General features: G+C 37.1%; 2 protein-coding genes, 1 long non-coding RNA gene, 1 other non-coding gene and 1 pseudogene across 11 annotated transcripts; 3 read left to right on the forward strand and 2 right to left on the reverse strand.

Annotated features, from left to right (window-relative positions):
* Positions 1 to 85,143: 85,143 nt before the first annotated feature.
* Positions 85,144 to 85,755, forward strand: LOC103010652 (ubiquitin-conjugating enzyme E2 R2-like; annotated as a pseudogene).
* A 10,138-nt stretch (positions 85,756 to 95,893) lies between these two features.
* FGF20 (fibroblast growth factor 20) lies at positions 95,894 to 104,347 on the reverse strand. Its single transcript, XM_007174030.2, has 3 exons — positions 104,062 to 104,347; positions 98,547 to 98,650; positions 95,894 to 96,456 (listed from the first exon to the last, which is right to left on the reverse strand). Exons 1-3 carry the CDS (start codon positions 104,345 to 104,347, stop codon positions 96,211 to 96,213), a joined length of 636 nt encoding a protein of 211 aa, XP_007174092.1. The 3' UTR covers positions 95,894 to 96,210.
* A 17,602-nt stretch (positions 104,348 to 121,949) lies between these two features.
* On the forward strand, positions 121,950 to 222,952 carry MICU3 (mitochondrial calcium uptake family member 3). Of its 6 annotated transcripts, XR_009006523.1 has the most exons (16): positions 121,950 to 122,531; positions 163,558 to 163,711; positions 169,803 to 169,834; positions 175,104 to 175,182; positions 179,039 to 179,086; positions 182,287 to 182,369; positions 185,331 to 185,402; positions 188,575 to 188,613; positions 198,497 to 198,592; positions 204,617 to 204,717; positions 205,218 to 205,389; positions 215,404 to 215,512; positions 217,522 to 217,679; positions 218,051 to 218,117; positions 218,831 to 218,899; positions 220,646 to 220,662. XR_009006523.1 is itself a non-coding variant. In XM_007174029.3 (15 exons), the coding sequence occupies exons 1-14, from the start codon at positions 122,142 to 122,144 to the stop codon at positions 218,897 to 218,899; spliced, it is 1,602 nt and encodes a 533-aa protein (XP_007174091.1). In that variant the 5' UTR covers positions 121,952 to 122,141; the 3' UTR covers positions 220,646 to 222,952. The 6 variants fall into 6 exon arrangements, 5 of the variants coding, with proteins under 5 accessions (XP_057393296.1, XP_057393297.1, XP_007174091.1 ...); XM_007174029.3 differs by lacking the exon at positions 218,051 to 218,117 and having other exon boundaries at positions 121,952 to 122,531; positions 220,646 to 222,952; XM_057537315.1 differs by lacking the exon at positions 218,051 to 218,117 and having other exon boundaries at positions 122,524 to 122,572; positions 220,646 to 222,952.
* Positions 141,189 to 141,295, forward strand: LOC114236716 (U6 spliceosomal RNA). Its single transcript, XR_003622587.1, has one exon. It is a non-coding gene; the product is annotated as a U6 spliceosomal RNA (small nuclear RNA).
* Positions 200,163 to 238,035, reverse strand: LOC103012857 (uncharacterized). 3 transcript variants are annotated; one of them, XR_450317.2, is made up of 5 exons: positions 237,921 to 238,035; positions 236,579 to 236,662; positions 235,793 to 235,919; positions 231,279 to 231,391; positions 200,163 to 200,238 (listed from the first exon to the last, which is right to left on the reverse strand). It is a non-coding gene; the product is annotated as an uncharacterized LOC103012857 (long non-coding RNA). The 3 variants fall into 3 exon arrangements; XR_003622584.2 differs by lacking the exon at positions 200,163 to 200,238 and adding an exon at positions 229,371 to 229,480; XR_003622585.2 differs by lacking the exons at positions 200,163 to 200,238; positions 231,279 to 231,391 and adding an exon at positions 235,092 to 235,481 and having other exon boundaries at positions 237,921 to 238,033.
* Positions 238,036 to 246,293: the final 8,258 nt, after the last annotated feature.

Genomic DNA, 246,293 nt, shown 5'->3' on the forward strand with positions numbered 1-246,293 from the left:
CGGGCCTCTCACCATCGCGGCCTCTCTTGTTGCGGAGCACAGGCTCCAGACGCGCAGGCTCAGTAGTTGTGGCTCACGGGCCCAGTTGCTCCGTGGCATGTGGGATCTTCCCAGACCAGGGCTCGAACCCGTGTCCCCTGCATTGGCAGGCAGACTCTCAACCACTGCGCCACCAGGGAAGCCCGAGATCCTCTTCTTTTGACCTTTGCCAAGAGCTTGTGATTTTTCCTATTTCCACTCAATTTCAAACTGTTAAAAACTCTCAGAATAGCACAACATTTCATATTTTAAATTTGTGAACCATCTGTATCTACTGACCTTTAAAATAATCCAGTATAAATCTCAGTTGAATTATTTGAAGAATTTTTAAGTTGCAGCATTTGCTTATTATAAGTACTTATGATCACCTAACCTGGGGGCTAGGGGGAGGGAAGGAAGAACATATCCAGTATCCCTAGAGACTAGATACATTTGCAACATTTGGCATAATATGTCCTCTCTTTTTATAATGTATCACAATGATGAATGATTTTGTAAATGATGACAGCAGGATGAATTTCAAAATGTTCTTCTAACCCCCTATACATTGGTACTCAAAACAGGTTGGTAGAAAAATCATTCCCACAGAAGTGACATTCTCCCCATGGTGAAATTATATACAACACTACCATCCTGGCTGCTTTCAGTCTTTTATTTCCAAGATTTTGTTCACCTTTGAGTTCGTTTGTTCCTCTTTTCCCCAGTCCAGAGGTTATTTAGTCCACCTTTGTGGCCTCTGTTGGATGTGCTCTTCACCTGAGTGGGTCTGTTTACACAGGTAGGTGCCTGTACAGCACCGGGAAGGGTCTCCTTTTTTGAACTCTGCTATCAAAGTCAATAGGCCCCTGAGTTTACTCTGTATAGTTTACCATCTACATTGTTAGAAAACTTCCATGTAGAACTAAGCCCATTATCATATCACTTATGTGAGGAAGTTAGAAAGGTACAGAGAGTATTGAGGATCCAGATAAGAGGGGAAAAGTTTTCCACATAAGGAAGGAATGACCTGTTTAATGAATACTGTGTGCTAAACTTCCTTCCTCCAGATTGTCTGAAACTAGAAGCCAACAGTCAGCACTATGCTACCACTGTTTCCTCATCCTAGAGAAATCACACTGAGTAGGCACTGAAATAAATTAAGGATTAGTTCCAATTTGAGGGGGTTTTCTAATTATTCTAAACTTTAGGTGTTTGTTGGACCAGAGGTCAGGGAGAAAGGCATGCCAGATGTCAGATTTTTTCTATTTTTGTCTGCTTGGAGCCCCAAAGGGAGAACAGGAAATAAGACCAGTCCCCTTCATGATTTTTATTTATTGAAAAGTAAAGATTATACTTTTGTGGTCTGCTGCCACACACATTGCCTCCTATCACTCCTAATCACCTAAAATCAAAGAAACATCATGGAGCAACTCCTTTAATCTTACAGGTGAGGAAACAGGAACTTCCCTACAGTTATACGGTACTGGTGAAGCTAGGTCTAGTACCTGAATCCTGAACCTAAAGTTGACCCCAAGCCCCTTTAATTTCCTTCCACCTCCAGCCAGGATTTCTTTCTGTTCCATCATAACCATGTCACGTGCCACCTATGCTCCACCACCAATAGCAGAAAGGCTGGAATTCAACAGAAACCCCTTCTGCCCTTTCAAGATCTAATGGACCACTCAAGTACTCTACGAATTTTTAGGTTTTCAAAATAAAGATATCTTTTGATCTTCTGAATAAGTGTGTTTTTCACAAATCAAACCCTAACTGTGGATCGACTGAGTTCAATGCACATTATGCTTCTGGGCCTGTTCCCAAAGGTAAGTTATTTTTATGTTGCTCTTCACCGGTTTCTTATAATATATATTGTATTCACATTTGTAAAGTCACATTCATTTTTACAAAGGTAATGTTTTTTTTCAGTCTCACAACTTGACTTTCACGTGCTCATTTTTCTATGTGGTAGAAAACAGACTTAGCCAGTTCTGGCTAAATTCAGTCATCTCTTGTTAAACAGAGTTAGTTCTGAAATTTTCCTGCCCAGTCTTTCTCCCTGACATAGTATATATTTTTATGATCACTACTTAGGGGCTTGACCCCAAACGGGAGGAGATATTTGGCCATCAAGCAGCTGGGATCACCCTAACAGTTTTCACTCTTCTATCCTGGTCTCCACTGAGATGCCATCATACCTCTGTGGTATCAGTCACTCAGCCCATTCACTGCTGGCTGTCATCTTCTGTTACCACCATTTTACATAATAAGCCCCTTTCAACTCCACAACTCTCTCTCCACCATCTAACGTCCACGCCTTTTGCAAAAGTATGGGGAAAAGCTCCATGCCACTCTGGGACCACAGGAAACTTGCTGCCTATTCAGCCTCACTCTACCTAGACAAGCCTGTCTGTCATTTCTCCTCTACTGTCACTGTACCTCAACAGGGTAGGAAATAACTCTGGGACCTTATCACTTTCATGGTTTCTGCCTGGGAAACAAGACCTAGGTCTCCTCTACCCTAGAATCCCCATGTCCAGCTGGGTTCTATCACTTTCCCCACCAAGGTTTCAGCCCTTCAAAAACAGAGCACAGGGCCTCAATTCAGAGACAACAACCTTGTCCCTCTCTGAGTTTTCTCTGGTTTGCCTTCATCCTGCTCTGCCCAGAGTTTTACCTCCAGGCTATTATAATACTCTTTTAGTCTTATGGCTGTTGCAAGGACCTTGCCCTTGGAAGCTCAAATCTTGTTCCTCTCTATATTTCTTCTGTGGTTTCCCTTCCCTGTAGTAGGTATAATAGAAGAAAAAGTCTAAGAAGTAAACAAAAAAAAAACAACAGAGTAAACGAAGGTATTTCTGTGGCAAAGCAACAAATTGGCTATTTCTTTTCAACCTCATCCCAACTCATGATAAACCAAAAGGAGTTGAGAAGGATTTTATCAGATCATTTTCCTATTATTTCAAGTTTTAACTATGTCCCAAATTCTTAAGTTATTTTTCCAGATAAGGAGATCCATAACTTGGTCTGGATAATGTAAACCAATTATGATTGTTATGATTGTCAATATGTAAAAGTGTGGTGCGCGTGTGTGTACGTGTGTGTGTGTGTGTGTGTGTCTGTATCTTATTGCTAATCCAAGTTAGTCATGACAATTTAATCAGTGGAAAATGGCTGTTACAAAGTAGAAAAAATAAAATCTCAGTAGAAGGATAGCAATAGAAATAAAAGTCAAAAAAAAAAAAAGAAGCAAAGGTGAATTCATCATAAGTTTTAAACTTTGGGATTTCATTAAGAAAAGAATTATATAGATGTAAAGAATTTTTTACACATTAGACTCTTTAATAAATAGAGACTAAAATAAGTAGACCAATTGTTCAAAGTGATCTATCTTTCCTCTCTGTTACTGAAAAAATAAAATAACAATAATAAGTTGTTATTATATACTATGATAAAGAATAATAAGTACAATAGATAAGCAATAAGGATATATTGTACAGCACAGGGAAATACAGCCATTATTTTGTAATAATTTGAAATCAAGTATAATCTATAAAAATATTGAATCACTATGCTGTACACCTGAAACTAATATAATATTGTAAATCAACTATACTTCAATAAAAAGTAAATAATTTTTAAAAAGAATAATAAGTTCAAATGATGTTACCAACAGTGAAACAAAGTTTAAGAGCTTGAATTTTTTAAATCTAATTTTAAAATTAAAAGCAAGGTATTTTTTGCCTTTGATAAAGGTCTTAGATTTCTTTGATATCTGCATGTTCAAGATAGTGTCTAGGACTTCAAGTCCATTAGTAATAAGTCACTGGTGAGCAGTTTGGACACTGACAGTGTTGACAGAAATGAAACCTGTAATCTTTCCTTCTGTATAAGTTGTCCGATTAGTAGTGAACGCACCTTTCACTGTGATTTTGATATTTTTATCTCATAGGCAGTTGTTAGCCATTGCTCAAAATGAGTCAGTTCATTTCTGATTGTCAGACAACTGAAAATTATCCAGTGAGTATCCACCCTACAGATACTTTTCTGACCAATGTAAAAATATATCAAATAAAAGATGTAGTCTCCGGTTTTAGGTGCCTACAATTTAAATTGGGAAACACGACTTACACAAAGAAAATAATTAACAAAAGACACTGAGTATCCTAGATTTATTTTTTAGAATACACTAAATTTAATTTTAATCAATTCCTGAGATGATACTGTAAGTGGTTCCTACACTCCTATTGCTGCTGTCCTAATTGAGCATTCACTTGTTTCAACCTAAGTGACTCCAATTGGCTTCTATCCCATCACCCTAACTCCAGTTTTCCACTGTGCCCTAAATATTTTTCATGATTATTTTGTTTGTTATTTTGTTGCTTTGTTGGTTTATATTTCAAAATCACAAGTAATATTACTTCCTTACCATGAAAAAAATTAATAACAGCTTTACTAACTTTTACACTTTTTAAAATAGCTTTTATAACTTTTGTTACTATTTGAAATGTTCTTTTCATTCTCATTCACTTGGAAATTCTACTCATCCATCCATAACCAGCTAAAATATCACCGCTTGCAAAAAGCCTTCTATGTTTTAACTGGACAGACTCATACATCCGATTTTGTATATTCCTACACACTTGGGCAATACTGCTAATATATCACTTCTTACCTTTTCTTAAGATAGCCCTTATCCACCCATCTACCTTCCCTGAATCTAAAGTGTCTGTTGTACTGTATTCCCTGCTTCTACTCCATATTGGTGTTCACTAATGTTTAGAAAACACACATGAAGGCTGAAAATACAGTAGGTGTAGAGAAAGTGTGAAATCATTGAGGAAATATTGAGAAAGAGACAAAAGAAGATTTATGGCCGAGGAAAGACATAGTGAGAGTACTGAGGGCAAGATTTAGAAAAAATAAGGGAGAGGGAGGTTCACGTTGGAGTCCAGTGTTGTCGTGAGGGTACCAGGGAATGAAAGTCATTGCCCATATGACCCGCATCAGAAAACCAGAGCCAGCTGAGGAAGACACATTTCAACAAATTCTGTCATGCTACGAATTTTCACAACTAAGCCCACACTGTTTTCCCCTAATATCTCAATGAAATTGAGGCTTCTGGTTGAAACTGGAATGCATTTCAAACTCACAACAGCCTACAAAACTGATGTGTATCAAAATGCAAATTTTTCCAATTATATTGTGACTGAAAATTAGCCTTGTCCTAACTTCCCACTAGGAAAGTCAGAAACTACATCTGACTAATTTCAAGTAAACTCAGCCCAGATTCGGGATTACTTCTGCTGGTTAAGGATTATAATTGTTGGCTTCAAAAATATAAGTGGTTCTCTCCTTACCCTCTCTTTGCTAGTGTTCATTTTAATCTCCCAGGGATTTGTACAGCTGCTGTAGGGCTGTGGAGGGACTCTTGTTCTTCTCATGGTTGCTTAGTACCAATCTCATGCTGACATCCCACCCCAGATACCATTTGCCTTGATGTGTGTCACCAGGGTTACCAACCTCTGTCATCTCCATCCCCATCACTGACACACCTCCGCAGAGGTGTCTGCATTTCTGCCACAGTGTCTGGTCACCAGATACAAACAGATCAATCTACAGTCTTTTCTCCCTGAATTCTGTGCCCCCTTGGGGTTCACCAGGCTCCCATCAGCCCTTCCATGTCTTTTTTGAGGCAACACGTAAGTTCTACGATTCTGCCACACCTTTCTGGTGTCCTTGGGAGAGCTGGGGTTATATGGGGACACTCACTCTGCTAGTAACACCTCTCCCCATCATTTCTGTAATGCTGCTAATGGCAGAACAGGAACAGGATCTGCAAACTGAAATTTCATCATGTTACTCCTTACAAAGAATCCTCCTAGGAAAGTAGGATAAAGGGTACTGAGCCTCCATGTTCATTTCTAACCCTTCTTGTTTCTTCAGCAGCACTTCTGCACTTTAGCTTGAAAGTTGCTTTTTTCTTTGTCTGTGGGTGGGAATGAAGGGATGGGAGATAGGGCAAGGAGGTGAGGATGTACTAGCAGTTCACTTTCAAACTTGTCTCTATAACTGAGAAATGGACCATAGCATTTTCAGTTTAGGGGTTGAGAATATGGTGTCTCCTCCCTCCAGCCTGACTTGAGAACAGCCTGACTTGAGAATTGCCCCCTCCCCCAGCCCAAAGGGAAGGATCACAGAGGAAAATACATGACGATTAACAACTTGAATTATTTTTGTGCCCAATCTTGATGACCTCCTTGGAATTCAGCTCTGGAAACTCCTTCTTAGCATACCCACCTTCTCTCCTTTACCTGATCCACACTCTTCTCCCCAGATTTCGTATCTAAGGTCAGGGTCTGATTCTGCCTCATGACTGTGGGTTAGCTGGTTCTGAATGGGAAAATTCGCTTTCTACCTACCAGTTTGTCATTGCTCAGTGCCCAAGTCAAACTGGCTGGCATAGATTCACAAACAAAGACATGGGGAGAGAGAAGTAGGAGACAGGAAATGGACTGGATCAGAAGGATTCAAAATAAGGCTACATATGGTAATATATAATGTTGAATACACCGAGTGAGATCAAATTATGGATGGCTTTGAAAACCATGTTTTGTTGTTTTGAGACATGATAGAGCAGGCAATGGGACCCATGGTAGGTTTATAGAAGAGAAGTGAAATGATCAAAATGATGTTTTAGGATAATCTGTTGAAAGATGAAGTGGAAAGAAAATTGTCTGGAGCCCAAGACTTAACTTTCCAGCTGAGTTTACCTGCTGGTGCTATTTCCCATTTGTCAAAATACTGCTTTGTGACTTGAAGCCGTGCTGCAGCAAATTTTTTTTGCTAGAAACTTGAAGAAAAATTTCTCAATTCACCCATTATGGAGAACAATTTATAACAGAAAGATAGAAAATAATGTTAACAATCCTTCTTCACAGGAAAGACTAATCTGACATAAAAATAATCCATTTTTTGCCTAATGTTTATCCCTTATACATGGGATGGATATCCTCCTAGAAAAATAAGAAATCGTTTTTATTTCATCTTCACTCTGTCAATTTACAAACACACTTATAGCTTCACCCATCCTAGCACTATGCTTCCTGTTATAACAAGGAAGCTGTTTCTTCTTCTACTTAAGACCAATCCCTCCACCAGTGTCCTGGGAGAGCCTGTTGACCTGGGAAATACGGCCTGCAATGTTGAGAGTCCATTTGAAGTCATTGTCAAAAATAGATTGGGGAACCAACAAGCCTGTTGTATGACATTCTCCCAGAGAGCTGTACTGTTCAGATATAGGTGCAGAAAACATGGGTACAAGGTTCATCTTTGGTTGGGTTTTGCCAGATAGTTGAAACAAAAATGTTAGATGAAGAGGGGAATTTAATGTATGGAATGTGGCAGAGAGAAAAAAGACAAGGGCTTATGGATTAAAGAGGAAATGCAAAGACTGATGGATTGGAAAAAAATAGACAATCCATGGACTGAAGATGCAGATGAGGTCGAAGAGTGACCAGAGGTAGCGGATAACTTCACTAGGGAGAGAAGAGATTGTGAGACAGAGTAGCATATTTACATTAATGAGCCTATAGGTCAAGTTCTTTATTCTCCTATTCATGGGAGCCAGTGGCTCAGGTACAAAGGAAGACATGGTGACTGGAGATGAAGAGGGCCCTAAACCGAGAAGCCACACTCTTAGCTGTTCCTTCCATGTGTCTACTAAAGCCAGGCAGGTTGACGGCAAAGACTGAGATGGAAAGAAAGCCTGTGATACAGGTGCCAAAGTTTTAAATGAAGAAGGGAAAGAGAACTAGAAGCACTATTTAAATATCCCAAAGCCTGCCTTTGGACCTGCTCACATCCAAGCAATAAATTAAACTAGGAGACTATTTTAATCTTTAATAAATGCCAAGTCTTCACACTTCCATAAGCTCTATACTATTTAGTCTAGGTATTTCCACACTCCAAAAAAAAACACAAAAAAACAAAAAAACTACCAAGGTGGAAATACAGAAACTTCTGTTTTTAAGAAGAGCTGGATCTACTAAATGGCTCACACTCTAAATAAGACTGTCCTTTTATAATTCCTCTAGAACAATCATTCTGTATTAATGTCAGTCACTTTAATGCCCTCACATCCAAAAGTGCTAGATATATTGTTTTCCTTAGAAGGGACTTTCTGCCTAAAAACCTAACTATTGAAGAGGAAAAAAACTCAAGGAATATCCAAAAATCCTTAGTAAAACAGTACTGATATAGGCCAGGGATGGAATTACTGCAAACCTTGACTTAGTATCAATACTAATCATTGAGTAGGAGATGAGGAAAGAGAGGAAAACCAAAGTTTCATCACATACGAATGGGTTTTGTGATTAATTAAATGAAACGATGCTGATCTTACTGTCAAGAATATTGGGTATGTCCTCTTTAAATCCAATTCTAATCCAATACGTTCTCCCCAATATATTTAAGGTTATCATGGAGCCTGTAGGACTCATGTATCTTATGGCTGAACTAGAGAAAGACAGTATTTTTAATTTGGGATAACTTACACGGTCAGAAGCAGAGGAGAGGAGAGATTCCTTTGAAAATAGCCATTCCTAAATATTATTACCTGACCAAACAAAACCTGATAAATTTAGACCAAATAACACAAAATATAAATGAACAGAAGGACGACAATCCTGGTCCCTAAATAGCATGACTCTTGGCTTTTGCCATAACTGATAAAATGTATGGTCCAAACCTAAACAGTATCATGTTGCCTATTCATCAGATATTGACAAGTATTCCCTGGTCTTTCTTTAAACAAAGGTTCCTTAATATTTTCTAAGTGTATAATTTACTTTCTGAAATTGTAATGGCCTTCTAGCTTGGTATAAATTTTTTCAGGCTTCCCGAATTATAGAGTCTTGAGAAAATGAGCAATAGTTATTTGCACAAACCTGACTGAATATTGCAAAATGGTTTCAGGCTTTGCTGGACCAAAAGTTCCTAGAATTACTATGGCTTGAAATAGGAGATCAAAATATCAAAGCAAATGAAAGACTTCCAGTACACTGCTGTTGAGAACATAAATGACTGACCAGTTTGCAAAACTGTTGAAAGTTTCTTTAAAAAGAAATCTCTCATGTGGTCCAGGCATTTTATTCCTAAATATTTACCCAAGAGAAATAAAAACATATATTCATACAAAAACTTCTACATAAATGTTCATAGAAGTTCCATTTGCAATAGCCAAAACTACAAACAATCCAAATGTCCATCAACAGGTAAATAGATAAAAAAATTATGATATATATCCTTACAATGGAATACTACTTAGCCATAAAAAGGAATGAGCTATTGAAACACTCTACCACATGGATATCTCTCAAAATAATAAAGCTGAGTGAAAGAAGTCAGATTTAAAAAGAGCACATAGGGGCTTCCCTGGTGGCGCAGTGGTTGAGAATCTGCCTGCTAATGCAGGGGACACGGGTTCGAGCCCTGGTCTGGGAAGATCCCACATGCCACGGAGCAGCTGGGCCCGTGAGCCACAATTGCTGAGCCTGCGCGTCTGGAGCCTGTGCCCCGCAACGGGAGGGGCCGCGATGGAGAGAGGCCCGCGCACTGCGATGAAGAGCGGTCCCCACACCGCAATGAAGAGTGGTCCCCGCTTGCCGCAACTGGAGAAAGCCCTCGCACGAACCGAAGACCCAACACAGCAAAAATAAATAAATAAATAAAGGATAGTCTTCTAATTTAAAAAAAAAAAAAAAAAAAAAAAAGTCCGTAAAAAGAGCACATATTGTTTGTTTCTGTCTATAAATGTCTAGGAAAGGCAAACTAATGTAGGGGCATAAAAGAGAAGGAAAAGAGTGAGAGGGAGGGATTACCAAGGGGTCAAGGAAACTGTTGCCAGTGATGGATATGTTCATTAACTTGAATGTGAGTGAGGATTGTATGGGCATTTTTATATCAAACATGTCACATTATACACTTTAAATATATGTGCTTTTATATGTCAATTATACTTCACTAAAGTTGTTTAAAAATAGAGATTTTGCAAAAAGTAGGCATACTATTAAAAATATTGCTACTTCTTATTAAAAGAAGAGGGTTTTATTAGTGTAAAGAAGGTAATAAAAATAACACTTGTATCCTAGAAACTTCATTTGGCTACTAAGCCCCAGAGATCTATTTTCTGTACAATGACTTAAGCATGCATTAATTATACTGGGAGAAAAATTTTACTTTACATCCTAACACTTCTCAATATTAATGGTTTAAATAACCAAAGGTGTCAGTAATTAAGAGACTTGATTTCAAGGTGTTTCTTTTTATCTAACATTCATTTTAAATAATTTGAGATAATGTAAAAAGTGTTAAATTAGAAAGAATTAAAAATTGGATTTACACTACTGAAACCAAAAAGGATCATGTGGGGCTCCTGGGCATGGAAGCCTTTCAAACAATTGCTAATCAGGGAAGGGAGGGGACACAGAGTCAAGGGAGGAGCAGCCAAGAAACAATAGTGCAGCCTTGGGGCAGGGTCCTGGTTCTGCCTCAAGGGATACACATAACAATATCTTTGAGCTCTTTACAGAACTAAAATCCCCAACAAGTGGAAGATGTTAGCATTCTTCATTCTGGAGAAGACCACCTGAGGCCAGATTAAAGGAGCTAGAGAAGCTCATCAAGAGACTACCTGAGACCAGATTAAAGGAGTACAAGCCCTGCACACACCCTAATCCTTATCAGCAACCTTGCCCTTGAACCATTGCTATAAAACTCAACACCAAATCCTCCCAGGTTGGGACACACAGCTTTGAGGGGTATGAGCCTGCTGTGTCCCCCTTTGCCTGGCAAAGCAATAAAGCTCTTCTTTTCTACTTCACCCAAAATTCTGTCTGCGAGATTCGATTCAGCACCAGGGTACAGAGGCCAAGCTTTCGGCATCACTATTAAGCTAAATATACCAAATTTGAACTGAACCTCCTCTAACCTTTTTTTTTTTTTCCTCTAACCTTATTAATCCATCTTTTCACATCATCCCATCACCACCTAAACATTCTCTCCCATCCTTCTGCCCCTGCCTGTTTCATACCCTTTTCATTTCTGTTCTTTCACCCAGCCTCCTTCATTTTCCTCTATATTGTTCCTTCTTTTTTCATTTCTCTTTGTCTCTTTATATTTTAAACATTGTCGATCCCTTCATGTATTCCTTCTACTGAAAAAAAAAATTAAATTCAATGTGAAGGTTCTTTTTCTTTCAGAAAGAGAAATATTAAAGGTTTCATTCACTTTTCAAACTAAAAAAGAGCACACAACTCTAAACCCAGCAACCATAAAATATATATTTCAACAGGGATAGAAGAAAAAAGAAACAGACAGACCAAAAGGCCTATAAGAGGAGAAATTTTTAAGAAAAGAAGGTGGAAAGGAAGGCAGGAAGAAGGAAGGAAGGCAAGGAAGAGACCATCGAGAAAAGTCGGTGGGTTTAGTTATCAATATCAGAGATTCAGCTTGCAGTTCATCTGTGACACTTTATGAATTAATTTCCCTCTCCGATTTAGAACATCCCTTTTTAATGGTTGTGACAAGGTCCTCTAGAAGTTACTAGGTTGCCCTACCTTTGTTCTTTGAAAGATAATAGTCATCTCATTTCACAGCATGTCAAAGCAAGGCTGGTATCAGTGTCGATTTATTCTCCTGAGTCATTTTTGCAATTATCCAGATTGTGCTTTTTTTGCTGTTTTGCTTGTTATCGAAGGGAGGGGTATTTATTTCATCCCAGTGTATGTATTTTTAAAAGCCTTTACTCACACACAAAATCTTTTCAAATATTTTCTCAGGTCCTTTCTCTGTCTCTTCTCCTTCTGCGACCCCTATAATGAGAATGTTGGTGCGTGTAATGTTGCCCCAGAGGTCTCTTAGGCTGTCTTCATTTCTTTTCATTCTTTTTTCTTTATTTTGTTCCATGGCAGTGAATTCCACCATTCTGTCTTCCAGGTCACTTATCCGTTCTTCTGCCTCAGTTATTCCACTATTGATTCCTTCTAGTGTATTTTTCATCTCAGTTATTGCATTGTTCATCTCTGTTTGTTTGTTCTTTAATTTTTCTAGGTCTTTGTTAAACATTTCTTGCATCTTCTCGATCTTTGCCTCCATTCTTTTTCCAAGGTCCTGGATCATCTTCACTATCATTATTCTGAATTCTTTTTCTGGAAGGTTACCTATCTCCACTTCATTTAGTTATTTTTCTGGGGTTTTATCTTGTTCCTTCATCTGGTACAAAGTCCTCTGCCTTTTCATTTTGTCTGTCTTTCTGTGAATGTGGTTTTCCTTCCACAGGCTGCAGAACTGTAGTTCTTCTTGCTTCTGCTGTCTGCCTTCACAAACTCAACATTTCCCGCCTCTAAGAACAGAAGCCAGGAAAGAGCTTAACTTTAAAGACTCTCTTGCCATCTTCTGCCTGAAATGATCTGCATTTTCTCATCTTCAGCACTTGTTTTCAGGGAGGCACTTCCTCTGTGCATCTAGGCCACAGGGTCCCATCCCCCTCTCTTTTATTGTTCACTAGGTCACCTCCCCTGACAGTGGCAGGTTATCTCTCCTAAAAGCCTCATCACTTCATTTGTTTTTTATATTAACCAAAATCCCCTTATCTGCTTTTTAATTCTTTGTTTGTTGAAACTCCCATAATTTCCTTTGGACAGGGTGAGGACTAAGAGGATCTAGGTTTGCTCAAAGAGCTGGCTTACTTGTTCTTACAAATCTGTATAACTAAGAGCATGTGGTTAAAACAGAAGGCATTTGTGTCCTCTCCTTCTATCACGTAAAGAGCACAGCTATGTCATTTTGTCCTCATCATCTGTCAAAAACTACAACAGTGCTTATGAATTTCACTTCCATAACTGCTGACAGATGTTATGGGAATTGATGGACATAAAAGAGTAACTCCTTAAAGGGAAACACTGTATGGTAAGTCCCCTACACATGAACCTTCAAGGTGCAAACTTTCAAAGACACGAATGTGCCCAGAGAAAGGACAAAGAGAGACAAGAGGAAGAAGTAAGTGAAGAACCGAAGAGATTCATGATGCAGGAAATGACAAAGGGATTTTCTTTATTTGAGGAGGTGCTGTTAGTTTTTGAGGCACAGGACCTGAACGTATAACAGTACACAAAGGTTGCAGCAGCCATTCAGAATGCAATCCAGTGCTACCGTGTCATCTGTGATGAGAAGAAAAGAGCTACTAACCAGACATCACTGGATCGTTCTTTCAAGAGGGTAGAAAGAATTGAATCCAGCAAGGAACCAGAACCTGTGCCATCAATATCAGGCATGAGTGAAATTGCAGCTTGTCCTCCGTCTCCTATTGCTGACGATCCTTCAGCTCTACCATCTCCCACCTCCTCTCCCTCCTCCAGTCAGTGACTCTTCTTGCCTGTTCACTCAGTGCCAGCCCCTCTATGCCAGCTGTTGTACTGTACTACTGTACTTTTCAAGGTACTGTACTGTAAGATTAAAAATGTTTTATTTTTTGTGTTTGTTTTTAATGTATTATTTGTGTGAATAGTATTATAAACCTATTACAGTACAGTACTATTTAGTCGATTATGTTAGCTGGGTACCTGGGCTAACTTTGTTGGATTTATGAACAAATTGGACTTACTAACACACTCTCAGAATGGAACTCATTTGTATGTAGGGGACTTACTGTAATATATTTATTAATGTATATATATTACATATAAGGGTATGTGTAATATATGTATTGTATATGCATATATCCCTTTTTTTTTAATTTGAGAACTTATTGCTCTTAAACTCAAAACTATGAAGTACCCACTTATGTATATGGGTAGAAATCACCAATTCTTATAAAAATGTGCAGTCTAGTTAAAAGTTGTTTTTTTTTAATTTGTTTATTTATTTATTTATTTTTGTCTGCGTTGGGTCTTCATTGCTGTGTGTGGGCTTTCTCTGGTTGCAGTGAGGGGGGGGCTACTCTTCATTGCAGTGTGCGGGTGTCTCTTTGAGGTGGCTTCTCTTTGTTGTGGAGCATGGGCTCTAGGCACGTGGGCTTCAGTAGTTGTGGCTCGCGGGCTCTAGAGCGCAGGCTCAGTAGATGTGGCACATGGGCTTAGTTGCTCCATGGCATGTGGGATCATCCTGGACCAGGGTGTGAACCTGTGTCCCCTGCATTGGCAATCGGATTCTTAACCATTGTGCCACCAGGGAAGTCCCTAGTTAAAAGTATTTTTATATGGATAAGGAACATGACTATAGAGCAGAAAGTAAACACTGTATTACCAGATTGTTTCCAGGTTCTGGCCAAAATCACCCCCTGAGGCCTCTGCATTTAATGAGGTCCCCTATATTCTCCTAGTTAAAGAGATCATGTAGTTTATCACTCAGAGTGGTACATAATTGAGAAAGGGGCACTTTGGTAATGACTTCAGGGAAATAAGTATCAACTGGGACAGTCCTGGGCAAACCAACCTATGGCTGCTGTTATGGGCTGAATTATGTCCTGCACCCACCCACCCACCCCCACCCCCACCCCCAAATTCATGTGTTAAAGTTCTAACACAGTATCTCAGAACATGACCTTATTTGAAGATATGGTCTTCACAGAGGCAGTCAAGTTAAAATGAGGTCATTAGGGTGGGCCCTAATCCAATATGACTGGTGTCCTTATAAAAGGGCAAATTTGGAAACAGACACACATACAGGGAGAGCACCATGTAAACATGAAGAGAGCCATTGATAAGACAAGGAGGAAGAACTAGAACAGTCTCTTCCTTACAGCCCTCAGAAGGCTGCCAACACCTTGATTTTGGACTTCTAGCCTCCAGAACTGTGAGACAATAAATTTATGTTGTTTGAACCACCTAGTTTGTGGTACTTTCTTACAGCAGTCCTAGCAAACTAATACAGTCATTCTACTAGTAAATCTCTTTCTGGTGTTGTTAGTTCCATATGGATTTTGATTACTTGCAACCAAAAGACCTTTGACTTCAAGGCTTCAGGAAATCAATGTGAACAAGGAAAAGAGACATTGTCTAAACCACTTAGGATAGCAAATTCAAGACAGCAGGAGTGCATGAGAGCTCACCAAGGAAGAGTGTGATGTTTCAACTCTATTCTTTCTTAAGAATCTGTTCAGGGTGGAGAGAGTCTTAGCAGCAGCAAGAATGCCCTCAGGTTCCTTAAAAAACTACAAATAGAACTACCATACGACCCAGCAATCCCACTACTGGGCATATACCCTGAGAAAACCATAGGTCAAAAAGAGTCATGTACCAAAATGTTCATTGCAGCTCTATTTACAATAGCCAGGACATGGAAGCAACCTAAATGTCCATCGACAGATGAATGGATAAAGAAGATGTGGCACATATATACAATGGAATATTACTCAGCCATAAAAAGAAATGAAATGGAGGTATTTGTAATGAGGTGGATGGAGTTAGAGTCTGTCATACAGAGTGAAGTAAGTCAGAAAGAGAAAAACAAATACAGTATGCTAACACATATATACGGAATCTAAGGAAAAAAAAAAAAAGGCCATGAAGAACCTAGTGGCAAGACGGGAATAAAGACACAGACCTACTAGAGAATGGACTTGAGGATATGGGGAGGGGGTGGGGTGAGATGTGACAGGGTAAGAGAGTGTCATGGACATATATACACTACCAAATGTAAAATAGATAGCTAGTGGGAAGCAGCCACATAGCACAGGGAGATCAGCTCGGTGCTTTGTGACCACCTAGAGGGGTGGGATGGGGAGGGTGGGAGGGAAGGAGATGCAAGAGGGAAGAGAAATGGGAACATATTGTATATGTATAACTGATTCACTTTGTTATAAAGCAGAAGCTAACACACCATTGTAAGGCAATTATACTTCAATAAAGATGTTTAAAAAAAAAAAAAAAAGAATGCCCTCAGCGTCTGAGATCATGATTGTGGGAGACTATTATTCAGCATGTAGTTATTCCATTATTTCCCCCACTCATGGGACTTGCTTAACCTCAGGGTGGATCAAAAGAACTTCTCACTCTTTCACTTTGGCCTTAGGTGTATGGCTTGCTTTGGCTACTGGGATCTTAGCAGAAGTGATGAAAAATGAGGTTAGAAATGTATAAGAGCCACTGAACTCACCCTCTTGCACCTCAGCCATCACACAAGATGAGCTTCCCTTGTGTGGTTCCTATTCAGCCTGGACCATAGTATTATTACACCTGAAGTAGACCTGAGCCCTATGGACAGACACCAAGGTCAACTGGACCCACAGCTTGCAGCAGAGCCAGCCAAGCCCAATCTAAATCAGCCAATCTGCAACCAACCCACATATGAGGAAGTAATAGTAAATAATTGTTGTCATAAGCCACCAAGTTTTGGGAGATTTTGTTGCACAGCATTGTTGTGGCAATTGCTAAATAATATACAGGACTTCACTTTATTGCAGATACTATTAATTGTGCTATGTGGTAACTAGTGTGCTGATCTTGGTGCAGATATCATGGGAGACTATATTCCTACCTTCAAGGAGATTCTAGTTTGGAAGAGAAGATAAAAGCACATTTTAAAATTGGCAAATAATGCAAAATAGTATTCATCTAAGTGCCAAGTAATTCAGCATTAAAGGCTGTAAAGAGCATTAACAGCAACACAAAGATCTTGGTCCCAACTGGGCCACGGATTACATAATCCATGCTCGCCTATGACAAATAACCAAGGGAATAAAATAGTAACAATAACACAAATGTCATACAGCGTAAATGAATAACTCCTTATTTCTCATGATCCTATCCTATTATTCATTCATAATTTTTAAATTACTGTGCATTTTGACTTTTCTCTCTATCTAGCCTCATGCAGTTTTCTAAACTTAGTAGGTAAAACATTTTTGTAACTCTACCAAGAAAAAAAGTTTCTTTTTTTAGACTTGACCTGATGTTGGATCTTCAAAGAGGGCACATGTGTAGCACTTGCAAAGCACACTTGCAAAACACACTCTGCAGGGAAAGGGATGTAGGTAAATGTCTATAAACACATCTCTGTGCTCTTCTTTAAAATTATACTTGTAAAAGTTATTACACAGGAAATCCCACGGATGACTAATATTTAAATTCAATAAATATCCCACACACCATGGGAATCCCAAAAGCAACAACAGAGGAAAACAGCCAATTGACCTTTTCCACACTTCTGAGAAAGGGAACCAAAGACACTCATTAATCATTACCCACTGAACAGTGATGAATGATTATTTGTCTTTTTTGCTTAACCTAATGAGAAAACAAGAACTACTATTAATTTCCTTTTTGTGTATAATGCCACAAATCGTAGATTTGGCAAGAATGGGGGTGGGGAGATGCCCTGTTGATTTACTGCATCACCATGATCAAAAACAGCTAAAATATTAGGTCTGAATAATTAATATGGATTTCTCCATAGGTTACTTACTCCTTTGGTTACATATCTTCATTTTGCTGTATTTTTTTTTTAATTAATTAATTTATTTATTTATTTTATTTATGGCTGTGTTGGGTCTTCGCTTCTGCGCGAGGGCCCTCTCCAGTTGCGGCAAGTGGGGGCCACTCCTCACCGCGGTGCGCAGGCCCCTCACCGTCGCGGCCTCTCCTGTTGTGGAGCACAGGCTCCAAACGCGCAGGCTCAGCAATTGTGGCTCACGGGCCCAGCTGCTCCGCGGCACGTGGGATCCTCCCAGACCAGGGCTCGAACCCGTGTCCCCTGCATCAGCAGGCAGACTCTCAACCACTGCGCCACCAGGGAAGCCCCATTTTGCTGTATTTTTGATAAGGAAATAATTAAGTAGTATAATTATTATCATTCCTTTAGTTCTAAGGATATGAGGAGGAGCAGATCATAGGGGAGACAGAATAAGAAACTAGGAATGGAAATTTTGAAAAATATGCAGACTTTAGAAGTCTGGACAGGGATGTATTTGAGAAACCAGATAGATATCTATAAACCAATAGACCCCAGGTACCAGAAACAGTCTACACAGTAGATCAGAAATCACATTTGAAATCAGATACCACACTGAGATGTTAGCAATGAAAGTAAAAACCACTTAAATCAGCGCCTCTCAAACTTGAATGTGCATACATATTGCCTGAGAATCTTATTAAAATGCAGATTCTGATTCAATAGTCCTGGAGTGGGATCTGAAATTCTGCATTTCTCACAAGTTTCCAGGTAATGCCAATGCTGTTAGTTCACATTCCACACTTTGAGGATCAGGAATTTAGTCTACCCAGAAATGGGGATATCAGAACATTAGGAAGTCAGTCCAGAGCGTGTGAGATAAAAACTCCAGTCACAGTAAGCTAATGATGCCTTAGGCCTCAGCCAGGATGTTTTGTATCCCTGCTTCTTGCCAACACAGCAATCAATCCCAGGGCACAGAGGGCCCAAGGTCCATAGATGGAAGTAGGTGATCCAGGGGAAGTAAGTAAAACAGATTTTAGAGGTAAACACAAGGGTAAGTGCCAATATTATCCAATACAAATGTGAAATCGAACAATTGTACATCAACACCCACATTCTGATTTTAATGGGGCCCCAGAAATTCAGTGTATTTTTGATATATGTAGTAGAAAAAGTTCTGGGTGAGTTTCACTGACTTATTTAACTCAGAATAATTGTCAGAGTTTTAATTCTGATCTAACATTCATCAACTTTGTAACACAAATCAAGTTCACTCGGTCTCAGATTCCTCACCTACAGAACGGGGGATAATAAGAATACTGACCTCACAGAAGTATTGTGATGACCAAATGAAAACACGTAAAGGTCTTAGAAGAGTGCCTGGCACAGAGGAAACAAGAAATGTGTGCTATTAAAGCAAGACCTTGCCATGGTATTTCTCCAACCTCCTCTCTAGGAATGCAGGGTTACAGAGCTTTAGGGCTGAGGTGATGACTCTAAGCCAGGTAAGAACTTACCAGAAATTTCTGACCTGGCCCCAGCCTGGCTCTTTACACCCATGGACACAGGGATATAATATCAAAGCCTCAGTGTACTTGGCACTTTCTTTTTATATCTAAAGGCTATTTGGGGGGGGGGGGAATATCTTATTCCTGCTTTCCCATCATTCTCTTTTCACCATTTCCAATCTCAATTACTTCTTTTTTCCTCTCCATTATTAATATATTTGCTGTAACCTTCTAGATGTTAGTGCCCTGTATTTGGAAAGATATGAGTTAAGATCGTTGACTATTTTATGAAAATATAATTTAAGGAGAAAACTTTAGGGATATGCATTCCGGTACAAATAATTTTTAGATTCCTCCTACCATCCCTTCATTTAGCCAATTATGCGTCCAATCTAAATTTTAACGATTCTTCACATATAATTTTTCTTGAATCTGCCTCTTTCTTTTTTGGGTGCCACCTTCCTTCTGTACTCTATGGCTCTCATGTCATAACTTGTAGATAAATACAGTTATAGTCTCTCATCTCTAATCACAACCCTATTTCAGGCTCTCAGTGGCCCATTGTTTTATCCACCTTCCTAAAATACTACTTTGTGTGAAATTTCTACTCTCCTTGAGAATCTTTTCTTCCACATCAAGCCTAGACTCTTTTGCCCATCATAACCTAACCTGTCTATTTGACCTATCTGTATCTTACCCATCTTTCAAAGAAATAAATTGCGCATCACCCCATTCACCTACCACGCTGTCCTTAGTTGTCATTATCCTGTGCTTTGTTTGCCATCTTTTCCATTTGACTCTAATGACCACAAAGCATTCCCAAAGATATGCATGAAGTGAATTCCATGAATTTGACTGGCAGTTGACTGGGGCACACACATTAAGAAAAGAAAAACAGAAAGGACCCAAAAATACATTTACCCTTGTCTTTTCCTCAAAATTATGATCTCAGCTGAAGATTTACACAAAAGTGACATATACCAAAGTGTGTCATAGTTTAGAACAAAGTCTCATATTGGAAATGAATCCTGTGACTGACATACTATCCATTGTTTGACCACAGGTCAACATATCTGAGCTGAACATGATCCTGACACCCTGCCTGAGATCCCATTACCAGGCTACACATGGGTACATAAAGCTGTCGGACTGTTATTTTAAAAGACGGGCAAGGAAGAACATGATGATAGGGGTCAACTGCTGCTAGGAATATAGCTTTATGGCATGATAGAGCTGTTTAATGGTCCATTGATTGTTCTTCAAGACACCTGAGGTGTTTAAAGCTTTAGCCACCCAGGGTGTATAAAAGACCAGTAGTCAAACTAGATAGCTTTAAGTACCTTCTTTCAAAGTCCTTTTTCAAATATCAAAACTGTATTTAATAATTATATTTTTAAAGTTCAGGTACAAAGAAAAATGATACAGATGGAAAAGGAATAGCAAAAATACTTCTCCACTCATCACTCGTATTAATAAAGAAACATTATATACAATTTATATTCTTCTACTCTTTTGAAATTAGTGGCATTGTTTCTAACATTTTCCTTCTACTGAATTGCCATGATTAGGAAATATGAGGCTATTTGAAAAGAAGTCTCTCCCACTATTACTTTTTAAAAAATTAATAACCAAAACTTACTCCTCAGAAGAGATGGATGGATGGATGGATGGATGGATGGATGGATAGATAGATAGATAGATAGATAGATAAATAGATAGATCTTAACAAGTTAGCATTATTCATCTGCGACACTAAACACTCAAGTGGAACTGACACCATGGCTCTCTCTCACTAACAAAGGCACTGTGATACATGCTGTTAGGGTCTATGCTTGTGTCTTCAATATAAGTCCCAATTTAAATAGAAAAGAAGGGATGAATAAAAGGAAGAAGGCCAATGGCAAGAAGGAACAAAGGGAGAGAAAATAACATTTATTGATTACTCCTATGCATCAGGCACAATGTGCTGCATGACTTTTCACATTACTTGACAATCTATTTCCAACTCAAGCTTAAAGGAGAGCATATGAATAACTCACAAATTTTAATTCCTATTTGGAACATTCATGTTTCAAATTCAGCCTGATTTGGTCAATGTATTACTTTATTCTCCATTAGCATTCTACCGCATTTATGACAGATTAATCCACACTTGTTTTTAAACCAATGTGATAAGCATTTTACGGAACTTTTCTGCTCATGCACACTTTTTTTTTTCATGCCAACTTCTTATGTCTACTCCTCATAGGTAATACTTACAGATTATTTTTGACACCTATATAATATTAAATAAAAAGTAATTTAGAGAGTTTTCCTATTATAAAATCATAGATAATAAATGCTTCTAGTTTAAAACATAACTATATCAGCCTGTGATATAGCCTTTCCTTACTTCTTAATAAAGTACCTCTGAAGAAACAGAATAAACAAAACTTCAGAACAATACTGAAAACAAGAAATGAAAGTCAAGGCATTACCAAAACTTAGAAGATTTACACTAACTTCAGACTGATGAAACTGGACCAAAATTTCGAACACTGGCTCTGCACATTATACCATGAGAAAGAGTGAAATCTATTAACTGGAAAAGAGCCAACCATCTCCCACCACAACTACTTACGCTGCAGATCAAAAAATACCAGGTCTTTATATCAACTAGGGAGCTGGGCAGTGGGGCACAGCGAGGGTCGGGGTGGGGTGGCACCCTGCATCCTCACAGGAATAGATCCACAGTTAAATTTCCAGGTGAAGGAACCATCAGGGAGAGGCCTGGTCACAGCACATACTTACAGGAGTAGGTTTTCATATACAATGTTGAGGGTGTCAGAAAGAGAAGATTCCTTCTCAGTTCAACAAAATTGAACAAAATAAAAACGTGCTAACACTGGGTATTGGGCTGGTAACAATTCATGGGAAAGTATCACAGAGCTGTAGGTCTGAGGAGGTTGTTTAGTAACATCCTTGCGAATAACGAGATACAGGGAAATTCACTCACTCTATCTTTTGGCAAAAACTTAAAAATAAATTGATGAAGAAACATCAACATTGGACCTATGGGGAGAAATAGTCCCACAGGTAAGGAATAGTATAGTACATAGCGAAGACAATCCAATAAAACCAAACCAAAAAAAAAAAAAAAAACAGAAAACTTTGGTTTTCCTTGGTAGGTTTTTAAAAAACATAATTTTTATGACGGTGAATAAGAAAGCAATAGGAGAACTCCTGAGCATATATTCGGACAAAACTATAATTCAAAAAGATACATGCACCCCTATGTTCATAGCAGCACTATTCATAATAGCCAAGACATGGAAGCAACATAAATGCCCATCAACAAATAAATGGATAAAGAAGATGTGGTACATATATACAATAGAATACTACTCAGCCATAAAAAGAATGAAATAATGCCATTTGCAGCAACATGGATGCAACTAGAGATTATCATACTAAATGAAGTAAGTCAAAAAGAGAAAGACAAATACCATACGATATTACTTATAGTTGAATCTAAAATATGACACAAATGAACTTCTCTACAAAGCAGAAACAGACCCACAGACATAGAGAACAGACTTATGGTTGCCAAGAGAGGTGGTGGGGGAAGAATTGGGAGTTTGGGATTAGCAGATGCAAACTATTTTTATATATAGAATGGATAAACAACAAAGTCCTACTGTATAGCACAGGAAACTATATTCAATATCCTGTGATAAACCATAATGGAAAAGAATATGAAAAAGAGTGTATGTCTATGCATAACTGAATCACTTTGTTGTACAGCAGAAATTAAGACAACACTGTAAATCAACTTCATTCAATACTTCATTAAAATAAATGTGTTTTTAAAAAGAAAGCAACAGGAGAGGACAAATGAGATGAAAATAAATGATGATGAAATTTTAAAAGACAAAGGCGAAATAACGGAGGATTTTTAGAAAGTGAAAAACACAGCAGCAGAATTAAAATGTACAGAGGAGGTAGTGACGGACACAACTTGTTGACATGAAAAACCAAACCTATGGAGGATAAGACAATCTTGAGGAAACTCTCTTAGAATGCAGAAAAAAGTAAGAAACTGAAAATAATGAGAAAATTGGTAAGAGATGTGAAGAAAAAAGACTGGCGATCCAACCTAAAATAAGACATCATATAATTTTCGAAATGTGTTCTTTGACATCTAATCTCTGCTCTTCTTTAGAATTACCTTACATACACCTTTTTAATGTCTCCACACTTATTCTCACAAGCATTTGTCCGAGACTCTTCTGCTGATTGATGAACAGTTAACAGTTCAGATGCACCAGTAAGATGTAAGAACGCATGTGGAGAAACCAGACAAATGGGAGGGAAACAATAATCAGACTCACAACTGAGGAAGTTTTTCCTGCTTAAAAACCAAGAACACTAGTGTTTCCAGTTAGTGAAGGTTTACTGCCTTTAAGAAATGTAACCTACATGTAGGTATATCCCAGCAAAATACTTGAATTATAAGAATAAAATTAAAGCTCCACAAGTATTCAGCCATATATTAAAAAAAAAAAAATCAGGACAGTCACAAATTTCTATTCTGCTACCCTAAATATCTGAAAACGATGGAAAAATGTCTACAGTCACTTCAGGAGAAAAAGATTGTTATCTAAGAATTTTATAAATTTAAAAAATTACAACAGCATTAAAATGTAAAATAGGGGGGCTTCCCTGGTGGCGCAGTGGTTGAGAATCTGCCTGCTAATGCAGGGGACACGGGTTCGAGCCCTGGTCTGGGAAGATCCCACATGCCACGGAGCAGCTGGGCCCGTGAGCCACAATTGCTGAGCCTGCGCGTCTGGAGCCTGTGCCCCGCAGCGGGAGGGGCCGCGATAGAGAAAGGCCCGCGCACCGCGATGAAGAGCGGTCCTCGCACCGCGATGAAGAGTGGCCCCCGCTTGCCGCAACTGGAGAAAGCCCTCGCACGAACCGAAGACCCAACACAGCCAAAAATAAATAAATAAATAAATAAATAAATAAATAAATAAATAAATAAATAAATAAAAGAAAATCCTTTCAAAAAAAAAAATTAAAAAAAAAAAATGTAAAATAGGGAAAAACCTGACAAAAGATGCACAAGACCTATATATTGAGTATTATAAAACATTTCTGAGACATGAGACATGTTTTTACAGTAAATAAATGGAGAAGTATACTATATTCATGGTCAAAAGACTCAATGTTGTTAAGATGTCAATTCTCCTTGAACTGAATTCAAGATTCAACATAATCCCAATAAAATCCCAGCAGGATTTTTTGGTAAAAATTATGAAACCTATTCTACCATTCCTATGGAAATGCATAGGACCTATTATAGCCAAAAAAAAAAAAAAAAAAAAACTTTCAAAAAGAAGAACAAAATTAGAGTCCTAACACTACCTGACCCCAAGCATTATTATTAAGCTATAACAATCAAGAGGGTGTGGTATTAGCATAAAGATAGACAAATAGATCAATGGAACAGAAAAGAAAGTCCAGATAGACCCACACATATATGGACAACTAATTTTCAACAAAGTTGCAAATACAAATTAGTGGGAAAAGAATAGTCTTTATAATAAATAATGTTGAAATGATTGCATAGCCATATAAAAAATGAATTTATAGAAAAACCAGCTCAAAATGGTTTATAGACCTAAATGTAAAGCCTGAAACTATAAAACTTTTCAAAGAAAACATAGAAAATCTTTGTGACCCTGGTTAGGTAAAGGTTTCTTAACTGAATCAATTAAAAATATTATAAATTGAGCTTCATCAATTAAAAGCCTTTGCTTTTCAAAAGACACTGTTAAGAAATGAAAACACAACCACACTGAAAGAAAATATTTTCAAGTCATATATCTGATAAGGGACTTGTATCCAAAATACCAAAACAACCCTAAAAACTCAATAATAAGAAAATAAACAGTACAATTTTTAAAAGGGCAAAAGTTTTGGGAGCTTCCCTGGTGGCGCAGTGGTAAAGAATCAGCTTGCCAATGCAGGGGACATGGGTTTGAACCTTGGTCAGGGAAGATCCCACATGCCATGGAGCAACTAAGCCCATGCGCCACAACTACTGAGTCTGCTCGCCACAACAAATGAAGCCTGCGTGCCTAGAGCCCGTGCTCCGCAACAAGAGAAGCCACCGCAAAGAGAAGTCCACGCACCACAACAAAGAGAAGCCCCCGCTCGCTGCAACTTGAGAAAGCCCGCGTGCAGCAGCGAACACCCAACGCAGCCAAAATAAATTAATTAATTTATTTTTTTTTAAAAAAAGGGAAAAGTTTTGAACAGATATTTCATCTGTTCAACTGATAGGAAATTAATTTAAATATTTTCAACATCATTATCATTAGGGAAATGCAAATTAAGCTACAAGGAGATACCACTACACACCTAATAAAATGGCTAAAATTTAAAAGACTGAGCATACTAAGTATAGACAAGGATGTAGAACAACCAGAACTCCCACATCCCGCTGGTAGTAATATAAAATGACATAGAACTTTGAACAACTGGCTGGATCATATGAAGGTAAACTTACACTTACTGTGTGATCCAGTTATTCCACTTTAGGAATTTACCCATGGGAAATAAAACTTAAGTCTATACAAAGACTTGTACAGGAGTATTCATAATAGTTTTATTTGTAATAGCCAAATCCTGGAAACAACCCAAATGTCCATCAACGAATGAATAAACAAAGTGTGGTATATCTGACAATGGAATAGTACTTACTAATAGAAGGGAATAAACAATCAATACACAATACAACACGGATGAATATCAAAAGAATGATGCTAAATGAAAGAAGCCAGACAAAAATGTGTAAATACCGTATGATTCTATTTATTCAAAATTCTAGAAAATGCAAACTAATCTATGTGACAGAAGCAGAATTGTGGTTTCCTGGAGACAAAGGTGGGATGGGGGATGAGGCAAAAAGGACAGATTACAAAGGGCCATGAAGAAACTTTTGGTTGTGATGGATATGTTCATTATCTTGATTGTGGTGATGCTTTCACAGGCATATACATATGTCAAGATTTATCAAAATGTACTCTTTAAATATTTGCAGTTTATTTTGTTAAATGATATCTCACTAAAGCTGTTGTTTTAACTCTTTAATCAAATAGTATTTATTAAAAAGATAATTCTATATATTTAATAATATCTATATCACTATTACATCGCATAGTAAATAGAAATATAAGTAATTCACATAAGTGGCTTTAATTAATTTTATTCATACATAGTTCATATAAAATCTAAAACTTTTCCTTTCAGTTTACTAGTTCTCCAGCAACTTGCATTTAATATCCACCAATGGCTATAGGTTTTCATATATTAGCATTTATCCATCCTCACTACTACCATTATCATCAATAACTCAAGCACATATACACATTATCACTCACTTACATTGAATCCTAGGACTTCATCAAGAGTTAGGATTCTTTATTACAAACACTGTCCCTAACACCTTGTACTGGATGTTGGACACACAATCTAAACCGTAGGGGAATCTCAAGCTTATGTCATTCATTCCTTAAGGAGGAGTGCTGGCTGGATCATGTCTAAGAAGACACTGGCTTTGGTTCTGGAAGTGGATCTTTATGTGTTAAAAAGAAAGAGCTTTTGTCTCCTTATTAAATGGTACCTTTGTGTCTTGCTCTCCTTGAGTTTAATTTTCATTTTTGGAGCACTTGTCTTTTATATATCCGGTGTATTATGATGGGCTTTGAGTGGGATGTTTACAAAGTAGGAACCAGAAAAAGAATCAAGGGAAAGAAGAAATTGTCCTGAATAAGTTAAGCTTTTCTTGTTTGGGGAAAATTTGCCAAAGCTGTTTTTTTAAAAAAACAAGAAAACTGAAAAAGGGTCCCAGATAGATTCCCTAATCAGAGGTCCCCTAGTCTGTGAGCTGGCTCAAGCTAAGATTATACCCATGGAACTGAGATGGAAATTGTGGCAAGTCATTGAAGACTTTATCCAGGGGTCACCTAGGCAACCCTGAAGTGGCTACCCTCATGGGGCTAAACTGGCTAAAATAAAACTTTTCTATAACCAGTGCTAAAATGAGAATGCATATGAGTAATGACTTGGCCCAATTTAAACATATTCCAAAGGTTGGTACAACAGAAAAAGAAATTGATTGGGAGCCTGGTGACCTGCTTAGGGTTTCTAGAAATGTTTCTGCAATTAGCTAACTGTGACCTGGGGCATATCCCTTAATGTCTTGGGATATTAATTTCTTCATAAATTTAAGATGTTGGACTCACTTTATAGAATCACTTCCAGAGCTATAATTCAAGATCCATTCCTATATACTTTCTTTTCTGTCATTCTGTTTTTCTATAACATATGAAAATACATGTGTCTAAAATTAAGGGAAATATAGGACATAAAGAGAAAGAATATGATGGTATTTATATATGAGAGCCAGCTATTCAATGATCAAGTATTGATTAAGCACTTATAGTGACTTATATATTGTGTTTGTATATATTGTGTTTATAGAATAAGTAGAGTGCTAATAATTGGTCAACATGTTTTTTTTTTATTTACAGGCTCAAAGGTGAAATGAAAGGCATTTCCATTGATACCAGTTTTTATAATGTAAAACTTTTCAAAACATGAAATTTTAAATTATTATCATTCCAATCCATTCATAATCATAACATATTTCTAAACGCCTTGAGGAATCCAGAGCCCTGCCCTCTAAGAGTTTGCCTTCTAAAGAAAAAACAAGTACTTAATATCATCTACTCTGTTTGGGTCATACATGGTCATTGAACTGAGAAGAAAAACCCCTAAATATTTGTGGTTAAAGTTCCTGCCAAGATGTAGCTTTTCTAAGGAGGCCCCCAACCACAAACTTACAGTTAAGGATTAACCTCTACAGTCTAATAATAATAATGCGAAGTGTCCCTTCAAGTGGTAAAGATTAGTACTCCAGACAAGAGATTACAGTTGAATTTAAAGCTCAAAAAAAAAAAAAAGGACTAAAATCTAAGATTAAGGGAGAATTCTCTTTGAGTTTTAATGACTGGGCAGAGGTTCAGAATTGGAGCTCTCTTAAAGAGGCACTATTTCTTTTTGAAGTGAACATGCAGCAACATCTCTTAGTGAGCAGACCTTTTACTGGGTTAGGATTATTCTCTTGCCATAGGTATACATTGAAGAATAGAAAAGTGTATTACTTTAGTAAAAAGGAAAATTTCCAAGGGTTAATAAACATTATATAAAAATTATAACATTAAATAATATTATTCTAAAGGGTTTAATCTTTTCAGAAAGAATAGAAAAACATACACACAGTATATTTTTCAAACATCATTTTTTCACCTAGAGATCTGTATCCAAATTCACTTTATCCAAGCAAATCTATTTATTTCATTCCTATTTTGGGGGGATATTTGATCATTTATTCATTCAGTAAATATTTAATGGATTACTTCTATGTGGCAGACAGCATAATGATTGTTGTTGATAGAGGAAAAGGGAAGATACTGGTATGCAAAGACACGTTCCTGGTTGTAGAGGATTTCATACACCACTGTGGAGGACAGATAACTAGAGTAGGAAAGATCCTCTCATTGTTCCAGACAGTTGCAGAGAAGGCTTTACAGAGAGGTATGGTTTGACCTGAGCCTTGACGAAAGGATTACCAGGAATTAGTATAGGCAACAGGGGAAAGAGGATTCCAAGCAAAGACATCAGCGTGTGCAAAAGCTCAGACAGTGGCATATCCATGGTACTTTCTGAGATAGGAGAGTTTTATGGTATGGTTTCAGCATTTTGAAAGTTGGCACAGGAAGGTGGAAATATAACCATAAAGTTATATATCTATATAGTTATATGGAGATATATACCATAAAGTTAGATGGGGGGGGCAGACCTTAAAGGGCATTGAACACAGTTTAAGAAGTTTAGATGTGTACTTATTGGCAAAGAGAGAATATTTGCAAAAGACATCTGATAAGGAACTGTTATCTAAAATATATGAAGAATTTTTTAAATGCAATGATTAGAAAAAACTTTTAAAAACCACCTGACTAAAAAATGGGCAAAAGACTGTAACAGACACCTCACCAAAGAAGATATATGGATGTCAAGAAAACATGTGAAAATATGTTTAACAATATATATCATTAGGAAAAATTGAAATTAAGACAATAATGAGGGCTTCCCTGGTGGCGCAGTGGTTAAGAATCCACCTGCCAATGCAGGGGACACGGGTTTGAGCCCTGGTCCGGGAAGATCCCACATGCCACGGAGCAACTAAGCACGTGTGCCACAACTACTGAGTCTGCGTGCTGCAACTACTGAAGCCCGTGCACCAAGAGCCTGTGCTCCGCAACAAGAGAAGCCATCGCAGTGAGAAGCCTGTGCACCTCAACGAAGAGCAGCCCCTGCTCAACGCAACTAGAGAAAGCCTGCGCGCAGCAACGAAGACCCAATACAGCCAAAAATAAATAAATAAAATTTATAAAAAAAAAAAAAAAAAAAAAAAAAAAAAAGAAAAGACAATAATGAGATACTACTACATAACTATTAGAATGACCAAAATCCAGAAAACTGACAACATCAAATGCTGACAAGAACGTGGAGCAACAGGAACTCTCATTCATTGCTGGTGGGAATGCAAAATGGTACAACCACTTTGGAAAACAGTTTTGTGATTTCTTACAAAACTAAACATACTCTTACTATATGATCCAACAGTCACGCTCCTTAGGATTTACCAAAAGTAACTGAAGACATATGTCCACACAAAAACCTGCACACCAATATTCATAACAGCTTTATTCGTAATAGCCAAAATTTGGAAGCAATCAAGATGTCCTTCAGTAGGAGAAAGGAAACTGTGGTCCATCCAGACCGTGGGATATTATTCAGCACTAAAAAGAAATAAGCTATCAAGCCATGAACGGATATGGAGGAAACTTAAATGCATATCACTAAGAGAAAGAAATAGTCTGAAAAGGCTACAGACTGTATGATTCCAACTACCTGACATTCTGGAAAAGGCAAAACTATGGAGAGAGTAAAAAAGATCAGTGGTGCCAGGGTTGGAGAAAAAAGGGATGAATGAGTGAGACACAGAGGATTTTTAAGGCAGTGAAACTACTCTGCATAGTATAGTGGTGGATACATGTCATTATACATTTTTCCAAACCCACAGAATGTACACCACCAAAGGTGAACCCTAACATAAACTATGGACTTTAGGTGATAACAATATGTCAACAAAGGTTCATCAATTGTAACAAATATAACACTCTGACGGGTGATGTTGATAGTGGGAGAGGCCATGCCTGGGAAAATGGGCAGGAGGTTATGTGGGAAATTTCTGTGCCTTGTGCTCAACTTTGCTGTGAACTTAAAACTGCTCTAAAAAGTAAAGTCAATTAAAAATTATTTTTAAAACCCTCCAATTGCTTTCCATTGCCACTATAAAAAAATTTAAACTTTTTACCACCAAAAACCTCACTAAATGTCCATCCCTGTGTGCGTAACAGCTTTGATTCTATTAATAAAAATTAAACTACTTTCATAAAGTACCTTTCTAAACATGTATGAACACATCCAATAATTATGATTATCATCAATTGATGTTCACAGGTGAGGAAATAGAGGCAGAGGTTATGTAATATAAACCCTCAGGCAGCCCAATGGCAATGTTCAACTATTGCACCATTATACAACATTTCCAACCTGAAGGATTAGGTTTGACTTAATCAAATATGACCTTCCAATATATCATTTTTGTTTAGTACATGATAGAGATATTTAATATTTAAATGTGGTAGAAAGAATTAAAAGAACTAGAAAATAATTTTAATTAAATTGCGCTAAATTCAGCAGAAGCTGAAAAAAAAAAATCAGCACCCTTAACAACATCATTGATGTTAAGTGAAATTTGCTACTTATGGAAAGTGTAAGTCAACTGAGTATCAATTTAATTGGGAAGAGTCAGAAGACTGTGATGTAGTTACTGATGGTGACGGTTCACTTGTAGGCCAGCCTCCCAGGAAAGGAACTGACCTGATGCAAGGCCCCAGGAAAACCAATTTAGTCCAGTGCTTGAGGCAAGGTAGGGGGTGTACACTGCTTGGCTATTTGCTCTTGTGTCATGGCAGTTTCCATGACAAATCATGACTCAGACAAGGGTACCATGTAGCTAGTAACAGCCACATAAAATGAAAAGATTATGCTAATAGTTTCTAAAATGATTCAATAGTTTCAATAAATTGGATTCAAATGATTCGGAAATTACTGGAATGTTTTGATGAGTTGCACCTCAACTTACATCACTTGGCAAGTAGTGTTATATTTTAATTATTTAGAGTAAATAGTAATGCATTTTAAAGTTTTGATCTATATATTAATTTATATCATCATACTAACTGTTAAATATATTGAATGTCACTCCTAGATCTAACCACAAAAATAAAATATACATGAAATAAAGTAAAATCAAGAACTCAAAAAGTTACACTTGACCTCCATTTTTTCTAGTTGCCATTTAGGAAACAAAAATAATCAACAAAATTAACCAAATACTTAAGGTATCAATATAATCCACTTAATACTTTTCCCCATGAAAGTTACCCATTAGGTGATAGGATGCAATAAACAAATTTTTAATAGGAGATATAGTACCATATGTAAGGCCAAGTACATATATTCTAGAAACCCAAGAAGGATCCAAAATTAAAATTTATTAGCATATAGAACCTTTGGAAGTTGTACATGCCTATAAGTAAATGAATTACAGTATATAACAAAATTTTCTTGAATATTAAAATGTATACTGTGTATATATTAAGCAAAGATTAACTGTTAAAGTTCACGAAGAGGTCAGCGAAATGTTCCTCTTTACTCTTTTATTTTCAATCTAAGTATTGGTTTATTTAAACCAAACTCTTTAATCCACATTAAACCATTGGGCTTATTAACAAATGACAGTATATTTGAATTGTATTAGTATGTTTAGATTTCATACAGCTTTCATGTCTTAATAGGAATTCATATTTTAAAACTATCATTTTCAAAGGAGACAGCAAATAGAATGCAATTTGTGAATTTGTTGATTAATTGTAGGAGACTGTCTTCAAAAGTATGCTAGCCATGGCTAGAAATCTCCTGGCAATTGGCCGCAATACAATTTGAACGATTGGTTAGTTATTTTCCACAGCTCTCTGCTACTATTACTACTACTACTACTACACACACACACAAACACACACACACAAAGTTAACAAAGTAAAGAAGTTCTTCCTGGATCCTCTCAGAAAAGGATCCTCTTGTCTTAATGGATTGAGGCTAAGATTAGATGACTCTAAAAGATCCCTTCAGCCAGGTGCTGAGTCTTTCAGAGACTAATAAACCTCAAGGCAGTAGAAAATTCAAGAAGATAGAGTATAATTAATGAACAATATATCATTTGGTTATTGCTTTTTAATTGTGTTATATTCTATTTGTAAAACTATTCAACACTGTTATAATTGATAGATTTATGTAAGAAAATGTTTTTGTTTATGTGTGCATTTTCTATGAAACTTTTTTAGTCCCTGAGAATCCTAAAGAATTATAATTTTAAAAACGGACATTTATTGCATTTATAGATCAATGGTACAGAATAGAATGCCCAGAGATAAACTCATGCACATATGGTCACCTAATTTACGACAAAGGAGGCAAGAACATATAATGGAGAAAAGACAGCCTCTTCAATAAGTGGTGCTGGGAAACCTAGACAGCTACATGTAAAAGAATGAAATTAGAACACTCCCTAACACCATACACAAAAATAAACTCCAAATGGATTAAAGACCTAGATGTAAGACCAGACACTATAAAACTCTTAGAGGAAAACATAGGAAGAACACTCTTTGACATAAACCACAGCAAGATCTTTTTGGACCCACCTCCTAGAGTAATGGAAATAAAAACAAAAATAAACAAATGGGACTTAATTAAACTTAAAAGCTTTTGCACAGCAAAGGAGACCATAAACAAGACAAAAAGACAACCCTCAGAATGGGAGAAAATATTTGCAAATGAAACAACAAAGGATTAATCTCTAAAACATACAAACAGCTCATGGAGCTCAATATCAAAAAACAAACAATCCAATTAAAAAATGGTCGGAAGACCTAAATAGACATTTCACTAAGGAAGATGTACAGATGGCAAAGAGGCACATGAAAAGATGCTCAACATCACTAATCATTAGAGAAATGCAAATCAAAACTACAACGAGGTATCACCTCACACGGTCAGAATGGCCATTATCAAAAAATCTAAAAACAATAAATTCCGGGAAGGGTGTGGTGAAAAGGGAACCCTCCTGCACTCTTGGTGGGAATGTACATTGATATAACCACTATGGAAAACACTGTGGAGGTTCCTTAAAAAACTAAAATTAGAACTACCATATGACCCAGCAATCCCACTACTGGGCATACACCCTGAGAAAACCATAATTCAGAAAGAGATATGTACCACAATGTTCACTGCAGCACTATTTACAATAGCCAGGACGTGGAACCAACCTAAACGTCCATCGACAGATGAATGGATAAAGAAGATGTGGCTCGTATATACAGTGGAATATTACTCAGCCATAAAAAGAAATGAAATTGAGTTATTTGTAGTAAGGTGGATGGACCTAGAGTCTGTCATACTGAGTGAAGTAAGTCAGAAAGAGAAAAACAAATATCGTCTATTAACGCATATATATGGAATCCAGAAAAAAAAAAGTGGTACTGATGAACCTAGTGGCAGGGCAGGAATAAAGAGGTAGACATAGAGAATGGACTTGAGGACATGGGGTGGGAGGGGGAAGCTGGGGCAAAGTGAGAGTAGCATCGACATATATACACTACCGAATGTAAAGTAGTTAGCTGGTGGGAAGCAGTAGCATAGCACAGGGAGATCAGCTTAGTGCTTTGCGATGACCTAGAGGGGTAGGATAGGGAGGAGGGGAGGGAGGCTCAAGAGGGAGGGGATATGGGGACATATGTATGCATATGGCTGATCCACTTTGTTGTGCAACAGAAACTAACACAGTATTGTGAAGCAATTATACTCCGGTAAAGATTAAAAAAAAAAAAAAGGAAACCATTAAATCTTTAAGGATAAGAAAAAAAAAAAAAACACTTTCTAAGCACTGGGTCATAAGCTTTACATGCATTATTTCACTTAATGTGCACATCTTTATTTGGTAGATACTATTATCATGTTCATTTTACTGATTGTTAATCTAGGGTTTAAGGAGGTTAGGTGAATTGGGAAAGATAACCCAGAGAGTTTGTTGAAGAGTTGGGGGTTTTAAGGTTAAACTGTTTGACAATAAAGCTTTTATTCTGAACTATGCAATGTTACCTCTAAACCATGAATTTAAAGTGCTTCAAGGTATATAAAAAATTTCACAGATTATTTTCATTTAATCCTCACAATCACTTCTCAGAGAGATGTGCACATTTTACGTAGTATAGAGCCTAGACTCAAACCCAAGCCTACAGCTGCCTAATTTGATTTGGCCTAATTTAAAAGAGATAACCTGTCAAGTCTAAACATCGTTTCTTTAACTAATAGTTAAAATCACTTACATTTCTAAAAAACAGCCATGGAGGAAAGAGGGTTACCTCAGTAGTATGGAATACATACTCGGGTCTATCTAAAATATGAAAATATTTTTCTTAATTTTCTAAGTATTTTTCTTAATTTAGCCTACCCATCTTCTTACTCTCAAGTATTCTAGAGGTAAAATGGGGGGAAACATTTTTTTTTTCTATTTAGCTAATAAAAATCATTACTCAGTAGTGATAATCATTTTTAAGGTAGAAGGTTTTTTTTTATAGAAAACTCAATGATGGGAAAAGTAAAAGTAAGAAAAGTACAGCAAGTTTTCAAGCTTTCCTTTTCACTAGAATTTTAAATATTCTTAGAAGATCATTTATTGTCAGATTTTACTTGCTGTTTTCTAAATTTTTAACAGAAAGGAGATGATAGTATTGAGGATGGTCCATTAGCTCACTTCATGAGTCTAATTGCTGAAATCATCTTTTCAAAGCCATTTGGGATGATTTTCCCAAGCACTCAGCACTTCCCTAAGGTTTGCTCTGTTGAGACCAATGGCGATGATTTAATTCATCAGCAGAATCTTACTACCTATTAAGTATGCCAAGGCAACATTTATCTTCTGGGTATTCCTGTTACACTGACATTTAAAAATCAAAGACCTTTTTCTTTCACTTTATCATATATTTAATGGATTTTTCTTCAGAGTAAAGTTTCTTCAGATGCATATTTAACTTGCATAATGTGCTTGGCAAAAAAAAAATAATGATAAAGATGCAATTTAAAAATTTTATATACTATAAAATTGTACTTTACATAATCTACATTATATTTTAATGTGCACATGATTCTGGTAGAAGCTGTTTACATACAACCAGATATGCTGTGCTTTGTGGAGGACGTAAGGAGTTTTCAAGCATAATTTTGACTCCATTTGACTTTTGTGTGTTCCGACTCGGGAAATCAGCCCCAGTAACATGTGGCACCACTGCATTCAAAACGGAAACAAGCAAATTGTATTCACCATTTTCTTATTAAGAAGATCAAAAGCCAGTTTTAAAACATCAATATTTATTATGAAAAGCCTAGGTTTCTCCATAAATATTCAAATGATTTGCGAGTATATGCCCAATTTTTACTGGCCACTAGGTTAATTTAGTATGGAAGAATCCAATGTCATGTACCCACACAATTACATGCAGTTGTTACTCTCAATTCAGAAACTTCTCAATTCTGAAGAGCTGACTATGCCTTCCTCCTTCATTCTCCAAATTTTTTGTCCCTAGAACGTGACTGAAGTGACTGAGAGTGTTTAACATCTTTGACCTTTAAGGAAATCCTAAAAGCATCCCACGCCCTCCTGAACATCACATGGCACTGAAATAAGGTGGGACACCTCGCATCTAGAGCACATCTGATTTCCAGCCTGCCAGCCTCTTCCTCTTAAGCTTTAACAGTCTCAGAAATTGCAAAGAAAACAATATAAAAGCACCTCATAGATTAACAGACCATTACTAGTCCTCGACACTTCAGGAGATGAAACCTCCTTGATCCCAGACTATAAAAACGCCTTCTGAAAAGCTATCGAGCTCCTCTTTGATTCTTGGCCCAAGTCTTAATTTTCTCACAGTGCTGAAGCTCTGTATTTCATTAGAGATATCATCTTAAATCCCTGTGTGCCCCTACTTGTTTTAACGGGGTTTCTCTTCTACAGATTCATCTGTGTCTATTTTAAAGGTGAACTAATAAATATCAAGATATACTTTTAAAACCTATTGATAATAAAGACTGGGTTGGGTTTTTTTCTTTGTTTTTTAGATAAAGCCCAATGGTTCTGAGCCTGAATTTTTCTCATTCCAATCTGATATAATCACTTCATATTGAGTCCTCAGGTTAAAGACACATCTATTAGCGTTAGGCCCAGGCTTTGCCCCACAGCCATCTAAGATATTCTTGCACTTTATGTCTCAACTAAATTTATAGAATCTCAAGAGGTGACCATCAAAAGTCACAAGAATCTTTTCACTCCATTCAACATAAATAATATCATCAACAGAATTGGAGTCTGTTGTTTGCCTATAAAGGCAAAATATGAAAACCTGAATCTTAGTACAAGCCCAGCTCTTAGTGTGCCAAATGTTATTTATTCTGTATTCAAGCTGCTTTTTTTGTAAATGCTTTTCAATCTGACAAAAAAAAAAAAAAAAAGAAAACAAAACAAACAAAAAATGGCTTTCTTCCTAGGAATCATCTCATCTACAGTTTGATCCACAAAAACATAGCCTACAGATTCACTGGTTCATTTTTAGTTGTTTAAAACGCTAATAGCTCCATTCTTTTTCCTGATAACATAAACAACACGTGCTTATTGAAAAAAAAAATATTCACCATAAAAAAAGAAAATGTCAACCAAAATATTTTTTCTACAGTAATTTTTTTAGTTAATTAAATTATTTAGTCAAAACTGAAATTATTTGCCATGGCATTCATCACAATGGAGAAATGAGTAGCCAGTAAATTTCCTATCTTTCTGGAATTTACAATGCAAAGTTATGCCCATGCCATAACGTCAGCCACTTGTCACTGAGTAATCCATTAAAAAATCAATCTAATTGTCCTAAAATTATATTAGCATTATTTATGTTCTTAAGCTAATTAGATAAGAGTGAAATTATTATTAAATTATTAAATTATTATTTAGCAACAATAATAAATAATAATTTCAATAGAATCATCTGTCATAAGTATATAAAGAAATCAAAATATAGAGTAGTTATTAAATGCTTAATACTATTAATAAGTCACAAGTCCTGGGAGAAAGGGCAGGAGCATAAGTTGGGGCATAACTAAGGCGAAGACAACTCTTCTGACTTATATTTAACTAACAAGGAATTTAAATGTTGCCTATTAAAAATTATTAACTAAACCTGGGGCCTTAGCTTTATAAAAAGAAGGTAACGTTATTCTAATTACTCTTATTCTAAATTAAATAATTGTGTTACGTGGGTTCAGTTGAGATAAATGTGTATAAAGGCATTTAATCACACTCCCATTGGACCTAAATGAACATTGACTTCCACAAACCTACCAAATCTTTTCTTTATCTGAAGATTAAAATACTATTTTGCAGGGGTAGGTTAGTGGAAGGTGAGCATAAAACTAATTCAGATGAATCCCCCAAATTAGTCTTCCTGAAAAGCAGTGCCATAAAAATGGGGGGCGGGTACATGGATGGATAGAATTTGATCACAGCTTGAGAATCACTGGTGATACATGACCTCAGGAAAGTCAGAGGCTTGGTTTTCTAACCAAACAGAATAAGGATAACGACCTATTGTGTGAGAATATTGAACATTTAGTGAGAAAATACATGGACAGAGTACCTGGAACATTCCAGATTCTCAGCAATATTTTTGTTTACTTCCATTTCTAGAAAATAGGAACAACACCCTCCCATATAAAATGAAAATAATCCAACGACTCCCATCACTAAAGGCTTTTATTAAGCATCTGTAAGAAAGTGTTACATAATGTGTAAAGCATAGTAAAGCAGAATCGTCTGTGCCTTAGGAACTCTATAATCCAAGGTTGGCAAAGCAGATCAACTTTAAAGAACATGGATACAATGTGGATGTCCATTCTACAGGAGTTTTATGTGCTGTCCCAAAAAATAGTATCCTGGCCTTAAATAGTGAGAACTTGCTTGGTCAATCACTCCCCCTTTGCTCAATAAACATGCTAGAGAAACAGATTCATTAAAAGTTAGATTAAGTGCTTATTTTAGATTATTAATTTTAAAATGATAATTGCTGAAATTAGTAGATAATTGTGAAAGACACAACCTACTCTGAAGGGTTGTTTTTATATAAATGTATATATGTGTGTGTATATGTATAAATATATGCAGATTTATAAAGGTAAGTATACATATACACATATGTACTTATTTATATTCCTGAAATTTTTGCAAAATATTTTGTGTGGCTTACAGAAATACGTATTATATACTGGAGAATAATAAAATAGATAACTATAATCAGAGAGAGAAGCTCTACAGATAAAAAAGACCAAGAGAAATATTAAGCAAAGAAAGGCAGGCCTTAAGGTCCTTAAAGTCAGTTCCTAAATGTCAATTGCTAGTTTGGCCCTGACTTCCCTGGTGGCCAGCACACTGAAGAAACACAGTCAGACTCAGAATCCAAACTGATCATAAGACTGGATATCCTGGTGTCATCAGAGAAGCAACACTTTTCCTTACATCGAGATCCAGTGGAATTTTCTCTTCTGAGGATTCTCACAGTTGGGATAGTAAAGGATAAAGTGGACAGTATCTACAACAGCAACCCTCAGTAAATAAACCAGATAATTTTTTTAAGAAACTGTATTCTGAGAATACTGCAATACAAGTCTAGTGAACTAAACTGAAATTTACTTTGTACAAAATCCTCCGGAAAGAACGTTACTGGACAAATCATAAAATTAAGGTGCAGGAAAGGACAAGTGCTCCTATGTCTCATTTTTTTCATTTACAAAATGAGGGGGGACTTCCCTGGCGGTCCAGTGGTTAAGACTCTGCCTTCCAATGCAGGGGGCATGGGTTTGATCCCTGGTTGGGGAACTAAGGGGTTGGGGAACTAAGGGATTGGGGAACTAAGATCCCACATGCTGTGGGCTGCGGCCAAAAATTTAAAAATAAATAAAATAAGGAAAGTGGACTAAATTGTTTCTAAAATTTTTGACCCAGCAAAGCTTCAAAATAGCTAACCTGGATGCTTGCACACTAATATTTCTATTAAAAGAAGAATGGCAAAAATGTCACTAATAATGCTGAGAAGTGGAAACATTTGGAGAGGAGGGAAATATTACATTTTGGGTTGATGGGAAATCTATTTCTCTGGGTGAACTATGTGAAGAGAAAAACAGGGCCAGTTGCCATAAACTGGAGGCCTGTGGACCTTGAGCTTTAATTCATTCTAGCAAGTATCATGTGTTAAAAAAATTTTTTTAATTCATTGCCAATCTTTGAAAATTGGAAGTTTTCATATAAAAATGCAAATTTCTGGCTTCTCCTATAATAGTCAGAAATATGCTTACATGGAAACAGTCAGCTAACGCTGCATGTTCAAGGTCAGACACTCTGTAGTGTGACAAAGTCCCACACTCAGAACTTGCTATTGTGAAACTGTGTCCATTGCCATTTATCATGCATCGTGCTTGTGCTATCTTTCCCACGTTACAGATTTAGAAGAACAAAACATATGTTATCTCATACCTAAACCTCCTTTTCAAATGTGGAAAGGTGACTGTTGGATGAAAACATTATCAAGAAAAATTAGAGAGACTTGATTTCTTGGTAGAAGTAAAGAAGATGCCTACATATTTAAACATGCTCAGTTAATATGATCTGGAAATAGGGAGATGTTAGTCAACAGCTACAAACTTCCAGATATAGGATGAATGAGTTCTGGGGACCTAATGTACAGAATGGTGATTATAATTCAGTTAATAATACTGAATTATATACTTGAAGGTTGCTAAGAGAGTAGATCTTATTTGTTCTCACCACAAAAAAAGAAATGGTAATTAAGTGATGTGATGGAGGTGTTAGCTAATGTTATGGTAGTAATCATTTTGCAATATAGAAGGGCATCAAATCAACACATTGTACACCTTAAACTCCACAATGTTATATGTCAATTATATCTTAAATATGCTGAAAAAAAATAAATTGCTGAGGATGGAAGAGGAATCGGAGATTAAAAAGACAAGCGCTATAGCAATTAATCACAATGTTTTAAATTTAATTGGATCTTAAGTCCAATAAAGAAATTATAAATATAAAAATACATAATCTGGTACATCTAGCTTACTCTTTAACAGTGGTTACATAGTATCTGAAGGGATTTCTGTTTTATATATAACCTTATACAATAACTTATTATAACTGTATAATAACTTAAGATAAAACAGTATACTTTGGGTTAAAATGTTGCCTTTACTTCAAGTATCCTAGAGCAACTGAGACTAGAACAAATAATGATCTTTCCAGAAGGAATACTGAAGAACAGTCTAAGAGAGAAAAAGAAATTATCTCAAAAACTCAAAATTCAACTAACTTCCAAAAACTTAAGAGCACATAATTTTAAGGTTTACCTGCATGTGAAAAACTATAATTTATTTCTAATCACATAAAATATTACACATTCAAGTGGAGCAACATGCATACATGCTTATAAACACTCACACATTAGGCTTAATTTAGCAATTACAGTGATAGAATTCACTAGAGGCTTAGCACTGTATTATTTTATTGATATACTTAAATTCATTAATATGAGTTTGCATATGACCTCTATAATAAAGACTAAGGGGCTTCCCTGGTGGCGCAGTGGTTGAGAATCTGCCTGCCAATGCAGGGGACAAGGGTTCGAGCCCTGGTCTGGGAAGATCCCACATGCCGCGGAGCAACTGGGCCCGTGAGCCACAACTACTGAGCCTGCGCGTCTGGAGCCTGTGCTCCACAACAAGAGAGGCCGCAATAGTGAGAGGCCCGTGCACCGCGATGAAGAGTGGCCCCTACTCGCCGCAACTAGAGAAAGCCCTCGCACAGAAACGAAGACCAAACACAGCCATAAAAATAAATAAATTAAAAAAAAAAAAAGACTAAAACCTGGCTAAATAACTATAATAAGCTGGATCCACAAAAGGCAATTTTTAGGATGAGAAAGAAATGCTTACAGGGTGACCTGGACTTAGAAGTCAAACTTCTTGATGAATCTTGACTGAATTACTGTTTTTGTAATATTTATGTTAATCCATTGGTCTAGTATAATAGAGTTGATAACCATACTGTAGAGGATACAAAAACAACATGGAAAATCTTTCGGGGTATAAAGTAAGTTCCAAATTACATGTGTTAATTCATTTGAGCTCCTCAGTACACCTGTGAATTAGGTTTGTTTTCTCTGTGTTCTTCTGATACACTAAAAAGGCAGGGTAAAAATACTTAGAAGAACGGTGAAAACAAAACAACCACAAAATTCACAAGAAAGTTCAACACACAGTAACATTTCCACAGAGAGAATAAAGGACAACAGTTTCTCATGCAACCAAATTCTGACCAAATTTGTTCACATAGTTCTCACAAAAGCCAACTGACTCCAGAGCAAGGGCTGTGCTCAGGTGGCCTAGGTACCTTCCTGCCTCTTTTGTTTTTCCAATATTATCTTTTTTTAGTAGTGAGACTCAAGATACAGTAAAACTTCAGTAACTACACTAGAATTCTTCATTAACTGCTCTTTTCTTTTTCGTACAATTTTGGGAGACAGTGGAAAATCACAAGGAAAAGAATTTCATATTAGATTTAATTAAACAAGCGCACACAACTTTTACAATATATCCTGGGCACAGTATAAGTTTAACCTCAAATCCTGTGGATTCTTTACATTCAAATTTGTTCAGTAAAAACTGATCTACAGAGTAAGGCTAGCATGCAATATATCCTAGCTCCTAGAATTGGAGAGGCATAAGTTCAAAACCTGGCTCTTCTGTATGCTTGTTAAATTTTTATGCTTCACTGTATTCATCTGTGTAAAATGGGAATCATAATAACAGTATCTAGTCCACAGGGGTGTGACAAATAAATGAGATGATTCATGTCAAGCACACAGGAAACGTGCTTATGTAATATCTATTCAGTTTTCCTATTTAAACTCTCTTAAAGCAAGTGTGTGTGAGTGTGTTAGAAATTTTTTGGTAGTACAGTAAACCCAAGGAAGATTTTGTTAATGAATGTACTGTAACCTAAAAATGTAATTAATTCTAACATCATATTATGCAATTCTTTCTTCATATATACATGTGTATATATATATATATATATATATTTTTTTTTTTTTTTTTTTTTTTTTACTGAAGCAAGGGCTGGAAAAAAGAAGCTATTTGGGAATCAGCTGGGGGTGGGTTTGAACTTCAGCTGTCACTTATTAGCTGGGTGACTGCAAGTTACTTAAACTTTTCCTAGTCTCAGTTTTCTCACACTTTGAATAATACTTGGTATAAAAGATTAAAGAGGCTACTTGACATAAAGTAGGCCCAAAATAAATAGTAGCTCTTATCATCATGAGAATGTATGTGGTTATTCAATCTTTGCACGAAAATTTTTATTAGAATATTCAATATTTAATTTGTAGCATAAGCAAGTCTTAACATTAAAAACATGTAAAGGCTATTTTAAAATTCTTTAATAAAATGGCTTCACCTTCCTACCAATTTCTGTGACTTAAAAGATAATAATTAATTGGAGAGACAAATGCTTTTTAGTTTATCAAATTATTGACACTTCTTGAGCCACGTAGCCTCTTCTCTTGGGTGATAAAGACAAAAATGTTAAATAATATTTTTAAAAGGGAACACACGATACTAAGATATTTAGGAAAATCAGTGTTGTCACATGTTGATACTATGCAGCCCTGGCAACCTTTCTGATACTTTTCCATGTGATGCAAATGTAAGAAGTATTTTTCCATTTGAGTCATGCTCAGATGTGAAGGGAATTCAAAGCACGACAGATGTACTTTTCCACCTGGATTGCAGAATGACAATAACATATTTGGGTATAAAGAACATAAAAATCATTACTATATTGTTTTGGCAATTTCAGAAAGAACCAATAAGCCTGCACTGAACTTTAGCAATGATAGATTTTTAAAATCAACAGCTGGTTACCATTATCGGAATGAATCATGAAGTAGAAGTGACAGCTGAATTGGAGCCGGGGCAACCAAGAGATATCAGAGATAATTTCTGTGTTTTAAAGGGAGATTTTCTTCAGTGCCTCTGACCTGGTGCTACATACGTCTTAATTTAAGTCGACAGATAGTGTGATAGAAAACAAAGTACAATTGTCATTTAAACCTAAAGGATCCAAATAAATAGAAGTAGCTTAAAGGTGGGGTATCTTCCAATGAGGGCAAAACATTCACTTTGCCCAAGAACTCTCAGTTAAACGCTAGAAATATCTAGCGCTCTACTTAGAACCATTTAATGTTTATTTTTTTTAATAAGGAATAAACTGTATCTGTTTTTATGGTCAAGTTAAAACAAGACTCCTACCTGAAGGCTTGACAGGTAAAGCCACTCCAATCTTTGCAGCTTTAAAACCAGTAAAAAAAAAAAAAAAAAATCTGTTTTATGCTTCTCAGACAACAAAGTTATGGGAGGTTTTTTTCCTTTCAGATTTAGTGTAAATGTCCCACCTGACACACACAAAAGCCCGACTATCAAACAGAATGATGATGGTGAGGTTCAACACCTGCACTTTCAGAGCCGCCAACAAAGGAAGACAGAGACTTCTCCTACTTCCACACCTGCCGGGGGGGGGGGGGGGGGGGGGGGGTGGATGCCTTTAACCTCTGCTGCCCTTGATGGGTCCCCGCAAGACAGAAGCGGTAAAGCACCGTCTTCAAAGGGTGATGCTCAGGAAAGCGGGCAAACAAAAGTGCTCTGTATGACAAGGTTTGATGCTTAATTAATTATAGAATACATCTGGCAACATGCTTGGAAGGAAACTATAATAATAGAAAAAAATATTCATAGTTGCTCTTAACAGAAATGGGGGAGCGGGGGTAGCAGATTTCTAAAAACACCAAAAGAAAATAAATTATTATTTAAAGCAAAGTAAACTTATGACATTGCCTAGTATGTATGGTAGCCAATTTTTATTACTAGAAAATGTATCAAGTCTAAATATAGCATATATGAATTTCTGAAAAAAATTTTTTGAAAGACAACATTATCTCACAAATACTAGACATGTAATTTGTAGACTTTAAACATTTGCAAGCTTAATCGAATTAGTGCCATACATAGTCATGTTATTTTTAAAATAGTAAACATTTGTTTTCATCTCCTTTTTTGAAACCTTAGGTTGATAAATAGATGAGTCACTAAGAAATGAACAAATAAAGCATCTGTTTGGGAAAATGTTTAATTAAACCAACGGCTTATTTTAAAGTAATAGAAAAATAAGAATTTTTTAAATTGTGAAACTTGGAAAGTTTATAGAAAATCCAAAAGATTTCATTTTGCAGCACCACTTAAAATAGCAGTATATGTGAAAGATAGTAAAGTATTGGAATGTTGTATATGTTAAAGTAATTGGGACGTAATTACATTTAAAAATATTTTCAAACACTGGATTAAATGCCTATTTCATCAAATAGCAAGATGTCTCTTAATCATCTTAATTTATAAAATAATTATTTTAAATTACTATATATATTGTTTTTACAAAATAAGATTTTTGATGAGCTTTAATCGTTAATGGTTTGGATGTACAGAAATCATGTCTTTTCACAGATTAAAAAAATAGGGATACTCGAGCGCACCACCCTCATTTGTAACACTGCAGTTTGTTTCAGGCTTGAGGGGGGAAACTCAGAGGTTGTGTATATTTCCAATGTTAAATGTGGGCAGGAGCAGAATCCCTTTGGAGTTTCTGAAAGATGAAAGAACAAACAACTTTCATGCCCTTTTCTCTTCAGAGGTTCGACAGACTTGTGAAGCTGCCACGTAGCCAAATACCAAGCTCCAGAATTCTTCCCAAAATTTATGAGTGGGTAATTTCTTTATTCAAATAGAGTGATTTAGCCATTTGTGTGATATCACCATTCAAGACAGCAAGTTCACATACCAGACCACAGTATCATTAGAAGAACCCATATTTCAGTGGCCATCCTTCTAACCCATGCTTGAACTTTGGCAGTAGTTAAAATTCAAATTGGACTGTCCACTACCTATAAATGAAGCTAAAAAGTGCTGACCGTGTGAGGATAAGGTTGGAGCAAGCTAATAGGTTTTAGTGTCTGAAACTTTTGATAATCTGGCTTTAAGTGTCATGGGTCTTTCAAGGTGGATTCCATCTGTCCTATAAAGTTATGTATTGAAACATAATGCATTCCTTTGATCTCCTTTGTAAGAACCCTATGAAGTCAACAAAATGCCCCCATTGACTCAACAGCCAGATCCCCAACCTGTTGACATGAAAGATTTTAACACTTGTAAGTGTTAGTAAACAGTAACTAAGCTCTGTGTTGAAAGCTTCTCAGTAAAAAGATTCAGCGATGGGCTGAATCTTGCCACAGGTACAGGCTGTCCTGCTGATATTTCGTACGAGAATAAAACAAAAGAGCACAGCTCAAGCCAGGATTAGGCCTGCTAGTGTCCATTTACATAAATTTCCAAAGTTATTCCCTAATAAAGCGTTTATCTTGAAGAGCATAATATACTTTATTTCCAAATCACTTATGTTAGTGGGCAAAAATTTTCCTACAACATAGATGCATACCATGGAAAAGAGCACAAATAAGATATATATGTGTGTGTGTAAGATTTATTTATTTGTATGTATGTATTTTTGTTTGTTTACAATGCTCTGTATTTGTGTGTATATGTATATTGTATACTCAACACAGGTGCATAAATGCAAGAGTGTGCTGTGAAAATCACGTTGACTTTCGCAGTCAGAAGGATCCAAGTCCAAATATTGGCTATTACTGTTGAGTGACCTGGAGCATTTTTCTTACCTTTAAAAATGAAAAAGCACTAATACCTACTTTGCTGATTTGGGGATTGAGATCAACTATATTAAGCACTTGATCAATTGTAGCAAACAGCAAATACTGTTTCTCTTTTCCTTCCGCATGTCGCCGTCATGCCCAGACTTTGGTCCAAGTTTTTAATCCAATTTTAGAATTTAATTAGTCTGCTTTTTCAGCATTAACATATGTCCTCAAGTTCTTGAGTCACTGAACACAGGCTCAGGAGGCTCTTTTTGAACAGTAAGGAAATGCGTTCTGTCTGAAGTCTGCAATTCCCTGTTGACGTATCTCCTAACAAGGCAAAATCTTGTCCATCCTTCAACAGCCAGGTCAGGTGTCACCTCCTCTGTGAAGACTTCTACAATTCTGCTGGGCAACAATAATTAATTGTTCTTTTCTCCATTCTCCCAAATCTTGTCTCATTCTATTATTAGAGTACTTATTAAATTGCATTATAATTAGTTCTTGTCCTGTCCACATCCTCTTAGAGAAATTGAGTTCCACGAGGTCAGGATCTGTGTCTTAGTCTTCCTGATGCCCCAGCATGGAGCACAGAGCCTGGCAGACAGCAAACACGTGACAGAAAGGGAGAAAGAAACAGGAAAGGAAACCAGAAGGAATATTTGCCTGCTTTCCTTACATCGTGTCTTTGATCACATACTCAGCAATGAGTAAGGTTTAAAAATAAACAATGGCCATTAACTGGAAGAACCAAACAGTTCTAAGTCCTTCCTAATCTTGAGAATATTATTCTATATTATTTCAGTATCTCACAATTTAACGGCCTCAAAGATCTGCTCATTTTCTAACATCATCTAGCCGAGCGTATGACAGATGGCTCTGAGATCCACACTGTATTTTTGTGTGTGAACCAACTAATGTGCTACCTAGTGGCACATGCATACACATATTAGCAATGCTAGATGCTTCAAGCTTGCAAACAGAGCCCCAACTGAGGAAATGTATGTGCCGTGTGAATTTATATAAACACAAAAGTCTTTTATTCAATTCAAAATTAGTATTCATGTATAACTGCCCACTTATAGATTAATTCCCTTTTCCCATTTAGCCAGTCTTATTCAGTTTCCCTTTTGGGTATAACTTTTCCCTAGGTGTTTCCCTTTACATGTACACATGTGCGTGCACACACACACACACACAGACACACGTGCACCTCCGCACTGGAGTTTAAAAGCCAGAAAGGGGAAGGTACTATGCCACCCTGCCATTGTCATTGGCTTCCCTGTTCCTCTCTGAGGACATACACGCAGATGCACACAAACAGCGACAGACACACACACATACACACACACGCGCACACACCTATGCACATACACATGCCCGAGTGCCGCTTCCTCTCCACCATCTTCCACAGTGACTGCCACCAAAGTGATCTGTCTCAAGCTCAAATGTGATCGTTGCCCTTCCACACCAAAAACTCTACCTCACCAATGATAAATCTAAATATACACCAGTCATAACCAAACTACCTTCCACTCACCCATTATGCCATGCTCACTTCACAAATATTGTTTCCACATTCCAAAATGCCATTATCATGCTTCTCCTATTTAAAAAATATTTTCTTTCCTCTTGATTTCAGGTCAATTGTCAACCTGTCTGAAAAACTTTCCCTGACAACCCTTTCTACCCTTGCCCACTGAGAGGTTGGGTGCCCATCCACTCTGCCCCCAGGACACTCTGGAGACATATACACCACGCCTCATAATACTGTACTATAATTTTTTACATATATATTTGCCTCACAAGGTTGTATGATACTTGAGAATAGGAACTGACTCCTGTTCATCGATTGTATACTCAGCACTTAAAACACTGAATGTGCTTAGTTCTTTTATGAATGAGTAGATTACTATATAGATATTGTCCATAAAGAATTCATAATAACTTCATATGAACATACATGAAATTACAAAGTTTAAATAAAACAGTAGACGATATAATTGAAAACTTGAGGATCAGGACCGAGAAGATGAGCAGATTAGAGTGGAGTTAATCACATAGAAAAGGATGCTTGAAATCATGTCAGGTTATTTCCTTAAGTAAGATCAAGTTGAGTTGGAACCTTTATATATCCCCCTTATTAATGAAGAATTCCTTGAAACTATTAGATAAAACAAGAGCAGCCACAGGCACACTTTCAATGGGATGCATTTTTATCATCAGAGCAATAGTCAAATTTCATAGCTCCAGGGCAGTAAGGCAGCGGAAGAAGCACAGGCATAGAAGACAAATAATTGTCCCCAGTGGCTGTGGTCTCTGGGTGGCTGCTGGCAGTGTTGGAAAAGGACAGCCTCCTCTGACCCTCCAGAAACCCTGGAGCAGCTTTCAAAGCAGTGGGTGTCCTGTGATGCACAGGAACAAAGGTTGGCACATAAACCATTCATCCCCTAGTTCTGTCTAAGACATTTTCTAAATCTGGATCCATGCCATGAAGCTATTTCATTCAGCCCCAGAATTATAAGATTAAAGAATTCACTAGATTGTTATTTTGTCACAAGTCCAATATAGCAGAGGTTTGTTATTTTTGCCTCCCCAGAAACTGATCGGCTAGACTAGAAAGGAAGCAAGGCCTTGGTTCTCTCTATGGAAAGAGAAGGGAAGACAGATGGTCCAGGTAGCCAAGGCATGAGCAAGGGACATGACCCCGGTTGACTGGTTATTCCTCAGACTTTGCATCTTAGAGAGTGATTTTAAAAATGGAAAAACAAAGTTAGTCATTGTTCACAACATGGTAATTTCAGCAATGCACTAACAGTATTGCTAGCTGAAGTATCCAAAGTGGATTATCCTCATGGCAATGGGAGTCTAGATTGTTCATTCTATCTATTCTTTTTTCATGAGTTTCCTAAGACCTCATGTTTCTTAACTGTAAATTTTTACTGAGTGTCAAGGTCTGTAGAATAGCCATTATCTCTAGCTGTCTTCCATTCCTGCTAAAGAAACCTCAAATCTCTGCGTCCTTGGTCATGGAAAGGTATGTGGCACACAAAGGAAGAACCTGAACACCATCTAGTCCAACCCCCTCAGCTTTCATAAGAAGGAAGTAAAGCCCGTGGAAGCTCAGTTACTTGTTGTCGGTCATTATATCCATTAAATAGCATAGATGGAACTTTAGTCTTCACCTCCTGGCCAGTTCAGAACCTTGCGAGTTCTGCTGGTGGTGACCAGATTAGCGATATTCTTATGGGAAGGATTCTCTCTATTGTTCTAAATTGTTATAAGAAAAGAAGCATCCCATTAGTTCACTTCAAATGTGTTCAAGCCCTTATTACTTCACATCTGTATTATCTTCTGACATGGGTGTATAGACTGAGAGAGATCAGATTTGAACCCAAGCTGTGTTCATCACTAGAATTCAGACATGGCTAGTTACATGAAAACATCATCTGGCACAGATATACATATACACTGTCAATTTCACTCATCCAACAATTATTTACTGAATACCTACTATGTGCCAGGTGCTGTGATAGGCAATGAAGATGCAATGATGAGCAAAAGAGACCTTGTTCCAGCCCTGTGGCGCTTACAGTCTAGTGGAGGAGACAAACACACACGCAAATAATCACATGCAAAAAATCCAAACTATGCTAAATGCTGTGAAAGAAATGCACAGAGTTGGGGATTAGGTTTAGGAAGGAAGTTACATTTTAAGTCAAGCACTAAAGGGAAACAGACATTTTTCTACAAGACTTGCGCACTTATAGAACTGTACTAAGGAGGAGGTCTTTTATTTGGCATAAAGTGTTCCCTACCCCTTGGTTACTGGCCAATGCCATTAGTCTACATTGTGAATATGCACTGCATAAAGCTAGCTCTAGTTATTGGTGACCAATTACATACAGCTCTACTTCCTTGCTAAACATATGGGTTATTCATTCACTTTAGACTTTCCCTCTGACATCTAGCCTTTTAAATCACATTCCATAGATGAGGATTAAACCAACCCTGAGGTCCACAAGGATGAGCAAATTCTTCACTGTCGCAGCTTTTCCTCTTTCATGCTCTGTTTGAGAAATGGTTCACATACTCAACCCTCTTTACTTATTTGTTGAAATGAGAGAAAGGTCCAGTGATCTTTCTGCCTAGTCCTTGCTTTCTAGTTTCTGGCAGGAGCTTTCACTCACTCATACCCTTGACCAGAGATGGTTCTCACTATCTGGAAGGTTAAACACTGAACAAATGAACAATCTGGGGAGAAATGAACAGAAGGGTTGAACAGGGAAGGGATACTTGACAACCTCTAGCACTGGCTTCTACTTGTTTAGAGCTATCTTATGCTTTAAAACTATGCTGGTGATGAAACATAAACGGAAAATAGACTGTGAATTTCACATAATTTGAAGAAAAAGCAGAAGTTTCTAAAAGCAAAAGTTCATGAAAGATAATAATCATTTATAACTTATCAGTTTCCACTTTGCCTTGCACATTAATTACATTAAGGAAACAATTTAGTACATGACTCATACTTTTCCAACCATAAAAAGCAACCTGTGAGCTTCCAAAAAGCTACCAGTAGATTGTTATTGCTTCTGAGAAGAGAAAATTTAAGTGGTCTGGAATTTTTTTATATAAAATGGTTTAAATAAATTAGTACTTCATTTAAAATACAAAGTCAGGATTAACAATAGTATGAGACTCAATTTCTACAAGCATAGTCAAGACTTCTGAATTATTTTCAGCAATATTCCTCCTACTCATATGATACTGCAAGTTATTATAATTCTCAAGTTCAAACTCCAGGCATGAGACAGGAGAAGAGTGATAGAGTGTGAGAATAGAATCGAGCTTCGAGCATTTAAGTAAACAAAATGAATTCTAGAGGAAGAAGGAACACAAGAGCACAAATTTAGCCTCATGGTTCTGTAGCTGAAATAGTGATACAGAGACTCCCTAAGGGTTTGTCACACTATGAAAGTTAACCAATCAAAATCTCAAAATATTTGGAATCATATACAGATTTTTTCTTAGTAAATTCATTTGTAGATACTTGATAAAAAATATTTGGAAGAGAATGGATTTATTGAAATTCATTTAAGGACTCATTCTAGTATAAGTTTTGCATAGAATTTTAGCCAGGATGTCAATTTTCTACTTTGTATCTGATGCCATTCAAACTGTCAAGCACTTGAGGTTAGAGATATTTCTGTTAAATTAATTTTTAAGAATAAACAAGCCAAGAGACTGCATTAACATTGCAGATTATCATAATAAAAAATAATAACATGGCCTTGTGATCTATAAAATAAAGGTGACTTTTTAAGACCTCGAGTCTTAAAAAGGGGAAAATTCAAGATGTATGTTTCATACATACACAGTTCAAGTAAAAAAAAGTAAAAAATAAAAATAAAAAACTAAATAGAAGAAACTCTTAGCAATCATAAAGAACAAGGTAGAAAGACATACAGATGGCTAACAGGCGTATGAAAAGATGCTCAACATCACTAATTGTTAGAGAAATGCAAATCAAAGCAACAGTGACATATCACCTCACATTTGTCAGAATGGCTATCATTTAAAGTCTACAAATAACAAGTGCTGGAGAGGATGTGGAGAAAAGGGAACCCTTCGTAGTTTGTAGGAATGTAAATTGTTGCAGCCGCTATGGAAAACAGTGTGGAGTTTCCTCAAAAAGCTAAAAATAGAACTGCCATATGATCCAGCAATCCCACTCTTGGGTATATATCTGGAAAAAACGAAAACACTAATTTGAAAAGATTCACGCATCCCAAAGTTCATAGCAGCACTATTTACAATAGCCAAGACATGGAAGCAACCTAAATGTCCATCAACAGAGGACTGGATTAAGAAGCTGTGGTACATAGATACGATGGGATATTACTCATTCATAAAAAAGAATGAAGTACTGCCACGTGCAGCAATGTGGATGAATATCATGCCTAGTGAAGTAAGTCAGGCAGAGAAAGACAAATACTGTATTATATCACTTATATGTGGAATCTAAAAAATAATACAAACAAATGTATGCACAAAACAGAAACAGAGTCACAGATATAGAAAACAACCTGTGGTTACCAAAGGTGAAAGGGAAGGGAGGAGGGACAAATTAGGGGTATGGGATTAACAGATAGAAACTACTGTGTATAAAATAGATGAGCAACAAGGATATGCTGTATAGCACAGGGAATTATAGCCATTACTTTGTAATAACCTATAATGGAGTATAATCTGCAAAACTACTGAATCACTGTGCTGTACACCTGAAACTAACATAATATTATAAATCAACTATACTTCAAAAGTAAATATTGACCAAAAAAGAACAGGGTAGAGAAACAACTTCCTGGGAGAGGAAAAATATATGAGATGAAGGCAGACTGTGGATTAGATTGCCAATATAGTGTGGATAATTTTCTAGTCCTTGGGAAACATATACACAGCATGCATAAAATGATAGACATTGGAGCCACTGCAATAAATTTTATATGATATTTTAAGTTGTGAGCGGTCTTCATTTAGTTCTCTCAGAATGTTGCTCTATAACCAATCAAGATCATCAGATAGGCTTCTGTGCCTCAGTATTTCCCTTTGTCACAAGGTCCTTAAAGCTGAACCATGTCTATAGTCCTGTGAGATATTTCCTGCAAAGTTGGCTTCTGAATCAAATCCATTGTGGTCCACTACCTCTAAAATTCCAGCCCTAGTAAGCTGTTTTTGAGTCCCAGGCATAGAGAAAAAGATGCAGTCCTTCTCTTCCACTTTCCTAAGTCTCTTGCAAATTTTCCCTTTGGGCTCCATTTTATGGTAAAGAAATCCCCCATGTTCCAGGTCAGTACAAGGTCAAACCAGAGGTTTATTTTGTAAATAAAAGTGTGACCCATAAAATTGTTTCATTTTCCAGTGCAAATGTTATCTGAAGTAAAGATAATACATTTGTAATTGATATAATCTTTTACTCTGCATCAGCTTTGTACATCGGGCACTTTCAGACTTCAAGAGAGCTGCTTGCATGCTTCTACTTGCATGCATACAAGGATACGGATCAAAATCTACTAGTTAATATTCTCCTTAAGTCTTTGCAACTCTAGGAAGGTAAGGGGGCGTTCCTGAAGAAAAAGGCACTGCAACAGCAGAATAAAAGGAAATTTATGTAATTTATATTTACCTCATTAGATGGCAGCACAACACCCCAAACCAAAGTCTAGTATTTTGGCGAGGAGTAGGATATCTCTTAGAAGTTGTAGAAGGGAATTAAATGTGCTGAAAATAAGTATTTACATGAACTTTCTCTAGCATATCTTGAATGCATCCATCTAAAGTCAAATATAATTTTTGAAAACAGACTAAACACATACAAAATTACACTCATATTTGTTCATTCAAAAAAAAATATATTGAGCACCAACTAAATGACAGGAACTGGTCTAGATACTTCAGTTACACATGTGAACAAAACAAACATCTGTGTCTGCCTGGAGCTTACATCCCAAAGGAGAAAGGGAGATATTTAATGGAAATGATAAGTTAGTAAGTTATCTAGTGTGTTAAAAAATAACGAATGAGGGGCTTCCCTGGTGGCGCAGTGGTTGAGAATCTGCCTGCTAATGCAGGGGACACGGGTTCGAGCCCTGGTCTGGGAAGATCCCACATGCCACGGAGCAGCTGGGCCCGTGAGCCACAATTGCTGAGCCTGCGCGTCTGGAGCCTGTGCCCCGCAACGGGAGGGGCCGCGATGGAGAAAGGCCCGCGCACCGCGATGAAGAGCGGTCCCCGCACCGCGATGAAGAGTGGCCCCCGCTTGCCGCAACTGGAGAAAGCCCTCGCACGAACCGAAGACCCAATACAGACAAAAATAAATAAATTAATTAATAAAAAAAAAAAAAATAACGAATGCCTATACAAAAAATAATGTAGAGTAGGGTAAGGAGGGAATCCATAGCGTTGGGGTAGCAGAAGAGAACGTAATGTTAAATAGGGAGTTCAGGGTAGGTCTCCTTGAGAAAATAACATTCAGGAAAGACTAGGGGGAGGGGAGGGAATTTGTCATGCTGACAATTGGAAGAAGACGGTTCCAAGCAGAGGAAATAGCTGACACAAAGGGCTAGGATGTTGCTGAAACAGAGCAAAAATGAGTAGATGAGTAAGAAATTAAATCGAAGAAGTGAACATGTAGAGAGAGGGAGCAGATAACACAGGGCCTGTAAAAACCTTGGCTTTTACTGAGTAAAATGGGGACGAGTTGCAAGGTTTTGAACAGAGAAGTGACCCAACCCGAATTAGAAATTCAAAGCATTGGTCTGGCTGCTGGATTGAGAATCCAGCAGCCAGGAGATGGGGGCAAGGGTAAAAGCAGGAAGACCAGTTAGGAGGCTACTGCATTGTCCATGTGAAGATGACTGTAGCTCAGACCAGGACTATAGCAGTGGAGGAGGGGAGAAGCGGTCAGACTCTAGGTGTAGTTTGAATATAGACCCAACAGGATTCTGGAAGACTGGCTAGAAGATGTGAGAAAATAAGGGGAGTCAAAAATGAATCCAAGGTTTTTAACCTCAGCAGCTGGAAGGAAGGAGTTGCCATTAAATGAGATGACAAAGGCTGTGGGTAAAATACATTTTGGAAGAAAAAAATCGTTCCGAACACGTTGAGTTTAATATTAGACATCAAAAAGGAATGTCAATACAGCATTTGGATATATTACTAGTCCGGAGTTCAGCAGAATATCTGAATTGGAGATATATAATTGGGAGTCACCAGCGCATACATGAGTTTTAAAGCCATAACACTGGCTGACATCACCAAGGGTAGAAAGAGCATAGAGAAAGAAAGAGAATCAAGGTCTGAGCACTGGCATACACTAAAATTAGACAGGGAGGAGCTGCAAGCAAAGGAGGCCGAGGAGGAAGGAGAAGTAACACGGGACGAAACCCATGGTACCTGGATGTCAATGCAAGAAAGAAAATGTGCTGCTAAGTGGTGGGAGAAGTGGGATCAAAAGGAACTTTGTCGTTTTGGTTTTTAAGATGAGGAAATCACAGCATACTCGTGTGCCAGCTGGAATGATCCAGTCAAGAGAAAAAATGATGAGGCAGGAGAAAGAGTGGAAAATTGCTGGAGCAATGTCCTTGAGCAAAAGAGAGGAAATGGTATCCAGTGCAGGAGTCAAGGGATGGGTCTCAGACAGTAATGTGAAAAGTTCAAAGGGCAGGAAAGCAAACTACCTGGGTGAGGGTGCTAATAGGTGAAGAAGGTTTCTAAGAGAGAGCTTGGGAGTAAACATGCTAGGAAAGTATAGTGTGATTGCCTGGCATTAGGAGACCACTGTTAGAAGCACTTACATGCTTCTAACAGTGAGACTGTCACGTGAATGGATGAAGAAGATGTGGTACATATATAAAATGGAATACTACTCAGCCATAAAAAAGAAGGAAATTTTGCCACTTGCAACAACAAGGATGGACCTGGAGGGTATTATGCTTAGTGAAATGTCAGACAGAGATAAATACTAAACGTTATCACTTATATGTGGAATCCAAAAAATAAAACAAATGAATGAATAGAACAAAACAGAAACAGACTCATAGATACAGAGGACAAACTAGTGGTTACCGGTGTGGAGAGGTAAGGGGGAAGGGCAAGCCAGGGGTAGGAAATAAAGAGGTACAAACTACTATGTATGAAATAAATAAGCTGCAAGGATATATTGTACAGCACAGGGAATATAGCCAGTATTTTATGATAACTGTAAATGGAGTATAATCTATAAAAATATTGAGTCACTATGTTGTACACCTGAAACTAATATAATATTGTAAATCAACTATACTTCAATTTTAAAAAATAAAATAAATAAAATGAAAGACAGAGTGATCATGTGTCTTCCTCTAGCTTCATTCAGCTTCTCAGGTGTAGGTGGAGAGTAGGCAGAGTTGGATTTAACCGAGATTGTGATTTTGGCAAGTAAGTACAAGATCTACAAAGACAGAGGGAGGCAAGGAAATCATCATGATCATTGACCATGAAACTTAAGTCCAGTAGAAAGAGGAGTGAGGACATAAGGAATGTGAGGGATATTAAAAGGATGGTAAGATGAATGGATTTGAGGTACCAGTGGGGTTGAAAGACCACTGGGGACAGGATACAGGACTGGAGAGATAGGGAATTGTGCTCACCACGTGGGATGCATGGAATTAAGATTATAGAGAAATCACAGCTATCAAGACAGGTTGCTGAGGGAATGAGTGACTGAGGCAGGGTTTGATAATCCTATGTCAACAAATCAGCATCATCTGGATGATGCCATAATTACACCTGTTCTTAGAAATGTCAATCTAGAAATGATCTGGAAAATAAATGGAGATTGAAGATAGGAAGACCAGTGAATTGTTACATGTAAGAGGTGGAAGGTCCTGTAATGGGACAAAAGCCAACAGTGACCTTGAGGGAAAACATCCATAGCCATGACTATTAGGATACACTAATGTTTACAGTCAGGCAAAGCTTTCATGACAGTTAAGTACCTTGATACTGTATGGAAAGAGTCCTTATGTTGAAAGAGGAAATATTGAAGAAGCAATTTGCTACATTTGTACCCTTTATCATTAGCAATCATTTTAAATAGCAGCCTCATAGATAAATGATATTATAATGTTTGCAAACTTATATAACGATAAATGTGGCATCTCCTATAGACCAAAAGTGTCTTCCTACTAATCAAAGGCCTACTTGATTTTTTAATAAAATTTTCCCTCCTTGAGTTATATCTAAACCATGTTTAGGCCTGTTATTTTACGTGTATCTTCACTGGTGATCCATAGCCTTTCTGTTGAAACAGACCTAAAAAGGAGAATTTTTGTTCCTTTATTCCTATTTTTCTTATATAAAATTAGTCCCTTTTTAGAGATCTCAGAGGTTTTTACTTAAGTATTTCCGCTGGTTAATAGCACGAGGTCATTAATATTCAGTGCATCATTTCTTAGGATTGATATATTTTAAAACTTCAAAAGTTTACTTTTTTGAAAGTAAATAATCCCAAGGATGTGAATTATTTGTTAAACAGTTTTCAGCCATATTTTAGTATAAGATGGATCGTGCTGTGAATTACTTGGAACACACACGAGAATGAGAACTTGCCTTTGATGGGAATGAAGCTGTTTGTACCCAGCTGATTCCTCCCCTCACCAACTTCATGTTTCTTCCAGGGAGTGAACCACTATTTTCAATTGCATTGCTGCAACAAGAGACGTTAAGTATCCTATTAACGCTGAAGGATGGCTGGCTGAATATTTCAGTTACTTATGTGTTACTTGGTAATTTTAGGTTGCCCCACAGGATCTGGTATCCCAAAGAAGACTTGGATTTCCATGACCCTTTGGGTCTACGACAGGCTGAGTCTCTGAATTTATGACTTTGTAGGGTTAGAACAATAGCAGTTCTTTAGAAGGTTAACACATCTCTCTTTTATTACCTTCCCCTGCCCTAGTTTCAATTTCTCATCTTTCAGTTTTGTTTTCTCTGTGTGCTCTCTCAGCCTCCCTGCAAGAAGTTACTCTGTGAGAAGTGCATGTTTGAACACAATGAAGGTGGTCTACCCAAAAGTTGTTAGTGTGACTTAGAGCTCTGTTAGAATGTTGTGATGGAAGACGCTAGTCAATACTCTTCTGTGCTTCAATGGTTTCCTAATTGACCAGGCAATAATTCAACCTGTAATCACCCGATTTCATCGCTACTCAAAAACATTCCTTGAAAGCAGTGCTCAGGTGAATTTCTTTTTCCAGTGGGTATCTTAAATAGCAAAACAGCTTGTGGGGTCTGGCACTACGCACATAAAACGTTCTTGTTTTGAGTTTCAAGGTTTCTCAAGATGAATTCCTTTGTTTCCTGAGTTTTTGATTAAAAGTATATGAAGAAGTTGGAATCTTATGTATAAAATGACTCTTCAAAAACTTTTGTCATATGAAGAACAATGAAATTTTTATGTCAGCCCACATTAATTTTAGATTCAAGAAGCAGAATGTATGAAGAATATGACTGATGTGTTTTGAGAATGGACTAGCATATTTTAGTGGTAATATCAATTTAGATATATGTCTAAAAATACAACTAAACATCTGCTGTCTATCAGCTCTTCGAAGATTCATTTTATTGCAGAAGCTTTGAAATTTTCTTTACTTTTGTTATTTAACATTTAAGCAATTATAATAATCCTATTCCTTAAGGGAAATATGGAAAACAGAGTAAAACAAAATGAAGGATAAGAGGATAATATTGTTGTTTAGTTCTAACTAATCAGTGCTGTTCATTTGGAAGTAGAGTAGTATTCTTGGCTAAAATTTAGTAGCTTTTAATAAGGAAGAAGAGGAGAAAAAATATTAATAGACAACTTAGAGTCTTTCACAGTAGACAAAGAAGTAAAAAGACAATCATAATTCAGTATAATGACAATTAAAATAATTGCAATCACTATATTAAAGGTTTACCATGTACCAGACTCTGGGCTAGATAATTTACAGACATGAGATCATTTAATCCTCAAAACAATGCATGAGATGATGTACTATTTTCCAAGGGCCTCCATAACAAAGTACCCCAAACTAGGTGGCTTAGAACAACAGAAGCTAATTTTCTTACAGATCTGAAGGCTAGAAGTCCAAACACAAGGTGTCAGCAGGGCCCAACTCCCTCTGAAACCTGTAAGGGATTGTCCTTCCTTGCCTCTTCCAAGTCTCTGCTGGTGACCATCAATCCTTGGCATTCCTTCAATTCCTCACCAAAGAATATAAAGATGGCAGATAAACATATGAAAAGATGCTCCACATCATATGTCATTAGGGAATTGCAAATGAAAACAATGAGATACCACTACACACCTATTAGAATGGCCAAAACCCAGAACACTGACAACACTCAACACTGGTGAGTACGCGGAGCAACGGGAACTCTCACTCACTGCTGGTGGGAATGCAGAGTGGCACAGCCACTGTGGAAGACAGCACGCTGGCTTCTTACAAAAGTCAACATACTCTGATCATATGATCCCACGATTGTGCTTATTGGTATTTTCCCAAAGGAGATGAACACTTAAATTCACAGAAAAACCTGAAATGATTATTTATAGCAGCTTTATTCATAATTACAAAAACTTGAAACAACTAAGATGTCCTTCAGTAGGTGAATGGATAAATAGACTGATACATTCAGACAATGGACTATTATTCAGCACTAAAAAGAAATGAAAAGACATGGTGGAAACTTAAATGCATATCACTAAGTAAAAGAAGGCAATCTGAAAAGGCTATGTACTGTATGATTTCAACTGTATGACATCCTGGAAAAGGAAAACTATGAAGACAGTGATTTCCAGAAAGTAAGGAGAAACAGATCACAGAGGATTTTTTTAGGACAGTTAAACTATTTTGGCTGATAGTACAATGTACAATGGTGGATACATGTCACTGTACATTTGTCAGAATCCATAGAATGCACAACACCAAGAGTAGACCCTGATGTGAACTACAGACTTTGGGTGCTAACAATGTTCTGTGCGGGTTCATCAACCATAACAAATGTACCGCTGTGGTGCAGGATGTCAATAGCAGGGGAGGGTGTTCATATGTGGGGATGAGACTATACGGGAAATCTGTGTGTCTTCTGCTCAATTGTGCTGTGAACCTAAGACTGCTCTTTAAAAACTTAAGTTTATTAAATAAAAAAGAAGATGAGTGACTTGCCTGGTGGTGCAGTGGTTAAGAATCCACCTGCCAACGCAGGGGACATGGGTTTGATCCCTGATCTGGGAAGATCCCACATGCCACAGAGCAACCAAGCCCGTGCGCCACAACTACTGAAGCCCACACACCCTAGGGCCCACGTGCCACAACTACTGAGCCCTTGTGCTGCAACTACTGAAGCCCGCATGCCTAGAGCCCGTGCTTCACAACGAAGAGTAGCCCCTGCTGGCCGCAACTAGAGAAAGCCTGTGCGCAGCAATGAAAATCATGGATAATTGTTAACAGCAATTGTATAGCTCCTCCCAGTACATAAAATACATGTACATGACTTATTTAACTTAATCTTCACAATAAATGAACCAAGCACATTTATTCCCATTTGAACAAACTAAAGCATGGAATAGAATTTTTTAATTGAGAAAATTTATCACTACTCTTGGAAATGAATATTGTCAGTACCAAGACTGAAATTATTATTTGCAGATTTGTAGGGGTATATGGATTTGAGCATCATTAATTCTAGACTTTTTACTATTTAAGAGGTCATTATAATTAATCCTTATTTTAGAGATAATTCTAAAGCATAAATCTCAAACATCTAAAAAGCGATAGATAGCACCTGTTCAAAACAAGACAACAAGCCCCAAATGGAATCACTTATGCTAAACCTCATGACACCAAACTGAGACTTACTACTTAATTTAATTACAGTTTCAGCTCTCCCAGAAATGGAATCTTAAACCAGTCACTCAGGAGTTCATATGCACATGAGGTAAAGGCTATTGCTAATGGAAATCTTGGAAGCCAAAGCCATAGAACTGGTGGGCACCGATCGAGCACTTAAAAGCTGTTAGAGCTCTTGCCACCTAACTCTAAGACTCCTATGTTAGCATAAGTTGGTCATGGAACAGGTTAGACTGACACTAGATCACCATCAACCTCAAGAAAATTTCCATGCAATGAGGTACACTGTAAAACACTACACAATCTCCAACACAACAGCACACCTCTCTTAGGTATTAATGTGGCTCTGAGAGACCCAAGGCTTAGCTAAAGAAATGGGATTCTTAAGGTCCAAAGACTTGAGTGCATCACCTTCCAGCATACCTGCTTACTTTATGTCTAATAACTGTGGTCCTGGAAGCTACAGATATCTACAAAAATGCCAAAATCTTGCTAAGACAACCTAGAATTACGACGACCGTTTTATAGGGAATTTCCAAATAGACAAGATGTGCACTTAAGAAGTGCACATAAAAGGGAGGGTTTGGGTTTCCCTGGTGGTGCAGTGATTAAGAATCTGCCTGCCAGGGGCTTCCCTGGTGGCGCAGTGGTTGAGAATCTGCCTGCTAATGCAGGGGACACGGGTTCGAGGCCTGGTCTGGGAAGATCCCACATGCTGCAGAGCAACTAGGCCCGTGAGCCACAACTACTGAGCCTGCGCGTCTGGAGCCTGTGCTCTGCAACAAGAGAGGCCGCGAAGCCTCTCTTAGTGAAGAGGCCCGCGCACCGCGATGAAGAGTGGCCCCCGCTCGCCGCAACTACAGAAAGCCCTCGCACAGAAACGAAGACCCAACACAGCCAAAAATAAAAAATATAAAAGAATAAATAAATAAATAAAAGATTACTAAAAAAAAAAAAAAAAAGAATCTGCCTGCCAATGCAGCGGACATGGGTTCGAGCCCTGGTCCGGGAAGATCCCACATGCCCTGGAGCAACTAAGCCCGTGCGCCACAACTACTGAGCCTGCGCTCTAGAGCCCGTGAGCCACAGCGACTGAAGCCCACGCGCCTAGAGCCCGTGCTCCGCAACGAGAAGCCACCGCAACGAGAGGCCCATGCACTGCAACGAAGAGTAGCTCCCGATCCCCGCAACTAGAGAAAAACCCACGCACAGCAACGAAGACCCAACACAGCCAAAAATAAATAAAATAAAATAAATAAATTTATTAAAAATAAATAAATAAATGTATTTTTAAAAAGGGGGGGGGGGTTCCCAAATCAAACAGACAGAATGGGATACCTGCTCCATGTGGTGTGCAGAAGCTTCCAGCAGGCTTCAAGATTCCAAAACAGCATCATTGGAAGATTCATGGCAAAAGGCTAGTGAAAAATTAGGCACAAAAGGTACCTGAAACAAAAGACAAGACTGACGTGACTCCTACTACGCCAGTCTATCCTCTTTGGCTGAGTACTCACTCACATTCTACTAATTCTCTATCTGAATCGCCTTTCTACTCTGAAGAGACAATTAAACAGTTACCTTTTAGAGGATGACCACCTGAGGCTGCAGGTGATCCTCTTCAGGTACTTTTCATACACTGGTCAAAGACTAAACGAAGGGCCATAGTTAAGAAACTTTCTAAACCCAAGGAGGATCATCAAAAGGTTCCTGAAGAATTTAGAGTCCTGTGATCCTGGGCTGCCAGGGCTTTATCAGCTTGTGCACATGCTGGTAGGACCTGGTGAGACCCAAAAATGGATGCAGAAGTTAGAATGGCGTAAGCCTACGATGGTATTTGAGATGCTAGTCTTCAACATGGTCTCCCCAGGGACCAGAAAAAAGCTCGCAAAATAGCAACTATTTTAAAAGCCATCCCCAGAGTCTTCCCTGCCCATGCTGATTGGTCTTATTATTCAAACCTGCAAACAAAAGAAATGTGAATCTGTGGCAGACTTTAAAGTTGGTCTGGAAGCTCTGTTCCTGTGGCATTCTGGCCTCCATGCAATAAATGTCACCCAACCTACTCTAGCTGCCCTGTTTATAAATGGATTGGCTCCTGAGATTAGTGGGTTGATTAAGAGGCAGAAAATAGGATGGGAAACCACCAGTCTGACTGAACTCATGACCATACCTGAGCATTTTTAAAGAACCTTGGAACAGGACCATAAACAAAAGTTCACCGCGTAATTAGCCTAAGAGCTGAAACAGCTCCAAGGCCAGAAACGTAAAGCTATACCTGGGCCTCCTGCATTGCACCCTCCTAGGGTTCATCATCAAAATGCTGGCCCAGCGATCAGTGTCTTATTTGTAATCAACTGGAACACTGGAAAAAAGATCCCTCCACATCAACTTGAATAGTCCCATATCGACCCCAAAGGGAGGCCCTCCATATGGGCCCCTCCCAGAGTTGATGGGATGCCAAGAGATTCTTTGGTAAACTGTTACCAGTTATTCCCTTAAACAGCCAACGATGAACTAAAATTAAAATTAATGGAAAACCTTGCCAAATTCTAGTAGATACCAGAGCTACACTCTCTACTTTAAACCCCACTCGCATAGGACAACAAATCCCTCAGAGTAAAAATGAAGTTTCTGTAGTGGGGTATCTAATAAAATTCAGAGAGAGTTTCTACCTCAACCAGTGCAAATGACTCTGGGACCTAAACTGAAAAACATTCCTTTTTGCTTTGTGATACAGCTGCAGTCAATCTATTAGGTAGAGAGCTTCTTTCTAAATTAAAAGGGCTAATACGTTTTGCCTTCAGTAGAGATTTCACCTTAGAATTTTCTAAGGAACCCGAACCTGATCTTTTATGTTTCTTGCAATCTGTCCTTGATATAGAAGAGGAAGAATTCTGTCAAAAGATTCTTAATTTAATTGAGGTGCCCAAATATCTGTGGGCTACCTTTAATGCTGACACTGGAAGAGTAAAGCATGCAGAACCTATAAAAATTCTGATAGACCTAACTCTCAGAATAACATAACTCTTTCCAAGTTTCCTCAATATCCATTAAAGCCTGAGGCCATGGAAGGCCTCACACCAATATTAGAAGACCTTATTGCCCAGGGGCTAATTATTCCCAGTACCAGCCCCTGCAACACAATGATCTTGCCAGTTCAGAAACCTAATGGGCAGGAATGAGGAACTGTGCAGGACTTAACTATCAAGAAGATATAGTAAGTCCCCTACATATGAATGAGTTCTGTTCAGAGAGCGCATTTGTAAGTCCAATTTGTTCGTAAGTCCAACAAAGTTAGCCTATGTACCCAACTTACACAATCGGCTATATAGTATTGTACTGTTATAGGTTTGTAATTCATTCACATCTTTGCAACTCGAAGGTTCGTGTGTAGGGGACTTACAATAGTTATTCACCATCTCCCAGTTATTCAAAACCCAACACCCTTTTGTCACAGGTTCCATCAGACTCAAAATAGTTCACAGTTGTGGACCTTTGTTCCGTTTTCTTCAGCATCCCTGTAGCCCCCAACAGCCAATAACTATTTGCCTCTACTTGGAACAATCAACAATATCCCTGGACAGTCATGCCTCAAGGGTTCACCAAAGGCCCTTCTTATTTATCCCAAGTGCTCCACTAAGATGTAAGTACCCTCCAGTTCCCCAGGGAATTGACCCTTCTACAGTAGGTAGACGACCTCAGTTACCAAAGCAGCATCCATAAAGGATTCCATCTATTGGATTCCATCTATTCCATGTTGCAACAGTTAGCTGGAAAAGGACATAAAGTCTCTAAGGAAAAATTACAATTATTTTTAGACATGACCTAGAGTATAATCTGAATGCTGAAGGAACCTAGCTATCTCCAAAAATAATTAAACTAATCCAAGAATTCCCTAGGCCCACAGCTAAGCAACAGCTTTGTGGATTCCTAGGCCCAGCTGGTTACTGTAGAGTTTGTGTTCCTAATTTTCTCTATCGGCTTCCCTACTCTATGAACTTATTAAAATTTCAGTCCCTGAATCCCTTCCTCGGGAAGATAAACATGAGCAGGTCTTTATAAGACTAAAAGAACCACCTGCCCTACAGCTGCCCAGCTATTCAAAGCCCTTCAAACCCTGATTTGTGCACAAAAGAGATAACCAAGCTCTGGGGAGGCTCACACAAGAACATGCCAATACACAGAAGCCCATTGCCTATTACAGCATACAGCTTGATTCAGTTGCTCTTGCCCATCCCACTGCCTTAAGGCTATGGCTGTAACTGCAAAGTTAGTAGAGGCCTCAGCAGATTGAACCCTAGGAAATTATATTTATTTACAAACTCCACAAGCTCGCTGTGCAAAGTCTTAATTCTGAATTGACGACTCAGCATTTCTCTGCAAGCTGACTAACCTCCTCTGAAATCCATCTGCTTTCATCATCTAATCTGCATCTTAAAAGTTGCAACCTTCTTAATGATGCTACACTGTTATCCCTGCCTGACCAGGGTGAACCCCATGACTGCAAAGTAATAACGTCCCATTTTCTGACATTGCATCCTTATTAACGAGACACCCCTTTGACTAATCCTGATCTAATTTTGTTAGAGCGTCATACCGTAAAAATGAAAAAGGGAATTTCCAAGCTGGCTATGCTGTTACTACCCAACATCAAGTACTTGAGAGGGGAAACCTACCACAAGCTAAATCAGCCCAATGAGCAGAGCTCCATGCCCTTACCAGAGCAAGCCAGTTATCAGAAGGACAAATTTTTAATATTTGTACTGACAGCTGGTATGCCTCTGGGGTCATCCACGATTTGGGGTTGTTATGGAAACAAAGGGTCTTCTTTTGTCCACTGGAACCCCATTCAAAAATGAACAGCAAGTAAATGATCTTCTTGCTGCTATTCTCTTACCTTCTGAAATTGCTACCACCGAAATTGAGGCTCACACTTAAAACATTAAACCAGGGTCTCAGGGGAACGCCCTGGCTGACTTTCATGCAAAGGCAGCAGCAACAGAATCTATAAAGGATGTGACATATGAAGATACAGTCCAGTCTGCATCTGCAAAAAATGACCCCCTGTTGCCAAACTTTTGCCATCCTGATGTCCTTGGGACATGACACCATTCTGCTCCTGAGAGAAATCACAATGGGCAAACAAAGACTGTAAATTCAATGAACAGTAGGGGCTACAGCAAACCCAGGATGGCTGCTTGATTCTTCCTGGCTCCCTGGCAAACCCTTTCTTTTAGTTTTTGCATTCCTTTACCCACCATGGTGCAGTTAAGATAACTCACGTTACGAATAAACATCTGTAGAGACTCTACAACATTGTGAAAACAGTTTACCATTAATGTCTGACCTCTCAAGTCCATAATCCCGGGAAAATAGTTTTGTTTCCAGAAACCTCAAGCCTCCTTTCTCTGGAACTTTTGAGCACCTGCAACGGGACTTTACTCAGCTGCCACCTTACATGGGTTATCAATATGTTCTTGTTATTGTATGTATGTTTTCTGGGTGGGTTGAAGCCTTCCCTTGCTGCAAGACTGATGCCTTCACAGTGGCAAAGAAACTGTTAGAAACATGTTTTCCACTTGGGGTATACCTTCCACAATCACCAGTGATTGGGGCACCCAATTCACTAGGCAAATCATACAAGCCTTAATAAAAAACCTCACAAACTTCTTGGAATTATCACTATCCCTATCACCCTCACTCATTAGGCAAGGCTGAAAGAACTAATGGGATCCTCACCCTCAAGATCTCTAAACTTGCTGAAATTACTGGACACCCTTGGCTTAAGGTTTTGCCTCTGGCCTTGCTGACTGTTCACAGTACCCACTTCAGGAAACATAAACCCACTCCACATGAGATAGTCACTGGTAGACCAATGTCTATCAGTATACAACTTTCTGTTGATCCCTTATTCTCTCACACTAATATGACCAGCTACTGTAAGTCTTTAATGTCTTGCTAAAGCCTGTCATCAACAGGTTAAAGAAGCCTTCCCAGATCCCAGTTCAAAGGATCCTATTGGTCACCTACTGACCGGGTATTCTGGAAACGTCACAAGAGGAAGACAGCCCTTGAATCTTGTTGCAAAAGATCTTATCAAGTGTTCCTGACCCCTGACACTGCTGCAAAACTAGAAGGCACTGTACCTTGGATACACATCTCACAGCTGAAGAAAGCTCCACCTGACATCTGGTTTGGCTCAAATTCTGGAGATCGCCGAATCAAACTGACAAGGAAGAGAAATAGCTGACACAGAGGTAGACTGCTTCCACCCAAGATGCTGAATCGACTTCATAACCTTTCTTCTTCTCTTTCTTTCCTTGAACTTGGCATTGACCTTGAAAGATAACACCATCATCCATATCTCCCAGGCCATTGCTAACCTCTTAGACTGCTGGACTTGTCATCAAAAATTCTGAACAGTCTATGACTAAAAATCCCATGACAAATTTTTCTTCTATTCCCAATGTCACTATAAACTACAGTCAACCCCCCTTAGAAGTCAGAGTCCAACTTTTACAGCCAGAACATCCACTGCCTTGTTTTTACCTTTCTCTCATTATAACTGTACTTAGCCAATTACACACAAATCCCTATGCAAATCACAATTCATTTGCACCCCACGTTCTTATGATTATCTATATCAGATCTGCCCCCAAACACAAAAAGATCTCACCAGCAGCACCCATCTTTGCAAAGAATTTAGAACAACTTTTTATTTCAGGATAGGAGATTTACTTCCCAAACGCACTGAAAACCTAACTGACCCCTGGCTTGAGTGGGCAAATACAACAGTCCCTGTGAGTGAATTCATTAACAGTGCCTCTTTAGGAGAAACGGTTTGTGTCCTGACAGGAATTACCTTTGTATGCGGTGGGTATCATTCTTCTTGAGTTTATGAATGCCTGTATGGCTGGGGCACGACCAGGCAATGACTTCTGGGTTACCCAACTGTACCCCTAATTGTCCACAATCAAACTGAGACATCTCATAGACAACTTTTAAAAGAAATGTGAGTAAAACCACAGATATTTTAAATCTTACAGAGCATAGACAGTTTTTAAAGCTTAGGCTCACTCTGATTTTTCTCATGCTGGTTAGTACCAGAACTCAAACTACACATGTAATTTTATTTGCATAAAACAATCATCAGAATCTCTTACCAGAAAAGAGAAAACAAAGCACATGTATTCCCTTTCCTTTAATATCCTTCTAAGTACTTTTTTTTTTGGTAAGTTAGTCCTATATTGTCTGGGATTTTGCTTCTCTTTGTTCACTAGAAAACCTTGCATTTAAATTTTGACTCTGCTACTTATTATCTATATGTCCTTGGGCAAGATAATTAACCAGAGATGAGGAAAATAATATGGACACCATAGGGCTGTTGTGAGGATTAAATAAAATAATGTGTTTTAATATCTGGCAGAGACACAGGTACACTGAAACTTTAATTAATCTTAGTCTTCTTTTGCTCTTCTAATATTTGAGGCAAGAGAAGAGTTTCCCTTTACATCTTTTTCCTCAAATTAAGGTGTGTAAAAATCATGAGGAGTCTGTGAAAAAGACAAATTTCTGAGCAAAGTCCCACAAGACTTTTTTTTTTTAACATCTTTATTGGAGTATAATTGCTTTACAATGGTGTGTTAGTTTCTGCTTTATAACAAAGTGGATCAGCTATACATATACATATATCCCCATATCTCCTCCCTACTGCATCTCCCTCCCACCATCCCTTTGCCACCCCTCTAGGTGGACACAAAGCACCGAGCTGATCTCCCTGTGCTATGCAGCTGTTTCCCACTAGCTATCTATTTTACATTTGGTAGTGTATATATGTCCATGCCACTCTCTCACTTCATCCCAGTTTACCCTTCTGCCTCCCTGTGTCATCAAGTCCATTCTCTACATCTGTGTCATTATTCCTGTCCTGCCCCTAGGTTCCTCATAACCATTTTTTTTTTTTTAGATTCCATATATATGTGCTAGCATACAGTATTTGTTTTTCTCCTTCTGACTTACTTCACTCTGTATCACAGACTCTAGGTCCATCCACCTTACTATAAATAACTCAATTTTGTTTCTTTTTATGGCTGAGTAATATTCCATTGTATATATGTGCCACATCTTCTTTATCCATTCATCTGTTGATGGACACTTAGGTTGATTCCATGTCCTGGCTATTGTAAATAGAGCTGCAATGAATATTGTGGTACATGTATCTTCTTGAATTATGGTTTTATCAGGGTATATGCCCAGTAGTGGGATTGCTGGGTCATATGGTAGTTCTATTTTTAGGTTTTAAGGAACCTCCATATTGTTCTCCAAAGTGGCTGTATCAATTTACATTCCCACCAACAGTGCAGGAGGGTTCCCTTTTCTCCACACCCTCTCCAGCATTTATTGTTTGTAGATATTTTGATGATGGCATTTCTGACTGGTGTGAGGTGATACCTCACTGTAGTTTTGATTTGCATTTCTCTAATGATTACTGATGTTGAGCATTCTTTCATATGTTGTCTTTTCATCTTGTTTATGGTTTCCTTTGCTGTGCAAAAGCTTTGAAGTTTCATTAGGTCCCATTTGTTTATTTTTGTTTTTATTTTCATTTCTCTAGGAGGAAGGTCAAAAGGATCTTGCTGTGATTTATGTCATCTTAGAGTGTTCTGCCTATGTTTTACTCTAAGAGTTTTATAGTGTCTGGCCTTACATCTAGGTCTTTAATCCATTTTGAGTTTATTTTTGTGTATGGTGTTAGGGAGTGTTCTAATTTCATTCTTTTACATGTAGCTGTCCAGTTTTCCCAGCACCACTTATGGAAGAGGCTGTCTTTTCTCCATTGTATATTCTTGCCTCCTTTATCAAAGATAAGGTGACCATATGTGCATGGGTTTATCTCTGGGCTTTCTACCCTGTTCCATTGATCTATATGTCTGTTTTTGTGCCAGTACCACACTGTCTTGATTACTGTAGGTTTGTAGTATAGTCTGAAGTCAGGGAGCCTGATTCCTCCATCTCCATTTTTCTTTCTCAAGATTGCTTTGGCTATTCGGGGTCTTTTGTGTTTCCATACAAACTGTGAAACCTTTTGTTCTAGTTCTGTGAAAAATGCCAGTGGTAGTTTGATAGGGATTGCATTGAATCTGTAGATTGCTTTGGGTAGTATAGTCATTTTCACAATGTTGATTCTTCCAATCTAAGAACATGGTATATCTCTCCATCTGTTTGTATCATGTTTAATTTCTTTCATCAGTGTCTTACAGTTTTCTGCATACAAGTCTTTTGTCTCCTTAGGTAAGTTTATTCCTAGGTATTTTATTCTTTTCATGGCAATGGTAAATGGGAGTGTTTCCTAAATTTCTCTTTCAGATTTTTCATCATTGCTGTATAGGAATGCAAGAGATTTCTGTGCATTAATTTTGTATCCTGCTACTTTACCAAATTCATTGATTAGCTCTAGTAGTTTTCTGGTAGCATGTTTAGGATTTTCTATGTATAGTATCATGTCATCTGCAAACAGTGACAGCTTTACTTCTTCTTTTCCGATTTGGATTCCTTTTATTTCTTTTTCTTCTCTGATTGCTGTGGCTAAAACTTCCAAAACTATGTTGAATAATAGTGGTGAGAGTTGGCAACCTTGTCTTGTTCCTGGTCTTAGTGGAAATGGTTTCTGTTTTTCACCATTGAGGACGATGTTGGCTGTGGGTTTGTCATATATGGCCTTTATTATGTTGAGGTAAGTTCCCTCTATGCCTACTTTCTGGAGGATATTTATCATAAATGGGTGTTGAATTTTGTCAAAAGGTTTTTCTGCATCTATTCAGATGATCATATGGTTTTTATCCTTCAATTTGTTAATATGGTATATCACATTGATTGATTTGCGTATATTGAAAAATCCTTGCATTCCTGGGATAAACTCCACTTGATCATGGTGAATGATCCTTTTAATGTGCTGTTGGATTCTGTTTGCTAGTATTTTGTTGAGGATTTTTGCATCTATGTTCATCAGTGATATTGGCCTGTAGTTTTCTTTCTTTGTGACATCTTTGGGTTTGGTATCAGGGTGATGGTGGCCTTGTAGAATGTGTTTGGGAGTGTTCCTCCCTCTGCTATGTTTTGGAAGAGTTTGAGAAGGATAGGTGTTAGCTCTTCTCTAAATGTTTGATAGAATTCGCCTATGAAGCCATCTGGTCCTGGGCTTTTGTTTGTTGGAAGATTTTTAATCACAGTCTCAATTCCAGTGCTTGTGATTGGTCTGTTTATATTTTCTATTTCTTCCTGGTTCAGTCTCGGAAGGTTGTGCTTTTCTAAGAATGTGTCCATTTCTTCCAGGTTGTCCATTTTATTGGCATATAGTTGCTTGTAGTAACCTCTCATGATCCTTTGTATTTCTGCAGTGTCAGTTGTTACTTCTTTTTTATTTCTAATTCTATTGATTTGAGTCTTCTCCCTTTTTTTCTTGATGAGTCTGGCTAATGGTTTATCAATTCTGTTTATCTTCTCAAAGAACCAGCTTTTAGATTTATTGATCTTTGCTATTGTTTCCTTCATTTCTTTTTCATTTATTTCTGATCTGATTTTTATGATTTCTTTTCTTCTGCTAACTTTGGGGGTCTTTTTGTCCTTCTTTCTCTAATTGCTTTAGGTGTAATGTTAGGTTGTTTATTTGAGATATTTTTTGTTTCTTGAGGTAGGATTGCATTGCTATAAACTTCCCTCTTAGAACTGCTTTTGCTACATCCCATAGGGTTTGGATTGTCGTGTTTTCATTGTCATTTGTTTCTAGGTATTTTTTGATTTCCTCTTTGATTTCTCCAGTGATCTCTTCGTTATTAAGTAGTGTATTGTTTAGCCTCCATGCATTTGTATTTTTTACAGATTTTTTTCCTGTAATTGATATCTAGTCTCATAGCGTTGTGGTCGGAAAAGATACATGATATGATTTCAATTTTCTTAAATTTACCAAGGCTTCATTTGTGACCCAAGATATGATCTATCCTGGAGAATGTTCCATGAACACTTGAAAAGAAAGGGTATTCTGTTGTTTTTGGATGGAATGTTCTATAAATATCAATTAAGTCCATCTTGTTTACTGTATCATTTAAAGCTTGTGTTTCTTTATTTATTTTCATTTTGGATGATCTGTCCATTGGTGAAAGTGGGGTGTTAAAATCCCCTACTATGATTGTGTTACTGTTGATTTCCCCTTTTATGGCTGTTAGTATTTGCCTTATGTATTGAGGTGCTCCAATGTTGGGTGCATAAATATTTACAATTGTTATATGTTCTTGGATTGATCCCTTGATCATTATGTAGTGTCCTTCGTTGTCTCTTGTAATAGTCTTTATTTTAAAGTCTATTTTGTCTGATATGAGAATTGCTACTCCAGCTTTCTTTTGATTTCCATTTGCATGGAATATCTTTTTCCATCCCCTCACTTTCAGTCTGTATGTGTCCCTAGGTCTGAAGTGGGTCTCTTGTAGACAGTATATATATGGGTCTTGTTTTTGTATCCATTCAGCCAGTCTATGTCTTTTGGTTGGAGCATTTAATCCATTTACATTTAAGGTAATTATCGATATGTATGCTCCTATTACCATTTTCTTAATTGTTTTGGGTTTGTTATTGTAGATCTTTTCCTTCTCGTGTGTTTCCTGCCTAGAGAAGTTCCTTTAGCATTTGTTGTAAAGCTGGTTTGGTGGTGCTGAATTCCCTTAGCTTTTGCTTGTCTGTAAAAGTTTTAATTTCTCCATCAAATCTGAATGAGATCCTTGATGGGTAGAGTAATCTTGGTTGTAGGTTCTTCCCTTTCATCACTTTAAATATGTCCTGCCACTCCCTTCTGGCTTGCAGAGTTTCTGCTGAAAGATCAGCTGTTAACCTTATGGGGAGTTCCTTGTACATTATTTGTTGCTTTTCCCTTGCTGCTTTTTTTTTTTTCTTCGTATTTAATTTTTGATAGTTTGATTAATATGTGTCTTGGCATGCTTCTCCTTAGATTTATCCTGTATGGGACTCTCTGCACTTCCTGGACTTGATTGACTATTTCCTTTCCCTTATTAGGGAAGTTTCCAACTATAATCTCTTCAAATATTTTCTCAGTCCCTTTCTTTTTCTCTTCTTCTTCTGGGACTCCTATAATTCGAATGTTGGTGCATTTAATGTTGTCCCAGAGGTCTCTGAGACTGTCCTCAGTTCTTTTCATTCTCTTTTCTTTATTCTGCTCTGCAGTAATTATTTCCACTATTTTATCTTCCAGGTCAGTTATCTGTTCTTCTGCCTGTTATTCTGCTATTGATTCCTTCCAGAGAATTTTTAATTTCATTTATTGCATTGTTCATCATTGTTTGTTTGCTCTTTAGTTCTTCTAGGTCCTTGTTAAACGTTTCTTGTATTTTCTCCATTCTATTTCCAAGATTTTGGATCATCTTTACTACCATTACTCTGAATTCTTTTTCAGGTAGACTGCCTATTTCCTCTTCATTTGTTTGGTCTGGTGGGTTTTTACCTTGCTCCTTTATCTGCTGTGTGTTTTTCTGTCTTCTCATTTTGCTTAACTTACTGTGTTTGGGATCTCCTTTTCACAGGCTGCAGGTTCGTAGTTCCTGTTGTTTTTGGTGTCTGCCCCCAGTGGCTGAGGTTAGTTCAGTGGGCTGTGTAGGCTTCCTGGTGGAGGGGACTAGTGCCTGTGTTCTGGAGGAAAAGGTTGGATCTTCTCTTTCTGGTGGGCAGGACCACGTCTGGTGGTGTGTTTTGGGGTGTCTGTGGCCTTATTTTGATTTTAGGCAGCCTCTCTGCTAATGGGTGGGTTTGTGTTCCTGTCTTGCTAGTTGTTTGGCATGGGGTGTCCAGCACTGTAGCCTGCTGGTTGTTTAGTTGAGCTGGGTCTTAGCATTGAGATGGAGATCTCTGGGAGAGCTTTCGCCATTTAATATTACATGGAGCCAGGAGGTGTCTTGTCTACCAATGTCCTGAACTCGGCTCTCCCACCTCAGAGGCACAGGCCTGACACCCAGCCAGAGCACCAAGACGCTGTCAGCCACACAGCTCAGAAGAAAAGGGAGAAAAAAAGAAAGAAAGACAGAAAAAAATAAAATAAAGTTATTAAAATAAAAAATAATTATTAAAAATAAAAAATAAGAAAGCAGAGAGCAACCAAACCAAAAAACAAATCCACCAATGATAACAAGCGTTAAAACTATACTAAAAAAACAAACAAACAATAAATGGACAGACAGAACCCTAGGACAAATGGTAAAAGCAAAGCTATACAGACAAAATCACACACAGACGCATACACATACACACTCACAAAAAGAGAAAAAGGAAAAATATATATATATACCGTTGCTCCCAAAGTCCACCACCTCAATTTTGGGATGATTCTTTGTCAATTTGGGTATTCCACAGATGCAGGTACATCAAGTTGATTGTGGAGATTTAATCCGCTGCTCCTGAGGCTGCTGGGAGGGATTTCCCTTTCTCTTCTTTGTTCGCACAGCTCCCGGGGTTCAGCTTTGGATTTGGACCTGCCTCTGCATGTAGGTCGCCTGAGGGCGTCTGTTCCCGCCCAGACAGTTCCGGGGTTGAAGGAGCAGCTGATTCGGGGGCTCTGGCTCACTCAGGCCGGGGGGAGGGAGGGGTACGGAGGAGGCGGGGCGAGCCTGCGGCGGCCGAGGCCGGCGTGACGTTGCAGCAGCCTGAGGCGCGCCGTGTGTTCTCCCGGGGAAGTTGTCCGTGGATCACGGGAGCCTGGCCGTGGCGGGCTGCACAGGCTCCCGGGAGGCGAGGAGTGGAGAGTGACCTGTGCTCGCACACAGGCTTCTTGGTGGCGGCAGCAGCAGCCTTAGCGTCTCATGCCCGTCCCTGGGGTCCGCGCTGATAACCGCGGCTCGCGCCCTTCTCTGGAGTTCGTTTAGGCGGCGCTCTGAATCCCCTCTCCTCGCGCACCAGGAAACAAAGAGGCAAGAAAAAGTCTCTTGCCTCTTCGGCAGCTGCAGACTCTTTCCCCGGACTCCCTCCCGGCTAGCTGTGGTGCACTAACCCCTTCAGGCTGTGTTCATGCAGCCAACCCCAGTCCTCTCCCTGCGATCCGATCCGACCGAAGCCCGAGCCTCAGCTCCCAGCCCCGCCCGCCCCGGCGGGGGAGCAGACAAGCCTCTCGGGCTGGTGAGCGCTGCTCGGCGCCGAGCCTCCGTGCGGGAACCTCTCCGCTTTGCCCTCCGCACCTCTGTGGCTGCGCTCTCCTCCGTGGCTCCGAAGCTCCCCCCTCCGCCACCCGCCGTCTCCGCCCGCGAAGGGGCTCCTAGTGCGTGGAAACCTTTCCTCCTTCACGGCTCCCTCCCACTGGGGCAGGTCCCGTCCCTATTCTTTGTCTCTGTTTTTTCATTTTTCTTTTGCCCTACCCAGGTACGGGGGGAGTGTCTTGCCTTTTGGGAGGTCTGAGGTCTTCTGCCAGCGTTCAGTAGGTGTTCTGTAGGAGTTGTTCCACATGTAGATGTATTTCTGATGTATTTGTGGGGAGGAAGGTGATCTCTGCGTCTCACTCCTCCGCCATCTTGAAGGTCTTCCTGTCCCATAAGATTCTGATGCAGTACATCTAGTATGAGGCCCAAAATTTTTCATTTATGCCAAGCAATTTAGGTGATTCTCATGTAGTATCATACTTTTTAAATGTTAGTTTAAAATGTGATATATAACTCAGAAAATATAATAAAAGAAGCAACAAGGGAATTAACATGATACACTAGAAAATACTTAGAACAGAAGAAGGCAATAATGGAGGAATAGAGGAATGAAAAAAACCTAAGACATATAGAAAATAGCAAAATGGCAGGCATGAATATTATCTTATCAGTAATTACAGTAAATGTAAATGAATAAAACACTCCAATCAAAAGGGATATATTGGCAGAATAATACTTAGAGACTTAAGAGTGGATTTTTAAAAATTATCCAACAACATGCTGTCTATTAGAGACACACCTTAGATTTAGACACAAATGGATTGAAATTAAAAGATGGAAAAAGGAATACCATTCAGATAGTAACTAAAAGAGAGCTGCAGTAGCTATACCAGTATCAGACATAATAGATTTCAAGACAACAATTATTAGAGACCAAAAAAGGACATTTCATAATGACAAAATGATCAATTCATCAAGACGTAATAATTATAAACATATATGCGTGCACCTAATAACACAGCACCAAAATACATGAAGCAAAAACCGACAAAATTGAAGGGAGAAAGAAACAATTCAACTATAATAGTACTTGGAGGCTTAAACCAACCCTCAGACCCCATAATCCCTTCCTTATGTAGTCAACATAATATGGCTCAAAAAACTAGTTGTCTCAAGTCAGGTCTGAATAAGCTTCTTGAGCCCTTTGTGCCAAGGTTGTTCCCATGTTTAAGTCCACAGTGTACTCTTGGACATCATATGGTGGGTTCCATTACCTCACTCACATCATTAACATCTATACTTTTTAAAGGATAAATTTTGAAGATTGAAAATTTAAATGATAGGCATTTAGAAACAAATGCATCTTTTTTTAATGTAAGAAGCTTTTCACTTGCCACCCAACAGCTATTCAGTGATATCCACTGTCTCTGAATTTTCTGTTAACATTGTTCAATCAAATTCAGGAGCAGTTCTATACTGTGGCTTTATGCAGTTCAGAGAGTGATTGTGATTCACACACTGTATCTTCTCAGGCTGGTCACTGTTAGCTTTTACATGAGTTTTCCTGGTGTCCCAACCACTTTTATCTTTCTATTTCTATACGAAATGTTCAGTTATAAATTTATATCTGAAAATTTATCCATCACTTTAAGTTTTTTCTTTGAACTAAAAAAAAAGCTTAAGGCTAATATAAATTCCTTATACAAAGGAAATTTTGAGGACAGAGTTAGTTGTAACTGTAAATCCCTTTATTAATAGGTAAGCATTACGCATTATGCAGCATTTTTTATAATTTACTTTATATTTCTATTCCTTTGTCATGATTCTCTCTCACTGAATATGTTTCTTATTCTCTGAACTCAATTCCTCTGTTTCTTTTGCTAGCTGTTTTCTGTTGCTTACCTCGGTATTAGTACTTCCCTAAATTCCATCCTTGGCTCACTTTTCTCTTTATTTTACCTTTTATCACTAGGAAATCTAACCCTCTCTTACAGTATTACAGATCTATTAGCCAATGATTCCCAAATCTTTATCCCTTTCCTAGAAAGTTCTTTTATGTTCCAGTCTTTATTTCCACATTCTTAGTATGTAGTCCCTTGGCATATCCCACAGGCATCAATTTCAAGATCTCCCCAAAATACTCAAATCCAATCTCCCTGGTCACTTCCCAGCAAACCTTCCTGTACTATTCACTGCTTCAATTAATGCACCACTATTTACTCCTCAGCTGAATCATCCTTGATCTTCCCTCTTCCTATTTCCCGCATCTCATTTCCCCTCAAATACCATCAACTTTGCCTCCAAAATCTCTCAAACCATTTGTGATGGATTAAAAATGGACACAAATTATTTACCACTGCTCCCATCATCACTGGATTTGGCCATGGGATTTGATTTGGCCTATGGGACATTAGTAAATGTGACACAAATAGAGGCTTCATGAGCATTTGTATCTTTCGGCTTGTCTTCTTGGAACTCTGCCCTGAGACCACCATGATGTTAAGACGTCAGTCTTACCTCAAGAAGGAAGAGAGGAGCCACGTGGAGGAGAGGAGCGATTCCTTTAACCGAGCAACAGCGCCAACAGCCAGACGCATGTGTGAGGTCATCTTGAGCCATGCAGGATTTCCAGCCGTAATCTGACTGCAAACACAGGAATGTGCCCCAGCAAGAAAAGCAGGAGAAGGATCCAGCCAACTCATATATTGATAAGAAATAATACATCGTTCTTTGTTGTAGCCACTCAGTTTGAGGTGGCTCGTTAGGCAACAATAGTTAAGAGAAACATCATCCCTTTCTCTCTGTGTTGATGGCCCTACCTGAGGCTCATCAAGTCTCTTCTGGATTTTGGAAGTAGCAAGATAACCAATCTCCCTAACTCCTATATTTCCTCTTCCAGTTTATCCAAAACCACCATCTTTATTACATTCACATATAATCATATCATTCTTATACTATACGTAGAAACTTTCAATAACCACATTGCTATGAATAACAGCTAAACTCTTTAGTATATCTTTAATGCCCTTTACATTTTCTACCCAACTTACGCTTCCAAACTTGCTTCTCACCACATCCACCTTCCTGTACTCCTATAGGATTTTGCACATTTTTATTACAGCTTTTACCATCTTTTTATGTAATAGTTATGTATTTAAGCATTTGTTCCACCATCCGTAGTAACTATAGGTGACCACAGTACCTCAAACACAATAGACGTTAAATTATCACTTATTGAATGAATACTTTACCATGATCAGAAAACTTGGTTTTACTTTCTTTTATTTGAATTTCAGTTGAAAACAATGCAGCTTTATGTCCATTTTACTGATTACGAAACAGATTCATAAAAGTTAGGAGCCCTGCTCAGGTCACAGAGTACTAGAGCCTTTAATAAAAGTGTTGTTATCTGATTCCTTGCAGAGTATGCTTTGCCCTAATTAACTACTCTGTATCTTCAAAAACACTATGTATTTGCATATTTTGAAAATGAAAATTTAAATACTCTACCAAAATCAGGCTGTCAGTGCTTTATAATTCCATATAATATTTCTTTGATTCCATGTTATAAATGTACAGTGAATTCCTTTCCTTTGGTTGAATGTAAAGTTGTATGGTAAGAAAATCTTTAATTAATGTTTTTCATTATGGTCAGCCTTTAAATAACCCGACCTCTTTTTCCAGTATCTTCAGAGAAAGCTTATCATTCCAGTAGGGTCAGCTTAGTAAAATCAACATGTTTAATCTTCATGTGTAATAGTTGGCTGAAAGCCAATGGAATCAAAAAGGCAGGTGTGAGCAAGGAAGAAAACAGGCAAGTGTAGACGAGCACAAGGGTAAAACACCCCTTTAATAGATGCAGGATAAAATGTACTGTATTCTGTAGGGAATGAACAATTCTGATGGGTTGAATAAGTCACTGATTGCTTCTCCCACTTACCTGATTGTGACCTTGGATATTTTACTTCATTTCTGAGTCTTGATTCACTTGTCTGAAAAATGAAAGTAATTATGCCTGACAAGTTTGTTGGGGGTTTAGCTGAAATATTATACGTACAGCACATTGAACAACGTCTGGCATATAGCAAGCTAGCAATAAATTGTAATAATTATAATTGTTGTTATGTTAGTAAATTTTTTTAGGTTAAATAGAATAATTGCTCATGATCAATACTAGAGTGTTGAAATACTCCCAAATCAAAGCTATTTTGTTTCCTGTGATAATGTTTTATTTACAATGTTAGTGTTATCCTAAGTAAAGACTAGGAGGAAGATATTGACCAGAATGCATAGAATATGCAATCACATGGCAAGGTGAATGAGACACCATGGTTAATTTGGACAATATCAGTTCACACTCTTAAGGGATTTGACCACTCAGATATCACTGGAAAAACTGGGATTCTATTAGCACTGGGGAAATAGCTGTTGGGTAGTCAACCAATGACAGTTGTCTTTACATCTTTTCTCTGCTTCCTCCTCTCTCTTTCACTCTTCAATCCACTCCAGTCTGATATCTGTCCCTCTTGTTCTTGAAGTCACCTCCTGAAGTGACCATGGACTCGCATGCCCTCAAATTTAATCAATACTTTTTAGCTCTGGTCTTATTTGACTGCTCAGTAACACATAAAACAGTCAGTTGTTTCCTCCTTCTAGAAATGCTTTTTTCTTGGTCTATGTGATACAAAACTTTACTGATTTTCTTACCTAGCATCTCCCTCCCTCTCTTTAGACAACTCTTCCTCTTCCACTCGACTTAATGTGACTCAGAACTTTTTTTTTTTTCTCCCTACCATCTATATGCCAGTAACTCCCAAATCGTAATCTCTAGCCTACACTTAGAGACCTATATATTTAATTGCTTACTTGACCCAGTCAATTGATCATCTCCATGGCATCACAAAATTGACATTCCAGACCTGAGTTTTCTATTTTCTCCCAAAATTGTTATCCTCCAGACTTACATGATTTCAATAAATGACACTATCACCTCCCCGCACCCATTTGCTTAAGCCCCAAATCTGGGCACATCTTGCCATATCTCTCTCTTACCTCCATATTCAATATATCACTGAGCCTCAGTGATTCTACTACCCTCAAAACACCCTGAATCATCCATTACTCTCCATTTGCACTGCCAATACCCCAGTCCAAGCTATTCCAACTCTCGTCTGGACTAAGGCAATTGTCTCCTAAAAATGTCAATCTTCTTCCACTCTTACCCCAATCCAAACCAATGCAATACCCGTATTACAACCAATGGGGTCTTTTAAAGATATAGATGAAATGGTGTCACTCTCCCACTTAAAATCCTTTTATGACACCCCCCCCCACCCTATTGCACTAAAATAAGATTCAAACAAGTCAGCATGGGCCACAGTCATGCCATCCTCCTCAGTCTCATCTCATGCTACCTTGTCCTCACTGCACTCTGGCCAGCTTGGCCTTCTTTCTTGAACATCTCACACTCGCAGCCACAAGGCCTTTGTCATGGAAGGTCTGGACTGCCATCCACACACATCCTTCCTCCCACACACAGACTCGTTGTCTGCCTAACTATTTGTCCTTCAGAAAGGCCTTTTATGATTGTCTCAGCTAAAGAAAATGCCCCGTGGTCTTTCTTAAAGCACCTTGTTCTTTTCCTCTATAGTGGTGGTTACAATCTGTAATTTTTAAATGTATTTTAATTTTACAAACAAATTAAAAATGTGTCATTATCAAAATTTGTTTCATGCTTTTGCTGTCTGGTTAAAATTAGGTGTAATTTAGTCTGTTAATTTACCTACATATATTTATTCTTTAGATGCTTGGAACACATCTCCCTTTGTAGCTACTACTATAAGAACACACACACACACACACACACACACACACACACACACACGCAAGTATGCAGAAGTTTCTTTATAGCTTTGGGAGAAACGCATGAAATTCTAAAATTTTTGCGCATAACTATGGGACCCTAATGCCATTTTAACCCAACAGAATTTAGTCCTTGCTAAAAGTTATTTCATTCTTACAAAGCATTAGATCAAAAAAGGAAATACAAATTCATTAACATCCAGCTTCAAGTTCATTATCAAAAATGAATGAAAAATCTCTAATCCAATGAAATCTAGTTTATTTCAATAAGTATATACTAGTAAAATACCTATATGTTTTTATTGACCTCTGTCTTGTTCTTGCTTTTAATTTATTAGACTGCATCAATTGAGCTATGTCAATTATTTTAAGGGAAATAATACCAGTAACATTTTGTCTTTAAAATCTCAAATAGGAAATCCCCATTAGTGTAATAAATAATGTATTTGGCAGGAAATTGGCAAGCTGTCTTATTCAGAAAACTTCCTGGCTGACAATCACACAAAACTGAGACCATAAAGCATATCTTAAATGTTTCAGCACTTGGATTTTCCTAAATACTTCTTTTAAGTTCCTTCTGAACAACTTGCACAAAGATCAAAACATACTAATTTCATCATTGCTGGCCAAAATCACAACAGAAACTTATAAAAGTATATGGATACACTTACCAACTTATGAACAATAAAACGTTTCATGACTTTATTGAAAAGACTCAATAAGATAAGATTTTCCTCATTTATAACATGGAGAGGTTGAACTAGATGAAAGCTAAGATATCTTCAAGCTCTAAAAATTCCAATGTTTTTTCTCTTAGATTAAATAAATAGAACATAAAGTACTCTATACTACACATAGTACATATTTTCCTCTTCTTACAAGGAAAGGCATCTATGTTTCACCATTTCTATAATTTTACTTTATATTTATTAATGTGTATCGAGCAAGTTAATGTACCAGAAGATGTGGTATAGTCTTACGTCTCTAAGAGGTGAAAATACAAAAGAGTAACATCATCACTCCTTAGCTTGAACAAACAGCTAATTGGGAGGACTTCCTGCCACCCCTCCACTCTTGCCTCTTATATCCCCCATCTCTGCTCCAATCCTCTTAAACACACGCTAACACACACCCCATCAGGAGGCCCATTATGGATATAACCATTCTAATCTGCTGAGGGCAACAGAGAGCATCCTCAGGAACTACAGAGTAGAAACAACCCTGTCTAGAATCCATTTCAGGTGTCCTCACTGATGGCTCAGATAGAGATGCTGCACTATGAAGGCATTTCATTCTGATCCGTGTTCATAGCCCTTCGAAATACTGCTAAAAAGTAAGAGTCAAAATCAAATCAAATCAAAGATGCCCCTGAGCAAGTAAGAGAATGAGCAAGTAACCAGGAATGCCTGTGGTGAAGCTGTACCCTGCCACTTGAGCCAACAGACCCTCTCGTATTAGAGATATCAGTGGTGGGGAAAAACACCATGTGCGATTTAGGGGAAGTCCCAGTGGGAAAATCATAACGCTGCCCCCTGGGGTACTGGAGCAAGGTCACACAATTTGCAAGAGAGGATATATGTTTTTTGAAATGCAACTCTTGGCATGGTACAAACTGAAAGCCAGGCTATAGGACACCATATGAATTCATGAGCCAAATCTTCCCTGACCCATCAACTCAGATAGCCCAGACTCCTGTCATACACCATGGCTGCACCAGCACCTCTTCCTCAGCATAATCCCATGGCCCACAAGGGGGATCTCTGAGGACTAGCTGATGGGGGATGAAAATGCCCACGCTTGGCTTACAGACGGGTGAGCTCAGTGTGTGGACGCAAGCCACTACAGCCTAATTCAGGCACAGACTGGGACAGTGCATCTGGTCATCTACTTCATGTGATAAAAGAAGTGGCCTGAGATTAGGACATATAAGGACTCATGGGTAGTCTGGCTAGCTGATCAAAATCATAGAAGAAAAAAGATTGGAAGATCACGGACCAAGAGGTCTGGCAGAAAGGAATACAGTGTATGGGAAATGGGAGTGGGGGAGGGAGGGAGACGCAAGAGGGAGGAGATATGGGGACATATGTATCTGTATAGCTGATTCACTTTGTTATAAAGGAGAAACTAACACACCATTGTAAAGCAATTATACTCCAATAAAGATGGTAAAAAAGAAAAAAGAAGAAAGAAATGGGAGTGAATATAAAGTGTGAAAATCTTTGTATTAAAAGTTAACATCAATCCAAGAGTTCCCACTGTGGAAGTGGCATTAAACAACCAAGTAGGCAGAATGACTTAGCCAATTGATGACAGCAAGCTGTCACTGGCCGGTCCAACGGTGGAACAATGGACATATTACAAAGTGGCGCTGGTGGAAGAGATAGAGGTTAGGCATCAACCCAGCAGCATAGGCTCCCACTTTGCATAACGAATCGAGCTACTGCTGCCTCTAAATGTCCAACCTGCCAGCAGCAGAGACCAGTGTTGAGTCCATATCATGGCACCGTTCCTTAAGGAGACAATCTGCCCATTTGATGGCAATTTGTCTACACTGAGTCCCTTCTGCCTTTAAGAGACCTGTGATTGATTCACAGGAATAGACTTTTTTGGTATGGATTGCCTTTCCTGCACACAGAGTCTCAGCCGGCATCACTACCCAAGGGTTTGTTCAACCTGCCCAGGATCCCACACACAGCAGAGCAGGCATTAGAGTAGGCCCGTGACAAGGAGATACACCAGTCATACCACCTCCATGAAAACGTGGATTTGAGCAACGGGTAGACTGTGATGGATGTGGAGATTCATCATCTACATGCCTCTGCAAGGAAGGATTTATAGTCCCAGCTGCCTAGGTGTTGTCAGCCCTGAGTCCCACTACCTGTGGTGACCCACATCTAGCAGCTGATCTATGAGTAAGAAGTTTCAGTCAACTCACCCCACTGAGTTAGGGCCATTTTAGCTCAATCAAAATGGCTAAGTCTGACATGACGTCTGCATCACAGCTCAATTTTTCCTGCCCAGTCTTATTTCCTTGCCTTTCTTTCCACATTTGTTTATCCCAAGGGCAATGCCTAATAAATATTCTATTCTCTAAACTCCATCTCAGAGTCTAACAGAACCCACCTGGATTACATTTTCTGAACAAATCTCAGGGCCACAGAGTGAGCCATGGGAGGCCCCAGAGCATATTAATATCTCAGGACATCTTTATGAATCTATACAATGCACTTTCATAAGTATATATTTTTAAATTACTCCTGGGTTTATACTTGCAGCCTTATGATAATTGAAGTAGCATGCAAATAAATTCTCAAATACCTTTAGCCAATATGTATAGAAAATGTACATCATATCTATTTTAGGAAACCCTCCTACACTGTTGATGGGAATATAAATTGGTATAGCCACTATGCAGAACAGTATGGAGGTTCCTTAAAAAGCTAAAACTATAGCTACCATATGATCCAGCAATCACACTCCTGGGCATGTATCTGGAGAAAACCATAATTCAAAAAGATACATGCACCCCAATGTTCATTGCAGCACTATTTACACTAGCCAAGTTATGGAAGCAACCTAAATGTCCATCAACAGAGGACTGGATTAAGAAGATGTGGTATATATATACAATGGGATATTACTCAGCCATAAAAAAAGGACGAAATAGTGCCATTTGCAGCTGCATGGATGGGACCTAGAGATTGTCATACTGAGTGAAGTAAGTCAGACAGAGATAGACAAATATCATATGATATCGCTTATATATGGAATCTTAAAAAAAATGGTACAAATGAACCTATCTACAAAACAGAAATAGTCACAGATGTAGAAAACAAACAGTTACCAAGGAGGAAAGGGGGAGAGGGAGGGATAAACTGGGAGATTGGGATTGACATACACACACACTACTATATACAAAATAGATAACTCATAAGAACCTTTGTATAGCACAGGGAACTCTACTCAATACTCTCTAATGAGCTATATGGGAAAAGAATCTAAAAAAGGGTAGATATATGTATATGTATAACTGATTCACTTTGCTGTTCAGCAGAAACGAACCCAAGATTGTAAATCAACTGTACTCCAATAAAAAATAATTTAAAAAAGAAAAGAAAAAACAAAATTCTAGGAGAGGGCCAGGAAGCTAGGCACTGTCCCCTCACCATCCTGGGCCCTCTGACGCCTTCCTCCACTTCCACCTCCTCTCGCACTCCCCGCCCCAGCCCGCCCCAGTTAAGGTGGGGCGAGGAACAACCCAGAATTTCTTTAACTCTCTCCAGCCCTCCCCCAACCCGGCCTGAACGTGAGAAGAACCAGGCCGGTCCACTGCCCTCAGGGGCCTGGTACCGCCGCGGGGTGTGTGAAGACGCCGGGGTGCAGCCCCGCCCAGGGCAAGCGGCGGGGAAGGGCCTGGTCCCCCTCCCGCCCTCCCCTCCCCCCTCCCCCTCTCCCTCCCCCCCCCCCCCCCGCCCATTCGTGAGGACTGGGGCCCCCATCCCGCGCCGCCACCAATGCGATGGCCCAGCAGCAGATGACCAGTTCGCAGAAGGCCCTGCTGCTCGAGCTGAAATCCATGCAGGAGGAAGCGGTGGAGGGCGCCGCCTCACCCTGGTGGATGAATCCGACCTCTACAACGGGGAGGTTGCCCTCTTCGGACCCCCTAACACCCTCTACGAAGGCGGCTACTTCAGGCTCATATTAAATTCCCTATTGATGACACGGATTCACCACCTACCTTGAGATTCTTGACCCAAATATGGCTACCCAACATTTAAGAGCATGGAGATGTGTGCATTTCCACTCTTCCTCTGTAGACGACCCGCAGAGTGGCGAACCGCCCTCTGAAAGGCGGAACCCTACTCAAAATTTCAGGACTATCCTGCTAAGTGTAATCTCGTTGCTTAATGAGCCCAATACCTCCTCCCCAGCCGAGGCGAATGCTTCGGTTATGTTCAGGAAAGGGAGGGACAGTACAGGAAAAGACAAAGAATATGCCGAAATCATTAGGAAACAGGTTTCAGCCACTAAAGACAAAGCAGAAAAGGATGGAGCAAAGGTCCCCACGACCCTGGCGGAATACTGCATCAAAACTAAAGTGCTGGGACTTCCCTGGTGGTCCAGTGGCTAGGGCTCAGCACTCCCAAGTCAGGGGGCCCGGGTTTGATCCCTGGTCAGGGAACTAGATCCCACATATGTGCTCCAACTAAAGATCCCACATGGGGCGTTGAAGATCCCACATGCATGTAACGAAGACCCAGCAAAGCCAAATAAATATTTTTTAAAAAAACACCACTAAAGTACTGCAGCCTCAGTTTGCCTCTACAAAGTGTTCACAGTGAAACACATTTGGTCTGTTTTCAGATTCTTGAAGAATTAAATAGTCTTTCATAAAAAAAAAAGATAAATAAAATTCTAAAAATTTCACAGGCAAAAATAATCTCAAAATGGATCATAGATCTAAATGTAAGAGTTACAACTATAAAAATTTCAAGAAGAACACACAGGAGAAATATTTAGCAACTTTGGGTTTGGCAAAAAAATTCTAGATACAAAACAAACAGTATGAACGAAAACAATTTCATAAATTGGACTTTATCAAAATTTAAAACTTTGCTCTTCAAAAGACCCTGTTAATGAAAGAAAAGATAAACACAGACTGAGAGAAAATATTTGCAAAATATATATTCAAAAAGGACTTATACCTAGAATATATATAGAACTCTTACAACTCAATAATATGATAAATAACCCAATAAATATGGGCAAAAAATCTGAACTAATGCTTTACTGAAGAAGATATACAGATGACAAATAACCTCATGAAAATATGTTCTACATCATTAGTCACTATGGAAAGTGTCACTAGTCACTAATAGAAAGACTATTCATACCAAGTGTTGACAAGCATGTAGATCAACTGGAACTCATATGATGCTCTTTTTTTTTTTAATTTTTATTATTTTAAATTTTATTTATTTATTTATTTTTTGGCTGCGTTGTGTCTTCGTTGCTGCGTGCAGGCTTTCTCTAGTTGCAGCGAGCGGGGGCTACTCTTCGTTGTGGTGCGTGGGCTTCTCAATGCGGTGGCTTCTCTTGTTGCCGGGCACGGGCTCTAGGCACGGGGGCTTCAGTAGTTGTGGTTCACAGGCTCAGTAGTTATGGCTTGTAGGCTCTAGAGCGCAGGCTCAGTAGTTGCGGTGCATGGGCTTAGTTGCTCCACGGCATGTGGGATCTTCCCACCCATGTCCCCTGCATTGGCAGGCGGATTCTTAACCACTGCACCACCAGGAAAGCCCTTATGATGCTCTTTGAAAAGTAATATGGTACAACCACTTTGGGACACTGGTTGGCTGTGTATTATAAATACAAATCAGCAATTCCACTCTAGACATTTATCCCAGAGAATGAAAAATGTATGTTCATAGCAGTTTTATTCACAATAGCCCTGGAAACAACCAGATGTCCATCAACTGTTGAATAGATAAACAAATTGTGTTATAGCCTTACAATGAACTACTACTCAGCAATAAAGAGAAAGATACCTCTGATGCATGCAATATGGGTAAATCTCAAAAACGTTGAGTTCATACTGAATGTTTCCATTGATGCTAAATTCTAGAAAATAAAAACTAATCTATAGAGACAGTAAGCAGATCAGTGGTTTCCTTGAGCTGTGGGTGAAGGAAGTAATGACCACAAATGGGCAAGGAGAAACATTCTGGCCTGATGGAAATATTCCATATTGTGAGTGTAGTGGGAGTTACACAGGTGTATATATCAATATTTGTCAAAAGCCATAAAATGCTACACTTAAAATCTTTGAATTATTCTATGTAAATTATACCACAATAAAAATTTTTAAAGAACATTTTTAAAAACTGTTTAAAGTATGACCAAAAGAAATGAAAGTAGGATTTTGAATAGATATTTGTACACCCATGTTCATAGCAGTTTTGCAAAATAGACAAAGGGTGGAAACAACCCATGGGTCCATGAACAGAAGAATGTGTAAACTAAATATGGTATATACATACAATTAAATATTATTCAGCCTTAAAAATCCGACACGTGCTACAACATAGACGAGCCTTGAAAACGTTATGCTAAGTGAAATAAGCCAGTTACAAAAGGACAAATAATGTGTGATTCCACTTTTATGCGGTTCTTAAGGCAGCTGAATTCACAGAAGCAGAAAGTAGAACGGTAGCTGCCAAAGGGTGAGAGGAGAGGAGAATGAGGAGTTAGTGTTCAATGGATCGGAGTTGCAGGTGGGGAAGAAGAAAACGTTCTGGAGATGAATGGCGGGGATGGTTGCACAACAACATGCATGTACCTAATGCCATAGAACCGTACATTTTTAATTGTTTCAAAAAGGTAAATTTACGTATATTTTACCACAATTTTAAAAAAGGAGAGGTAATGAATATAATATGTGAGAGGAAGAAGTGGACACCCCTTTGAAATTAATGCTTTGATTCTGTGGGTAGGGAAAGCTTGGAAACCAAGATGAGTGACCCCATCATAGAAAGCTGATAACCAAGGGATCAAGGAGACTAGAAAGAAAGAACTCCAAATAGGGACCATCCTGACCAACAGGATAGGTGAACCTAACAATTCAGATGATTATCTTTATGCTGAAATGCAAAGAAATGATCATCTTGCGTCTCTCCCAAAGGGTTATGTTTCTAACTCCCAAAAACTTTCTATGGAAGCATGAATTTCATGGAAAATAGCTGGAGAATAGGCTAATGGAAAGATATGAATTTCGATTGGGCCCACTGTCTGCACAACAATTTCTCTATGGGCTAAGACAAAGGGTCATTAGATTTGGAATCACATCCCCCATTCACAAGAGAAACACTGACAAGTTACTAAGATTCAGAGGAGATCAATAGGACAGAAGAATCAGCTAAACTTGCAGGCACGGCAGCTATGGCAACAACCTTGGCAAACCCTCCGCACAGATAGCAACAAGCCACTTCAAAATCACTGGGAGCTGAGCCAAGAGAGGGAACACTGAGACAAGGGCTTCGTAAATCCTAAGGATAAACTCCCTGCGCATGGAAAACAAAGGACAACTTCCAAAGCGTTTCCTTTGATTTCTTCTGATCTTTCTTAATTTAAGAACCCTGGCACTAAAGTCTGGAGATTAGACCCAGTCTCTCAAAGGGAAGGACAATCTGCCCCCAAATCCTTAACATCAGGTCCAGTAAAACATTAGATTGGCCTGGAGAGACTCTAAACCCCGAGACTTGTTTTGAACAAAAGATAACTTTCAAGAATCTCAGGAACTTTTAGATACAAGATCAAAGATAACATTAATTCTGGGAAACTTGAACATAAGGAGAGAAATTTTTTTGACTATTGAAAGATATGGAGGAGAAGTAGCTGAGGTTCCTGGGTTAGGATAGTGGCCAGACACAGAGGACCAAAGAAGTTTTCCTAGGGTGGTATTTCCTTTCCTTGAGTATGTAATTGCAAGGGATTTATTGCAATTCTAGGGGTGGAAAGAGCCTTCAAATGTTAAAGAGTAGAACCCCCAACAACTCTACCTGCCAAAAGAGAAGCTCTAGAACCACACTGTTGCAAATGTGGAATAGTACCACGGTGCAGTAGGACTATACTAAATTACATAGCAGGGATGTTGAAGAAACTGGGACTAACCCCACACACCACTTACCCCTTGAACCCTGGTTTGACTGGTCCAAAATAGAGATGTACATTGAATCAACCTTTTGGTAATCTGTGGTCACTGATGTAGCAAATGCATCCTTTTAGATGCTAATTATGACCTGTTAATTTTGGTCATCAATATAGTGTGCCTTTGTCTGGCCAGAATGGCCCTACTATAGGATAAATTCTTTAGCACTACATTATAATCTCATAAGGTAACATTTAAACAGGTGCCCTTGATCTGATTCAAATAGAAGATGTATTCATTTTAGAGCTGGCACGTTGGGGTAGCAGTTGGAAATAATTGTACTTGAGGTTCTGCCTTCCCTTATTAGTTTGACAACTAAAAATGATAGAACAATTTAACAGAAAAACTAAATTCAAGGGTCCTTCACCAAACAATAACTTTTATGGGAGTGTTGTTATTTCAAACGTATAAATTATACACTGAATGGAACAAAATGTTTGTCCTTGAAACTCACATCACTAAACAGGATGCAAAGAAAGTAAGTGCTGGGTACGGATACTGACACAATGGGGTATTCTGCTGCAGTAACATCATTAGATCACGTGGCCTCCTGACAGGCAGGTTTCTTAAAGATTACACAGGCAACTTTCTAACCTCTCAACCCATATAACCCAGAATGACTCCCCAGTGGACTCTCCAGTGATCCCTTGATGTGGAATCATTGGCATGTCCCTAAGGAAATGGAAATGTTGTCATGTCTGTCAAATGGTGTACTCATTTTTGAGTACAAATCAGTTGCCAGCCACTTATTGGTCCATCGTTAAAACAGAGCAACCCAAAGAGAGAACATCAAGTCCTTTTGCCACCACCACAAATTTGATTACATCTGATACCCAAGTACTCTCAAGGGATGATGGGCAGATGAGAGCTCCATTGTTAAATGGAAGCAGTAGAATCGGGATAGAGTACTGCCCTTCACAGAAGCATGCTGCACTCCTAGGAGCCAGCCCTTGGCAAGAGCACCCTTACTGATGCCCAAGGTACACTGCTTCTTCTAAGAAACACTGTGCTTGACCACTGCACTCCTCACTCTGATACCTCCAAGACGATTATTTTCAAATACCACAAGATGTGGTAGCCATCCAAATCTCAGTGTGCTTGGAGGTAGAGTCTTCTTCACCTTAACAATTTATCTTCTCGATAATTTCTCCCTTCACAATAATTGCCCCCTTCACAGTCCCACCCTCCACACAACTCAAGCCCCATGGCAAAGGGTGAGGTAACAGTCTGGCCAATAAATATGCTCGAACCTCACACACGACTGGCCATTCCACCACCATGAAGAGATCTGGAGCAATACAAGTGACAGGTCCCGAATGCTTCTTCATTAAAAAACTAGAGAGAAAATAGAAGTAGAGCTGACTTATTTACTGAATTGGGGTAAAGAGTATACGGTTCATTGGGGAAAAAACATGGGTTGGTCAAAAATATATAAGTAAAAACTTAAATATAAGTAAACACTTGTATCTGAAGTTATATTTTCTTATATTTTAACCATGGTGGAGGGGGACTTGTGGATGAAATGAGGACAGATATTCATTTCTGGATGCCAGAAATGCTAAAATAAATATTCAAACTCCCTTTGTCCCAATGCGTGGCAAGATACATGTGAACCACCTAGAAGCCAAATCATACAGGAAACTTTAGTGTCTGAGGAACCAGGAAACATTGAATATTTTTTCAAACAGAGTCAGGGGAACTTTGATATGAAATCCAGAAATCTTTTAAAACTAAGAGGCCTTTGATTAGTTTTTTCTTTTCTAGTCTAGTTCTCTAATCCTTCTTTTCTGTTGATGGACATAGTATCCTATGCAAGACTAGGGTACAACTTCACTGTACCAGCTTGACGCAATCAACTGCATTTTTGGGGCCTGAATGTGGGGTTGCTTAGTCTGATGAGAAGCAAGGCTATTTTCAGCATTTATGGAACCATTCAACCAACTGTCACGGGCCATTTGACACATTGCAGCCTCCCATGCCGGAGTGGTCTCTATAGAGAGAAGAACCTTGGTCTCAAAGTATTAATTATATACAGTTATACATGGCAATGGTTGTAGCCTGTGGAGAACACTCAACCAGGAAAGAGATCAATCTGTTCTATTTTAGCCAGTAGAAAAGCTAATTGTTGCTAATGAAAGTTTATTTATATACATTCTCTTATCATTGCAGAAACTGTAGGGAAGTTTTGCAAATGATAGTTAACATTCCAAGCAAGAAAGAATGGAAAATGAAAGTTAATAAATGATTTCTAATAGAACATTTAAAATAAAGAAGAAAGAAGATGACTAATGGGTGAGATTTTCCCCAAGCATCCTGAGGATAAAATAAATTATTTTCAAAATATTGATTTGATAATAAATCAAATTATTCTTATCCTTCCATGTATGAATTAATTAATATGTTCACACACTACTTCCATTTAGGAGTATCAAGTGAAATCTATTCAGATATGGAATAGATCATTTCTTCAAGTAGTATAAATTCAGTAGATACAAGTTGTTTTTCTGACATAGGAAGACATGCCAATATATAAATAGAATTAGAAGGCAAGATATAGTGACTTTCTAGTTTTCTGAAAGTTTGTAAAGCCACTGCTTCAATCATATTTCATATCTCAAATTTCTACAGGTAGCTATCACCATAAAGAAGTTAAACTTTTTGAATTATGGTTTTCTCAGGGTATATGCCCAGTAGTGGGATTTCTGGGTCATATGGTAGTTCTATTTCAGTCTTTTTTTTTTTTTAATTAATTAATTAATTTATTTATTTATGGCTGTATTGGGTCTTCGTTTCTGTGCGAGGGCTTTCTCCAGTTGCGGCGAGCCGGGGCCCCTCTTCATCGCGGTGCGCGGGCCTCTCACTGTCACGGCCTCTCTTGTTGTGGAGCACAGGCTCCAGACGCGCAGGCTCAGTAATTGTGGCTCACGGGCCTAGTTGCTCCGCGGCACATGGGATCTTCCCAGACCAGGGCTCAAACCCGTGTCCCCTGCATTAGGGGGCAGACTCTCAACCACTGTGCCACCAGGGAAGCCCTATTTCAGTCTTTTAAGGAACCTCCATACTGTTCTCCATAGTGGCTGAATCAATTTACATTCCCACCAGTGCAAGAGGGTTCCCTTTTCTCCACACCCTCTCCAGCAGTTATTGTTTGTAGATATTTTTGATGATGGCCATTCTGACCGGTGTCAGGGGATGATAACTCATTGTACCTTTGATCTGTATTTCTCTAATGACTAGTGATGTTGAGCAGCTTTTCTTGTGCCTCTTGGCCATCTGTATGTCTTCTCTGGAGAAATGTCTACTTAGATCTTCTGCCCATTTTTTGATTGGGTTGCTTGTTTTTTTGATATTGAGCTGCATGTGTTGTTTATATATTTTGGAGATTAATCCCTTGTCAGTTGCTTCATTTGCAAATATTTTCTCCCATCCTGAGGGTTGTCTTTTCGTCTAATTTATGGTTTTCTTTGCATGGACGTAACCTAAATGTCCATCAACAGATGAATGGATAAGGAAGATGTGGTACATATATACAATGGAATATTACTCAGCCGTAAAAAGAAATGAAATTGGGTCATTTGTAGAGATGTGGATGGACCTAGAGTCTGTCATACAGAGTGAAGTAAGTCAGAAAGAAAAAACAAATACGTATATTAACGCATATATGTGGAATCTAGAAAAATGGTACAGATGAACCTATTTGCAGGGCAGGAATAGAGACGCAGACATAGGGACTGGACGTGTGGACACGGGGTGGGGAATGAGGTGTGGGATGAACTGGGAGATTGGGATTGATATATATACACTACCATGTGTAAAATAGACAGCTAGTGGGAACCTGCAGTATAGCACAGGGAGCTCAGCTCGGTGCTCTGTGGTGACCTAGATGGGTGGGATGGGGGCAGAGGAGGGAGGTCCAGGAGGGAGGGCATATATGTACACATATAGCTGATTCACTTCATTGTACAGCAGAAACTAACACAACATTGTAAAGCAACTATACCCCAATTTTTAAAAAAAGTTAAATTTATATTCTTATTATATCTAAAAACAAAGAAGAAATTTTGATTGAGTAACAATATTCATTGTGGGCCATCTCTGATCAGTGTATTATCTCTTTAAATTTATATGATTTCCTCCACAGTTATAAATTTAGACACCAGCAACATTTTGCAAAAGATTTGAAATACTTGCACAATGTTGGCTTTGGCACACATGCTTTAATATAGGTGTCAAACACTGAACCAAAACTAGTTTTGCACTTTTATTGACAAATAAAAATAAATGGGAATTATTTTATTCTGAAGATTATTAAAGTATTCCTGCTAAACCATTTTTACTATTTTTTTTACATTTATAAAAGGAATAGGTTTTGTGTTTTTTTTAACATCTTTATTGGAGTATAATTGCTTTACAATGGTGTGTTAGTTTCTGCTTTATAACAAAGTGAATCAGCTATACATATACACATATCCCCATATCTCCTCCCTCTCACATCTCCCTCCCACCCTCCCTATCCCGCCCCTCTAGGTGGTCACAAAGCACCGAGCTGATCTCCCTGTGCTATGCGGCTGCTTCCCACTAGCTAGCTATTCTATATTTAAACCAATAGGTTTTGAGCTAAACCATTTCTCTGCCTCTTACCCTGCATGCACGCAAGTACACACACTACTCCTCTAGCCACGCACACATTCCCATGTAGCTTTATTAAAGGTATCTGTTGAACTCCCTACCCTCACCCTCCACATTACCATTAATTTATTCAAGTAATGAGAGGATGAATTAATAGGAATAACTCCAGAGAACATTAAAGCAACAGTTAGTCTTTCATTCAAAGTGTGGTTCATGGTCTGGCCATCTCAAGCATCACCTGGGACATTGTTAGAAATGCAAAAGTTCAGCTCTTCACCCCCTAACCGAGACCTGGTTTAACAGATCTGTCCTTTAACAAGATCCCCAGGTGATTTCGCATGTACATTAAAGTGTGAGAAACACTGCTCTAGACTAGTGGTTCTTAAAGTATGGTCTCCAGACCAACTGCATCAATATTACCTGGGAACCTGTTAAAAATGTAAATTTTTAGGCCTCACCCCAGACCCACACATCAGAAACTGTGGGGCTGGAGCCCAGCAATGTGTTTCACCAAGACTTCCAGGTTCTAACTGGTGACAGCTGCTTCCATGATTGTAACCACATTCCCAACGATGACTGCTACATGTGAGGGTGGTGACATTGACAACTGCTGGGTAGGAGCAAAAAAAACCTCAGAAATGTCTTTAAGAACCTACAGGATTTGTATCTGTGTGGCTCTGTAAACTTATATGTACCACTCTCCCAACTGGTCACTCAGCTCCAGCCGCAAAGCTCTTTCTCACCTTAGGGACTCCAGACTCACTGTTTCCTCTTCCTTTAAGGCTCTTATTCTCCTCTTAGCCTTATCCTTTAAGAAATGTCAGCTCTTTAGAGAAGCCTCTGACTCACCCTATCTAAATTTATTCTCTCTTTTTTTCTGTGTCTGAACCTTGTTTTTCTCATAGAGCACGTCACAATTCACAGTTACAGTGTTCATTAGTTTCCCCTACTAGACATTAAGCTCCATGAAGCAGGACCCACCTCTGTCTTGATCGCCATATTTTCCTTAGTGCCTAACAGTATCTTCTGTATAGTAGGCTTAATGACTGTTTATTGAAATAATGACAAAATAGCAGCTATAACGGAAAAGATAGCACACTCAGGTAGATGGAGCCTTACTATTATTAATGGTGGTACCACAAAGACGCATTTTCTGTGATCATAGTGGGTGAAAAGAAATGGGCTTTGCCAGACTAAGTCAAGAAGATAAGTAAGCATAAATGGCTTATAATGTCCAATAATTTTCACCATTAGAAGTTCTCTAAATATCAAGCTTTTCTCTAGGAACTCAGAATTTTGTCACTTTAAAAATATGTTATATAAGTAGAATAACTCCACCTGAAAAGGAATGAAACCAAAACATAAAAATTAAAATGTTTAATTCCCTTTTTGAATGTGTGTTGAATTCAATACAAATTGATACAGCATTTTTCTAGGCCAAAGAAACCAATGTTACATTTAGAAGGCAATTGACTGCAAAAAAATATAATCTATGCTATACTTTATTTTTAAAAAGAAATTCAAGATCTTATTCTATGTTTAATGCGTAGCAATAATGATGTCTTCTTTACAGCCCAAGACATCACAACAAAGTAATGGCACGATAAAGAAATTTTTGTTGTTTTTTTCTCTTGTATTATCTTCATATACTAGTAAAAAATAAACTCTTTAATAAATAAATATATATAATAAATATTTGCAAACTGAAAATGTATAAATAGGTCCATCCTTTTGAAAAAAATGTTCCGTCTTGGTGTGGCATGTTTCATAGTCCATGTTTCATCCAAATTTTTTACATAAAATGCCGTAACCTGCAAAATCCTACAAGGTTCTCAAAATTTATGTAGCAATGATCTTGGCCAACTATGTCAATACATCTCTTCAACATGAAGTATCTATTTTTAATGTAACTTTTAAAGTAAACATACTCCAGAGAGGTGAGGCACCAGCAGCAAACTAGGTGGGGTTCCCATTACCCACAGTTTAACAGATTTTCAGCTTCAATCTACAAGTGAGGACAGAGCCAGTGTACCCGAGGGAACGTAATCCACTTGTAAAGAAAGATCTTGATCTACTTCAAGTCAAGATACTTTTTGTTTGTTTGTTCTCAATGTTCTTTCCAAATTCAGTCTCCCAGTGGGAAATAGACTCCATAACATTCTGAATGTCTTCCTGGGTTATTATTTTATGATGAGAACTGTAATAAGAAAGAATAGTTGTAGTTTGGTTCTTCAGTAAAGACACTATCACTCTTCAACTGTACATTAGTAGGTCCTTGTACAGTTCAGGAACTCTTTCTGGATCCACTGGTCTAGGCAGGAAATGTGTAAATTTCTGGTGTCTTTTGGATCTGGCACCATCTCTTGGAGTTCCGTCTTTGTTAAGTGCCACAAAATACCTACGGCCAGTGTCTCCATGTTTATATATGTTGGATGAATAGGTATTATACCAGTTCTCTTCAAATTGCTCCCTAAAGATGCATTCAGAAGTCAGTTTCTCCTAAAAGAGAGAAGATAACTGCCATTGAAAAAGATATCTTTAAGAGAATTTCCTTAGAAAAGTCTCAACTCTCTATTTCTTTGCCTATAACTATATCCTTGTCAAAGAAGGAGAAAGGGTAAATTGTTTTTCCTTTGTTCTGTTTTAGTTCTCATGTTATCTGGAATTCTTTCTCCCAGGTGACTCCATCCAGCAGTTTAGTTTACAGAACTTTAAGTTAAATGTCAATTCTCAATTTTATTTTCAAACAATAAATATTCTAAACTTGCCCATGCTCCATTTGACCTCCCTACCATCACCATCACTGCCAAATAGGCCTGTAGTTTATCTTGTTCCATCATTAGATGCCAAAGTTCTACACAGCAAATCTCCACTACCACCTTGAAACGTTTCAAGACCTTGCTAACATTCAAATTCCTAACTCAAGATCATCACTCCAAGTCATATATCTTCCCTTTATGAATTTATTGTTTGATGATATAATCCCCACAATTAACTTATATCTGGATATTACTATTAGGTAAATGTAGTAAAAGCCCAGTGATTTCTTATCTTTTCAAGATGGACTGTATATTATCCCAAGGGGTAGACTACAGTTGCTTTTTTAATCTGACACATACATGAAGAAGGAAGATTATGTGCATGTTTTTCTCTTTCAATTGTAATTCTACTCTTAGGATATTACACAATGCATTATTTCTCTTTCTTCTGAGCTGACAGAAAGCCCGGAAAGGGCAAGTGTTGCCCTTAAAAGGACAGATATTAAGTGGAGTACCATTTACTGAAATATGATAACCGATTTTCCTCAGTGTATATTGAGATTCTAACTGTATATTGTGGTCTCAATTGAGATTTTAAGAAAAAAGAAGGTACCAGATAGTGTCATCTGCTAAATCATAAAAGTAAATTATCTTTGGAAGTAGCTACAGAGACTTCGACTTTAAGAAGGGATTTCACATGAGAGAATGGGTGGGAGTGGCCCACATTTACACTTTAACAATTTTCTTACAATTATATAGCAACTGCGAACAAATAAAAAATGATACAGTGAAAGAGGAAGATCTACATAGTACTGCAGGTTGAGTTTTATATTATCCTGTTGCTCTAATTCTTGTGTTGTTTTTGCTGCTTTGTCATTAAAAAAAAAAAGGAAAGAAAAGAAAATTTAAAAAAACCTTACACTGATGAAGTGTTAACTTGAAAAGTTTACTGTAAGTTCCATATTTAAAACATTTATAGTAGACCTACAAATGTGTGCACTTATCCCCAGTGATAAGTTAAAAACTGCCCAATGCAACTCTGAGTAAGAGCATGGCTACTGTAATTATCAAGACTGCAGATATGGTCCAACTAGTGTGGTTGCCATTTTCTGTTATTGCTTAAGATATCCTAAGATTTCATTCATTCATTTCCTATATTGCAAAGGTCAGCAAGTCAGTGATGTATACTTATCTACGAAGGTAATAATAGGTAGAGAAAATTTATATTAAATGAATGTAGAGATGAAAAGAATCTAACATGGCAAGAAGAAAATGCTCTCATTTTTCTGTCTCTGGTCCCAGGATAATGGGCAGAAAAAAACTAGTGAGCTAAAAGCAATAAAGGTTTAGGGTTTAAGAAATGAAAGTGAGGGGACTTCCCTGGTGACACAGTGGTTAAGAATCCGCCTGCCAAGGCAGGGGACAATGGTTCGATCCCTGGTCCAGGAAGATCCCACATGCCGCAGAGCAACTAAGCCCATGTGCCACAGCTACTGAGCCTGCGCTCTAGAGCCCGCGAGCCACAACTATTGAGCCCACGAGCCCACGCACCGCAACGAAGAGTGGCCCCTGCTTACGGCAACTAGAGAAAGCCCACACGCAGCAACAAAGACCCAACGCAGCCAAACAAACAAACAAAAAAAGAAATGAAAGTGAGTTGCTATACTACTGCCCAGGTGTATGGAAATTTATCAGGATCTAGATTTTTAACTTCTACTTAAGTATGTTACTTATGTATTTCTTCTGATATGCATAATCGGTAGCTATTTTACTTATAAAATGGATAGCCATTATTTAATGAATTACAATAATTTTTTAAAACATACGTACTGATCCATAGAGTTCTCCTTTGTCATTCATTCCAAGGTAAAGACCACTGTCCACACCTCTAATACTGACCAGTCCCACTGCCACACTGATGAATTCCAGGATACCTGAATTTATAAACAAAATAATGATTTGCATTTATTAAAGAACATACGACTAATGAAAATCTTCCAAAGAGCAGTAGATCAAATTGCTAAATATAATGATGTATGTGGAAGTCCTTTGTAAACTGAAAAGTGATGTACAGTTGTCATTTTGATGAGCCTCCTATTTTACAGATGAATAAAACTAAAAAAACAAAAATTGTTCATCATGATAAAATGTTAAGGGTGTAAAACCTTAAACAGACTGACCTGGGTTTGAATCCAGTTCAGTAACTTACTGATTAGTCTATGTAAGTCATTTGTCTTCTTTGAACTTCAATTTCCTCATACACAAAATGGTGAAATTGCTTCCTTACAGGAGAGTGGTAAAGACTAACACATTTAGGCATCCAATAAATGGAAGCTATTATTACCATAAAATTAGTACATAATAGAGGTGTTCATAATTCTCCTCCTTGATTCTATTAACTACAGCCATGTTCTATTAATAGTTCTGCTTTCTTTTTGCTTACTATGAATCAAGTAAATTTTTTTCTAGCAGCAGCCAGTATACCTTATATGGGTGCATTAGTATTTTGTAGTTTATAAAGGGCTTCTACTTTTATCAATACTTTCTATCTGGTCCTCAAAAACAACCTCCTAAGATAAGCATAGAAGATATTATTATCCCATTTTACATATAAAGAAACTGAGGCTTGCTTAAAGACATGATATTTCTAATTAATAGGACAGATACTTGAACTCACATCTTCTGAGCCCTAATCCAATGTTTGTACTTCAAAATAGTGCTTCTTGAGGACAAGACAGTAGTTTCAAAATTTACAGATTATATAATATGCTGTTTCCTGTCCCACGATCCTTAAAAATAAATTTTATGGTTCAAAGAAGTAAAAGGACTTTATAATTCATGAAATGTAATAGCCAAATACCAAGAATTTAGCATGCAAGTATATTTTGCTTTCGATAACTTTCCAGAATTATTTTCATTTATCTATAGGTAAATTAGTACCGAAAACTCTCCACTCAATACTCTTAATACACCATGGTTAAACAAAAACAACAACAACAAAAAATATTAATGCTTCCCTCTGCATCATTCTTTTTCTCTGCACACACTAACCTTTGGACTAATGTCTTTGTCTTGCTCTTCTCTTTAGACTCTTTGCTGAAAAAGTATATAGACATACTTTCTATGCTTGGAACTGCCTTCCTCAATAGCTTTCTACCTTCACCCCTTCATTCCCTCTTAAGCTCTACAAACAGTATAAATGTGTACCATTTAGCCTGACTCTTGATCTTAAGTCATTTCTTGATTTATTATACAAGTTCTTGTTTGGACACGTGACGTTCCCAAGGCCGAAGGAAAGTACAAAATCTGGCTATTTGCATGTATGGAGGTCTCTATTCTGTCCAGATCCTAATTCACTCTTTGGCAGAAACATGGATGCTTAAGCTCTAAACATAGATTCTTAAGAGCTCAAATGAGCTCTTGCAAACTATTAGGAGATCATGTAGAGCACTAGAGCTAACAAGGATCTTACAGCAACAATATCGTACTGCTAAATTGCTTGTAAGTGGCTTGAAAGAGTCCCTGTCCCTGTATGAGAGCCTAAGGCAGAGAGGAGGTAAGATATAGTAGGAAGACGCAGACCTCATAGGATAGCCATTATAATGACTGTTATAGAGGTGGGAAGTAAAGGAAAATTAAATGTACTGCCAAGCTCATTAGTGAGTGATTCCTGTTAGAAACAAAAATATAGGCCCAAAACATGATTGGTAGAAGAAGATACATTAGTGGAATTTCATCCAGGATATACTTACAAATGTATAATTACTTGAAGTTGTAATGAATGTTACATTCAAACTGAGAAGTGTACTGCAGTTCACTTGTAACTTAATTCTCTTTAAGTATCTGATTTACGTTAAGATGCTCTTGTCTTTCAAAGAACAGGAACTGATTAACTGATTAGACTGTATAATAGAACTAGTTTTCAAGTACAATACAAGAGTCATTTCCATATAAATCTATTATAAAACAGATCTTATAAAGTATCCATTTTTCTTGCAAAACTAAATTGTAAACCACTTACACTTTAATTCTCATCTTAAAATATGCCGTTATGTTGTCAAAAAATACGTAATTGTAGAAAGACAAGAAATTACATATATTCTTAGAATAATTATATTCAATAGCTTCAACTTCATTAAACGACATCCAAAGCCTCGTATACATATAACAAGGTCGAAATAATTTTGCAATGGCTCATAGGGGCTGATGGGAAAAAGGTTATGTGTTTTTCATGTTCCTCTTAAAGATTTTAGCCACACTTTTAAATTCTGATCCTTTTTTCTCCACAAGGAGAAATAGTATACCACACAGTAATTTGTAATCATTTGATTCTTAAATGAGATTTGACAAGTCTTTCTTATGTATAATATGAGGTGGCAACTAAGCTAATTCCTTAACAAAGAGTAGACATGAAAAGCTTTCCTTAAGAGGTAATCGCAGATTTTAGATAGATTTTCTAATGCCTAGTGTCCCATAAAAAGACTTGGAGGTACTTTGTCTTTTGGGTATCATTTTCAAAGCCAGCCTTTTTTAAAATCATAATAAACAGGTGAGTCAACCCACAATGCAACGACATCAGACAAATCTATGGAGAATAGGGGAGAATAAAAGAAAAGGCTTTAAAGGAATATGTTTGATCTTAGGCTAAACTTTTTTTTTTTTTAAGTAATGATTCCAGGTTTACGTATTAGGTAAAATCTTCCTACTGTACTACTGTGCAGGAAAACTCTATTATAAATACAGAGCTAACTCAGATAGGAAATTTTTTAAACCTTACTGGGACCTTTTCGTTTATATTCTATTGATGTGGTTTTGAAATTTTAAAACACAGTATTCTGAATTTTTTATTTAATCATAGCCAAATTAGTATAAATTATCAAAAATGTTATTTACTTTAACATCTCAAATAGCACATCTTAAGCATTTTCAAAATTCTTACTTTGATGACACAGAAATGAATTTTTAGAGAGAAAAATAATTTCATAGTTAATAATTGAAGCACTAAAAAGAGAAGGCAAATAGAGAGAGAAGCTTATAATATTACACATGTTGTATATATACTTCCTTCTCACCTGCACTCTCTTGTTATAAATTATGATGTTTTAGCTATTACAGGCCACCAGGATGCACTCTAATTCATCCTAGAGGTTGTTACTCCTTTAAGCTACCATGCTAATCTGGGTTATCTTTCCTTTGTGTAACAGTAAATATTTTGTTCTGATAGGTACCCTTGCACCATAGAGTGGCTTAAACCATCACAAACATCAGTCCAAGTCATATTTTTCCAATTACTAAATAAGTATACAAAATTTTAGCCAAAAAAAATTCTACTAAGATGGTTATTCTGATATGCAACATTTATTAAGGAATGAAATAAAATACCAGTTTAATGAATGTTATCAAGTCTATAAATATTTACTAATCTCTTCCCATAGAGTCAGTCTTATAAAGAGACACAAAGTGGAAGAAGCAACTCTTGACATTGGAGAGATTACGGTTGAATTATAAGGGTCTTAAAAGTAGAATTTCCAAGCTTATGCTATGTATCCCGGTGAGGGGGTGGGGAGATGTCTGAATATTACCTAAGCTTAACTTCTACCTGCTCTACTTATAGGCATTATCACATTTGCGTTCATTTCTAAATCTTTCTGGTAGCTGGAGGGTTTTTCTGTAACGCAGTAATTCTTACAGGCAAGGGAACTGAGCCACCTGGTGTCACAAAGTTCTTTAGACTCAGAATCTCAGCCTCCTCAATTTAGAAACTACTTTCGGAAAGTGACCCCAAGGTGGGCCACTAGGTCATGACACTCTGGACCCATAGTCAATGGGAATTTGGAAGAGATCAGTGGAAGCTGCAAACATGTGGGTTTTAAAAAGTTAATTTTCTAAGCCTTTAAGTGCTACCAAATGACCACCACATGCTCATTTCTACATCTAGAGTTACAAATGCCCCTCAAACTGAGATTTACACTTCCCCAAAGTTTTAATGAGGACTACAAGTCAAAAAAAAAGAAAGCCAAATAAGAACAGGGGTGAGGATAAGAGAGGGCCCTTCAGAGAAGAGATTCTCAAAGAATTCCAGTGCTTAGGAAAGAAAAGGAAAACTGACACTATGTTAGGCCCTTTCACATTGCTGCTGACAGGTAGATGGTATCTTTAAAATGAAATACACTGATTCTCTCTAATGAAGTCCCAAGTTTGATGATCAAAATCCTTTGAGAGGGCTAGCCAGTTAACTCTAATATGATGAAAACTTCCACAGCGGAGGAAAGATTCTGGGCTGTTAGAACAGGAGAGCATCTTGAGAGAATCACCTGATTTAACCTCATCATTGTACAGACAAGAAAACTAAGGCTCAGACCGGTGAGGGCACGTGTTGGTCACACAGCTAGTTAGGGGGTGATTAACAATCGAGACCTTATGGTTTCCCAATCTAGTGTCTTAACAATCTGCCTTAACAATCATTCGGGGTTTTTTGTTTTTGTTTCTTTCTTTTAAGCCCTTCTGCTCCCAGGCACTGTTGGAGGTATTCTGAAATACGTCCCTTTGTGTTCCCACCCATATCTTCTTTCGCTTCCCCACTTCCCCTTACCTAAGGTCAATACCAAGATCTTTGCTTTCAGATTTCACAATTTCTATAGAGGATCTTGGCTGAAGGACTGGGCATGCTCAGTAGTCGGATAAGCTTTTTTTTTTTTCCCCCCTCACCAAACTTTAAGAGCGCTGAGAACTGCAGGCAGGTGGGCCTGACAGTAGCGATGGTGCCCACGGCAAGTTAATCTGTTACCTTTTCAGGTGAACATTTATGGTTCTCTAGGTAGACACGTAAAAGCTCGCATCCTGTGTTAGAGCTACCCTTTGAGCAGTAGCCATGGAAAGCTCATCAACTGCACAGCTGCAGGGCAGGTTTAAAGAAGCGGAAGGCTTCCGGTTGTTAACTTTTGTTAAGGGCAAATATGAGAGGAAGTAGGAGAAAATAATAGGGATTTTGAAAACAAAAACAAAAACACTGCCCGCGCGGTAAGGAGTGCGGGAAGGATGTGGCTCTGGTTCCAGGGCGCGGTGTCCCAGGCAGCAGGAAGGGCCGGGCAGCCAGGTGCGGGCGGGGCGCCCCCTTTCTCCTCCCGCCCTCAGCGTCTGCAGCAGCCCGGCAACCGCGGCGGCCCGCGGGCGGGGAACGTCCTCCGATGCCTGCGCTGGCCGCCCAGCAGCCCCGGCCAGCACCTCGCACTGGAAGGGTTCCGGGGGCTCCCGGCCCCGCGCAGCCCCGACTCCCTCCGCGGACGAGGAGGGAGACGCAAGAGGGGGAGCAGGGGAGCGCGGGAGGCGGGGTGCCGGTACGTACCGAAGAGGCTGTGGTCCTGCCTGGTGCCCTGCACGCTGCCGTCGGGCAGGATCTGCAGGTGGAAGCCGGTGCGGCAGTAGAGCTGCCGGCGGCGCAGGATGCCGTGCAGGTGCGCCAGCTCCGCAGCCCCGGGCCCGCCGCGGGCGCCCAGCTCCGCCGCGCCCCGGCGCTCGCCCAGCAGAGGCGGCCGCTCCCCGGCAGGAGGCAGCAGGAAGTGCGAGCCCACCTGCTGGCCCAAGCCCTCCAGGCCGCCCAGGAAGCCCCCGACCTCGGCTAAGGGAGCCATGGGGCGGCCGGAGGGAGAGGCGGAGGATCCGGAAAACAAAAGACCCCCAATCAAAAAAACGGAGCAGGGATGGGGAGGTGAATGGAGAAAAATTATAGCCAAACAAGCGCAAAAAAGCTAAGGCCCGGTTAGTCCCGTGAGGTCGCTGGATGAACTTTGCACTGGAGGCAGGGAGGCTTTCACTGTCTTGGAGCGATCTTCTCTCCTGGGGTCGGTGGGAGCCGGTTGCTGCTTTGCAGAAACATCTATAGCTGCCGCTGCCAATACTGGGGCTGGGCCTGGGGCTCCGACTCCGCAAACGGATCAGATCAGAGTCCTGTGTACATACACACAGTATATATGCTGGTCCTCTTGACATATGCTAATCAAGTCCTTTCATGCTCGCTGGGGAGGTTCTGTTTGAAATCTTAAACCGGCCTCCTCTCACGTTTTTGCTCTTCGGAAGTGACCAGAAGGGGCCCTTGACGGCTCTCTATCCATGCAGTCGCGAAAATCATTCCCGCACTTGGCCAAAGCTGGCCAGCAACTTCGGGGAGGCGCAGTCAAGGCCGCTCTTTGGGGTTGTCTTTGGAACAACCGTGATGCTGTTCGGCTGCGGCCGTGCGATTGCCTTTGATGTGAGCTCCTTTGCAGTGATAGATCGCTGCTAAAAGGAGCCCAGCTTGGCAGGTATATTGAAGAAGGGAAGGGGGGAAGGGAGGGAACTGGGAGCGGGGGCGGGGAGGAGGGGATGGGTAAGAGGAGGAAAAGGAGAGAAGAGGAGAATTGGACTCCTTGGGAGCTGCTGGGAGCCTACAGTGGACAGGTGCAAAGAAAGGTAAGAGAGGGAGAAGGAAAAAGGGCGTTACCTGAGGCTTAGACCTGCCCAGACACACATGAAAGGAAAATCAAAGCTTTGACAGTTTAACTCACTAATTTTAAAACACTAATAAAATGTACAAGCATTACTCTTTTCTTTTATCATTTAGATGGGGGATTTTCTTTACATAATCAAGGTTAGGTTAGGAACACCCCCTCCCCCTTCCCGGGTTCTCTTTAATGTTTATCTTTACTCAGATAGCACAAGATACAACCAAGATTGCCTTATATCTATATGGAAATTTAAAGTTATGTGCTAAGTTTGTGAACTTTTAATCAACTTCATATAATAACGTAATATAATTATGAATCTAGGGATTAAGAGTAAACACAAGTAGGCTGAAAAGAGATGGTTAACATTCTTATATTTGCCACGAATAGAAAATGAGTATCTGTAATAGTGTCACAAATGATGAGTGGGTCGGGGGCCATTATCCAATCTAAGAGCACTTGCCTGTTCTTAGTTGCATTTTCTTTAAGACTAGATTTTTGGGGTTGTTCACATTTGAATTATAAAAACAACTAAATGGAGAACGGTGTTGATTCTTGATGTGTTTTTGAGACACAAAAAGTCGCTGGTAAAATGTGGGACTGCCCATGCATATTTGTGAAATCAAAAGTCATTGAGGTGAAGGAGCTGGATACACATCCATTTAAAACTTAAAACTTCGGTTTTGTACCACTAGTTAAATTTAAGATCTTTAAGTTAAAATTTTTCAGTGGCAGAAGAGTTGAAAATCATTTGGCAGATTTTTATGCTTCCCCTGAGCAAAGAGTTTTAGGGAATCACTAAAGATTACTTTTGCAGTCCTGTTTCATGGTCTGTTTAGCAAAGGCCTAAACTTGGGAGTGCAGATGGATGGGACTGCTTTATTTTATTTGCTCTGAAGGGATTTTTGCTAATTAATTGGCAGGTGCTTTAAAGTAGGTAAAGTTACACCTTTTCATCACTACGGTCCTAAGTACTGACCCTTGTGCAACCAAGTTATACAAGAGTCCTTAAAGCAAGTGATTTACTGTTGATAGATATGAAATAAAACAAAAACACTGGCTAAAAATAATAAACAGATAAATCACTTTAGAAATGTACTCAGCTACGTCTGTTTTAAAGGTTGTACCAGGTAAGTGTCATATTATTTCACCTTTCAAATAACAGCAATCTGTCTTGTGGTAGGACCCCTAAATCCACCATAATCAAGATTTCAAAGCACATCTGTGTAAACATTATCACATCAGTGGAAAACATCAACCAATGAGCTTTTACTTTGAACCAAATCTTCTTAATTGCAGTGTTAAATCAAAGAAAGTTAGATCAAAGTTGTGTGAATCTCATAGCGGGAAAACTAAAGTAGCCAGTACATACACTGATCACTTTTAAAGAAGATACTTAAAGGTTTAAAACTAAGATCAAGTACCTTTTAATGAGCTTTGTTTCAAGGTCTAACTTCTGTACAATATATAATGCTGTTAATTATTCCGCAATGGGTATATAGCACCGTCACTTGCTCCTAGAGGCGCTAGTTCAGTCTATAAAATATTTCCCCACACAAACAGTTTAAGTCCTGCTGTGTGAGTCATATCTCTCAGTCTGTTTAAGTCTCTTGGGTTACATATATATGTATAGATATATATGTGTGTGTGTTTATACATATATATACAAAAGAGTGAAATACAGAGAAATTTTACCCATAGTCACCAAAGCCTCAAACTTTTAATAATAAAACTACTATCTCTGTACAGCTTTAACATTTTCAAGTCCATTGCCTTATTTGATCACCACAATAATGCTACGAAATAGGCACAATCCACTTTATAAAGAAAAAAAAAAATGTCCTGGATTCTAGTTCAATGTTTAGTCCAGAGTCTTACATCCCAAGGAAATTTTCTCAAACTCTCTAAATGCCTCTGTTTCCTCTTTTGTAAATTAAGTACAATATAACTCCTGCCTAGTTCTCTATGCCAAGGGTTGCTATGAGACTTCAATGTAAAAATATCTAGGAGAGTGGTTTTAAAACTATAAAGTTTTCTATACATGTAAAATGCTAGAAACCTTCAGTTGGTGGGAAAATTTTTGCTTTATAATTTATCAAGTATAATTTGATTGAAATACAAAATAAATCTTTTTTCCTCAAACCAAACCTTTGCTATGTAAGTTTTGAATGGTGCTTAATGCCATTTTATAAAGGGCCAGAATAGAAACAAAAAGATAAGGATTTCTTTTGTTTGCACTAGTCACGTGACAGGAAAAGATAACACTAAAGATTTTTTTTGCACATGCTGTGATGATATCATGGGAAGTTAAATAATTTTGAAGAGTGTTTTACAAGAGTGCATTATTCAGCTTTTAAGTATACATTGCAATCTAATCAACTTTACCTATACTTCCTAGAGACCACACTTGCCTTGCTGTTATACAAATATGTGGTACAATTTCTACTTCCACAAAACGTAGTTACAGTTTTCCAGGCTATATAATTCCTATATAGATTTTCAGCAAGCATAGTCTTATGAATCTTTGTTTTTGCACATGAAAAAGGAGTTAATGCCTGTGGTTACTTCTACATGTGTATAACTTGAGAAAAAGAAAAAAAGCTGATTTAAAAGTCATGACTTATACATTCAATAAAATAAAAGTACATTGCCCAACATTATCTATTATTTGTAATTACAAATTATTGGCAGCAACATAAATTTCCACACATGGGAAACTGAATGAATAAATTATGTATACTCACACAATGGAGCATTACATAGCTGGAAAAAAAGAATGAGTTAGATCTCTATAAATTAGCATGGAGTATTTCCAGAAAATACTATTAGTTGAAAAGAGCAAAGTTTTAGCACGCTTTACACATAGCATGCTATCTTTTCTGTAAGAAAGAAAGAAAGTAAGAAACTTTTATATATGCTTTTTTCCCCCCAAAATAAACACAGGATGGATAAATCAGAAACTAATGAAATCGGTTATGCTATTAATTGTTTACCTGAGTTGAATGTGAATGGAGTATAAGAGATGGGAAATGACATGTCTTTGAGAACTTTTTATAGAGTTTGGACTTTTAGAGAAATGTTAACGTTCTAGATCTTTTTAAGTCAAATAAATAAGAATAGGAGGAGGGGGTGGAATAAAACCAGGAACAAATGAACCTAACTAAATTCAAGTGAATAACATAACCACACAGAAGGGAATGATAATATTTTTTTAAAAACTATGTAACTTTCAAATACAGTTCTTTTACTGTATAATCAAGGTCTAAAGATAAAAATATACATAGATACTGAATTTAAGTTACAAAGATTATTTTTCTCAGTGTGTGGGGTTAGACTAGTGTATTATAAGTTTGATGAAGAAGAGGCTGTTTACATAGTCTCAAATATCCCCTCACAAATTGTTTCTTGATCACAAAAAGAAAATAATGACTTCATAGTGGATTAATCTAGTAAATACTATCTTAACCACATAATGAAAGTAAACAACAATAATGGGACAAACCAACAGCATATACCTCGTGACACTCTAGGAAGGATATGATGTCACTTATTTGATGTCACTGTCAAAAATGCATCCTGAATCTAGTCATGAAGAGACATCAGCTAAACCCCAAATAAGAGACAGTCTACAAAACAACTGGCCTATACGCCTCTAAAATGTCAAAATCAGGAAAGACAAAGAAAGGTTGAGGAACTGTTGCAGATTAAAGGAAACTAAAGAGACATGAAACCTAAATGTGATGATGATCCTGATATGGAGCCTGAACCAGAAAAACAAACAGAGACTTTATTGAAACAATGGGGAAATTTTAATATGGATAGTGAATTAATTAATAGTATTGTATCTATGTTAACTTTCCTAATTTTGACAATTTTACTGTGAATATATAAAGAAAAGTATTAGGAAATACAAAATAAAACTTTATGGATAAAGAGACATGATGTCTGCAAAATTATTCTCAAATGGTTCAGGAAAAATGTATATATGAGTATATACAGAAAAAGAAGGAATAGATGATAAAACAGGGGAGTGAAATGTTAACTGAAGAGAGTGAGTATAGGGTATGTGGAGTTCTTTGTAGTATTCTTGTAAGTTTTCTGTAAGAATGAAATTATATCAAAATTAAAGTTTTTAGGGTAAATTTTGAAAGTTCACAACTTAAATATTAGAAGCACTTTAGTTATAGGAGAGAATATCTAAATTCAACAGCTATTATGTAAAGTAATCGAGATAAATCAGAATTCCTGAATTTGAACTATTTGCATAGAAGGGCCTCAGTCTGCACAAAATCTCAAACCTTGACCAGAACAGGTTGGATATTTTCTGTGGATAGTATTAAACACACGTGAAAAAAGGAATATTAATTGACCATGAAGTCACATAATTTGGGGGACCAAATTCAGGCAGAATGAAAATTTAACACAAATTGAACATCTTTGTTATTTTCTCCTTAGTTCCAGGAATGTCAACTACTGTAATCCAGCCCCACTTCTCACTTTACCCACAGAGAGCGACAAGATTAATAAACAACATAGTTTAATTTTTGCCTTGTACTTTTTTTCTTTCCTATCCACCTCACTAGATACAGGCAAGATATTTCCACTCGACAGTTATGAGACCCTGGGAAAATTACATTACCTCCCTGGAACTCAGTTTTTCCTCTATAAAATTGGGTTAAAGAATGTTGTATGTAACTTGCAGAACTATTGATATTATAGGAATTATATGGATAAATGCATATGAAAATCCGTTAGTTCTACAACATCTAAATGATTATTTGAATGACGATAATCAGTATCTATTTTCCCTGTGTTTGGGGCCACTTAAAATTCCATGTTCTGCTCTAAGTTGCAAACAAAGAAAGATGACTTATGGGATTTACACATCATTGAATCTAATAGTGGCCTTATTTGGAGCACAGAAAAATGCTTCCTGCAATGAAAGTTTTAACTAACAGTACTTTGAGATGGATCTGAAAGAAATATACTTCTAAAACAAGTTCTTTTGGAAGTAGCTACAGCATCTGGCTGACTATACATCATTTATTTGTCTTTCATAAGGTCATCTACCATCATCTGAATGTACCATAACATTATAATGTGAAAGTACTTTATATTTTTCATCACTTGGAAGAAATTTGCCAAGTTACCTCAACCAAACATCTTCATTTTACAAATGAGGAAGATGGCTCTCAGAGAAATGTCACCTAGTTGATAGAAAAATCATAATTTTAATTAAAATATTTCACATCCATTTCCAATGCTGTTCCCACCAAATAATGCTGCCAATACCCAAATAGTAATAAAAGCTGATTCTCTAGAGAAACTGAAGTATATACCTTTTTAAAAACTGTGGTTCAAACTGATGTCATTGCTCGTACACAATATTTTATTTGGTTACTCCCAGAATCAGCAACTGAATAGTGGATTTGGAAAAAGTTACGGTTGGTATTTTTTTCATTGCTTTATTGCCTCCTTACTATGAATATCCACAGATGCCACTAAACCTCTTTGTTTTTCATTTCTCCATTTTCAAAGTAAAGAAAGAGTATTTAAGTTAAACGTGCTTCATCCTACTGAAACATAATGCCAGATAAACACTAAAAGCATATTTTATTAAAATAACTAAAAATTAAATCATCAATATTAAAATAAATTGCATTTTTGGAGAGTATAGAATTGCCATCTGATTTTTTTTAATGACACTCTTCCAAATATTAAAAGAATCTATTTATAAAATTTAGGGAGTCAATAGATTTAAACACTTAATGAATTTGTTCATTGTCTATCCTTAGAATTAGTTAGAAATAAAAGACACCATTACAAGAATGGAGATACAAGTGCTTCATCTTTCACAACATCAATAATGTGGATGAATTGTATTTCCTTTAAAAGTTAGAAAATGAAAAGGTAATTTATTAAATTACCTTGAAATTTCGTGGCTTTTAAGCACCGTAATGTGATAAGAGTAACTAAAGCCTTATTTACCCATTTTTCTCCCGTAATTAGAAGCCTGAGATAACTAGGCCTGTTGATGGGAACCGGAGCTTGGCCCCAGGCGACACCTGCTCAGGGGGCCTTTCGCCAAGGGGTGCTGAAGGGAGGGGATGCGTCTTCACCCCCGAGGGGGCAGCACTGGGAGAAGCGGACCGGAGGGAAGACTGGTGGGGCACTGCTTACACGTTGGCACACGGTTTAGGAAGACATACCTATCTCTCCATAACAGTCACCCTGGAGTGAGAAAATCGTATACGGAGCAGACTAACGCATCTGCATGGCGAGGTGTGACTGGAAGTAGTACAGCCATGTGAGTGACACGTTGCGGTCGCCTGCAGCTTGCCCTGAAGGCAGGTCAGAGAAGATAAGACAGACATCAGCTGCATTGCTGGATGTTAAGGACACAGTTCATAATAGTACAGTTATTGAAATGCCTCACGTTTACAAATAGCCTGGCTTGAATGTGATCCTGAGGAGAAATACGATCATTAGTGCTGTCCTCACACTATTCGTATTCTCCGTGCCGGCAGGGATCTTTGTTTTGTTCATGAGTGTATAACAAGTGCCTACAACAGTGCCTGGCATACTTTTTATACTTGATAAATATCTGTTGGTTGATTGATAGACACTGTAAAACTTTTTCAGAAACCTGAAGTACTTGCTTTGATGTTTCTATTCATCTTTTTGTTTCCCCTAAGAATGGTTCTAAGTCATAGAATGTTTATTCAAATATGTAAAATTTAATTTGACTTTTTTTTTTTTTTTGGCCTCGCTGTGCGGCATGCAGGATCTTAGTTCTGCCACCAGGGATCGAACCCGTGCCCCCTGCAGTGGAAGCAGAGCCCTAACCACTGGACCGCCAGGGAATTCCCTAATTTGACTATTAGTAAACACATGCACACTAGTACAAATATCTTTCATCTTGAAAAATCACCCCTGGGCATACAAGCCAAGCTCTGAGAGAAAGGGCAGTCAGCCACAGGGGTACAGGGGCTGTGGGTCTCTCATGGGGTCAGCCACTAGGGGACAATGTAGGCACATTTGCTGCCAGACCCTTGATAAGGCCAAAAGGGACCTTGATAGAGAGGAAGGAATTCTGCCAAGTTTCACTTCTCCAACTTCTAGTCATGCTGTTGGTAAATTCCTCATGTGAGTCTCACTTCCAAAAGTGAAAACAGAAAAACAGCACCGTTATGAGGAGGTCCTTGGCAAAGAAAAAAATCCAGGGAAAGTTGTGAAAATGTCAGTAATCTTGATGGGGATTAAAATGCAGCTCAGTAGATACTGTGGGACTGTCAGGACACCACGAAAGTGCTGACGCTGAATATATTTGACTGAAGCTGTTCCTGCGAACAAGGCTATAAGTTTCTAGCTGGCAATGAAACTGTGAAATGAGTTCAAGGACAAGGAGCTGAGTCAAGTGAATGAAACAGCAAGGAACTGGATTCGGAGTAGTCTGCTGTCACACAAAACCAATAAAAAGAAGAGTTCTTCTCTGAGAATTGCATGACCCATAAAACTGCATGTACCAGAATATACAACAAAAAAGACACAATTGCAACAGCAAATAACCTTTATGTAGATTTTTTAAAATAAGAGGTGAAAGGTTCAGACAGCAGTCTTTTATGATTGACTTCAGTAAATGCAGACCCACTATGAGTTCCTCAAAGTTATCAATATAATAAATTGTAACTATCTCTAATGAGCTGTTACAATTGAAATGTATTTTTCAATCATTTTAACCTAGTAGTTTCTTGACCTGGGTTTCTGAATTTTGAACAATTTAATTCATATCTTTAGTATCCCAAAGAATTTCTATTCATGTTAAATTTGCATGAATTGTAGGTAATTTTAGAAAAACAAATATTTGCCTTTCATTCAAAAAATACATAAGTTCTTACTATATAACCAGTACCGTCTGTGTTTGTTAAATGGCAAAATACCATCTCCATCTTTCTGCCACTTACTGTCTAATTGGCTGATACAAACAAGTAGAGGAGAACGTGATAATGGTGGTGCTAAGATGGGGAAGTTCAAGGCATTTTGTCGAAAGCAGGTAGCGGGGTAGATTAAACCATCCTTGGAACAGGAGAAATATTTAGGAAAATTTGTATCTAAGCAGAGTCCTGTTAGGAAGGGGAAGCAGACAGAATTCAGATCTGGACGTTCCTCCTCTAAAACACAGGTCTTGGATTAGATTATCTCCATGGCCCCATTCAACCTAACATTTTTATGATCCTCTATTCAAATATCAAGGCAAAATTTAATTGGAAAACAGAATTCAGTAACTTTGCTTTATAGACTGATTTTCACAAACCTATTTCTTCAAATTACTTAAATTCTTCATCCCTTAAAGCTAGAGATTTAAAGAAGATAAGGATGGTTCTAATTATGAGACTCAAATACTGATATTTTAGCAAAACAAATATGTAGATAAAGATATTTTATGTACATGAGGTTCCAACTTCTGAAGTTCTCAAACACAGCACAGTATTTCTCTAGATGTATCTGCAAGCTCCCATTATTATGTAAATGCTACATAATTTATAATTTTTGACTCTAACATAATCCACTTATAGTATACATAAACTGTCTTTCAAAGTATCTTCGTTTTTACTAATATCACATTTAAAACTCAACTAAATTTCAGTACAAAGCTGCATAGTGGTATTACCACCTTTAAGACCTCTCTCGGGTTTCACATCTCTAACTGCCTGGTGGTCTCTTCCAGTTGGATGGTATAGCAGTCATACGTAATTATCAGAGAAAGATCAGAAGGAAATTTAATTTTAATCTACAGACTGGAAATTTTAAAAAAAAGGAACATTTATCCTATGTTCTGAAATTCATTTCTTATTTGTTTCCACTTTTAAGAGACTTAAGATGATGAATTACTCTCTTAGTTCAACTTTTAGCTCTTCCTCCTTTATTTGATTCATTATCAGTCTGAGAAAGCACGTAGTTTGGATAATGACCTTGAGTTTCATATATGGGTTTCACCACTGTTTGATGTTCCTCTTTATTTAAAATTCATTTTAGGGATGAACTCTTCACAGGCACATAGGTGTTTAATAAGTAAGTCAGTGTAATTATTATATTTAACCATAGCCAAGAGTACAATGATTAATTCTGGATATCATAGAACACAAGCCTCCATTACATAGATTTTGATCAAAGCATATGCCCTGACACAAATGCTACACACAATAAAATTCTAATCAAACATGGTTTCCTTGTATAACACTGGAAGGATGAAGGAACAGACCTCCTTATTCTTGAATAATTTGTTCAAGGAGCCCCCTGCACCTGCATGACGATGTTAGAGGAACTCGTTTAGTGGTATTCTATAAAGTCTTGTCATCAAGTGAAAGGTTCGCTTTACTTCCCTTGATGTGGTGGTCTGAGGTTTACAGGTTCCCGAACATAAGATTTGACATGATCCTGAAAAAATGGCAAACATTTTCAAAGCACAAGAGCTTTGATATGCTTCAGTTGCCAAGAAATTTATGAACACCCCTATTTTCAGACTTTTTGCTTTTAGATCAGTCTCTAGTGTTTGAGGCAAACCGATTTATTCTAACATAAAAAGATATTGCATAGTAACCAAAACCACTTGATTATTACTTTGGCTTAAAGTGAACATCTTCCTGTGAACAAAACCCCTGAGTTTTAAATGTAATAAATTCAAGTATTGTTTAGATGTATTATATTGCTATGTTTTAAATTTGAAATAACATATTTCAATCAAACCTAAAAATTAATATTAGCATAAAGCAAGACCTAATTACCTGTCAATATCAGATGAAGTTGGTCCCTCCTGGGTGTCAGTTTTTAATGCAACACTTTTTAACTAGGTAGCTGCAGGCTCAGCTCAAGAATAGTCTCCACCTGGTCTTGGTTAGTCAGTTGCACCCATCTAGACCTGAGATGATTCCTTAACTCCAAGTCTTTGGAAAAACAAATATGATTAATTGGAAAGAATAAAAATAAAGGGAGAAGGGGGGGGAAGGGATAGTTAGGGAGTTTGGGATTCACATGTACACACTGTTGTATTTAAAATGGATAATCAACAAGGACCAACTGTATAGCACAGGGAACTCCGCTCAATACTATATAACAACCTAAATGGGAAAAGAATTTGAAAAAGAATAGATACATATATATGTATAACTGAATCACTCTGCTGTACACCTGAAACTATCACAACATTTTTAATCAACTATACTCCAATATAAAATAGAAAGTTAAAAAAAAAGAATAAAAAAATTCTATAGTAACATCTGCATGCAGGTTGATTGAAAATAACGACTCCAAGAAGAGAGGGAGGGTTGTTAACCCTCTTCTTGACTAAAGGATGGGTAAATTAATTTTGCCATTTGTGGCTAAAGGCAGGTCCTGATCTTTTTTGGCTTAGTTTTATGTCCTTATTCTGTTTCCTACCAGAATCAAACAGTGGTCTTCAAGAGCTCCCAAACTCTCTAATGAATATGGTCATCTTTAAGTAGTCGTGTGGCGCAGCCTGCTTGCTCAAGCTCAGTAGAGCTGATTGTTAAATTTTCAGGCATTTAGTGAGCCAAGTTGTAAGAGACACTTTAAAAATTAAGTTATATACATTTACAATTAGATAAATTACATTAAAATCAAAGGTAATAAGTACTAAAAACTCATCACTCCCCCAATTTTTTTACTATTCCTGTTACCTCTTTTGTATGTGTGTCGTGCAAATTTTATATAATGATGTGCTACTGTGAATCTTTTCACAGCTCTGCAGTCAGAGTTGGTATGTTGGTAGCTTGACATCAGCTGTGGTGGGAGTATATACACCATGGAAATCTGTAAACACTACAAATCAGGACTCCCCTGTCTTCTACCCCGGAACCAGCTGTTAAACATTTACCAGCACACCACCGGTGCCTGCCCACCGAGCCTTCTAAGAGAAGCTATTCTTCGTATTTCCCAGAAACTTCTCCTCCATATGACTCCACCCCCTTCATCCCAGGCACAGCTGATTGGCCCTAGAGTAAGAAACTAACAAAGATAGAAAACATCTGTAAGCTAGACTAAGCCAATACTTTCTTTAGGTTCTGAACTAAGACTCATACAGACTGATGGGATTAGCAGCCAAGTCATGTTCACACCAGTATGTTAGAATAAATGTCCTTGACCTCTTACTACGTGGGTCTCTAGAGCTAACCTGGTTACCATACTTTCTTAGATCTCATAGTACCACTGTTCCCTGATTTGATATGGATTTTATCCATAAAATAACTCTTTTATTTGAGCTAATGCAATTTCTATTCTAGTCCTTGCAAATTAATATGTTTTAAGAAAAACTGTTATAAATTCTTAGTTTCTGATTGCAATATAGAAACTATGTAGATTATAGGGCAGAATATAGAGGCTAAAGCCCTGATTGTGTGACCCAGAGAAAATTTTTTAATTCTTTTCATCAGAAAAAATTAAAGATGTGTACATTTTCATGATTTTTAAGCCCTAAGATTCTACAGAGATGCTTCAGGCCTGGCTGTGGGTGTTGAAAGAGAGGCTTTAAGTGGACAGGATCTGGATCCCCTCCTGTTTTCAACTAGAGACACTCTGCTGTTGTTTACTGGGAATTCTGGACCTTGTCTGAAAATTTTGCTCAGCGCAGTGTTCTGGGTAACACATGCCAATCAGTTGGAGTTGGCAAGAAATGAGACTGGTTTGCCATCCCACTAAGTTTCTGCACATATGTACATGGACTTACCTTATGCTATGCTTGATTTCTCTAATGGTTCCCTCTTGGTGCTGAGCTTTCCATCTGTTCTGAAGGCTGCCCTTCTGCTTGATTATCTGCCCTTAAAGCAATTTCCCATCCAACACCTGACAGTCTGGGGTTAGAGCCAGAGACAAGGGTATATACTGGTTGCACTAGGTCTTACCACCAGATACCTACTGGGTCTGTCCATATGGACATTTCACAGGAGAAAGTGCTACAAGTCAGAGAAGATGAAACACTAGGTTGCTGCTTAAAATACCAAGTTCCTTTTGGTCTTTCCTTACTAAATAAGGAAAATAGCTAATGAGCAGCTTCTTAAGGATTTTCAGGTACTAGAAGACTTTTTAAGATGCTCCTTCATTAAATCTCTTTTGGCTATATCAACATTATCTACCTTTTCTGTTAGTTTCCAACTCTTCAATCCATTTTTGCTCTTAACTCTTTACAAGCTCTATACATTCCTTTTAAGTCACATAGTTCAGAACTGAGCAAGTTATAACACTACAGTAAATAACACATCATATAAGAACGTTAGGAAGAAAATCTATTTTTTATTTTATATAAACTTTTAATTGAAGTATGACATGCATTAAAAAATATATGCAAATTGTAAATGGATAGCTCTAGGAATTTTCAGAGTGAATACACTTGTTTAACCAGCACCCATATCAAGAAACAGAACATGAACAGAACTCTAGAACCCCCTTTTCCCACTTCGTCACTACCCTCTACCCAAAGAAACCATTATGATTTTTGACACCATATGTATGTATGTATATATATATATATATATATATATATATATGTGTGTTGTTTTTGAACATTATAAATAGAATAATACAATTCTTTTGTGTCTGCCTTCTTTGATCCACATGATTGCATGTAGTTGCATTTCAGTAATTTTCATTGCTATATAGCATTCAATTGTGTGAATATAACACAATTAAAAAAAAATCCAGGGCACTATTGATGAACTTATGAATACTTTCTAGTTTCTGGCCAGTTACAAATATTCCTCTATATGTCTTTTGGTGTACATAAGTATTCATTTCTGTTGAGTATTTCACCTAGGATTGAAATTGATGGGTCATAGGGCATGCATATGCTAAACTCTAGTAGTGACTGCCAACAGTATTATAAAGATGATATTATTTGTTTTGTAACCCAAATATCATGCTTGCATAATAGATGATCAATATATTATTACCCTGAGGCTATTCTTCCCCAGAAGACAGCTTCTGATGGGCATGGAAACTTTAATCACTATCAGGCATGAAAACAGAATATGACAATTGAGAAAGGGCTCACATGTTTCAGGCAGGCGGCTTTGCTGTTCCTTGTTCCCCAAATACATAGGAAAAGAGGTCCTGGCTACCAAATGGAGGGTAAAGGCAATAACAAGAATTGAACAGTGAGACACTGTCAGCAAAGACCCTGGAAATTATATAAAATGATAGAAATCAGATTGGACAGATGTAATGGTCAGAGTGAGATTATCACTGGTCTTGAAGTTAGATAGTTAAATGTGTACAACTGGCAGCTTGGTGGTGTCACCAGTGAGATATGTAAGAATGAATGGAAGGTATCAAGGTCAAATCACTGACCTTTGTCCATGGAGCATGCTGGAATTTGTCAGAGCACAAAAAGAACCAGATGGAAGTGTATTGTTTTAAGGCTCTAAATGTAGCAGGATTATGCCTCTTATTACTATGTAAGAGGATGGCTTCAAATCACAAAATCACAAAATTTGTTTCTGAATCAGCCCTTCTCCGTGACCGCAACTTTTTCTTGCCAACATCTTGCTTGCTCATTTTGCCCTTCCATTTGCATTAATTGCCTTTTAGGATGTGTTGCTTACTTTATCAACTTCTTTAGCATCAGATGAGCTACTTTATTTCCTTGTCTCCTGATTCACATTCCCATCTTGCCCCTCCCCCTCTCCCTCATTACAATAATAAATTCCCTTCTTCATTTAATAAGCATTTGTTGAAGTCCTACTATGTGCCAGCATTTGAGCCAAATAGATGATCTGGCTTCATGAAGCTTAGAAGAATTTGCTTTGACTAAGGGAAGAGGGCAGAGTGCAAACCATTGTCAACTTGTCGTTGGGAGTGGGAGCTAGTCAAAATAGAAAACGATCTGTTTTCTCAGCGCCTTCGATAAATTGGTTTCCATGGCTCTGGATGCTGGGGTATAAAGTTCCAGATTCCTAGTGGCTGGCACTCTGAAGACAAAAGACCAAGAAAAGGCTGCAACCCCACAGAACACACCTTTCCCATCACTTTCTCTTTTGATTTTGCCAATTGTCCCCCAAGGAAAACAGCACTGAAGATGGGAACAACTTTCCCAAGAGAGAAGTGGCTTGCTGCAGCCTTACTCTTTGGCTGGTAGCCTCCCTCTGTCAGAAGTGAGTAGACCTGTGGGTGGGGAGGCTCATGTGCCCTGATGTAGGGCCTCAGAGATAATTGCTCCTCTTCCAACTAGTCAAGATTCTGGGGCTCAGAGCAAGTACAACTAGATAAGCAGAATTTTTTTAATAGAAGTTTTGTTAAACAGGACATTTGTGCCCAGGCATGACACATATTACACTTAAATTTCACATTTTCAAAATTTAAAAGTCACTCATTTATTTGCAATTTTAAAAGTATTAAAAGGTTAAAATAATTAGTTCATGGGGTGGAATTTTAATTGGGAAGGATAAAGCAATTGTAGGGCAATTATGTGTTTTGAGAAGGGAAATGACATGTGAAAAATGCTATGAAGGAAGTATCTATATTCGCTTTACTAATATGCTTGGAGCATTTTGGTTAATTAGGATCATGGGTTCAGAAGGTGATCACCTATTCAATTCCATTATTTTATAGGAAACTGTGGCCTCCAAAGCATTATAGGTTATGCAATTAAGATGTAGCAAAATCAAGAGTCCAGATTTGCCTTCTACTTGATCACTCCACTGATAGTTAATGCTTTCCTGAAAAACTGTCTGGCTTAATTACTGCTGTTGTAAATATTTTTAAATGCTTTAGAGCATTTCTTTTTACTTAGACCATAGTGAACATAAGTGAAATTTTTTTTGAAGGTGTAGGCTCTCACTGTATATTAGGGACATTTTTTGGATATTATTAATAGTAGAATTGACGTAAAAGATGACAGAAATTAGGCTAAATCTATATCGGTCTAACATTATTACCTGTAATTTCAAACATTTTTCCAAATTCCTAATATCACGTTTTTTAAAAAAAATAATTTTTCCCTTTGAAAATTAAACTCAAAATACACAGGTATTAAAGGAATCAAGTTATTTTCCTGTAGCTATAGTTACACAGCATCAAAAGTGAGAAGAAAATAATAACTATTCTTAAGGAAATTTAGCTTTTAGAAGAGAGGTACTGAGGAAAGTTAGAATAACTTCTGCATGTAGAGAGACCTTTTATCCAAAGCTTTCTGAGTACTTGGCCAACCTAAACGCAGCACCTCTTATGGCAGAATTGGTTTCTAGCCAAAGAAATGGCTTGCAGGAGCTACATTAATTTTTTTTTAAACTGGAGAGAAATTATATAGATAGATATGTGAAATCATCTTAGATGGAGAATTTCTGTCATTTTCCTTAACTGTAATACCTTATTGTATTACCTCCCTAATTCTTTTTAAGCTTTTCGGCTTTTAATATGCAGCTAATAAAAATTCATCAGTCTGTCCAAGAATTCTGCTATTAGGCCATGTCGGAAATTTATGAGAAAATCCGGAAATTGTATTCAGCTCGAAGTAAACAGTGCCAGAAGAAGAACCATGTTGCAGATCCAGAGAATAAATGCTTCTGCGGGAATTTCCCAGAATTCAGAGAAGACAGAAATTGAAGGAATCTTGGTGATAAAACAAGGAGCTACCACTGAGTCTTCCTTGAGGCACTGGTTATATAAAACCAACAGGCTGAAAGTAAAAGAAATACAGAGATGGCATCCTAAAACAGACACATTTTGTTCATGTTATAGAGGCTTTTTCTGTTTATCACTTTTAGTGGCTTTAAGAAAGGAAAATTCCATTAGCCTATATTAAAACAAGATGTAACTGAGGTGTATCTGATAGATTACTTATAGGCAAGGGGTTAGTGAGGAGTGACAATAGCAGGACCTGGGCCAGAAAAATCTCATTTTGTTTGCCTCTGAAAGCCCTTAGTTTTCATAAGACTTGCCAGGATCTAATCCCCTTGTGACAGCAGCCCGTTTGAGACTAATAAATTTAGTTGTGCACATCCCTAGATGCATAATATTTTAAGGGCTCCTGGAAACATTCCAGAATATAAAGACCAAAGCTAGGTAACTAAGTTACCAAAACTGGGTTCGGGGGCAGGAAACTGATAAGAATGTCATAAACACTTTCTCATAAAGTGTAGCAAACAAACAAGTATAGGAATAACAAAAATAAAAAATGGCACAATACACTTACCGATTATTTATATCAACAACTTCCCCCCAAAAGTAAGACAGTTCTGTTTTATTGAATTAAGTCACGCCGCTGGTATGGTAATGTTTTTTAAACATATTAACGGTAACTAAAAAACAGCATTAGCCTTCCCCCATCAAAAGACCAGAAGCTGTCATGTAGTCAAAAAAAAAATCCTTTTACTTAATTTTCTATTTTTATGACTCGAGCCAAATTTTTCTATCTCATTTTTGTTGTACACCTGAAGATACCGTTCCAAATTATTCCCGACCTCGTATCAGAAGATCAGGATACCGTTAGGGGATGTGACTTTCTTAGAGGGGCATTACCGATGATTCGAGACCCACCCAGCAAAGCAGAGGCGAAGGGTCACGTTAGCGGAGGGGCGCCCGACACCCCCGCCCCCGAGGGCTCGGCTCAGCTCAGCCGACCTGGCTGTCGCCTGCGGTGTTGGGTTCTCGCGCAGTCAGGTGTCGCCCGGGGGAGGAGCATTTATGACCGCGGGGTTGGGCTGGGAACGCGGGGCCGAGGAGCAGCCGGTTGCGCCCCCTCCTCCCCAGGCTGTCCCCAGCCAGAGACCCCCGGTTCCCCAGCAGAAGGCCGCCCGGAGGGGACCCCAGACCGCGCAATCGTAGGGGTCGCTCTCGGACAGCGGCGAACCTCCGCGCACCAACTTCTCGCGAGGTTTCGGGCCCCCTCCACCGCCTCGTCCGCCCCCTCCTAGCTCCGGTGCGGGCAGCTCCCGCTATGGCTGCGCTGCGGAGGCTTCTGCGGCCGCCGCCTCGGCTCCCGCCTCCGCCCTCGCCTCACCATCCCTTCCCTGGGCCGTGCGGGCGGCCTGCGGGCATGGCCCCGGGCCCTCCCGGCCGGCCCTTCTTCTGCCGGGAGGAGGAGGAGGGGGCTGTGGCTGAGGCGGCTTGGAGGCGGCGGCGGCGCTGGGGGGAGCTGAGCATCGCGGCCGCGGCCGGCGGGGGTCTGGTCGGCCTGGTGTGCTACCAGCTGTATGGGGACCCCAGGGCCGACTCCGCGCGGGCCCCGGCCCCCTGGCTTCCCTCCAAGAGCGCGGCCGCAGAGCCGGAGGAACCGCCCCGCGGCCGGGGGCTGCTTCCCATCCCGGTCGCCGCTGCCAAGGAGACGGTATGTGCGTGAGCACCTGCGCGCGCCCGGCCGGCCCGCAGGTGACTCTCGGGGTTAGGACCGCCAGGTGCTACACCTGAGCGCTGGGAGGGACGGTGTGACAGCCGTGCAGGGCGCGCGTGAGACCGGACGTTGGGGGTTGTCGCAGTGTGACTCTGCGGCTACAGATGGGGACGTCCTGTGAGCGAGACCGAGATCTAATAGGCCAGGCAGCCCCAGGTCTGTTCACCCAGGTGTTGGGAAGACGTACATGATGCATCACACGTCTTGATGCATCACATCAGGATCTTAAAGGTTGCTGCAGCCATCACCTATCTACCAAAACCCAAACCCACGACAAAATAACACCAAAAAGCGACGCAGAAGAAGTCAAAGGCATGACAGGCAGAAAGTGGAGGGCCGCATATGAGAGAAAGGACTCCCAGGCAGGGCCATGCAACAGCAAATGACGGAGGAGGTCCAGTGCAGTAGGAGCGCACCGAAGGAGGGTCTGAGGTCCCAGAAGCCTCGACATTATTGTATGGAAGTTTATTAGTCCCAAGAAAGGAAATGCCAAAACTGTGTAGCCTCCTTATCATAGGTCAGAAAGAATGAATGAAGATGTCACCAGATTAGAAAAGAAAAAAAAATTATTCCAGAAGAGTTTATTTCTCTAATTTTCCCCCCCGCTAAAGCCAGATATTCTTAAGTAGGGACAGTAAGTGAGACGATGGAAAGCAGGGAACTGAATGAAGCTAACTCCTGCAGAGGAACTTCAGATGACAATGTTCAAGTCTCATTATGTAGTTGATAATATAAGGTAAAGGTGAGTGTAAGGCAAGAGTGAGTGAAGGGGCATGAAGTTTTTGTCTTATCAGTATATTTAATAGTCATGTATGACTAGGAAATCATCTAGGGAAATTTTTCTTGCAAGACAAGAAGAGTGTGAGGGGCCTAGATGACAGTACTTTGGAAAAGAGGCAGCTATTCTGTTTCTAACTTTAATGAAATTTATATACCCTTTATTCTTTGCCCAAATACGCAATGGTGATCTGCTGTAAGTGCATCAGTTATTTTGGAGATTGTTGTTGTATTTAGGGCAGGGAATCTATTTTATCGACCTTCTAGCAGCAAATCACACATACATAGCATAAAGTATTTTTATACAATGAATACTTAAAATACTAGCAAATACCCTCAACCTTCATCCCCCAACCCCCCCCCACACACACATACACACACACATACACACACACACACACACACACACATATATTAAGCTTGTGACCTGATTGACCCAAGTCAGAACTTTTAATCAACCATAGTTATCTGGGAACAGATTAGGACGGTAGTGAATGTTCAAATGGTATTTTCTTCTTTTTGAAAATTAATTTTACTTTTAAAGTTGAGAGACAGTATCATGCAGTTTTTGAAAGACCACGCTCAGAAAGCTAGGACTCCGGCTCTACCACTTCCTAGATGTATCATTACCTAATCTCTCAATGCCTGTTTCCTCATCTGTAAATGAGGTTAATAGTGTCTTCCTCATAGAGTTATGAGAGTTAAATGAGTTAATATATTCAAAGGAGTTTGAATGGCGCCCCTAGCAGGTAGTGAGCATTCAGTAAATTGGTTTTATTTTTATTTACCTATTTATTGTCTATTATTTATTTACTTACATTATTATTGCTTGGTATTTATAAAGATTGCTGTACATTGTTTTAAAAGTCAAATAGTACTGAAATCATGTCTTACCCTTGCCAAATCTCCAGTAGTACATCCTGATCATTATTCCTTTTTGTATTTTACCTTTCCCCCCCACCCCCCGGAAAACTTTTATAATCTTCTTTCTATCCCTGGTGTTTGAAAACTTCACAATAATGAGCGTTGGTGTGGGCATTTTTTCATTTATTGTGCCTTATACTTGAGGGTCCTTTCAATATGGAAATTCACATCTGAAAGTTCTCTATACTTTTCTTGTATTATTTCTTGGACAGTTTCTTCTCTATTTTCTTTTTTTGGAATCTCTATTAGTCTGAAGTTACACCTCCTGACAGATCCTAATTTAATTCAAATTTTAATCTTTCTTAAATTCTAACTTTTTAATCTTTTTGTTAGTTTTTATGAGACATATCCTTGACTTTATCTTCCACCCTTCCTATTAAATATTTTATTTCAGCTATTCTAAGTTTTTAATTCAAAGAACTATTTTTGTGTTCTCTGATGGTCATGTGTTCATTGTATTTTGTTTTATGGCTGCTAAATTTCTCTTTTTATTACAAGGGTATTAATTATAGGGTTTTTAAAAATTGTCTTCTACTCCATGTATTGTGTGGTTTCTTCCAGGTTTTTTTTTTTTTTTCTTTAATTCCTGTTTGATTTTCTAAGCTCTCACTTTCATTTTGGAGGTTTTCCTCACTTATCTATGGTTGTTACCTATCTGGATTTGAGAGCCACTCAGAAGCTCTTTGTACATGGGCATGATTTTTCATTTGCCAACCTGGGCTTTTCATTAGAGTGGCATCTAAATGTCAGTATTTTATAAGTCTTTTTCTCTGGTGTCATTGCACTTCTTCAAAGAATAGGTGAGGTGGGAGGAACAGGAATCTTCTGGGTTCAGGCACAAGTGCACATATGTGTGAGAGCATGTATGCTGGGGGAGTGTCCAGTGATGGACTTACATATTGTTCTCCAATCCTCTCTTTTCATCCCCACCACTTACTCTCCCTCCACAGTAACTTGTGTTCCCTGGGTCTTATCTTTTTGGAGGTCTGCACTGAAAATCAGCTAACTTCCCTTTGGTCTCCTCCTCCACAGTACCCAGGTAGTGCGTCTACCCCCCTAGGTCAATTATCACTCCTCCAGCTCTTCAATTTTATAAAAATTTGATGAATTCTCTTGAGTGTTTTAGTCTCCTCTCCTTTTTTCTTTTTTAGTTCTCGTATGTTTACACCTTTTGAAAGATTCATTTACTGGGATTTTAATGTGGTTAAGGGAGGAAGGGGTTCAAAGAGACTCATGAGGTCAATCTGCCATTTGTCAGAAATATTTTAAACCTGTGTTGCCTCCTCATTTATTATGCTTATTTGATTTCCCTGAAGTGGTAGAAGTGATTCCTTTTGATGTTTCAAACTATAGCTAAGAACCTTTGATTTATAAAGCCTCTTCTAAGCTGCATTTTATACTGAACATAAACCTAGCATATAAATTAACCTGTACGTGTTGTGAGAATAACATAACTGATGGGAATGAACAGCAGTAACCTACAGACATGCAGTTCTGTCACCGTAGCCTTGAAGATTTTTGTTTTAAAGGCACTGCCTCTGAACTTCCTCCAGAAGGCCTTCCCTGACGCTGTAGATTTGTTAAAATACCCCTGCTTATCCTGTAGTCCCAGATGATGACTTTTTGCAAGTATTTGTTAATTGTCTTCTCAGTCTTTTAAGGAGCGGCATTGTGTTTGTCTTGATCACCTGCATGTCTTCGTCACCTGCTATGCAGCCTAGCCCTGGCAGGCACACGATAAATACCTGTCGAATGAATAAGCCCATGCTAAATATTTACATGGGACAGACACATTGAAAAGACACAACCACATTCTGTGAGAGTTAATAGTTTCATATTTTGTTCAGCTAAAGTAGTTATTTATAGCATTAGAAATGGGAAGACATCAGTCAAGGTCAAAATTCCAGGCTTCGGGAGACCAAATCATGTGACATTGTATTTATTTTAATTGTGCAAGTTTGGCTTGCCAAAACTTTTTCAGTAAATGTGGCCTTGAACTTTATTAATGTTATAGAGAGATGTTGACAAGATTCTGTTTCCAACCCTACAGTTTTAACCTTAAAGCATTATTTTTATTAGAGAAAAAATTTGGGTTCTAGAACTGCCTTTCTGGTTCAGGTTCAAAAATTTTTAAATCTACTAGATTGATTAACATACTTTAATCAAGTATTTTACGTATTATATGTAACGCATGATCTATTTATGGTTTGATCATCTTAAGCTTTAATCAGTTTAGTTTTACTCTCAAGTGGAAAAGAGAGCAATACTTTTCATCTCTTTTGTATATTTCTATAATAATTGCCAATAATTATGCATTGTTAAGTTTCTTTCACTGTATACCTTTTCTTTTTAAGGCAGCACGTTTTGAGACTTGAGGTAATGCTCATTCTTTCCTAGAATATTGAAGAATTTGCCAGATGTGTAAATGTAGAAGAGTCTTACGAGGGAAGTCACACAGATGCGAAATTGGAGACAGGTTAATTCTGTGTAGAATAACCTTGTTGTATAGGAAGCTAAATTAGGTGTTCCCCTCTTTTGGTTTCCTGGTGGAATCTGGTAGATATATTTGTCACAGGGTAGCCAGGTAAGATGTTGTTGCCTCTTAGGTGAGAATGTTAGCGAGTATGGTTCTCCATATTCTTTAATTAAAAAAATACATGTCAGGCAGTTTGTTTTGTTTTGTTTTGTTTTTTGCCACGCTATGCGGCTTGTGGGATCTTAGTTCCCTGACCAGGGATTGAACCCAGGCCCTCGGCAGTGAGAACACGGAGTCCTAACCACTGAACCACCAGGGAATTCCCACGTCAAGCAGTTTTTTTTTTTTTTATTTATTTATGGCTGTGTTGGGTCTTCGTTTCTGTGAGAGGGCTTTCTCTAGTTGTGGCAAGCGGGGGCCACTCTTCATCGCGGTGCACGGGCCTCTCACTGTCGCAGCCTCTCTTGCTGCAGAGCACAGGCTCCAGACGCGCAGGCTCAGTAGTTGTGGCTCATGGGCCCAGCTGCTCCGCGGCATGTGAGATCTTCCCAGACCAGGGCTCGAACCTGTGCCCCCTGCATTAGCAGGCAGATTCTCAACCACTGCGCCACCAGGGAAGCCCCAAGCAGCTTTTAACAATAATATTTCTTTAGACAAGAGATAGTTATGGCTTTACTAGGAAAATGGCAGTGAAGCACTTGGAAGTTGCTGGATTGGAGAGAGATTCTGGAGGTAGGATCAACAGGATTGGTAGTTGATTGGATTTTAGGGATGAGAGAAATGGAAGAGTCTAGGATGATATTCAGGTTTTTGTCTTGGGTGACTTGGGTGGGTTGTGCAGTATTTCACTGAGACCAGGTCTTCAGGAAAAACAAACAAACAAACAAACAGGTTAGGGGTAGTGGACATGGATGATGAGTTTTTAACTTGCACAGTGGATCAAGGTATCTTTGGACAGCTGAAGGGAAGTTTCCAGCTGGATACATAGGTCAGAAGCTCAGGAGAGAAATCTGTATTATACATACAGATTTGGGAATCATCAAGTGTTAAAAGTCGTAAGAATGGATGATGTTGTTCAGAATATGTAGAACAAGAGAAAAGCACTTAAGGAGAGAGCCCTGGTGAGCATCAGCGTTTTAAAAGACTGACAGAGAAATGGAACTCTGCAAAAAGCCGAGATCCAGACAGAATAAAGAAAGCCAGGAGAGTTGTGGAAGCCAACAAAAGACTGCACTTCAAATAAGAAGTATTCAGTTAGAGTGATCGCTACCAGAGGAGGTCAGCTAAGACGAGAAATGGGAAGTGTTCGATGGTTTTAGCAACAAGGAGGTCATGGGTGATCTTGGTGAGATCTTGAAGGTGAAAATCGGATTATAGTTGGCTAAGTTGAGAGTAAAGGTAAAGAAAAGCTGAGGTGGACAAGGTGAAGTAAGTGTTGACAACCCTTTCATGAATTTGGCCATGAAGAGAAAAAGAGGGCAGTAGCTCAAGGGACATACTTTATTGTAGAATTGATTTTTTTCTTAATGAAAGACCCTTGAATATAATTTAATTGCTGATGGAAAGAAGAGGAACACTAAACCCAAAGGAAATAGAGGATGATTGATTTGCCAAGGACCAAGGTGGAGATGGGAGCTGAAAGTTAAAGCACAGGGAAGGGTTTAGTCTTGGATAATAGGAGATGCCATTTCCGGTGTGACAGGAGGAAGGCTGGGAGGAGGCAGAGAGCAAACATGTTTAGTGGGAAGCAGTCGAAGGGGTTCATGCCTGATGGCTTTTATTTTCTCTGTGAAACAGAAGATGATGTCATCTTCTGGGAGCAAGATAGTAGAAATTTGTGGAGTCACCATGACAGAGATTTGGGGGAGAGTAGAGGATTGACATAGCCACTTAAAAAAAACTAGAAAGCCATGAAACCTTTTAATTTGCTCATGTTTAGTATTTGTAAGTTTAAATGTGAGTTTTTAAATGATAAAATGAGATTTTAACTTGCTCATGAAATGTAGAAGTTTTTCGATGAATATTTTTACGTGGTCACAACTTTTGCTGTTCTAATTCTTGTTTATGTTATCTCTTTTTTTGAGATGTATGAATGTTAGTAATATGATTTAATTAGTACATTTTTACCCATGATGTAATATTTAACTTACATAGGAAATACACGTAACTTATAGTACACTCCAAATTTTATTCTTTTTGTTTAAACTTGATGGGCAAGTTTAAACTGGACAGTACTAATTCTCACTAATACTAATTCTGATTTCCTGTAAGTATGTGCCAAACACTGAGAATTTGAGTAACTTTATTCTGTGTAGTGTAAACACACCCATGTTGGAGAAAAATGTGTTTTAAAAAATTGAACAAGTTTTATTTATGGCATTATGTAGCATTAAAGAAAACACCTAGTCATTTGTATACTAAGTAGGATTTTCTAGACCTATTTTTTTTTCATCTTCCTCTTTAAGTAACCCTTTACTCCTTTATCCTTTGATGTATTACTAGATTATATAAGCTAAGCAAAATATGGAACTTTAGTGCTGTATCATTTAATTGACTGGTATAGTGTTTGCTCATTACAGAATTATTTTTCCAAATTGGAAAAGTAGAATCCATCTGGGTTTTTTTTTTTCCCATTCACTAGTTTGCCTTTTAACAATTTTAATACTCAACTCCATCTCTGGAATTTAGAATACAGGAAGTGTATATAAAGGAATTTCAAATAATTCCATTTTTTTCCTGATTTCTGATAAGGATGATATCTATCCAGTTGACACTGTAAGTATCGACTAGGTGAGAGATTTGGGTTTTCCATTTCCCTGGAAGGAATAGAATGGATTGTTCAAATTGCTTGCAGCAATTCAGAGTGAACACTTCCTAACCAGCCTCACAGCAGGTCAGAAAGGCTCTTATAGGTTAGGTCCAATTTAAGCTAGCTCCAACCTGTTGAAATTGGTTCTATTCAGATAGGATCATCTAAACTTCTTCCAACCACTTTAACTTTATTCTTACTGATCTAAGGTGGAATGTGGTTTGTAATTCTCCATATACATACAAACACATTCACTCTTGTCCCCAGGAGATTAAGAAAGGTTTTGAGACATTACTGTCATCAAGCTCATGATGGAGTCCTAAGGACAGTAATAGAAAGCTTTTGGACTAAGGGTTTGTGGTGATAGGAGATCAGTGTGACTCGAACTTTACCTCCTTTCTGCATTCGATCTTTGTTGTCCTGTGGCTTCCTCCAGACTGCTTGCTATCCAAATAAATGTGTCACATCAGGATTTTATGTCCTTCTAGTAAAGAATACAGTCTTAGTAACCCTTTGGTCTAGTACTGTGCAGCTGTGCTATCACATATGCCTGTCATGCTCTCCTCTGATCTGCTAGCCCCGGTGATTACCTGATCACTGTAAAAGTCAGGTTGGAGTGTTGATTCAAGTCTTTTATAACACAGACTTAATCAAAGTCAAGACATCCTATTTGGGGAGCAATGTTAAAAGTCTGTATTTCATACTTTGATCTAATATTCTAAATTTTATTACTCAAAAGTACAAAAGTGCTATTGTGAACTAAATATTTAGTTATCAAAAATATTACACCTATACATCACCAAATAATTAAATCTAAAACTTATCCTGAATCATTATAGTAGTTATTTAAAATTTTTTATAAAACTGTAGGCAAGGAGGCAAACTTCTGAAGGTTCCTGCCATTTGCTGGCAAATTATAGGAGAATAGCACTTGGTGTCTTTGGTCTTCTACCCACACCCCTCATCTAACAGAATTTGGAACATGGCTAAAGCCATAGATCAGGTTGAACATTGATCTTCAGTAGAATAGTGAAAACTGGGAGCATATGGAAAAGTGAACCAGAGTGGGATTATCTAAATGTCAGATTTATAAGGGCAGAAGTTACTCAGGTTGTAGGCGTGTATTGTTTGATTAAAGGCTGATAGAGAAGTTCTAGAAACACGTCTTTTCCATATTTTGGTGATATGTTTTATTCAGGACTTTACTCCGATTCTCTTAGAATCTTACAGAGAAAGTAGCATTCTTAAATGTACTATATAATTCCAGTGTCTGCCACTGTGCTTTCTTAATTGTAGGCAAGTACAGTGGCTCCCTGGGAAGTTTAATTCCTTTGGAAAAACAAGGTATTGGAGAACAAATGGGTCAGTTAGCTAACTTAGAAAAATTGCTGGAGACGCTGTGGTGTTAACTACTGATTCACTCACAGCACCACATCCTAGTCCAAAGCAATTTGATCTTCACATAGTGTTTAGCTTCTGTGTGGGAAAATACAGATCTTCCTCCCTTGCCTTTCCCTCATGTCCTCCCTCTACAGTGATCTCTGCCCATTGCTGCTTATCATTGCCCTCTACAACAGCTTTAAACTCAGGGATTACAGTGATTATGGAAATAACACAGGCTGAAATAAGTAAAAGCAAAGTGCAATGAGGAGCAGTTGGCTTGGGGTCAGGAGAAATAAGTCAAAATGATGACTTTGCCTTTACTCACCTGTGCCCTGTATGGCTGAGTCAGCAACCTTTAAGCCGGCTTTCCAGGAAGTCTCAAAAAACACTTTTATTTACATTTACTGGCCAAAACTTAGTCAAACGGCTCTATCTAACTGCAACAGAGCTTGAAGAATGTGACCTTATTCTGTGTGCTATTGGGCCTAGCTAAACATCAGAGTTCTCTTTCTAAGGAAAAACTAGAGAATGAACAATAGGTATATGTCGGTCTTTGTTAGTTGTGAAGTATATTGTGTTGGGAGAATGGCTTTTAAGTGAAATGAAAATGCTCGTAAATAAATTATGGGATGTTCATTTAATAAAATAAATGGTTTAGACTTCTGGTTTTATCCATACAACATGCTGCATAATCTGTCCTAAAAATATTTGAAACATCTTTTTTACATGCCATACCAGGCTTTTAAGAAATTAAAGGAAATTGCCCGCTGCAGGAATAAAGAGGAAGCTGATAACTAGAACAGTGTGACCTGTGGCTTAAGTGGGGGAGCAGTGAGTCATTACTCATGGAATTCTAGGGGTGTGGATTTTAATGCCTGTGTGGGGACAAGACCTTGGGATGTTGGAGCTGAGGCACCACCTCCCTAAAGCCAGAGCCCTTATTGACAGAACGGACTAGAAGAAAACCATCCCTGGTCCCGCCAGTACAAGCTGATGACAGGGAGGCCTGACGGTGTCTGCGTGGGCTCTAAGTGGAAAAAAGGACTCTCCCGAGAATGTATAAAAATGGTCCCACACTACCTCAAATGGGTTTAGAGTTAGAACTTCTATTACCCATGCAGAGAAAAAGCTGTTGCAGCTGGCAGAAAGAAATGCAAAACTTCTTTGGAGGGAAATGCCCTGAACACTGGCCACATGTAATTCCTACAGAGAGGGTCTCCAAGAGGATAAGCTCATAATCCAAAGTACAAAGTATATTAAGTTCTATGAAAGAGAGTCAGCAAACTGAGTGATTAGACTCCTGATGATTTAATAATAGGATAATTTGGTTGAGTCTATAAATTAAGTATTTTCAAAATGATTAAAGACATAATGAAAAATCAGTATGAAAAAGAATAGGTAGATTATAATAAAGAATCAAACAGAACTTCTAGAAATGTAAAGTATAGTCTTTGAGGTTGTATAGATTAGGCAACATATAAAATGTAACTGAAAGAGGCAGTTAGTAATCTGGAAGATAATTTGGAGGAACTACACAGAATGTACACACTTTTAAAGAAATGGCAAATACTAAGGAGTGTTTAAGAGACGTGTGAAATAGACTGAAAGGGTCTAAAATTCATCAATTAGGGGTTACAGACTAGGAGAATAGAGAGAATGAGAGGCAGTATTCTAAGAGAAGATAACTGAGCAGTTCTCAGAAAGGAACAAAAACATTAATCCTAAGGTTTAGGAAGCATAAACAGTCCTGAGCAGGATAAATAAAAATAAATCTATATTTAGTCACATTATAGTGAAACTGTAAAATCAAAGATAAAGGGAAAACAGGGCCAGTTTCCTACAAAGGAATGGCAGTTGGCCTGTTGAAGACTAATCTATGACAACAGATGGAAGCCAGAAGATAGTAGACAATGTCTTCAAAGAGCTAAGAGAAAATAATTGCCAACTTAGATTTTTTTACCTAGGTAAATTATTGTTTAGGAATGAGGATAAAATAAAATCATTTCTTAAAACAGAGAGTTTACCAGTCTCTGATCATCATTGAAGGACCTATTAAAGAGTGAATATTAGGAAGAAATGAACATGAAAAAAAGGTGAAATTCAAGAAGTAACGGTGAATAAAGAAATTGGTAAAAATGGGGTAAGTCTTAAACATTGACTACATATTATGATGATAATTATTATCATTTTGAAAGGAGTTAAACCAAGGTGGATCTCAAACATTGGACAACAGTGATATGCAAGACAATAGGGCTTGATTGGAGTTTAAGTGTTCTGTGTGGGAAACAAAAATAAAATTAGATGCCTACCCCATGCCATAATAATCCAGGTGGATTAGAGTCCTAAATGTGATAAGTAAAACTTCATGATATTTAGAAGAATATATGTGAAAATAAAATTTTAATCCTAGGAGGAGGAGGATTTTCAAAACAAGGCAAAAAGCACGATGGAAAATACTGCTACCTTTCACTTCATTAAAACAAAAAAATCTACTAAAATACAAAGAAGTCTTGGAATGGAAGAAGATACTTAGAATACATAGCACTCGCAAGGAATAGGCATCCAGAATATATAGTGACGATCTACAAATTAGTAAGAAAAACAACAACACAATAGAAAAATGGACAAAGGGTTTGAACAGGCAATTCAAGAGAAAGATATTCAAAAGACCAGTAAACACGTGAAAAGATGCTCAACATCACTAACAATAGGGAAATATAACTACAGTGAAACACTGTTTCTTAATTAGATTGATAAGATTAAAAATAGTGATAATAACTGTGGGCGTTGATGTGGAGCAATAAAAATCCTCATGCTCTGCTAGTAGGGGTACAGATCTTTGGAAAATAGATTGCCATTATGTGTTAAGTTGAAGATTCACATGCCTGTAACTCAGAAATTCTATCTAGGCGTAAACCCTTGACAAACTGAAAGGTGTACAAGGAGACATAGATAACAGTCCTTTTACATGTCCCTGATACTCCATTTCCCATCCCACAACAGCTATTCAGAAACGATGTGTCTATCTCCACCTGCAGCATGTCCTACCTTTGCCCAGGCTCAAGCAAGTGGCTTCCGTTCTTTACAGAGGAAATGATCTATCAGAAGTAAATTTGCTCAATTTATTACTTCCTCACAACTAAATTTGCTTTCATCTCACTCTCACTTCTAGTTCCATAGGAAAATGAATCTTGCTGTGAGACTAGAGAAAAGAGTTTGGAGATCATAAATGGATATTGGCTCTGTGATTTTTTTTTCTCTAGCAGTACCCAGTAGTCCCAGAGACGGAGCAGTTCTGGGTGATGATGTAGGGTGTTTATAGAATTTTGTCCTTGAATTTTGAAATTGGGAAGCCAGAGAGCTTTGAGGCTAAGTTACTAGATGGGCCATTTGCTTGAATGTCTAAGTTCTCTCTGACGTGATTTGGGGTGACGAGGAAAACCATGAATTATGTTTCAAAGTCCTCTTTAATAAGTGAGTAGGAATGCCTACAAGTTGCCACTGGCAAGGTAGTATGTGATATAACCAGGGCATATCTGCCTCCATCAGTATCAGTGATTCAGAATTTAAGTATTTGCCAAATATTAGTGTCGAAGTAAAGTTGGTGGCAGAGAAGAGCACAGAGTCTTCATCATTACCAGTGACAAAAAAAAGTAACTGATAAAAGACAGGAGATCAGATTCATTCAGTTCCACAAGTATGTTGAACTCTTGGGATTATGTTTAGGACCAAGTTCTACAGATGAAGGGAGATTATTTAAAAAGGAAACATTCTACCCTTGGCCAGGAAAAATCCTTGGATAACTTCTCCTTAATTTTTTGGATATATCACAGTCCTGGAGCATTATTTTTTCCCTGCAATGTACTCTTCTCCAGAAAGAAATACCAGATGAAGTTATCTATTACATACTTTCATTTCCTGCTTACTTCTTGTCAAGGCATTCACATTGTCTCCAAGACCCACAATCAACTTAATATACAGAATCATATTCAAATATGATGTTATTAGAGTAGACTAGTTTGTATTGACAAATGGACCTTCACATTTCAGTGGATCAACCCGATAAAATCTTATATTGTTTATGTAATAATTCTGGGTGGGTGATTGGTTGATCGGAAGACTCCTCCATGTGGTCCTCTTCCATGTAGACATTTAGGGACCCAGACTGATAGTGACTCTGCCATCTTCAACAAGTGGGTTCCAAGGTGTCAACATTCCAGTTAGCCAAAAAGTAGGGTGGGGTGGGTGGGACATGGGGGAACATATATGGGAAGGTTTTATGGGCTAGGCCTGGAAGTGACACATCACTTCCATTCACATTCCATTTCCTAAACTGAGTCACATGGCTATGTCTAAGTGCAAGAGACACTGGGAAATGTACTCTAGCTGCATGCCTAGGAAGATTAATTACTGCATTAATATAATATATTTCTCTACCACCAACTACTTCAAACAGCATACCCTTAGCTTTTCAATTTTCATTATAAGAACTGATAATTCCCAAGTTTAAACAAGAATTTTAATCAAAAGTATGTATATCACACATAACAACATTATATGCATAGATTTTATACTGTCCTTGGGTAGTCCTCAGTAATCTGTCTGCAAAAATAAATCTTAACTGCCTTGATGAACCTGAAGGTGAATCTGCTTCCTGCCTCAAGCCTTACAGTTCCTTTGTGGTAGGGGAAATTCACTGGCCTTAATCTCCACAGTCACTGCCTCTTTGGACCTGACCTAGAGCCATTTTCCAGATGTGTACTTTGTAATCTGCTGGACATTTATGAGCCTGATATCGTTCCTGCAAATAAACACTGCACAGTTCTGTATTTAGGGCCAGTGAAGAACTTACTCTATTTCCTCGACATGAGCATTTTTCTCTTCTTTCTTGGGTAACTTTCTGGATGGGACTATTTCAGACTTTCTCTTAGATGATGAAACTGAATCGCCAAACAATACTTTCCAAATATAAAAACTTTGCAGCTGGGGCCTCCCTGGTGGCGCAGTGGTTAAGAATCCGCCTGCCAATGCAGGGGACACAAGTTTGAGCCCTGGTCTGGGAAGATCCCACATGTCGCGGAGCAACTAAGCCCGTGCACCACAACTACTGAGCCTGAGCTCTAGAGCCCACGAGCCAGAACTACCGAGCCCACGTGCCTAGAGCCCGTGCTCCGCAACAAGAGAAGCCACCACAATGAGAAGTCTGCGCACCACAACAAAGAGTAGCCCCTGCTCCCTGCAACTAGAGAAAAAGCCCACACGCAGCAATGAAGAACCAATGCAGCCAGAAATAAAATAAGTAAAAAATAAATTAAAAAAAAAAACTTTACGGCTAATTTAAAGACTACATATTAATTATGCCTTTAAAAATATTTCTCAGATGAGATATGGTGTGTACAGGGGTTGAGTTTTAGGACTCTGCCACTGTCTGTCTCTATAATGATCACTAAGTCATTTCACCTTGCAGGGACATTCTTCTATGAAATGTCATAAGTAGGGATGACTGATTTGAATCTGTAAGGTCTATTTCAGCTATATAGTTTTTAATCTCAAAATCACTTTACTCTTTCTAATACTTTATTGAGTTATTATTAGTAGTTGCTTTAATTTTGTTCCCATCCCTTAATCCTCTCCAAACTTAGTTTTTAAATCTATTTTATAAATTAAGACATTAGTTTTATAAACTTTGTCCCAGATAATGCCTTTTCGGCTTTCATTTCTGTTAAGTTCAAGTGACATGTAAGTTCTTCCAGAAAATTTAATGCCAGTGTGATGGGAATAAGCTGCCAAAACTCAGTAATATTCCATGATTTTTAAAACTTATTTATCCTTTTCAATATTAATTTCTACAAGTGAAAAATTGATTCATTACTTTTAAATTTTTATACGTTTGTTAGTGCTTCTATTGTACTCTTCTTTTTAGAGTTATTTTTGCCAAAATTAAAAGATACAGAGAATCATATATACTACTCAGAATTAATAATTGTTACCATTTGGAAATATTTGTTTCTAGTCTTTTTCAGAGATTTAAAACTTACTAAGTATGCTGTCTTTTTTAATAGCAGTATTGAAGAACATTGGCTTTCAATGAAGAGTTTCTCTTCATTTTTTCAAACTTAGCAATCTTAGCAGTAGAAACAGTTGTTAGCAGAGTTATGGTTGAGTGTGGTCTGCAGAGTCAGAATACCTAGATTTGAATCTCCGCTCTTTCACTGAGGAATCTTGCCAAAGCTAAATAATTTTACATGCTTCATTTTCCTCACTTGTAAAGTAGGGATAGTAATAGTACCTACTTTATAGGATTATTAAGAGGGCTTTAAAAAGGCCAGGCACATAGGAAGTTCTTGTAGGTATAAGCTATTTTTTTTTTTTTAATTTGTGGCTAAATAGGGACTTTGTGTATGCATAACAGCAGAGTTAACTGTGCCACTTGTCACATTATTGCCTCAGCTCCAGATCTACCTTTCCTTGCCCTGCTTGTGATGCTGCTGCTGGAAATTGCAAATAATGCTCCTTCTTTGCCGGGAGATTGTGACAGGGACACTGCAGGCAGAGGAGGCTTCTGGCTCTGGCTCTGGCTCTGGCGTGCCTCTCTTCTGCTTGTTCCTCAGGCAGCACTGGGCGCCCCGTGACACTCATCTTCAGGCTCTCCTGTATCAGTCAGGGGCCAGTCAGAAACAGAAACAGTTAAGGTTTAATATAAAGAATTATTAACTCTTTACAGGGGATTAGCTACTAAGAAGGAATCAAAATTAAAAAGAACACCCTAGGGCTGAGAGAGAGTGCCCAAGGAAGGACCAAAGTTGGAAGGCTGCGGCCTCCCTAGGTTGCGATTCAGGCCTCGTTGGAAGAGGTGTGTTCACCACTAGAGCTTTTCCAAGTTGCTGGGCTGAGGCTGGCGGATAGAGAACCAGAAGCAGGGACTGGCAACCTGGAAGCCTCCTGCTGGGGTGCCATTGGACCAATGCTGGCAGACAGGGAACCATGGACCGGAACTGGCCTGCAGGAGACACCGCCCCCGGCGCGCCCCGAAGCTGGGATGTAGCAGGCCAAGGCTAGTTGGCGGGTGGGGAATCTCAAGTTGGGACTAGCAAGTAGGAAACCCCCCCACTGGGGTATAGGTAGGTCAAGGAGACTGACACTGATCTTATTTAATGTTTTTTGTTTGGTTGTTTATAAATGATCCAAAAGACAGGGGACATAGTTAAATCTCCAAATATTCAAGTTCTTCCAGAGAGTAAATTGCAAACTTGATGGGGATGACCTACAAGAACATTTTTAAGGCCTGTATAAGTGAGTAGAGGAAAAGGGCAGATGGGTTGCTCTGTGGTTGGTGTCGTGGAATGAATGTTTTGTGTCTCCCCAAATTCATATGCTGGAGCCCTAACCCCCAGTGTGGCTGTATTAGGAAATTGGGCCTCCAAGGAAGTAATTAAGGTTAAATGAGGTCATAAGAGTGGGACCCTGATCTGATAGGATTAGTGTCCTTACAAGAAGAGATGCCGGACAGCTTGCCCTCTCTTTCTTTCTATGCCCACACACTGAGGAAAGGCCATATGGGACATAGAAAGAACGTGGCAATCTACAGCCCAGAAAGAGAGCTCGTACCATGACCATGCTGGCATCTTGATCTTGAGCATCTAGTTTCCAGAACAGTGACAAAATAAATTCTGTCACTTAAGCCATCCAGTCTATGATACTTTGTTTTAGCAGCAGGTAAGTTCACGGTGATTCATTTAGGGAAAAGTAGTCCAAACTATTAATGGTATGTTGTGTTTGTTTCTTTCCGTTGTAATCTAGAAAAACTATTTTGTAGTGATTATGTAGCCAGGCCTAGAAGACAGTGGCTCAGTGCATAGCTAGAGGTTTTGTCATTACGGGTCAGCCGTCACTCTCAAGAAATAAATAGAATACCACCTATTGTATAATCTAGGTGTTTGGAGCTGAGTCAGGAAGATTGAGAGAAAGGGAGTAGCGTGTGAGGCAGATGAGAGCCACAAGGAAATGCCAGGCAATTGGAATAGTTTTGTCACCATGGACGTATTTAGAGAACTGCCAACATACAGTGACACAGAGATACTGAGCTGCCACATTCTATGTGTGGAGCTGAGGTGCCAACGACTATTTCTGGACCCTGCTGATTGATAGAGAGGATACTCTTCATAAACTGATTCTATTGACCAGGGGAGAAGGAAGTGTGCTCATTTAGTTTTCATTTAATGTTTACGGTTCACGGAGTTAGTATCTATTTGTCCATTTTACAGTGAAAATGCTAAAGTTCAGAAATCTCTTTTTCCCAAGTTTACCTAATTAGGAAGTGTTGAAGCTGGCATTTGAACCTAGGCCTGAAGGATTGTAAAATCCACGCACTTTCATTTCAGTGCACCAAGTTGTGTAATGTGGAAGAACACTGGGTTGGGTGTCCTAACACCTGAGTTCTGGTCCCAGACTCATTTGCTGTCTGTGTGGTCCTGACGAAGTCCTCTCTAGCCTCTAGACTAAGCTAACTCTTTTGTAAAATTGAGTTAATATATGTTCTGTTTGCTTTTTAAAAAATAATACACCATTCCACAACTTTTTCTGTCTATGCATGAGTATATATGTGTGTATGTATCGATATGTACACATATATATGTTTATGTTTCTTTGAAGAATGAACTTATCAATGGCCACAGACTACTCCATTGGTGTGCCGTAATTTATTTAACCATTGATTGTCCTGCTGATGGGAATTTTGACTGTTTCTATTTTTTTCACTGTTAGAAGCAGTGCTGCAGTGAATATCCAGGGTTCTTTGTAGATGCAAATGTTAAATTGCTGGGTCCATAGCTATATTATATTTTAATAGGCACTGTCAAATTGTTCTTCAAAATGGTTACACTAAGATATACTTTTACCAGCAATAAGTAATGGGCTTCCAATGTTCCCCTTCACTTAATATTGTTAAGTTTAATTGTTTTCCCAATTTGAGTGTGAAAAATGATTTATCATGATTATTATAATTTCCATTTTTCTGGTTACCAGTGAGGTAGAGAATTTTTTGTTTGTTTATAGTTTCCTAGGAATTGCCCATTAATATCCTTTGCCAACTTTTATTTTTTTATTGACTGATTTCTAGGATATGTCAAAATATTAAATCCTGTTCCTACTTTATAGGTCACAAATATTTTTCTCACCTCAGTCCTTTTTAAAATATATTTTACAGGCCTGTAAACTTAAACACATATATCATTTCCTTTTTAACACAAATGTGACCATACTGTACATATTGTTCTTGCCTTTTAAACTGATATTATACTGAGATATTAATATATTTATTATAGGTCTCTTATTCTGGTCTTATATTTGGATACTCTTCCAAACTATGGATATGCCATAATTTATGTTTAATGTTATCTATTTCATTTTCAGTTCTTTTTTAAAATCAAACTTGATAGAGGTTTGTGTATTTTATTAAGTCTTTTCAAATACCACTTTTTTGTGTTTACTGTTTTATTGAGGGGGTTGTTATTTATTTCTGCTTTTATCTTTATTGTTTGTTCCCTTCTGTTTTTGTCAAATTTATCTTATCCTCTTTTTTCGCTTCTTGAGTTGAATACATAGTTCATTTATTTTAAATTCTTAATTGTTCTTTAGTAAATACATGTAAGGATATGAATTTTCCTGTGTCAGTAATGGCTTTGACCAAATTATACAGGTGGCTATTTGTAAGTTCCTAAGTGTCATTTATTTTCAAAAGGCTTGTAATCCCAGTTTTTATTTCTTTTTTAATCCAATAATTGTTTACTTAATGGTGTATCTTAAATTTTCCAAAGTGGCCTTTTTTCTGTCAGTCTTTTGCTATTAAATTTTAACATTTTTCCATATGCAGCAGGGAATAAGCCTTGAAGGAGTTTGTTTTTTAAAATGGAATATATCCAACTTTTAAAAAGACAATAGACAATAGTACTATAATGCATAGCTATGTATGTACTACCAGCTTAAAAAATAAACTATCAACATATATACCTTCCCCCATCATAATCCTCTCTTCCCCAAAGAGGTAACCACTGTTCCAAGTTTGATTTTTATCATTCCCATGTAAGTTTTCGTAGCTGTATTACAAATGGATGTATCTCTGAATAATATACACTTATTTTGCAATTTAAAAACTTTTACATAAACAGTACCTATCTTTTTATAATTTGTATTTTTAAGATAATGTTTAAGAAATTTATCCATTTTGGTGCTCACTTCGGCAGCACATATACTAAAATTGGAATGATACAGAGAAGATTAGCATGGCCCCTGCGCAAGGATGACACACAAATTCGTGAAGCGTTCCATATTTTTTTTAAAGAAAAAAGAAAAAAAAGAAATTTTGACACATGACTTCTAGTTAATTTATTTTCACTCCTGAATAATACTCTACTATATGAATATTTCATTAAACCTGTATTATAACTTTAACATTTTAATCTTATTGATGTTTTAATGATGACTAATAAATGGTCAGTTTATATATTCTCTGTTTATTAAAATCAAGGTTAATAAGCACCTTCTTTGTTTTGTTACTCAGATACTTTTTCTTACTTAGTTTTTCCACTTGGCCTATCCATTTCTAGTAGAGAAGTGTTGATATCTCAGCCATGATTGTGAGTTAAATTGCATTCTTTTAACAGTTTTTTCATTCTATTATTTTAAGCTATTTTGTTTGTGTGTGTAATATCTTCTTGGTGAATTTTTCTTTGTCCCATTAATGCTTTTGGTTCTTAATTCCATGTATTTTCAAACATTCTGGGTAATGTTTGACTCTTGTAAGGAACATTCATAGCTTTTTAAAAAACACAATATGAGACTTGCTCATTTTTAATGAAGGAGTCTAACCCAATCATATTTATTGTAATTATGGACATGTTTGCATTCATTTTTGCTATATTATGTGAGTGTGAGTTATCTCTTTCCCTTATCACCAGACATTAGATTGGTCCTTTTTTCCTTATCATTTCTCTTCCTCTAGTGGTTCGAAAGTTATACATCCTATTTCTAATCTTCAAGTGGTTACATGTAACTTTAACAAAATATATATATTTTAATATATACATCTGAAACTTGAGGACATAAATCAGTATCAGAAAATTTACCATTCCAAAAAAGATGCATCCTTGAACATGTTTTACTGTATTGCCTTCCCCACCCCGCAGTTTCTGAGGTCAGCTACACTGTTAGTACCAGACAATTATTGATTTTTTTAATATTATGCTTTAATTTTTAAGGGACTCATTAACAGTTACAATAAGTTTTACATCCACATTCACTCATTAATTTATTTAGCAAATATTTGAGAGCTTGCTACAAGCCAGAAACTCTTCTAGGCACTTTGGAAACAGAAGTGTACCACTTAAACAAAAATTCCTGCCTTCATGGAATTTATATTATTGCAGAAGGCTGGAGATAGAAATTTTGGATTTGTCAGTATATTTATAGTATGTAAAGGCTAGATGAGATGATTAAGGGAGTAATTATAGATTCAAAAAGAGAGGAGGTCCAAGGATTGGCCCTAGGACTGGCCGTAGGGCAGTACCAACAGAAGTACCAGGAAGGAACTGCCAGGGGAATAGGAGGAAAATGAGGACCGGGTGGGCTTGGACATCACGAAGAATTATTTCAAGGAAAAGAGAGTTATCAACTGGGTCAGACTTTGTAAGATGAAAACTGAGAATTGACCTCTGGATTTAGCAACACGGAGGTCATCAGTGACCTTGACAGGCAGTGTTGGTGGAGTGGCGGAGGGGAGACCTGCTGAAGCAGAGGAAACCAGAGACAGGAAATGCTGGCAGCTTTCCAGTAGCCCTGCTGTGAAGAGCAGGAGAGAAGTGGTAGGGAGGGGGATGGTGGCTCTGTGGAGAGGTGGGACCGGAAGCCTTCCAGGACAGGAGAAATGTGCATGCGCTGAAGGGAAGGACTCAGCGGAAAAGGGGAAAGTAGTGAGGTAGGAAGGGCAAGGGAGGTTACTGCAGGAGCAGAGCCCTTGAATAGGCAGAAGAGGTGAGATATACACATTAAACCACTGTGATTACTGCCTCCTTAGAGATACTTTCACTTACCGTCCTATCAAATAATGAGATGATATATGTGAAAGTACTTTGTAAACTTGTAAAGAACCTTATATTGTAAGCTAACATAACAATACAAGTGGAGACTTTAAAAAAAGTGGTCAGTTACTTTTTTTTTTTCCAATTTGATTGCAGCCAGGGAAGTGCTTATTGACTGGTCTTCAGCTGTGTATATTTCCACATAGACACATTTACTAAGCATCAAAACGTTTCACCTAGAGGACTTTGGGATTTTCCCACACTGAGAATTTGATGTTTAACCTTTTGACCACCCAACAAGCAAAGAAAATGTTACCCCTTTTATCTTCTTAGAAGCTTTTAAATAAGCCTGAAGCCATATGAGAAAGCCAAGTGTAATACTTCCATGAACATCTTTTTAGCTAGAATAAAAACAGATGTGAATAGAATCTCATGCACATCTCATATGATTCTTGCCCAGAAAAGATAAAGATCTAAATTCAAATGTCATTTGCTCTTTAATGTTTTATAAAAATGTTGGTACAGTTGCCAATATCAGGTAGGGCCTAATACCAAATGCTCAACCTCCTACATGAAATTAAATACATGTTTTAATCATTCTTTACTTTAAAAAATTAGTATTGATTTAATTTAAAAAACATATTTTTAAAATAAACTACTAAGGATGAGTAATCAAAATAATTTTGCTTAATACAAATGGTTTTATTTTTCCTTCTTCCATTCTTTATTCTCCTGTCTCTGTTTCTCAGCTGCTAAAAGGTAATGCATTATATGGTGTTTAGATAATTGATATAATTGTTTCAAGTTACCTCTTTAGTGTATTATCAGCTTGTAGGCATCAGTTTCTCTAATTGTCAAGTAGTGAATCCTTTATCTGGCATTTAATCTTGCCTCCCTGGGAAAACCAGACCTTACCACAAAGTAAATTTTCGAATTGCTAACCTGAAGTAACATGAGACCGTGCCTTGGCAGTGAACCTTTGCTTTCTGTTATTCATGGGAAGGATAATGATGTACTCTGTTGCCTGAAGGCCCTAGTTTCACTACCTTAAGAAATAACAGCTAAGTACCAGTTGCAAAGGTCTGAGTTTGGAAATTCCAGAAAAAATAATTGCATTGAGACAATATTTTTTATTTTGGGGGGGAAGATGTAATTTAAAAATGTAAGTTTTATCATTTCTACCATTTCTTAAGCTGCTTATTTTATGGCAGCATGACTTAGAGGATCCACAATTACCTGAAAATGATCATTACTTATTTTTATGACTAAATTATGAATGTTATTTTACAGGTGTGTTTAAAATTTTTATTTCCATGTATATATACATGTATATGTTCCATTTTTGTAAGTAACAAAACTGAGATTAAAGATCTAGAATGTAGACTGTTTTGCAATTTCTCAGTAAAACAGAAGATAGCATTTTCTAGAACAAGAAGGAAGATTCCCTAAACATTTTTAGCAAACTTGAAAAGAATGTTAAGCAATTCCCATAAAATAATTTCCTAAAAAGTGTAAAATATAATTTCCTAGAAGCTGTAAAATGAAAAGACAATTTTGAAAAAATTTAAAAAAATTTTTTATACAATTTTTAATGGTTACACTCCATTTACAGTTATTGCAAAATACTGGCTCTATTCCCCATGTTGTATAATACATCCTCGTAGCCTGTCTTACACCCAATAGTTTGTACCTCCCACTTCCTGACCTCTATGTTGCCCCTCCCCTCTCTCTCCCCACTGGTAACCACTAGTTTGTTCTCTACATCTGTGAGACTGCTTCTTTTTTGTTATATTCACTAGTCTGTTATATTTTTTGGATTCCACATGTAAGTGATATCATACAGTATTTATCTTTGTCTGACTTATTTCACTTAGTATAATGCCCTCCAAGTCCATCCATGTTGCTGCAAGTGGCAAAACTTCATACTTTTTTATGGCTGACTAGTATTCCATTGTGTGTGTGTGTGTGTGTGTGTATACCACATCTTCTTTATCCATTCCTCTGTCGATGGACACTTAGGTTGCTTCCATATCTTGGCAATTGTAAATAATGCTGCTATGAGCATTGGGGTGCATGTATCCTTTCAAATTAGTATTTTTGGTTTTTGGGGTTATTTTTGGTTTTTTTTTTTGGTATATACCCAAGAGTGGAATTGCTGGGTCACATGGTAATTCTATTTTTTGTTTTTTAAGAAACTTTCATACTGTTTTCCTCAGTGGCTGCACCAATTTACATTCCTACCAACAGTGTACGAGGATTCCCTTTTCTCTACGTTCTTGCCAACATTTATTATATGTTTTCTTTTTGATGATAGCCATTGTGACAAGTGTGAGGTGATATCTCATTGTGGTTTTGATTTGCATTTCCCTGATGCTTAACAATGTTGAGCATTTTTTCATGTGCCTGTTGACCATCTGCATTTCCTCTTTGGAAAACTGTCTATTCAATTCTTCCGCCCATTTTTTATTTGGGTTGTTTGATTTTTTTGATGTTGAGTTGTGTGAGCTATTTATATATGTTGGATATTAATCCCTTTGGTCATATCATTTGCAAATATTTTCTCCCATTCAGTAGGTGGTCTTTTCATTTTGTCAGTGGTTTCCTTTGCTGTGCAAAAGCCTTTAAGTTTAATTAGGTCCCATTTGTTTATTTTTGCTTTTATTTCCTTTACTTTAGGAGAGGGACCCAAAAAAATATTGCTACAATTTATATCAGAGAGTGTTCTGCCTATGTTTTCCTCTAGGAGTTTTATAGTATCCAGTCTTACATTTAGATCTTTAATCCATTTTGAGTTTATTTTTGTATATGGTGTTAGAGAATATTCTAATCTGATTCTTTTATGGTAGCTGTCAAGTTTCCCCAGTACCAATTATTAAAGAGACTGTCTTTTCTCCATTGTATATTCTTGCCTCCTTTGTTGTAGATTAACTGACCATAAGTGCATGGGTTTATTTCTGGGCTCTCTGTCCTGTTCCATTGATCTATGTGTCTGTTTTTGTGCTAGTACCATACTCTTTTGAATACTGTAGCTTTGTAGTGTAGTCTGATGTCAGGGAGCATGAATTCTCCAGCTCTGTTCTTTTTTCTCAAGGTTGCTTTGGCTGTTCAGGTTCTTTTGTGTTTCCATACAAATTTTAAAATTATTTGTTATAGTTCTTTGAAAAATGCCATTGGTATTTTGATAAGGATTGCATTGAACATGTAGATTGCCTTGGATAGTATAGTCATTTTAACAATATTGATTCTTCCAGTACAAGAACATGGTATATCTTTCCATCTGTTTGTGTTGTCTTCAATTTCTTTCATCAGAGTCTTATGGTTTTCAGAATAGAGATCTTTTGCCTCCTTAGGTATGTTTATTGCTAGGTGTTTTATTCTTTTTGATGTGGTGGTAAATGGGATTGTTTCCTTAATTTCTGTTTCTGATACTTCATTATTAGTGTATAGAAATGCAACAGATTTCTGTATATTAATTTTGTATACTGCAACTTTTCCAAATTCATTGCTGAGCTCTGGTAGTTTTCTGCTGGTGTCTGTAGGATTTTCTATGTATAGTATCATATCATCTGCAAACAGTGACAGTTTTACTTCTTCCTTTCTAATTTGGATTCCTTTTATTTCTTTTTCTTCATTGAGTGCTGTGGCTAGAACTTCCAAAACCATGTTGAATAAAAGTTGCAAGAGTGGGAATCCTTGTATTGTTCCTGATATTAGAGGAAATGCTTTCAGATTTTCACCATTGAGTATAATGTTAGCTGTGGGTTTGTCATATATAGGCCTTATTATGTTGAGGTATGTTCCCTCTGTGCCCGCTTTCTGGAGAGTTTTTATCATAAATGGATGTTGAATTTTATCAGAAGCTTTTTCTGCATCTGTTGAGATGATTATATGGTTTTTTAATCTTTAATGTGTTAATGTGCTGTATCACATTGATTGATTTGTGGGTATGGAAAAATCCTTGCATCCCTGGAATAAATCCCACTTGATCATGATGTGTGATCCTTTTAATGTATTGTTAGATTCAGTTTGCTAGTATTTTGTTGAGGATTTTTGCATCTATGTTCATCAGTGATATTGGCCTGAAGTTTTCTTTGTGATATCTTTGTCTGGTTTTGGTATCAGGATGATGCTGGCCTCATAAAATCTGTTCAGAAGTGTTCCTTCCTTTGCAATTTCCTGGAAACAGTAAAATGAAAAGGCAAATTTAAAGTCTCTTCTACCTCTAGATTTCTGTGATTTCATTTTTCCATTATGTTACCTTAAGCTTACAAATAAGATAATTTATGTGCCAACACTGAGATCCATTCAGGGTAGTTGTCAGTAGCAGTTTTCCAAGATCTTTTTGATATAAAAAATTCCATTTTCTTAACAAAATATGCCACATCTAAAAATATTGCACTGATACCTTAACTTAAACATACAATATCTGTATTTTTCCTGTTCTGTGAAAAATGGTTCTATAAAAAATTTTAACATATCTAATTAGAATATGCCCACTAGAAGCCAAGAAATCATAATTGTATAACATTTAATAGTAATATTTGGAGAGGGCAGACAGCAGAAGCAAGAAGAACTACAATGCTGCAGCCCATGGAGCAAAAACCACATTCACAGAAAGACAGACAAGATGAAAAGGCAGAGGGCTATGTACCAGATGAAGGAACAAGATAAAACCCCAGAAAAAGAACTAAATGAAGTGGAGATAGGCAACCTTCCAGAAAACGAATTCAGAATAATGATAGTGAAGGTGATCCAGGACCTCGGAGATAGAATGGAGGCAAAGATCGAGAAGATGTAAGAAACGTTTAACAAAGGCCTAGAAGAATTAAAGAACAAAAAAACAGAGATGAACAATACAATAACTGAAATGAAAACTATACTAGAAGGAATCAATAGCAGAATAACTGAGACAGAAGAAGGGGTAAGTGACCTGGAAGACAGAATGGTGGAATTCACTGCTGTGGAACAGTATAAAGAAAAAAGAACGAAAAGAAATGAAGACAGCCTAAGAGACCTCTGGGACAACATTAAATGCAACAACATTCACATTATAGGGGTACCAGAAGGAGAAGAGAGAGAGAAAGGACCCGAGAAAATATTTGAAGAGATTATAGTCGAAAACTTCCCTAACATGGGAAAGGAAATAACCACCCAAGTCCAGGAAGCACATAGAGTCCCAGGCAGGATAAACCCAAGGAGAAACACGCCGAGACACGTGGTAATCAAATTGGCAAAAATTAAAGACAAAGAAAAATTATTTAAAGCAGCAAGGGAAAAATGACAAATAACATACAAGGGAACTCCCATAAGGTTAACAGCTGATTTCTCAGCAGAAACTCTGCAAGCCAGAAGGGAGTGGCATGATATACTTAAAGTGATGAAAGGGAAGAACCTACAACCAAGATTACTCTACCCGGCAAGGATCTCATTCAGATTCGATGGAGAAATCAAAAGCTTTACAGACAAGCAAAAGCTAAGAGAATTCAGCACCACCAAACCAGCTCTACAACAAATGCTAAAGGAACTTCTCTAAGTGGGAAACACACGAGAAGAAAAGGACCTACAAAAACAAACCCAAAACAATTAAGAAAATGGTCATAGGAACATACATATCGATAATTACCTTAAACGTGAATGGATTAAATGCCCCAACCAAAAGACATAGACTGGCTGAATGGATACAAAAACAAGACCCATATATATGCTGTCTACAAGAGACCCACTTCAGACCTAGGGACACATACAGACTGAAAGTGAGGGGATGGAAAAAGATATTCCATGCAAATGGAAATCAAAAGAAAGCTGGAGTAGCTATACTCATATCAGATAAAATAGACTTTAAAATAAAGAATGTTACAAGAGACAAGGAAGGACACTACATAATGATCCAGGGATCAATCCAAGAAGAAGATATAACAATTATAAATATATATGCACCCAACATAGGAGCACCTCAATACATAAGGCAACTGCTAACAGCTATAAAAGAGGAAATCGACAGTAACACAATAATAGTGGGGGACTTTAACACCTCACTTACACCAATGGACAGATCATCCAAAATGAAAATAAATAAGGAAACAGAAGCTTTAAATGACACAATAGACCAGATAGATTTAATTGATATATATAGGACATTCCATCCAAAAACGGCAGATTACACGTTCTTCTCAAGTGCGCACGGAACATTCTCCAGGATAGATCACATCTTGGGTCACAAATCAAGCCTCAGTAAATTTAAGAAAATTGAAATCATATCAAGCATCTTTTCTGACCACAACGCTATGAGATTAGAAATGAATTACAGGGAAAAAAACGTAAAAAAGACAAACACATGGAGGCTAAACAATACGTTACTAAATAACCAAGAGATCACTGAAGAAATCAAAGAGGAAATAAAAAAATACCTAGAGACAAATGACAATGAAAACACGACGACCCAAAACCTATGGGATGCAGCAAAAGCGGTTCTAAGAGGGAAGTTTATAGCTATACAAGCCTACCTCAAGAAACAAGAAAAATCTCAAGTAAACAATCTAACCTTACACCTAAAGAAACTAGAGAAAGAAGAACAAACAAAACCCAAAGTTAGCAGAAGGAAAGAAATCATAAAGATCAGAGCAGAAATAAATGAAATAGAAACAAAGAAAACAATAGCAAAGATCAATAAAACTAAAAGTTGGTTCTTTGAGAAGATAAACAAAATTGATAAACCATTAGCCAGACTCATCAAGAAAAAGAGGGAGAGGACTCAAACCAATAAAATTAGAAATGAAAAAGGAGAAGTTACAACAGACACTGCAGAAATACAAAGCATCCTAAGAGACTACTACAAGCAACTGTATGCCAATAAAATGGACAACCTGGAAGAAATGGACAAATTCTTAGAAAGGTATAACCTTCCAAGACTGAACCAGGAAGAAACAGAAAATATGAACAGACCAATCACAAGTAATGAAATTGAAACTGTGATTAAAAATCTTCCAACAAACAAAAGTCCAGGACCAGATGGCTTCACAGGTGAATTCTATCAAACATTTAGAGAAGAGCTAACACCCATCCTTCTCAAACTCTTCCAAAAAATTGCAGAGGAAGGAACACTCCCAAACTCATTCTATGAGGCCACCATCACCCTGATACCAAAACCAGACAAAGATACTACAAAAAAAGAAAATTACAGACCAATATCACTGATGAATATAGATGCAAAAATCCTCAATAAAATTCTAGGAAACAGAATCCAACAACACATTAAAAGGATCATACACCATGATCAAGTGGGATTTATCCTAGGGATACAAGGATTCTTCAATATATGCAAATCAATCAATGTGATACACCATATTAACAAATTGAAGAATAAAAACCATATGATCATCTCAATAGACGCAGAAAAAGCTTTGACAAAATTCAACACCGATTTATGTTAAGAACTCTCCAGAAAGTGGGCATAGAGGGAACCTACCTCAACATAATAAAGGCCATATATGACAAACCCACAGCAAACATCATTCTCAATGGTGAAAAACTGAAAGCATTTCCTCTAAGCTCAGGAACAAGACAAGGATGTCCACTCTCACTGCTATTATTCAGCATAGTTTTGGAAGTCCTAGCAACGGCAATCAGAGATGAAAAAGAAATAAACATAATACAAATTGGAAAAGAAGAAGTAAAACTGTCACTGTTTGCAGATGATATGATACTATACATAGAGAATCCTAAGGATGCCACCAGAAAACTACTAGAGCTAATCAATGAATTTGGTAAAGTTGCAGGATACAAAATTAATGCACAGAAATCTCTTGCATTCCTATACACTAATGATGAAAAATCTGAAAGAGAAATTATGGAAACACTCCCATTTACCATTGCAACAAAAAGAATAAAATACCTAGGAATAAACCTACCTAGGGAGACAAAAGACTTGTATGCAGAAAACTATAAGACACTGATGAAAGAAATTAAAGATGATACCAACAGATGGGGAGATATACCATGTTCTTGGATTGGAAGAATCAATATTGTGAAAATGAGTATACTACCCAAAGCAATCTACAGATTCAATGCAATCCCTATCAAATTACCAATGGCATTTTTTACGGAGCTAGAACAAATCATCTTAAAATTTGTATGGAGACGCAGAAGACCCTGAATAGCCAAAGGAGTCTTGAGGGAAAAAAACGGAGCTGGAGGAATCAGACTCCCTGACTTCAGACTATACTACAAAGCTACAGTAATCAAGACAATATGGTACTGGCACAAAAACAGAAACATAGATCAATGGAACAAGATAGAAAGCCCAGAGATTAACCCACGCACCTATGGTCAACTAATCTATGACAAAGGAGGCAAAGATATACAATGGAGAAAAGACAGTCTCTTCAATAAGTGGTGCTGGGAAAACTGGACAGCTACATGTAAAAGAATGAAATTAGAATACTCCCTAACACCATACACAAAAATAAACTCAAAATGGATTAGAGACCTAAATATAAGACTGGACACTATAAAACTCTTAGAGGAAAACATAGGAAGAACACTCTTTGACATAAATCACAGCAAGATCTTTTTTGATCCACCTCCTAGAGTAATGGAAGTAAAAACAAAAATAAACAAATGGGACCTAATGAAACTTCAAAGCTTTTGCACAGCAAAGGAAACCATAAACAAGATGAATAGACAACCCTCAGAATGGGAGAAAATATTTGCAAACGAATCAACGGACAGAGGATTAATCTCCAAAATATACAAACAGCTCATGCAGCTTAATATTAAAAAAACAAACAACCCAATCCAAAAATGGGCAGAAGACCTAAATAGACATTTCTCCAAAGAAGACATACAGACGGCCACGAAGCACATGAAAAGCTGCTCAACATCACTAATTATTAGAGAAATGCAAATCAAAACGACAATGAGGTATCACCTCACACCAGTTAGAATGGTCATCATCAGAAAATCTACAAACAGCACATGCTGGAGAGGGTGTGGAGAAAAGGGAACCCTCTTGCACTGTTGGTGGGAATGTAAATTGATACAGCCACTATGGAGAACAGTATGGAGTTTCCTTAAAAAACTAAAAATAGAATTACCATATGACCCAGCAATCCCACTACTCGGCATATACCCAGAGAAAACCGTAATTCAAAAGGACACATGCACCCGAATGTTCATTGCAGCACTATTTACAATAGCCAGGTCATGGAAGCAACCTAAATGCCCATCAACAGACGAATGGATAAAGAAGTGTGGTACATATATACAATGGAATATTACTCAGCCATAAAAAGGAACGAAATTGAGTCATTTGTTGAGACGTGGATGGATCTAGAGACTGTCATACAGAGTGAAGTAAGTCAGAAAGAGAAAAACAAATATCGTATATTAATGCATGTATGTGAAACCTAGAAAAATGGTACAGATGAGCCAGTTTGCAGGGCAGAAGTTGAGACACAGATGTAGGGAATGGACATATGGACACCAAGGGGGGAAAACTGCCGGGGGGGTGGTGGTGGTGGTGTGATGAGTTGGGAGATTGGGATTGATATGTATACACTGATGTGTATAAAATTGATGACTAAGAAGAACCTGCTGTATAAAAAAAAAATTAAATTAAATTAAAAAATTAAAAAAAAATATTTGTGAAAATCACACATGCTGTAGTTTCATTATTTGAAGTTTGATGATACTTGATTTTCACAATGAATTGTTCTTTATTAATGAAAGAAATGAAGTTCTTAGAATTTAAAATTTAAGTTTATATATATGTATTAATTTTCAGTTAATTTTATATTTTATTTGTTTCTGTTACTTAGAGTTTAGATTTATAGTTTTTAGTTACTTTAGTTGGGTATTTTGAGTAATCTGTCGCCAAATTTAGTGTAGGAATAACGTAGTTTTATAATTATAGAGCAAAAAATTTGAAGACCATGATCTTTTTACCTGTAGATGGCTCAATTCAGTGTTTGTAAATTAAGATGTAGGACAGTAATTACTATTCAACCTCCCCTAGATAAGGTGGGTAAGTTTGTGGAGGTGGAGCAGAAAACATGTTTATTCTCGACATCTCTCAACAATCAAGATGGAGGACCAGACCCAATGTTTTCTTTATCTCATTGCAGTGTTCTGTGAAAAGGTCAGGAGGTTACAGCAGCATTTTGCCAGATTTGGAAGAACAAAGCTACGGAGAGTGAAAGTGCAGACAGCATTAGATTTCAAGCCAGTAGTGGCTGTGTCTAAGACTTTGGAAAGAGAGATACAGTATACAGACAATAAAATGTGTGGGACTGTCAGTCTAAGTGAATCACAGCAGTTTAGTATTTCCTGAAAAATTGGTGAAGGTTGTTTAGAAGTGTTACCTCCCATGAGGCTTTTAATCCTATAGATGTTGTTTGTTTTGGAAGTGAATCTCTCCGAGTCTTTGTTAAACATAGTAATTCTAATGTTTTTCTGCCTCATGCTTTATATTCCATGAGTCCTTGATGTTGTCACCCAAAGTTGTGACAGAGACTGCAAGCTCTTGACTGTAGTCTCTTCTCTTCCTCCATAATTGTTAGGATTGTGGATACCCAGTTCTTCATTTGCCATCATCTCTTGCACCTAAGTGTGGCCATGTGACTAAGTTCTCTGTGATTGAATGTGAACAGGAGTGATTTATGCCTCTTCTAGTCCTAGTCACGTGGACTTCTTCCCTGCCACCGCCCCCCACCTTGGTTGATAGTGGCAAAGTCATTATCACCCTGGGTCTGACTGACTGTGTGAAGCACAGCTCCCTGATCCCACCCTGACCCCAGTCCTAGCCTGTCTTCTCGGGGGTCCTATGAACGAGAAATGAACACACTTCTTTTGTGTTTGAGCCATTACATTTGAGTAATTTAGCTTACTCTCTCTAATATAGTGGAGAAAGGATTAGTTGGTGAGAGCCTTAATCACTGAGAAGGGAAATGAATTATTTTTTGATGAAGGTGAATTAACTTTGTTAGCTACGCTTGTCTCCTATATCTCCTGGTTTGAAAGCTCACCTAACTGCCCACCAGTGGATTCAACCTCACCACGGACATTAAAACCAACAGGAGAATATAAAGCGCTTCAGATCACTGGCTAATTGACCACTTTTAACATTGTTAATGTAACTCAACCCTGTGATTTAGCCCCAGTCTTATGGATTTCTATTTTATCCCTCAGTGACATGCCAATTCTCAAGGAGCTAAACTTCTTCCTGAACTCAGGCTCCTCTGACTTGGTCTACTCATCTCTTCTTTGAATAGTGAACTTCAGTGAATTTGCCTGCTGCTTGAACCCCTGTGTATCACTTATATTCTTGGCTAAGGTCCCCAGTCTGGGTCTTGTACTTGGTTCAGGATTTTGCCAAATAAATCGTATGCTACCTCTTCTACACCTTTCCTGTTCTGGCTTCTTGCCCCTCCACTGCTGCCCCCTCTTGCAGTCAGTCCTCCATGTAGCATAAAGGATAATCTACCAAATTTGAATCTCTTTCAAATTATATTTATGTTTGTTTTTTTCTCTAATGATAACCAAGCACCTTCTTCTATGTTGTAACTCCCAGTATTCAGTTAAATGTGAAAAGCTATATTCTTCTCTTTCTGGCCTTCCCTAATTCATATACTGATAAAATTCTCACCAGTTATACTGTCCATTCTTTTTGTTGTTGTTATTCCTGTAGTCAGAAGCTAGAATTTGTGAATTTTACTGTCCTTTTTGGAAAGATATCATAGAAGCAAAAATTATTCTTTATTGTAGGAGAAAATTGGTAATGTGTAACTGAAAGAAGACAACAGAAGTAATATATACCTAGTATCAGTAATTACTTTAAAAAGTTAAGTACGTGTAACCCTGTTTTAAAATCTAAATATGAAAAAAAAGAAAAAATTGAATTATCCAGTTTTTATATGTTGCAGCCACTTGGCAGGAGTGCCTGAGAATTTAGTGCTCCAAATTTCAAGACTTAAGCCAGAAGTTATTAATACTTTTGCCTGAATCTGCACTTAAGAAGAGATTCATTTTACTGGAATTTTTACTCTATTAAAATAAAAAACAGTCAAAATGAAAAATAAATCCCATAAGGCTTCTTATTACAATAGATAACTTAAACAATTACCAACATTAGTTATGAAGATGATATGTTTGAAGAACTTTGAAAAGATGGATACACCTAAGTTATAGTGTGGTACCTTTCTCACTAAAGCTTTAGGTTCTCTTTTATTATCTCAGTCTAGATTCCCAGCTTGGAATCAGAAGCCTCTCTTCTGGTTGTCCTTCACTGCCACCTGACCCACACTCAGTATCCCTCTGGCTGTTTATTATCCGGTTGCCAATTATCTTTTCATCCATAAGCATTCATTCATTCACGCAATAAACATTTACCAAGCCTCTTAGATATGCCAGGCACTATGTTAATCATATGTAGACAGGTAATTGCAACACAGTATGAATGGGGAGGAAAGAGTACAAGCGATAGAATAGTAGGATATATAAAGGAAATAGCTAGAATTTATCCAAGGTGCAGGGTTAACTCTCAGGGAAGGTGTATTGTCAAAGTCTAAGATACATTAATACAAGGGATGTGATTAAGTAGGATTGATTTGGAGTAGCATCTTATATAGTAGAGAGGGTGTGGCAGCAGAAGTTTTCTTGCAGGTCGCTTTCCTAAGAGTCTGAGTAAAAGAATCACATTGACCATTTGATATGGAGCAAAGATTCATCTCCTTGGCAATAGCTACAAAGGTATCAGGGCTCACCTCCGGAGAAACTGAAAAGCTGAGCAGGAAACGGAAGTTGATCTAAAATATTCCTGGAGCTGGCCATTGCTCAGAGACCAGTACAGTTCCCGGAGCTCATTCCAGGCATAGAGTGAAGTTTGACTCATTCTTGTTTTTATCAACAGGCTATGACTAGACTTTGGTTAGGATTAGCTTAGTTGGTTTCATGAAGTTCTAGCAGTGGACAACCACTGAATTTGTTGATAACTAGCGGATCTCTATAACAGAGAGAGTCTAGAATGAGGCATCAGGGAGACCTGGTAAGTAGCAGCTTAATACCAAGCACTGGAGTGGGGAGCTTAGCATGTACTGTAGTTCCAGGGGAGCTACTGAAGGATCAGGAGGTCTCAGGCACAGGTAGGAAATCAGGTACTGGAACTGGGAAATAAAGGATGGATTCTGATGATAGGAATCAAATCAGGAGCTCAGTTCCTGGACCCAGAACAAGACAGACACCACCACCCAAATCTCTGGCCTTAAAATCTTTGGACACCTCCAACTTGAGACAAGATTGGTTCCAGAGACTGATGTGAAGCAACCACAAATAGTCCTTAAGTATCTTCAACCTCAGATGGTGAGAGGAAGAGGGAGTCAAGGACACTATTTCAGTATCAGAGTTCTCACAATAAAGACTCTGGTTCTTACAAAAACCAGGGAAAACTTGAATTCAAGGTACAAATAATATTAATTGAATTCAATCGTTTTTTTTAACAATGTCTTCTTTTTTTTTTTTTTTTTTTTTGGCTACGTTGGGTCTTCGTTGCTGCGCATGGGCTTTCTCTAGTTGCGGTGAGCGGGGGCTGCTCTTCATTGCAGTGCACGGGCTTCTCATTGCGGTGGCTTCTCTTGTGGAACACGGTATCTAGGCACATGGGCTTCAGTAGTTGTGGCATGCAGACTCAGTAGTTGTGGCTCGTGGGCTCTAGAGCGCAGGCTCAGTAGTTGTGGTGCACGGGCTTAGTTGCTCTGCGGCATGTGAGATCTTCCCAGACCAGGGATCGAACCCGTGTCCCCTGCATTGGCAGACGGATTCTTAACCACCGCACCACCAGGGAAGTCCCAAATTCAATCTCTTAAGAAGTTTTAATTAGAGCAAAATTTTTAAATCGATAATTAATTAACTCCATGGTTTGATGTTCTACTTACTGCCTGACAAAAATTAGTTTCAGTCTTCCTGCATTTAAGAGCTTCCTCAATGGGTCTGCTGATAATAACAAAAACTAAACAAAAAACAAAGAAAGAAGGCAAGAGTACATGCAGAAAAAGGATTTCACCTTATAAAGTAGGCCATTTTAAAGAGGCACCTTCAGGAAAAAAATGGAACTTGGAAACTTTGTGTTGTGTTTACTTTGGAGAGATTACTTCTTAGAAGCTAAACTAGCTGGTCTTCAGCTCCATCTATACTTCTACGGCCCTCCAGCTTCTTAGAGGCTATTTCTTCTTCTAGTCATTATAAGCCTACAGGTTTTCTCTTTACTATTTCTTAACGATTTAAAGGCTGTCACTTCCTCAACTTCCCAAATATTTGTTTTTTAATTTGACTGTCAACCTATAGAAATTAAGAATTTTTCTTAAATGAACATGACTTGTATAACACCTGTCAGTCTCTTCCCTATGGTTCACAAATGGTCTAGTTATACTTTACCACTTTTGAAAGGCTTATTTTTTAGGTACATAATATTGGATTTATAATAAAGATTTACATTTTAGCAATTAATGTCTTAACAACTAAATGGATATAATTCAGGTTTTTTGCTTTCTGGTTAATTTTCCCACTCGCCTTAGGTACATTATACTTATTGATGACTTTTAACTATATTGGCAATTTATGATGTAAAAAGTATAATTTACTGAAACAGTACATATTATGAAAGATGTTTAGGTTAATTTTAGGTTTTAGAAATTAACTTTTAAAAGATATATTGGAGATTATGTGTGTGTATGTATGTATATATATATATATATATATATATATATATATATTTATTTATTTTTATTTATTTATTTATTTTTGGCCTTGCTGCACGGCATGCGGGATCTTAGTTCCCTGACTAGGGATTGAACCCGGGCCCCCTGCAGTGGAAGGGCGGAGTCCTAAGGGAATTCCCAAGATATACTGGATTTAGATGAGCAAAAAAGGTATTAAAGGAGATCGGCCAGTGAATACAGGTGTAATTAACCTGCTCCTTGTAATATAAGGATTATACCTACAGATTCAGGCCAGTATGCTCGAGGGAAATGGTTGTATTTGTTTTTTGAAAGGCTCAGAACATCAACATGGTACAAGATTGTTGTCATTGCCAAGAGGATTAGAAAACCAGTTTGAGTATCATTTTCTACCTTTATTTATTGGTTCTTGTTTCTGAGTGTTCATAGTAGTGATGTTAAAATAACTTCAGAAGGTTTAGATTTTTTAAACTTTGGAAAGTTCAAAAGCAAGGCTGAATCTTTTAAAGGTCTGAGTTCCTTCTGACCTTTGGTGGTCTACTGGCCTGAAGCTGTCCGTTTTCTCAGAGATTCTAGTAGGTCAGGTCAGGTGTCCTCAGCTGACCTTCATGGACTGCTGCTCCTTGTCAACCTCCAAAACACTGTAAAGTTTAACTTGGTTAGAACTCTACCACAGTAAAAAAAAAAAAAAAAAAAAAAAATTATTCTTCATCTGTGCCATTAGAGCATTCATTAAGAAAATAGTCTGTTCAAGAACTGCAGAGAAAGAGGCATGTAGACAACTGAAAGGTTTGAAAGTAGTTAGACATAATTAAACCAAGCTTATTTATTTATATTTGTCCCTAAAATAGTTTTAGATAAAGTTATCTTCCAATTGACTAATTATTTTATAATTAATTCATTTGTATGTAGTAGGCACACACTAAGTGTCTGCTGAATGAATGAATTCACATTAGCTCAGTAGTTGATGTTAAATATTCATCTTGGAAACCAAAAATAGTTAAAAGATAATGTAAATAGTATAGAGTTTTGTCCAATTCCTTTTGAGTTTTTGTTTGGGGATTTCTGTTTATGCCTCTACTTGTCCAACACATTTTAATTTTTGTTAGGGGACCACATTTATTTTGTTATTCTGGTAGAAAGGTAAAAAAACAAGAGGACCAAATGATCTCTAAAGACCATTCTAATTCTAAACTCATTTATTTTCAGTGACCAAAGGAGACTAGGTAAACACCCATTCCTGATTTAAGGTGGAAGACAATTATCAAAACCAATAGTAAACATTGCATTTAATGGCAATTCATCAAAAGCATTCTCTGCAAACTATGGAACAGGACAAGAATGCTTAATATTCCTGATACTATTCAACATCAATTTTAGAAACTTAAACCTTTAGTAATTAAGACAATGAAGATGAGGTTTAAATATTAAAAAGTAAAAGTTACAACTGTTACTATTTTGAAAGAACTTATGATTATCTACCTAGACAATCCAAGAAAAAAGTTATTAAGATTAATGAAGGAATTTAGTAAGGTTAGATGGATACAAAGCAAATTACTAGTCAGTAGCTTTCCCATTCATCAGAAATAACCAACTGAAAATGTAATAGCAATAAAAGGTTCCATTCACAATTACACAGAAACTATGAAATGTATGAGTAAATCTACCAAAATTTTTTTAAAACTTATATGAGAAAACTGTAAAACTTTACTGAAAGATGTAGTTGAAGACCTGAATAAATAGACATCCGTGTTCCCAGTTGAGAAAAATCAAGTCACCCTAAATTACGCCAAAATTCAATGTCCTCCCAAACAAAATATCAGTGGGATTTATTTATTTATTTATTTATTTTGGCCACCCTGCGTGGCATGTGGGATCTTAGTTCCCTGACCACGCCCCCTGCATTGGAATTGTGGTTTTAACCACTGGACTGCAGGGAAGTCCCTCAGTGGGGTTTTAAAAACAGAACTTGACATCTTAATTTCACAGTTCACTTAGAAGAAAAAATTGCATATCAATCAGCACAAATATTTTTAAAAGATTGACAGTAAGATAGAGTCTTGCTTTACCTAATGTCAGAAACATAATCAAAAGCTATAGCAATTAAAGCAGTATGGCATTTGAGTATGAACAGGCAAATCAGTCAGTGTAAGAGAACAGAAAGTGTAAAAACCAACCCAGGGACTTCCCTGGTGGTGCAGTGGTTGGGAGTCCACCTACCAATGCAGGGAACACAAGTTCAATTCCTGGTCCAGGAATCCCAGGAGGATCCCACATGCCGCAGAGCAACTAAGCCTGTGTGCTCACCTCAACTAGAGAAAGCCTGAGCGCAGCAACGAAGACCCAATGCAGACAAAAATTAAAATTAATTGATTAATAAAAAAAAAAACCAAGTATTGATTTCCTGTTCTGCTCTCTATCCCATCCCATCCTCCAGCCAGATGAGCTCAGTCCTCCCAGTTGATGATAACTAGACTGTTCTAGGATCAGGCCAGTTTACTGTGATCTCATGAGAAAATTGTTTTTTACTTTCTACAAGTCCATGGTTCATTTGAGCAGTTCCCGGGGGTATTATTACACTATGTGATTTATTACACTACATTGATCAGAGGCAATGGAGGAGGCAACACAACTGCAGTAGCAGGAAGCCCATTTAAGCACCAAGGCTTTGGTTATCTCTTTTTTATGTAAATCCTATTCTTCCCTTTTAGGATATATATTTTTTTGTCTGGGGCACAAACCATTCCCAAACTCCTCCCCACACCTTCTTTTAAGGTGATAAACAGACCAGTAGGCACCTAGTGCCATTACCAAAAATGATGGGTACTTTTGCTAAGGCAACAAGAGGTAGAACTCATACATACAGGGGAGTTTTAATGACAGCCTTGAACTCAGATTTCTTCTGATACCGTTCCTTGGGTGTTTAAAGAATACAAATTGTTCCACAGTTCTGCCTTTTTCTTTCTTTCTCTTAATATAGGATGGATTAGAGGCAAAAACCATAGTCCATTACTGTAAAATTTTAGGGAAGTAGTGAGTGCTTAAACAAAGGTAGTAACAGTGGGTGGATGTGAGAAATTAGAGGGAGAACCACAGGCTTCATTAATTGATTGTTAGTAGACATTAAGGAGAAAGAGGAGTTGTCAGCATCAGCTCACAGGTGGATCAGATTCCCAGCTGCAGCGGTCAAGCAGCTTTGGCGTGCTGGGACGGGGCTTAAGGAAGGAAAGTTTGATGAGAAAACACAGGCACCTCATGAGCAGTAATGGCAGCACCAGGTAAGGGCAGAAGTCACAGATCAAGTCCATATTAGGTCATAGGAAATAGGCAAAAATTGTGGTTCCAGATGTTAGATTGAAACATGACTTCAGATTGTGGTGCAGAAACAGTGAGTGCTCCCCACTCAGTGGTCCTCCAGGAAATTCAGTGGAGATGAGTCATGGTTGATTGGGGCCACCTAGGTCCAAGGAAATGGCTTAGCAAGAAGAAAGCAGGAGAGTAAACTGTGGTCACAGACAGTATTGGTTTCCCTGCCCAAAGAGGAAGAAGAAACCGCTGGGATATATATGCAGAAGGGGACTTAAGATGGTAGATTGATCCCTGAGGAATATTCAGGGAGGAGTATTCAGGGAGATTATCGCTTGTTATTGACACTGAGTGATTGAGTGTCTCCTTACCCATGGTAGAGCCAAAATAACTTCCCAATACAAATGGATTACCTGAGTATTGCTATTAATATACTGCTGAGCTAGCTTCTGTCTGGTACCAGGTTGCTTTATCTTTCTAAAGCACCATTTTCTTTGTGTCGTTGTTCCACTTAAGAATCTCCTAAAGCCATTTGCTTTCTGTCAGATTAAATCCTGGTGCTTTAGTCTTGCCTTCAGAAATTGTTATCAGTTTACCTACCCTTTTACATGAATGCAAATGTTCTGTTCCAGGAAGACTATTACCATCTTCAAATATGCCGTGTAAACCTAGAATGCTCATATCTCTTCCTGACATTAAAATTCATATTTTCTTCTTCCTGAAGCCTTCATATTAACCTCAATCTATTGTGCTTTTCTTCTGTTTACTCTAACTTGACTTATTCTCTTTTCCATGTTTGTACCTTTTGTCTCTCCAAGTAGTATTTTGTCCCTCCATATAGATTGTATATTCCTTAAGGGCTGAGATTGTAGATTCTCCCTATTTATACATGCCACTAAAAAATGGCATTAAAATTTTTCTTTTTAATTTTTTATTTGACTACTTCTGTAATGTTTTGAAAAGTCTTAGTCTTCAGAACAGTGGAAAAAGATTACTCATTTGCCTGGCTTTTCATTTAGTAAGGTGTAACTTAGAAATACAAAATGTAGTTTCCTTACTGAAAGTTCTTATGGTTTGTTTGATAAAACTTCTCAAAATATTAGATGTTTAAATAATTTTGACAATTTGAACATAATTTGCATAGTGCCTTAGTAGACATAGAAGAGACAATAAAGAGATTAAGCTTGTCATCCTAAATAAGAATTTTTTTCTGATATAAAATAATTTTTTATGAAATGTGTGAAAATACAATTTTTATATTGTTGCTAGTCATGTAAATTGCTATAAACTCCCTGGAGGCAGTTTGATAATATGTATGAAATGATTTTGTTTGACCAATCAAGTTTACTCCTAGGAGTTTACCCCAAGGAACTACTTGTAGATATATTTAAATATTTTCAAGGCTGGTCGTTATAACATTGTTTTATAATAGTAAAGTACTATGAATTACCTAAATAGTCAACCAGTTAGAATTCATTAATTGTGTTAGGCTACAAACATTTACCATTAAATATTATATAGTTACTAAAAATGGTCTACTAGACTATTTAGTGACATGGAAAAATGACACATGATATATTAACACATTATTGACTGGAGGATTTTGTAGCCATAATACGTCTCTGGTCAAAAAATGCGTTAATAAGTAAAAAGGATCAGATTACTGAACAGCATAGTATAACCCCAATTTTTTGCCAAAAAAGAAAACAAAAACAATTATGTCTATAAAATTTTAAATTCTGTCTTCTAAATTATATATAGTAACTATGGAATCAGGAAAAAATCATTTTATTAAAAAATTTGTTATAGTTCAGAGAGAAAATAAATAATAGTGAGAAATTATTTATCTACAAGGAAAGATCTTTAAGTAAGACAAAAGGAGATCCCCTTCCCCCCATATACACACACTCTTGATTCTGCCCATCTTAACCTTAGGTAGAATTCAGAGTGAACATTGATGGTAACTCTACTGTAGTGATCTAGACTTAGCAACTTCAGTTCGAATCTAAGCTCTACCACTAAGTGGTTTCCTTAGTGGTCGCCATGAACAGCCTATCAGGCTTTCCCTTTCTTCTTTTAGAAGATTAATAGACTACAATGAAAAGAGTTCTTATTAAATAAATAAGCCTATATAGAGAGTACATAGTAGGCATTCAGCAAGTGTTGGTGTTCCTTCTGAAGAAACTACTAGGTCAGAAATTTAATGTTCTGTGAGACTGAAACTGAAGAAATAAATCACAGGTCCTTCAAAGTGCCAGTGTAAAGTCTTCAGAACCTTAATGATATTCATTGTAGGATCTTTTGAACATTAGTTCATTTTATTCATGTGGGTAATTATTTATAATATGATTAAGTTCTCCAGAAGACAATATTTTCACACTTTTTCATTTATTCTGTTAATTCACTATCAACATAATTGAAAACATTTATCTTCTAAAAGGAGGTGTTACTTCACACAGTCCAGACTTACTTGCTTTCTTTACTTTAGGTTGCTGTTGGCAGAACAGACATTGAAGACCTAGATCTCTATGCAACATCTCGGGAAAAGCGATTTCGTTTGTTTGCGACTGTAGAATGTGAAGGGCAGTTATTCATGACTCCATATGATTTTATTTTGGCTGTTACAACAGATGAGCCCAAATGTAAGTATATTTCTTCAGTTATCTCAATAATTTTATAAGATTTTTCTCTTGTCTCTAGTTTGTAAAAATGTGGAGCAGTATAAGTTTTCAGAACAACTAAGCAAGCAATGTGGTGTTTCAAAAGATACTATGCTCTACAATGTTACCAGACTAATATTTCTTATCAACTCCTACTGGTATCTTTTCTGTTTTCAGAAATTTCTATTGTTTCCTCTTTCTCAGTACATCCAACTAAACACTACCTTACTCTTTATAATAGGTTCTTACTCTGCCAAGTCAGTTCTTATATCCAGTCTAAAAGAATAACTCAGAGGGCTGGCTCCAGTTAGACCTGGACAAAAATTCTAACCATATCTCTTCTGAATATGTCATGGCTCCTGCAGTGTAAATATAAGTTAATTGTTTTTCACCTTTCCATGTGTTAGAGCAGTGGTTCTCAAATTTTGGGGCATTATGTACATTCTTGCAAAGTTACTTTAATGTCTGACTTAATAGAAGCCATCTGGATCCTCATATCTGCTTCTGTGTTCAATTTGTTGCAATGTATTGTTTTTCAGGAAGTATCTGAACAAAATCTGCCTCACAAATATAGAAGTAGGAAAAGGGAAGAGTATTTCAGTAGTCTTTTAGATAATTGTAGATATTCTTCTTTGGTACTGTATCAATACTTGGCTAATGGTAGTTTCTTAAAGTTTAGTTGCAATGTGGACTTTGAAACTTTTTTGTTATCTGTTTTGTTAAAATACATTGGCCTACATTGCACTTTGAATGGATCTTTTTCCCTTATATAATCTTGCAAGATCAACTGGAAAATGTTGTTTTATTAAATTATGCAGATCTTCCAAATGTTGACATATTTCATTACACAATATTTTTTAAAAATCACATTCACTAATATTGTCATAATCTCATCAGAAAAGTTTTTACTTATTGGAAAGCTGTCAAATTCGTGGTGTACACAAGTTTTCCAATATTCTGATTTTTACTTGAAATCTCAAATGTTATCATTAACAACAAATACTGTCAGTTTTATTTAAGCAAGAAGCAACTTTGTTCATTTGTACAAAAATGTCTGCCAAATACCCAGGTCTCAATAACCATAATTTGTCAGTTATTCTTTCAAGTAAAAATTGGGTTCCATGAAAAAAAGGAACTAGTTCAGTTCACAACTCAAATAATCACAGAGTACTTTTTCTCAAGACAACCATAGTACTTTGGAAGGCAGCAGAAGTGTTTTTATGCACCCTTCCCATTTCATCTCACAGAATATTAAATGACATGTAGTCAAGGACAGCTATCAAATGCCAGGCACTGCACTAGGCACTGGAGATACAGTGGTGAGGGGAACGAAAGGTAAATGTTCTCCACCCTCATGGTGCTTGCAGTCTGGTGGAGGAAGCCAACACTGATCAACAAAATTTACATATAAACAACAAATTATAACTCAGTGCCATGAAAGAAAGTTTCTTGATTCTATGAGAGTGTATTTTTGAGAAGTGACCTAGTCAGGTAGCTCAGAGAAATCTTCCTTGGGGAAATAAATATCACCATGAAATATGGATCATAAGAGCTAGCTAGGTAAATGGGAAATTGGGAGTGGAGAATTTCAGCAGAAGAAACAGCGTGTGCAAGAAGGAGTGTGATACATTTGAGGAGTGGAAAAAAGATCTGGGTGGCTCTAAGTGCAAAGAGCAAGGAGGAATATGGTATGTGGAATATGGGTGTGTGGGGTAGGGCCAAATCATTCAGAGTCTGTAAGCTGATATTAAACATTTTTGTTTTTATCCTAAAAGTAATGGAAAATTGTGGTAGTGGTTTAAGCTGCAGGAGAATTTGGTGTATTAAAAAACCAAATTCAACTAAGTAAATTTTAAAGATCTTATTGGCTTTATTCAACGATTCATGAATTGAGCAGCATCCAATCTAGCAGATATAAAGGAGCTCTGAGGAGCTGTACAAAATGAAAGGCCTTTTATAGGCAGAAGGAAGCAGGAACAAGTAAGTTATAATAGGCAAAAAAAAAGCAGGTTGGTTATTGTGAGGTCACTTGCCTTCAGGAGATGGTAGGGGTCATCAGACCCCTATCAGACAGATGACCTAACTGCTGCTGATCAGGTGATTCCTGATGACTGGTTTAAGATTCCATGTGGGAGAGAACTGACACTGTAATTAAGTCTCAGTTGGGTGACATGGGGCTTAGCATAGGCAACTCCATTTTGGGCCTGTTGTCTTGTTTTCAACAGGTGCCTGCCATGATTATATTGTGTTTTGAAAGATCTCAGGGTGGAGACAGATTACAGAGGTCCAGAGTGGCCATGAGCAGATCAGAGAGGAGACTCTTGTCTAAGCCTCAAAAGCTTCTAACAATGGTGGCAATGGTAATGATGGAGTAGTGAGTACTAAGGATTTCTGGTTGGCTTAACTGGATGGATGGCAGTAGGGACTGGCGTTAAAGGGAAAAATCACAACTTCAGTTTTGGACATGATGTAGTTAAATGCCTCAGATATGTAAAAGAGGAGATATCAAGGAGGCAGTAGGATCTAGCTCTTGATCATTGATTTCAATTCACTGAAAATCAACGTACCAAATAATTAGTTGTTTGATAATCTGCTTGAAACTGTCAAATGAATGCCTTAAGTTAGGTTAGAACAGTTATAGCCATCTCTTCTTCAGAGATAGAGTTATGGCAAAACCAAACTTAAAATAAATCCTCAAGGTCTAATGGATAGCATGGTGACTGTAGTTGATAATATTGTACAGCATTGTATAATTAAAACTTGCTAAGAGAACAGATCTTAAGCATTCTCAATAACAAAAAAGGTAACTGTGAGGTGAAAGAAAAATGTATAAAAGTTCAAAAAATTCAATCTTCAGTAATTTGACAAATTGGCTACTTCACACATTAGCTTTTAATGAATTAATTTTTGATGCTTTGGATTATTTCCATTGGAGGTCGGGGGGAGGACTGGGAAGAGGTGTGTGTTTGGGATTCATCTGTACATGATTGGTAATTAGTGCAATGTGTATGGATGAGATTGCCTAGGGAGGTGGCATAGTATGAGAATAAAGGTGACAGTAGTGATACAAAAGGCTAGAGTTTAAGTAGGGCTCATTTTTGGAAAATTTGAAGTCTGTGGTAAGAATTGTATCTCTCTATGCTTTTTTGGTTCCCGTTCCGTCCCCCCTTCCCTCCCCCTTCCTTCAAGAAATATTTATTGAGTACTTACCATGTGCCAGATAACCATATTCTGCCTTGGAATTGGTTGTTTCTGTATTTTTTGTCCTCCTATAATATTGCACGTTTCCTGAGTATAGGGACTTTGTACATAGAAAAGACCCTTATACATGAGTAGGTATATTCGTGTTCCATACATTTTTGTTTAATTGTTTTTGTACAGTGTGGATTTTTATATTTATTTTTAGTATAGATTTGATAAAACTATTAATATATCTCTTACAATATCAAATGGTACTTTTGCATCAAATTCTGTAACTGTTGTCAAACATATTTGAGAAGTTATCCTTTAAGTAATGCTTACTGATTTAAAATTTCATAGTTTGAAATTTTTTAATTCATTATTTTCTTTATTTTTATCTTCATAATGTATTCACTGGAAGCCTACTGTTGGATTTTTGCTTTCTGGAAATAATTTTAGCTGTGATTCTTTTGATAGATATTCCAAAACTATCACTTGCAGGGAAAAAACTAGTTTCCAGTATAAACACAGGATATTTAACAACCACAAATTAATATCAGTTAATTTCTAACCAACACTTTTAAGACATGATTAAGAATGGTAACTAAAGATCAAGATATTTGTAAAAACTTTTTTAAAACTGTAGGGTTTTAAAAAGAAATATTTACCTCAAAAAAGAAAATATGCTTCATAGACTGAATATTAAATCATATACATATCAAAATAGCATATTGAAATTTGACTTGTGTTTAGACCTTGGCATTCATTTATGAGCTTTGAGAACCTGAGTAAGTTATTTAATCTTTTGTTTCTTCATTTATAAAAGTAAAAATAACAGCCTTATGAGGTTTTTTAAGGATTGAATGATATCAGTTATGTTTAGTGTAATATCTGACATGCAATAAGCACTTAATAAACATTGCTAGCTGTCATTGTCATCATCATCATTACCACCTGAATTCATAACCATTATTTTTAAAAATCTTTAATATAATTTTATGGCAACATCAACAGGCAAATGGTATGCTATGTAAACATTTGCTTAATAATTATAGTTCAAATAAATGTCAATTGAGATACACATCTGATTGTTGATTGTAACTTTGTGTTTGAAATCAAGAAAATTTCTTGTTTTACCCACTTAAATAGAACCTAAGAGGTAAACTGTTCATCTAGAACTAAAATAAGTAATTATTTTCATATAGCTTCAAGTGTTATTTAATTTTAATTTAATTTTAAGTTAAAAAATTTCAGACATACATAAAAAATATTAAAAATATAATGAAAACATCAACCTATAGCTTAAGAAATAAAATATATCCAAAAGAATGAAGTCCCTCTTCACCTTATATTTATATATGCAGTAACTTATGTGAAATAAGGAATTTAGAAAATCAGAAAATCCTTTGAAGAACAATCTTAATGGCTCTTTAGTTTTATTAAAAAAAAAAGCCAATAATACTGAACATGGTGACATATCCGGCAGAATGAATATGTCTTTTGTGAATAATTTACCCTGGAAGTCTCATAAACCCTACAAAACTCAAGAGTGTCTAACTTCCTCTTTTGATAAATAGCTTCTGAACATTGCATAAGAGCATGTGCATGTACTTTTGTACCATTTATTTTTCTTCTTTTCTTACTGCTATATTTCAAAAGCAACAGAATAATAAGTATTATTTACATTGTTGTGTTCATTATGTAAAGGAGGATGTCTATGAAATGAATGTGTAAAGTATTATAATTAAGGTTAAATGCTGAATTCTACCGTATAGACCTGTGATTTTAATCTTGATTACAATCTTGATTTTAAACTCGATTACATGTTTGCATATAAACTGTCTTGGGTAAAGAAAGGATGTTGTTGCTACATAGAGAAGAAAACTATCTTCATAAAAATCAGTTTGCCAAATTTTAAACATAGTTTTTCCCTTTTGATCTTAAAATGACTTATTAGATTGCTTAAAAAAGAGAAAGTTAAGCAAAACATGCCTATCTTATAATCTTGAATTTGATATATTGTTTATGTTAACTATGGTTAACTATACAGAAATGGCCACATTGCCATGTAGAAAAATTAGTGGTTGTTATTATTGTAATGTAGCTGAAATAGTTGATATTTACTAGTTCCTAATGCAGCTGTATTATAGGATTTAATCACATACAAACCTGGAGATAATTCTTGGACAAGCATTAGATATTCACAGTGTTCAAATCTGAGCAAGGAAACAGCAATATTGACTATGAATTTGTTTTAATATTATAAGATTTATAGTGTTTGAGATCTTCAGGGATGTGAGGAGAAATCAGAAAAAGGAAGTGATCTCAGGTATTTTATTCAACTATGACATTCTTAGGGGAGAAGAATGGAAAACAGGCCAAGAGTCTCTCTATCACATTACCTGTTCTCTCCTTGATCTTTTTTTCTCTTTGCCCCTACCCTTCCCCTTCACTCTAGAGAGACCTGACCTTTGAAGTATAATCAGAGATACTAACACAGCAGAGATCATGGGTAACACCTTAAAATTATAATTTCTCTATGTTAATATTTTATATTCTAACATCAGTGTTTAAAGAATATCATTGTTTCTGTTTTAAGCCCATAGGATGTTTAACATGGAGTAAGTTAACTTACTTTATAAATCCAGAAATCCCCAAAGTAAGATAATGATTATGGAACATGTGTTTTCTATTCCACTGATATTATTTAAGTAGTTTATAGTACATGAAACAAATACATAATGCATAACATACATAGGTCTAAATCTTGAGATTAAAAAAACCTTTGCCTTTTAGATATAAAAGTCAGTGTTATGAGTTATGATTGTAGATGGTTACTGAATTTTGATATACATTACATGAAGTATTATCTAATTTTTTATGTTTATTATAGTTGCTAAAACATGGAAGTCACTTTCCAAGCAGGTAGGTTAAAGCTCTTGGTATATGTATGCATGCACACTATTTTATTTTATTTATTTATTTTTAAAATATTTATTTATTTATTTGGCTGCACCGGGTCTTAGTTGTGGCATGTGAGATCAAGTTCCCTGACCAGGGATCAAACCCGGGGCCCCTGCATTGGGAGCATGGAGTCTTAGCCACTGGACCACCAGGAAAGTCCCACACACTATTTTATATATATATATTTATGTGATGTATACGTATATAAATGCGATATGTACATATATATAAGATATATAAAGCTAAACTCAAAGGAGATTATTGGCAAATTTTGCTAAATTAAATATTAAAAATTTTGGCACACCAAAAGACAGTGTCAACAATGTTAAAAGATGTATGACAGATGGGAGAATATGCTTGAAACATATTGGGTTGGCTAAAAAGTTCGTTCGGGTTTTCCTAAGATATGAAAAACCAGCACGAACTTTTTGGCCAACCCATTATTCTTATTTTTTTTTTCATTATTTATTTATTTATGGCTGTGTTGGGTCTTCGTTTCTGTGCGAGGGCTTTCTCCAGTTGCGGCAAGCGGGGACCACTCTTCATCGCGGTGCGCGGGCCTCTCACTATCGTGGCCTCTCCCGTTGCGGGGCACAGGCTCCAGACGCGCAGGCTCAGTAGCTGTGGCTCACGGGCCCAGTTGCTCCGCAGCATGTGGGATCTTCCCAGACCAGGGCTCGAACCCGTGTCCCCTGCATTGGCAGGCAGACTCTCAACCACTGCGCCACCAGGGAAGCCCGGCCAACCCATTATTAACAGAAAAGGCTAAGTGTCTTGTAGTCATATAGAACTCCTGTAAATCAATATAAAAAAGATAATAAGAAAATAATGGGCAGACATAGCCAGAAGGGCTAATAAATATATGTAAAGGAGCTCAACCTCACTAGTAATCAGGGATATGCAAATTAAACCAATGATCTGATGCTAGTTCACACCCATCAGATTGTCAGGTTCTAGAAATCTAACAATACCAGTAATTAGCAAGGACAAGGAGAAGGAGGAATCAGGTGAGAATGTAAATTGGTATATGCTCTTTTGAGAGAAATTTGGCACTATCTAATGCATATCAAAAATTCTACTTCTAGATACGTTTACAAGAGAAACACTTGTATGCTTATACCAGGAGTCCTAAAAAAATTAGAAACAATATAAATGTCAATCAGTAGAGGAATTAATAAAAGAATGTGAAATAGGCATATGAAGGACAATACAGTAATATAGAGCTAAGATGAATAAATACACAAGAGATATGTGTATCAACATGAATACACCTAAAAAACATGAGTTTGAGTAAAACAGCAAATTGCAAAATAATATAAACTGGTCTTTCTTAACGTGCAAAGACCTTTTTGGGGGTCCATGGAGTCAAGACTATTTTCATAATAATACTGAGAAGATACTTGTTCTGTTACTCTCATTCTCTCACAAGTGTACAGTGTAGTTTTCCAGAGGCTGCATGATGAGTGATGACATCATCACTCTGAGAACTAATAGAATATGTGCTTGTGTGTTTTTGTGTTCTAAAAATGTATCATTTCTATTTCCCCATGCATTAAATATTGATAGATATAACCTATATAAGCAATATCTCTGTCGGGTAAACAATTTTTAAGAGTATAAAGAGTTACATTTCAGAACTGCTGATATAGACAACTGCTGTGTAGCCATTAAAATGAAAATGAAGAATATTTGGCAGGAAAATATGCTCGTGACATATTAATGCAAAGAGTAAGTTACAAAGCAGTATGCAGAAAATGATTTAATATTTGCAACAAGAATGACAAAAATACTGTATAAATATGCCTAGATAGAGAATTAGATTAAAAGGAGATTAAATAAAATTTTTAATTGTGGTTCATCCCTGGATTACAATCTGGTTTTATTTTCTGCACTTACTAATTTTCCTATAACATATATATTACGTATATAATTATAAAAATTGTACTCAGGAAAATTGTATAAAGCCTTTAAAAGGCATCTATAATTCTAGGTAAATGAATTCAATCCAGCAAATATTTATTTAGTCCCTACTTGCAATACTGCAATACAGTTCTGACGCTGATCACCCAGAGTTAGCATCAGACCCCACAGATTTAAGGACCCATTTCCCAAAAAGGTGGCCCTCATTTCAGATGCCAGCTGCGACTCAAGGGATCCCGGAACACCCACGCTGCTGACCAACTGGCTACAAATTCAGAGAGTTCCCGCAACTCCCCTCCAGTTTGATAATTTGTTAGACTGACTCATAGAACTCAGGAACGTTCTACACGTAGAATTATAGTTTATAATTATCATTATAAGGGAACAAGTCAAGGCCAGCCAAATGGAGAGACACATACAGCAAGGTATAGGAGGGTTCCAAACACAGCTTCTGTGCCCTCTCCCTGAGGGATCAGGGTATGTCAGCCTCCTGGCACACCCATGTGTTCACCAACCTGAAAGCTCCACTGAGTTTGGTGTCCAGAGTTTTTATTGGGGGTTTCATTGCATAGGTGTGATTGATCGAATCATTGGCCACATGGTTGAATTCAATCTCCAGTCCCTTTCCTCTCCCCTCCCCAGGGGTCGGGCTAGCTCAAAGCCCCAACCCTTGAATCACGGGGTTGTTTTTGAAGGTCAGCCCCCCATCCTGAGTCATCTCCTCAGCATAAACTTTGGTGTGATGCGAGGATATAGTCTTCTTCCCAGGAACCAGGGACAAAGGCCAATCAAATTCTTTATCATACAACACTACTACCTATAAGAGACAAAGGTAGGCACTGGGAGTGGGGAGAGAGGTTCCCGCCTAAGTGGAAATACAGTTTTTAATAAAACTTAAAAGTCCCTAGCCTCCACTGCAGTGAACTCTACTCAATACTCTGTTATAACCTATATGGGAAAAGAATCTGAAAAAGAATGGATATATGTATATGTATAACTGACTCACTTTGCTGTACACCTGCAACTAATATAATATTGTAAATCAACTATATGTCAATATAAAAAATCAAATTAAGAAAAAAAAGTCCCTGAAGTTGACACAAAACAAGATTAGTGTGTCAACTGGATGATCTAGACCAGACAAGGAACTAAATTATTACAAAAATAAACTGCTTAGACTCAGCAAGGATCTGGACAGTCATTTACTAGTTGTATAATCCCGGGTGAGTTACTTATCTTCTTTAAGACATGGTAAAATATGCATAATGAGGATTATTTTTTAGAATTAAATGAGATATGTATTAGCCCATTGCCAAGCATATAGGGGACACTCAGTAAAAGGTAGCTATGATTTTTTTGGTCTTAAATTTTAGCTGAGTTTAAGTAGAAGAAATGAGTTGAATACATGGGAACAGTTAAAATGGAGATGGTAATATTTATATAATAGAGACAGTATAAATGAAAGTATATAAAATGTACTCAAGATATTAATATTTTTTAATCTCCTGCTCTAACAAAAATGTTTATGAGTTTACTATTGCTTAAACATTAAATATCCTAGCTTCTCATTATTAGTCATATGTGAATTGCTACCCTAGTCAGACACTACTGAGCACCTGGCGGCATCTGTTACCTGCAGTGCGGAAATAGCACTGTGAAGGAAATGAGAGCAAGGATTCACAGACAGGCTTCAGGGTGTCTATAAATCCCCTACAAATACCTCTCCTGCCTTTGGCATCCCAGAGATTCCTTATTTGCCTGCTAACCCAGCTCTGTAATGAAAAAGATGGTTTATAAATGTCACAGAGCTGTTTTAGGTACAACTACATCAGGAAGGATTTGTCTGAAGTGCTTCTCAAACTTGAATGTGCATAAAAATCACCTGGAGATCCTGTTAAAAATTGATTCTGGTTCAGGAGGCCAGGGATGGGATCTGAGATTCTGCATTTCTAACAAGCTCCCCGGTGATCATGCCTGGGCCATTGGGGAACCACATTTTGAGTAGCAGGAGTCAGATCTGGAAAAGAAGTCATTTCTATTGTTTTTTCAGTATGTTACTTAGCAGACTAAATTTTTTTTTTTATTTTTATAAATTTATTTATTTATTTTTGGCTGCGTTGGGTCTTCATTGCTGCACACGGGCTTTCTCTAGTTGCGGCTAGCTGGGGCTACTCTTCGTTGCAGTGCGCAGGCTTCTCATTGTCGTGGCTTCTCTTGTTGCGGAGCATGGGCTCTAGGCGCGCGGCTTCAGTAGTTGTGGCACGTGGGCTCAGTAGTTGTGGCACCGGGGCTCAGTAGTTGTGGCTTGCAGACTCTAGAGCTCAGGCTCAGTAGTTGTGGCACACAGGCTTAGTTACTCCGCAGCATGTGGGATCTTCCCAGACCAGGGCTCGAACCCGTGTCCCTTGCATTGGCAGGCGGATTCTTAACCACTGCGCCACCATGGAAGCCCCAGACTAATTTTTTAATTTCAAATTATTTAAAGTTATCTCACCAAATCCTTTAATAATTTTTTCACAGTTAACCTAATTATAATTTTCACTTATTTTTAACACAGTATGTGTAATAAATACAAAATCGTTCTAGTATCTGGGCAATGAATCAAATGTTTAAATTTTCCAAAATCGTCCCCCCTCAGCTTGATTAAAAAAAAAAAAAAGAAAAGCTGGCTAACCAGCAATTGAAGTGTGTATTCTTTACTGAATATTTAAGTTAAAATTAGAAAAAAAAAATTGCAGCAGTGGACACAGTAACTCAATACCCTGTCATCCCGCTTCATCTGAGGTCATCATTCTTTGAGTCACTATTAAAATACTCTTCATTCTTCCCCAGCATAATCTGTTGCCCAGTTACTTCATCTACCACAAAATCCCCTAAATCCAAGAGGGCTACAGAAAACAGTATGTGAAGCTCAGTGATCATATGTGACCTGTATTAGGAAGTACACCTTTTCCTGTGGCTTCCACAGAACCATCCTTTTCTAACTGGCTCCAGAACTTAAGTTCACTGTTTTATCTTAATTAGATTATCATATATATATGTATTTCTCCAATTATTAAGTTTATCTGAAATTTTTGGTAGCTCTAATTGAATCTAATGTAGCATCTTTATCACTTATTTTTACATTTGGACTGTGGGCAAATATTGGGTTTTATGGTTGAATGAACCACAGATAAAATAGTATAAATACAGTCATGTCTCACGTCTTCTAAGCAGAGAATTTTTTTGCATAGGCATTTAAATATTTTTGGTCTATTTTATAAGTAAGTGGTTTACCAGTTAATCAGCATTATGATACCTTATGTCATAGGAATTAAATCAAATGCTATCAGAAACACCACCAGTTTGGAAAGGATCATCAAAGCTATTTCGAAATCTTAAAGAAAGAGGTAAGTTAACTTTAGTATTTATGTATTTTAATATTGATACTATATTATTTATACTATTTATACATATTTTCCTCATGCTTAAATAATTTTACAATTACATATGTGTCTATGTACATGGAAAAAAAACTGAAAAGAAAAACACCAAAAAATTAATAATGATTGTTTCTCGGCAGTGGGATTAAGGGTGGTTTTTATGTTACTTTTTATATACGCTATTCATATCTTCCACACTTTTTACAACAAAGTGAACTTTTATAGTTAAAAAAACCTTTTTAATCATATTGAGAAGTATATGTTATGTTTACCCACAGAAAGCATTTTTCAAAAATACTGATTTCCAAATGTCTATTTTTCTTCTTTCCTTTTACTTCCAGGGAATTGCAGATTTTCTTAAATTTAATCAATATGAAAAGCTTATTGGATATATCTTTTGGTTGCACAATTTGAACATGTTTCTTTTAAAAACAACACTCACTGCAAAATCCACCTATTTCAACTTACCGTATTACCCATATCTATATATACGTTAACTCGTTAATTCATACATGTCCTTGCAATCAAATTATATAGCTTTTATTGCAATTTTCTTTTACATTGTACTTTTGATAAATGTTTATAGCAGAAACTAATTAATAAACTCTCTTTAATCTTAAAAAGGAATGTTTCTTAGAAATATATATTTTCATATTCAAATATAAGAGTATACAAAATAACAATATAAAGCAATTATCTAAACTTACCTTTTTTTATCAATTTCAACCAATATTGGTTTGAAAATAATATATTTACTCTAATGTGAAGATAAATACTTTAAAGGATTAGTTATAATCCATATATTTTTGCCTAAGTAGAATTAGAAATTCAGATTGCTTCTACCTGGTTCTTATGGACTCTGGAAGGAGGAGACACCTTGTCTTTAACTGTAGGCTTTTCATAAATAGGGTTTTTAAATCTTTGTGAAATCTGAGCCATGGTGTCTTTAAAGTTCTTAGAAATTTTTTTCTGGAAGTTATCTTAAAGATTGCCATGCAAATCTTCGGGTGGAATGATAGGATCAGGAAAATTCAAACCTCGGAATGAAGAGGTAAATTGGTGAATGTAAAAAATATTTCTTTAATACCTCTCATGGGAAAATGCAATTGGATCAAATATAATCCAAGAAGGATAAATGCATGGAAGAAGGAAATTCTTTTTAGTTAGGGGGAGGGTTAAATCTGGAAGCCATAGGTTTAGGCAGGTCCTAATCCTACTTAAATTGTATGCATATTTGCATATTTTTTTCGGGGGGAGATGATCTATTCAGTGCTACCCAATAGAACTATGTGCAGTGATGGGAATGTCCGTATGGTAGCCACGAGACAAATGTGGCTATTAATTACCTGAAATGGGGCTACTGTATCTGAGGAACTGAATTTTTAATTTCATCTACTTTTAATTATTTTAAATTTAAATAGCCCCGTCTGGCCAATGGCTACACTGTAGAACAGTGCAGATCTATGTCATAGTGATGGGATTATCAAGGTAATCCGTGTACCCAAGAAGTTTTAGAACCATAGGGTTAGGTAAAGTAGAGAGTTACAGAGAATCTTGCTTTTTTATAAAGAGATTAGGTGGAAGAGGAATTGTAAAGCTAAGTTTTTAGAACTATTGAAAACTAATTTACAAATGAATTTTGTCTGCTTAAAATATAACCCAGCAAGAAAATGTTAGGCAGTTTTAGAAAAATTTAATTGGTATGCAGCATTTATGAAAACATGAATTACATAGACTTAGTTATAATAGCTAACTGTAATATATCATGATATAGGAGCTAAACAGTGTAATGCTTTTAAGGAACTTTCCTTAGAATTTTTTAAAATTGAATTTTCAACAGAAACCTAGTTAGCATCTTTCTTAGCCTCTTTTTCTAAGGATCGAAACATTACTATATGCTTAGCATTTATTATTATTTTATTTTTGACCCTGGGTGGCCTTAAAATAAATTGCAAGGTTAATCTAATGGTTTTCCATTTTTGTAATTAAAAACATTATGAATCTACAGTTCATGTTTAGTAATATTTTCCCTTCTCCCTGACCTTTTTTTTTTACATCTTTACTGGAGTATAATTGCTTTACAATGTTGTGTTAGTTTCTGCTGTATAACAAAGTGAATCAGCTATATGTATATATATATATATATATATATATATATATATATACCCCATATCCCCTCCCTCCCACCCTCCCTATCCCACCCCTCTAGTTGGTCACAAAGCACCGAGCTGATCTCCCTGTGCTATGCAGCTGCTTCCCACTAGCTATCTATTTTACATTTGGTAATGTATATATGTCCCTGACCATTTTTATTAAATTATATCATGAGTGTCTCACTTTGTTTTTCTTCCCTGTGGATTATACCACCTCAAAAACCACTTAGTACTTCAGACAAGTGCTTACCATGATAATCATCATCAGGACTCTCACTGTTTTGTAATCCTTCAGTGAGGGGAATCGTGAGTTGATTATCAAGTAAAAGACCTAAAGCATATATTAAACTTCTTTATACTAACCAGCACCTCTTGTGCATTCCACCAAGTCAGAGCAACAGTCAGTGAGATGGGGTTGTGGAGATACAGAGCCCATTTCCAGAGCTTTTTTTTTTTTTTTTGAGGGATCCCTATGGAATCTAGGTATTGTATCTTTATATACGTTGACCATTCCAGAATCTTTCTCCCATAACATTCATGGCAATCAACCAGAACTATGTCTATAGGTCACAATATTCTAGTATAAACAGAAGACGGGAATGCTTTCAGGGCCTCCTAGCTCGGTCCCTTCACATCTTCTGACAAACGGCCTGACAGTGACTCCTCTTCCTTTGTTCTGTAACAAAGAGGGTAGCCTCAAAGAACATCAGGTAAAGTGGAGTTTTAAAGTTCACGATCTGATTATTTTAAGGATTGTTATACCCTTTTACCAAACACGAGGGCTGTCTGGTATCTGGATAAGTGTTATTGGCTTATTTCTGACTTTCATTTTCTCAGGATACACTTGGAAAAACAATTAAGCGATTAATTCTAGTTTTGGGTGTTATAATCCAAAAGCAAGAATCTGAGTAACAGAATGTATGTTTTTATGTAGTCCAAACAAACTCCTTTTAAAGTTTATGAGATTACAGAGAACTCAGGATGCAATATACAGAAAGTGTAAGCTTTCTGTAAGAATTGAAACTTATTAGATTACATTTAATAGAAGCATGAAGCTTATCAAGAATAATGAATGATAACTTGAAAGCAGAAAAGTAATAACTATAGAGTTGTGTTTTTTGAATGCAGTAAGAAGTCAAATCTCTAAGCAATACAGCAGAAATTAACACAACATTGTAAATCAACTCTACTTCAACAAAATAAAATTTTAAAAAGTGAAAAAAAAAAATCTCTAAGCAAGAACATCTAAATGTTTTATTCAAGAGCTACTAAGAAGTAATTAAGCACTTTACAGTGTTAACCATTTCCAACGTTTTTATTTTATGTTAGATTCATACCTTGAAAGCTAGCAACACATTTAAAATTTACAGCTATATGTAAACATTATTGATACTTTTGCTTTTGTGCCAATATATCTGGAAGCATTAATGTGATTTTTGTATGGGTTTCTACAGAGGCATGTGAAACAATGTAAAATTTATTTATTGTTTCTTTCACTCTGATTTTGTAGTAATAGTTTAGTCTCATTTAAAACAATATTTAGCATCTTCTTTAAAACTCTAAGTTCTTTATAAATATTACTGCTATTATAAGAATAATATTTTACTTGATAAATATGAAGAGAAAGTAATATTTTATATATAGCATAACTAATACTATTTTTCTTCTAGGTGTGATTTCTTACACAGAATATCTTTTTCTTTTATGTATTTTAACAAGTAAGTATACTCATTAAATCTATTTCTGGATACAGTTTTCTTTCTCAAGCATAATCTTGGGAAATAAATCTTTTTTTAAAATTTATTTGTTTATTTTTTGCTGCATTGGGTCTTCGTTGCTGCACGTGGGCCTTCTCTAGTTGTGGCGAGCGGGGGCTACTCTTTGTTGCAGTGCACGGGCTTCTCATCGCGGTGGCTTCTCTCGTTGCGGAGCACGGGCTCTAGGCACATGGGCTTCAGTAGTAGTGGCTCACGAGCTCTAGAGCGCAGGCTCAGTAGTTGTGGTGCACGGGCTTAGTTGCTCTGCGGCATTTGGGATCATCACGGACCAGGGCTCGAACCTGTGATCCCTGCATTGGCAGGCGGATTCTTAACCACTGCGCCACCAGGGAAGTCCCAATAAATCCTTCTTATATTCTCTTACTATTGAAAATCAATTTAGGTCTATCCATGCTGTTTTACAAAATTCATGTCTAAATGCCAGTGGAAAATGCTAAGCATAGCACTATCAAGTGTCAAAACCATAAATATTATTATGCTCATAAATTATACATTTAATATCCTATATCAATCCCTGTGGTTGGATCTACATGGGAGCCTAAAGGTCAGGATGTGTAGTGATTTGTAAATTTCCTGCTACACTCATTCATTCAAATCACATTTTCTGCAAGACTAGTGTGAAAGAATGGGTCTTTTAACTAGTAAGTCTATAAGAGGACCCATCATACATCCTACAACAGCTTTATTATTATCTTCCTCTCATATACAGCAATTCTTATGAAGTATATGAAGGGTTTACTAAGGTGTTCAGTTAAATTTCGTTGCATTTAATGGAGGAACTTACATGCTATAGTTCACAGTGCTCCAGCCACCTGACCTTTTTATTCCCTGAATTCTCACCTCAGGAATTCGTACTTTCTGCTCCCTCTACCATCAGTGCTTTTACTAAAGATCCTCAGGATAATAAAAATCATTCAGGTTTCCTTTGAAATATGAAGACTTAGAGAAGCCTTACTTGACCATCCTCCCTAAAATAGCTCCCTCTTCCATCTCTCCCTTTTTATCCCTTTACAATGTTTTATTTTCTTCATAGTACTTAAACTGTTCGAAAGTGTTTGTTTACTGGTTTACATGATTTGTCTCTCTCCCCACAGTTGAATGCAAGGTCCACGATGGCAAAGATTTTATCTTTTCACATGGTAGCCTCTCAGAAAATAATTGGCAAATGAGTGAAGAAAGGAGTGAATAAAAGAATGTGGCTAGTGGAATTTCCAATTGTGGGGATTTATGGAGATGTGTGGAAACAAGAACATCAATAAAACTGTGTCATTAGAAACCAATCTTAAAATTCCTATACTTCTGTAATTAGAAAATTCCCAGCCACTGTGTTATTTCTGAATTTAGTAATGGATGCTGTTAATGTTGGAGTTCTGTTGCAGGAAATTTGGGGGGAGGTGTGCTTGCACACATATGTATTTCAAAAATTGTATATTTTTTTCTTGCTTTTTTCTCCTGGCTCAAAGTCATTTAAAGTGTTGGTGCTGAAGAAAAGCAAGTACTGTGCAGTTAGTTATAGGACAGCCTGAGGTTGTCCCAGACTGGAAAGCCATTCTGATGATTCCAGTGAGTGAGGAATGCCACTGTGGAAATTAGGGGAGTGGGTGCCAAGGAGTGTCTCAGAGACTTGTTTTAAAGTTATCTTGTTAGCTAGAACAACTTTAGGTGCAAAATTAGAAGTTGTAAGTACCTGGACCAGCAGAGTGATGGGTCCGAGTAAAACAAAACTGGTGAGGAAAGCCACTTGTTGAGCTGGGACAGGGCTGGTTTAAGCATGTTGGAGCAAACACAGATAGTGGTTTTTGCTTACTACAGAAAGGGTAGGATCTTTGGATGCTGTGAATCTTCATTTGGAGTTCAGGACCCATCTTAGAAACTACTAAGAGTTTGAATTGAAAAGTTACGGGTGTCGTTTAGATTAGAACCAAGAAAAATGTGAAAAGAGGGCTGGCAGGAAGTGGGTTAGATAATCTATGTTACCTGTCCATAGTTTTCTCCCCTTTACTTTTTATTACTTTAACTTAATATTCCCTTCCAAGTAATGCTGGTGAGGACTTCTTTCTGTGTGTCTTCAGATATTTTTAAAGCTTAAATCTTGGTTATCAGAGATGGTGTAACTTTTTATTTCTTTCTCAAGTGAATGATAATAAAAATAAGTCTAGATTCCTAAAATACATGCAAAAAAATGAACTTCCATAAAAGACTGGCTTTCATTTCCATTATTTTCAGAGACAGCTATTACCGGTTAAGAAAGTAGGGCTGTGTGCTTTGCTTTTGCCGGGTTCACAATTTCACAACAGGTAGTGGCAAGTGTATCTGTGAGAGGTCCTTTTTAAACTTTTTGCCAGTCATCTTAAAAGAGAAGGTCAAATGTTTTGAAAAAGGCATGTACACTGAGCTCCTCTTTGAAGGATACGTTCAAGCTTTCTTCTGTCCAAGTTTTCTTCTTTATGCTTTAGAAGTAAAAAGAGAAGTTTTGAATCTCATCATAGGGTTCATACAATTAAGGCAGTTCGTAATGTGTGAAAGTCTGATTTTCTCAGAAAAGGAGTTGTTCCTTGTATTTGGGGGGAATTAATTATTCAAGCTCTCTTTATTTTATATTTCTGTATTTGAAGCCTCTAGAAGTTCAAACCCAAATATGTAATCTCTCATGCTTGACATTTTTTCACAGGTTATTTCCATTATAATTTTCCCAAGATTTTAGACTGATCCATTGTGTCATATTCTCATTTTTCCTTCTGCTCTAAGTAGCTGACATATTAAAAATACTTCAAATGTGATGAGCTGATATTTTCCTTTTAAACCAACTGACAGACTTTGGATAAGAAAGAAATATTTATCTTTGGAAGGAAGGTAGTCAAATTTTACTGTCAGTGCTATGCAACAGGTATTACACAAGTAGATTTAAAGTGTATTATCAATTGTGTTACTAAATGTGCTAATTTATGAAGCAGAAATATATATACTTATATGTAGCTTTTATTATATTTAACTAAATAATAACATGTTGCTTTTAATTTCTTGGTTAAAGAAAGTATTTCTGTATAGAATGTGAATAATTGTTTACAATTAATGTGGATTTTTTTACTTTAAAAACATTTTTTCATTTCACAAATACTTTTCCTGTTCTTTTCCGGCAGAGCCACATGCAGGTTTTAGAATAGCTTTCAACATGTTTGACACCGATGGCAATGAGATGGTGGATAAAAAGGAGTTTTTGGTGGTATGTATATTACAGGCTACATTTTATCAATAATTAAATATTGCTTATATTTTTATGTTTTGCATTATTTAGAATACTGTTGTAGAAAAAAGAGTGAAATTTTTATGCTTTCACTTTAATTTAATAAAGTATATACTCATGTACTTTATTTTGAATGATTTTCTTTTTGGCTATGTTGGGTCTTCGTTGCTGCACGCAGGATATTTCGTTGTGGCGCGTGGGCTTCTCTCTAGTTGTGGCGTGTGGGTGTCCTCTTCACTACTTGTGTCACAGGCTCCAGGGCACGTGGGCTCTGTAGTTTGTGGCACGCCGCGGGCTCTCTAGTTGAGACCCCTGAGCTCAGTAGTTGTGACGCGTGGGCTTAGTTGCCCCGTGGCACGTGGGATCTTAGTTCCCCCACCAGGGATCGAACCCACGTCGCCTGCGTTGGAAGGCGGATTCTTTACCACTGGACCACGAGGGAAGTCCCTATTTTGAATGATTTTTACACTATAAAAAAATAAATTATATTCAGTGTATGAAGATGCTTATAGTTGTTTACACATCTTCTGGAAGTTTGAAATGTGTCAAATGTTTTCCACTGGGTGGGTGACAAGCAATCCTGAGGTGTTACGCATGCTCAGTCTCTATCATGTCAGCCACCCAATCACAGACAGCTCTTTGTCACAGGACCTCCCCCTTCCTTCTCATTAAAGGATTTACGATTTTTCTTTTTCCTTTTCTCTTCCACTCATTGCTGCCTTGTATTCCAGTCTTAGCCCAATTTCCTACTCCCTTCTCCTGTCTTTGACCAGGGGCTGATCTGCAGTGGAGGGTAAGAGTGTTCTTGGTATTTGTCCTTCAGCCTTTCTCACCCGACTGGTCCCGTGTTGGTGCTGGTCTGGCAGCATCTTCAGCTGCTCTCTCATCTTACCACCCCCTCCTTCCAGAATTTTTCCATTGCTTTTTACCCCTGTGTCCTGTATCTACTTCTGTGACCAAATGCCTATTCTGTTTTTCTCCAAAACAGAGATTAACATTAGTTTACTCTTTCCAGTAACAACCTCTACCCTTAGCATTTATGTTTAACTCAATATTTACCTCTACTCTCCTAGTGAAAAGAGAAGGGAAAAATAACATAAATAGCCATTTAATTTTCTATTTTTCCTCTGTAACGAGCCAATAAGAATCCCTTGGAAAACCTCTTAAATAGCTTAGTATCTTCTTCAGAGGCTGGAGCATAGAAGAGAAACTATGCAATCATTCTTTTCCATGGTAGGAAAGAGAAGAGAGAGAAATCCTCATCAAAAGCTAATTAGCCATTAAAAAGGAAGCAAGCAAACGAATTATTGCGATCTATCAAAAGGCTTAATCTAACACCCATGTGGCCCTTGCCTGAGTACAGTGCCTGAGCAAGTCACTGGAGCTGGAACCACAAAGGGTCCCTCACTGCAGTGCTTTTCAGGATATTGGGGAGGCGAGAGGTTTCAGTTTCACTGCAGTAGATGGAGAGATGTACCTAACACCCTAAAATGGACAGACTTAGTTTACTATAGTTCTGTCATGATAGTGTACAGCTGTATTTTAGGACTTTCACAATGGGCCTAGTAATCTAAATAATTTTCAATAAACTTTCTATGACAGCAGTGCCAAGTTCCACCCCACTGTTTTAAAGATTAACTTTTGGAACTCAGTTCATTGGAAGTTGCCTGTGTTTCGGAATCTTGTCTGTTTGTGGAGACGGGAGGTAAAAACATTCATGCAGAATTTCTATTTATTTCCACTGTACACTCTTACAAAAGTTGCCCTTGCTTTGAAGTGGTGGTCTACTCTGCAGTGGCTGTGTACTAATAGTTTTTTGTTTGTTGTTTGTTTGTAAACAGCAAAGAGTTTGGAAGTAGAGGTGGAGTTGGGCAAAGCTATATGTAGAGGTCTAAAATCTGCAATCCTCCTGCCTATTTATGAAGTGATTATTAATAACCTTGTGAAAAATAAAAACTCTTTTCACTAAGAAAAAGTGTGGAAATAAATTTATGTGTTAATAAAATCATTTACATTTTGTACTGTATATTTTAATTGTTATTTCATATCTTGGGAGGTAATACATTTTGACTTTCAACTATAGCCATACAAAATGAAATAAAGAGTTGAGATAGCTGTTCAAATTACACAGACAAGAGCAGTGACCTTGTCGGAAAACTGAAATAGAGATAGGATTAGGCTTCCATTTGTAAAATAGGATTTTAAAGAGGAAATAATGCCTTGTATAATGGTAGCTAACATTTATTGAGAAGTTACTGTGTGAAAGGCAATGTGCTAAGTAATTACTTGTAATATTTACTCTGCACAACATTATTTTTATAAGACCTATCGATTATACCGCAATAAAGCTGGAAGAAAATGCTGCCCTAAGAGATTCTGGAAGAGATTATCTTCATGTTCCTGATATGGAAAACAAGCCTTAAATAATTAGACTAACTTGCTCAAGGGCTTCTACATGGAGAGCCCATGTTCCTACCACGATGCTCAGTTACCTGAAAGAGACCTTAGAGGTTGTCTAAGAGGTTGTCCCTCTGCATTTCATATATGAGCAGATTGGAGCCCAGCGAGGGTTGAATGACCCGTCCCCCATTATAAAATTAGTGTATGACAGAAGATGGGCTCAAGCCCAGACCCCTGAGTTCTGGTCCAATGTCCTTTATCCCTCAGTAGGCTTCATCTCTTTTTATGTATATGCCACAGGCTCCACATCTTTGTGTCTTAGAGATAAAGTAAAACTATTTAATAGATCCTTTGGTTCTGGGTTGCCTTTTTCTCAGGAAAAACATTGATATCAGAAAACATATTTATACTAGTTTTAATGATCTTGGTATATGAAACTAACTATTTTCTTTCTTTTTAGAATATACCTAGCACAGGGTGTTAGGTAGGTACCCAGAATCTCTTGTTGGATATTTGATTTTTGATTGTTTTCTTTTTCAGCTTCAAGAAATATTCAGGAAAAAAAATGAAAAGAGAGAAACTAAAGGAGATGAAGAAAAGCGTGCAATGCTGGTAAGAATAATTTATAGTAGTTTCAGGGGGGTTTTCTAGGCAAGAATTATTTTATTCATGTTGAGAAACAATAATTAAAGCCTGTAACTTTGGACCTGTCCCTTTCTTGAAAACTTTCTTAAGTTCTTATGTAGAAAAATTGCTTCAGTATTTATATGCTTTGATATCAATATTTATATCAAGTATTGATATTAAACATCTGTATCCATAATCACATTCATTAAATCATTTTCATCTGTATTGTTGTTATCCATGAGATTTGAAGGGTATATCATATAATAGATTAATACAGATCATTATGCATGTAAAAATTTAAAGGTGAATTGCAAAGATTTAATTATACCTGTGAGTAAATTTAGTGGTGCTATAACAATATGAATGTTGAAGCAAAAACAAGGAAATAATATGTGTTTTTGCATTCATAGAAATATATATATTATAGATTCTTCTTCTGGTGAGAGTAATGTTTTCATCTTATTCTGAAGGTAGAGTTAAGCAACATTTCCCTCCATTTTCCTACTAGTTTTCTTTTTCGCTTGTCGCAAGTATGTCAGCCTGACAACAACCCAGGTTCACATAATAAAAATAACACGCAGCTACTGAGACCTTAGTATCAGGCACTATACTAGGTGCTTTGCATGCGTTTTCTCATTTACTCTACCCAACAGTTCCCTTATTATCTGTAATTATAGATGAGAAAACTGACAGTTGGAAAGGTTAAGTATCTTGTCCAAAATTCCATAGCTATTAAATGGCAAAACCAAGATTTGAACCCATGGCTGGCCAGCTCCAAAACCTGCCCTTTTACCCACTGTAGCATATTTCTTCCTCTGGTACTTAGATAGCAGAAACATGGTGAATTTTGTTGGCATGTAAATGATAATTGTTTAATTTGCAAATTCATGGCCCTGTGAAATAGTTTAATTGGTCTATCTGGAATTCAAATAATTAACTTCAAAGAACTGCAACATTTTTTATTATTCTCATTGTTATAAGGATATGTATTAGGTTTTTTTTAAACATGGGTTATCTGCAGCAGATGGGTGTCATATTCAGTCCCAGTAGATTTACGAAGTATGTGTTTATACTAATAAAAGCAGATTATCAGAATTATGAATACATATTATTTCTTAGGATATTTGACTATGATATATTTATCAGTATTTGTTGAATCACCCCCAGTAGACTAATTATGGAAGACACTTATATCAATAGAAGACACTGTCTATAGATAATATACTAAAAGAGTAAACAATTATTTTAATTTTGATGGATTACCCCCAATTGACTGGATAGGCAAGTTGTTTATAAAATATCATTAAGGAGGTTGAATTATGTTAATGAATCTTTTGGTAAACCTCTGTGATAAAGTAGATAGTATTTCAATGGATACAAATTTAACTGTTTATTTATACTAATGCCAGAAAGGACTTAATGGATCTTCCAGTAAAGTTACAGTCCTATTCTAATCATTAACATTTACTAAAATACCTAAGTCGAGTAACAAAGGGAGAGAGGAAAGGGAATAATAATAGCAGACAACCCACATTGGGAAAAGCTACGGTGTCAGCACAAAAGCGTCATTGCAGCCCAGGTAAAGTAAATTTTAATAGTGATGATTTAATGCAAATAATAGTGATATAGTAAAACTTCATTAAGTTGGATTACTTAGGGAAAGTCTATCTGAATTATGAAATATAAATTATATCAGCATACCCTAAATTGTATTAGTTTACATGAATATACGTAGATCAATGAAGCATTCTGTAGCAAATATATGGGGAAGGAGACTTGTTTTAAAGAACAGATAAAAATAACTTATAAGTAGTATATAACTTATTTATGTGTAAAGGAATGCTTGCTAAAGGCACTGATCTCCATGGGTACCTCAGAGGTGTTTATCTTACATAGCTTACAGTTAGTGGCTCCTGAAATCTCATTTACAGAATTTAGCTCTCAGAACTATTTCTTAAAACAATTCAGAAATAATCTTTAGTACAACCTCTGAACTAAACAACACTCTAGGACAATACAGCTCTCTCCAAATATTTGTTACTGTGTTTAACAATAACAATAATTAGTGGTAACTTATTGTTAATAGTTGTCACATTTTAAATAATGCGTATCTGAACTGATGAGATTTTTGAGTTTTGAAGCAATTGAAATTTAGCTTATAGTGAAAATATATAGATTACATTAGGGAGACAGTGTAGCACAGGCTCAGGAGCCAGATTTTCAGGGTTTGACTATTAGCTCTGCCATTCATTGCCTGGGGGACCTTGAACCAGGTCCTTAAATGTCTCTGTGCCACAGTTTCTTCATTTGTACGAGAATAGGAGTAATGAGCACATGTGGTTGTTATGGGGGTTAAATGAGCTAAAACATGTAGCCACTTAACCGTGTATGAAATATAATAAATACTCAAAAAGATTAGCTAATTGTGAAACACGAAATTCTCTTTTAGTTAGTAGAACGATACAGCTACTTTAAACTGAATTATTACATACCCAAATCAAAATCTGAGCAAGACTAAATTGTAAAATATTTACATACCAAAATTAACTGTGCTTCAGAAAGAAAGAGGGAAATGAGCATAAAATTTCTTGGGACACTTATTACGTGCTAAGCTCTGTACTATATCCATTATAAATGTTACTCTCATTTAGTCCTCATTACACTTCTCTGAGGTAAGTATCCTACCTTTTTACAGATGAGAAAACCATCTTAGAGAGGTTTGTTAACTTGCCTGAGGTCATGGCACTAACAGGAGAAGATGCCACTGTAGGTCTCATACCATTCCCACCACCATGCTGCTGCATCTAGGTTTCCCCCTTATCCCACATGGAATCGCTGAAGCATGTCTCAATAAAACTGCATACTTTGGAGGAACATGTTTTACTCAAAGCAGTAGTTCTATCAAAAAGTTAAAATGAAAGTGGTTGAAATGAGCACAAGTTCACTTAATGTTTAATTATATGAGATTTTAAAAACTTTGCTACTCATCTTTAACATTTATCCCACTTGTACCGTGTTTATGCTCTATATAGAATGTAGCATAATGATTTGCCCTTCCTAATTGATTATTTTGTCATCTTTTTCTTTTTTTCTTTTGCTATACTTGGGTTCATTCTGAAATGTGACACTTCATTTGGCCCTTTGTGCTCTATGTCAGCGTCTTCAACTTTATGGATACCATTCTCCTACTAATAGTGTATGTACAATACTTTAAATGTTCTTTATGTAAATAGTCCTCACCTGTTTTACTTGATAATGCTGTTTTTCTGTATAAAGCCAGATCTATTATTGAGAATGTTTAGGAATTTATCTAATATAATAATGTGCAACCAGGCCAAAAAATTTTATTTCCTTCCTAGATTTATGAGAAGACTAAAACTAACAGAGCAATTATATATCTTTAGCTTTAAATTAAAATAAGGGAAAGGTGAGTGAAACAACCAAAAACTCTGGTAGAATAATTGAAATTTTATATTTTTCAGTAGTATTTGAAGAGTCAAATACAATTTATGGAGCAGATTCTCAGGCTATGCTCTTGCAGGACACAGGTATTTTAAGAACTGGATCTGTCCATCTGGTATACAGTCTTTTCTTAATTCTAGTAAAGAAGATATTAATGGATAAACTTTTCTTAGTTTTCCGTATTTCTCCCAAATTTTTTTCTAAAACCTTTGATGCCTGCCTTCTGCCTATGGCCTATACAAAAGTCTGGTATAAGATGACACTTGATATGTTTGATATATCACTCTATCACATGTTACTTCTCAAAAAGGATTATGATCTTCAGACTCATCTTTTCCTGAAAAAGTTGGGAGTTCCTGCAAATGATCTTCCAACTGTACTCTTCTTACACTACGCTTTCCTTCTTTCCTTTCTCCTGGAAAGTCAGAGCTTGTTGGTTAGCCCAGCTACTACACAACTAAGAGTAGGCCATGGCCCCTTTTGAATGTAAACATGCACAGTCCATTTGATTTCCCCAAGGATCCTTAAGTCACTTAGAAGGATCCCTCAAATTATACAAATTCCACCTGAGAGAAGCTCTTGAATTCAGGGTGACTGACTCAGAATTGTCCTGCTGAAAGTGTTCCAGTTATAGTGTAAACTCTAGGTGTGTTGCCTCCTGTGTTGGATATTTAATAAAAATTCCAAACTATAAAAACTAATTCTGTTCTAGATTTAAGTATACACTGAAGGCTGATTCAGCATAAGGTAAACCTAAGATATCTTGTGTAAGTCACAAGGAATGGACCTAGAATGGGTTGGAAAACAAGCCAAGTCCATGGGAACCTTATGACTGACTAATTGTTCTGATCCCTTACAAGATACTTTAAATTTTTTCTGCAAAATTCACTACTGTTTTCCATGAAATAAAGTCTACCATTTTCTTAAAATTTTTAAAAGATTCGTCTGTTAATTATTTCAAAAATATATAAGAATGTGTAAGATGAAAATCTCATAGATTCTAATGCCATATGCCCTGTGAAACTTAATAAATGTTAATAATAATTATTACTTTTTAATTTATTTTTCTAATCTAATATGTCATTGCATGAACCATTTTTCCAAATGTGGCAATTTATTTTTTCTTTTTTTTTTTCCCCACACACACACACTGTATTTTATTTTTACAAGAGATAAATAGACTGACACCAAGCATTGTACATGGATGACCACAACAAAAGCAACAATGATTGCAATTACCAAACATGAAACACACTCATACTATGTCATAATATTGACATTCAGTCCAGTAATCCTCCACTGTAACAGCTCCTTTACTTTGCAGTGAAAATTGATTTGTATATTCTTTGCCTCTGAGTCCTTGTGGGATTTTTTTTTTTTTTAAATTCAGACAGAAAGTCACAAAAATTATACTCATCCTCATCAGTTCACTCAGTCCCATGTAATTAATTTTTTTTTCATCTTGATCTTTTGTTAGCACTTTTATGAGTTCATCAGTTTTTCATTAGAGTTCTGAAAATGCTTATTCATTCAGTTCAGCAGTACAGTCAGTTACCAGAAACCTTTACTTGTCAGAGTCTTTTCCATGAATTTCTTGAAGATGAAACCCTTTTATAGGAACATATTTGCAAAATCATCAGAGTACACCCAGAACTGTCTGTAAATGACAAAAGACTTAAAAATGACCATGGTTAAAGATTTGATGAAAGTTCATAATAATGCAGTTGAAAAGAAAATTAGTTATTTCTGAGATATACATTTTAAAGTAATAACTAGGATTATTACTTATAACATTATACCAGAACATATAAGATTTTTAGAAGTTTCCTGTAATGTCTGAAACATTTATATTAACATATTTCCATACATATTTCCATACAAATACAAATATAAGATTTTTAGAAATTTCATGTAATGTCTGAAACATTTATATTAACATATTTCCATACATATTTCCATACAAATACAAATATAAGATTTTTAGGAATTTCATGTAATGTCTGAAACATTTATATTAACATATTTCCATACAAATAACCCAATGAAAGTTTAGTATTAGTTGTTTTGTTTGTTTTTTTTATACTGCAGGTTCTTATTAGGCATCAGTTTTATACGCATCAGTGTATACATGTCAATCCCAATCGCCCAATTCAGCACACCACCATCCCCACCTCACCGCAGTTTTCCCCCCTTGGTGGGGACGAGCTAAGCTGACGCCGCCCGGGGGAAAACTCATAAATAATTTTCATACAGGTTACAAATGGTTTTTTAAAAAATATATTTCAGAGTAATATTGTTAAAAGGAAATAGGTACTAATATAGCTCTAGTTTAAGCTACATATGCAAATTGTAGTCACTTAGACATTAAGAGAATAATATTGAGAACCAGATTTAAATTACATATTTCATTTATATTCTTGCTTATGTAATAGGTAATTTACATTTTGTTGTGATAATATATATATATTTTATTTTACTGAAGACATCTTTGTTTTTCATCTAAGAATATAAAATACATATTTTAAAGTGATATAACTTGATGTCATTTTTTTATCCCCAGTCTTAAATGTATTACATGATGTTTCAACTCCCTTAGTTTAGTTGGCTATATAAACTGACTTTTTTTCGTATAATAGGAAAATTTTTGCTCAGAAAAGAATGATTATTTTCAAAAAAAATGCAAGCAAACAAGGAAGATTTATTTAAAATTAGAAAAAAATTCAGACAGCCTGAACATTTATATGAAATATCGTTGATGTATGTTTTCACAAATATATTAGTATAACGTTATGAATTAACTGGCAATTTTCTGCTAGTTTCCAGAATTGTAGATCAACTGGAGCGATAAAGTATCTAATTTGAGTGTAGTTCATGGAGCTGAATATAACCTAAGATTCTATCTTTAGGAAGAAGTTCCTTCAAGAAAGGCAGGGCCTCTGGATTTTACTATAGAGACAGAGATTCTGTGGCCTCTGTAGTAACCTGTTCCAAAAGTTCATCATCCTTACAGTAGGTTTTGCCTGTATTCTGTCAAATTATTCCTTGCTACAGTGTAAGATTGAACATACTTTTTTGTATCCTGGAAGATAGTTACCTTACAGCCTTTTCTCTTCCAAACAACCCTGATTCTTTTCATATTTCTCATATAGTCAGCTCTTGATTATCTTACTACAGTAATGAAAAGAAATATAAAACATTCAAAAGAATAAATAATGCAAAAGTCAAGTATATTTGACTTTGACATACCTTATATTTTACAAATTTTTTTAAAGATTATCTTTATTACCCAAATTTCATTGTAGTCAAAAAATGTACCAATTTTTATATAATTTTTTGACATGGATTGAACTTGTTTTATGGACTAAAACAATGTCAATATTCATAAATGATCTGTGTTTGAAAAGAATGTGTGTTCTTCAATTTTGGGTACAGGGTTGTAATATATATATGACCAAACATATTAATTATGTGTTTTAAATCTCTATCATTACTAATGTTTTTTTTCTGCTGTTCTGTCAAATAATGTGTTAAATTACACATTACAATGATAGACTTGTTAATTTCTACTTATAATTCTGGTTTTGTTTATTTTATATATTTCAAAGCCTTCTTATTGCCTGTATAAGAATATAGATTACTTAAATCGTCTTAGCAAGTTAAATCTTTGATTATATACTATCCCTAGATCTCTAGAAATGTGTTTGTGTTAAAAATCTATTTTATTGTCAAAATAAATATACTACGTTTATTTTTATTAACATGTTATTTTCCATTTTGTGTTTTTTATTGTCTATTTTTACCTCTAGTGATAATGAAGCTTTCCCTGATTTTTTAAATATGTATTTTAGTTCAGAAATATACTGCTGATAGAACGTAAATATAAAACAAAACAAAAAACAATAAAAGTTTAACTACTATATAATATAGATCAAGAAATAAAACATTGCCTTTGCCGTACCCCAAGAAGCCCCTTCATATGTCTCCAATCATAATCCCTTCTTCTCCTTCAAAAGATAACCACAATCAAGACTTTTTATGTCATTCGTTTCTTTGCTTTGCTTTGAGGTTTTATGACCTACTTATGTATCCTAAACAATATAGTTTAGTTTTGCCCATTTTTGATCTTCATATAAATGGGATCATATTAAATGAGTTTTTCTATGTGTTGCTTCTTTGACTCAACATCATGATTGGCAGCTACATCTGCGTTATTGTATCTGGTCCTAGTTCATTCACTTTTATTGCTATAAGCAGCAGTGCTCAAACGTTTTGGTCTCAGGACCCCTTTACATTGTTGAAGATAATTGAGAATCCAAAAGAGCTTTTGTTTATGTTGGTTATATTCATCTATTTTTGCCATAAAACTGAGAAAATTATAAATATTAATACATTTAAAAATAATTTTAAAAACTCTCATGTTACCATAAACATTTTTTATGAAAAATAATGTCAAAAATATTGTGAGAAAAGTGGTATTTTACATTCTTTGCAAATCTCTTTAATGTCTGACTTAGTAGAAGACCGCTGGTTTCTCACAGATGCTTCTGTATTCAATCTGTTGCAGTATATTGTTTTGGCAACAAATACTATCAATTGTTTCCCTTGAAGCAACAAGCTCCCTTGGTTCATCTTCCAAAAAGATGCCTGCCACATACCAAAGTCTAAATAACCATAGTTTGTGTATCCGTTGTTCTTTCAAGTAAAAATGATGGTTCATGAAAAAAGTGGCTGGTCTACCTTGCAACACAAACCACCGCATAGATGTCTTTTCTCAAGGCAACCACAGTCCTTCATTAGACAGAAGTGCGTTATGCATGCTTCCCTTCACACCGAATGTCAAAAAGATGTGTGCTCAAAGATTAAATTAACACAATTATGAGTTTTATTCTTCAGCAAGTACATTCTTAAGTGAAACTTTTTTAAAAAAATATGAGTATTTGAGTATGTGAAACTGAAGAATGTGACAACTTCTGAAGAATGTAATGACTCTGGTCTTTGGTGCTGTCATTGTACTAAGGCTTCAGCAATTTTACCCACCATTGCTTTTGTACCAGTCAACACAGTACAAAAGGCAAATAATGTCTTTAAGATGCTTTAAGATGCATCTATATTATATTTTGTCCAGTTTTTTTCAGTTATTCTCAGTGAGAAGATTGGCACTGTTTTTTCTAGTCTGTCATTACTAGAAGCCTGGTTTATCATTTTCAACCTCTCATTTTCCTTATATTTTGGATATGTCTTTTTTAAAAGTATATTTTGTGTATTTTATCGGTTCCTTTTTATCTGGATTGATAATATATGCTTTTTAATTGGAAAATTCAGTCAATTTACATTACTGTGATTACTAACTTATTTGGATTTATTTTAGCCATTCTATATACTGTTTTTTTTCTCTTTTCTTACTTTCTTTTGCATTACCTGGGTTTATCTTGAGTTTAGAAGACAGTCACTGTATTTCTTTGTGTAGTTATTCTTGAAATTTTAATAAGAATACTTAAAATAATAAAGTCTTAGATTAGGCCATATCTTTATTTGCTTTCTCAAAAATAGACTTTAAAAGTTCTTTAATACCGTTCTTTCCTCTCCTGGCATGGGTACTTAAAATTGAACGTTTGCCCTTGTCTTTTTTTAATCCCACAAGTTAGACTTCTAAAATATGTATCATTCATGTTTGTTTCTAATTACTTATATATTTGCTATTCTTTACTCAGTATTTCCCTCTTTAATCTCACCCATTCCTAAATCTCATAATCTTATACTCACAAAGTATATCCTCAAGTGATGATCTTCTAATAAATTTTTTTAAAAACCCTCTCTCTGGAAATCTCTTTTTTTCCCTTTATTTTTTCCCAGTTTATTGAGATATAGTTGACATATAACATGGTATCAGCTTATGGTGTACAACATAACTTGATATATGTACTTCTCACAAAACACCACAGTAAGTTGAGTTGACACCCATCCCCTCACATAGTTACAATTTTTTTTTCTTGTGATGAAAACTTTAAGACCTATTTTCTTAGCAACTCCTAGCATACAGCACAGTATTATTAACTGTAGTCACCATGCTTTACATTACATCCCCAAGACTTACCTATCTTATAACTGGTAGTTCACACCTTTTTACCACCTTCACCCCTTTCCCTACCACCACCATTCCCACCTGCCTCTGGCAACCACCAGCCTCTTCTGTTTCTGTGGATTTGTTTGTTTGTTTTAATTGAGATAGAATTGGCATGTAACATTATATTAGTTTCAGGTGTATAATGTAACGATTCGATATATGTATACATGCTGTTATTTTGAAAGAATTTTACTATATATATTATTATGGGTTGACACTTATTCTCAGCGAATTGTGGTATCATCCCAGTCTTCTGGCTTCTATTGCTGAAAATGAAAAGTCAACTCTGGGTCTATTATTCTTTTGTAGGCAATCTGTTTTCTTTCTGGGTGCTTTTAAGATTCTGTTTGCCTTTGGTATTCTACAGTTTTATTACAGTCTATCTCTCTTTTTGCTTTTATCTATCATGAAATTTATTGGGCTTCTTAAATATGAGGATTGTTTGCTTTCATTATTTCTTGAATATCCACTGCCAATATGTCTCTGAATATTGCCTCTTTCCCATTTTCTCTAATATTACTTTCTAGAGCTTTCATAGATATTTATGTTTTAATGTCTCTTAACTCCTCTTTAATTTGCCATATTTTTTATCTTTTTACACTGCATTCTGTATACTTTATTCATATTATCTTCAAGTTCACTGATCTTCTCTCTAGCTATATATAATATGATATTAAATTTCAGTGATTCATTTTCCATTTCTAGAAGTTTTATTTGGTTCTTTTTTCTAATCAGCCTAATAATTTTTGGTAGCCCCTTTTTCCTAAGAAGTCCTGTCAAATACAACTTCATATTCTTTAAACTTATTAAACTTATTTTGTATTCCATATCTAATAATTTCAATATCTAGAGTCTGCAGCTCTGGTTCTATTGTTTGTTGTTTCTGCTGGTTCCTACTTATGGTGGCTTACGTTCTTTTATGTTTAGTAATTTCCTATTATGAGCAGGTATTTGTTGGAATGCATCTGTGTGGATTCTTTAAGGGCTGGGTTAAGGGTGTGTTTTTCCTGGGAAGACTTGTGTGTATATGTTTGTTTCTATGATACATTGCAGGTACCTGCAGTCCCATGTAACTTTAAATTACAATTCTCGGGTTATGGTTTCTCAGGCCACACTTGTCAGAGTGGGACAGATTATAAAGATGTAGTTTTCTTTCGTTTGTTTATATTTTTCTGTGTTTTTAAATATCACTAATAGCAAAGACAGTTGACCCCCTGATTCTGTGGGCTACTATTTTGGGGTTTTTTTCCTAGTTTGCCTAACCTCTGAGTGTACCCTTTCTCAGACCCTTACTTTGTGTAGGGTATTTACCTGTCTGGACATGGGCCGCTTTAGGGAGCCTCTGTTCTGCTTACCACAGTGATAGAGTCCCATCTCTAAGTCGGTCTTTTTTCCCCTAGCTTCCTTTTTCTTCGTTCCTTCTAGCTTCCCTTTCTCCCTTATTTTACTTCCTTCCTTCTTTCCTTCTGTCTTTGTTTTGAGCTGCTATAACAAAAATACCTTAAAATGGGTGGCTTATAACGAATAATCATTTTTCATAGTTCTGAGAGCTGGCAAGTCCAAGATCACCCAACCAGCAAATTCACTGTGGCAGCTGATGAGGGCCTGCTTCCTGGTTCATAGGTGGCACCTTCCCACTGTGTCCTCACATGGTGGAAGGGGGCAAGGGAGCTCTCTCAGACCCCTTTTCTAAGAGCACTAATCCCATCCATGAAGGCTCTGCCCTCATGATCTAATCATCTCCCACAGGCCCCACTCCTCCTAATACCATCACCTGGGGGGTTAGGATTCCAGTATATGAACTTTTCACACTATGGCTCCCTCCTTCCTCCCTCTCTTGCTCTTTTCCTTCCTTCCTCCCTCCCTCCCTCCCTCCCTCCCTTTTCTAGGCTCACAACGTACATTTTTTCCTATAGAGATCCGTGTCAATATAGTTTGTCAAACTAATTTTATCCCTTCATATGTTGTAAGTATTTTTAATGTCATCAAAGTCTGTGTGGGTGGGGTAGGGGTGAGGGTGACCAGGGTTTGGAAGTAGGGGAGAGGCCTGGCTTCACCAAGCACGTCGTTCCTGTTACCCTCCTAATAATAGTGTCGTGAGCCTCATTTTCTAGTTAGATTGGTTTAACAGTCCTTTTCTTAACTATATACTGCCTTTCTACATTACAGTTTAAAAATATATCCACATTCAAAATATTTAGATAACTTTGCAGAGTATTTAATCTAGTTACCATCTATTGAGGTTCTGCTATATCTGTGTAAAAGAAAATGAACTGTGCTAGTGCTACACTCAGTTAATTTTACTTGGTTACAGCTTACTTAGTTACTAAAGGGGGTGACGAGTAGATTCTCTGCCACATTGCTACATTTACACTTATGGTAATAAATACATCTATGTTATATAAGTGACTCCTGCTTAATAATACTTTATTATTAACATTTTATTAAGAGTTTATTAAAATATGGGCGGTAGGCAGTGTTTTCTAGTTCATAATAATGAATTAAAACACAGATCTTTGAAATAATTCCCAGATGCTTATAATTGTATTAGTGGTACTGGACTTTTGAAAACTAACACACACACAAAAATAAGAATTCTCTCATCATCAGCCACTCACTCCTAAATTCATCATGCAGCATTTTCTTCTCACAATAACCCAAAGAAGACCAAGCCTGAGAATCTGTGAAATCTTTCCTGGTAGATCCTGAGAGAAACCACATTTAATTATTTCTGTTTATAGAGACCCAAGTTAAGCCTGTAGTTCTACATTTCATGTAAAGATTAGACTACACTTCTTAATTCTGATATCGCCTGCTTTAGACTAGCCTCTTAATTCTGATATCGCCTGCTTTAGACTAGCCTGTACCGAGATAGAAGCTAGTGCTCTGTCCTTGGAATAGATCAGAAAGTACCTGATCTATTTACAATAGACACCAAATCCCTGATCAGCTTTGAGTGGTTTGCCTTCAACTTGCATATTTCTTTTTGACAAGTTTTTGATTAATTTAAATTTAGTTTCTCTAAAGTATGGATATGGTCATTTTGATTCTTTGATGCACTAACATAATATATGCTAACCAACAATGATTCATTTTTAAATTAAGCTTAATTTTTATAGGTTGCTATAAAATAACCAAAATCTTCTCCAAATGAATTTACTTCACACAAGGTGTGAATAAAATTTTTATTTCACACTTTGTTAGAAGTTATGTATGTTTCATTAGAATGGCATGGGGCAGGGGTGAAGAATGTGATTCTTATTGACAAAGCCACATTGTACTTAGAAACAGTGGTTATATACCATTACACCTTTGAAAATGCCCTGGGTTTACCAGTGATGTAATATAATACTGCTGTGTGCAGCAGAAAACAAAAAAGGTAAGCTAATGTGTTTTCTTTTCAAGGTTGGCTAGAAGAGATTTAAACTGTATAAATTATCATTGTTTCTGACTATTCTTTAGATTTCAGTTGTGCTTCTTAAAACTTCTACAGGTACTTAAAACAGATGCTGAGGAACTTGTCTCCAGAAGCTATTGGGATACACTGAGACGTAATACAAGCCAAGCACTCTTTTCAGACCTCGCAGAGGTATAATTAAACCTCAACCAGGTCCTTGTACTATTTGCCATTTTGTTAATCTAGTCCTCATTTCATTTTTGAGTCACAGCGATTAAACCAAAATATATTTTATATTTTCCCTTTTTCTCCAGTAAAGCAATAATTCCTATATATAAATTGGTATATTTGAATATGTCAACTGTGCTGGCAGGGGCGGCAAGGTCACCTGTAATAGTCCATGGTAAATCCACTCGCTTCTTGTAGAAAACATGACTTTCCAACTTAATTAAAAGGAAATACTGTTCTTTTTCACTTAAAGATCACTTTCAGGAAATTTGCAAATACTATTTTATAGTTTCACTGAACCTTTTAACCTTATAATTTGCAATGTTACATGAAATGCTGAAACTTCTAACTTGGTAAAAGATAGCTAATGCTTTAGAGTTATGGTAGATTTAAAATCAGATTTCCTAATATTAATAGCGAGTGGCTTACCAAGGGTGGGCATGGGGGAGGTGTGCTAACAGCAGTCAGTCAGGGAAGGGAGGACATTTTACCTTGACATTGGTTAGGATTGCCAGTGTGTGGAAAATTAAAAGTAGACTGACCATTATATCATTCATTATTGTTTTCGAATTCCACAGAGACACATACCTTTTTGCTGCCCTCAGGTGGACTGTCCCCACCACCCCACTCTCATTATGGCACTGTTAATAGGGGTTTGTCATTTTAAAAGATGGGCTATGTCTTGTAGATTAAATGCTTTTCTATGTTGCCTATTAAGAATTTTTAAGAACTTTATTAGAGATGGCTGTCTGGCTTACCACAAAGGACTTTTCAGTAAATACCAAGAGATGTATTTTTTCATTATCTTTTTCTCTTGAAAGTTGGCTTCTCGTTTCTTTTTCTAAAGTTTGACTTTTAAAAGTTATACTTAAAAATATCTAGAGAAGTAAACTGGAATGAATTCTGTTACCCACATATACAGTGCTACTCAGTGGACACCTCTAGAGCAGGGTAAACACTTGTAAATGTTAATTTTGTCACTTGTGCACAATTTTAAAGTCCTAAAACAAATAAATAAAGCATTCTGCCCTATATATAGTCTGTGATATGTAAATATGATGTAATTATGACCAGTAATTATTAATCTTTAAAAATTACCTTTTAAATTTTAGCTATTTTTAGGCGTAAAGTGCTAATAGATAGTCCACTTACACATACTTTAGAAGTGCTTAATCCTGTAGTCATTTATGTAGGCATATAGTAGTCAGTGCCTGAAAGTAAGAGCAACGGGGGACACTAGTCCTTAGAGCCCCTACAAGCCTGCTGTGCCCAGCTTCACATTAGCAGTCGTGTCCTGCTGTCGCTTCCCACCATAGGCTGTCCACCTCTCAGCCTCCAACCGATCTTCAATCCCATTTAACTCTGCTAGAAATTCTCACAGTTAGGCACAATCTGCTTATTAGATGTCAAATTTAATTTAAATCTTGGTAATATCAGAAGACCAGTCAGCTCTTACATATACTCAAAGATCTTACATAAGATTTGCATAAGATCTTTTGAAGATGTTTATTGCTCTATCTGATGTGTGCTGGAGCTGGCTTTTACAGCTTCCCAGAGCTAGTTCTGCACATCTCTTCCCAACTCAGCATTCTGTGACATTCCGTTGGTACCTTCAAATTGACCATGATAGGCGTGTTACTACCATAGACGTTGGCAAACACTACAAATCAGACTTTTTTATTTTCCTAGAGAGCCAGTTCACTAGCACACCATTAACTGTAATCATAAGCTGCTAAATCAATTAATGAATTGACTCAAACATCATGAAAATAAATTTGATGGAGAGAAGTACGAAGAAAAAGAAGAAAACAAAACTTATATTGTGTTTCCAAGTAAAATAATTATTGGGGGATCATCTCTGTTACTGCCCTCCCACATTAGAGAAGATAATTGAGAATTAGCTGTAGTTAAATTACAACTCATTATAATTCCTTATAGGTTACTACTGATGCCAGTGAAACATTGAATTGTTTATACTGTCAGTACTTCAGGATTCGAATTAGTTCAGAAAGAAAGCTTAGAAATCTATTTGTATTTCTTTGTTCCTCTTATATTTAAAATGTAAATATTGAGATAAAGCAGTTCTCTTTACATAATGTAGGTAAATTTGAGATTAGCCTCTCATATTCTTATTCCAGAGCTATTTCTAACCATAAATTTTTTTTCAGTGATAGTAAAACCATGTTATAATGAAAATTTGAATACCACAGCTGATACCACTTTCTAACCAAAATAATAGATAATGAATTCATAGTACAATATGTCTATCGTGCAGCTATTGAATACAGTCTGTGAGTACCAGAGTTACAAAAACTGTTTTGAGCTTTACAGATGAAATTAAAATTTTTTTCTTATCTGCTTTAAACTTTACTAACCCTTAATAAGTTTCAGTAGGTTATTTAAAACCTTCCTAACACATCAAGAGTTTGACAATTTCCTCCAGCCCATGAATAGAGCTTGATAAGATTATTATCATATAGTAATCAATAAAAATACATTGAAAGAATTCCTTAAAACTCTTTAATAGCTTGATATATTTTTATTTTATGCAAGTTTTTTAATTTGTTTATTCCATTTTTGATGAAATCATTTACAATAATTTTTAATCAAAACAAAGTTAGATATTGGCCTCTCATGGGGTTCTTTTGTGGCTTTTTCTCGCTTTGATATGAAAACACCTGAATTCATTTTATTTTAACAATGAGCACAAGAATCAAAGGGATAAAGTCTCTATTTTTGTCTCAGCTCTCCTGAGATTTAAGTTATGTAACACAGTTAGGACACCAAGGACACTGGTACAGTTGTCAGTGACTCCCAGCAGCACTCTGTTTCACTGAATGGGGGGAAAAGGTTTTCACCATTTCCATTTTCTAATTTTTCTCTCTAATGTCAAACTGTTGTTTATGCCTCTGTGGGTCTGGATTATCTGGATAAGAGCAACCTAAGTCTAATAATATATCGATGATGAAAGACTGTAAATGAAGATTTGCTCTGCTCAATGGGCATGAGAAAAACTGGCCGAATGAGGTCATTATTTAAAACCTGTGTAAAACAAAGCCACCTCATTTCAGTGTATTATGTCTCGAGGTAAGGAACATGACAACACTAGAGGAAAACATTCCATAGTTATGTTATCAGGGTTCTCTAACTTTTGGTGTTCCTGTATCCTCTCATTTTAAGGCATTTTTTTAGATCTATATAACATATATGTGTAGTTTCAATAACACAAAAGAAGCAAGAGTATACCATGTAAAAATATTTTTTTGCATTAAGCTCCAACATTATTTTCTGTCTTGTCTAGTCCTTTTTCAACTTCTTGGAATATACTGATTTGTCAGAAATAAATAATAATAGCTAACACTTACTGAACATTTACAATATGCCGGTTATAGTGCTGACTAACGTGAGTTATCTCATCCTCACAACGACCATTTAGGGTAAGTACTGTTGTTGTTCCTGAGGATAATTATGTCCTCAGTGAGATTAACTTCCCCAAGGTCACTTAACTAATGAGGAAAAAAGTCAGAATTCAAAGCAGAAATCTGACTCTTGAGTTCATCATCCTATTTGCTCACCACGCTACTGCTTATTTGTGAAGTAGCAACTTGTTCTAAGACCTTATCCCTGCTCCTCTTCTCAGCCACTTTGCCCCTCTTCCACATTCCATCGCTCTCTCTTCCAGATGGATACCCCAGTTCTTCATGCTGACCTCTGATTGGCTCGAGCCTCCACTGTTATGGTCCATTTAGGCATGCCTTCTCAAATATTTCCTCCCCCTACTAAATTAAGCTGTTCCTTGGATAATAAACTGATTAGATTTGATTATACACGATCACAAAAGAATGTCTATAATTAACAAGCTACCTTCTCCCCCCACAAAGGTCTTAATGCTTTTGTCCAAAGCATCTTATGACTACCAATAAGAACATGTATATATTTCATTTACATTCATATTCTAACCTTATCCTGAAAATGGTTATTGTAGATAGGGTTTTTCCCATTTTACAGATAAGGAAGCTGACGATCAAAAAAGTCAGTGAACTCAGGTCTTCTGATTTTAAATCCTGTCCTCCTTCCATTACATCAGTCTACCTTCTCAACTTAAAGCTACTGGTGAAAGTATAATAGTAGTGCCTTTTGAGCACTACTCAAAAATTACACTGATCTGTCACATAAGGGGCCTTGAAAGACTGGCACCACTAATATTCCTCAACACTCATAATAAGCTTGTTCAGGAAGGTATATTTAAAAGATAGTATGTGACACCTGGCTTCCTGGCTGTGTCGTTTTCCCCCAAGTGATCAGATCAAACCACTATCAGATCAAAGGAGTTGGTTATATTATAGGGAACTTCTCGGTTATTCCAGCTCCTGAGAATACTTGGAACTTGTCAGCAAACTCAAATAAGAAGTAGTAGAGATCATCCAAACCAATTATTAGGAGGTTACATTCTAGAGATTATTTAGAAAAATCCAAACTAAATTACAGATATAGACTACATAGGTGACTACTAAAGAATCTCAACAATTTTAGATAATTTAAAGTAGAAGATACCCTACATGTTTTAAAGAGTCTTTAAGAGAGACATGAGTAATCCGTGTAGCAGAAAGATCACTTTAGAAACATAGTTTCATGGATTAAAAGAGGGCATGTTGGAGGGGAAAAAGCCTATCAGAAGATGTAGTCTTCTATAACTCCATTCTAGTCGTTACAAGAGAAGAATAATATTTGGTCTAGGGAGAAGGGAAATAAAGACCCAACAAATGTTATGAAGGATAAAAATGGCTATCTTCATGGAAGATAGGGAAGGGGGCTAGGAGGAATCAAAAGATTACCAAATTTAGTGTTTGGAAGATGGGTAAGATGAGACTATATCAGGGAACATGGAAGACGACTGATGCTTTGAAGAGAAGTATATATTTTCTATTTCTTACATTTTCTATGGAGTGGTATCCTGATTCTGGTCAAGAAGTAATAGTTTCAAATATGTACATTTAGATGGACATTTGCAGTTATTTTTTAAATATAGAAAATGATACTTATTATTTAACCTCTTACTTTTTCTTAGATTTCCCAGGATAATACATGGGTAGAGGTTATAATCACTTGAATTTTATTATTTTTGTAACTGAGTTTATCAGATAGGTATGAGTTAATGACCAAGTGAAGAAGGAAGGAAAGAGAAAGAAGGAAGGAAAGGGAATGGGGTGGGAAGGAGGGAAGCAAAAGGAAACCTATAAAGCTACATTAAAGAGGGAAGATTTTCTCAGGCCATTAAACTTTATAAGGACTATAATTAAGCTATTTTAAGAATACATTTGTTGGAACTTGTTTATCAAGTTGAATGGGGAAGGGAAAATCCTCTGGAATTAATTTCTTATCCATTCAAAAAATAGTGTAAGACTTTTCTTTGGAAAAAATTATAGATGATATAAATTCCAAGGTAATATTACTGTAGTTTCTCTTTCAAAATACAGTATCTTCCATTTAAAGTGTCATAGATAAGAATACAATAGGGAAGAATCATGGTTCAAGGAAACTATTTTGCGAAGCTTGAGGCCCTTCTTTTGTCAGCCCTATATGTTCAATAATCTGAGGAATTTACCTCTTTTGGACATCCTAAATGAAGGAATTTTTCAGGTTGATTAGGAAAATCCAAAGTAAATTACTTAAATAAAAATAAAATATTTGATGATTACTAAAGGATTTTAACTATTTTAGATCATTTAAACTATAGATACCCTATATGCACAATTTGTGGTTGAAGACTTCTTAATATAATCATAACTTTAAGTTTTTTGAGGATAAACATCAATTTCATCTGTATTTCTGTTTTCAAATTTTGAACTTTTTAACTGTAATGGCATGTATTAATACATCCTTCTGCTTTTCATTCTAATGTTAATGTATTTATGTTCTTTGGGGGATATATCTCTATTCTGTTTTGTTTTCTTGCAGCTAACCTTTAAATTGTGATTTTTTTTAAAGCGTGCTGATGACATTACAAACTTAGTAACAGATACTACACTTCTTGTACACTTTTTTGGAAAGAAAGGAAAAGCTGAGCTCAACTTTGAAGATTTTTATAGGTGAGCTTAATTTTTATATTTGTATTGAAAAATGTTAACATGCTAAAGTCAGGAAGGTCTTTAGGAATCATTTAGTGCAGTGACACTCACCCCTTTGCTGCTTTCATCTTAACTAAAGATACTCTATAACAAATATCCACTCCCGTCAGTGCTTGTGTACCAGTAGTTCTACTGATAAATGTAACAGGAAGTCACTGAATGAGGAAAAATATCCAGATATCTGGATTGATTATTTCCTATATATTCAGAAGAAAGAATATTACCAATTCCTCAGTCTCAGTAAGCTGCAGTAATAATAATAATAGGCATGTATACAGTGTTTGCTGCAGTAAACACGAGGCAGGGCACATTAACTCCTTTAAGTCTCATCACTACCCTGCAAGATATTCTTGTTATGCCCATTTTACAGATGAAGAAGCCAAAGTCCTGAGAGGCTAAGTACCATCTGTTACCATCACTCTTCATTTATCTTATTCATTGTTTATGTATTTTTGTCATAGATTCATGGATAACCTCCAAACAGAAGTTCTAGAAATAGAATTCCTTTCCTACTCTAATGGGATGAATACTATCAGTGAAGAAGATTTTGCTCATATTCTTTTACGATACACAAATGTGGAAAATACATCAGTATTTTTGGAAAATGTGCGTTATAGTATACCCGAAGAAAAGGTATCTAATCCCCATTTTTATTTTGTTACATATGTTATTATCTTGTAATTATATAGGTCTGTAAAATATATTGTCCTTCTGTTAGTTCTTTTGCTCCTCTGTGGATTAATAGATTCTTTGGGTATATTCCATCCTTCTTTCCTCTGTGTCTTAAGGGCTCTGGCTAAACTTTAAAATGGATTAATTTAAAATTCTGGGTTGGGACTTCCCTGGTGGCACAGTGGTTAAGAATCCACCTGCCAATGCAGGGGACATGGGTTCAAGCCCTGGTCTGGGAGGATTCCACATGCTGCACAGCAACTGAGCCCATGCGCCACAACTACTGAAGCCTGCGTGCCTAGAGCCCGTGCTCCACAACAAGAGAAACCACCACAGTGAGAAGCCCCCAGTCACTGCAGCTAGAGAAAGCCCACGTGCAGCAACAAAGACCCAACACAGCCAAAAATAAATAAATAATAAATTTTTTAAAAAATAAAAAATAATAAAATTCTGGGTAGATATCCATATTTTTCTTAGACATGCTGAAAACCTTTAAGGTTATTAGCAGTTGTTCTATTCACATTATGGATATCACTTTTCAAGAGAATTCTACTGAGCTATAAGCTTTGACTACTATGTAAACATCACCTCATATAAAACACTTTATACTGACATCATTTCAGTCACACTTTATTCATTTCTATAATACCCTTAATAAAAGGTCATTAGAAGACGGCTATTGACGAGTGAGCGATCTTACCAGTAGTTGAAGTGAGGTTTTTCAAAGAGTTTGGATGGCATGAATGGTTAAGAACCTAGGACAACTGATTGTCTATTTGTTTAGTAGCAAATGTTTTGTCAGCAGTTCTGAGCAGTTGCATTATCTAGCGGTATTTGAGTGCATCACTGCAACCAAATAGAACTGGTGTTACAAGTACCCCTTCAAGCATGGGATGTTTTGGATGTATTGCCTTCTATTTGTGTTTGTAGAAGGATCAAGTTAATCTATCCAAGAAAAACTTGCAAACAGTTTGACTTTGTTTAAAATTGGTACACTGTGACGGTGCTAACAATTCTGCAGGTCCCCTACGGAATGAGGAAAAAAGGACTTGATGCATTTGACTATTAGTTTGTGTAATCACTTAGGGGTCTTTTATCTGTTTTACATGTTGAAGTAAATTTTTTCCAATTCATAGACACTTCCCTAAAAATAAATATCAGAAATTGTACTGTTTTGTCAAGCTATGAGTGTATTATTTAGGGCCTTGAAGAATATGCTTTTTTTTCTTTTATCCACTGGAAACTTATAAAAATCTGAAATTCAAAAAAATTAATTCCAGGGTGAAGCGTTTAGGGAACTCTTTGTACTGTTTTTGCAACGATATTTTTACATTTAAAATTATTTCAAAATAAAAAGTTTGGGGGAGGGGAATTCCCTGCCAGTCCAGTGGATAGGACTATGTGCTTTCACTGCCATGGCCCGAGTTCGATCCCTGGTCAGGGAACTAAGATCATGCAAGCCGTGTGGCACAGCCAAAAAATAAAAAATTTAAAAATTTAAAGTTTTAAGTTAAATTCAGCTTCTGAAAACATCTAATTGATAGAGGTATCTTAAATGTAACAAATCATTACAGTAAGAAAAGGAAAATATGGTAAGTGAACCAGCAATGATTCTGATTTTTTTTTTTTTGCATTATCTCATCAATCATTAGAACAACCTTCCAGATACTGATAAATTTCTTTTAGAAAAAGGGAAGGCTCTCAGGTACTTAAGATAGTTGCCCAAGGATTCAAACCCAAGACTCTAAGCCAGTGATACTCCTAGCACACCCTACTTCTGTATTTACCATCTTTTCACCTGCCATCCCCTTCTCTCAAAAGAATAACAACTAGTAGTACTTGAATAGCACTTTACATTTCTAAAATACTTTCATTTCCATTCATTTATCTAGCAGATATTAAACATCTGCTATTTACTAGGCCTTATTGTAGCCACCGTGGATAAAGTGACAAGATAAGCAAAATCCTTCTCTCATGGAAACACATCTTAGTGGAGAGATAACAATAAACAAGTAAAGGAAAAATAGTAAATGATATCTTTTCAGATAATGATAAATATTATGAAGAGGACCAAAAGTCATGAGGACTAGAAAAGAAGATAGATAATCAAGGTAGCTTTTGAGGAAAGGCTGTGAGGAATGACCTGTGCCAAGATCTGGATGAAGAACATTCCAGGCAGAGGAAACAGCAAATACCAAGGGCCTGGGGGCAGAAAAAGCTTCCTTTATCTGAGAAATTGCCAAAAGGGTAAAGTCAGTGAAGGGGAAATAGTAGGAGATGGAGGAGAGATAGATAGGGGTCAGGTCTCAGAGGACCGTGTAGGCCAAAATAAGGAGTTTAGATTTTATTCTAATAGTGATTCTAAGAGTGATGGTAAGCTACTATAGTATTTAAACTTTAAAGCAGTGGTAAGTAAACTACCTACTTCCTATTTTTGTAAATAAAGTTTTATTGGAACATAGCCACGCTCATTCTTTTAATGGATTGTCTCTGGCTGCTTTTGTGCTGTAACAGTAGAGTTGAGTAGTTGCAACACGCACCATATAACCTGCAAAAATAAAAATATTTATTCTCTGACCCTTTATAGAAAAAGTTTGCCAATCTTGTTTTAGAACATAGGTGTCATGTTTGTTCATTCAACAAGTATTTATTCAGTGAGTATTTGCTGTCTACTGTGACACTCAAATCTGATCTAACTCATGAGCCAGATATGACCTGATTCATGTCTCAAAAGATCATCGTGGCTGGTGTATACAGAATAGACTTCAGTTGGCCCAGCTTTGAAAGAAGAAGGCAAGTTAGGATGTTGTTATAATAGGAGTATAGGTAAGAGATGAGCATGGTTTGGACCAGGGTGAAACTAGGGAAAAGTGGTCAGATATTGGGTCATTTGAAAAGTAGAGCTGATAGAACATGTTGCTAGATTAGACTGCAATATGATGGAACAAGAGGAATCATGAAGAACTCCTAGGTTTTGGCCTGAACCACATGGTCAAACAGTGCTGCCATTTATTGAGCTAAGCAAGACTACAAGCTTGGGATTCAGAAAGAATCAATGGTTTTATTTTGGACAAGTTAAATTTGAGATTCCTATGAGGTATCCACTTGAAGAAATTCTTCAGGCAGTTGGATGTGTGACTCTAGCATTCAGGGGTGCAATCAGGACTACTTTTGGTGTATAGACTTCCAAATTGTGTCTCCAGTTTAAACTTCTCCCATGAATTTCAGTCTTTTACTTCATACTGCCTACTCAGCATCTCCAATAGTATCCAAAAGACATCTCAGGCTTAATAGTTGCAAAACTAAACTCCTGAGTGTCCCCCCAAAATCTTGCTCCACGCACCATCTTCCCTGCTTGAATTAATGGAAACTCCATTCTTCCTAGTCGTTCTAGCCAAAATTTCTGGACTTCTCCCTCTCATTCTACATACCATCCATCACAGATCCTCCTGACACTGCTTCTGTCAGAATTGGATCACTCCTTGCCACCTGCACTGCTACCACCCAGGTCAGTTGCCTCCTAAGTCACCTCTCTGCCTCCAACTTTGCCTCCCTGCCATCCACTCCCCGCTCAGCATTTAAGGAAGTGCTTTATACCATGATTCAGATCTTATCATAGTAACTCCCCATTTTTCTCCTTACAGCAGCCTCCAAGGCCTACACAGGCTGCTCCCTCATTACCTGAGACCTCACTTCCTGCCATTCTCCCCTGTCCTCGCTTTGCTCCAGCCACACTGGCTACTTTACTGTTTCTCAGTACCAGGCAACCTGCTGTCTCAGGGGTTTTGTGTGTGTTCTTTTCTCTGCCCAGAATGCTCTTCTCTTAGATATGCTGTGTATATCGCTCACTATGTTATTTCTCGATGAGGCCTACCCTTCCAATCTAATATATAAAGACTCACCTATTATATAAATAATATGTAACTTACTATGTTAAGTAATAATCTAGTAGATAAATTATAACCCTTTCCCTTGGCGTTCCCTATTCCTTCTTCCCTTAATCTGTTTTTATTTCCATAGCGTTATCGTCTTCTAACATACCATATAATTTACTTTTTATTTTTCACTGTTTATCTGGATAAATAATAGTATTGATATTTACTTATTTTTATTATTTGTTGTCTGTCTCCCCTAACTAGAACATAAACTCCGGGAAGGCTGGTGTTTTTATCTTTTTTATTCACTCATATATCCGTAGCACCTAGAGCCCCTGTCAAATGAATTGATAGATAATATTTAAAGATGTGGAACTTAAAGCTTTTCTGTTTTTGTGAATTTTATCTACATATATATTCACTCATATAAAATGGTAGATATATACAAAGTTATTTATTATAGCATTGTAGCAAAAGATTGGAAACTACCTGCCTCTATCAGTAACATACTGGTTAAATACCAGAAACTACCTCTTGTAGTAAGTTACTGGTTAAATAAATTATGATGTAACTGTAGAATGGGAAAAGGTGCAGCTGGAAAAAGACTAAGAAAATTCTTTAGGTACTAATATAGAATGATCTCCAAGATGCAGTAAATGAAAAAGAACACAACTTAGAACATTGTATATAGTAGACTACCATTTGTTTAAAAAGATAGCCTATGCTAATTCTATAAGGACCCACAGAACTAAAAACATTAGTTCCTCCAAGGAAAGGAACTACATGGCTGGGTGACAAGGGTGGGAGAAAGGGAGATTTTGTGTTGTAAATTCTTTTGTGCCTTTTGAATTTTAAACAGGTGAATATATTGCCATATAAGATAAATAACTTAAAAAAATGTTAAATACCATGGGACCAGGTGAACTTATCTAGGAGAGAATGTAGATAGAGACTGTAGAAGGGAAGGGAAGAGGGCCTCTCATCATAACCACATAATGTAAATATTAACCAGAAAGTAATAAAATTATCATTATTAAGCTTTGAGGAAACTGATGTTCAGAAAGATTTAAGAGACTTACCTTGTTAGGTCATTCAGTCAATAAATTTCAGAGTTTGAATTTGCTGCTTTTTTCACAATGGTACACTTCCCTCAATCTTTCAGAGTTGTTTATATATTTCTAAAAGTTATTATGTATTTGCTATTTAGATCAGTTACTTAGCATACTTAATTTATGATATGAGTATGAACTTTGTGTTGAGAATAAACATAGTTTATATTCCTGAGGTCCTCATAAGCGCATGTTTTCTAAATGGTCGTTTTAATTTGGATGATAATTTGTCTTGATGATTTTTTTGGCTTTTTCAAGTTAATCTTTTCCTCATTCTAGTCTTTTGATTTTTTCAAATTTTATCGAGGTAAAAATCATGTAACATAAAATTAACCATTTTAAGCTGAACAATTCAGTGTCATTTAGTATATACACATGTTGTACAACCACTATCTCTGTCTATTTCCAAAACATTTTCATTACACCAGAAGTAAACCCTGTTTAAGTGTTAAGTGTTTCTCCACAGCCTCTGGTAACCATCAGTCTGCTTTTTCTCTCAGTGGATTTAACCGTTCTGGCTATTTCATATAAAAAGAATCAGGCAATATATGACTTTTCATGTGTGGCTTCTTTCATAATGTTTTTGAGGTTCATCCACATTGTAGCATCTATCAGTACTTCATTCCTTGTTATGGCTGAATAACGTTCCATTGTAGGTATATACCACTATTTGTTTATCCAGTCATCTGCCCATAGACATTTGAGCTTTTCCCACCCTTTGGGTATTGTGAATAATGCTGCTATGAATATGTGTGTACATGTATTTTTTTGTTTGAATACCAGTTTTCAGTTCTTTTGGGTATATACCTAGAGTGGAATTGCTATATATATAAATTATAGCCATCCTAGTGAGTATGAAGTGTTATCTATGTAATCACCTTTACCTTTACCTTAACCAGAATTCTTTATTTCTTTATATAGCTTTGAGTTGCTATCTAGTTTCTTGTCTTTTCAGCCTGAGGGACTCCCTTTAGCATTTCTTGTAGGACGGGTCTGCTAGTAATGAATTTCCTTAGCTTTTGTTCATCTGAGAATGTCTTAATTTCTTCATTTTTGAAGGATACTTTTGCCACATACAGAATTTTTGGTTGACAGGTTTTTTTCTTTCAGCACTTGAAGTATCCTACTCACTTCTTGCCTCTGTGAGTTCTGATGAGAAATCAGCAGCTAATCTTAATTGGGGACCCCTTCTATGTGAAGAGCTGCTTCTCCTCTGCTGCTTTCAAGTATCTTTGGCTTTGGCTTTTGACACTTTGAATATGTGTCTTGGTGTGGGCGTTTTTGAATTTATCCTACTTGGACTTCATTGAGCTTCTCAGATGTGTAGACTCCCGTCTTTCCTCAAATTTGGTGTTTTCAACCATTATTTCTTTAAATATTCTTTTGACTCCTTTCTCTCTTTTCCTTCTGGAAGTCCCATAATGTATATATGATCTTGATGGTGTCCCCAGGTCCCTTAGGCTCTGTTCACTTTTCTTCATTCTTGTTTCTTTCTGTGCCTCAGACTGAATAATTTCAATTGTCCTCTCTTTAATTTCGTAGATTCTTTCTTCTCTCTGCCCAAATCTATTGTTGAAGTTCCCTAGTCAGCTTTTCATTTCAGTTATTGTACTTTTTTTTTTTTTTTTTTTTTTTTTTAGGGAGGGACGGAGGGAGAAAAGGAGGAGGGAGGGAGGAATTTGCTCTTTTTTTTTTTTTTTTTTTTTTAAAGGATTTTCTTATTTATTTATTTATTTATTTATTTTTTGGCTGTGTTGGGTCTTCGGTTCGTGCGAGGGCTTTCTCCAGTTGCGGCAAGCGGGGGCCACTCTTCATCGCGGTGCGGGGACCGCTCTTCATTGCGGTGCGCGGGCCTTTCTCTATCGCGGCCCCTCCCGTCGCGGGGCACAGGCTCCAGACGCGCAGGCTCAGCAATTGTGGCTCACGGGCCCAGCTGCTCCGCGGCATGTGGGATCTTCCCAGACCAGGGCTCGAACCCGTGTCCCCTGCATTAGCAGGCAGATTCTCAACCACTGCGCCACCAGGGAAGCCCAGTTATTGTACTTTTAAGCTCCACAATTTTTATTTGGTTTCTTCTACACTTTATGTCTCTTTATTGATATTCTCATTTTGTTCATACATGGTTTTCCTGATTCCCTTTAGTTCTTTGTCCATGGTTTCCTTTAGCTCTTTAAGCATATTTACAACAATTAATTTAAAATCGTTTTTTCTTTGGTCCAATGTCTTGGCTTCTTTAGGATGGCTTCTGTTGATTCTTTTTTTTTTTTTTTTTTTTCCTGTGAATGGGCCATATTTTCCTGATTCTTCGTATGCACCATAATTTTTTGCTAAAAACTAGCCACTTTGAATATTATATGGTAACTCTGGAAATCAGATTCTCCCCTACGGTTGTCCATTTGCAAAACAGCTTGGATAAGTCACTCAACAAACAGAAAAGACTGTGTTCCTTGTCGTGTGCAGTCACTAAAGACTCTGTTCCTCTATCTTAGGGGTTAGCCAGAGAACTGACAGAGATTTCCTTAAATGCCTGAAGCCAAGAAGAAAAAAATATAGTACTGTCCCAGTCTTTGCAGTTAATCTGTGAGCTGGAGCACTCCTTCAACACTAAGCCAGGCTACCTAAGCCCCTTTATTTACCTTCACCTCCTGCTTTCACAGAGCTCACATATCTGCCAGAGGTGGTAACCTAGGGTCCTCTCAGGTCTATTAAAGCATGTGTCAGTTCCTGGACATGTCCAATTTCCCAAGTATATGCAATAGCCCTGGGAGCCCCTATTCTCCCAGTAACCATTCTCTTCAGCCTCCTCCTTCCCAGGCTTTTGGATTCTGTCTGCCACTTGTCTCCTCTGTCATCCCTTGCCCCAGGCTGGCATAGAGTGTGTATGTCTTTAAATGTTTTGATAGATGTCACTATCACCAGGAAAGCCAATCTAGTCCAAGGGGAAAAGGGTGAAACAAAAGTCAGCCTCTGTGCTGCTCCTTCAGGGAATCACCAGACAGGTCAAATCACATATCACGACAATTTGAGAACAAGGCACCCTTACTGAAAATCAGTTGACCATAGATATTTGAGTTTATTTCTGGACTCTCAGTATATATGTATTTTTGATACTTTAAAGTCTTCAGATATTATCATCACTTTATTTTTAAAATTTAAAAATTTTTAATTTTAAAAATTTAAAATATTTTAAAATGTAAGCTACTTCTTTTTACTCCACTTCTAACGATTAGGACACACTCCATTCAAGTCCCAGTGGTTCATTACAGAAGTGATTCTGGGAATAGGAATGGGGAGGGAGAAGAAATGGCCATACCCCCTCTCTCTCTGCCACTTCCCCAGACTGTCTGTCCCTCACTTCTGTTAAGAATGGATTGCTTTAAATAATCGCCATCAAAATGAATGCCCTGGTTTTCAATTTACAATTCCATATTTAAAAACACAAAGAGTTTAATCTGTACAAAACAATTATTGTATGGTTTTGAATTTGCCCTGTCTTTCCAAACACGAGATCCCCATTTTGAAAAATCCAAAGGTTCAGATGGAGAACATTGTATTCTGTCATTCTTCGATTTGCTTTTAATTTTAAGCTCCCTAAAAGTATTGACATTTTTGTTTACACTTTGTTTTAAAATATCCCATCCTCTTGTTTTTCACTTTTAGCAGCATTATCCTGTCACCCTGACACAGAGACTGTTGCTGGGACAGCTGGTCTAGCACAAACTGATACAGAACCAGAGCAGTGGCCAGTTTCCCTGGCAACAAGCTCTTCACATCAAGACAAACCCCTTCTGGCTCAGTCTCCCTAATTGAGTCAAACAGTCCTGTCAGGAAAACATGGCAGGGGGGATCAGGTCACAAAGCGGAATCCAGAGTTGGAATGGCCATAAATGAACGTAAGGAAAGAGAAAAAGAAAAAGTGAAGAGAAATGACAGTGATGATTCTCCTTGAAAGTAAAGAGGGGTTATAATTGAAGTGGAACTAATGTGTATTAAAATTTGGTATTATTATTTCAATAACAAATTGATAATATTATTTTGATAATAAATCACTTAATCTGTAGTTGGCTTATATGAAAATAGACTCTCTGGTTCTTTGCCCAGCTTCCCAGTGCCACCTTGTTAGCTTTCCTTCCCCTACTAACCCAGTAGTAAGGTCAGAATTTGTGAAGCCCAAGCTCTCAGCCCTCTGCTTGTTCTCTGTTTACTTTGTCTCTCAGTTTTGTTCATCTTGCTGAGGAGAACACATCAAGTAAATGCAGCCCTTTGTATCCAAATTCGTATTATCAGAGATACATTGTGCTTATTTCAAGTAACTTTCCTGTTTAGTTGAAGTGATAGCAGTGGCAGTAATTTCAATTTACGTAAATGAAATTGCAGAGTCCTTTCCATGATCCTACCCCAAGCCCTGTGTTGGGCCTCCCAGAGCTCTGTGTACAGTCATTGTACTTCCTCCTCTTGTTCCGGCAGCCTTATCATGGCAGGAACAAGTAAAAATACACGACTGTTGGCTTATTAGACATTTTTATTTTGCATGGTCATTATAAAGCCATTAATGACCTAATGCTGAAACATTTAAGGAGAAATACATGTACAGGAGAAACTTTTTAGAGGGTTTTTTTTTCTTCTTTTTTCTTAATGATCATACTTACTTTTAAAGTTTAAAAAATTCAGGCCTGAAGTAAGAATTTTCAAAATGGAAACTTTTAAATTTATGTTTATTGTAGCATTTTTTTTAACTTTGTGCTGATATGACAGTGTTTTAAAAATATTTTCACCTATCATTGCTAATAGTAGCAACATTACCCAGTGGAAAAAAATTGAGTGAATTTTACATTCCATTTGGAGAAAGAAGGTTTCAGAAGGTACCCTGGAAATATGTACTTACAAGATATATTGCTGATGCTCAATCTACTTATTTCTAGTAAGTGTAGATATTTATTTAAATCAATTTGACAATGCTAAATATATTTACATATATTTTCCCAATATAGGGCATTACATTTGATGAATTCAGGTCATTTTTCCAGTTTTTGAACAACCTAGAAGACTTTGCAATAGCCTTGAATATGTATAATTTTGCAAGTCGTTCTATAGGGCAAGGTAAGTAACAAACTTTCAAAAACTAAAAGCAAACCATATTCCTACATTGTTTCTAGTGGCTTTGACAACAAATTAACTAGATATATCATATTAGTCATCAATTTGCCTGAAAGTTTGGTGTGTACTTCGACAGGAAATTTGTTTTCCCTAAGCAAAGTTTAGGAAAATATGCTACATTTTTGTATTAAATTTATTACTGCCCTTCACTGCATATTATGGGAAAAGCTAATGATGTTTGTAAAGGTTTAAAGAGGAAGAAACCTCATGGCTGCTTGGTAACGTTGAGGGATATGTGTCTCCCAATAGAAGAGCCAGCTGGCCATGCTGCAAACATCATCAGGGTGATATTCATATTATTTGTTTGTATTACTGATTTTACCCACACTCTCTGCTGGCTCAGAAACCTAAATTTTATCAACAGGGCCACCTCTTAGCTATGGACTTACATTAGCCAAGTTTTAAGAATGATATATAAAAAAGACAGTCAGTTTTGCTTGATTTACCAAAAAATACACCTGCCATAAAATTCTGAATGCTGTTGTCCTCAGGACCAGCTCATTCTTTCCCTGTAGGTAGACTAACAAGTCAAGTCCTTTTCCCAGGATTCTGTGGCTATGACCACCTTCCCTTCCCTCGTGGCCATATTGTTTTTAAATATTCTTGCCATATGAGGACTTTCTGGTTATGTCTTTACGGTGATTTTACCCGTGTCTGCCATAATCTAATAAGTGCTAATCCCCCAGTTCAATCTCAGAGGACAGTCTCGTTATTTTATTACCAAGTTCTAGGGAGAAGGCAAACCGGAGCCTCTAAGTGCTAATAATTCTCTTTCCCCAAAACACAGATAGTGAATCCCTTACATAGCTTCATTCACTTACTCGTTGAGGAAAAGAAACCTAAAAACTGAAAAATTTCCATATTTCACCGTTTGACTGGTCTAGATATTCAAATAAGGCATCTTCTTAACACATTTTAGTGTTTTAAAACCAAAACCTTTGGGAGCCCTCCCTTAACAGGCCAATGTTTTACTGCCATGGTAAACCTACTAATCAACCTTAAAAAGAAAAAAAGTCAGTAAGTATCTGCTTAGCTGGTTCAGAATGGAAAGTTGCTCTTTTACTTTGTGGAACTGAATGAAACGAAATGAAAAAAATCACTTGCAGGTGCTAGGAATAGATCTGTCTCTTTTGTTTTCTCTTGCCACTTCTAGCACCTTAATTCAGGTTATTACCTCTTAAAAAGAACTATTGCTGTAGCCACCTCAGTGGTATTCCTGCCATTATCCACTCTCCTCTCCGATGTTTTCTAGACAACTCGCAGAATAATCTTCCTAAAACAGATTAACCCTGACACACCTGCTATGGAAAACTCTTCAGTTCCCCAATTGCCTGTTGAAGATCGTACCGGTTCCTCACCTCAAAGTCCCCGAGCAGAGCTTCCCCAGCTCCTGGGTGTCCAGGCTGCTCATTTTCTGAACATGCCTTGTGCTCCTGTGCCCCGCCCCACCTTTGTTCTTTCATGTCATCATCTGCCATTTCCTCTCATCTCTACAAGCTGAAATCCTTTATCCTTCAGGGCTGAACTCAGATACAAAGCGGCAACCTTCCCTAATTGCTGTCTTCTCTCTCCTTTCCCCTACTCCACGCTACCCCACAAGTAACCACTCATTTCCAAATTCTCATAGCGCTTTGTTGCTGCTTTCTGTGTGGTCCTGTGTAATGATTATTTGGGCAGGTGTGTCATCTCCCATCTGAACTGTAAGTTTCTTGAGAACTTATTCACCTTAATAACCTCTAAAGTGTCTGTGGTTGATAGCAGGCCCTTTTAATTAAAACCGCAAAAAATTTTATGTTCCCTTAAAGATAGCATGATTAATGAAAAGTGATATGTTACATAAGATCATGACCCATGTTTAGAAAAAAAATCTTCTTTTATAACCTTGCTAGTAATGAACACATATTATAAAAATAATGCTAATGGTTTACTCCTCTTCTGTGTCATTTATCTAGATGAATTTAAACGTGCCGTCTACGTAGCCACTGGCCTCAGATTTTCACCACATTTAGTGAACACAGTCTTTAAGATTTTTGATGTTGACAAAGATGATCAATTAAGCTACAAAGAATTCATTGGAATTATGAAAGACAGACTCCATAGAGGATTCCGGGTAAACCTATAAATTTCAAGCCTATTGCTATCCTTCTTAAAAACTGAAAGAAAAAAATCCATCTCAGTTTCAGAAACAATTTATATAAGTTTTTAAGGATATAAACAGGAAATGTTATATTTGAAAAGAAAAAACATAAGGCCCTACCTATTTTCAAAAACAATTTGAAGAGATAAAAGGTAATGCTTTTTTAAATATAAAATCAGTGTGAATTTTAATAACTTATTTTCATATTCAATTAGTTTAATGTCTTCATCCCAGTTTGTGGGGGGGAAATGTTGTCAAATATTTTGATTCAGTCTGCACACTGGCTGTTTAAGACTTGCTAGTATACAAAGAAATATCACTATTTCTCATTTTATATGATGCAGATTTCCACTAGGCAACGTGAGGTTCTTAAGTCACTGCATATTCAGTACTTTTTATATGGAAAATGAGGTAAAAAATGTTTTTTTTGTCTGTTGAACTATTCTTTCCTGTTAACATCTTATACTGCAGAATAATTACAAGAAATTCAGTGATTTTTCTCAGAAATATGTTTTAAAGAATGAAATGTAGCATAAATCAATAAATGTTTACACATTTAATGTATTTGTATGTGCCACAAATGGAAAAAGGAAAAAAAATGTATGATTAACAGCTAGAATATTCAGTCTTCCCTCTTTGGTAACAGTACCCCTGAGCATTATACATTTAAAAAGAAAATATATATATATATACAGAAAAATCAAGATTCATCTGAGACAATGTTTTTAAAGATTTTTAATGGATTCTTAAAATCCCAACTGTCTTGGTAAAGATACCGTGTACTTAACTGCCACCTTGTGGTTAGTTGTTAACATTTGCAGTGATGGGACAAATGCCTAAAAGGGCATGCGTTGAAAATCATTTTTTTCCTCAAATATTTTAGAATAGCAAGATCAAACTAAAATTTTGGGTTGGCCAAAAAGTTCGTTCAGGGTTTTTTGGTAAGATGTTTTGAAAACACGAACAAACTTTTTGGCCACCCCAATATAAAACTATGCTATAAACCCCTGACACTATTTCTCTCTTAGATTTTATGTATTTTTATTTTTGCCTTATTTATTGAATATCTGTGACCCCATAACATTTTATTTACATTTGCACACTTTTAATCCTCTGTTCCACAGGGTTATAAAACGGTTCAGAAGTATCCCACTTTCAAATCCTGTCTGAAGAAGGAACTTCATAGCAGATAAGTATGTTAGCACCTCTGTCTAAATTTGCTCAGTAACAGTAAAAGAAGGGTCATAATTTATTTTTCTCTTACAACATTTAGGTAATAGTTGAAAGAAATAGAATTATAATTTATTTTTAATGTTTAGGTCACTAATTCAAGTTAAGAATTATTCTTTTAATGATTTCATTTTAGACCATATAATTCAGTTTAAGAATAGTTATTATAACAAAGGACTAGTTTGCCACTATTAAGTTGTGATCTAAAAATGAACTGGAATAAATACTTATCTGACTGGAATTCTCATGAATGTCGTGATTGAAAAATTTTCTGTTTAACCTGTAGTTTTGTATCTGAGCAGATACAATATAATGAATCCAGATTGCATTTTTATAATCTAGGATCACTAACATCTAAGGGATATTTGTTACTATTTTTTAGGATCATGATTCCAAACATCTGCTACAATAATAGCAACTAAATTTTTTTAGAGTTATTTTGGGTGCCTGGCACTATACTAGGTATTCTTCTACATGTAGTATCTCATTTAATCCTTACAGATAGATATCCCATTTAACAGCAGAGAAAATAGAGACTTGGTGAGTCATTTACCCAAGATAACTTGCTAGTAAGTTGCAAACCAGGATTTGAGCAATTTGAGCCTCATTCTGTGTGATGACAAGACCATCTTAGTTATTATTTACTGCACCATCACCATAGAATGAAATAGTTGAGGAAGATACGGGAGATTTGTTCAGTTTGTATCAACCCAAAGAAGTATCTTATCTCAGACTTGTTGCTGATCTCCAAAATGAGAGATTTGTTTTTCCTTTTTTCTTTTTGTTTTTCTTTTTTCTTTTAAGAGTCAACTATAGCTATAAAATTTTGGTTGACTGTGGGTTCTAATTAGGTCTCTGCAGTGAAGCTTTCATTCATTTACATGCTTGCAAATACCTATTTTTTTGATATTTTTCTCAAGATTAAAACATTTATATTTGTCTATAGTGGCATTACCAAAGTGGTACATGTGCATAGGATGTCAATGTATATTAGTTAAAAGACCAAAAGCTGTTTAGAAATAAGTATGAGAAATATCATAATAGATATGGTTAAATAGGTTCCTTAGGACTTACAGATCTCAATATGCCACTATTGATTTGTCTCTCTAAAAGAAAACAGCAGTATTTGGTATTTTGCATAGTAGCTTTGAAGCCTAATATTTTATGGAACCCATTTAGGGAACTGCTGGTCTAAAATGTTTAGTGGTAAGTAGGGCTTATTTACTTATCCAAGGTGGTAACTGTTGTGATTGAGCTAACAGAAGAAGTCAGGTCTTCCTAATCTCTATTTTGAGGAACTTTATATTGCCTTTATTATAAGAAGTTAAACTAAACATTCAAAAAAATAGTAGGACTATACCATTTATATGTTCATATAGATAGTGTTTCCAACCAACCTGTAATAGTGTCACATTGACATTATTGATTCTGTGTAGTAGTATATAGAACCATAGATAAAAATGACTACTTAGATTCTAGAACTTTGTAAGACTGAGGATTAGACAAGTTACTAAACAAAACACTGAACTTTTAAATTAAAGGAAATAGTTTATGATTAAGTCTTTGATTCTTATACTTTCTGTTGCATGTTTTTATCATGTGCCTTACTGTTTCCTATCATTATTATAATAATTGATTAATGCTATTACCTCCAAATTTCATCCTAAAAAAATGTTACTTTTATGTATTACATATATTTTTTTAATTAGATACTTCTAAAGCAAAGTTTAACGGATTACTATCTACTTGAAAATGCAAGAAGCAAAAACTTCAGAGGGCGGAAGCAGGTCTGAGATCAGAACTTGTGTAAATGAAGGAAAAGGTGAAATGCTAATTATAATTTTTTCTTGAACTGTATTTTTGAACGTAAGATGCATCTTCTTACTAATTACTAATGTTACGTGTTATCATGTTGAGCTTTTGCCTTGATTTACTGAACTCTCTGCACTTTTTCATTCCCTTCAGATTCTTCCAGTGACTATATAAGAATGTATTTTAATTTTTTAAAAAATTTATTAGAAATTTGTCTCATTTCAAAATAATGTATGACTCCTGGAATCTAGATCACTTAAAAATGAACAGCAGCATATTTTTGGTTTTGGACTGAACTTATTATCAGAAAATGAATATTCCTTGAGATTTATCTTAGGGCCCTTAGAATTGTTAATAGATCTCCAGGCTTTTAATTACATTGAAATAATTTTGAAACACAAATAGAAATTAAGCTACTATACAATATGATGGTTTACACTGTACTTTTAACTTTTAAAATTTCTTAATTAACATATTGTTTGAATCATATAAAGTTTTTTTTAAAGTTTTTGTTCATTTACCAAAGTCAACAGAATGTCTGGTATTATTTTACGTATACAGTAATTTAAAATGTAGATTTTTTTTTCCTCAATAAAAGTCATACATTAATAGTAGAAACAGTGGTAGTTTTTGTAGCAGTAGTCACTGTTATTGTCATTATTGTTTTAAACATGGTGCAGCTCCTGATAGCAGATGGTACATGTTAATAACAGTAGTAAAAATAATATCTTGAGGCTCTGTAACTTATCGCATATTATTATTATGTGTCTGTAGTGTCAAAATGAGTATTATAAAAGATTAATATAAAATGGTTTCGCAGACTGAAGTATATATTAGGTAGAAGTTAATATTTGTTTCTTGCGAAAGGACCACATGTAAAAGTAAGGCCAAACAGCCAGTAATCATGAATACTTTAAATATAATTCATTATTTCAAAATGTCTTAAAAGAGAAAAGATAAACTTTCTATTGAAAAACAGCAAAATTAGATCTTCTCCTGGAGAAAATAACTTGATAGTATTTAATGGAAATCTGTTCAATTAAAAAAATGTAGTTTATAATAAGTTACTATGCAAAAACAGAACAATGAATTTAAATTAATATATTTATATACTGTATGTGGAAGATAGGTTCATTTATCTTCTAAGGTGTACGAAATATAAATTGCACACACTCCAACTGTTATCTTGCTTTTACATATGAAAATAGGAAATACTGACTTTGTTTTCATTAAGTTATTAAATGTGAAATTGATAGTTCTGCATCAGCCTATTTATAAAAGTAATGTTATTTCCAAGAATATGTTGTTAGCATTGACAATGCATTTTTAGACTTTTTACATTCTTTATCTGATATTATTTATTACATTGATATAGAAATATGTGATTCATCAGTTTTAGGATTTCATATAGTATAATTTCACCTGCTTTGCAGGTTGATTCAGTTGATTAACTAAATGAAAATATCTACCTTCTCATTTAACGTGCCCCAGCTCTATTTTAACTTACACTGAATGTTCTCAATATTATTTGCTATCTAAAATAGTGGAAAAAATGCAACTTACTTTTATCTTTGATTATAAGCTAAATTATCTTGCATACATGGAAAAACTGCTATTTAGAACAGTCCTATAAATGGATATTAAAAACTGAATTAGCTCGTTAAGATTCTTTATAATTCTGCCATTCTCCCAAGGAATACTACATATGCAACCTTTATTCTTTATTGCTTATCAGAGTGAATGGATACTCATCTGCTTATAAGACTGCAGCATAATATTAAAATGCAAATAAATAAAATATTCTGACCAATTAAAATGGAAAAGAGTAGTAAATTATGGTGATTCTCCACATATTATCACTCTTGAACTTTATCATCTATAAAATGGGAGGTAAAAAATCTCACTGGACTGTTGTTTACATCAATTTTAAAAATTTTAAGTGCTTTGAAAATAGTAATGTACTAAATACATGTATGCTATTCTCAGTATTTCCTTCTACAAACTATTCCTTGGAAAGGTGAAGCTGTACATGAAATTTTAGTATCATCCTCTTTACAGAAGACTTTATGATGAAAGGTTTAGGGTAATTCTCAGAATCATTTCTTATTATGAATTTCATTTAAGTTCCAGTTTATTGTTCTTATTATAAAATATAACTGTAAAGTGACCTGTCTTACATTCTTATGTTATCATAAAATAAATATACTTGCTCTTGAATCAAGAAATTTAGTACTTTGCTTTTCTGTATATCTGTGGACTAATGTCTTTCTGAAAAATGTCACGTATAAACTTTCAAAATCTTTGTTGGTTACCAAACCTCCATTGATTTTATGCCCTCTGCTATAGCAATACATGCCAAGAAATTAATCTCATCAACACTTCTGTAAGTAAATACATCATAGAGCCATAAAGCCTCTCAAAGTGTATAATAGGAATTCATACATTATATTGATAGAATATTATCATTGGTACTGGAAAACTTTCAGAAAGTTTACATGTGAATGGAATATCGATTTTCCTTTACAGACTGTTTAAAGGGCTTAAAATAATTAAACCAACACTACAGCAGCCCATATCACTAATGTTGGTATTTTGTAGGTATCATCTTACTAAGACAACTCCTAGAAATTTACCAGTTTTCAAAATACATTTCAGTAGTCCCCCCTTATCCATGGCTTCACTTCTGTGGTTTCAGTTACTCGTGGTCAACCTGGGTCCAAAAATATTAAATGGAAAATTCCAGAAATAAAAAAATCCATAAGTTTTAAATTGCTCACCATTCTGAGTAACATGATGAAATCCCACTGTGTCCTTCCTGGGTTGTGAATATCCCTTTGCCCAGTGTATCCCACGCGTTAGTCACTTAGTAGCCGTCTTGGTTATCAGATGGACTGTCCTGGTATCACAGTGTTTACATTCAAGTGACCCTTATTTTACTTAATAATGGACCCAAAGTGCAAGAGTAGTGATGCTGGTAATTTGGATATATTAAAGAGAAGCTGTAAAGTGCTTCCTTTAAGTGAGAAGGTAAAAGTTTTCAACTTAATAAGGAAAAGAAAACAGTATGCTGAGGTCGCTAATACCTACGGTGAGAACGAATCTTCTATTTCTGAAATTGTGAAGAAAGAAAAAGAAATTCATGCTAGTTATACTGTCACACCTCAAACTACAAAAGTTACAGCCACAGGGTGTAGTAAATGCTTCGTTAAGATGGAAAAGGCATTTAATTTATACAAGAAGATATTTTGAGAAAGAGACCACATTCACGTAACTATTATTACAGTATGTTGTTACAAGTGTTCTATTTTATTATTAGTTACTGTACCTAATTTGTAAATTAATCTGTATCATAGGTATGTATATATAGGAAGAAAATTTTTTTTCTCTGAATTTACCTTTTTATTGTCTCCTGTTCTTGTTTTGTGTATTCAGCAGCTTTTAATTCTCTCTCTGATTATTTAATTTCAGTTTCTTTGAAGTTTTCTTCTCCTTTCATTGCCTCATTCCATTTTTCTGTTTGTGTTTTAGGTGTCTCATATTAGAGGTTTTTCTCAAATATCTGGTAATCTTTTGTTATATGTTCATATTTTAAAACAAACTAGAAGCTCTGTGTGCATGGAGTGAACTTTTGGCCAATGGGTTCCGCTCATGGCTGTTCTGGCTGGGCCATTTCATAAGAGGGGCTTTGACTATCAGTATTGTTAGGTCTTTTTCTCTTTGGTTGGATTTCTCCTGCCTGGTAGTCCACAGCCTAGCTGCTGTTTTGTTCAGAGGCCCTTTGAAGATGGAGCCATAGGTATATCTAATAAAGGGGGCCATCAGCTCATATACTTAATGAGCTGTTATTGAGCTGTTTGAGTGTTTTTACGTCTTTGTTTAGTTTTTCAAGAAAAGCACATTTTTAAAACTTAGGACCTCAGTCTGGGAAAAGTGGGACTAAATCATGAAGTTCATGTGCTGGATGGATTTATTCACCAAATCCAGAGTTAGGTTACTTCTTCTTGAGGCAGATAGAGATAGTTTTAAGAAAAATAAATGTATAACGGATTGTGAAGTTATGGAACTACCACATGTTTAAGCTTGGATGGTAGGGATGAGGAAGAGATTAATTGATAAAGGAACGTCAGTGAATATCAGTTATTGGATTTTAAAGTTAAAGATAGCAGACATACTCTCCTACAAAACATATTTTGGTGACATTTACCACAGAGACCAAGAACTGAACTTGATTATTAGCCTAATTAAGTATGGCATTTTCTACTGCATATTTTCAAGGATGAAGCAAGCAGCTTGAAGGTAAGCAGATTTGTCTTCTAGCAGATTTTAAACTGTGATAAAATGAGAGTTTAAGACAGAAGGGAAGACAACTAATAAAGATATTTGTAATCTGTGGTATATAATACTTTATTCCTTGTAAGCTCTAGGTGCTATAAGAGTTAAAAGTTCAAGCTGAAAAATCTACAAAAACCATTCTGAAAATCTATACTTTTTTATTTCATTGCTCTTTGGTGCTAAGAGGTTCTCAAGAAGGTGAGTATCTTATGTACCATTTGTGCTGTAATATTTAATTACAGTGAGTGTACAGAAGATTAGCTGTCTCAAAGATTCTTTTGAAATCAGATTGCACATCAAAACTGCATTGTGCCCTGCTAAGTAAGCAAATTTAAGAAAGAGGAGAAGGTGATGTCAAGACTTACTGCAAAATGAACAAATAAAGGAATAGGATTTGCTTGGTGTTCAGCCTATTAAAGCATGGCCAAATGTCAGCCTTCATTTGTCAACTTAAATATATTTTTCTAAAATTTACGAAGATTCAGTTTATGTAAAGTATCCTTTAGCTAGTATTTGAACTTGAGAAATAAATTAAGCAACACAAAAATGATGTATAGATTATACTAATAACTCAATTTCTCATAGTGATTAATTACCACATGAATATGTACACTAGTAATTCAGATACAGATACCTGTTGTCCTTTTTTGTTATTTTTCTGATTATAATGTTAATACATGTGTTTTTGCTCCCTGATACTTGAGGTTTTAGAAACTTAGAGGTTAACTTCTCCTCCACAATAGCTAAACACCCCCGGCCCCTGCACAAACACAACATACACGGAAGCATTTCAGGTTTCCAGGGATTTCTCCCTTCAAAAAAAAAAGTAAAAATGAAATTTTTAAAATCCAAGAGCCGAGCCCCAAATAACCAGGTAGACTAAGGTAGCTTGGAGCCTGAATTGGACTTGCTGGAAATAATCAGGAACATAGGTGAGGACCTCAGGCCAGAGCAACAAAGTTCACAGGCGCTTGAAACTAGAATGATAGGGAGCCGGCAGCCTTTGTGCAGGGATAGGATTTCCCTGAGGTCAGAATTCTATACTGACCGTATCTGAGTATATTCAGCCTTGAAACAGCAACGAGGTGGAGAGCCTGAATCTGAGACCCCTTCCTCTAAGCTAAAATCCTGAAGGAGGCCCTGAAGCGTCCTGAGACACGTATGTACACAAAGAGAGACGCTTGATTACAATCAATCTTGACCTCTTAAGCAAAGACTACCAAATCCAGATAAGGCCTGCCACTATTAGTGAGAATCAACTAATAAATTTAGACCCCAAAGAATGCAGTTGTTGGAACCGAAGACAGAATGCGTAAGAGCTACGTATGAAACAAACTATGAAATTACAAAACTGAGTTTTTTTTAAAACTATAGGAATTACACAGATATGAGGTAGAATTTCTAAGAAAATTTAATTGCTGAAATCAAAACCTCAATCAAGAGTTTTGAGTCCAGTCGTGACTAACTGGTATTGTTCCATCATAAACTACAACATTGCACAACAGACACTTCAAGGCTTTTGTCCTTGAGAGAAAGGACACTCATGTGGTGACCGCTACATTCACTCTGGCTTGCTGCCTGGAAGCACTTTCAGCAGAGGGAAGTGAAGCCCAAACAGAAAACAGAAGATGGAAGAAATGAGATGAGAAAACAGCTACTTAAGGTCACACGGGGCTGGGAGACATTGGAGTTCAAATCAGCCAGAGTGTAAAGGCCTCACTGAACAGCCCAAGAATTAAATTAAAGACATGCCTTAGGAGTAAGACTACTCTAGAGTAAGGGTGACTCTGGACCCTAATAAAACCTAAAATTAATCCTCAATTGGAACAAGCAGATCTACCAGTATAGTGACTACCTGCCAAAACAAAATTCAGTACTCTTTAAAGGAAAACAACAAAAATCCTATTTCTGATAATGTAATATCCACAACATCCACTATAAAGCAGACAAGTTTTATATATGCTAAGCAAGAAAATGTGACCCTTAACCAGGGGAAAAAGCAACCCACAGAAACAAATGTTTGACTTCGTAGATACAAACTTTAAAAGCTCTTATAAATATGTTGAGAAGTTTAAAGGAAAAGATGGACATAATGAGAGAAGAAATGGGAATTATATACAGAAAAATTAAAACTATAAAAAATAACCAAATGGAAATTCCAGGATTGGAAAATATAATATTTAAAATAAAAATCATTGTATGGACTTAATAGAAGATTGGAGACAGAGTAAGAAAGGATCAGTAAACTTGAAGGCAAAGAAATACAGACTATCCAAACTGATGCACAAAGAGGAAAAGTTACGGGGGGGGGGGGGGGGGGGAAGACAAAACAAAAAACAGTGCATCAGTGACCACACAAAGCAGTCAACCATAAGTGTAATTACAGATCCTAAAGGAGAAGGAGAAGGGTGGGGTGGGGAGCAGAAAAATATTCAAAGAGATAATGGCCAAAATTTTTCCAAATTTGAAGAAATACATAAACTATAGTTTCAAGAAGTTCAGCAAACCCTAATAAAGAAACCTACGCCTGGTCATATCCTAGCCAAATTGCTGAAAAGCCAAAAAAATTTTTTTTAATCTTGAAAGTATCCAGAGACAAAAGATACATTATACACAGGGTTAGTGATAAGAATAACTGCTGGCTTCCCATCAGTAACAATGGAGAGCAAAAGATAGTGGTGTAACATCTTTAAAGTATGGAAAGAAAAAAGGAAATGCAACCTAGAATATGATATTCAGCAAAATAGCCCTTTAAAAATAACAGTGAAATAAAGACAACTTTAGATAAATATCAGACAGCCTGAAACCAGCAGACCTGTACTACAAGAAAAGTTAAAAGAAATTCTTCAGGCTGTTGGGAAATGAAACCAGAAATTTTGATCTATTCAAAATAATGAAGTTTGCCATAAATGGTAAATTTCTAGCAAATATAAATTTTTTTTTATCTTAAACATATAAAAAAGTAATCAACTGGTTAAAGCAAAAATAGCAATGCAGTGTGGAGTTTATCATTAAAATGTTCAATAATATCATAAAGGACAGAAAGGGGTAAATGGAAGTATCCTGTTCTAAGAGTCTTACAGTATAGTGCAATGATATAATATTCATTCAATCAATGCGTATTTTAACCCATGGAAACATAGATGAATTAAAATGCAATAATAAAAAGATATTGACTAACCCAAAGTAAGGCAGGAAAGGGGGGAACAAAGAAAACTAGGATGATAAATTTAAAAATAGCAAAATGATAGTATAAATTCAACCAATTAATAATTACATTAAATGTAAGTTCATTAAATATTCCAATTAATAGTCAGATATTGTCAGATCAATTATTTTATGAAGATCATTTGCTACCTAGAAAAGATGTACTTTAGATATAAAGACATGGATAGGCTACATGTAAAGTGATAGATAAAAGAATACAATGCAAACACTAACAATAAGAAACTGCAGTGGTTATATTAATATCAGACAAAACACATGTCAAGGCAACGAGAATCACCAGTTGTATTAGTTGGGATCCGGTCAGAAGACAAAGTGACACATGATTTAAACAGGGACGTGTAATATAAAGAATTATTAGAATAATGGAGAATTGACTAGTATATAATATATACATATATAAATTTTTATGTATTTGAATATGATCTTATTTGCCATTTCCTCCATTGCTTTTAAGCTTATAAATTTTAAGCTCCCAATGTGATAAATATTCTGTCATATATTTTTATGGCTTATATTTTCTTTGTATTTAACTAAAAAAAAAAAAAAATCCACTTGGGATTAATTTTGTTACATGGTTTTAAAAAAATGAGGCCCTAACTCTAGATTTCCCTGCCAATTTATCCAACACTATTTACAGAATAATTCTTCCCTTTTGCCATCTAATATAATGCAAATTATTTTAAAGTATTTTTACATACCTGAATCTGTGCTAAGAGTCTGGCTATCCTTGTAACCACATTGTTTTAATTATTTACCTTTACAATGTTTTCATAGTTCATAAAACTAGTCTATCTCCCCCTCTCAACAGCCACACACAGATTTCTCTTCTCTCCAAAAAATTTCTTAACTATTCTTACTTGTTTATCCTTTCAGATTAACTTTAGAACATATATAAACATATATAGATATGTTTAGAATCGTATCTCCTCCAAATAATGTTTTTATTGGGATCACTTTGAAATGATAAATTTGGAAAGAACTGACACCTGTATTAGGGTTCTCCACAGAAACAGAACCAATAGGATGTAGATATACAGAGAAACAGATTTATTATTATAAGGAATCGGCTCACAAGATTATGGAGCCTGACAAGTCCCGAGATGTGCAGGGTGAGTCAGCAAGCTGCAAACCCAAGAGAGCCAATGGTATAGTTCCAACCTGCATCTGAAGTCCTGAGAACCAAGAGAGCCATTGGTTTAGTTCTAGTCTGAAGGCTGGCAGGCTCAAGAGGCAATGTTTCAGTTCAAAGGCAGTCAGGCAGCAGGAATTCTTTCTTACTTGGGGGAGAGTCAGCCCTTTTGTTTTATTCAGGTCTTCAACTGATTGGATGAGGCCCACCACCTTAGAGAGCTAATCTGTTTTATTCAGTCTATTGATTTCAATGTTAATCTCATCCAAAAACACCCTCACAGAAACACCCAGAATAATGTTTGACCAAATATCTGGGTACTCCATGACCCAGGCAAGATGACACCAAAAAAAAAAAAAATTTACCATTACAACATCTTTATAATATTTTCATCCCATCTAGGAACAGTTATTCCAATTATTCTCAAGATTTATGGCTTTCGCTATCTAGGTCATACTTCTCATAAGGTCTTTTCTAGATCCTACATACTTACTCTCGCTTTTAAGAGTAGGATTTTTTCCCATTAGATTCTCTATCTGATTACTGTTGGTATATAGAAAAGCAGTTTGATTTATTCAGCCACTAAGCTGAACTCCTAGTAGTTCTGACATTTTTTTCTGTTGAGTCTCTTAAGTTTTCTGTTGGCCAGTCATACTGTATGCAGATGACGGTAACTGTCTTTGCCATTCCTATATTATTGCTCTTATTTCTATTTCCTGTATTTTTGTGTTGATTATAGCTTTCAGAACAATGTAAAATACTAATAGCGATAGCAGGAATCTTTTGATTTCCTGTTTCAATAGGATTATATCTAATGTTTCAAATTAAGTATAATATTTTCCTGTTGACTTGAGACAAATACTTTATCTTGTTAAGAAACTATCCTTTATTTCCTGAATTTGAAAGAGTCTGGAAAAAGGAGTGAGTGTTGAATCATCTCAAATGCCTTTTCAGCTTTGACGTGATTATACATTTTTCCAATTTGATCTCCACATGCAATATATCTGCTTTACAGGCTTCCTAGTATTAAATTATCCCACGTTATTGTAATAAACTCTGATCATAGTAGACCATTCTTTTCATTTCGTGGTCTTAGACAAGTTGCCTTCCCTGTATCAGGTTCCTTATCTCTAAATTGGGGCTAAAAATTGTATCTGCCCCATGTTACAGGGATGAGACGAGACGAGATAATTCACATAAAGTAAATTTGTATAATTTGCAGTTACCATCTTGAAATTCTTCATAATGTTATCTTTGAATTTTTGTTTTGTAAATGAAGTCAGTGGGACGATGGAGCTTGTGCAGGGGCCTGGAGCCTCTGCTCACACCCAGTCCTCCTTCCCACTCCCAAGGATGGGTTCTTGGCTACGCTCTGCTTTGCCCAGCTTCCCCCTCCGCATCCCTGCCCAGTAACTGCCTCCATACTCCAGCCCCTTGGCAGGGGTCTAGGTGTAGGAATGGGGAGGGGCACCCACACTGTCAGAGTCTTGGGGCAGAGTGTGGTGGAGACCCTCCTGCTCGGGACTGGCGGTTGCTAGCCAAGGTGCCTCCGCTGGCAGCCAGCCAAAGGCCCCAGGCTGGTGGAGATGAGCCTTTCTCCCATTCCTAGTCCGGGTACTTAGAGCTTTCTAACTCCGAGGTTTCGATCCCCTGGGGGTCGCTTATTCACTGTGGGTTGGGGTATCACGCCTATAGGAAGAAGAAGTGTCTGCCTGAACTTCCCCAGGGTGCTCCCCCAGCTGAAGCACAGTGCATCGGTCCAGCAGCTGGTGTGAGCAAGTGTATGTGCGTCCTGAGTCGTGGGATGGGGACCCAGGACACCTGTGAGGGCCCACTCTCACCTGGAAGCAGAAGGAGCACGCCCTCGGCTTGCTTCATGCTGGATGAACCTTCTCCTCCTCCTCCCAGCCTTCCTGGGTCTGACTCAAGATGCCTCAGAAGCATTCTCAGAAGCCTGTGCCATTAAATACGAATTAGGTAAATCTCGGCGATTTCACACAGAAGGTAAACGCTCTGATGTTTGCACTTTAAACAGACACTGTGCTGTATAAAGATGAAGGGTAAAAGTCACGCTAATAACAAAATGTTTAAGTTTTAGTTACTTAAAATGACATTAAATAGCAAATTAAAAACATCATGACATGTTGAGAGAGGGAGACTATGGAAGAAGGAAAAAGTTTTCTATTTTAATACCTTAGCACTTTTTCCTGCTTTGCTGGACAAAGAGCCCTGCATTTTCATTTGGCACGAGGCTCCAAAAATTAGGTAGCTGGTCCCTCCCTGGAATGTGGATATTTGGGCCAGTGTGCAGGGGTGTCTGTGGGTTTGGTGAGATATGGGATGGTAAGAAACACAGGAAGAAAAGAGTAACATTTTATGCTACTTGAAAGTGGGTATTGATTTTCTCAAAACTATAATGGAGAAAATGGTTTTTGTGTTAGAAAGAAACAGAAGAGAAAAGAATGCTAAGATGGTAAGTGTGCTGCTTATGATACCGGAGGTGTATGGCAACAGTGGAGCATTAAGGCCTAGGAGAACTTGACGTCTAGAGAGCAGTTTACGATGAACTGTCTGAACTGACCACCTGAGTATCAACAATATGACTTAGGGACTCTACTTAACAAAATTCCAAGTAGGTTCACTTTTTAAAAAACATACAAAGTAAAGCTATTACTCCAGCAGAATGTAAATTTATAAAGAATAAATCATAGCAAGATAGTATAACATGTTTAAATTTCACATGAGGCAGAAGGTATTGTGATAAAAACAGGGGTTTAAAGGACACACAGAACATACCCTAACTGTGGGTTTGCGCTGTGGGCTATGGGCAAATGACTGTAATAGATAACCTAACCTTGGGACAAATTAAAGGAAGGAAATGAATGACAGCTGGGGGAAAAAAAAGTAAGAACTAGCAAATAACAAAGTCACCTTCTGCTGCTTTAATGTACCCAATGCTGGAAAGAATACTGGTCACCTTAATAATAAGTAGGCAAATCATCATCTTCAAACACAGAAGAAAAGGGTAAGGAACAATTCTTTAAAAGACATAGCAATGGTTCTCACATCTGGTACTTCGGTAATTGCTGTTGTCACACAGTGTCTTGCCAGAGAGGCATTTTCATTCAAGATGAATATGTGGTTGATTAGCACTTTTCAAAAAGCAATTGTCTGAGGTTCTCTGTACTTGATATCCTGTTACCATTTTCTCATTAAGGTGATTCATGAAATTTTTCAATGAGGTTCCTATGGTATTTTTAAAAATCGATTTGGTTTCACCCTTTCAACTAAGTGAATGAGTCAGTGTATCGTTCAGACAGATGTGGACTTGCATAATTATAAAGTTAAATGATCTTTGCATAGAATTGAGAAGATGAGCAAAGACTAAAAGCAGAATTCAAGATGACATAACTATATCAAAAAGGATATATTAGAAAATATGCATAAACCGGTGAAATGCATTTAGCCCACCCATTCAGAACAGCATGCTGAAGCAAGGGCTCTTGAGTCAGCCTTCCCGAGTTCAGATCCTGGCTCTGTCACTCCCTACCTTTGCAGTTAAGCAAGGTTCTTACTACACTTTCCACACCTCAGCTTTTTCGTATGTAAAATGAGGTAACAGAGCAGCTGAGTCTTAGGGTGGCTGGGAGAATTAAAGGGGAAACTGCTTGTAGAGTACTGACTTTAGCAAACACACAATCAATGTTAGTTATTATTCCTAAAATAATAGGCCTATTCATTTAGAATTGCTTGTTTGTAATCATGTTCATAAACTTGACCTTGAAGATTAACACAAAGGTAAAAATTCATGGGCTACTGAAAAATATAAAGTGGTACTTATTATTAAAGTGGACTAAAAATAGTGAAAAGAAAATATCTCTTTAAAATCTCTTCTGGTAGATATGGCTAAGCACTTTAACCCTGTCCTGTACACGGTTCCTACTTGAGTTGTTGTCACCATCTTCATCTACTAAATTCTCTTGGTTTCTGGGCACCTACTTAACTTTAATGAGTATTTTATGCTGTGCGTGTGAAATATATAGTCCATGTACCTAGGACTATTTCTGTCTACTAGTTTTTCTTGTTTCCAAAAACAGAAAAGAGGAATGCCTACAGCTAAAACAAAACATTCTCTCTCTGTCAGCTCCTTCTGCTATTTCAGCATTCCAAATTATATATTCGCATAATTTGGATTTTCCAACTCTTAGTTTTCAAAAAACCAAGAAGTCAAAACTAAAATACATTGCTTTTTATAGCAGAAAATAACTTCCATTGCTCAAAGCTAATTTAGAATAAAATCCAGTCAACCCAAAAAACATATACATATATATATGTATGCATACATGTATATATGTATGTATACATGTACATGTATGTATATATGTATGTATGCATGTACATGTGTGTATATGTATATATACATGTATATGTATGTATATGTATATGTGTATGTATGTAAATTTGGCTGCAGATCCCTTGTCACTCATATTCCCACACAAACATCTTTTTAATTTTTTTAATGTAATATTTTCCTTTAAGAAGTGGGAATAAAGCTTTAGTCTTGTTGAAAAGCCTTGCTCAGTCCTGTGCTTAGCATAGTACCTGGGATCTGGTGAATAACCAGTACAAGTCTGTTGAAAGAATAAGTGGGTGAATCTATGAATAAATGAATAAATAAACAAAGTAAGGCATATCAAGCCTGAAAAGCAAATATAGTCTTTGCCTGACTTTTACTTTACTCCTTAACATATTTCCTAAACTGTGTCTCTGCCTTCCAATATTAAAATTAATAAATACAATCGCTCACATACTTGAGAGTTTCCTAGTAAAACACACATCCCAACAACCAAAGTGCTTCAGCCTCAATGAAATGAATTTGCCTTCTGTGATAGTAAATGCTGACAGTAGCTAACATATATTCCTCATATATATCATGCATATAAAATGCTTAGTACAGTATACACATATACATATGCTCTATACATATAGCTTCTCTTTATATGCTGGACACGAGGCTAAGCATTTCTTATACATAATCTCATTAATATCCTCAACAATCCTATGAGGTAGTAGATACTAATATATTTCCCAGTTTATATCTGAGGCTTAAAGAAGTTAAGTAATTCCCTTAAAATCAAATAGCCATTAAGTATCAAACCAGGAGTCAGACCCACATTTGCCTAATTCCTGAGTCAATCTCTTAACTGCTGTAATGAATTCACTACCATGATACAAGAACACTGGGAAGTGGACAGAGGTGACTTCTAATTCCTAGAAGAGGTACTAGTAACAGGCTATGGTTTGGTGAGAAATTAAGGCTTCTGAGCAGACTGGAGAGAGGTTGTGGTCAACTAGGCATGGGGGATAGATGGAATATTAGACAGAAAACTGGGCGGAGGGAAGGCTGAGGTACTGGCCTCTATCTAGGGTCATATAATTTATCATCCAAACCAGGACACTTTTGAAAGTGAAAGAGGGCTCCTGCATAGTTACACCAGGATAGCACCACGAATTGGACTATCCTGGTAAACTAGGACAACAGTCACCTCCCCCATGTCCCTCTCTTACTAACTTTTTATCTTTTATTCCTTCTTTCTTCTTTCTTCTCTTCTTTCCCCTCTCCTTTCTCTTCCTCTTTGTTCTCCCCATGTCTCTCACCAACTCGTTCCATGCAGCTTAAGTGGCAATAATTTGCCATGATTATCAGGAATTGGTATGCTCACTAAATCCCTCATATTTGAACTTATTTAGACAAATGCTACAAAGCAACATTTTCTTTGCTACTATATTAGTTGTGGCTGCATAACAAATTTACCCCAAAATGAAGTGGTCTAAGAAAACATTTATTATCTCACACAATTTCTGAGAGTCAGGAATTCAGGAGCAGCTTAGCTGGGTGATTCTGGCTCAGGGTCCCTCATGATGACCAATCAAGCTGACAGCTAGGACTGTAGTCATCTGAAGACATGGCCGGAACTGAGGGATCGACTTCCAAGCAAGCTGACTCACGTGGCTCTTGGCTGGAGGACTCTGTTCCTTGCCACCTGGGCCAACCCACAGGGGTGCTCATGACACGACAGCTCACTTCCCCCAGAACAAATGATCCAAGATAGAGGAGAGAGGCACAGTGCACCATTTTATGACCTAGTTTCTAAAGTTCCCCTCTCTCAGTTCTGCTATATTCTATTTATTAAAAATTAGTCATTAAATCCAACCACACTCACAAGACGAGGAATTGGACTCTGCCTCTTGAAGGGAGGAATATCAAAGAATTTGAGGAGACATTTAAAACCACCACAGTCCATCCTCTGGCCACAAATTATTTACATTCTTCCCACCTGCAAAATATACTCACCACTCCCAAGGTCCACAAGGTCTAATGCATTAGCTCAAACTCCAGAATCTAAATCAGTTCCTGGTATGGATGAAGCTCCTTGGGTATAGTCCTTAAGTACAGGTCCCTGAGTACAGTTCCTTTCAACCTGAAAATGTGTGAACGAACAAGACAAGTTACCTGCTCCCCCTGCCACACACACACACACACACACACACACACACACACACACACACACACACAAAACCAATATACAATATATTGTACAATGGTGGAACAGAGATAGCATAGCCATTATAGGCATTCTTCTTTAAAAGGCAGGAAACTGGAGGAATGAAGGAGTCAATAGTTGATAGCATTTCTGGAAGTATGTTAAAATGCTGGAAGATCTTGATAAAGATTTAGTATTACTCCTGCCTGGGAATAATTCTCCATGGCTCTTAGATCTATTCTCTGGGCTCTTGGTTCTGCCACCTTAGTCATCCTTCCTTTTCCATAAAAGATAGCACGTGTTTGCAGCTGTGTGATTTCCTTAGTCATTTCCCACTTGTAGAAGTCTGGAATCCCAAAGGCCTCTTTTTATTATTTACTGTCTCTGTCCCTGGTAGTCCGAGCTGGCTCTATTTCTATGAAGATAATTCTCTTTAAAACTTTGTGGCTCTCCTATGTATCTTACTGGGGTTCTCTCCATTAGACAAATGCCACACTAACAGATCTCTTTGAGATCAGACCTTCTCTACGTTGGATATCTGCTGAGACGCAGAAGACTTGCCCAGAGCTAGACTATCCACTTCCAAGAAGACTCACTCTCATGGCTGTTGACTGGAGGTTTGTGTCCCTTGCTACAGGGCCCTTCCATAGGGCTGCTCGTGACATAGCAGAGCGAGTGATCTGAAAGAGAGAGGAGAAAGTCACAGTGTCTTTTTTACCTAGTTTTTTTTTTTTTTTAATAAATTTATTTATTTTTGGCTGTGTTGGGTCTTTGTTGCTGCGCGTGGGCTTTCTCTAGTTGCGGCGAGCAGGGGCTACTCTTCGTTGTGGTGCGTGGGCTTCCCATTGCAGTGGCTTCTCGTTGCAGAGTACAGGCTCTGGGTGCATGGGCTTCAGTAGTTGTGGCATGCGGGCTCACGCTGGCTCTAGAGCCCAGGCTCAGTAGTTGTGGCACACAGGCTTAGTTGCTCTGCGGCATGTGGGATCTTCCTGTACCAGGGCTCGAACCAATGTCCCCTGCCTTGGCAGGCAAATTCTTAACCACTGCATCACCAGGGAAGTCCCTTTACCTAGTTTTTGAAGTTATCCACCATCAATCCTGCTTTATTCTATTCATTAGACGTAAGTCACTAAGTCCAGTCCACACTCAAGGGGAGGAGAATTAACCTCCACTTCTTGAAATGAGGAGTTATCAAAGAATTTGTAGACATTTTTAAAAAATCACTACAGCTGCATAACTTTTTCAAACTTTAACTCTTTAATTTTATCTCTGGGACTGTATCCAAAGAAAACAATAAAATATAAGGGAATGCTATGTGAACCAAGCTATTTACATTATGTTATACCAATGAAAAATTAAAAAACACAACTAAATATCCAGCAATAGAGGAATGGTTTGATGAATTACAGTACTTCTACAGAACAGAATATTGTACAACTATTTAAAGTTATTCTGAAACCTGTATAGTAACATGAAAAACATCTGTGATGAAATCTTTATGAGAGAATAGAAAATTGTACATTGAAAAAATATGCACAAAAAGAGACCAGATAGAAACATACCAAAATAACAATGGTGAAATCATGGGAGGTTTATTTTTCTCTGTTTTCAAATTTTCTGTTATGTAGCTGTTTCCAAATTTTTTTTAATGAATTGTTCTGTAATGTATAATTCTGTTATGATTTTTTTATTTTAAAAGAGATAATTAAAGATAATACTGACTTTATAAATAAGGATTCAGTAGGCATTTATGTATTTTTTTTCCTATGTAGCAAAAAATAGACTGTGCTCAGATTTATAGATAGACTTGTGAGGTGTTATATTACTGACAGAAGAGGTAGGGAAGAGGTGACACACTCAAAAGTGGTAATTCATTGAGAAGAATTTAATTAAAGGAGACAGAGTATGGTTGAACACCCTAGGGAGTTAGGTACTCACCCTGCTTTGGCTTGAAGAGGCAAAGGGAAAGAGTGTCTGTAGCTCACAGAAGCTGTGATCTTCAGTGATCAGCCTCAGGGAGGTGAAACAAACAACCCTATGTTATTCTCTGACTCTCTAGATCACTTGTCCACCTCCCACTGATTGAACCAACCAGAATCCAGAGTGGAAAGAGTCTTCCAATAAAAGGTGAGCCTCCCATAACACAAAGAAGGGTAGAAAATGGATCTGGAAGAGCAAATGGAAATATTTAGCACATGGGGATTATTTAAAAATAGCTGGGTGGTGCTCTGATGAGAAGATTCCAAAGCTCTTACATACAATTTATACCTTTATACTAAAAATGTATATCAACAATGTTTGAGGAATATACATTTTGGCATCAAACTGTTTACATAAAGATGTCCAGATATCACACGAGTTATGGACATTTACACTTTTAGACACAAACACACTGCCTGCATTTTAGATCATGGCAATTCAAACTGATTCTTGCATCTGTTCATACATATCTTATGCCAGGTTTTATATTAGTATAGACAGATGTACACAAACCAGAAGGACATTTTCAATGATACACCAGTGACCCTCCTGATAAATTTATTCCCATTCAAGGAAGAGATGTAGAAGTGGACATTTCCTTTAGCTGGACCATGAATTTCACCAAGGCAAGCCCCTTATTGGGTTGGGTTTAATTCGGTTTGGTTTTTGCTTACCATGCAACCATCACCTATCATAAATGTTAACAGGAAGTCAACAAAATTTATTCAATGGATGAATGAATGGATTTATTAAAGACTTTATCTTTTAAAGCCACTAGTGATATTTAAGGAGACTCAATAGATCCATGATTTTTTAATTTTATAAATATATTGGAAACTTTAGCTGTTTTCTAATGATTATAGTTATAACTGACCTTTCTATAGAAAAAATTAATTAGTACTTTTAGCCAAACTAGATATTTTATTCCAGTGTTGGAGGCAGTATAAGTCATTGCAGTGCTCTCTACTTAACAAATAATGGAACACTGATGCTTTTAACGTTAAAGTCACTGGAATTTGCATTCAAGTATGTATATTCATATTCCGGCTAGTTAAAGAGTAGTTATAAATTTCTATAGGTAACTATCTTTACCACTGTAGAAGTTTCATTATCACATCGTGTATAAAGTCCAATTTACCTCTTACATCCATTCAAAATATTTTAAACATGCATAATTTCTGCATTATTATTAAATTAACATACTTTCCAACAATTCACAAGGTAACTATTCCAAGCTGTCAAATCTTTTCCACTTCTTGGGAATTAAAACTGTTATTGTTACTATTTTATGGAGTTCAAGGGAAAGCTTAAAAGAATGAAAATTTATTACCCAAACCCATTATTTGGTTTAAAGCATAAAATCCAAAACCTCTAATCATTTGGATTTTGAACCTTCAACCACTATATAGAGTGTCTGAAAAACAAAAAACCCATGTTGTCTCATATTCCAGATATAAAGGTTACTGATATTCCACTGCCAATCTAGCATTTCATAGCATGACCCATTATCAAAAAGACTGAAATATAAGCAAATGGAGAAAGGTTTTAGAAACCAGTGAAACAGTCCAAAGAAATTCAGAATCCACAGTGTCCAAGTATCACTTGAAAATAATTGTAGACTCAAAGACTCTGAGGTATAAGACATAGCTTACACTGAATACATTCTAGCTGATGGAAGAATCCCTGATAATCAAAAAATTTTTTTCTACTACAAATCTGAAGCCAACATACTTTTTCATTAAATGTCATCATTAAATATTTATTCTGCATTTTCCCTGCTCTTTTTAAAGGCCTGAGAAAACCCTGGTAAGATTTTTTTCTTTCCCTTCTACAGTAACAAATTGCAATGTGAGCTTGATCTCTAAGTTACATTTAAAGTCTTTGACAACACTTGGAAATACTTATTAATATTAAACATTGTATATATTTTTTCTCTTTCATTTTTTTTTTTGCAGGACAAAAGAGTGTCTTGAACCAGAGCCAGTGTGAGTTTCTACAAACCACTGGGCAAGACATATTAATTCCACCTCCTCCCACATCTGCCATACAGAAAATCCAGCGTGACTAATCTGGCCTACAGCTTGACAGAAACAGAGCTGAATATAAGCAATTATTCTTCCGGTCCCCCAGTGATTATCTGCTCAACCAACAGAACAGAAAGTGTCCTGACGGTCACTGGATGAAGACAGACGATCCTGTGCTCAAAGGCTGGAGTTATCCCAGAATAAGGCTGTATCAAGCACTATTGGATGAAAAGCTAAACCCAAGATTTAGCTTTATGGATAGGAATTTGAGTGAAGTATTGTAATATGTTTCTCCCTGCATATCCTTTGCAAGTAATTATTTGTATATAAACCTCAGGTTGAAGAATCTATAGTGTGACCTCTTGTCCCTTTAGGATGGCTCCTGACTCTTTAGATTCTTGTCTTCAAAGGAAGAAAGCTCCTAATACTATTAACCTAAAAGTGTCTTTAACTTCCTATTACCTCTCATGTTTTTTTTTTTTTTTTTTTTTTGGTTTCTGTAAAACAGTAGAGATCTAATTAGAGAGGCAATTTTTTTGTTTCTTGCGATTATAAATATAGAGCTTGCCTCATGAATATTCAGACAAGATTAGTCAGCTCTGTCCAATGGAACCTTCTGTGATGACGGAAATGTTCTAGATTTTCACTGTCCAGTACAGTAGCCACTAGCCACATGTGGCTCTGAGCACTTGAAATGGGCTGCTGAAACTAAGGAAATGGAATTATTTTATTTTACTTTAATTAATTTTAATTTAAATTTGAAAAGCCATATGTGGCTAGTGGTACTTACTGGACAGTGCAGGTCTGGAGAGCACAATTTGAAGGCACCAAGTTGGCTCCTCTGTCCCCAAATTCCTGTATCCCTATTTCTCATAATGCCTCGGTCTCCATGACCCTTTAAGAAATGGGATGCTGGGCTTCCCCGGTGGCGCAGTGGTTGAGAATCTGCCTGCCAATGCAGGGGACACGGGTTCGAGCCCTGGTCTGGGAGGATCCCACATGCCGCGGAGCGACTAGGCCCGTGAGCCACAATTGCTGAGCCTGTGCGTCTGGAGCCTGTGCTCCGCAACAAGAGAGGCCGCGATAGTGAGAGGCCCGCGCACCGCGATGAAGAGTGGCCCCCGCTTGCCGCAACTAGAGAAAGCCCTCGCACAGAAACGAAGACCCAACACAGCCATAAATGAATAAATAAATAAATAAAATTTTAAAGAAATGGGATGCTGAATGAAATTAAAATTCTGTTCCAGTCAAAGTTCTTTGTTGCAAACACAAGTCAATGCCAGTGGACTTACACAAAAAATGTCTTTGCCAGTATGTATACACCCCACAGAATCAACCGGAAGCCTGGAGAATCGAGCTTGAGCTGACACAGAGGAAGCTGATGCCTGGCCAAGGGCCTGCCACTGAGAACAGTCTCCTAGGATGCCATTGCTGGCCTTGACATTGCTGGACGCTCGCCACCACACTGCAGGACTCTGCTGCCCTTGGTCACTCTCTGCTGGCCATTGAACTCTCCACCCCACAGTGGCCACTTCTCATCATCTTTAATTGAACTTTTGCCGTTTGTGTCACCACTTAAAGATCCTGTCAGTCCATGGAGAGGAAATATCTGCTCACCTTTCAGGTTCATAGATTCTGCTTTCTCCCCACGTAGGGGCAAGGGACAGGGGGGTCGGTGTAGGCAAAAGCACTCATTTAAATGAAAAGTTCCAATTTTATTTCTAAAGAGATTAGCCTTCGTGCAAACTGTAAAGAAGTGGAAGCAGAAACAGAGCAATCTGCATTCTTTTCAATTTTCTGAATATGGTTTTTATTCGTCATTAGCCACTAAATTATAGCATAAAATTGTATAAATATAATTATAATTAGTTATAAGTATATGTAATTGGTCATGAAGTTATAATTCATAATTTATAATGGGCTTGGTTAAACTAGTGGCTGAGTCTATCTAAATCTCTACAGAAAGATGTCAGGAGAGCTGCACCGCTTGGTGTGCGCCTGCCGCCTAGTGGCAAGATGCTATTAACACTACCACAGAGATCCCACAGGGCTTGAAAGGCAAGGTTTGAAAGTTTTTCCCACTTTACTGTTTTCCTAACGTTTTAACCCAATCCACCAGATAATCCTTAGGACTTTGAAAGTCTCTTCCATTATATTCCATTCCATTCCACGCCAGGTTGACTACAAGCTATAAATCTCTGAGAACCAAAGTGTATTTTAGCAGCACTTTGAACCACATTCCCTAAACCAAGTTCACTAAGACTGCTTTTATGTTACTTGTGTCCAGAAACGATGCGTGGATTGGGCATACTATTAAGGTCCCACAGAGAATATCTTGGCCACTATTACGAAAATGCAAATTAACACTGGAGTCCTTGATGTCATGGACTTCTGACTTCTAAAGGGATTTCCCCCCCCCCCCCGAAAGAGTGATAAGCTTAGTTTAAGAAAACAATGAAAGAGGATCTATCGGTATTTTTTTCGGACCGCTCTAAGGTGGTATGGCTGAAAAGATGAGATGAAGTTGCGATAGGCAGCATGAATGGAGGTCCAGGCTCCCCAGAGACAGGCTGGGTCCAGGGGCTCCCTGGGCTTGGTTCAGGCTATTCTTGATTCATACTATGAAAGGCAATAAGTAAACATTTTTAACCTGGATCTGGAAGTAGGAGGAAGATTTGGAGTATTAACCGGGATGGCAAGACAGATTTGAGGTTTGGGGACTGAAGAATCTGGGGACTATTTCAAAGTAGATCTTGACTGGAGAAGAGAAAGATCGTTTCCTTTGTGGGGGTCAGGGTATGATGATAGCGGTTTTGAAAAGTGAATGACTTCCATAACACTGCTGAGTGGGTGGAGCATGGAGGCAGAGGTCTGGTAAGGGCGGAGCTACTGTTCTTAGGGACTGAGTGGGCCAGGTCAGGGGGACTCGCTCTTCTTCTCAGATGCTCCCCTGCCCTGATGCTTGCCTGGCCATCCCCTTCTTCTTTGCCTTTGTGTTACCCTCTCCCTCCTTTGCAATGACTGACTCGTTTTTTCATAAACAGCTATAGCAGTTTTATCAAAATTATTACATGGAATTCATAATATGACTTACTGGGTATCTAAAATTGGTGAGTTGAACCTTCTGTACTTCTCTCTTAAGAGTAAGTCTCCAGTGAAGTTTCTTCTTAACGGTTGATGACCTTCAAATTGTTTTCTTGTTGATGCACAGCTCTAAATAAAGCCAAAAAAAAAAAAAAAAGGCTCTCTAGTCCTAAAAATTAAAGTTACCTTTCCACTCTCATCAGAGCCTAATATCTAGAGATTGGCTACTCTCCAAAGAGCTTACATTTGTGCATGCATGTTCATGCCTGTCTAATTAGAGCCTAGGCAGAGCTAAATCCTATCATCATGTGGCTTTAGAGACAATTATTCCTGAGCTAGACTTTTTTTTTTAGCTAAGAGTGATACCGTTGGAGAACTCAGTAATAGTAGCACTCTTAAAATGACTCAAAATAGGTTGCGATTATTCCACAAATATTTATTATAAATATGAACAATAACATGTTAGATACGTAATAAAAATGTAGCCTCGGGGCTTCCCTGGTGGCGCAGTGGTAGAGAATCCGCCTGCCAATGCAGGGGACACGGGTTCGAGCCCTGGTCTGGGAGGATCCCACATGCCGCGGAGCGACTAGGCCCGTGAGCCACAATTGCTGAGCCTGTGCGTCTGGAGCCTGTGCTCCGCAACAAGAGAGGCCGCGATAGTGAGAGGCCCGCGCACCGCGATGAAGAGTGGCCCCCGCTTGCCGCAACTAGAGAAAGCCCTCGCACAGAAACGAAGACCCAACACAGCCATAAATGAATAAATAAATAAATAAAATTTTAAAGAAATGGGATGCTGAATGAAATTAAAATTCTGTTCCAGTCAAAGTTCTTTGTTGCAAACACAAGTCAATGCCAGTGGACTTACACAAAAAATGTCTTTGCCAGTATGTATACACCCCACAGAATCAACCGGAAGCCTGGAGAATCGAGCTTGAGCTGACACAGAGGAAGCTGATGCCTGGCCAAGGGCCTGCCACTGAGAACAGTCTCCTAGGATGCCATTGCTGGCCTTGACATTGCTGGACGCTCGCCACCACACTGCAGGACTCTGCTGCCCTTGGTCACTCTCTGCTGGCCATTGAACTCTCCACCCCACAGTGGCCACTTCTCATCATCTTTAATTGAACTTTTGCCGTTTGTGTCACCACTTAAAGATCCTGTCAGTCCATGGAGAGGAAATATCTGCTCACCTTTCAGGTTCATAGATTCTGCTTTCTCCCCACGTAGGGGCAAGGGACAGGGGGGTCGGTGTAGGCAAAAGCACTCATTTAAATGAAAAGTTCCAATTTTATTTCTAAAGAGATTAGCCTTCGTGCAAACTGTAAAGAAGTGGAAGCAGAAACAGAGCAATCTGCATTCTTTTCAATTTTCTGAATATGGTTTTTATTCGTCATTAGCCACTAAATTATAGCATAAAATTGTATAAATATAATTATAATTAGTTATAAGTATATGTAATTGGTCATGAAGTTATAATTCATAATTTATAATGGGCTTGGTTAAACTAGTGGCTGAGTCTATCTAAATCTCTACAGAAAGATGTCAGGAGAGCTGCACCGCTTGGTGTGCGCCTGCCGCCTAGTGGCAAGATGCTATTAACACTACCACAGAGATCCCACAGGGCTTGAAAGGCAAGGTTTGAAAGTTTTTCCCACTTTACTGTTTTCCTAACGTTTTAACCCAATCCACCAGATAATCCTTAGGACTTTGAAAGTCTCTTCCATTATATTCCATTCCATTCCACGCCAGGTTGACTACAAGCTATAAATCTCTGAGAACCAAAGTGTATTTTAGCAGCACTTTGAACCACATTCCCTAAACCAAGTTCACTAAGACTGCTTTTATGTTACTTGTGTCCAGAAACGATGCGTGGATTGGGCATACTATTAAGGTCCCACAGAGAATATCTTGGCCACTATTACGAAAATGCAAATTAACACTGGAGTCCTTGATGTCATGGACTTCTGACTTCTAAAGGGATTTCCCCCCCCCCCCCCCCCCCGAAAGAGTGATAAGCTTAGTTTAAGAAAACAATGAAAGAGGATCTATCGGTATTTTTTTCGGACCGCTCTAAGGTGGTATGGCTGAAAAGATGAGATGAAGTTGCGATAGGCAGCATGAATGGAGGTCCAGGCTCCCCAGAGACAGGCTGGGTCCAGGGGCTCCCTGGGCTTGGTTCAGGCTATTCTTGATTCATACTATGAAAGGCAATAAGTAAACATTTTTAACCTGGATCTGGAAGTAGGAGGAAGATTTGGAGTATTAACCGGGATGGCAAGACAGATTTGAGGTTTGGGGACTGAAGAATCTGGGGACTATTTCAAAGTAGATCTTGACTGGAGAAGAGAAAGATCGTTTCCTTTGTGGGGGTCAGGGTATGATGATAGCGGTTTTGAAAAGTGAATGACTTCCATAACACTGCTGAGTGGGTGGAGCATGGAGGCAGAGGTCTGGTAAGGGCGGAGCTACTGTTCTTAGGGACTGAGTGGGCCAGGTCAGGGGGACTCGCTCTTCTTCTCAGATGCTCCCCTGCCCTGATGCTTGCCTGGCCATCCCCTTCTTCTTTGCCTTTGTGTTACCCTCTCCCTCCTTTGCAATGACTGACTCGTTTTTTCATAAACAGCTATAGCAGTTTTATCAAAATTATTACATGGAATTCATAATATGACTTACTGGGTATCTAAAATTGGTGAGTTGAACCTTCTGTACTTCTCTCTTAAGAGTAAGTCTCCAGTGAAGTTTCTTCTTAACGGTTGATGACCTTCAAATTGTTTTCTTGTTGATGCACAGCTCTAAATAAAGCCAAAAAAAAAAAAAAAAAGGCTCTCTAGTCCTAAAAATTAAAGTTACCTTTCCACTCTCATCAGAGCCTAATATCTAGAGATTGGCTACTCTCCAAAGAGCTTACATTTGTGCATGCATGTTCATGCCTGTCTAATTAGAGCCTAGGCAGAGCTAAATCCTATCATCATGTGGCTTTAGAGACAATTATTCCTGAGCTAGACTTTTTTTTTTAGCTAAGAGTGATACCGTTGGAGAACTCAGTAATAGTAGCACTCTTAAAATGACTCAAAATAGGTTGCGATTATTCCACAAATATTTATTATAAATATGAACAATAACATGTTAGATACGTAATAAAAATGTAGCCTCGGGGCTTCCCTGGTGGCGCAGTGGTAGAGAATCCGCCTGCCAATGCAGGGGACACAGGTTCAAGCCC

Source organism: Balaenoptera acutorostrata, chromosome 21 (genome assembly GCF_949987535.1).
Source record: "Balaenoptera acutorostrata chromosome 21, mBalAcu1.1, whole genome shotgun sequence".
In the NCBI taxonomy this organism is placed as follows: Eukaryota; Metazoa; Chordata; class Mammalia; order Artiodactyla; family Balaenopteridae; genus Balaenoptera; species Balaenoptera acutorostrata.

Excerpts from the sequence above, each read along its gene's own strand:
- FGF20 (XM_007174030.2), bottom strand. The coding sequence starts at position 104,347 with ATGGCTCCCTTAGCCGAGGTCGGGGGCTTCCTGGGCGGCCTGGAGGGC. Across the intron at positions 98,651-104,061 it reads GCAGGACCACAGCCTCTTCG|GTATCCTGGAATTCATCAGT; the intron begins GTACGTACCGGC and ends TTATAAATTCAG. Across the intron at positions 96,457-98,546 it reads AAGGAGAACTCTATGGATCA|GAGAAACTGACTTCTGAATG; the intron begins GTACGTATGTTT and ends TCTCTCTTTTAG.
- MICU3 (XM_007174029.3), top strand. The coding sequence starts at position 122,142 with ATGGCTGCGCTGCGGAGGCTTCTGCGGCCGCCGCCTCGGCTCCCGCCT. Across the intron at positions 188,614-198,496 it reads ACCATTCTCCTACTAATAGT|GTACTTAAAACAGATGCTGA; the intron begins GTATGTACAATA and ends AAACTTCTACAG. Across the intron at positions 204,718-205,217 it reads AACTTTGAAGATTTTTATAG|ATTCATGGATAACCTCCAAA; the intron begins GTGAGCTTAATT and ends TTTTTGTCATAG.